Source organism: Diadema antillarum, unplaced genomic scaffold, assembly GCF_040938485.1.
Source record: "Diadema antillarum isolate AM-2024a unplaced genomic scaffold, OU_Dant_1.0 seq00000086_RagTag, whole genome shotgun sequence".
NCBI lineage: Eukaryota > Metazoa > Echinodermata > Echinoidea > Diadematoida > Diadematidae > Diadema > Diadema antillarum.
In genome coordinates this window covers 547,095-825,850 of record NW_027271178.1, presented here as the reverse complement: position 1 = coordinate 825,850, position 278,756 = coordinate 547,095, and the positions used below count along the sequence as shown (strand labels likewise).

Below are 278,756 nucleotides of genomic sequence, written 5' to 3'. Positions count from 1 at the left end.
CAAAATGCTTGAATGAAAATAATGATATGATAGTTCTGATAATAGTAATACCAATAGTTGTAATGATGATGATAGTAGTACACTGTATTCGCATTAATGATTATAATGATGAAAGAGATCGCGACAAAAAGAAGAAAAAAGAAGAAGAAGAAAGCGGAAGAAAATAATAAATTCATGTACGGAGCACAATTATCACTGATTATTGTGGCAATACACTTTCAAATAGCCAGTGATAATATAAACTGATACACTCAACAAGGTCGGAAGTTAATGTGTAGCCAAAATGATTAACCTACAAGTAAAAAAAACAAGGTAAAAAGTGCGGTACTGCATGAACAGGGTCAGCAGATTTGAAGCAGTGTTCGATAATTCTGTAACCAAGGTGATAAATCTTCAAATCAAGAACCGGCTGGTTAGAGACAATGCTGCCCACAGGAATTTTTATTCTTTATTCTTTTCTCTTTTTTTTGGCAAATAATCTCTTCATTCTCATTTTCCTTGTAATTTTCTGCACTTTCACTCAACTCTATCTAGAATACGGTGTTTCATTATCACGTAAAATAACGATCAATTACGCTTACATTTTCACCCAGAATTGTATAATATTATAATTGTGCCCCATTGCACGAATATGTCTTCCTTGACAAATATTCCTCCTGCACCCACTTATGTTTCTCGCTACCTCGATCAAATACATTCATTTTTGTCGTTGGTACTAATATGACCAACATGTTGTTGTTTTCAAGGTATAGTCGCACTAGATCTCGCATATTGATGTGCTTTTAAACGTATTTATCATTTGCTTGATTACAACTATAACACGACAATGCATACAACTTGTCATGTGTCATGTGTGATATTTACCTTATCAGATAATATCTAAATGAGCGAGAACCAGTCAGTTTTCCGTGCGTTGTTGTGGCTGCCATGGTAACGACCATCAATCAGAGATTTCGTTGTTGGCCCTTTTGCTGACTAATTCAAAGCTATATTGACGTTAAAAAAATGTATTTCACTGTAATCTTCATCGTGCATTCTCTTGTGTGTGTGTGTGTGTGCTTTTTTTCGCAACAATGCTTTCACACGGTAATAGATGCTGTATTAGGGCAGCTTAACATATTTAAGAAATAGTAGCTACGATCAATACTGCAAACGATGGACTAATATCACTGCGCGATAAACATAAAGATCCTCGAGGGGATGGGGAGATTCTTCTTGTACCTTGTACGCATGCGCATAGTGAGATGAATCTAGGTTATCTTTTGAGTGAGGTTTTTTGTGTTGTTTCTGGAAAGAGTGTGCATTAATCAGTGATACATTTCTTTTGTCCTGCAAGGGTTTAAGATGAGGTACAACTAACCTTGCTTAAGTAGACTGTGCTAAAATTAGTTCAATCAAACAGTATACAAATAATGACTGCTATGAGGGGCACAGTTAAAATTATGGGCCCAAGGTGATGTGAAAACCACGATTATGCCCGAAGAGAAGCTGAGGGCGTATAGTTATGGTTTTCACATCAACGAGGGCCTACATAATTTTAACTGTGCCTCAAATATCAAGCTGTCATTATTTGTTTTATATACCGAAAATATAGATTCCGAAATAGGCCTATAGACATTGATAGATACCGAAAATATAGATTCTAGTCTCTTTTACAGCACTCGTAATCAACGCTGATCGACAGCGCGGCGGTCGTATCATTGGTGCGTACATTATGAGTGATCTATGTTTACGGGGTTGCGACTGTCTCCAAACCTATTTACAGGGCACAGTTGATTCTATACCCCGGGCACAGTAAATTATGACGTCATTTTGATCAAAAATGGGGCATAGCTATTTTCATGACTCCACTTTTAACCAATCAGATGAGAGGAATCTATATATGAGGTATATAATTCTTTATAATACGGTTCATGAGAACCAGACAAAAATAAAGTAATCATTGGGATTTGACGTTTCGCGAAGCAGTGATTATTGTCCTTACCCAGACGGACACGTTAATCAGACGATGTGATCATTATGTGACAACAGACTACTGTCTTGCCGCGTCGTGCACATGAATGCAAACATGGCAAAGAACGTCAATTGTTTGGAGCAACTGAACACAATCCGTTCTTCCTCGAAAGTATAATCGCGACTGAGGAAGCTCTTACAGGGAGCTGATTGTCTGATGTAATGGATATGATATGTGATGGATATAATTTCATGTCAGTCAAAAACAAAACAAAACAAAACAAAACAAAATAAAACAAAATAAAACAAAATAAAACAGAAGAGAAACTGGTGAATCTTTTTGTGGGGGACAGTGCGAAAGCCGACATCTAATTTGCATAATATTTGGCGATTAGAATACGAATCATTAAATTTCACTAACGTTCCATGCATACTCCTCTTATTCAATGCCCCAGTTTTGTCGAATTTCTACCGGTCTGAGCTTGACGTTTCACTCTAATTGCCAAAGTTAACATCTCATTTCACTTCATTTCATTTCATTTCATGTATTTCCTTTCCAAAAATGCAAAACACTTACACACAAAAATAACACAATATCAATACAATGAAGTAACAAAGAAAAATACAGGAAATTAACAATACTACGCATCACGAAAGCAGATGAAATTGAATTAAAATTAAAGTTGCAGGAAATGGAGGACACATGCTGAAAAGCCAAGCTTGTATTTTGCAGTCTCCTCGTGGACAAAATAACTAAATAACATCAAGGAAGCAAGTTGCCATATATTCATAATACAAACATTAACGTGGAGTACGTTTGCACTTTTACTTGAAATACTGATCCTGAGTTCTGAAGGATTGTATAATATCATGTCGTTTTTCCTTCATTTTGCAGTCGGTATTTCAGTATTAAGTTTCCAAATCGAGAGTCAGATACAACTCTATTATTATTATTATACTCTTTATTCGCTTCTTACAAAGCACATATAGTACAATGTATATACAATAAGATATTCCTAAAAACATGCAAATTCAATGTATATACACGGATACAGAAATAATGTATTAAACAAAAAAATAACAGACACACACATAGATTTAAAAATACCTTCAGGGAGATCCAACAGACATCCACATGTTTTCTGTTATTAATACATTTGACATTCGGTGTTTAAAAAAAAATTATAATGAGTAAATCATTGCATTAGATGGAAATGCGTAAATATCATTGCTGTTCCTAGTTTTTTTTTTTTTTTTGCAAAATGTACGAATTTTGATTCTATATGCTAATATCTTATTACTACTATGTAGTTGTAAAATGTAAGGAAATTAAAAAAGTATACAACGAAATGATAACAAAAGAGGTTTTTACGAAAAGCATGCATGATGTTTGTGAATTGTGAAACAGAATTCCTAAAATATATGCTGGTCTCATAATATCAACATTTCATCTCTTACTGTTTAATTTATCCATTGTATTTTTGTACTCACTGCCGTCAGGACAAAAAAAAAATGATATGGATGAAATACAGAGATTAAACGAAAAATGTGTAAACTCATATCTGCAAATACATCGCACTTTAAAAATGAGTTTGAAAGTATACCCGATTTTGTCCGCCATATCGGAATCAAGAAGACGCCCTCACCGAGGAGGAACACAGTTATTCTTCTTACCTTACAATCTCGACCATTGGAACCTTTTTGTGCCAATGAGTCAAATGTGCACAAATTTCACACACACACACACACACACACACACACACACACACACACACACCAACGGACAGGTAATAAATTTGGCACACAAAGTGCTTTTAAAGGGGGAATTCCGGGCCAGTTAAAATTTAGTCTGGAAAGAACCATAAAAAACAATAAGTACAAAAACGAAAATTTGATCAAAGTAAAGTTTTAATAGTGAAGTTTTGCTATCTTTTTTTTTTTGCGCACCACGTCTAAAACAGGAAATATCAATATGTAAATGAGTGAGCTGCTGATGTCATCATCTCACAGTTTTCCATTGATTGTGTACACACAAGTGATGACAATTCAATTTTCTGCCAAAAAAGGGGGAAAGCGTAATATATATAATATATATATATATATATATATATATATATATTTATATATATATACATATATATATATGATATATATATATAATGAATTTAGACTGTGGTGTATATTGACCAAAAGAAAAAGTAATTTCAGTGATTTTGTGTGCAAACTATTGGGCACGTTGTGATAAGGCGACATGATCAACTTATTCATTTGCATATTCATATTTACTGTTCAAGAAGTGGTTTGTGAATTAGGAGAACTTCACAATTTTATAATTTGGTTTCGCTTCTGAGATTTAACTCTGTGTTTTCGGACTAACTTCTAAATTGTCCTGATTTCACCTTTAACTCAATGTTGCAAGTCACCTGTAGGCCTACATATTATGATCGCGGAGAGGTGAATGCACAATACTGCGTAAACGACACAGCGAGTAATTTTTGCCGGTAGATCACTATTAATGAGCCACATTAGGCATGTATAAACTTCTTGTGAAGGAGGGGGTGATGTGGAAATAGCCTATTTGGATTACAATCATCATCGGCTCTTTGTCGAATAATGAGGGCAGAGTGATAATGTGACTTATATTCATATTATGTCTTGCCATTATATTGACTACATAGATATTTTATTTCCAAAGTGTCGTAACAATAAACTACATTAATGTTGGTGAGGAAAGGGAGAGTGCTCAGAGTGCAGTCGAAGTGTAGATCTGCAGACTAGGGCGTTGTTTCCTCACATAATGACGCTAAAGAATTGAGGTGATAGCGCTGTCACATCTGACTGCTTATAATGCACTATATATATATTTATATTTGTGTGTGTGTGTGTGTGTGTGTGTGTGTGTGTGTGTGTGTGTGTACGCGCGCGCGCGTGTTTTGCTATTTCCGTAGGAAAATAGTTGGACTCTGACGGGATATTTAAGGATTTCCATGGTCGAAATATGCAATTTAATCATCACTTTTATCTGTTTAGTGCCCTCAGCCAATCAGAGGACAAGAAATGATTGGTTAGAGCTAAAACATAAATATTGAATGTTTTGTGAATTGAGGCGAATGCAGCGATATGATAGTAGAACACAGCAGAGGCGTTTGAGGAAAATCTGACAAGGCGGCAAAAGGTTTTGACACAGCCGGATGATAAGACTAATAGATTGTAATGCCAGGCATACCTTATACAACGATATAAGACAGCATAAAGAGGATTGACAAATTTAAAAATAAAATCGTTTTCATGAAAAATACACATTATCTCTACTTGTTACTAACATAACAGGTTATGGGTAATATCATTCGCCCTGCTTTCTGAAAGAGGTAAGTCAAGTGCTCTTCCGTCATGGTAGAGAAGTTAAAGATATGTCAAATTTAGTGACTTTATATCATTTTAGGCAGTTTTCGTGTTGTATCTTCACATCCAGAGCTGCACAAAAACTTTAAAAATTCATTACTTTTCGACAAATTGTGCGATTTTCCTCAAACATTGCTGATGTTGTCTACTAGTATTGCTGTATTCTCTCAATTCACAAAATATATCGTCATTATCTTCTCCTCGTAATCTTGGGCAGCATATTTATAGTAACGTATTTGCAGAACAATTCGCGAGAGATATGTAGAGAGAGAGATTCAAAGAAAGACAAATCAAGTACACACAATCACACAAATATAATAAAGGATGTATGATGTGAGATATACTAGTAATATATTCTATGCAATATAAAACATACTATATCAATACGCAATGCTATGATTATAAATTTATATTATATATCATATGTTATATATTATGTATCATAACATTACAATATGAAGAGTTTGTTCGCAAAAACCGATAAGTCCATATTTGCCAAATGGAGATATCTGCGATTAAAGGTCAAGAAAAATACAGAGAATAATAAGAAAATTATTGCTTCTTTTGACCATAACTTCAAATATGTACCTTTATATGTAGTGACCAATATATCATTTAAAAGGTATTATTTTGTACTTAATGACAGAGACCGTACTTCAAAATTTTCAAAAATGGACTTATCGGTTTTTGCAAACAAACTCTTCATATATATGAGTATCATATATTATACATTATGTTCTATATATAATATTTCATATATTATATATCGTATATTATATATCATATATTACATATCATATATTATATATCATATATTATATATCATATAGTATATATTATATATTATATATTATATATCATATATTATATTGATAATAGATATTCGACTGTCGAGATGACCTGTCTTGAATGTAATTATTTTCATCAAGATATATTGGGCAAAATCATTAGTATAGCGTTTGATTGAGGATGAATCAAATTTTCTCTCCTGTGGTAACACGAATTATGGATCGTTCTCAGCTGCTGACGCCGCAACCTTTAGATAGAGATACCATGTGGTCTGACTGTCTTAGTCAAACGATCAAGTGCTTTTCATAGAATCATAAATTTGGCTTTCAGAGAACTGTAAACTTGCCATATTTAAGCGGGCTTTCTTTCACCTTTCACAGATTTGCAGCTATTACTAGTAACTTTAATATTACCATTCAAATGGTCTCTGAGAATTTTTTTTTTCATAACTTCCTTTGTCTCACGTCATATTCAAAATAGAAAATAAGCCAAAAATAAATAGAATGAAAGAAAATGTCCTCAACGTTCAATGCAGACATTAACATAATGTGTTGATCATTGTTTCGGTGATATAAGCAGAAGTTACAGTTGGTATGTCAGCCAATACACAGTTCAACGTCTTGCTCAGTCGATGTCAGTTTTTTTTTAACGGAGGGAAAGAATTGCCGCACAGTATGAAAATTCATTGCCACTTTAGTGTCTATATACGTGAGGCCTGCATATCTAAAGACCCTAGTGCTGTCGGCACCCACAGAGTTCTGAGAGAGGATTGACGCGCGCGCGCGCGCACACACACACACACACACCTGCATGTGCTATCACAGGCAATGACACCAACGTGAGCACAGAACACACCACAGACAGACAAAGAAAATTCGACACTATAGCAGACACTTAGAAACACAGAACACATAAACATGAAAACATAGGCAAAATTACTATCATAATTTTTGCTCATGTCAAGACAAGAATATAAGTTCGACATTTTTAGTTTCCATGTTTTATATTGGGGAAAATGATGTCCAAAGGTTTAATATTCAACAAGCTACAACAATCAGAATAAGGGCCACTGGCTGTACGACATCGACGTCTTCAGACATTCACTGGGTATATTCCCAAACATTCAACACGCTGTTTTGGAAAAGTATTGAATTACGATTGTTGGCCATTCCTATGCATGGCAGATAAAATCAATAAAAAGAGCATTGTCATTTATTTATAGTTATTGGTAAGTCTTGCCCGATTCTCATCTAATAAACATTAGCTGCTGGTATACGCGATCACACCCTCATCCCCCTCCCCCAAAAGAAAGGAACCGAACAATTCTGCAGTTGTACATGCATCCTCAGTGTTCTCGCCGGCAGGTGTCTCAAACGAACATGAATTCGTCTTTATTCTTTTCTCCCTTTTTCTTAAATTTCTTCGCCTTTCTTTCTTTCTTTCTTTCTGACTTTCTTCGGCTTCTTCTTCTTCTTCTTCATCCTTTTTCTTTTATCATTACCATTACGATTATCGGTAACATCGGAGCAGAACCTGGCAGTTTTTATTTTCGACATTACAGGCGCGTTTCACTTTTCTCAGCAGGCACTCACAACAGTTTAGTTTCCCATGTGAATAGTTATTATTTGAGATTGAATTATGAAATATCTGGATATCTACACATTATTCATTATTACCATGTGATTACATGATCCGCTGGATCAAGTGCATTTTCTGTTCGAGGTGGTTTACATGCACGCTGGTCGTTCAAAATGAAAGCTAAGTCCCGTTATGCATATTATTCAAATCATTGTTGAGAGTTCCACCATTAAGAACCATGCTCGTGTGGCCAGGAGCGATCAGCGGTATCTCTTCGCTACCATTGGAAGCTCCCATTCCGTCCTTCCACTTGTTAAAGACCCTCGCCGGGTGTTTCCTCAATATAGAGTCCAAAGCGAGCGCGGTTGTGTTGGCCACGGCGGTTCCGGTGAGGATCACCGCGCACAGCAAAATCAAGGCGTGGCGAAGACCCAGTGCCGTGGTCGTAGGTGTGACGAGCAGAGAGAACGAGCCCCCGAACGAATATAGGAAAAGGTAGAGCAAGGCGAAGATGAGCGTTTTGCAGTCCGCTGGAGCGAGATCAGAGGACACGGCGAGAACGAGCACGACCGACCAGTCGCTGAAAACGATGATGATACCGTGGATGACAATGAATACGGAGGAGTCGACGACAAAGGTAAATGGGCCAATGACAGCGGCGGCGATCTGGACATGAATAGAAAAAGAATTATCCGAACAATTTCAATAATAGGTACCAATCTTCGCAAATTTATAAGACGACTTGAGGTCTTAAAAAAATTGCAGACACACGATGAGCAATCATTCACGTTCTCGTGTACCAGTCAGCAGGAGGTCAGTGAGCGCTTAAAGGCAGCCGATCGCCATCCCTAATTAGTCCAAGAGCATTAGGTCAAAAAAGGCCTAAACCTGGACATTTTTGGTAACAAGCTGATTTTTTCAGGATAGGTCCAGAACAATGTCTAGAATAACATACTAAAAGTCCTCATGAATCCTCCTTGAGCGTTTTCCGCAATCCAAGATGGCGTCCAAAATGGCCGCCATTTCCAGAATTTCTTATAACTTTTCAACCAGAGAACCCAAATACAGAATTAAAATGTCTAAATATATGTTTTGAAGCATGAAGAACTCAATAAAACACATATAAAGAGATGTTGATGCACGCAAGTACCGAAATCCAAGATGGCGTCCAAAATGGCCGCCATTTTTTGAAATTCTTATAGCTTTTCAGTCAGGTAACCCAAATACGAAATTTATATGTCTAAATATATGTTTTGAAGCATGAAGAACTCATTGAAACACATATCAAGAGATTTTGATGCACACAAGTACCGAAATCCAAGATGCCGTCCAAAATGGCTGCCATTTTCTGAAATTGTTATAGCTTTTCAGCCAGGTAACCTAAATACAAAATTTAAGTGTCTAGATATATGTTTTGAAGGATGAAGAACTCAATAAAATACATTTTAAGAGATGTTGACGCACACAAGTACCGTAATCCAATATGGCAACCAAAATGGCCGCCATTTCCTGAAATTTTTATAACCTTTCAACTAGAGAACCCAATACACAGTTTAAGTGTCTTTACACGTTTCGAAACATGAATAACTCAATAAAATACATATTAAGATATTTAGACGCACGAATGTGCTGATTTTAAAGCTCGAGCTCTTCCTTATATGGAAAATGGGGTGCAACCAATTTTATCTCACAATTATGTAAATAAATGTCAATATATTTTATAAGAAACTTTTTATTTAAAACATAGTTCTTATGTGTAAAGTATACAAATAAAAGCATTTGCATGTTAACGTCAAGGAGTGTGTCCTTGTTACGAGAGAAATATTTCACCAACAGATTTGTTGCTAAACATAAAGCCTATACTAGAAGGCAATATCCGTTTACCACATGGTCGATTTTCGTCACCTTAAGCACATGAGATGAAAATTTAGTGCTAGCCCCTTTTTATTACCAATGCATTTGATGTCTACCATGAGGTGAGTTCCAGTTGAAACTGTCAGTTATCACTTGAGAAATAAAAACAATTCTTTGAAAAGTAAAGTTATTTGTGCATGGAGGGGGGATACTCCTCCACCATACGAGGGACCTTTTTTCTTTCTTTTTTTTACTCGAAAGTGAAATACATAGTGCAAGCGTTTGGTAAGATATTGAATTATTTCCATCAAAGAGTAGGAAATTGGATATAAAGTAGTATTCAGGGAAATGGGCAATATGATTATGGAAGGGTTTGTGTGTGTGGGGGGGGGGGGGGGGGTCCCCTCCCCCTCCCCCCCCCCCCAACATGAGGGAGATTTTGCATTTTCAGACCTGATATTCAGACATCCTGATGCACCCTATTGGTGAAATATTAGATTTTTGTTTCCATCAAAAAAGGAAAAAAAAAAGATATACAATCATGGAAGTGCGCGGTTACAGGGTTGCCTGCTCCCACACGAGGGAAAATTTCGTATTTTCACAGAGCTGTTGCATCCATTTGATGAAATACCCGATATTTGTTTTCTATTTGAAAACGTGAGGAAAAATATATATTCAGGAAAGTGTCAGGGAGGGAGAAGTGTGAAAGGAGAATACTCCTTCCCATACCTCAGACATTTTTGAATTTTCCAATTTGAAATTCAGAGATTTAGCGCACTCTTTGGTGAAATATCTGAGATTTGTTTTTGTCCTAAAAGTAAGAAATTAATACTTATGGAAATATGCGGGGGAGGCGTATGAGGTGATGCACTTTCCCACAAAATGGAGATTTGTTGTGTTTTTTCAGGTTACGAGTTTTATGGTGCGCTCTGTTGATGAAACACTAGATTTTTGTTTCTAATAAAAAGTGTAAGTAGAATAAAGACTAGTATATTCAAGGCAATGAGCTAGTAGATGATGGGGGGGGGGTCCACTTTCGACTGGAGGGAGTTTTGCATTTCGATGATCGTCATTAAACGGCCTATTGCACCCTTGGTGTTATATGGAGAAAATTATCCATTCTCGAAGAGTAGATAATAATAGTCTCATTATCCCCATCCCCCATCGAAAAGAATGAGCTTTTTGGGCACACTTGAATAGAAATGAAATAATTATATCATTTACACACATTTGATGGAATATTTGGGAATTGTTAATCAAAAGGGAAATTTAATATATATTGGGGGAAGTGAGCGGTTGAAGAGTTAGGGCAAATTACCCTTCAATATGAGGGAACTAACATTTGCATTTTGTAAGTGAAAGATCTAGTGCACACTTTTTGATGACAGATTCGGAAATTTGTTAATCTCAAAAGTGTACAAAGTCTATAAAAAGGGGCCGAGCGAGGGACATTTAGCATTTTTATGATTGCAACTGAATGACAAAGTGCAAATACTTCAGGTTGAATATTTGGAAAATAATGATTGTACAGGCCACCACCTTCCCCAAGGAGGAGGGGGGGGGGGGGATGCATCCAACCCAATCTATACCCATTTTGTGCACATTTACAGGAAAGATTCCACTGGACCTTCTGAGTTGTTGAATCTCGAACATTATGTTGAATTTCTTTGTCTCTTGAAACAGGCTAAAAACAGCAAATTTTGATGAACAAATGGCGGCCATTTTGGGCAACATTTGGTTTTCGGGAAGAACTCACATGATTTTATTTGTACTTATGTGCTTCATGATCTCTAAATAAGTATTTCGTTGGGTTCCTTATGTCTTAAAATATATATTTATACATTTAAGTGCGTATCGCAATTACGTAGTTGCAGGGTTATGAGAAAAACAGGAAATGGCAGCCATTTTGGACACCACTTTGGATTTCTGGAAGTGCTCAAGTGCTTTATTTGTGTTTCAAAATCTCTGAATAAGTATTTGGTTCCTTGAGACTCAAAACGTATATTTCGACATTCCAAGTGTGTACAGTTGACATCTACTTGCAAAATTATGAAAAAAAAATCAGGAAATGGTGGCCATTTTGGACGCCATCTTGGATTACGGTACTTGTGAGCTTCAACAACTCTTAATACGTACTTTATTGAGTTCTTCATCCTTCAGAACATATAATGTAGACATTTAAATTTTGTATTTAGGCTACCTGGCTGAAAAGTTATAAGAATTTCAGTAAATGGCAGCCATTTTGGACGCCATCTTGGATTACGGTACTTGCGTGCATGCATCAAAATCTCTTGATATGTGTTTCAATGAGTTCTTCATGCTTCAAAACATATATTTAGACATTTAAATTTCGTATTTGGGTTACCTGACTGAAAAGCTATAAGAATTTCAGAAAATGGCGGCCATTTTGGACGCCATCTTGGATTTCGGTACTTGCGTGCATCAACATCTCTTGATATGTATTTTATTGAGTTCTTCATGCTTTAAAACATATATTTAGACATTTAAATTTTGTATTTGGGTTCTCTGGTTGAAAAGTTACAAGAATTTCTGGAAATGGCGGCCATTTTGGACGCCATCTTGGATTGCGGAAAACGCTCATGGAGGATTCATGAGGACTTTTAGTATGTTATTCTAGACATTTTTCTGGACTTATCCTGAAAAAATCAGCTTGTTACCAAAAATGTCCAGGTTAAAACTAATACTCTTGGACTAAATGGTACGTAAACTCCGAACGACCGAAGTTTGTGTAATGCTACCACTGAAACAAGTTTTAGTGTATGTGTGTGCGTGTGTGTGTACGCATCATACACAAACATTGTCACCGCGAGCTGCGGTGATTGGAGGAGAGAGGCCAGAAGACGCTGCGGCGTGTGTGTGTGTGTGTGTGTGTGTGTGCGTGTGTGTATACGCATCATACACAAATATTGTCACCGCGAGCTGCGGTGATTGGAGGAGAGAGGCCAGAAGACGCGTGGCTCTTTTGGCCTCTCTTCATGCGCATGCGCACTGAGAGTGTGCGTCCATTCGGAAGCTCTCGTGGCTCGCTGGGACAGCCATTTTGGGTTATGAGATAAGCACAGGGAGCTCTCTTGTAGCCTACCGTATTTTCGCTGACCCATTGAGCCAGCGCTATTCTCATTCGGGGGTCACTACATTTGATACAGAATGGGGGAGGCAGCGTGTTGCGTTCGTCTCCGTGCCGCACAAACCACTCGCCACGACTGAGTGTCTTTAATGTTGCAATGAGACATGTTTTCAACGGGCCAGGGCCAACATTCGTACATTCTCTAGATGTCAGTAACTGTGCACTAATTCATTATTCTTCTTTTTAATGGACAGTATCAACCCTTCCGTGAATTGTGGAATTTCTTTCTTTTTTTGTTTTGAAATTGCTTTAAGAATAGTAAATGGTAAAACAAATCAGAAGACTGGCTGTACAAAATTAATGAGAGAACGAATTCGACGCACTGCGCGATGAAACCATTCAAAATTTTAACAGGAAGCCAACCAACATCAAGTCATACTCCAGCATTTTTTCCCCAAATTTGATGCATTTCCTACACCTCCTTTCGCCCTTCTTCTTTTCCTTGTAAATAGGGCTTATTATACAATGAGGACACAGGACCACAAAAAAGAAGAAAAGAAAAACGAAAACAGCAACAACAGCACTGCGAAAACAACAACGTACATGGGAAACAGCAAAAGCACAATTTGTTGAGAGGTGACCTTTATAGAAAGGTTCATTGACGTGTCGAATCATTTGTGGAGAGAAACAAATTCTGGTGGTCTTCATGTACAGGTTATCTTTACGTAAAATGGCCGCCAAAGCAGCTTTAGTTGGGTGAATATAATGCTTTTGGATTTCCACTATACGACCATGGAGCTAACTGTTTAGTAGCTCCATGATACGACGTCGAACTTATAAAAGAGTATTACGACACAGATATGTAATAAAGGATAAATTTTGTGGATCACGGACATCTTTACAAACAGCTCGCACTTCGGACATGTGCATACAATCACGTAGAACAAGACGTAGTGGAAGTGAGAAAATAGTGGGGTCTTGACGACTTACCGATAAACCAGCTAAAAGCGACAGCGTTGAGCGATGACCTTGGTTCTTCCGCAGACGATCACTCAGAATCCCGCCGAGAATGCAGCCCAAGAATCCGGCAACCAAAGCGGCGTAAAACAGGTTGTTCACGTTGTAGCCGTTGAAATAGGTGAGGATGTAGTTGGCGACGTTGAACGACATGATGAACCCGTAGGAACAGCGACACATGCTCCCCAGGAGCACGGGGATCAGCACGGACCACGTGATCTCACTTACGCAAGCGCGCTGCTGCTCCATGAAAATCTTTAAGTATGACATCTGAAAATAAGCAACGAAACAAAAACACACACTTATGATGCTTATGGTGAAGTGGTTGAATCCCATTCAGATACAATGTACTCCCTTTTTAACGAAGTCTTCGGGACCGCGATTTTCTTTCGTTATATCGAAATTTTGTTATAACGGAACGGTGTAGTGTATAAACGTATGTAGATGATGATTTTGGGACCTGCATTTTGATTTCGTTGTAACGAGAATTTCGTTATAACTGTGTTCGTTTAACTGGAGTGCACTGGATCGAGCAATCATAACTCAGTAATGATTATGTGTGTGAGAACATGGTCGCGCTTGACTCGACTAAAGTTTTAGGTATAACGGAGCTGCTGTGGCTCAGTGAGTAATTACACCATAGGTTTCCAATGTTGCACGAGGTCTCGGGTTCGAGCCTGATCCGGATTTAATGGTAATGCCCTCAGGCAATGCATATTCAAGCTTGCTTGTTTTTAACTTCATGTTCAAAGAAATCAAATGAGGATTTATGTGTAGGAGAGAATGGGAACTTCGTGATGTCGTGATATCCTCGCCGCACTTAATTTGCATAATTATGTGTTTGCCACTGATACAACGTGAGCCAGTAAATTTCCTTCAATATCTTTTTTTTTTAGCATTTCTTTTTCTATTTTTATATTCGTCTATTAATCAAAGCCATCATTCGCATGGGTTCAGAATTTGCTTGCTTCAGATGCTTGGATGCCTGAACATTGTAGTGGCTATGTAAAAAAAAAAGAAAAAAAAAGAGATCTATCACAACTAAAGAAGTAGATCCTAACTGCTAAATTGTGAGACCTACCAACGAGGAATTCGAACCATTGTTTAACGTCCGCTGTTTGTCCCGGGGAGGCTCGGCCATCAACAGGGCTGCCAGCCCGAGGACGATACCGGCTGAGCCCGCAATGACGTAACACAATCGCCATCCCAAAACAATGCTGGCGGCGACGAAGAGGTACCCAACGCCGTTTCCGACGACCCGGCCGAACGACACGGCACCGAACGCCAAGGCGAGTACCTCCTGAAAATTTAGGGAAGACGGACGAGCAAAAGAAGCGTGACTGCGCTGGAAAAAAAAACCAACCCAACAACACCAACAACATTAGAAAAGGTTTGAAAAAGTCTGGCCGGAACCGCATGAAATGTTTTTATTAGCATCCAAGTATTTTAGCACCAATTATTTTGTGCCAGCATTATAGGCCTACGTTCGAGCAACACATGCATGGCATAATTCGGATAATATTTGGCTCATGCTTTTATTCGGGGATTTTGTATACATGCGTGGGTGTAATGGTATACACACAATGCATTCAGGACACATAGATTAGCATGTAAACCAGCAGGGACAAGGAATCTGCCGGAGAGGAGAATGTACCAAAATTCTTAAGTGGCATGGATGTTGGTATGAATGTTATTGTTTTTATCTATTCCGTAAACAGTAAACAACAAGTTTCAACGCAACGCCATGTAGCATACTCCCATCTTCTACGCTTGTGAGATGAAATAATCAACTCTGGGGTGATGTGCGTTTATTCCGAAGGTTCATTAATCCTAAAAATAAAAGGGTTCGTTATTCCGAATGTTCATTATTCCGAAGGATTAATTAAAAAAAAACTTTGTATGCCTAGGCTTATGTTTCTTAGTCCAAAAATGTATTAGGGTTCGTTAATCCAAATATATTTGTGGCGTCGTTCCGAAGGTTAATTATTCCAAAGCTTGTGTTATAGTCCGAAAGTGAAACAAGGTTCGTTAATCTAACAATGGAAAGAGGGTTCATTACTCCAAAGGTTCATCGTTCCGACTATGAAATATGGTTCGTTAATCCGAAAATGAAAAGAGGTGCTTACTAACAAACCTTCGATACAACCAACCTCATTTCAATTTCAGGATGCATGAACATTTGGAATAACCAAGTAAGTGGAATAACGAACTTTGTTTGATTTTTAGGAACCTTCGGAATAATGAACTTTCGCAATAACGAACCGTCGGAATGACGAATCTTCGGAATGATGAGCTGTAACCTAATTAGGTACAGTAGGGTGGAAATGTTTATTTCTCCATTACATTCTCTCGATTATTCTTACAAACTTTTAAAAACTTTAAAAAACTTGAGCGGATTTGGCTCAATATAAATTTATGTTATCATCATTATTATCATCATTATCATTATGATCAGATTAATTTACAATTTCGCTGAAAAAAAAACTTAATTGCAAAGATAACAATTACTATGTAAGCGGTTGTTCATGTTTTACAGCGTGCCGTGGGACTGACGTTATCTTTCATCTAAAGGTTTTATTCTAGAAGAAAACACGTATCAGACAAACAAAAAAAAAAACAGGAAAAAAATGTTTAGTTATTATGTCAAAATGCAAACGTATGTGATGCTTGTTTCAAGTATAGGATACTGCGGCACCGCAAAGTATTTGGTAGTTTGGAACTCTGTTTGTTTTTTTACTGTTTTTTATCCATTTTTTAATCATTTTTGCACTGTTCCGTTCTTTAACGGTTCTCTTTTTTCAGTTTTCCTTACCGGTTTGACGATGAGAGACATGTAAGCCATTATGAAGGTAGTGAAGGGACCAGTACTGAAGAGAGAGAGAGAGAGAGAGAGAGAGAGAGAGAGAAGATCAAAAACAGAATACATATTTATATGTCATATATATATATATATATGTGTGTGTGTATATATAGATATACAGTACTAGTATTAGGAATTTTCTCGTGATTACTTGATTTCATTTAGTGTAGCTTGCTCTTACAATAAATAATGCTAAATTTGCCTGTTTTTTATTATGTGGGTGCATTATTCTTAATTCTTTTTGTTTACTGTATTTTTAGACTTTTTCCGTTAAAAGTTCTTGTAATTTATCTTTATGTTTCAGATGGCTTTGATTAAAGTATTTCTTAGTTTTATCTCGTTTATATCAAAGGTTTTGATTGTATGAGTAGATTCAAATTAAGTTTACTTTATCTTATTGCCTATTTTTTTGACGTGTCGTTTAAATTCTAAATTTGCGTCTACATTTTTAATATCTCTTATGTATTGTATCATGTAAGTAGGGCCTGCAGTTGTGTACATGATGTTTGTTTGTCTCTTAACTCTATACATTTTCTGCATTTTGCTGATCCGGTCTTTGGATTCAATTCATCTTTTATATTCATTTATTCTTTTAATAATAATAGTTATATCATAATATCATATGAATTGAATGAATATAATAATATCATACGAATTGAATGAATTGAATTGAATATCAATCCAAATCATCATCTCGGGAATATATCATATTAATCCTGTCTCGAGGAAATTTATAGAACTATAGAAACTACTTTCACTCACAAAATCCCAAACAGGAATCGGAGGAAGGCAACCATCCAGTACGAGTTAACAAATGCTGTCCCGAGCGTACACAGACTCCACGCAATGGTCAGCGCGACTATGGTGGCGATGTGCGGGACCCCAGCGGCCTGAAGGAGGACGGTGATGGGCATAGCCGACACCCCCTCGACGATCAGATAAACTGGCCCGGCTAGGATGTCGTATAGAGTACCCATGCCCGTATATTCAATGACGCATGCATCGGGTGAGAAGCTGGTACTATTGGCGTCACAGCTGTTGATTAGATATAATTTGATTTAAGAAAAAACAAATGTTTTGCAGGTATTCTTGTTTTCCAAGCGCGATTGCAAATACGACAATGTCTACAAACAAATAACGCGTGACACAAACAACTTTGATAAACAGTTATTCCTTGACACTGTGTAGCCTATATCTAGAACGATAACCTAACTTGTTCTCCTCACATGTAAATGATAAAAAAGTACATGGGATATTTTGTTAATGTATCCAATGCAGACGCAAGATTCCGAAAATCAACAGTCAGTGATAGTTGTATTGTTTGATGCGTGTTTCGAGTTTTAGTCCTTTTGCCCTACAGAAAGATGAGTTATGACTGATCATTCAAACATCAAAGAGTTAAGAGAATTAAATTACTGCTCTATAATAATCCTGAAAGGACATTAACAGTGATGAACATTAAATAAATAGTCATCAAATTTTAGACTCGATGTCAATGGGAGCTCTTGACTAGTCTGAGACGCCACGGTTGCCATATACAATTATTACCTGCTTTTGTTTTGTTATTCATGTTCCTTGTCTACAAAGTATGAGTTTAGTTCAGGCCATGCAGGTATATTCATTAGACACCCGGTTATTGCGGAAGCAATTTCTCTCGACCGCCACTTAACAGAAGCCTGAGATCACTGTATGCACAGTTTTATTTTTTATTCTTATTTTGATGCCCATCAGAACGTCATGTATATTGGTGAACTGGAATGAAAACAGACAAAAATAACTGTGAGGCAATACACAAGTGGCACATGCAATACATAATATGTATGATTATGTGTGAGCCGGGCAAGATATGTACATTATTCAAAGCTAAAAACGAAGTGAGCACTTTATATTACCCATTATATTTTAGGTAGACAAAATTTGATACCTAGTAATCGTGTATCAACTACCACATTCAATCCAGCCTTTTAATCCCTTACAAACCGCTGAAAGCTGTATAACCAGTTTGTCAGATGGTTGCTCTGGAATATAGAAATTATATTCATTCATTATTCTTATTTCATTCTATTCTATTTTGGTGATAATTTGATGAGTGTTTTTCTCAGAGGTCTTATTACCATCTAAATGCTTGGCAACTTTTTAGTGTTTCGTGGTTATTACAGAAAGAGTACAGAAAGAATAAATCAAAACTTGTTAATTTTTTCCCTTTTGGTATACGGATCTACTCGCAATGAAGTGAAGAATAGTCATACATAGCGTTTGTTCTGTCGCCACTACATAACATTCATTACCCCGTAAGGACCTCATCCGAAAACCCATTGCTATGATAACGACCAGGACACACTTTTGGCTTTTTGATCCTTGCCCAACCAAACCAAAAGTGTGACCGGCTCCTCCCCCCCCCCCCCCCCCAATACAAAAATACAAAAAATAGGGGAAAAACAACAAACGTTCCGCAGCCCCTGTGTAGAAATGATTGTTGTGACGGAATGTGTCGATTCATTTTTGAACACCTTACCGTCCAGGCAGAGTACAGAGTTCGTCATACGTGACGTTAAGATTCCTCGCGTAGGAGCTGGCCAAGGTTTCGTTTGTCACAATACAAGTTGTCGCCCCAAATTCCAGGTCGTTGGCCATCCCGAATATCGTCCCAACCAGCAGATACCTGTTCGTTAACAATAATACTATGAAAATACGTAATAATGATGCTGGCACTATCCACTACTACTTCTATAGTAGTATAGTGATTACATTATCAATCAGTAATGATAATGAAAAAAAAAATGGTTATAAAAGTGATGATAGCATACGAGTATGACTACAAACATAATAATAAGCCAGTTCGCAGTTCCACTTTGCGCGTGAGAAAAAAAAAAGAAATAAAAATGAAAATAAAAAGGTCATCGGACCAAGAGGCGTGTTGGTTTTTAAATTCACTGGGAGAAGCATCTGTGATTTGTTATTATGTAATGATTATTCATGTAATACCAATGCTGCTTGCCAACACATCCACCTGACAGCAAAAGTAGTATTTTGCAATATCAATAGAAAGAGATTGTTAATACATTCAATGCAAGATAATGATATGGTGTTAATTGACAGAACGTTCTGGCCATCTGGTCTACACAAGTTCATTCTTTGTTTGAACAGGATTGATGAACCCCATAAGTTGCAACGTAAAGTTTTTGCATTATGTCGTTCTGACAACGAGTGGAGAGCCCCTAACTGACTGAGAAAAATCAAGGGTCGTCCGGACCAATGCGCCCATGAGCTAACTCCGAACCGGATTATAGCGGATGTGGTGGTAGTAGTATAGTAGTAGTATAAAGTAGCAATAATACTGATGACGCTAAGTAATGGAAATGATCACATTTACGATACCGCAAAAAAAAAGCCTTCTTTATCACTTCGAGCGGTGAATCAAATTACAATGATCAAAAGTTCAATTTGAGTGGATAGATATCGCGGTTGGTGTTTGTCGCAGACATCAAAGTGACAGTGAGATTGAATTATGCGACTATGATTATAAAGAATAACGCTCTTCTCTCGCTGTAAGAATAATCATGTTCACATTCGAACCAAAGATGATGAATATCACAAAATAAAGCATCAGAGAAGTGCATCGAAAGTCCACGGTGCAAGGTTTACACAATAGATTTTGAAGTGTCACTGAGCTGGTATACGGAAAAGAAAGTGTGAAGAAGTCACGACAGAATAAACTTGTCCTAAAAAAGTTCAAGAATATTGATAGATCCATCAAACAATGACAAACATAACGGTGAACAAGACATATTATGAAATAGATAAAAAACAACAAATTATATCACTAGATCAAATACTCGAAATGAATAAGACGTGATCAATTCTTTTGCAGAAAAGAATTCAAGTGAAACCTTTTCCCTCTTATTGAATACTATACATCAATTGACAAACATAAACGTTCAAATGCAATATCCATTTAAAAAGCAAAATATGCTAAATGGAAAAAGCAAAGTGAAACAATTTTTTCCTGTCTTATATTAATGCCAGTGGTTGTTGATATTTTGGTTGCCGCCACTTTCAAGATGGTTTACTTCTCTCAGTTTTCTCTTTTAATTCATTTTTCAAATCATTTGATTTTTTTAAGCCGATCTATATGTTGCCCGTCACGCTGTGATTGACATAATGAATGATGAATGTAAAAAAATAAAGATATTGCATGCATGAAGTATGATTTACATATATATATATATATATATATCATTTATATATATAAAATGTTTATATATATATATATATGTACATGTATATATATATATATATATATATATATATATATATATATACTATATATATATATATATCAGTATGTGCAAGTTTAACCGATAAGATTACTTTTTATGAAGTTGAAAGTTGAATGCTAGATACTTCCTTGAGAAAGAGAGAGGCAGAGAAAGAAAGAGAGAGAGATAACTTACTGCTGGGCATAGTTTGTGAAATAGAGAAGCGTCGCCATGGTAACGGCATACATCTTCTTGATCCAGGTAACTTCGTCATACCCCTCCTCAATGTTGGCGCCTTTTTCGACACGAGCACTAGCAGTCTGCCGCTCCATCACCACGCGAGAACGGCAAGCGATGATAATGCCAGCTGCTATATAGCATCAGCGCAAGATGCCTCTCTCTATATTACAAGTATGATATAGTTTATACAGACGACCTCATGTTGTTTATAATAATGTTACATTGATAATTTGGTACAGCAATCAATCCCTTCTCTACAAATTACGTCCTAATGACTGAAGGCATTGCAGTTAACTTAAGAGAAAATAACCAGAGACGTACTATGTTTTTATTACCGAGCTCAAGTCGGCTCTTTAGCAATCGCCGATGGCTGCTGGCGTTAACAACAACAATAACAACAACACCTAAAAACAAAAATAATATAATGGCGCGGCCGCCTTTTTCATCTCTCCTCTTTATACAAATATCTATACATGTACCAGCAGATGCATAGTATAAGTATCGAATCATGTCAGAAATACACTCAATACGCAATATAACACTTGTATCCCTAGTGTTGCGTGAGTGACTTTTTGGTGTTTGAGTTCTCAGGGGCGGATCCAGGAATTCTGTAAAGGGGGGCGTAACTATTATTTTTGGTGCCACTTTCGGGTTTCATTTCATTTTTTTCTTTTTATTTCTTTTGTTTTTAACGATAAATAAAGGGGGGCGTGCGCCTCTTGCGCCCCCCTCTGGATCCGCCACTGGTTCTTTGTCAACATCAGTTGGGACATATCGAATGATTCTTTTCACCACTTTTATGAGAGGTAGAACTTTGGCTGGCATACCGTCAATATCTTGGTCGGTACTAGGCGAGCTAATATTTACTCACTCGTACATCCCATCCGGTGCTGACTAGAGAAAATAACCAGACTCCAGGTATTTAGTGTTGAGGATCTCATTACCGAGCTTTATTCGGCTCTCTCACAATCGTTGATAGCTGGCGTTAACAACAGCTAATAAAACCATTAACAACATAATGGCGTATGGTTGGCGATAGAAGCTTCCTCGCAGGGCAAGTGTAACTTTCGCTGGAACATTAAAGGGATGAACATTTTCGGTTGAGATGGGGCTTCATATTTCTCACGTTTTATTATTATAATTTTAGATAATGAGAAACCACTTATGAAATGTGAAAGAGCATATAATTCTAAGAGGAATTCAAAGTTTATTTGATGAGAACTGGTTCTGAAATGGCTGCGATATCCAAAACAAAGCGATCCTAATAACAGAGAGGACCCATCTTTAATTGGGATCGCTTCGTTTTACACTTGTTTTTGGATATCTCGGTCATTTCAAAACTAATTCTCATCAAGGAAACTTTGAATTCCTCACAGAATTGCATGCATATTGAAAACTTTCGGTCACCTGCGAAGCCGCGCTTCCGCGCGAACGCTACAACACGTAAAACGGGTCAAAAATCGACGCATTTTCCCACAAAATCTGCCATAACTTTTAAACTATTTGAAGGGATTGTATATTTTTAGTTGAGACCTAATTTCATGTTTCTAACATTTTTGGTGAGATAATGAGAAACCTCTTATGAAATATGAAAGAGCATGTAATTCTAAGAGAAATTCAACATTTATTTGATGAAAATTGGGTGTGAAATGGCTGAGATATCCAAATAAGAGTGATTCTAATAAAGTGTGGGACCCACACTTTATTACGATCGCTTTGTTTTACTTTGTTTTTTGATGTTTCAGTCATTCCAAACCCGATTTTCATCAATTAAACTTTGAATTCCTCTTAAAATGGTATGCTCTGAACTATATAATAAGTGTTTTCTTGGTATCTCGCAAAAAGTCAAAAGCTTGATTCACATCTCCACCAATACTGTACCATCCCTTTAAGAAGCAAACTTGGGGCGCCCGGATTCTGAAAGTGGACACTTTAGGGATTATCTGTGTATATATCATTATGTTAACATTTGTAGCAGTGACGCAAATTTGATCAGAAAAGTACCTTATGAGTAGAATTGTCTATGGCGAACAGTCCAAATTTGACAAATTTGAGCATATTTTGCCGTCTTGCAATTCTTCCAGACGGGGTATCTCGAGAACGAAAGGTCGCACAAACTTGGGGCGCACGGTTTCAGAAAGTACAGATTCTGCCCATTTTTGTGATATAAGAATCTCGTTCATTGGTTGAGCATTCCTGAAGCAAATTTGCAGTAAAGATAGACTACCCAGTCACAATTGCTGTCATAGGGAACGTGTACAATCCATACAGAACTATCACGTAACGAGACTATACCAACGAAAATTTGAGCCGTTGACCTTCACTGTCTGCCGTCGTCAGCAGTGTGAATTCCTGTGATTTCAAGCTTTTGTTTCTCGCCAAATATCATTTTCAACGCAATATTCAGATACAGTTGTATGTGAGACATTATCTACATACGTAGCAGCCTTATTAACAACATAACTGTTAAGTTTGGGAGCAAAAAACAACCAAATAAATTCCACATTCCGTCTCATTTTTCGATGGTGGCTCTAGTCGGACTGGTGCATTTCCTTCGGAGGTGGTAATAATGTAAGTAGTTGCAACGGTCGCTTGCCACCTGCTGTCTGCAATCGGGCGCTTATATACACGTGTTGTACGTACAGAGGTAATCAACTGAAATAATGTTGTAAAGGAATGATAAGGCCATAGACTATATCATATCATCAGCTTTAGATTTAACCCGATTTCTGTCGCCTACACACACACAACACACTACGCGTGAAATTATGTGAACGTGATGTCCCTCCACGCACGGTGCTGCAGGCCACCCCTATTAACGTGTCGACTAGCCATGCCCCACACGCACTCACTTTCGCCAGCGTCTCCTACCTCGGATTTTCTGCGTGAATTAGGGCGAAAGTTTTCAATATGCTCTTTAACATTAATTCATGAAGTAGTTTTGAAGTATCTCGTGCCTCGTGCATGTTGCACTATTGTCAATACTCTCGCGTGCGTCGCACCTTCACTAACGCACTCTATCCTGTGCATCATTTGTATACTATCAAGAGAGAAAGGGGAGGGAGGGACAATGGTCCTTGTCGAGGCCTCTTTTTTTTTTTTTGCGCATGATCTCCGGTGTCGGTATCATCTACAGCGCACGGACCTTGAAGCGGATAGAGTCATAACAGGGAAATGGAAAGAGACACTTCGTTGGTCACAGTCTTTGGAACAGGTACTGTATTCCTTTCACACCTTTCACTCATTAGAAAACAGTGTTAAAGGTGCATGGTCCCCGTGTTTTAGTCAAATGCGTACGCGGGCGCACGGCGCAAGTTTCCTATAGAGACCTACGCTATCGACTCCTCTTTAGCGCTTACGCTTTGGCCCACTTCCCCGAGTCCGAAGAAGTCCGATCCACTGTAGTCAGTGGTCCGATCACAGTTCGGCTCATGATTCGGCTGAGGGGGATGACAGCTTTAGCAAACTTCTTTTGTGATGTCATAACAACAAACACATATGCACGCACCCTGGCATTACTACAGACTGCGCGATGCGCAGAGAAGACAACGAAGGCAACGTTACTTAGCAACACCTACGCACTTTACTCTTGATGACAGCTAAACTTCGGTAATCTTCGTATCAATAGCCGGGTTCGCACGTACATTAATTAGCGGGATACAAATCTCGACATTTGCATCGCGATTGTCATCCCGAGTTTTTTGCACGTGTGGACAGAAAAAACCCGAAAATTAGCGGGATAAGCATCGCGATACTAATCCCAAGAAATCTTGCGCTGGTTCGTCAATTAGCGGGATAATTGGCCCCACGCTGGTACGTGTGAACGGTCGGGATTAGAATCTCGAGTTTTTACATCCCATCATGCAATGCGCATATCACAACAGCGAGGCCTCTGCGAGGAGGTCCTTCACCTCTTTGGAGAACAATAACAACAGCGCGCGAACCACACCACTGACGCGTAAAAGACAATGGACAAAGGTAAGTGCGCGCAGGCAGTGATAGAGAAGGGCGCTGTGTGACCCAGTTTGCAGGCTTTGCTGTTATCTCTATCGGCAATTAGCGGGATAATTCAATACGTGTGGACGCTCGCCAAATTAGCGGGATACCGATCGCGATCGCTATCCCGCTAATTTGGTACGTGTGGACGCTCGCAAAAAAACTCGGGATGAGCATCGCGATCGTCATCCCGCTAATTTGTACGTGTGAACCCGGCTACTGCTAACGGTGATCGGCAGTATCATCAACAGCGCCCTCTACACTACCGACACTATGCCCCTTTAAAGGTGCATGGTCCCCACCGAACTAAAACATAGTGGAATGCGTGTCCCTATTCCCAACATACGCGAGACCGTGCAGCCAAATTACCGTGTTGCGTCGCCATCTTGTTCGGTCAATTTTTCCTTATATGGAGTGCACGCTTAGGCGCGGTCAGACTGGGCCACTGGTAAGCGCGCAAGCAAGAGTACGCCGTCCAGTGGCTATAGTGATTATGACGTGACAATGCACGTTTGTACATGACAATGGTCTTGCGCTTCGGAGACACAGCCCGCACTCCATTAAAAGGAAAAAATTGACCGAACAAAATGGCGGTGGTAGCAAGTTTTGGTGGCTGCGTATTTCCTGGTGAACACGCATTCCAGTATGTTTTAGTTCGGTGGGAAATACGCAGCCACCAAAACTTGCTACCACCGCCATTTTGTTCGGTCAATTTTTTCCTTTTAATGGAGTGCGGGCTGTGTCTCCGAAGAGCAAGACCATTGTCATGTACAAACGTGCATTGTTACGTCATAATCACTAGCCACTGGATGGCGTACTCTTGCTTGCGCGCGTACCAGTGGCCCAGTCTGACCGCGCCTAAGCGTGCACTCCATATAAGGAAAAATTGACCGAACAAGATGGCGACGCAACACGGTAATTTGGCTGCACGGTCTCGCGTATGTTGGGAATAGGGACACGCATTCCACTATGTTTTAGTTCGGTGGTATTTCCTGGTGAACACGCATTCCAGTATGTTTTAGTTCGCTGATGTTCCCCGTGCTTTAGTCAAATTGAACAATGAATTTCCTTTGAACAATGAATTACCGAAATTATCTAGATGGTTTAAAAGTAATATACTGGCACTTAATTTAAGCAAAACTAATTTCATTCATTTTAAATGTAAAAAAGCTGATCTACCAGAATATGAATTGTATATTGATGGTATATCTCTTGAAAGGAAAATAGTTAATAAATTTCTTGGTGTGTATATAAATGAAAACCTAAAATGGGATGATCATGTAAAACACATCATTTTGCCTATATCCCGAAATGTTGGCCTGTTAACTAAGCTTCAGTATTTTTTACCAACTCGTGTATTGTTTACCCTATATAATGCCTTAATCTTACCATATATATCGTATTGCAACATTATCTGTGCAACCCACAAATGTAACACAGACCGTATACTTCTCCTACATAAAAAAGCAATACGAGTGTGCAGTCGAGCACGCTCTCGAGATCACACCGACCCATTGTTTTTCCAGCTTAAATCCCTAAAGATAAATGATATAAATTTTCTCCATAAAGCTGTATTTATGTTTTGTCTCAAGTCAAACCTCTTGCCTCCAATACTTAACATAATATTTCGGTCAAATTCAGAGATTCACTCTTATCCAACCAGACAATCCACAAATTTACATTTATTTAACCCCAAAACCGCACTCGCGCATCATTCTATCAGACACTCCGGCCCTGACACTTGGAATTCCCTTCCCACTGAAATTAAAAACATGACCACTATGTATTCATTTAAGAAGGCTGTAAAACTTCACCTCCTTTTTAAAAGCAGTATTCCCCAGGATAACATTCTGATTTCTTTATTGTATTATAATCAAATGTATATGAATATGTACGTGATACATAATGCATGGATGTGTGCATACATATATCGATTTATTTATCTATCCATATTATGAATATGAGTATGTATATGTATGTATAGGATACATCATATATATATCATGAGCATGCATGTGTACGATGTGCCTTACCATTACTGTGTACATAAAACAAGCACGATATATTTTATTCAATGTCAGATAACAATACGTATAAGATATTTTGTATTCACATATTATTATTTTCATAGTGCATATTCGGTCATTACTCCGGCAAAGGCAACTGAACGTGTTAACTTTAATATCATTATCATATTGTATTTATCATCATTAATATTATTGTAAAGTAGTTGGAGTGGTACCCATACACTCTGTAACTTTCCCTATTCCCCCTACCCTTCCCTATTTGTCTCTTTCTCTATTCCCTATTCTATTCAGAGTAGCTAAGCATATAGTCTCCATACCATCAAGCCTCGGCTTATTGTATTTTTGGAGACCCTTCTGTTTAAGTTCCATAAGCTTGTATGTCTGTATTTGTCTTGTATAATTGTACTAAAAACTATGTGTCGATATACTGTTTGTCATAAATGACATGTACATGATCCTATCTGATGTAACGGAATTAAAGGGGCATAGTCCCGGTAGTGTAGATGGCGCTGTTGATGATACTGCCGCAAGCCGAAGATTACTGAAGTAGAGCTGTCATCAAGAGTAAAGTGCGTAGGTGTTGCTAAGTAACGTTGCCTTTGTTGTCTTCTCTGCGCATCGCGCAGTCTGTAGTAATGCCAGGGTGCGTGCATATGTGCTTGTTATTATGACATCACAATAGAAGTTTGCTAAAGCTGTCATCCCCCTCAGCCGAATCATGAGCCGAACTGTGATCGGACCACTGACTACAGTGAATCGGACTTCTTCGGACTCGGGAAAGTGGGCCAAAGCGTAAGCGCCAAAAGAAGTCGATAGCGTAGGTCTCTATAGGAAACTTGCGCCGTGCGCCCGCGTACGCATTTGACTAAAACACGGGGACCATGCACCTTTAAGCAGAAATAAATCAAATCAAATCAAATCAAAAAAAAAAAAAAAAATCAAATGCGTACGCGGGCGCACGGCGCAAGTTTCCTATAGAGACCTACGCTATCGACTTCTTTTGGCGCTTACGCTTTGGCCCACTTTCGCGAGTCCGAAGAAGTCCGATTCACTGTAGTCAGTGGTCCGATCACAGTTCGGCTCATGATTCGGCTGAGGGGGATGACAGCTTTAGCAAACTTCTTTTGTGATGTCATAAGAACAAGCACATATGCACGGTTCTAGGAACACTACCCCCTGGAAAACCACCCTCCGGATAACTACCACCCGGATAATTACCCCCCAGGACAATTCCCCCCTAGGGCAACTACCCCCCGGACAACTACCCTCCAATGGCAATTACCCTCCAGGGTAATTACCCCCTAGGACAACTACCCCCCGGACAACTACCCTCCTAGGGCAATCACCCCCTAGGGCAATTCCCCTTAGGAAAACTACCCCCTGGATAACTACCCCTCGGATAACTACCCCTGGATAACTACCCCCTCGGAAAACTACCCCCTGGGGATAACTACCCCCCGGAAAACTACCCCCTGGGTAACTACCCCCCGGAGAACTACCCCCTGGATAACTACCCCCCGGAGAACTACCCCTGGGTAACTACCCCCCGGAGAACTACCCCCCGGGTAACTAAATACCCCCCCGGATAATTACTCGGATAATTACCCCCGGATAATTACCCCCGGATAATTACCCCCGGATAATTACCCCCCGGATAACTACCCCCCCCCCCCCCCAGATAATTACCACCAGGATAATTATCCCAAGGTTAATTACCCCCTCCTCCGAAAACTAGACCCCAGATAACTTCCACCCAATAGCTACCCCCTCCGATAACTTCCCATGGATGATTACCCCGGATAAGTAGGCCTACAACTCCCCCTCCCCTATAACTATCAAGAGGAAAATTACCCCCAGGACAGTGCACCACGCCAATTACCCCCTGTTTAACTACCTCCCGGGTCATTACAGGTTACAGTTCGCTATTCCAAAGGTTCTTTTCTTACTAAAGTACGCTACTCCGAAGGCTCCTTATTCCGAAGTTTCGCCATCCCCGGGATTCCGATGGTTTGTTTATGTGAAGGTTCGCATTTCCGCAGAATCATTATTCCGAGAGTTCATAATTTAGATCAAAATAATATATTGTTCATTTTCCGAAGGTTCGTTGATCTGAAAATGAAATGAGCTTCGTCATTCTGAAGGTTTATAAATCAAAAAAAGAGAAAGGTTCACTATTCAGAAAGTCCGTTGTTCCGAAGGCTTTTTCATCCGAAAATGAAATAAGGTTCGTTATTCCGAAGAAATTTTGTTAATGAAAAAAAAAATGAGAAAGGTTTGTTATTTCGAAGATTTATTTATCTTAAGACGATTATAAGAATTGCAATTCTTAAGCTTTGTCAGTGTACTCTCCTTTTTCCACCATGGATTAACGATACTTTTTGTAATGTTCCGATTAACGAACGTTTTGAATTCCTGTCATTTTCGGACTAACGAACCGTATAAGAATAAGAATAAGAATAAGGACCATATTTTATTATCGGGTTAACGAACCTTTGGAATAACGCCAAAATGTGCTTAATAACAAACCCTTTTTCATTTCCGAACTAACGGACATTTAGTTGTATCAGAAACTGTGTGTTTTGTATTAAAGGACTTCGGAACAATGAAACAAACCTTATCTGAATTCAGATTATTGTATTACAGTAACGCAAGTTCCCCTCGGAAACTGTGCGTGATACACGGTCACGGGAGTGAACATTCAATGATGCGTTCGCTCATGCAGAGACGCTTTAAAAATGCTTGTTCCGCTATGCATTTTCGAATGCGATCCGCATTTCGTTATACACACTCTCCGCATAATCGGGTAGGCTCGGACAGAGCGTTTCTTACCCGATTAAGCGGAGTACCCGATTAACAGAAGAACACGTCTCATTCACAGTTGACACATACAATGTGTGTATGTACATTATACTGTACATGCATTGTACACTGCACCAAATACCTACGCTGTATGCTTGAACACGCATGCTTGCACGGCACATTATACATACCTTACACTTGCTGAGTCACGAGCAATAGTTTACACTCTTTTTACGGACAAATATGTCTTCAGAAAACTCATGTTTAATCACTCCCCAAATGATTGGTCTTCTTTGCAAATTACAGAGAATACGATTACCCGTGGAAAATTTGACATTCATGATTTCTTAAAGTGTTTTATTTGCGATAAAATGTGGATAGAAATTGTATTAGAAGAAAATTATTTACCCATTTATGCGGAGAGGCAACCCGATTATCAGGTAAATTTAATGTGCATTGGAACTGACTTTGACATTACTACCCAATTAAACGGAGTACCCGTTTAAGCGATACCCGATTACGCGGAGAGTACTGTATTCTAAACGGAGCACATTTCTTTTGTTTTTCTTTGTCAGTGGCGCTCAGAAAAGACTTCGTGATAACGAAAATTTTGTTATAACCGTCTTCGTTATAAGCGAATTTTGTACCATAGACTTTAATGGATTCAAGTTTTTGTGAAAAAAAAAATACTCTTGAAATGGCCGGGATCAAACAGAGCAGCCCTATAATGTAAAAAGGATTCTGTCAACTACAACTCTCTATAGATCTATTCAAAAAGAGGGTGCAGGACAAAAGACTTCGTTAACAACTAGGGGTGTTTTGTAAAAAAAAAGAAATACCGTAAAACTCGCAATATTTATTCTTTCTAATGAGACTAACTTATATTTGAACTGGATTTCCTCTTAAAGTGTGGAGAGCATTTAATTTGAAAACTAACACAATTCTACTTGTATGTAAAACAAGCTGTAATTTTACTCTTATGACAGATTAGGGCACCGTTTGATAAAAGTTGCCAGTTATGACATCTTGTTAGTCTCTAATAATTTCAATAAAATCATGGGTTCTGCTTGATTGATAAGCTCGAGTCACTGACTTGTTACCATGGACCTGCTTTGATCGACCTCCAACGATTGGTAATTGTGTGGAACTGACAGCTTGTCAGGACTGATAACTTTCATAAAACCGTGCCCGGATCCTATCAGAAATTATGGCTTTATATCGAAGGGTCCCTCGCTAATGTTAACGGAATATGAATTGCAGTGAAATCAACTCTCCTTTTCTTATGTTTATCGTCTAATGTGTTATAACGGTAGAAAATGACAAGCCAAAAGAGTAAATGTGACCGTGCACCTCAAAACGAACATAAAGTCGCACACACTGATTTGGCGTGAGGACTGAAAATAAGTGAAATGGGTCAACCTAGCCGAACTTGACTTTTTCATATTTTCTGAAAGAGCGGGTCTTCTTTTACATTATGCTAATATTTGGTATCATAAAACGGGCACGAAAGTGTGTTTTCTTAGCAGTTTATCTCGAACATTTTTGGTAGAATAGTGTGATTAGGCGTGTCTTTAGAATCCCTTTTTCATTTCTGAAAAACCTTGTCCACACTCTTCACTTTCAACTCTAATAACTTTTGAAAGGATAGTGCTATACTGCTTTGAAAATTGGCATTAATTATGGACAGAATGTGTTAATGAGGCATGCTTAATTTCAGTTTAATCTGATAATCCCTTCATTGTTGTAAATCTGGTGGTTTACTTCCTGTTTTTTGTCCCATTCATCGCACAGCCAGCACGGGTTGGTAAAGATTAAGCGCTTGAAGAGACACTGTACTTCAGAGCCTCTTTTCTCAGTTCCCACTTTTCCTGAGTTTGTGCTTTCTTTCCAATATTTAGATAGGTTAGGAGAGTCCATTTGATTGGAGTTATACATCATTTTAAAGCTTAAAGTCTGCTCTTTCAGAATATGGTCTTAACTATAAAAATTCATATCTGGCGACTTTTTGTTTGTTTTGAGGTGCAGGGTCACAAATGATGACAGTGTAAGAGAAAGAAGCGTCTTCTGATATGGTGTTATGAACTTATGGAAAAATTACAACGGGTGGTAACTTTCGGGGGGGGGGGGGGCGGGGAGGGGGGTTGTCCCGTAGGTAAGTATCAGGAGGGGGCGGGGGGGGGGGGTTCGGGGTATGGTTATGGGGGGGGGGGAGTAATCCGGGTGGTAGTTATCCTGGGGGTAGTCATCCGGGGAGTAATTATCCGGGTGGTAGTTATCCTGGGGGTAGTTATCCGCGGGGTAGTTATCCGGGTGGTAGTTATCCTGGGGGTAGTATCCGGGGGGTAGTTACCCAGGGGGTAGTTCTCCAGGGGGTAGTTATCCAGGGGGTAGTTATCCAGGGGGTAGTTATCCGGGGAGTAGTTATCCAGGGGGTAGTTATCCGGGTGGTAGTTATCTGGGGGGTAGTTATCCGGGTGGTAGTCATCCAGGGGGTAGTTACCCAGGGGGTAGATATCCAGGGGGTAGATGTCCTAGGGGTAATTGCCCTTGGGGGTAGTTGCCCTAGGAGGGTAGATGACCGGGTGGTAGTTGTCCTAGGGGGTTATTGCCCTTGAGGGTGATTACCCTAGGAGGGTAATTGTCCGGGGGGTAGTTGCCCTAAGGGGGAATAGACCTGGGGGGTAATTATCCGGGTGGTAGTTATCCGGAGGGTAGTTGCCCAGGGGGTAAGTGCCCGGATACGCATATGCACGCACCCTGGCATTACTACAGGCTGCGCGACACGCAGAAAAGACAACGAAGGCAACGTTACTTAGCAACACCTACGCACTTTACTCTTGACCAGCTCTTGATGACAGCTCAACTTCGGTAATCTTCGTATCAATGCTAACGGTGATCGGCAGTATCATCAACAGCGCCCTCTACACTACCGGAACTATGTCCCTTTAATGGTGTCGTTAATGATATACCAGTACAGTACACCGATAATGGAGGTGTTGATAAATGCGGGAAAACTGCCATATGACTGGCATCGACAACATTTCTTTTATATGCGCACGTTTATGAATTATATGTCATAGCAGCAGCTTTTAAAAGGAATTATAGTTTTGGTCGACATGGTGCTTCAGGTTTCCAACTCGTTTTGTGAGATAATGAGAAATCTCTTATGGAATGTGACAAAGCATATAATTCTAAGAGGAATTCAAAGTTTGTTTGATGAAAATTGATTTTGAATTGGCCGAGATATCCAAAACAAAGTGAGCACAATAAAAGATGGGACCAACCTTTCATTTCGATCAATTTGTTTTACATGTACTTTGTTTTTGGATATCTCAACCATTTCAAAACCTATTTTCATGAAATAAACTTTGAATTCCATGTAGAATTGTGTGGTCTCTAACATTTCATAGGTGGCTTCTAAGCATCTTACAAAAAAGTTAAAAGCTGAATCCTCGTCTCAACCAATACTATACCATCCCTTTCTAAGATGTTGGAGTGAGCTGTAGTCAAAGGCGAGCATATCACACACACACACACACACAACACATAAATGCAAAATTACCACAATGAATTTCTGTTCATGTTCACATTGGAATAAAACACAAGTTCCACACAATTTGTTTCTCTGTTTTCTATATTTGGAAAATGACACTCAAAACTGTTTGATATTTAACAAGCTATAACAATCGGGAATGACAGTTTATACGTACACAACATCGCAGTCTTCAAAGATCCACTGGGCGAGTTATCAAAAACCAACACTCTGTTTTGGAAAAGTATTGAATTATGATTGTTGGGCCATTCTATGTACATGAATAATGCAAGATAAAATACAATTCCAAAACTTGAGCACTCTCAGTTAATTACAGCTACTATTTAGCCCTCGCCGACTTTTTATCTAATATTGAAATAAACATTTTGATGAACTGCTGGTATATGCTCCCCATTCCCCCCCCCCCCCCAAAAAAAAAAGAAATAAAAAAACAGGGGAAAAACAACAACAATAAGCAAAGCATTTCACATTTCATTAAACTTCACGATAGCAAAATATCAAGAGAACAGACACTACTGGTATTAAAATCTCACACTGGCTAAGCACATGGACAACACTGGTAGAAAAATATATAACACATGTCCAATGGCACAACTCAAATCTCATGGAATCAACTGCACGTTATCTATGAAGCTTTGCATATATATTTCGGGAATAGGTGGCTTCTAAGCATCCTACATGAAGTGGAAACTAGACGGGGGCCCCACCCACCACAGTGGTCTTGGATGATGGGTGGCACATAAACAAGCAAGAGTACCCGTGAGTCTCGCTTGTAAGGTACTCTTTTAATATAACAAGGTGGTAGAAAGCTTTATTAAATTCTGTGTCATCAAGTGGGATATTTCAGCTCGGCACTTTCATATCACAATGAAATGATTCCACCAGTAATGAATCATTTTTGCAGTATTCATCTTGTTGCTTTGCATTCAGTCCCCAGGGTCATAGAAATTTACTGGTGAGATGTAGGTTTGTACATGTATTGTGCATACTGAAATACTTTCCTGAAAGTTTGGTTCCTTGGAAGAGTTTTGTCCAAATTTACGGCTCTCCTTAAGAACTGCAGGGACAAACATAACTGAAGTGTCAAGCATTGATAAAATTGACCTCCTGTATCTCAGTTTCAATGGTGCTCGGTCTCCACCTAATATAAAGAGAGTTATCGGTGCTCAGGAGTATATACTGCCACCTGTAGGTGACACAAGGAAGCAAGATAGAGCACAATGGTTCGGTCACAACAGCAAATGGATTTGAAACCTGTAGCTACTTCCACTCGTAGAAATCTTGCCATCAGTTGATACTCTACGTCCGTTGATAATTTTGAATGATTTCATGCACTCACTGTCCTACAGCTATTACTGTGGATTTTTAAAACTGGAATATCTGATGTCGACATCAGGCAGGGCATTGCAAAAGATGTCTATCCCACTTGTCAGTATATGAAGTAGGGCACGGGCAAAGTACTTAACACATGCATTCATTTAACAATTGCCTATTCGTTTGACTGACTCATTTGTTTGTCAGACAATAGGTTTTGGTCGCCCTTGGCAAGTGGATTTGTAGCAAGCTGCCGAGGTATCTGAGACACACCTTACTCCTCTCCCAACAATACTAGTAACATTAAGGAAATAAGTTTAATACAACCATCCCTGAATGAGGGACTAAAATCAAGCACACGCTATTTTTATGAGGCATGGCTATCTCTACACAATTCTTGTTTTCATTTTGTTGTTGTTTTTCTTCACTGGGAGAGAATTTGCAGATAGAGCTTGCCACTTTTACAAAGTTCAAACACACATCTACCTGGTAAGTTGAATGACAAATCAGAAACATGCACACACAAGACAAGCATTCGCAGGAATCGTAACAGCACTATCGATCTGTTTAATTGGTACGCAAAATAAATCTCGGTAGACCGGGGAACCGTGGTCCCAAGTCAGGAAGATGATGGAAAGACGACGCGGCGTCAAACAAACATTAAGAGGGATACGAGGAGGAGGAGAATGCATCTGCCCACTTAGAAGAAGTCGCTGTCATCAGGAGCGTCCAGGTCGCGATACTGGATGATGGAGCGTGGGTCACCTCTGTGAAGAGATTGAAAGTACAGCTGGAGAATGTATTTTGTTCCTTCATTCAATCGTTTGCTCATTCATTCATTCATTCATACATACATACATACATATATATATACATTCATTCATTCATTCATTCATTCATTCATTCATTTCCATTTAAAGGCAGTAAAAACACATCACAAATTGCAAAATACAATTGACTGTATTGCACGACAGTCAAATCTGCGTCTTGAATGGACCGAGGAAAACGCAATGACCTGCGCAATGTTTGACTTCTGTGTGTACAGAGGAATGAGGAACAATACGTGTAATGCTTTGGATGTAAATTGGGGGCTTTTATTATCATCGACTTGGCTAATTATCTGACATGTATGCACAGTCAACTTATTTGGAGTGACTGTACGTCTCTATGGTAGGATCATAGGAAGTACACAAGAGGCGTGATGGAAACTATCCCATAAAATGATCATTACCTGTCAATGAGGGCAACTACATTGCAGATTCACATGAAACTATAATGATGGCAGATTTTATCCCAAAGAACAAATTGGCGAAATGAAAATTTATTTTGCTGGAAAATTTGATGTGATGACGTACTGTAAGGTGGATATTTTCGCACAACCAATTTTTTGCGCTTGGCCGGTAAGAAGAATTTTGCATGTTTTTAATTCCACAGAATCAATACATCAATTAGTGGAATATAAGGCATGCAAAAATATTTATGTGCTTTTATTTTCGTCCTAGCTTCTGGTCACGCAAAATGCACAAAAATTTCAACACCGCGAAAATTTCCACTTTTACAGGATCTTGAAAGGAGAGGAGGTAGTAGTTGCAAATTCATCAACTCCAAAACATCATATCTATGTTCCTTGTACAAACCAATAGGGGACTGGGTTTTTGTTTTGTTTTGTTTTTGTTATTTTTTCACGATAACGCTTCGTCAAATGTACAAATATCTCTGAATAAATCATGAAAGACTTTGATATTTAATGACTTGCCTTCTGTATGTGCAATTAAATAAAACTCCAACTGTTCTGTTCGTTTAGATCTATCCAGAAAAATTCCATGCAAACATGCAAGTGGCATTTCACCGCAAATGACGCCCAATATTCTTTTTCTCACCGGGCTGCTGCCTCACCTTCGCTGGTACTGCCTCTGGGGCGGTCCCTGGCTGGAGTAGCCGTAACCCTGGTCGTATCCTCCCCGCCCTTGCTGCGAATAACCTGTCGGGAAGTTGACACACACATCAACATCAGCGAGGAGTTAAGCTCAAGGCAAAATCAAATGCAAAGAAAAGAAAAATTTCATGGTGGTTCAAGGGGTAGTGGGGGTGGGTTGAGGCAGAAGAGAAGAAGCACTTACATCCCCCAACCTCCCCCCTCCCCAAAAAATAAATAAGAAATTCCACCCTACATTTCTATCACAACGGTGGAGTGATAGCAATTTATCAAATGTTTATGATAGCAATTTATCAAATGTTTATCGGACATGTAGACATCTTTGCAAACTAATCCTTGGATCATTTGTGTATCTTTGACAGCAGAACATTTTATTGATATGAGTTCATGTCTAAAAAAATAGTGTCTTTCATATATCTTTTAATGCCAACACAACATAACCACCCTTCAAACCATATTCAGCAATGCTGCTCTTTTAATTCCACTCTGAATCACAAGTTTCACTCAAAATGACCCATAAGTTAGCCTTCAGCACGTATTGATGCCAGCAATGTTTTATGACACATGTTGGTACTGTTTTGAGAGGAAATCATGCAGAATGAACATGAAAAACTACTCCACCTTGAACCTCTTAGTTCTGCTGAAAAGAAATGAAAGAAAGTTGCATACATTGCATGTCCAATAAAGATCTGCACCAGATATTACGTGTAAAGACTTCATATGGGCATTCTCTTTTATGATTGCGATTGGAAGGGTGCCAAGGAATACTTTAGAAGGTTATGTTTGAAGACCAAAGCAATTAACTGTGGAATAATTATGCAAGGTCAGCTTGGGCCACCAAAAGTATTTGACTTTGAAATTTTGTTGACTCCCCCCCCCCCCCCCCAAAAAAAAAAAAAAAAAAACAAAAAAAAAAATCATACTAGCCCAAAATAATATGAAATACACACATTCATTCTGAAATTTAGCAAGCAGATTGGGCCACTAAAAGATAGCATTATTACAATTTGGTAGCCCAACATCAATCATTATTGGCCCTTGGTGGCCCATGGCCACTGCTAATGTCAAGCCCCACATAATGTCTCTGTCATGCTTTGGCATAGAGGCATGTAAAAGGGATGACAAAACAGAGCTTAGGGAAAACACAAGGACAAAGATATCAAAGGGCTATACAGAAAAGGATAAATGCAACCTCCATCAGGCAACACAATTTATCATTACCCATATCAGACATCTCAGCTGCGGTTCTACGACATTGCATTCCCCTTGTTGTTAGTGCCAGCAGGGAAATAGGGGTTAACATCCCCCTCTTCTACAAATGCCTATGGGATTTACGTGTGAAAAAATAAGGTAATGGTGTATCTGGGCACTTGGTGATGAAAATTTGCCAGTGATAGGAGTTTCATGACAGAGGGCTAATTCCCAAAATGGAGGACGTTCACTGCAAATGTCTTCCATATGTAACGCATGTTTGTAACTGTGTGTGCTGGCTAGTTACCCATGCCGCATGCCTGAGCTGTGCAGGTGTGCATGCATGGTTTCCGTGCAACACAATGCATGCAGAGCAAAGCTAAAGCTGGTGCCCAGTGAAATTTTGTTATAGGGAAGTTGTACAAAGTTTACATTATGATAATTTCTGATACTGCTCAAAATGCCAGAAATGGGTAATAATAATGATCTGGACTGGCCTTGAAGGGGATACAACATTAATAATTGCCCTTACTAAAATTCTAGGACAGGCAATAAATAATGTATTCCCTTCACGGCCAGTCCATACTATATCAGTGTCTGCCTTCATGGCACAGAATATCATGAGATATAATTTCAGGTCTTGGGTTTACCACATGTGTGGTATGTACCACATGTCCCCCAAAAAATTACAACAGGACCCTCCGCAATGATAGCTTTAAAAATAGTGAGTCAATCAAAATACAATTTCAGGGTATGAAACTATAACTTACTACCTACATCTTACAGAAAACCCCATCCCATTTGCTTCAGTGGTCAAAGAGAAATGAGTTTTGCGGAGCATGTCAGGAATCCCTTCCCTCCAAGTTCTGTCCATTGTGTTCAACATTAATATGCAGGTCCAAGAGCATCCTAGTACTAAATTTGGAAGAATCAGACCCATGACACACTTTACAACAGTCCATACTCATTTCCCTGTGACCACTTAACCAAATTTAATGGGGTTTTCTGCAAAATAGAGCTCAGATGTTATATTTTACGACCCTGAAGTAGCACTTAGACTGTTCATTTATATTGGAAGTTATGGATGTGAAAATCTGATTGAAATTTTTTTGGGACATATTGTACATAATGTGATATCATATTACAAGGATAGCATTGCAGTACACAACATATGACAGGTCTGAGCAAGCTAAAATAACAGCATACCTCTGTTTTGAGTATACAGAGGCTGCTGCTGCCTCTCGCGCTGGCCGTCGTAGCTACTCTGCTGCTGGTAGCCGTGGTAACCGCCTCTCTGGCCGTTGTGCCCCTGGTCGCCCTGCCCCTCCCGGGAGCTGCTGGGGGCCGGCTTGGGCTTGGCGGACTCCAAGATCCTGTGCCTGGCGGAGTCTTGGAGGTAGTTGTTGAAGAAGAGGACCTGGGCACATACAGACAGAGAGAGAGAAAGGGACCATATGAAGTTTACTCGACCCACTGCTGGCTGTGTACACTGAATGCAGACTGCCGATCCATTTTCTAGACATCAAATATGAGAAGCCCTAGCATGACATGGCATGTTCAAGGATGCTGACCTTGTAACAAGTATTGCAGTATTCTGAGTGCTAAAAAAGCATATTTTTGGTGGAAATTTTTTTTTTGTCCTTTTTAGTAACATACATTGTACATGTGTATTAACCTGTTGAGGACAGTTTGACTTTGCTACAACACACATTTTCCATAGACGTTAGCCCGAGTACACTCAGGACTTGTCCTCAACGGGTTAATCAAGAGTGTGAGAGCACTTGCAGAAAAAAAAATAAATAAATCTGAGCAAATCTAAAACTTAAAGGACAAGTTCACCTTTATAAACATAAGGATTGAGAGAATGCAGCAATATTAGTAGAACACATCAGTGAAAGTTTGAGGAAAATTGGACAATCGATGCAAAAGTTATGAATTTTTAAAATTTTTGTGTTGGAACTGCTGGACAAGGAGACTACTACAGCTTGTGATGTCATATTGAGTACAACAGTATAAAGAAAGTTTAAAGAAAATTCAACATATTTTCATTTTATTCCCCTAACAAAAGACCATTTGACTTGCCTCTTTCTAAAGGTAGGGGGAATAATATTACCCATAACTTATGTCAGTAACGAGTCACGGGAATGTGTACTTTTTTCAAAAGATGAAATTTTGTGAAATTCTCTTTATATTTTCCTTATATTGTTGTACGCATGTGACATCGATACACTGCAGTAGTCTTGTCATCCAGCGGTTACTGCACAAAAACTTCAAAAAATCATAACTTTTGAACTGATTGTCCGATTTTCCTCAAATTTTTAATGATGTGTTCTACTAATAATGCTACATTTTCTCAATCCTTATGTTTATGAAGGTGAACTTGTCCTTTAAGACAAAAAGTCTGAATTGCATTTGACTGTGAACATTTCAACACATTTGAACTACAAAATAAAAGTCTGAAAAGTGGGTTTTGGGCAGAGTAAAATAGCCTTGAATGAGATTGAACTCAAAACTCTCACATCCCTGAGTAATACAATTTGGGAAAGAGAGTATTTTCCATGAAACTGTCATTTTTAATAAAAACAAAACAAACAGTACAAAACACTGCAAAAATGTGACAATCAGCATCTCTGCACGTTTTCAATTCATCAATTCCACTTCCATAGACCATACTGTAAAAGCGGATATTTTTATGCGAGTGATTTTACGCGTTCGGTCAGGTAAGATGAGTTTTGCATGTCTTTAATTCTGCAGAATCAAGGCCTGAACTCCTCGATCATATAGCAAGTAAAAATATTCACACGCTTTTAAGTTTTGCACTGGTTTCTGGTTGCACGAAATGTGCGGAAATTTCGACACCACAAAAGCTTTTCCACTTTTACAGAATTAGATCTCTACACTCTGCAAGCATAAGGTGGGACAAAAATGGTGATGTTATTTCAATATATTTCTGCCAACCTCTTTCTTGACAGCCTCAATCTTGTCGTTGTGCTTGTTGAAGATGTGCTTCTTGACAAACTCTGGCCCTTTGAACTTTTTGCCGCTGAGCGGACACAGCCACTTGTCCTTGGCCATCTCCTTGGTGTTGGCCTTGATGAACTTGTCCACCTCCGTATGGGAAAACTCAGTCAAGGAAAAGTTTTACTCTGGGGGTAGTTTCCTCCTGTCACACTTTTTTAATGTTCTCCAAATTAAAAGCGCTCGACATCTATTAACGACAGCTAGTCCATATGCACAATTAATCCAAATGAGTGGGGCAATGGTATCTCTAAAAGTGCTTCACACATCATGACTTGGTGGGCAATAAAACCCCCCACTTTAAAAAAATGGAACAACTTTATTCTACTTGCAAGTATCTGCTTTGCCTGTGTATATAGAGCCTAGACAAGACGACACTGTGTAAACTACATCGAAATCCCCACAGCATTGAGTTTGCCTGAAACTTTCGCATATTCTACTAAACCAAACCTGTTATACTGAATAACGATACACTGAGTCAATAGAACCTGTTTGCATTAATTTCTGCCCAACACAGAGAACTAGATTAGAATGCCAAAATTTAAATGTACACAATATAAAAATGACCCCCCCCCAAAAAAAAAACAACAACACAAAAACAAAACAAAACAAAACAAAACAAAACCCCCCCCAAAAAAGAATTCGAATACAAAATGAGAGCAAGACATTGTAAATCACACAGAACAAATGAATTGTCCACAGTGAATAAATATATAATATTTTTAGAATGACAAAAAGGATATAGATCCTGATCTTTCTTGCCCAGTTTCGTGAGTTCTTCATCGCTCATCTTGGCTTTGATGTTCATCAGGGGCTGCAGCTTGTTCTCAAAGTTGGTCTGCCAGTTCTCCACTGTGAGAAGAGAGAAGTGGGGGGGGGGGGGAGGATGGAAACAATTCCAAATTTAGACATTATACTGTAAAGGAAGAGCATAAAGGAGCATGAAATCTTAGTAAGAAAAAAAACAACAACTTAAGATTTGCCTGCAGGAGAATCACTAGCAGAGCAAACATGATGAATGACAACAGACGTAGGAGCATCAGACACACTGCTACATGCATGTCTGCGGTTCAGCTATTTCTTCACCCTTTTTATTATTAGCACACTGTAAAGCTATACATTTTTGTGAATTGGAGGCGGTGGCCTCTTTTGCGGCATGAAATTTTTCCAGAATTGCCACTGGCATTCGATGCATATATAGGTGTAGACAAGAATTTTTGTCTGCATTCTAATTTTGTGAATCTTGGCTCTCGCAAAATTTATGAAAGTAAAATGCATGCAAAAATTACTCGTCTTAAAGTATGTCTGATCATGAGAATTTTATGACTGCATTGTTTGCCTTCAACATGAGCTGACAGTTTAGAGTTGCTTTGCCTATTAAATATGCTTACTGTCTTTCTGCGTGATTCTTGTCGGAGGGTTCTGTCCCCGGCAGTGCATGATGCCGCACCGGTTGGGCATCTCGTCTTCGATGCCATAGACGGAGCAGTTGTAGTAGTCTATTGAGTGAACGACGCGTAGGTAGAGCAGCAATCTGTCCAAGACCTGGTTCGGATGACACAACATGATTGAAACAAATTCAAAAGTGTGTAAGGATTGCACATATGAGCACAGCTTCTTCATCATCTTCACTCACATTTCATCTTCAATCCAGGCTTCATTTATCAATCAGGCATAATTTTAGCTATACAACATTCATCATCCTCAAGAACTAACTATGCAATATTCAATGAAGATGCAACTGATAAACTCATCTATCTATCATCTGTTTAATAATTGTCCCCTCAATAACTATTCATATTCATTTATCCATTATTCATGTATCATCCAGTAATCATCCATCCACTATCAATAATCAGTGAACAATCCATTAAAGTATCCATTCATTCACCCCTTATTCCCTGGCTAATATTCATCTTTTCTCCAATTATCACCTATAAGTCATCTTTACATATCTCCATTCATCCATCTAACGATCCATACATTCATATACGCATGCATACATATAAATCCATTAATCCATCCATCCATCCAACTATACATTGTATATTCATCAACAATGAATCATTTTAAAACCCTCCAAGTCCTTCACTAATTATTACTTCACCATCCATCCATCCTTCCATCCTTCCCAACCCCCGCCCCCAGCTTGTCACTCCTACCTTACACAGGTGTTCATCCTTCTCGAAGGTCACATCCCCGACCTCCTGCCCTTCCTCCTCCCCATCCGCCTTCTTGCCTAGCAACACCTCCTCCTCGGCGCTCAGCTCCTCCACCAGGTAGTCAGTGATGTTCTCCAGGATTGGGTTCCTCGCCGGGAGGGGCTCTCGTGGCTCCTCCTTTACAGGTTTGGGCTGCGTGGGCAAATCAGACGAAGGGAAATAATAAAAAATGTTCATATGTCAAAATCAGTTGATTCCAATGATGTGAGCTTTCGCTTCGAAGACATTTGGGGTAGACAGGAAAATGAAAGAAAATACAATGTTTCTGACATCATTTCATGTCAGAAAAAAAAAAGTTAAGAAATAAATTTCACTATGACAAACATCCACTGTTTTGTGACCTAAATTTTCTGCCTGATTTTAGATGCTAAATACAAACATAAATGAAATATGATACACCATATCCTCCTCTAAAATGTGTTTGGTTGTAATGTAATCTGTCTTCTCTCAAATCCACACAATTCAAACAGAAATGATATGAATACTAACAAGCCAGGTATATAAACTACATCAAATATTTTTTCACACAGAAATTAGAAAATGTAACTTTTGAAATTTTGATGATGGGAGATCAGCTTCAATGAAGACAAACCCTGTCACTTGTTCGAAGAGAAGTAGTTCTTCTTGACCAAACTCATGAAAACAGCAGTAATGCTAAAATAAATCTTGGAACAAATCTACTCATCAAAAGAAGGGAACTGGTGAAGTTGTAGATTATAAAACAGCAAATGACAGTCAAATGATGAAAAACCATTCCTAAGTGGGCCAGAGAAAGACACACCCACCTCTTCTTTCTCCTCGATGCTCCCCTCCTCCGTTTTCTCGCCCTTCTCTGCATCCCCGCCCGCCGTCGCCGCGGCCGCCGCGGCCTCCGACTCTTCCTTCTTCTTCTTCTCCTCCTCCTTCTCCTTCTGCTTGTCCTCCTTGGCCTTCTGCTTGCGGGCGTCCCAGCCGGGCTCCCCGGTGAACAGCTCATGCTTGCTGTCCATCAGCTGGACGAGGCGGGCGGCCAGCTTCAGGTCGGCCTGCACGATGACCTTGTGGGCCGAGATGCCGCTGACCGCCCGGATGCGGTGCGCCAGGTCGCGGTTCACCACAGGGCTGAGCTCGCAGTCTCGCAGCTGAGGGAGAGGAGGAGGTGAACCCATGAATGGAGATGGGTATTATTACAACACGCCAAGGAGGTGACAACTTTAAATTCTTGTCCATTTCATTCAACTTACTAGCATTCAATCATTGCTTTGTTTTGACATCAACAAGGGGGGGGGGGGGGGTCAAGAATAAATACACATGCTTATTTCAGTATTTAGTAGATAGCTTATCAAATGTGGCATGAATATGCCAACACGTAAGCATAATCGCCACATAATCGAAAAGAAAATGCCGCCCTGGTGGAAGAAAAGAAATCTAAAGGGGGAGCCACAACTGCAATACAGTGAAGGGCAACTGAATTCACTGTCATAACCTTTTCTTCTATCTTTTTTTAAACTAATTTTATTTTTTGTTTTGTTTCCTTTTGATGTCTTTGTCTAAATTTCCAGACTTACTCTGATGCTGCTGAGGTTCCAGCAGATCTCCTTGATGTTGACTGTGCGGTCAAAGGTCACCCAGCCGTGTCGCTGAAAGTTCCTGTCTGGCTGGGGTTCGGCCAAGGCCACCCTCATAAATCCCTTGTACCTCTTGCACAGCTGTTGGGTACAGGTGAGATGAAAGATAGCATATGAAGACATAAGTCCTTATGTCACTCATGCAGATTTTTTATTCAATTACAAAAACTACTGGCAATTGCTTCTATCATCAATGGCTATCATAATGTGATATGTAATGATGCAAGGCCATGAGTTTGACAAATCAGTGGATGTGTTACAACGATTATAAATCATAAAGCCACATAGTCATATGTCATGTACACGTGTATGTATGAGTAATAGTTTAAGCATCTTAATTCATTGTAGAACAGCTGATTCTGCTGTAACACACATTTCTTATAGACACCTGTTCAAACATACTTCTTGGGACTATTCTGCTATGGGTTAACACAACTGACTGTTCTCAAGGCTGCCAACGGTCACACATAAAAAGTAGGGAGGTACCAAAGAGCAATACGGGAGATACTTGTGTTTTGCTTCTATCACAACGAGCAAAAAATGATTCCTACATTAGTAAGACTTTCATATATCATACTGGCAGGTGTAAAGAGGACTTTTGGTTTTTAGGGAGCCTCTCGCAAAATCAGGAAGACTTGGTAGATGTGTGTTCTTATTAACATAAGATATCACAAGCATGCATAGAAGAATTCCACTGCATTGTACAAAATATATTTTTTTTTTCTTTTTTTTGGGGGTCAGAGCTTTTTGTTTCATTTTGTTTTGTTTTATTTTCATGTGTGCCTAGTTGTCGTTGCTTACGATGAAAACAAATGGGGCCCTAATGAAAATAATTTGCCACAGTTAGTACTGGTCTTGGATCAAATAATATAAAAATACCAAACAATATTTTCATTTAAACCTATGCTAACTAAGTGTCTCCGCAAGGAAGCTCATCATAATAATTGTCTCCATAGAGGGGCTCAAAAGAAAGAACAAAAAAATAAACAAAATGAAGAAGTGCCTAGTATCCTCAAGCAGCTTCAAGGATGTACACCAATGGCCTGAAACACTCACCGCCACAATTTCTTCCTTCTTAATGATGGGGGCGACGTTGCGTATGAAGATGGAGAAGGTCTTGTGGAGGGCACGGGGCTTGGGCTGCTCGGGTTCCTTCTCCCCCTCCTCCTGCTCCTCCTTCTCCCCTTCTCCCTCCTCACCTTCTTCCCCTTCCTCCTTGGCCTCCCCCTCCTCGAGTTTGTTGTCGCTCTCCGACGCTCCCTTGTCTGTGTTGCTCTCCAAACCTGATATGATCGTTTTGGAACAAAAAAGAGACCCCACACATTGAATACACTGACGAATATGCTTCTGTTTGTTTGATTTTGAAGTTTTCATCATGTGATGTCACAGACAAAAGACCTGAATGGGTAGCCATTAGGAATCTCTTCTTGACACAGACTGTTTTTGCTGCTGAAAAAGACAGTTTGTGTGGTATGGTGAGCACACCTCAGCATTCAAATCAGTGTCGCTGTAAAACATGACGCTCTTGGGGTGACAAAACCTCGTATCTAAAAAAAACAAAAAAATCAAATGTTTAGGAGAGCAAAAAAAAGAAGAAAAAAAGTGACAGCCGAAGCTATAACAAATGGGATTGCCTATAACACCTTTTGACATGCCACAGCTACTTCATTTTTGTAGTAATACAGCTACGATGTGAACAGGACATCACTAAGCTGATTATCTGACAATCCAAGAGTGATTTTCATCAAATTTTGGAGACACAAGGGTTTCTCACCAAAACTACAATTAACACCAATCAGTAAAATGGAAAATTTTGAATCTTTATATCCAATGACAAGCTCAAAACACCCTCAGCAATACCAGATACCACCCTCCTAACAGTTACATGAGGAAGTTTAAGAAGGACTTGCAAATGACAGGCCCTGTCCTCCAAGAATAAACCAGTTCCTTCCAAGATTCTCTGAGAACCTTTAAGGCACCCAAATGAGATTCTTTTTGCCCATCGACAAAGAATGCACAGGTCAGTTATACGCTTGTGTGAAAGCAGTCAAGCAGTAGAGTACATGTATCCCCTTTTAATGGTCAACGGCATGTGCCATCAAACAATGGGAAATACAGATCGGACGAGAGATTATGAACTCAAATCTTTCGATCAAAATCATATTTTTCTGGTAAGCATAACACAAATAAACACAAATTTAGGCCATGTATGTAGACACTCCTGTCTATATTTCGGGAACCTTGTACAACAGGTTCCCATAAGGAACATGTTAAATGTCAGAGAGGAAGAAATCGCAAGACTTTCGTCCATACCTGGAGGGGCAGGCTCTGGTTCCTGCATCTCCTGCTCCTGATCAGACTCCTCCGACTCGCTGCTCCCGCTGCTGCTGCTGATGTCGCTCTCGCTGTCGCTGTACTCCTGGTCCCTGGGACGCTTGCGCTTCTTCCCCCTCTTCCTCTTCTTGGACTGGTGTCCCGTGTCCCCCTCCTGAAGTTTGAATTTTGCGAGAGTGTATGTGAGTGAGTGTGAGTGTACAGAAAACATTGCAGGACTTAAGAAATTCACTAATTTGACGCTCTCTAAACTTATGGAGAACCACTTGATCGGATGACTAGAGAAATGGTCTAATATCACTTTTGAAAAAAAGAAATCTTTCAGTTTCTCCTTTCATCGAAATTGACGCCCCTACCTAATCAAAGACCAATGCTTCCATCTTGCTTTCATTAAAGAAACCAAAAAACTGTTGCAAGTGCTACATATTTTGAAAATCATGAGGGCATAAAGGAACTATCAGAGGGGTTTGAATGCAGAGAGCATGACACGACTATAAAGACAAATGGCATTGTCTCTTTGGAAAACCTCCTCCAAACTAGATATTTACAGAGCAAAAGAAAAAAATGATCAAATCTATTCAGAACAGTGGATATGAACAAGTCTACTGCCAATATCCTACAGCTTCTCTTTGTTGATGCGGTTGGTGGTATTAGTGTTGGTGACAATTGTGCTTGCGTTAGTGGCAGTGGTGACGGGATTTGTGGTGTTTGTGTCAGTGTTGTGGGTGGTAGTGTCAATGTTGTGGGCAGTGGTGTCAGTATTGCAGTAATTGTTACCAGTGTTGTTTTTGGTGTCAGTGTTAGTGGTCATTTTGTTGGGGTTAGTGGTGGTGTTGTCAGTATTAGTGTTGATGATGTCAGTGTCTTTGGTGGTGTCACTGTTTAGTGTTGATGATGTCAGTGTTGTGGGTGGCAGTGTCAGTGTTGTTGCTGGTGTTGTTAGCACGTGTGGGAGGGGTGTAAGAGGTTCTTTTTACCTTTTCGGCTTCTTCTTCATCTTTCTTCTCATCATCTTGGGCAGGAGGTGGCGGGATGGGCTCTGGCAGAGACACTTTACTGTCATCCTACACGAAGATTGCAGGATATGAGAAAAAGAACAAGATAGCTAAAGTAGTCCATATAAAAATGACCAACATACAAAAGCAAATGCCAAGGTTGAATTACAATGGGTGCTGTGAATCTTGTAAATGCATATCTTTGCAATGACTGAATTCAGTGTGTATGAAAACAAACACATTCAAATACACCAAATACACATGTCGGATGTCATGCTGCAGTCACATTGGACACTGGCCACATACTGTTGAAAGGGACATTCCAGAAGATTTTCATAATTTCACATCATGTAGTACATGAATCGATAGCTCCATGTATAGATTTGTGGAATTTATTGTGGTCCTTGAGCAGAAAGGCCAATACTCTGAAAAATCTTGAACAAATTACACTAAACAGTGTTGACGACATAGAGGAGCCTCATTTATTTCAGAAATGTAGCAGTGCAATCCCATTACAATACCACTTACTTAACAAGTTCACCTGTGTAGAATCTATGCATGCCTTTTTTTGTTCTGCTTCCTTGATCCCCAACTCGTGCATTCTTAAGGTGAGGCTGCCATGTCATCACCCTTGTTTATTGTAATTTGTTATAAATTTTGAAAACATTCTTACTCCTCATCCCACTCACTATAAATTCTGAAACTCTGTACTCAGTATAACAAATAGATAGTTGTTTAAATGTTAAAGTCTGAAAATCACCTGCAGGTCTCCAAATAATGTGAGGTTTTATATGTTCACAAATCTCATGAGACACACGAAAATATTGGCTTGATCCCTAAATGACTGTGACATGCATGCAAACACTTATCCATTCAGTACTATGCTCCACAATCGCAAATTTATCCACTCGCAAAATCGTTGGGGAGTCCTGATTCAAAAAACAAACAAACAAACAAATTTAGACTCGATAAATATATGCCGTATACAGTAACTTACATCTTTGGGAGGTGGGGGTGTTGGTCCCTCCTCCCCTTCCGTTGTCTTTTTGTCCTCTTCTGTCTCCTTGCTCTCTGCTTCTCCATCCTCCACGTCGGCCTTTTTCTCCTCCTTCTCTACCTCCTCTCCATCTTCCTCGCCCTCCTCTTTCTTGGAATCCTGGAGTCTTGAAGGGTAAAAGTAATATTTTAGTCCAATGTGTAGAACAGAAAATACTCCTCTTTGCACAAACACCTCTTTCTAAATGAAGAATATGTTTCCAAGAGAAAGAATATAAATAGGTTATCTCACAATGCCAATAAAGCAGAAGAAGCAGATCGTCAAAATCACATATTCCCCCCTCCCCCCCAAAAAAAAAAAATAATAATAAAAGAGAAAATCCCAATCTTTTCTTTTTAATACTTATCACAGCTTCATTTGCAAATGCTGATGAGGAAGGCAGAACATAATGACCACTTACTTTGTGCATAAGAAACAAAAACTACCTTCTCAGCACAGAAAGTATGCTTTTCATATGTATAGAGTAAGCAATAATGTGCAGAGTCTGAACAGAAACAAGTTCTGACAAGCGTGGACCAAATCCATGTTTTTTATCACAAATACGTGTTGGCACTGTCGGAATGAAGTCTTTAGAGGAAGACTAGCAGCAACAGTTTTAGCTGCTTTAGCTGAGATTGCGTGATACCCATTGCTGACAACACAGATTTCCTGAACAAAACATGTTTGAACAAGGAAAAGTAGAAATTACGCGGTGCGTAATATATGTCCCCGCCAGAAGTAGCATTTAGTAGCAAAATGTACAATATAGGTAAAAAGATCAAGGTCAAAGGTCAAAGAAGTCAAAGGTCAAAATTCTATGTAGAAGTTTTGAAGCCCTCACCTAGTGCCATCACATAAAGCAAACGGAATCGAAATCGGGTTAGAAATGGCGAAGGAGTAGCATTTTGTAGCCAATGTACAATATAGGTAAAAAATCAAGGTCAAAGGTCAAAGAAGTCAAAGGTCAAAATTCTATGTAGAAGTTTTGAAGCCCTCACCTAGTGCCATCACATAAAGCAAACGGAATCGAAATCGGGTTAGAAATGGCAAAGGAGTAGCATTTGGTAGCAAAATGTACAATACAGGTCAAAAATCAAGGTCAGAGGTCAAAGAAGTCAAAGGTCAAAATTCTGTGTAGAAGTTTTGAAGCCCTCACCTAGTGCCATCACTTAAAGCAAACGGAATTGAAATCGGGTTACAAATGGCGAAGGAGTAGCATTTTGTAGCAAAATGTACAATATAGGTCAAAAATCAAGGTCAAAGGTCAAAGAAGTCAAAGGTCAAAATTCTGTGTAGAAGTTTTGAAGCCCTCACCTAGTGCCATCACATAAAGCAAACGAAATCGAAATTGGGTTAGAAATTGCGAAGGAGTAGCATTTTGTAGGCAATGTACAATATAGGTAAAAAATCAAGGTCAAAGGTCAAAGAAGTCAAAGGTCAAAATTCTGTGTTGAAGTTTTGAAGCCCTCACCTAGTGCCATCATATAAAGCAAACGGAATCAAAATCGGGTTACAAATGGCAAAGGAGTAGCATTTTGAAGCAAAATGTACAATATAGGTCAAAGGTCAAGGTCAAAGGTCACAACTGAAATTGTGTATAGAAATTTCAAGCTCCCATGTAGTGCTATCATATAAAGCAAACAGAATCAAAATCGGGTTAGAAATGGCGAAGGAGTAGCATTTTGAACATTTTGATCACACACGGACGCACGGACGGACAGACGGACAGACGGACACACGGACACACACACGTACGGAGCCCGTTTCATAGTCCCCTGCTCGAACTCGTTCGGCGGGGACAAAAAGCGTGGGCCACCACCTGCGACTTGTGCACACTTGGATAATGCCTTACTTTTCTTCAACTTTAGGGGGTCTGGCGGACTCCGACACACTCCGTTCCCTCTCTCCGATTCTGGTGGGCTCTGGCTGATCCAGGATGCTAAGGTCCAGGTCTGTTCCACCCTCCAGGCGTATCACGACTGGGATTATCCATTGAAGAGAGACCGAGAAAACAAGGCAATGACAGTTACTAAAGCATTGGAGATCTCTTTACTTGTTTTACATTCACTAGTGCACACCACACAGAAATAATGTTTCTGGCACCCTTTGAGGCAGAGGCATACAAATGCACAGTAAAATAGTTCTTTGTAAAAAAGGTATTCTTAACAACTTGTTTCCAGTTAAAAACAAATATATGTATCTATATCTATATATATAAATTATATATATACATATATATATATAGATATGTGTGTGTGTGTGTGTTGTGTAGATATGAAGCTATGAAAAAGACAGAGCTGAAATTACATGCTATGTTCTTCATGCAGTGAAAATCTTGAGGTGACTGGGTTTCACATGCAGGGGAAATTCACGAAAGTTTCATGCCGCGAATGTTTCTGGTTTGGCAGTACACTCTTTGATAGGGGGACTGTTTCAGTGATGAACTAGGCAACCTAGTATTTTGTGACTGACAGAATGCAAGGAGATAAACTCTTACCCGAGTCCAAGAGACGAATCACACCCTCCGACCGGTCAGACTGCAGCCCGACTTTGTCCACGTCGCCCTTCTTGAAGAACTCCATGAAGACACAGAGACGGCGGTCTATGGCATCTTCCGTTTCGGCCTGCTGCCGCTCACACTCGTCCGGGTAGTACTTGGTGCGAAACCTGGGGTTTTTGCAATGGGGCAGCCAGCAGATTCTTGCGTTAGAAAGTGGACAGTCCCAAAAGGCCTAAAAAATTACACTTTTTCTTTCTATAATCTCTGAGGGTATCTGAGTGTCTCTGATTTACTAAAGCTCCACAGGGGCTTCGAAATGAAACGCAATTTCACTGACAGTTATCATTCTTATCTCTGTGCATCCCTCTAGTAATTCAGTAAGAGTGTATTGTGGTTCACAAGTTTAGATACTGCTTTTGTTCCTGTTTTAAGACAACTGGAAAAATTTGGAACCCGGGAAAAAATAAAGAGAACTTAATTTCTACATTCTTCGACTTGGACAGTGATAACTATGGTCTGGCTACCACAAGTATTAGACTGCATTGGACTTAAAAGCAGTTGCAAATAGAGGCTTATTACTGAAAAAAAAAGAGTTTTCTTATTGCCAACTACATCAGCAAGCTTCAAGATTTATCTGTCTTTAATGTCTGCATTTCCCCCCCCCCCCCCCCCTTACAGTTTCAACTTCCCCCTGAGTAGAATTTATCTAAATCTGATTAGAATGCAAAAAATATTAACAAATCAGGGAAACTTTCAGAGTAACTGAATGCCCCACCTCCACTCTGGGCAATGAATCAGGTAAAAACATGTCCTGCTTGGAAAATTTCACGGGGATGAATCAACATTGCCGCTCCCGGATAGAATGCCACCACATTCTCTCACTGTCATATCCCAAATATAAATGTTTGTGAGCACAAACCCAAAACATTCTAGATGCCCAAACTTCACATAAGGTGCATACAAGTTAAGTTAGAAGCGCCTTTGTCATATACTGTACTCTACTGAGTTTGATATCTGAAATAGGATGGGCTAGCCTCACAGATATTCGGTCATATCTCTACACATACAGAACTTTTCCAGATCATTAAGTTTACAGGTCTCTAACAAGCCTCAGAAAATGCAAATAATGTTCAACAGCATGAACTTGAAAGAAAGCAACATACATTTTAAAACTGGAACATATTTGGTGTGGGAATATTGTTCAATTTCTTGGTACATATGAAATCAAATAAATCCAAATTGTTACTATTCAATCTACCTTGACATAAATCTCTTAAATACAATCACACTGTTTAAACTCTGGGAGGTTCATATCCAACCAAGGTTTGTATTGTTGTTATTTTGTTGTTATTTTGTTTTTTGTTTTTTCTGTCCCTCATGTGTCTTGCCTGCCCCATCCCTGTTGCGGGTCAAAGTTCATGGGTAAAGCTTGTATATCACACTTAGCCACAACGTCCTCCAAACCTCCCGCTCGCCGGCAGCCTGGCGCTGTCTCGGAAGGCACCAGCCTTGCTGGCTAAGAGACTCATTTAGGGCTTTTCTGAAAATTAAAAAAGACAGACCGCGTCGGCGAGGCTGGAGTTCCTTGGAACTCGTTCTTCACAGAGGGTGCCCACGCAGGTTTCACAAAATCTCCTTCAAATCCGGGCTTGCCGTGAATATTTACTTATTCGCTTCGGAGTCGCGAGATCAGCATGACATGAATTGATCGTCGTCAGCATTTTTAGTGAGAGAGCGGGAGAACATAAACAATGGCAAATTCTCGGAGGTGTATCGCGATTCTGTGCTAGTATACTGAGGGGGTAGTACGCGAGATATGACACGACCTTACAACCACTGCATTGTTTCACAGTGGGAGCTTACAACGACACAAAGAAATCATAAAGATGAGGGTCGTACATGGAGCATTTCTAAAAGCGGTTCCAGCTGTAGTAACGCTTCATCAACACTTCGCTGTGAAAATGGAAGGGTTAAACATAATGGCATAAAAGAGAATTCAGTGCAAGCTTTATACTGACTGGTAAAAAGGTCTTTTCCGTGTTCTACTTTTTAAAAAAAATATACAATTTTTTGTATGTCCAAAGTTCATGGGAATCAATCGATTTGTCCATTTCTCTTATACAGGTTGTAATTTGTTTATAAAACCTTAGAAAGTTGTCCAATTGATAGTGATAACTTTTCTGACATAGAAATGCAGTTGATGATATCAAACACATTCACAGTATTTGCTCTTGCTACATCCCACATCTGCTTTGACTTTCAAAAAAAAAACAAAAACAGAATCACTAAATTCAAATTAATAAATACATGGCAGGTGGTTTTATAAAATGCCAACATATTTTGTTTGTTTGTTTGTTCCTGTTCCAGGTACAGAGCAGGAATGTAGAGCAAATGAATCAAATGAAGTAACATAAACAAAGAATTGTACAGAAAACTTTAAAAACACAGCTATTGATATAACATCACAAGTCATCACTCCGATATATCATTCAAGTGCAAAGCATTTCTTCATGGTATTAAATCTATCATGAAATCCATTGGCTGCAGCCCATCCAACCATCTTATATGATAACCCTTGTGCCAAACATATTTTTTTCTTGTCATCTTTCAAGCATAGTAGTTCCTTTTGGTTTTGCAGTCATCAACATTTCTCTGGCATGAATTTATCTCTTTCCCAGTTTGTCCTCAATCCTCGAATAGGACAAATCAATAGGACTTTCATACACAATGCATGTAAATTATTCTTCATCTCTCTGTCCCCTCCCCCCCCCCCCCATCTGCCACTGACAGAACTGCTGTGACTTTTCATCAAAGGAGAGGAAACACCTTACGCACAAATCGATATGTGGGACTACAGTGTATCACTCACCATTCCTCATCTTTGTGGGCCAGGAAGAACTCGCTGAGCTGGGCCTTGTGGAACTCCAGCTTGTACTCGTTGTACTTCTTGACAGCCTCCTGGTCGTCGATGGAGTCCTCCTGCGAGGCCAGGAACTGCTTGAAGCTGAGCATCTGGCCGCTGCCAGAGCCGCTCTCCCCACGACCCCCTTGCTCGCTGTCCATCCCATGCCTGCTGGGGTGGGGAGGTAAGGTCAGAGGGGGCCAAGAGAGCGGAGGTTAAGAGTGTGGTTTTCTGCATCTGATGCTACACAATGGCAGCCATTATAATCAGGGCTGGAATGTGTGACTTCTACCAGTACACTGGAGCTATCACACAGCAACCCATCGACATCCAAACATGTAATACTAGAAAACAAATCCCATTTTACAGGCAAGCTAGTTTCCCTTTCTGAAAGGCTTTGCCTCTAACACTTATGACAGAAGCAGTCTGATAACGTAGAGAAAAGTTGGCCCAAACTTGAGGCAAGCATTTCATGTATTTTTATCATGCAGGCATTAGTTTCACATTATTCTCATTACTTTTCAACTGAAGGTCGAGTGTTGTAAACTGTACAGTGATACATTGCTACAGGAAAAGCAAAATGACATCAGGCCAGGTTGTCAATAATGATGTGTTATGATTTCCAACACAGTCATGCAACAAAATATCTCTGTTCGCATCTGCAGTCAACCTTGCTAAAGTTGATCTTGCATAAGTTGAATGATCACCCAAGTCGAAGGTCTTTTTAAGTCCTCTTCTCTTTATATTCTATTGATTTTAATCTCTCATATAGTTCAATTTTCTCTAAGTCGAAGCTATTTCTTCACTCCAAATTTATTCGACTCAGGCAAGGCTTACTATATTTCTGTTTACCATCAATTGTTTATACATTTCGATATTTGCGTCATCATTCATAGAAGAGAACAGAGAAGACGAGGAGGAAGATGATGATGATGACAAAAGTGAGGCCCGAGGTCATCACTTGTTCTGTCTACGCTGAAGTATGAATAGATTGAGTGTAACTGACCCATGACCTTGCCCTTGATACTGCCCTCTCTGGCCGCTTCTCATCATGCCGCCTCCGCTGCCGCCGCCACCACCCCCTCCACCGCCTCCTCCCCAGTTACTGCGATATCCTCCGTAACCTTGGTTACCGTGGCCACCGTCATATCCATAGCCGCTGTTGTCCCTGGACGAACAAGAATGTGTCATTGGGGGAAAAAAACGTTCAGAACATTTGCTACATACATGACCTGTACCATATCCCCCCCCCCCCCAAAAAAAAAAAAAAAAAAAAAAAATGCAATGGGACCCTCTGCAACGATAACTTTAGAAATTGTGAATCAATCCAAATACAATTTAAGGGTGTGAAACTATAACTCATTTCCCACAACCTACAGAAAACACTATCCGATTTGCTTCAATGGTCAAAGAAAAAATGAGGATCTTTGTAGAGCATGTCAGGAATCCATTCCCTCCAAGTTCTGTCCATTGTGTTCACGCATTCATAATTATATGCAGTTCCAAGAGCATCCAAGTGCTAAACTTGGAAGAAACAAACCCATGACATGCTTTACATCAATCCACATTTCTCTGTGACCACTTAACCAAAAGTGAATGGGGTTTTCTGCAAAATACAGGTAAGATGTTATATTCTTAGACCCTGAAATAGCATTCACACAGTTTAATCATATTGAAAGTTATCAATGTGAAAATCCATTGTAATTTTTCTCTCTTTTTTTTCCCCTTTTTTTTAAAACATAATGTACAAGTACAGTACAATATGCTCGTACACTGAGAAATCAATCTGCTTGTGTAGGCTGCAAAAGTTTATGGGCTGGCAATCCACAGCCAGGGCAGAAATACACAGAGGATAAGAGTCAAACAGTATGAAACCTGTAAGCGGTCTTACTGGAGATCCAAAACTGATTACCAGTACCCAAATACATCATGTGTACTTGGGTACTTTTTTTTTTTTTTTTTTTTTGGGGGGGGGGGGGGGGGGGAGGGAACATACTGAGCACGCACAGTACAATATGCTGGTACACTGAGAAACCAATCTACTTGTGCAAGCTGCAAAAGTTTATGGGCTGGCAATCCAAAGCCAGGGCAGAAATACACAAAGGACAAGAGTCAAACAGTTACTGTGGATCCAGAACTGATTACTGGTACGGTACCTAAATACATCATGTGTACCTGCTACTGAATACCCACACAATATTCAATGTACAGTGTACAAATCACCTTCCAAAGCTATTAACAGAATTCTGATATACAACGCTGTGGACTAGAGAATTTTGATATACGACGTCGTCTGTAAGATTATGGAAATACATACCAGTCACGTCGCTGTCTCTTCGCTGGCGGGCTAATATCATTGCGACGGGACGGCGGGCTGTACCGATCCTGGCGCCCTCTGTCGTAGTCAGGGAAGTCTCTTCTGGTCCACTCGTTGCGAAACGTGCGACTGCAAAAAGGGTAGACAGGAGAATTCTCACAAATATCAGGACTACTGCTGAAGTGTGGAACAAACTATAGAGTACAGTATATTTCACAGACTTAAAGGGATGGTACAGTATTGGTGGAGATGAGAATTGGGCTTTTAAATTTTTGCGAGATACCAAGAAAATGCTAAATGATATAGTACAGAGCATACCATTTTAAGAGGAATTCAAAGTTTATTTGACAAAAATCGGGTATGGAATGACTGAAACATCCAAAAACAAGGTAAACAAAGCGATCGTAATAAAGTGTGGGTCCCACACTTTATTAGAATCGCTCTTTTTTGGATATCTCAGGCATTTCAAACCAATTTTCATCAAATAAATGTTGAATTCCTCTTAGAATTACATGCTATTTCATATTTCATAAGAGATTTCTCATTATCTCACCCAAAACTGTTAAAAACCTGAAATCAGGTCTCAACCAAAACTGTACGATCCCTTTAAATTGATGTCAGATAGAGAGAAGGAAGACAGAAAGTAAGGAGAAACTATTGATGCACCATCATCAAAATATTGCATGTGCTAATGCTTGTAATGCACTATGTTTTTATAGATAATATTGCATGTAAGTGTATATGATATGCTGATGCTTGAAATGCACTGTCTATATACTGGACATTTTTATGGTATCTTTTACTCAAGCTACTAAACCTGTACAAGTCGAGCGGAGTGATAAGCGCGATCCCGAGAACTGGAAAAAAATAGTTTCAGAGTGACTGCTCTCAATTTATGACTCGCTCATAAATTTGAGGATTCTTTTCTTCTCTGGTTCTTGGGATCATGCCATAACTCGACTTCACGCATACAGCTTTGGCAGCTCAAAGAAAGAGTCCAGGATCTAGACTAGTATAACAGATTTGCAGGTGTTTACTATGTGAAAAATGGAAAACATGCAATATTTAGCCGGGACAACAATGGCTGCACTCTAACATGCAGAATACTCAGGAATTATTGACTACAAGGTACTTTCATGTGGCCTTCACAGTGTATTGGGTGGACATTTGACTATTCACACACACTTCCTGAAGTTGTACTTTTCCACCTGAGATTCATGTTTTTTAACATTTACAAGTGTTTGTTTCAAAGGAGTATAGTCCAAACAGAGAGAAAAAAGAGAATTCCGAATGAATTAAGAAGCAATATTCTTTAGTGGTTGTTGTTGTTGTTGCTCTTTCTTTGTTTACTCACTTCCTGTTCCTCATTTGAGTAGGAGACATCCTACCCACTTGTGCGCGCCTACGGGAGAGAAGAGAAAGATTAGGGCATGGCTCCATATTACAATGTCGCGCTATTATAGCCTTGGGAAACGCTGACTCTTTGCATTATTACATTTTCACTTGAAATATCATAAAACAATTTCATGGCCAAACTAGATTGTCTTCTTTGTAAATAATGTAGCAGGTGGGAATCCTGTTTTTCAAGATGTATTCATATCTAAGCATAGTTTGCATAGTATGAGATGTACACCTACATGTGTACATACACGCAATATTCATCAATAGTCGTTTGTCACACAAATGCTTAGACTGCTGTACTGAACGAAATTTCAAATGATGAGGAAGGGTCAATACAGATTAAGCTTCAAAACACTGAGTCAAAAGAAGAACAATTGTAGGACTACACTACAGCATGTGTAACTGTACATACAGTAGTACATAAATTATACACATTTGTACATCAATTTGTTTAAAATAAACACACACACACAATGTCGTCTTGTGGTTCAGAGTGATCTGTGGAAATTGGCAGGAAACAAGAGTAAATGGGAAGCAATAATTACCGATCTTGCCAGTCATCCCTCCTTCTTTCGTCCCTCTCCCTCCGGTCATTATAATCCCTTCTCTCTCCGCGGAATTTATCGCGCCTCCGAGGGCGACGCTCATACTCTTCATCACTTTCCATTTTCTCTATGGGGAGAGAAAAAAAAAAAGGAGAGAAAAGAGAAAGAAGTTAAAAGGAAAGCATGATTATTGGTATTACAGTATTCAATCACCACCACCACCACCACCAAAAAAAAAAGAAAAAGAAAAAGAAAAGTGCAAGCCAGGTTGCAAGAAAAAAAAAGAGAGGGGGTGAAAAATATTTTTGAAAAGATTACAATTTGTGAGCATGTCTTGGGTAACTGGATTTGATGCAATTGCTACATTTAACTAGATATCCAGTGAGTAGTATCAGCTAGTATGAGTGAGAGTGGCATTGGTGTATTAATATTAGTTTCATTTTATTTTCAATTGCAACGAGACAACTACTGTAAAACATGGTATTTTCGCAGCATGAAATTTTTGCGCACTGCAGCTGATGGCCTTTTTCACAGCATGACATTTTCGCAAGTTGCTTCTAACATTAAATGCGTAGAATGTAGAGTCTATGTGTAGTGTAGACAAGAACTTTCATGTGCATTTTTAATTTCGCAAATCTTGACTCTCGCGAAATTCAAAAAATTAAAATGCACGCGAACACTCCTTGTTTTCCACTACTCACAATCCCCCGGCTGCACACTAACCCATTTTTCCTACTGGTCCGAGAAGTCCCCTGTAGACCGACCGACCAGAAGGTATGAGTTTTTCCATTTTCACTGGTCTGAACTTAAAATATAGGCCTAACGTTAGACCATTTCTAGCTGTTACACACTGTCCGAAACAAAAATGGGGGACCGATGACGACGGAGAAACAGATCGTGGGTCACTACACACATGTATGATGAGCAGGGTTCCCCCTCGGCCCTCATGACTCGCGTATTGACATTGCGCGCATGTCCGAATTTTGGAGAGGCTGTCCGAATTTTGGGGAATTGACAAGGTGATAATATTTGGGGATTCTGTGAAATTTTATGATGTATCGAACAAAATCAATATTTGGGAAAAGTAGGTTGATATTTCAATTTGATTATAGATATAATTTTGTAGAGTATTAGGCTTATTCGAGTTGAACAAATATTGAGAAAAAAGCTTAAAGTGTCCGAAAATTGGGGGTTTTACCAGTCAGACCATTTTACAAACTAATATAACTTGGGCGTGGTTAGCCTAACCGTAGTTTAAAAGCCTAACATTACACTTACAATTATTAATCTAGTCTAGACTGTCTAACTTAGTTAGATGTCTAAGTTTTCAACTTACTGGGCGTCATCGTAGGTAAATTTAAGTTTAATTCAGGTAATTCAGGAATCGGGTAAATTTAACCAGTAAAATTTACGGTACCATGTACGGCAGTAACGTTTGTTAGCAAGTAGAATTTTAGCATTGTTAGGTGTTAGAAATAACAGAATGCAATGACCAATGTGTCTGGAATCAAGATTCTACCACTATTCACTAAATTACACTGCCACTGGCACTGACTTGGCATTGATTTAGACCCTCTACCTTCCTTTGACTCTACTTAGAATAGTTCAGTCAGACCAATTTACCCGCCCTGACTTGATTTAAAATACGGTACCCCAACCAAACCCATACACAAAACCGCAACAAAGCACCGCCATTCTATTCTTCCCTCCGTACGCATTCTCCGCTAGTACGCGTGTTAACCATTTGCACAACCCACGGCCCACCCACAGTTCACAACAGCAGTCGGCATGTTACGAATGTTACTAGTGAGTAGTGTAGTAGTTCTACAATGGTCAGTGTACGTGCATCGTCGAACTTCCTCTTTACGAATAAATGGCCTACAGCGCCAAAATACGACACATAAATCCCTACGATTATGTATAGCAGTATACGTATAGACGATATTTGCTTGCAAAATGCATGATTTTAACATTAAAAGCATTCAAGAGAACGTATTAAATACTCACTTTTCACGGCGGAGCTCGTATCGTGTGGAGAGACGCCAAATTAATCAAATTTATGTCGTAATTCGCGCCCTCTACGTCACGCATCAGTCATGCCTGTTGAAACACTATCCATTATGATTGATAAAAAGCTAAGAAAAAAAAAAAGACATTCATCTTTTTAACAGCATGTATCAAAAGGTTCGAGCAAATATATTTTACTTTCTGTATCAATCACAGATACTACAGTATGCAGTTTAGACTCAAACTCACTCATGTGTGATATGGAGGACTGCACGAGTAACAGTGAGCCTGCATCAAACTTAAAGATTATATGACAGGGCTAAAAAAAAAAAAATAAATAACCAAATTGATACCATGGTACACAGTTTAAAACTGCAGAGACAAAATCCTTAAGCCTGTTTATGCATGAATATGAGTATAGGGAATTTGACATTTTTAGTTTTGCTTCATTTTGATTTGTTGCCTTTCAGTTTGATAGATCTATGACAGGGGCGGATCCAGGAATTCCATATAAAGGGGAGGCGCCTTTACAAAATCAAAAGGGGGCGCACGCCCCCCCCCCCCCATTTTTCTCTTTATTTCTTTTGTTTTGACAAAAAATAAAGAGGTGGCCCGAACCTGGGGGTGCACACCCCTTTGGATCTGCCACTGTATGATACTATTTGAGCCTGGAAGCTGGAGGATGGAAAAAAAAATGAGCAGACTGGACGAGACAAAAAGGGGATTACCGATTTCTCATACAAAACAAAAGCATGAATCTAAACAAACAGCTGGTGTCATAATCTCATCAGGATTGAAATAGTTTGCCTATAGATGAAGGATTTGATCGCAAAACAATTTAAAGGGATAGTATCGTTTTGGATGAGATGAGGATTCAGGTTTTATAATTTTACAAGACAGTTAGAAACTTTTAGTATGAAATATTGAAGAGCATATACGGCTAAGAGGAATTCAAAGTTTATTTCGCGAAAATCGGTCTTGAAATGGCTGAGATATTCAGAAACAAATAGGTCCTAATACATTATGAGCCCCACTCTTTATTGGGACCATTTTGTTTTTCTTTGTTTTGTTTTTTTAATATCTCAGCCTTTTCAAAACCTACTTTCATCAAATAAGCTTTGAATTTCTTTTAGGAATAGTATGCTCTTTCATATTTCATACAAGTTGTTTCCAATTATCTCCCCCCCCCCCAAAAAAAAGAAGGTAAAAATATGAATCCCCATCTCTACCAAAACTATACCCAGTGGCGGATCTACGGGGGGGGGGGGGGGGGGGGGGGAGTGGTTTAGGGGGTTTAAACCCCCCCCCCCCTTGGGCTGCCAAAAATAAATGAATAAACAAAGAAAATAAAATAAATATGTATATATATGAATAAAAGGGAAAAAATATAGCTACAAACGGCAGCTTTTGGACTGTAAAATGTCAAAATTTTCAAGCTCGCTCGCTTCGCTCGCTCGCATCCAGCAGTTGAGCCCGGTGCGCCTCCCCCTTAATTTCTAAAGCGAAAAACATAGCTACGACGGCAGTTGTTGGACTCTAGAATGTCAAAATTTTCAAGCTCGCTCGCATTGAATCGTTATGCCATTCTCCTAATGTTGCTGACAGTAATTGCCAGTAGTTGCGCCCGATGCCCCCACCCCTTAATTTCCAAAGCGAAAGATAAATATAGCTACAAACGGGAGTTTTTGGACTGTAACATGTCAAAATTTTCAAGCTCGCTCGCTTCGCTCGCTCGCATTGAATCGTTATGCCACTCTCCTAACGTTACTGCCAGTAATTGCCAGCAGTTGCGCCCGATGCCCCCCCCCCTTAATTTCCAAAGCGAAAGATATAGCTACAAACGGGAGTTTTTGGACTGTAAAATGTCAAAATTCTCAAGCTCGCTCGCTTTGCTCGCTCGCATTGAATCGTTATGCCATTCTCCTAATGTTGCTGCCAGTAATTGCCAGCAGTTGCGCCCGATGCGCCGCCCCATTAATTTCCAAAGTGAAAGATATACTGTAGCTACAAACCCCTTTTTGGGACTGTAGAATGTCAAAATTTTCAAGCTTGCTCGCTTCGCTCGCTCGCATTGAATCGTTATGCCATTCTCCTAATGTTGCTGCCAATAATTGCCAGCAGTTGCGCCCGATGCGCTCCCATTTATTTCCAAAACGAAATATATAGCTACAAAACTCCAGTTTTGGAACTGCAGAATATCAAAATTTTCAAGCTCGCTCGCTTCGCTGGCTCGCATTTTATTGTTATGCCATTCACCTTAATTATGTTGCTGACAGTATATAATTTGTCGATCGTTTCACACCGTCATTCCATGATCCATGTCGAGCCCCCGTTCCACTATGCCGTTCTCGCTACGATTTGACAATTTTCTCAGGTCGGGAAGGATCGGGTAAAACCTGAGCCGATCTGGAAACAGTACGATGTTAGAACGCTCTAAGTACGCTGCAGTTACGACTACCAAGTGCTTGCTGCGCTCTTACTACGATGATCGGGAATTAGACATTGCGATCTCTGCCGCTGCCGGTATGCTTTAGAACGATGTAGCTACGCTGTTAGTGCGATGTTGCCGATGTTATCCGATCAATGCACGCTGTATATACGCTCTGAACGATCTATACGATCTTATCACGCTGTTACCCCGTTCAGAGAGCTGAAAAGTGCCCGATGTGCCCCGATGCATGTACCCCGATTCGACTGTGGGTCAGCAGTCAGTCAACTTATTAGCATGCAGAACCGAAGAAATATACTGTGGACCTCGAAGATTCATTCTTCTTTTTTTACTTTTGATTTTCAAAGTTGTTGTTGCTTCGTTATTCTCACTACTCTTTCTTCATCAGCGAGCCCGTGCTTCTGTGCCTCCAGTGCCCTGGTTATGACCCACCATTTCCCTCTCCTCTCCCCTCCTCCCCCCCCCCCCCCCTTGTCCACCTCGGACTTGTAACTACCTTCTTCACTACTATATCTTTCTATCCTCTCATCAATTTTTTTTTTTTACAAGAGAGCCGCCATGTGTTTGTTAATGTGCGTCCGTATGTGTGCATGTATGTGTGTATTACTCTGTCTGTCTTTTTTTTTTTTTGCTACCGCTTAGGGAACTTTGTTGTTGTTGTTTTTTGCAATTATATATTTTTCTCTATGAGGGGACTGCATTCTAATACTACAAGCTCTGCTTTTTAGCAGTCCCCTCCATTTCCAGCAATATTTTGTATGCATTTACCACAGTGACGTAACTGTTATTTGTATCTCTGTTGATAATTTGCCTGTATCTGTCTGTGTATAAATGAGCGTTTCTTTGTATTTTTTATTATTTGTTTGTTGGAAGTAAAATAAATCAACTTGAACTTGAACTTGAAGAGCCTCCTCAACTCACGGTTCTTTTGCAGCAATGCATTGTATAAACAAAGACGTGCTGATTTTTCAAAGGATTTTTCTTGATGTCCTTGCTTTTATAGTCCGTCTTCCTCCAGTTGTAGATGATGATTTCATATTCTTCAAAATTCTGCTATGTCCTCTTCCTCCTCTTTCAGCATCACGTGCAGTCTCTCTTTCTTCGCCTTTTGGGTAGCTGCTTCGCTGCTTTCTTCTCCTCTTTTTCTTCATCTCTTCTTCTTCGAAAATTACAGCTAAAATTACTTCCCGTTCTTGTGCCGATGTTACTACGCTCATAAAGACCTTGTTACGCTCATCCCGCTGCGTTTACGCCGTCATTACGCTCTCCCCGCTGCGTTTACGCTGTCACTACGCTCTCCCCGCTTGCCGTACGATTAAAAATATGTCAATTTTGATCGGGGAGATCGGGAAGAAATTTTGAACCGGTTCAAAATTTCTTCCCGATCTGAAAAACTGCCCGCTCCAACCCCGACCTCCACACGCTGCTGCTACGATGCTTCCGATCCCCGTACGCTTTTGCCGCTCTCTCCCGATCTGCTAGATCGGGACAGATCGGGGTCCAAATCGTGATAGTGGAACGGGGGCTTAAGGGTGGGATTTCACGGAGCACGCGAACGATTTGCGAATGACGTGAATGGCAAAATCCAGCATTCGCATTTTAGTCTGCAAAAGATCGCCAAACAAACGTGAGGGTTCGGAAGCGTCGTCAATTGTTCGCGAATGTCGTTTTTACTTCGGCGATAATTTCAAAAAAGTTTGAAATTTTTTGCGAACCTTTTCCGCACACTTAGTCGGGATTTGCTCGTGAATTGTTCTCGAAAGTGTCTTTAAAGCTTCGTCATATGCGCAAGACCTTCGCAAGACACGCGCGATGTTCGCAAAATGTTCGTGAAACCCCAAACAGACTCCGAAACTTCGGAGAATGTCTCGCGTATGTTACGCGAAATCTGCGAAGTTTTTCCGATCATTTTACGACGTAATCGCGAACTGTTCGCGTACCTTTTGAGACATTCTCGCGAACGTTTAGCGCACGTTTGAGGGATGTATGCCCTGTACGTTTTCTACAAATAAAAATCGTAGTATACATCTAAACATCAAACAATTAAATATTAACAACTATAGTAACGAAAGAAATTAAAGACTAGCAAAGAGAAAGAATATTTGATATACAAAAAAAAAATCGCAGAATACACTTAAAATCAGTCTTAAAGGGAAGGTAAACCCCAAGAGCAATGTGGATTGAGTGAAAGCAGCAGCATTAGTAGAACACATCAGTGAAAGTTTGAGGAAAATCGGACAATCGATGCAAAAGTTATGAATTTTTAAAGTTTTGATGTTGGAACTGCTGGATGAGGAGACTACTAGAGGTTATGACGTATGAGTGGACAACAATACCAAGAAAATATAAAGAAAATTCTGCAAAAATCCATTTTTCATGAAAATTACAAATTCCATCAACTTGATATTGACATATGTTAAGGGTAGCAATTATTCTTCCTGCTTTCTGAAAGCGGTTGGTCCATTGCTCTTTCATAATTCTAGAAAAGTGAATTTTTGTTGAATTTCCTTTATATTTTCTTTGTATTGTTGTCCACTCATACGTCATATCCTCTAGTAGTCTCCTCATCCAGCGGTTCCAACACCAAAACTTTAAAAATTCATAACTTTTGCATCGATTGTCCGATTTTCCTCAAACTTTCACTGATGTGTTCTACTAATGTTGCTGCTTTCACTCACTCCACATTGTTCTTTGGGTTTACCTTCCCTTTAAGTATGTAAATTTCATTTGAACTATAGAGATTATTAAAAAAAAGGAACAAATGCTTTACTAGTGGAGATACGTCCTAGGGGGAAAAAAATGTAGGCAAACACACGATAGAGAAATGAGAGAAAAAGAAAGGAGAAATACAGGAAAGAAAAAAAAATCAACTCAAGAAAGCTTTTTGAGTTGATTTTTTTATTGCTTCCACCTCTCCTTGCTACATTTTCTCCCATGATTATTGAAAATGTTTCGTTGTTCGCATCAAGTTTCCGTCGCGTGTTCTTCGTGTACGTAACATGCTGTACTTTAGCAATGATACACACGACAATCGCACATACGTCGTGGGAACTTCGCACAAATTGCGCAAGAATAGTTTTCGGCTTCATTGTCGGAAAACATTCGGAGAAAAACTTTTCCGAATGTTGGATTTTGTCATTCGCGTCCTTCGCAAATCGTTCGCGTGCTCCGTGAAATCCCACCCTATGGAAAACTTACAATGTTCCTCAATGACTGCGTTGTTGAATGTATCACATTCCGTAATGTATTGTAGTCCCATTATTGCTCACGCACACACGCACAAGCATACAGACCGTCAAAATTACTTTATGGTTCCCCCCATGTTTCGACCCACCGTACGCCACTTTACATATATATATATAATAGATGTGTGTGGCATACTGTGCGTGTGCGTGTGTGTGTGTGTGTATGTGTATATTGTGTAACATATGCATGGTCTAATCTTGAGCCCCCTCCAATGTTTGCCCCCCCCCCCCCAATCCAAAACTGCTTCCGGCGCGCCTGTTTTAAACTGTTATTTGATCTTATTCTAATAAGACGTAATATCATGGACTGCTTTTTATGTTCTCCATTACGTTAGTAGATGCCAGGAAAACATCACATAGCATAACATCAAATAGCTAAAAAAAAAAAAAAAAAAAAAAAAAAAAAAAAATCGGCGCGACGCCACGCGGCTCCACACGGCTCACAGACATCGCCTTGTGGACGATGCTCTGCATCGCCATTGGGACATCACAAACCCAGGGACCGCGGAGCCAGGGTCGGCAAAAAAGAAAAAAAATAGAGCATGTAAGTATGCTTAAAATCGCAAGCTGGCAACCCTAAAAATGAAAAATCTCCCTACTCCCTCCCTAAAAAAAAAAAAAAAATGAAAAATCTCCCAACTCCCTCCCTACTCCCCCCTCGCTCGCTTCGCTCGCTCGGGCTTGGTCGCTACGCTCCCTCGCAATACCCAGCTCAGCCCCTCAACCCCCCCCCCCCCCCTTGGAAAAAAGCTAGATCCGCCCCTGATACCATCCCTTTATGCGCCATTCTTTAAACACTAGCAGCACCCGTGGAAATCCACGGGTCTGAGGGTCTGTGGAAATCCACGGGTCTGAGGGGTTTTATTTTTTTTTCTCATAATACGATTTTGCACATTTTTATTGAAGAAATAAAAAGAAAAGTCTTCTCATTCTTTCGTTAATTGTGCTGTCTTCTAAATGACCACCCTTCCCAGAAATTTTATAATACATTTTTGTAGTATATGCCAGGCGATCCGGTCCATTGGTAGGGATCATTCCCGCCACTACTTGCTTTTATTATAGAACTTGAGTTTCGAGGGGTTATTTGCACCCGTTGAAGTCCAACAGTTGTCTTGTTGCCCCTCACCCCTCCCCCCCCCCCCTCACGCACACACACATTTCCACCTCCGCAGGGCAAAAAACAAAAACATTCAGGGAAAAATTACCAAAAATGCAAATGAGATTCCCCGAAAGTTCTGCCCACAGGTTGTTCCCGTTGAAACGGGAAGATGTAATTATTAACACTATGACTTTGATTACCCCCTGCTCTTGCATCCACGCGGGCACCCGCGGGAATCCACGGCTGGTCTCAAGGCCTCGGTTTGTTTTGTGTTTTTTTTTCATGTTTCTTTTCCCCACGTTATGAGAGAAAAATAAGATATTTTCGTCTTCATAATTTTGCTCCCTCCTTGTTGTTTTTAATCACCAAAACTTGGCTTGATATATCATATCAATATAGAACTACATCTGCTTCAGATTGTACATTATCATAATTAATATTAGGCCTACAATTATTGCTCCTATTATTGTTATTATTATATCATTATTATCATTATCCTTATCATTATTATTATTATTATTATTATTATTATTATTATTATTATCATCATTGTTATTATTTGGGCAGGGGGAGATCATAGTCATCAGGTTTAATAGGCACCCGTGGGAGTAGGTTCTCACGACCTCGTATTTTTTTTCTTTAATATTTTTCCCATGTTATGGAAGAAAGAAGAATATATACATCACTGCATTCGTCTTCATTTGCTCCCTCTTTTTTTGTCACCAAAACTTGGTTTGATAGACCATAGAACCACACATTCTATTTCCACTTGCAATTTTAAAAATAGGCGGTCGGCAAAGCGAGGTTTTCCTCTACGTCCGCTCATCTTATGAATATGTATGATTACAGCAGCTCTGCAGTAAACGAATGGACACAGCTGCGCGTGTAATCTGATATGTAAGGGTACGATCGGCAAATATATTTAGCCGCGTCCTAAACACTCTGCGTACAATGACACCGGACTTGAGAGCAAACGGCGAGCGAACTAAATGACCTACCTGAGCTGCATATAGTATTCTGCAGTTGTGCAAAATACAATTACATAACCAACGTTCGTTGTTTTCATTTGGGGACGCCGATAATGGCGAACTGTACGTAAATGCCCTTGTAGTCCATGTCACGCACACACAGATTCGTGAAACCATCGTCAATACATTCAGTACACGTAACAGGCGGAGGCAAAGGTACATCACAGAACTATATACACACAGTGTAGAGTGTGTATAGAGTTCTGCGAGGTACATTGTATGTGTGCGTGCGCGTCCGCCGGAAGATGTCAGAGATTTCGCTGCACCATCATCTTTAGTATCCCCCAGTGTCTCTGCAAGCTAAAAGATGGAAGATCGAGAAAGCAGGAGGCCAGCGCAGGTTCGGTGAATATTGAAACGCTCGGCTCTTTCGTCACGCACAAAAATGCATTATGCATGTAGCTAATTAATTTTTCTTTTTCGTCCTCGACGTCGACACGGAGGCGGAGAGGGGACGAAACCCGCGCCATTCGATGTAGGATACTCTCCTGCGGCCGACGGCACCGGTCGCAACTGCCCGGAGCCGACGGCTCGGGAGGAGATAGAGAAACCAGCAACGCCGAAATAAAACAGGAAATACATAAGGCCGCGACAACAACAACAACTTCGAGTATTATAGTATAGGATTATTGTTAGGCCTATTATTATATCATTATTATCATTATCCTTATCATTATTATTATTATTATTATTATCATTATTATCATCATTGTTATTATTTGGGGAGGGGGAGATCATAGTCATCAGGTTTAATAGGCACCCGTGTGAGTAGGTTCTCACGACCTCGTATTTTTTTTCTTTAATATTTTTCCCATGTTATGGAAGAAAGAAGAATATATACATCACTGCATTCGTCTTCATTTGCTCCCTCTTTTTTTGTCACCAAAACTTGGTTTGATAGACCATAGAACCACACATTCTATTTCCACTTGCAATTTTAAAAATAGGCGGTCGGCAAAGCGAGGTTTTCCTCTACGTCCGCTCATCTTATGAATATGTATGATTACAGCAGCTCTGCAGTAAACGAATGGACACAGCTGCGCGTGTAATCTGATATGTAAGGGTACGATCGGCAAATATATTTAGCCGCGTCCTAAACAGTCTGCGTACAATGACACCGGACTTGAGAGCAAACGGCGAGCAAACTAAATGACGTACCTGAGCTGCATATAGTATTCTGCAGTTGTGCAAAATACAATTACATAACCAACGTTCGTTGTTTTCATTTGGGGACGCCAATAATGGCGAACTGTACGTAAATGCCCTTGTAGTCCATGTCACGCACACACAGATTCGTGAAACCATCGTCAATACATTCAGTACACGTAACAGGCGGAGGCAAAGGTACATCACAGAACTATATACACACAGTGTAGAGTGTGTATAGAGTTCTGCGAGGTACATTGTGTGTGTGCGTGCGCGTCCGCCGGAAGATGTCAGAGATTTCGCTGCACCATCATCTTTAGTATCCCCCAGTGTCTCGCTGCAAGCTAAAAGATGGAAGATCGAGAAAGCAGGAGGCCAGCGCAGGTTCGGTGAATATTGAAACGCTCGGCTCTTTCGTCACGCACAAAAATGCATTATGCATGTAGCTAATTAATTTTTCTTTTTCGTCCTCGACGTCGACACGGAGGCGGAGAGGGGACGAAACCCACTCCATTCGATGTAGGATACTCTCCTGCGGCCGACGGCACCGGTCGCAACTGCCCGGAGCTGACGGCTCGGGAGGAGATAGAGAAACCAGCAACGCCGAAATAAAACAGGAAATACATAAGGCCGCGACAACAACAACAACTTCGAGTATTATAGTATAGGATTTCAAGGTACCGGTATACACACTAAGTCTTTTCAGAGGATATACCTCAATTGTAACATAAAAAAGAAATATTCTTGAAGATGTTATGAAAAAATCCCAAATCTTGTTATTTTCTTTGCTTTTTAACAGCTTTGATCGCAATAAACATTTCAAATTGTATGAAAAAATGGACTTATCCATTAATTCATTTTGCCAATAAACTCTTTAATTAATGTATTGTAGGCCCTAACTACCCTCCCAGAACTTGCGGTCAAACAACAAATCACTCTTAATACCTCCTCCTGTCAATACACAATCTTATGGTTCACAAGCTTTTCAGTCAGCATCGCCTCAACTCTGGAACAGTTTATGTACTTGAATGTTTGAAACAAACAGACTCGGTAGACAAATTTGAATCCATGTTAAAAACTTATTTCTTTATTGAGTAGTTCTATGACTATGACTCATGTCTTACCGTCTCTGAAACTGTACCTTCTTCTTCTTTCTTTCTTTCTTCCTTTCTTCTTCTTCCTTTTCTACTTTTTTTTTTCTCGTAGCATTTAGAGACATTTCATGTGATGATGCACTATATAAATGTTGTGAATTATTATAATTAATATTAGTATCATTATTATTATTATTATTATTATTATTATTATTATTATTATTTATTATTATTATTGTTAGTATTATTATTATTATTATCATTATTATTATTATTATTACTATTATTATTATTATTATTATTATTATCATTATTATTATTATTGTACCTCAGAACACAGGCCCTGGACACTGCTGTGAAACATTGAACAAAAGATGAGAATGAGACATTGAGAGGGGGAGGGCCATCCATGGGGATCACGGTCATGGTCACGATGGTTGTCATGACAACCAAAAGGCCTTTACTGTGAAGCTTGTTATAAGAGAATGATTGGAGGAGGAAGAACATATATATTATCTGCTTGATATGTTTTTTTTTTCTTGTTTGGTTTTAATGCCGTGTATAGGGCAGCAACGTGGTAGTCTTTTCAGACCAATCGTTTCATGTTCAGTCTCGCAAAGCCTTGTCAAGGGCTGCAACTACCAAAGTAGCAAACAGCACCCTATACATGGGCGTCACCAGGGGGGGTGCGTTGGGTGCGAACGCACCCCCCTTCAGCCCCTTAAAAAAAAAAAAAAAAAAAAAAAACAGTCTGCGAGCGACCTCAACGCCGGACGCTAAATAATTATACTTTTTTATTTATTCATTTATTTTTATTTTGCACCAGGGACAACAAATTCGTAGGCAAAAACAATTCGCACCCCTAGCTCTGGCAGCACTGATTTTATCGTATCTACTTGTATTCTATACAGTGTTTACTATTCATTAACCGTACTGTACATCCGTACAGTACGGAGCACGTACAAATTTGCATGGTATACGTGTGCTACTTACAAGTATGTCGGGTCTATGCACGTTACTTCTGACCAATCCATATTGCCAGCCCAAGTGCGAGCCTTAAAAAAAATGGAGGGGCAAGTTCATCATTTTGCTCACCTCCCCCCTCCATAATTCCAGAGACGAAAAGATTTCCTTCTTACCTTTTTTTTTTTGACAGAAAAAAAAAAGTTGCCTCCATAAAAATATTGGAGGAGCAAGCATATTATAATTTTGCCCCCCCCCCCCCATAATTAACAATTAATGATTAATAATTGATAAATGAGAAAATTTTCTTCCTTTTTAAAGAAAAAAAATGTTGGCCCCATGAAAATATTGGAAGGCAAGCGCACCATTTACCCCACCCCACATTATAGTCATAAGTCCCGCGATGAAATGAAATTCTTGTTTTTTTGTTAGAAATCTGTCCAATTATTTCACCCAAAAGCAGTGGCGTATACGGAGGGGGGGGGGGGGGAGGGCGCAAGGGGGGGCAATCCGCTGGTTAAAAAAAAAGACTTGCCAAAATGGTAAATCAACGGTTAGTAAACTGCTTTTGAAATCGACATGAAAGGGTCATCAAGAAATAAGATATTTTTCTATGATTTTTCTTTTAACCATAATTCAAGAGGTAATAGTGTGAAACATTGTTTAGAAAGCCCGGAGCCGACAAAAGATTGTGATTCAAAGTGATTCCTGGGCCCTGTTGCATAAAACCCTTACCGCTGGACTTACCGTTCCTTTCTAGCGGTAAGTCTTCAAATTAGCGGTAAATTTTATAATCCTTGATGCTGATTGGCTGTGACGCCTAATTTTGATGGTAGTTACCATTGAAATTCAACGGCAAGTTTTATGCAACGGGCCCCTGGTTGGCATTCTGCACATACTAGTAAGCAGGGTGTGCGTATTGTACTAAGAACATCCGAACGGCAAAAAGAGTCGGTGCAATGTTGCGCAATGTGATGTATATTGTACTCCTTTGTATACCTTACGATTTGTTATATCAAAGCTAGATCATTGATTTTGCAGCGTTGCTTTACATACTAGTCTATATAAAAATGTCTCGCATTGCCAATAAAAAGACTTGACCTGGGCTAATTTCTAACTTTTCCATGTATAACGGTGTATATAATACATACACACAAACAAACACGCACAATTAGGGAATGCTTTAAAGTGCAGATTTTGGACATCCTTCCCCCTCTTGGTCACTTCGACGCCACCTCGCTGGTCAAACCTCCCCAAATCATTAACATAAAGCGACACTCTTGACTACCAGTGGCGGATCCAGGGGGGGGGGGGCCACCGGGCGTCCCCCCCCCCTTTAATTTTGAAAGCGAACAAATATAGTTATTCAAACGGCAGTTTTTGGACTGTAAAATGTCAACATTTTCAAGCTCGCTCGCTCCGCTCGCTCGCATTTAGTCGTAATGCCATTCTCCTGAAGTTGCTGCCATTCTCCTGAAGTTGCTACCAGTAATTGCCAGCAGTTGCGTCCGGTGCGCCCCACCCCTTAATTTCCAAAGCGAAAAAATATACTGAGCTACAAACGGCAATTTTGGGATTGTAAAATGTCAAAATTTTCAAGCTCGCTCGCTGCGCTCGCTCGCATTTAATTGTTATGCCATTCTCCTGCTGCTGCCAGTAATTACCAGCAGTTGCGCCCGGTGCCTTCCCCCCCTTAATTTCGAAAGTAAAAAAATATAGCTACAAACGGCAGTTTTTGGGACTGTAAAAATGTCAAAATTTTCAAGCTCGCTCGCTCGGCTCGCTCGCATTTAATTGTTATGCCATTCTCCTGATGTTGCTGCCAGTAATTGCCAGCAGTTGCGCCCGGTGCGCCCCCTTCCTTTATTTCGAAAGCGAAAAAATATAGCTACAAACGGCAGTTTTGGGACTGTAAAATGTCGAAATTTTCAAGCTCGCTCTCTTCGCTCGCTCACATTTAGTCGTGATGCCATTCACCTGATGTTGCTGCCAATAATTGCCGGCAGTTGCGTCCGGTATGCCCCCCCCCCTTCCTTTATTTTGAAAGGGAAATATATAGCTACAAACGGCAGTTTTTGGACTGTAATATGTCAAAATTTTCAAGCTCACTCTCTTCGCTGGCTCGCATTTAGTCGTGATGCCATTCACCTGATGTTGCTGCCAGTAATTGCCGACGGTTGCGTCCGGTGCGCCCCCACCCCTTAAATTCCAAAGCGAAAAAAATATGGCTACAAACGGCAGTTTTTGGACTGTTTATAAAATGTATAATTTTCAAGCTCGCTCGCTCCGCTCGCACACATGTTATTGTTATGCCATTCTCCTGATATTGCTGCCAGTTATTGGGCCGGATGCATACACGCTAGCAATTGCTTGTGCTAGCCTTTTACTCGAATCCGTATGTATAAAAACAAGCAATTGCTTGCGAGCAGAAGCTCTTGCTAGCAAGTACAAGCAATTGCTTGCTGTCCGCAAGCAATTGCTTAGAGACCAAGCATTTGCTTAAAAACATATGCATAAAACATACCTTTTGCTAGTTCTTGCTAGCAATTGCTTACGATTTTCCAAGCTCTGTAAAATGAGCTTGAGCTTTTGCTTATCTGGGACGTTCCCTTTTAAGTATCATTTTCATATTCATGGAAGAAAGACAACAATTGTGAAGGAGTGGTATAAATCTACAAGAAATTACTCTTAAGTAGAGTAAGAAATTTTTCATTTCAACAACGGGAATGTCCAGTGGTTAGCACGCAAAATTTGATGAAAACCAGGTAGGATGTCTCACTTCGGTGGAGAGCAAGGAGACGTCTCTCCACGTGCGGTCTGGCAGATGCGGGCTATTGTAAGCAGTGGTGGGAATCATCCAGTAATACGAGTGTGTGTATAGTTGTGTGTGTGTGCGTCTGTGTGTGCATTTATGAGTGTCATTTCATAGCTCGTCTGCTATGTCAGGAAATGTTTCCGCACACACATGCCCTTTCAAATGCATGCTGCCACACTCGCCTCTGTTCTTGTGTTCGCACAGGCGTGACGCTATTGTTCGAACCCTAAGCAATTGCTTGCTGAATGCAAGCAAAAGGTATGTGCACAAGCAAAAGATTATGCATATGTATTTAAGCAATTGCTTGAGCTACACCTTTTACTAGACGAGCTTGTGCTTTTGCTTGAAGCAATTGCTTACAAGCAATTGCTTGTTTTATGCATTCGGCCCATTGCAAGCAGTTGCGCCCGGTGCCCCCCCCCCCCCTTAAATTCCAAAGCGAAAAAATATAGCTACAAACGGCATTCTTTTTACTGTAAAATGTCAAAATTTTCAAGCTCGCTCGCTCCGCTCGCTCGCATTCAATCGTGCAATTCTCCTGATGTTGCTGCCAGTAATCTGTCGTTTCACACCGTCATTGTGTAATCCATTTATAGGGGGTACAACTCTCTCCCACAACCTCCCCCCTTGCTCGCTCCGCTTGCTCGGGCTCGGTCTCGTTCATTACATCAGTGTAAGCTAATACTAGAAGTTTACTTAAATGATGCCATTTATAGGCAAATTGTTTAATAACAATTTACTTCAAAATATACTGATACCTTGGGACTGTTTCAAATCCATGAAACACGCAAAAAACCTGCGTCAAATTGCACCACTTACAACATCAAAATGCAAAAAGTGCTCACCGTGGGACGGGGACACTCCCTCCCACATCCTCCCCCTCGCTCACTCCGCTCGCTCTTGCTTGGCCGCGTTCATGATTATTCAGTGTACATATCAAAACAGGAAGTTTATTTGGATGATACTATTTTATAGGCAAATTGTTCAATAGTAATCTACATCAAAGTATACTTCTACCTTAAACAAGTGGGACTGTCAAGTCGATAAAACAAGCAAAAACATGCATCAAATTGCACCATTTACAACATCAAAATGCAATTTCAGTTCTAACCGTGGGAGGGGGTTGGCCACCTTCCACACCCTCCCCCCTCGCTCGCTCCGTTTGCTCGGGCTCGGTCGCGTTCATCACATCCGTGTAAGAATCAATATTAGAAGTTTATTGAAATGATATGATTTATAGGCACATTGTTCAAAAACAATTTCCATCAAATGTACTGCTACCTTAAACAAGTGGGACTGTTTCAAGTCGATAAAAACACACAAAAACCTGCATCAAATTGCACCATTTACAACATCAAAATGCAAAAAGTTCTCACCATGGGAGGAGGGGGACAACAGGCACTTCCACACCCTCCCCCCCCCCCCTTGCTCGCTCCCTCGCATACTAACCCCCCCCCCCCCCCCCCAAAAAAAAAAAAAAAAAAACAACAACAACAACACACAAACAAACACTACATAGTCTGGGGATTGAGAGCTTCCTATACATGTATTACAAATGTCTGTCCAAAAAATCTCGTTACATTTAGCGTCAAAACGCACCCCCCTTGAAAAAAAGCTGGTGACGCCCCTGCTATATGTACACTGCTCCTTCACTTGCATCAAAAAACCAACAAAACGATGTGGATTTTTAGTAAAGGCAGATTATGAAGGAGCAGACTTTAAGCTTTAAAATGATATATAAATTGACTTTACTAACTCATCTAATTAATGGAAGGAAAGCACAACCTCTAAAAAAGTGTTATAACGAGTAATGAGGCTTTGACGTTCAGGGTTTATTCAAGCGCTTAAACTCACAGAGTGGTGCTCAGTGCAATGAAGAGAACAAAAAACAGGATGTGGAACTCATTAGCAACCACAATGAAGGGATTATCAGATTAAGCCAAAATGTGTTACACTCTTTAGGCACTGGCACATTCTATTCATGACTACTGGAAACTTTAATGCAGTATCATCATCCTTTCAAAAGTTATTCAAGTTAAAAGTGAAGTGTGTAAAAAGGGTTTTTAAGAAATGAAAGGAGTTTCTCAGAACTTCCTAATAACACTATTCTACCAAAAAGTGCTTCTAGAAAAACTGCAAAAAATACATTTTTTCCATTCATTTTGTGATCTCAAACTTTGGCATTATGCAGAAAAATCTTCCTCTTTTAGACAATATAGAAAAACAAAGATTGACTAAGTCAACTATTTCACCTATAAGTACTTGTGTAAAAATGGGTAGCACAACTTTTTTTTGGTTTTTATGATGGCAAGTCACAGACAGTATCATCCGAAGAGCATTGTCAAACAGCATGCATATATTCACACACATGCACGCACGCACACACACACACACACTCCCACTTTTTCAGACAATAACACACAACCATCATCACGACCACTGTCCAATTTTTGCAGTCAAGTGACAGTTCCTGGTCCCTATGTCATAAAAGATATTAGGAGAGCAACTCTTGCTAGAATAGCAACTTCACGCATCAACAGCCAATCAGGAAGCTAGATTCTTGTTGTTACTATGACAATTGCCATTCCGGCAAGAGTTGCTATCCTATCAACTTTTTATGAAATGCTGGGCACCTCCACTTCTCAAGACATGTGACAGTTCAAGGTTTAATGCATTGGTCATAAAGCAGAGAGGTATATATTTTACTATAGTTTCCCAGTATGTTTCACAGTGTGCCTTGTACCTCCTACACAAGATCCAGACAGCATTACAGCAAAGGGACCAAAGATTTTGTTGCACTGCAATAAAGAAGCAGCGATTTGTAACTGAGATACTGCATAGCGAAGTTTTATCACTTGCAGACATAAAAAGAGAAGATTGTTTGTGACTGCATAGCACAATCCATCTGAAGGTAATTCTAAATGTTTACACCTGTTCGGATGGATGTGCTAAAGAACATTTAATGAAACTGTTACATGTTGAGCAATTAGGAAGAGAGAGAGAGAGAGAGAGAGAGAGAGAGAGAATAATGAGGAAGCCCTTTTAATGCTCTCTACTTATGGTACAATACAATTCAACTTCAGTTTTATTTAAAAAATAAATAAAAGTCTAACCATATTTGGTTTGAAACATCAAAACTGACAACAAAACGAATAATTAATCTTTACAGCAAGGGGACACAGTGAAGGAAAAGACACCAAGCTGACACTTTACACAAATATATTTCATGTAGCAAAAAAAGCTGCTGAAAACTGCTTATCCAATGAAGGCGAGCCAATGGAGTAAAATGGAGTCAAAAGGGGCCTGAGCTTTCGATCCTTTCGAGCAGAATCTTCGTCAGAGGCAAAATGACAAACAAGCAGGGAAAGCAATCACATAATAAGGACTGCACACAACAAGAACAGACAGGGACAGGCTGGGTACACAGAACAAAGAAAACAAAGGAGACGGTGGGAGGTCATGGGCAAGGAGCCCAACAGGTAAAGGGAGGGGGATTAGAGCAGGAGGGTGGACAGACAAAAGGCAGAGGAGGGTCAGTAATGATCATGAGGATCAAGGGGGCAACCATTGAAGGAAAGGAAGAATAGAGAGGCAACATCAAAGAAGATAAGGAACACCAGAAGGATAAACAAAGGGAAAGAGTGAAAAAAGCAATAGCAAGGGAAAGGGGGGGGGGGGGGGGGGGCTGAGCAAACAGTGAGCCCTAAAAGGTGTACCAGGAGGAGGCAACAAAAGGAAGTAATCAAACATATCAAAGTATATATACACACAGTAATGACAATAATGACAATGAAAAAACAGTAATGAAAAAAAAATCATATATTGATAAAAGAAATAAAATAAAGCACATGTGAAAAACTAGGGGAGAGAAAGTGTATACATGTATGTAGATGGGCAGGCAAGGCATAATAAGCACCAAGTAGGTATAAACTAGGATCGAAAGCTCAGGCCCCTTTTGACTCCAAATATATTTCATGTTTTCCCAGGGAGAGAAGTCTGAAGAGGCTGGTGGAAAGTTTATATCCAGTGCTCATTCAACAAGTGGTAGTGCTAACCAGAGTAGTGGTGTGAGGAATGAGAGAAAGCTCATTTGCTACTATTTCAAGACTGAGGGACATGTAAAAACTCAGTGGCCTAAGCTAAAACCGAAAAATCTTGAAACTTCCTGTTCCACTTGGGCTGAACATGTTACACTTAATTTACATAAATACATATTCATGACAATAATTTTATACCAATTAAATTATCATAAAATGTATAGTATACTCAATATATTTACCTAGTCTAATGCTTTGTGAATCACGACTGCTGGACAATTTTGCAAGTGGTTAAATTCATTATCATAGAGTATGGTAATGAAGGGAGAAATGTACGCGTGCACATCATATTCATGTAAGGCTGCGTTCACACAGAAGTATACTATTCGGGTATTTGGGCTCTTTTTTTCGAGGGCACGTGAATAGCTTGAATCGAACGATAGGATTTCCTCACACCGGTTCACATAGGAGGGCACTATTCAAAAGTACGAATAGCTGCGGAAAGTATAGCAAAGTGGGAATCGAGCTTGTTCGATTTTCTTGCAGCGTATACCGTCTCTCGTTTATGAAATAATAACACTTTTGGTCTGGATTTGCTCTTTAGCAAAAATAAGCATGTAGACTGACATTCTGATGCAGTTTAGAAATTGTTAATAAGATTTGCTGGGATGTAGGAGGAAGAAATCCTCACTGCATGGGATGGTGAGTTGACGGTGCGGGTGGCGGTGTATTTGGTGCCCGAATACCGAATACCGAATACCGAATATCGAATACTGCTATGTGAACGCAGCCTAATGATCAGCGTTAACATGTTTGCATGTTGTTAAATCTAAGAACGTCAAATTTGCAAATGTTGTTAAATTCATTAAATTCACAAAACTAAGAACCCTGCGAAAATACATGGCATACACAAACGTACAGTATTCTGGATGATCTCAAACTGTGTGATCAAGGCATGCAAAGATGACTGTGTCTGTTCTAAAGTGTATTCGTATCAAGGCATTCCTCTCACAATACACAATGTTACTATGGCGTGTAATCGCTCACTGCTGGCATTGGATCAAGTTCTGAAACTACAGAATTTACAAAAGCATGTATATATGTAACATACATATGTGCGTACAGAAGTGTGTACCCTCGTTTTACATTACAGTAAAATGAACAAGTCTTTAATAGTGATGTGTGCAAAGGGTTACATGCCTCTGCATGAATAGTATAAAAGTTAGAACGCACCTCCTCCTCCCTGAACAAGCTTATGAGTAATAAAAAAACAAACTGTTTTAGATTTCCCCTTTCAAACTTGATTAGTGTGTTCCAGCAAGAATGTAAAATCTTGAGATCAACAAAGCCCTGAAGGTAGTGGCTAAATATTGGCAGTCTACATACAGCCACAAAATACCATATAGCTCAGGCAGACATTAGCATACCATACTTGATTGTCCACATGTTGCTACGGAAACAATCAACGATGACATTTTCAGTTATTAGCAGACTTGACTGTTACAAGGCATGTTGCCATGGTACTGGGAAACTTTGCTATAACAAGGACCTAAACATTGACAATCACCATGTTTCAGCAGGTTCCTCACTAAATCAGAGTACAAAGCCAAAGGAATGTAAAGAGTTGGAAGCTGCAATATCACTTTGTTATAAATGGGTTTTGTGACTTTTGACCTTTTTATGAGGTTCCAATATGAATGTAGTACACTAGAAGCTTCATATTGACTTTCATTATGTCGATCAGTAACACTGTATGCCGTCTGCATTCAATGACAAGGAGGCATATTTTACAACTTTTATCTCCTCACTTGCTCTGACTAGCATACACTGGTCTTCTCTGCAAGCTGAAAGTGCTTATTTTATATAAGATTGATGTTGAAAGAAAGACTTAAAAAAAAAAACAACTACAAAATTATCTCAGTTCTTCATCTGAGTCCATAGAATGACAAATGGATGCAAGTGCCCTTTTTGTCAGAGTTCACTTTTCCTTCCTGTCCTGTCACCCACATCCTCATTCTTTGAAGGTTCATGAAAGGTCACCAGGTCAGCGAGGTTAAAAGGTCATGCTTTGGCATCACATTTTTCACTGTAGTTCTCTGACCCTCTGAAGCCATCCTCTGGCCTTGGGATGATTCCTAAAGGTCATCAGATCAGTGAGGTCATGCTGAAGTTCTCTGAACCTCTCTAGTCATCCTCAGGCTTTGGAAAGATTCAACGAGGGTCACCAGGTCAGTGAGGTCACATTAAAGTTTTCTGAACCTCTCTAGTCATCCTCGGGCTTTGGGAAGATTCTCAAAGGACACAAGGTCAGCTGAGGTCACAATAGAGTACTCTGAACCTCTCTAGCCATCCTCAGGCTTTGGAAAGATTCCTCAAAGGTTACCACGTCAGTGAGGTCACATTGAGGTTCTCTGAGCCTTTCTAGCCATCCTTAGGGGCCTTGGGAAGACTCTTTGAGGGTCACCAGGTCAACTGAGGTCACTGGGTCATGGTGTCCGCCATCTTCCTCTTCTTGGCCCTCCTCTGCCTCTCGATCTGACGCCGGAAGTCAGAGTCGGACTGGAGGTCATTCGGATGAATTGGTTTGGTATTTGTACAGCCTGGGAGAGGACACCTATATGAGACAAGAAGAGAGGGTCAAAGACAATGCCTGATGAACCAGGGTTTGTTTGCACTAGTATACAGGATGCGAATGGTAGGTACAGTGTGCAGAATTTTGATTGAGGAGAAAGGTGAGATGCTCTTTTTAAATGAGGCAGAGCTTCAATAAGACAATACTGAATGTTATATTGATACTCAAGACTGTTTTTAAACTAATGCTCTGGTTGACTAGATTTAACTTAAAAAAAAAAAAAAAAAAATAAGATTGCAATCAACGCTCTTCAAGGGTGTCAGCGATGCAGCTTTTGTCATCTCCATGAGATGCGTTGAAATTATGGCCCTGTTCGATTTCATGAAATTTTCCATCGAGATGTTTTTATTGCAACTGATTGACAAATTGCCCTACACTGTACATCAATGTGAATAAGCACTGAATTGATCAGTGTTTTAGAAGTCACCATGATACAATTTACGTTTATGCCCCTGTTGCATCTAAAAATAAACTTCTGTGGAATATCTGTGGGATTCCTGACATACTGAAAAAGTGGATATTTTGCTGTGAGTAAATTTTCGTGCTCGGCCAGGTAAGATGAGTTTCACATGTTTTTAATTCAGCAGAATCAGGACATGAACTACTGGAACAAATAGCAAGCAAAAATATTGTTATGCATGATTTTATTTTCGCACTAGTTTCTGGTTGTGCGAAATGGACAAAAATTTAAATGCCGCAAAAGATTTCCACTTTTAGAGTACAATATATATTACCCAGGGCTTCCACCTTTTATACAAGCTTACCTGATCTTCTTCTGCCTGTGCGTCAAGAGTTCGTCAATGGCCTGCCTGTCGTAGTGGTGGCCGCAAATCAAGTTGCGCAGCGGCTGGGTCATCTCCTGCTGAGTGAAGGGACACTTTGTGCCCAGCTCTGCCTGTGTCATCACAAGGTCCTCCTCCCCAAGAGACTGGTCTGCTGCCGATGACCCCACCCCATCTCCCTCCTCCTCCTCCTCATCTCCGTCATTCTCCCGTAGACCTGTACGACCAGACAGGTGGGCATGGACAACAACAAAAATCAGTGACTCTCTATAGCCATGGTCACACTGGAAAAACTTCGAGAACACTTGACAAAATTTGCTTGTCCGTTCATAATAGGGGCAGACCTCCCAACATTTCTGAATGAAAAATAGGGATTTGGCTCAAAAGTGGGAAAGAAGGAACAGTTTTCATTGGAGAGTGTAGTAAAATTATCAAGAAAAATAGGAAACTCCTACTAAAACAAGAGCTGGGAATGGTGAAAATTCAGATTCTTTCCTCCAAATTCAGAATGGTTGGGAGGTCTGATAGCGGGAAAACTTCTCAAAGTTTCAGTTCTCAATAAGTTTTCAAAGTTTTGGTCACTGGTGCACATGCGCAACGAAGAAAAAAAGTGCATGTGTCGGAGACACAGCAAATAGGAAGTGGACTGGTCACATGACAAACTTCGCAAACTTTTAGCTGATCCCAAATGGCAGAGATGCTGGAGTGTTTTCTTTACCAACTGGCATGAATGTATAAAAACCAACTGTTGAAACTAGTTGAATAAATCATCCCCAAATCCCAAATGTGTCACCATTGCCTTCCTGTTGGACTAAGGCACATTGATACACCCAAGTGGGCTTGCTAATCTACAGCTAGGTAAAGTTTGGATAGATATTATACACTAAAATGAAAATGCTTGGAAAGTTAAGCTAAATGCCTGGGCATATAAAGGGTTAAAGAATTGCAGACCACGCCCCAACAAGAAATCTGTTCCCATACCTTCTAACAGCTCCTCCCGCCTGCTCTGGAACTCCTTCAACTTGGGGTGCTTCTGGAGTTCCGCGCTGGAGTTGCCCCTCTGGAGGTCCTGGAAGGCAGTGTCCAGCATGGCCTGTACGTCCACATTGCTGTCCTCTGATTCTTGAACCTATTTCGAGATCGATTCAAAAGCAGTCAACTCTCTGATTTTCGCCATACAACAACACCGTCCAGGCAAAATTAGAAGCTGATATCTTGGTGGGATTGATAGTGATGTTAGCTAGGAACCAGAACAGTGCTTTCACTGGAGGAATACAAAGTCTGACATAGTCTACAATAGCATCTCAACCCAGAGATAATCTGTAAAAATATCACTTAAACATGAGCACTCCACTTCTTTGATGTGATTTAAATGCATGCTACTTCAACTACTGTATGTCACACCATCATTTGCAGTTCTTCTGAAATCATGAGTTTCTTACTAGTCGACTGTTGTTCACCAAAGACAAAAACAAGCAATATCAGTGCCTCTGTTAACATCTATGCAATATTTGTCATTTTAAAGGTGGGTATTCATTTACATTATTTCCTAGAAAAGACGACTCATTTCTCAGTCATCTAACCTGTTGTGGTTTTTGGACAGTAAATTCAAATGAATCATCATATTGCCCTGCAGGTACTGATTAACAACATGACTATGCTCGCAAAATACAATACAATGTATATGTAATAAATTGTATAAACATCGACCCTTTATTTTCATTATGTCTTATCTACCTGGCTTTTAACACTTCTCACAGCTTCTGTGAACTGCTTCAAGGTCCGCTCCATGGATGCGTACTCCAACATCACTTTCTCAAGAGCAGCCATGTTCCCCATGCAAGCATCCCCTCCAGGTTCTGGGAAAAAAAAAAAGAATGAAATATGAAGGAGTTTAGAAAAAACCTACAAATATTATTAACTATAAGGACACATTCCACTATATCCCGAAAAGTGCAGGACTCTGCCCCCTCTCCCCACAAAAAAAGAAAAGAAAAATATTACTCGCATTGAATGGACATTTGGGCAAGCATGAAGGTACTGTAAATGTACTCATACAATTTTTTAGGTGATTACTACAGTAGATTATCACCAATGGTATTTGTCAAAGAGTCTTCCTTTCTTTGTTTTTTATTCTTCTTTCTTTCTGCCATATTTTGTGGACAGTATATCTCAGAGTGCCTTGACCAACTAACCTCAATTTTCTTTTCTTTTTCTTTTTTTATCTGGTAACATGGCCATATCTTAACTCTACAAAACTTTTAAATTCGATCACTTTATATGCCTGACGTCACCTAGGCACCATTTTGTAATGTCCAAATAGTGCCAAAGATCAATCGTATCTTTGTAACTGGATATACAATGTAATTCCTATCTCATTTTCGGTAAACGTAAACTTCAAGTCTTGTCTGATGGTATTGCATAACAGATATCACTCAGGCTCTCCTGACACAGGCATTTGCGCTCATCAAAAAATGCTAAACATGACTTCCTGACTGTCTATGAGTATGTTTCACACAATTTTGAGCATTTCAAAATTTCAACATATCATATTCTATCTAATCACATTATACACTGTATATTAATATATTTTGGAACCCCAAGTTTCAAAGATGACAATTAGGAGTGACCGGTATTGGACCCCACATATCGCCCATCTCGTCGTGGTGACAAGATCACATCTAGTTTGATTTCTGATAGGCAAGCGCCCATTCATTGCACTTGCCCAACAGCAAAATTTTCACTGCCTTACTGTAAGCAAGTGGGCATGTGGGTATGTACAATGTAGCACCTTGCACTGTGACATTTGACACATACACAATATAAATATGGTCAGCCCGCCAATTTTTGATCCCGATTTTGTACCTTGCATCTGACCCATATTGGTAGCCACCTCCATGATGTCATTCATTCCGTTGTTGATGTGGTCTTGCACCTTTCTCAGGTTACGCACAGCTCCGTCCACAGCTGGCATCGCCATGGTGACGATTTCAATACTGTTTGAGGAAAGAAAGAGAGAGATATAGAGAGACAGACAGACAGAGGAGGGAAAATGTGAGTAAGTGTGGGTCATTATGATATGTGACCCGCTACAACAAAAGGATCTGACAGTCGGGGGAGGACAATTTTCTGAAAATGACATGACACATAACACAGCTCCGAAAAGTACTCGGTTGTGGAGATACCGATGATTTTATTACTGCAAGTCGAGTGGTTTAGGAAATCAGCGTTTTGAGAAAGCCGCCTTCAAAGTTTTCCTTCCGACACTATCATGATCAAGGGGAGACCACACAGTTTTTACCGCTGGACAATAGAAGGTACGCTCCTAGCAACCTCCGCGATGCTCATTCAAGCTTCTCAAAGTGCCAACAGTCTACACACAACCAATCAGTAACCAGGATGCCGTGCACTGACCAATAAGATCACTCCCTCGTCGCTAGGGGCGGGTCTAGCTGCAGCGCTAAATCCAAACCTTCGGACACGTTTCTGTTCCGTTGAAAGTCGGAAAAACGCTAATTTCTTGCCTTTCCTTTGATCATTTACTATATTAGCTTCAAAATTTTGGCATGATAGAGGATACATTATACAACAAAATTACGCCATAAACAAAAATCTGATCGTTTTGACCGATTTTGATGATCTGACTTTCCAACCCGATTTTCTCGGCTCAGCCATCAGCGACTTTAGGATCCTTTTGTTGTAGCGGGTCACATATGCTTGCAGTGTTCTATAAGTAATTGTTTTTGAAGCAGATGTAGGCCCTACTCTCTCCTTGTATGTTTCAGTGAAAGAATGCTGTAAAAGTGGCAATATTCACTCATTTCATGGCACCAGAAACCAGTGCGAAAATAACGACACAAAATTCTTTTTGTGTTTGTAATAATGACATTTGCTGGGTAAGTTGTTCTGACCCAGCAACCAAATGTCATTATTATAAATGAGAAGTTTTTCGCCTTCGACATACTTGTCGGTCAATTACGAATTGGTGCTTGATCAGTTGACAAGCAACCAACAAAAATAAAACTGAACTGTGGTGCCCCATCGCATCGTCGTACCCATTCGCATAGCGGTGCCCAATCGTCCTCCTTTTTTTGCTACTATTTGTGGTACCCGACGAGCTGACACTAAAAAAAAAAGGCCTCACATTTTTGGGATGCGAGCGCCCAATCGGCTGACAAGCAAAAAACAAGGACAAGGACAAGGTCCTCAAATTCTATGCTCCCAGCTACGTGGCGTCAATCACCAAACAAAGCCACAAAAAACACATTTTCACGGCTTTTTATTGTTTGTTTTTTTTATTGCCAAATTATGCCTAGCATAATGCTAGATACTGAAACGTCTAAAATTATGCCAGAAAGCATAATTATGCCAACTCTGGCAACCTCGGCCGCGGCCAGCATGCAGCACGCAGCAGTATCAGTGTCAGGCCCGGGAATTACCCCGGGTCAGCCCGGTGCGAGTGAGTGTTTGGGGTCGCCGTCGCGGTTGTGGGGCGACGCGGTGAGCCCAGGACCAATCAACCCACGAAGATTACGTTACCTCGCATAGGAGAGCCCATCAAGAAATCAAAGTTGTTGAGTTAATTAAAAGAATACCCACCTTGTCTAGTTCTTTGACCAGGAAATTCTGTAAACTTCAGTAGGGCGCACTGCACAATTACGACTGGAGTCTGTTTCCTAACACATATCAAAACATTCTTCACCATGCAGCCATTTCTCGGTATTCCCCGCTCCCCGATCCCCCCGCCCCGTACCGTGTGTGCAGCTAGCTGCGCGCAGCAGCAGCACGCAAATGCATGCATTCTGGTTTTCCCGCTGCTGCATGATGCCTGACACAAGCAGCGCGCCGACTACTTCAAAACATTGAACACATCACGCAGGCCACGTCAGAGAATCAAGGACGCCCTCTAGACAATCTACTGTGATTTTTATTTGGATCAAAAATTTATCCCGTAGTGATTAGGTTGAAAGAGCTTCACATCAGTGGCGGATCTACAGGGGGGGGGGGGGGGGGGGGGGGGGGGGGGTCGGGTCGGGGGTTTAAACCCCCTCCTTGGGCAGCCAGGTTAAAAAAAAAAAAAAAAAAAGCAAAAAGAAACAACGCAGAAACAAACAACAAAATTAATCAATTATTTTAAGACCATAATGAAACATAAAAGCACTTTTCTTGTCTAGAAGTTGTCAATTTCATAAGTGAAAATGCAAAATTATAATACACTAACCATATACATTATTATATCTATACACTAATATTTACTTATGAATAGATTTAGTGTATATCAAGATGCCAGTAGCCTCGCGTCCTCGAGTGTGTCCCGTGGAACATAACTTTAGTAAACCCTACATTTTTCCTTTTCTTTTATCCTTTCTAGTAATATAAGAATAATTTTTATTGCTCGAACAATGCGATTACGTTTTAGGTTCTAATGAATACATTTCAGACGAATGGCAAAATGAGAGTGGCTCGCTCGCTCTGTCCGTTATACTTATAGAAAAATGAATAGTTTGCATAAGTTATGATCATAGTCCTTCGCAGTGATTTTCTTAAATTATGTTTAATTCCCTAGAAATTTGCTTTTAAATGCTCTATAAACGCGACTTTTGTACTTTTGTACTCCGTTTTTACAAAAAATCCCTACCGTGGGAGGGGGTATCCCCCTCCACACCCTACCCCCCCCCCCCCCCGCTCGGTCGCTTCGCTCCCTCGCCGAGGATCTCACACCGTCACATGAATGTGCCCCCCTCGAGATTTTGCCCCCCCCCCCAATTATTTGGGCGAAAAAAGAGAAAAAATAGAGAATGCAAGTATGCTTAAAATCGCAAGCTGGCAACCCTAAAAATAAAAAATCTCCCTACCCTCGCTCGGGCTCGGTCGCTACACTCCCTCGCAATATCCAGCTCAGCCCCTGAAACCCCCTCCTTGGAAAAATGCTAGATCCGCCTCTGCACATGATTATGGGTATTTTCAGCCATATCAGAGAGTTGGCGTGTTTGAATAAAGTATTAGAGCCTACTACAGTGTATGTGCAAAATGACGTCACTCCTATGACGACATTTTGCAAATACGCTGTAGTACAATACCATTGTACATATTTTGCAAAATGATGTCATAAAGCATTTTTGAAATTGTACGCAGCTTTTGTGAAATGTAACAATTTTTAACACACAATTGTTGCGTCACAAAGCAATTCTGACATCGCGCACTGCTACCGTCTCTCTAAAATGTAACAATTTCCAAGAAAAAAAAATCAGGAGTGATGTCACAAAGCAATTTTAACATTGCGCGCTGCTCGTACCGTCAGTCTGTTAAAATAATGTACAGCTGTACTTAGTATGTTATTTCCTGTAAAGCAATTGTGACATCATAAAGCAATTCTGACATTACGCATTGCTTCGTACCGTCACGAAATGTAGTTTTTTAACAAAGCAATTGTAACATATCACAAAGCAGCCTGACATCGTGCGCTGTCTACTAGAATCCCTTCACAACTACCGTTTCATCACCGCAGGACGGTGTTATATGCACCCTGCATGCGAGCAATGCTTGCTTAGGTGAGATTTTTTTTTTTTTTCTGCATGTCTTTCTTCCTGTATAGTTTTTATTTTTTCATTTCATTGCGCTCAAATTCACTACAAAAGACATTGTGATGGTGAAGTACATTATTTTCATATTATAACATTCTAATGCAAAACTGCCTGTTGCCCCTTATTGTAAACGCCAATGTGTTGTAAGATTTTGTATTTAATTATTGTAAACGTCAATGTGTTGTAAGATTTTGTATTCAATTATGCCGGATAAATGGTCTCAAGTGGCCACAATCAATCAATGTCACAAACATAAAAGATAAGTCAAATTCACTTGTTTTGTTTTGAACTTGAAACGGTGTTACTTGAAATCATTTTGTTAGTATCAACACGTCAAATTAACACGTACAGCTTTGCCGTATCACTTCTACTGTAATAAATATCAATGGTGTTTTAATTTTCCTATAGTGTTTAACAATAGTGCATGCTCCTTTTTTTTCGTGTATTTTTTTGTGTGTGTGCTATATTGGTCACAACCATTTGCGCAATTTTGAAAACTATATAGATTGATGTTATGTATACCTAACTTGCACATGGTCGTGTGGAATCAACTATTTGAAGTCAAGACAGTGCATTTGTCAAAAGCTATTTGCCAACACAAAAAGATTAATAATACAATTGTTATACTAATCTACAAGCCTATACGAAAAGAAATTTTGCCCACTTTGATTTTGACATTCATGTTGTGCTTGACATGAATTATAGGCCTATAATGAAAAGGGCTCTTGTAAACAAGGATTACAGGGGCGGATCCAGGAATTTCGTAAGGGGGGGGGGGGGGGGGGCAACGAATTTTTTGGTGCTACTTCCGGGTTTCATCTCTTCTTTTTTCTTCTTTTTATTTCTTTTGTTTTAACAAGAAATAGAGAGGGTGCGCGCGCCCCGTGCGCCCCCTCAGAGTCTGGATCCGCCACTGGATTATGCCGGTAGCTTCACAATGAAAAGTATGGATATCGGGCCTACTTGGCTTGCATTTCGTGTCAGACTAAGAAATGCAGTACAAACATTTTTATTGATTGTAACCATCGCGTCAATTAGACTCAAGATGTATCATTTAATCACTCTCTGGTTATTTGATTTACATTAAAAAAAATAGAGAGAACCTGTTCATAGACGATAATATTTAGCTAAAAACCTTTGTATCCTCTAAAAGTAATCGTTATAACAGCTTATGACAAGACTGCAAAAAATTCGATGTTTATTGAAAAGAAAAATTTTTACCTTTTTCTAGTCGAATCATGTCCAAAAGTGGAAGCAAAAATGATGAAAGTTATTCACAAGTCAAACGAAGATATGTGAAGAGATTACGTCATCCCCCTTCCAATTATAAGTCCATGTGTTCCATGCAGCAGTATTAGTAAAATGCATCAGTGAAAGTTGGGGGAAAATCGGATAATCCGTTCAAAAGTTATGAATTTTTGACGTTTCTGTGCAGTCACTACGGATGTTAGTGAGAAGACTATACAGTACTATACAGTATATGACATTGTATGGTGTCACATAAGCGTGGCATGATGAAGGAAAATATAAAGATATTATAATTTCACAAAATATGACTTTTTTAAGTGCACATTTCCTCGACTTATCACCGTAAAAGTATTCCCCCTGCCTTCTGAAAGAGGCAAGTGTAATGAAATATTCTTTTATTCTGCGAGAAATGTGATAAAAATTGTGAATTTTCTTTATAATAGTTCTACACGTATGTGACATCACAAGCTCTTTAGTCTTCTCATCCAGTAGTGACTGAGCAGAAACTTAAAAAATACATAACTTCCGAATGGATTGTCCGATTTTCCTCAAACTTTCACTGACGTGTTCTATACTGATATTGCTGCATTCACCGCTCATCCCGCTGAAGGTGTATCTGTAAGGTCCTTCAATTGGATTGCTATATTATTATTACATGTGCCATTTGTGGAACTCTATACAACAGTTCTCGATGTTGCAAGAACAGAAAGGTTAAAATGTTCAAAGATAAAATGTGAAATTAATGTCACAAATCTTCGTATCTTATAAAATTACACGTTTTCTTAACCATCCAGCTACAACTGGAATATTTCTGAGGTATATCATTTTCCATATCACCTTTTGAAGGAGCGGGTCAAGTACCCTCCTGCTCCCAATATCTGCATGGGAAGACTCTACATGTATATAAAAGTTTGAGAACATTTTGAAAATATTGTCAGGTTTTACCCACACTTTAACTCACTGAGGGATTTCCACAGCTTTCATCATTCGTTGAATCTCCTCAATATAGTAATAATTATATTTTCTGGAATTTTCTTCTCAGTGATCGTACTGTGACACAATCTTAGAAGACAAATGTTCATTTCCCGTGATGGAGGATGCATGCTTTTTCTTAAAACCGGTTATTTACATAGTAGTATTCTGTATAAGTGTGAATAAGGATAAAAATTCGTAAAAGGGAGATCTGATATTTGATTCCCGAATTCGCGACGGCGCATAGGCCTACATCTCAAGCCAAGTTGTGTAGCCACGTAATGTCCCTGCTGAAATATTTGCAAACGAAAATGTAGGCAATGTCAGGGAGAGCGATAATGAAATAAGTCTTCAGACGATCGGGTGCGTTGATGATGATGATGATGATGATGATGATATAATGATGATAATAATGATGATGGTAGTGATAGTGATAATAATAATAATAATAATAATAATAATAATAATAATAATAATAATAATAATAACAATAATAATTGTTGTTATTATTATATTATTATTATTATTAATAATAATAATAATAATAATAATAATAATAATAGTTAATGATAATAATAGACATAGGCAGCCTTAATAAGGTAATGATTATTCGTAATAATGATGGTATCATTATCATCATCATCATCAGGATAATAATGATACTTATCATCGTTATAACACTATCTGAACACTGATGTTTATCTTGATCATTGCTACAATGAATTAGACATTTGATTTATTTCAGTTCCCTATATTTTTATACTGTATTTTAAAAGTATCTTAATTGTCCGAGAGCTACGATAAAGAGCATAAGTCACTAGTAACTATAGTGACTTATGCTCTCTATATGGTTTCTTATCTCTTTGCTTTGATACGGAGATGTCTAATCCCGTTGACCGGTAAACATTTCCAACAAAGGCGTACCCTTTTAACTGACGATTAGGGATCACCCCGTCTGTTAGATTGTGTGTGGATTTATCTGGCTTCATGTCGGAGCCCCATTGAATTACTAGTACTACAGTGTAGTAGTGTTCTCGCTAAACTCTAGCGGCACTTGTTACTATGGACAACCAACACAGCTGTTGACAAGCCGCTTGTAAACAACGTCCCAGCATGCACCACGGAAGTTACACGGCGAACATACGCGCGTACACTCGATACGTGCAATACTGCACTGATATGATACTGACCCTACCTACTCACAGCGCGAGCCCAGCTAGCTAGCCGCGGGTACTCTCGGTGTGGGCGCTCTGGCATTGCACACAGTGGCTAGTGGCTAGTGTGGCATATCATAAGAAGGTACCCACCCAAGAAACAGTAGGGAAGAACAGGCAACTCAACAAAAACAATCTCAAGAAACCTGCGTATTACCTCAAATAAGTTTAATAACTGAATGTATTAGGAAGTTCATTCCAACATATGAATTTGAAACCAGTGGAGATTACTGCTATCCCGCGAACATGACATTACAAGAAGAGGAACGTGTGCTTCGGAAACCAAGTTGTCCGCGGTCGTGCTGGCTGTGAGCTCCGAACTAGGCGAGGGAAGCCCTGCAAAGGGCGGAGGCGAGAATTGCTTTGCGGCTGTGGAACTGCACGGGACCCTGTCGGCTTGCGCGTCCATCGAGATCAGCTGCTGAAAATTTTGAAGTCCAGATTTTCTTTTGCTGAGTGGACGTATTGGTGAAAATATTCAAGATGACTGCGGTAACGAACGGCAAGAACATCTTCGTGTACCGGAATGGTGATGTCAACTTTCAGTGTAAAAGGATTGTTGTGAATCCAAGACAAGTGAAGAACTGGGACTCGTTCATCGAGCTCATGACAGCTCAGATAAAGGCCAAAAATGGTGGTGCGATCAGAAGAGTTTTCACGCCAACAGGCAGAACTAAAGTTACAGCTCTGGAAAAGATTGAAAACAACCACTTTTATGTCGCAGCTGGGGTAGAATCATTCAAAAGACACGAGTGAGTATTCTACTAACAGTAGAAATCTAGAGTGGTCTTAGTTTCTATTTTAAATTTGATTGGTTTGGTTACTTCTTAGGCAATGTCTATCCAGATCTGGTGAGTTTGATAAACTGTTCAGCAGGAATGAAAATCCATTGTAACTTTTGTGAAAGAACATTTGTATCAATTACTCTGTATTAAATTGGCTTCAGTAAGGTGTGAAGTAGACAGAAAGATCTGTCTGTCCGGAGGAGTCTTTTATTTTTTGGATGTTATTGCTCTGCTCCGGAGGAGGGGATCCGTGAAGCCAGACGCAGTCTCCTTGGAACATTTCCCCAACTACATGTACCAGATTGCAGATACAAACTGATCTTTCGGTCAAGGTGTTAAGTTACTGTCACTGATCAGTGTCTGCAATTTGGAACCCTAAATCTATATACTAGGCAGCCTATCGTATTATCAGTATAAATCTACTCTATATTCATTGATATTGATCAGTAGCAAGTTACTCATTTTAAAGTTTAAATTAAATGGCACTGAATTTAAGAAACTTAATACCAATAGCTGATGCTGCCTAAATTGCGAACCATGTTTGGAAAGAAGTAGAAGGGGAGAAGAGTACACACTTTCTCAATGCTGTTATTAAAAAAGGAAACCCACTTACTGTTTTATCAGTTCGAAGTATGAATATGGTGTTACAACGTGTTTAATTCAGTTTCAAAGTTTCATGCCTTCACAAACCAGTGTTCTCAGTGGTAATGGCATTCACAAAAAAAGGATGTTTTGGCCTCTTAAGGTCTATTAAAATTCAATTAAAAAGAAACAAAAACAACATTCATCCCTGACATCATTTCTAAATGTTGCAGCTACCTGATAGTGATGATTTTGAGGGGAAAGAGTCTAGAATCCAACATGGAGTAGAATTTCAGTTTTAATAAATCTTTTCTTGTGTAAGTTGTGGAATTCTTTATCATGTGACTAAATCTTTTCTGCACATAACATTGTGCATTAAACCGAAGTACTGAATCATGTAGATAACCCATACCTCATGCTTCAATTTGGGTGTTGTACATTGTCTACAAAATGTGGGATATTATCTATGTATTTTACAGTGGCATTGTAGTTTGGATGAAGGACAGTTACCTGTAATGTAAGTCTGTATACCTCTGAAACTCAACAAACTGAAAAACTCTGATTCACTCAATGTGTTTTTAATTGGCAACATACAGTTGTTGTTTTTTATCTCCCCGAATTCTTATCAGCATCTGCTACAATACATGTATAGGAATTAAGTCTTAATCCTTTAATACTGTTAATGTGATAAGGAATGATTTGACTTGTCAACCAAGAAAGGATGATGCATTTTTATTGATCATACAAAGTGTACAATATGAAAATGCTAAAGAGGAAAATGTTTTGAAAGATATTTTATATAATATATTGTACATGTATTAGCTGTTTTCAAGTGAAATCAGAGCGACAGATTCATGGGGAATTAGACATGTGCTGAGAGGGGTTGTCCGTACGTGTTCAACAGTACAATAGGCTACATACAGTGTATTGTGCATTGTATGTACACCGAATCTCGGGAGCAGTTTGTATCATGTTCAGATGCCATGACATCCTACAACTATGAAAGAAACCTTTAATACAGTGTTAACAAGTAGTCATTGTTTTTCAGTATTGCACATGTGTGTCACTTTCCCAGAAGTTATTATTCGTCATGTATTGTGACAAAAAACAACAAAATTTAAAATGATTCAGTATCATGATTTGCAATATGGTATTTTTGTTTTGCTTTGTTCAAAGATTTGTTGGGTTTTTTTTCTCTCAAAGATGTGTCATCAAGGTCCATTTCCAGTTTGAGTGTGAGCCATGTACACATGTTATTTCTTAGGAGTCATAAATGTCACAGTGAACAAAAAAGATGACATAAATGTATGCTTCATGTGCAGAGTATGGGTTAAAGGAATGTTGTTACCATGAGTTTTGGATCTCATCATAGTTAACCTGTTGAGGACGAGTCACGAGTATACTCTGTCAAGCGTCTGTGGAAATGCGTGTTGTAGCAAAATCTGTCCATCCTCAAGGGTTTACAACCACCGAGTTCAGTGTTGCAAAAGTAAAGATGAATTTCATGAGTATACCCAGATTTGTACGTTGAAAGCCTGTAATTTACTTTGCAATTGCCCTGTGATGCTGAAAGAATTCTCTGAGCAATAAATCACTTTCAAAATTCTTTGGAAATACAGTAAATCAAATATATTGGTACTACTGAAGAGATCTTCCCAGTTTAATAGCTAATATGCTATATTCACACTCTGTTGAGATTTCCAGAATTGGTATTCCAAATTCGAAGCAATTTTGAGACTGTCATGTAGTAGATTATCAAGTTACCCAAGAGAGTTATAGCCACCACAGTACCTTTCTATGTTTAAATACCGGTAAGATTGTATGTGTTCTGCCTCAGTTTATTAACCAAATTGTAAAAAGGATGGAAAATGAATGAGTTTAAGAGAAATGAGTGAACATTTGCCAAAAAGTCTGCAGGTTTTCCTTCTAACAATATGTTATACAATGTACCCTGTTTATGTTTCAGATATAACAAGATATCAGGTATAACAAATCACAGATCAAGAACAATAAAGGTAAGTTCACATACTTTAATAATTTGACAATTTCACTTTTGGAACAGATTTATCATGAATGTGGTGAATGACTGTGGGAAACAGGCTCTTAAAATGCAAAAGTTTTATAAAAATATTAGGGTTGATACAGAATCCTCCGTGTTGTACTTTGCATGAAATTTGACTTGCATGTTTTTAGTAGAAACTGCCTTTTTGGCAATTGACTATGAAAGGTATGATGCAAAATATTTCCAGTCAACTTCATCGTTATTACCTACAATCTTATAGTATTTGAGCTCTCAAAATAAAAAGTGGAGTCACTTTATGAATGCAAGAAAACAATGTGATTGTGATAACATTGTTTGAGAATATGAAAATGAACCATTTCCCTGTATTCCACAGTGAAATATCATGCTTAATTGGTAATTTCCCAGAAATTGTTTTCTTCTTTTGAACTTGATTCCTGTAGAGGACAATGATTGATGACGTGGTATTTGCATTCTGATTGTTAAACTCCAACAATGGGTTTGCTCACTTCTTTCAAATTTCATATTCCAAATTGCACTTGGAGCTTGATGCAAATGATGTTCTTTAAATTCACATTGACAGCTCCTGACTAAAGTGTGAATGTGATACAAATGTAAAAAGTACATTGTGTAGCAGAATTAACACAGTTCTTTCCCTTGCCTCCAAATGATATGAATTTAACATATCAAAACCTACATGGTACACTGTAAAAGAAAGTACAGACATATAACTTTCCACAAATGTGATGTGCTGAAAAGATCCATAAGAACAGAAGGGGATTTGTGCTACAGTAGAAAAATACAGTAAAAAATATTCAGGAGCATGCACTGTCAGTGGCAGATCCAGAGGGGGAGCAACCCGCACACGGCCCCCTTTATTTTTCATTAAAAACAGAAGGATGAAAAGAAAAAAGTGAAATTAAACCTGGAAGTGGTTCCAGAAATATTAGTTGCCCCCCCCCCCCCCCCCCCCCCTTTACAGAATTCCTGGATCTGCTCCTGATTGCGATTCAAAGTTTGTATGCAGCACTAAAAATCTCTTGGTCAATGTTCTACTCTGTCCCAGAGGGAAATGGTTGAAGAAATAAACCAAAAAACAAACACACAAACAAACAGTTGGAAATAAAGAAAAAGGGGATGAAGGTAGGGGCAGATTGTGCCCAGCAACCCTGCAATACAGTACATACTATGTACATGCCTGTACAAAGTACAAATTGTACATTTTGTATAATACACATACAATGTACCTGTACAGTTGCAATCTGAGAAAGAATTCTCTTGAAACTACACTAAATTTTTTTCAAAGCTTCTGAGTTTTCACCTTAGAATCTAAGCTGTAGCTGGTAGAATGGATGCTGTTCCTTGGTATTGTACCTGACAGGTGTTACACTGTACCACAGTGATTACGATGGCTGCATGCGTCTTCTGGACCTTTGCATTCTGTATGACATCAAACTGAAAGCCGCTCATGTCTTTCTGTCTTCTGGTGTTTTCAAGCACAGTTGATAAGGTGGTAGAAAGGAAACAGTCTTTAGGAGATGCTTTTCAAAGTGGATGCTGAATTGGTTACTGTGCAAATCAGGAAGAGGCTTGTGAAAGGGGATGCTTTATTGGCTTTGAATACTGTGCAAATTTAGTAGACACTCCACAGTGGATGTTGAATTGGTTACTGTGCAAATTGCCGAAGGGTTACTTGGAGCAGAAAGGAGTAGAGTTTGTTTTGCGTATTTGCAACTGTTTGACAGACCAATCATTCTTCTTGCTGTTTGCAGATTAAAGAGGATTTCTACATAATTGTGTACAATGTACACTATATACAACATCTGTGAGCCGCTTTCAAACAGGAGTGCACACTTTCAGTTATTTTTTTTTTATTACACTTTGTGCACTGTAAATGATGCATCTTGAGTACAAATATGCAGTATAAAGGTGTTTTCAGTAAAAACACCTTTCAAGAGAATTTTGATGAAAATTTGTGACATTTATGATGAACTCAAATGCATTAAAAAAAAATCTTTTATGTTTTGATGTGTCTGAAACTTGCCACGAAAGTTAGTTTAGACATAGTCAAATTCACCGTCATCACAAGAAAAGAGAAGAATTATTAATCAAGTGTGTCAAATCATGGGAGTGGTACATTGTATCAGAGTAGACATTGATGATTCATGTTCTGCATTGTTGTGGGTTTATGATACTCCCATTGTACCGTGAATCCACATTGGGCTTGGACTGGCAGAACTCTCCCAAGAGTAAAAGCACTACTACTGTACACCCACTACAAGTATTAACATAAGTTCATGACCGGGTCTATCACTTGAGAGGGAGAGAATCATGTTTTAAGATGCATTTCCAATGGTGTTTATTACGAGCGTGGTTTGAAACAGGATTCTTGGGGTTGGTGCATTTACAGTATCTGACCATCTGCCTTTGTCACTGCACAGCTGCTTTGTGCCGTTTGACGCAGAAAGTAGGTACACTTGTAATCTGAGGCACAATGCTTTTTTTTTTGTAAGCGATGGCGTGTATTTAAAATACTAGCAATTGACTTCGGAAGTTCAGAGATATAAACATGTTCTAAACAGCATTGCGTTATACTCGCAGAAGAGCAATCATGGTCTCAAAGTAAACACATTTCAAATCATCCTTTTTTTTTTCTAATTGCTATTTCTAAACCCTGTTGAAAACACAAAATTGCATTAAAATTGTTCTATTTCCTGAAAGTGCATCATATGTGATTAGGATCCCAGTTACACTGTATGCCCCAGAAAATTATGTTCCTCATTATGAACACTTGTCCCACTTAAGAATCTCTCACATCACAATGTTTGCACGTTAAATAGTGTTTGGACTCACTTGTGAACGATCAACATTAAATGCTCTTCAAAGTTACTCTTGAAGGGGAACTTGGCAAATACTGTAACTAGCCCAACATTTACCTGTACAGTATGGTGTTTTCCCATTATAATTCCTTCTTTTGTTAATAGGGAGTATTAAAAAGGAGGGTGTTTGCAGGTACAACATATATTGTGTACTTGACTGAATGGGTATGTGTATCCACGAACTTGTACAAGTACTCTTTCAAAGTCATAGACTGTGATACATATTTGCAAGCAGCGTCTTTTATGGTTGCCTGGTAACATGTCAACAAGATCGCCTCACAGGTCCACTGCAGGGTGGCAGTCCATATTTACAGAGCCTGTCAACACATCACAGGGGAAAAAAAAGAGACCCTCTGTGTGTGTGTGTGTGTGTGTGTGTGTGTGTGTGTGTGTGTGTGTGTGTGTATTTGCATGCCCTTGACTGGAATCATCTTTAATGCCTCCGTTAAGATAAGAGTCCAAAAGTGTGGTCACATCAAAGTTCAGATCTTTGCAAAGCTTCACTCTAGGTTTGACCTGCACTCAATATCTTTTTTTCTTTTTTCTTTTTTGCTAAGAACTGCTCAGACTTTTTTTAAATAATGAATAAGCCCAATATTTGTGGAAGGTAATGTACCTGGTATGCACTTTATTTCATACAAGACCTTTGGACGTAATTTTGATGCAAGAAATTGACTGGAGTTGCTTTAATAGCAGTGATTGTATGTGGAGGACCCTTTCAGTTTAGACAGGACGAAAAACAATAGAAACAACAAGTCTTGTGTGCAGTTCTGACTGTTCAAATTGTTTGACACGTCTTCAACATGTGATTAGATTTTACATACAGTTGAAGGAGAATTCATTATCAAGTGTGGAGGTACAGTCTGTAGGAGAATTCATTATGTGGAGGTATCAGGTAAAGAAATGGCAAAGCTGCACAAAATCTGTACCAAGTAGTGAGTCATTCTTTTTTTAATTTGGCATAACACAAATCATTCCCAATCTATTTGTATACATCATTCAGTATTTGGTATCTATACTGGTAGTTATTTTGATCAAGGCACTAGGCTTGGTGTAAGCCAATATTACTGAAAGTTGCACGTAAAGTTGTGCAGGTCTGTGCTCGTAAAATGTATTTTTAGCGTTTGCTCCAGAAATAAACCTTTACTACATGTACATGCTAAAACTTTATTAACATTTAATTTAGTGGCAGGGTTCCCAGCCAATCAGGGAAATCAGGCAAAATTATTTTACTTTTCTCCAGTGAGGGAAAAGTCAGGGAATTTGATAAAACTGCCTCAAATCAGGGGAAAAGTCAGGGAATTTTGATTAGCCCATAAATCAAAAGTAACTGTCAGTCAGACTCTGTTATATTTTGTTGCATATCGAAACAATATCCATTGGATGACCAGTGCTTTATACTGCAAATAGTTCACTGCAACAACATAGAAGACATGTTAAACTGGAAATGGGTGGAAATAATTATCACAACTGGAATTTTGAGACTTCATCAGGGAAAAATCAGGGAAAAATCAGGGAATTTCGTTTTCTTGAAATGATGGGAACCCTGAGTGATTTTCATTGAAAGCACCATAGAGTGTACAAAGGATTCAAGTTTCTGCTTGATGTGCCAGAGCATTTAAAGTCCAAATAGTATAGGTCCTGCTATGTGTCGTCAGTTTAGAATCAGAAGGGCACTATTACATTTGTACATGTGTACATTCTAAGATTTGAACATTAAATAGAAACAAAACCATTAATTTTCGTGAAATTGTTTACTTTAATAATCAAAAGTACTAGAGTCATCAGCATTGTTCCAAATATCAGGTAGAATAGCGCCCTTGTGGTTTTGGCTTTTAACATTTCACTGAAAGTGAAAAGTAGTTAAAAATTGACATAATAATGTAGAGGAGATCAAGCTGAACAATGTGGTACCAATAACTCAATATTCCCCAATTTTTTATTTACTATACCCTTTTGGTTCTCAGCCAACAATATGGAACAGTGCAGCACTGTCGTCTTGTAAAAAAAGAAGAAGGTGTCAATGATAATGATAAAAAAAAAACAAGAGAAAGAAATGGGGCACCTCTATAAAAGAAAAAGAAAAAAAAAATGTAATTAATCAGACTGTGTTAAATATCATAGTGTTGAAGTCTCGTTCATAAAATTGTGTTTGGATATAAATGTAATCGACATGATATCTCTGCATTTTGCCATGCTCTAAAGTGTACCCTAATTGCAATAGCTTTATCCTGAAAACTTACTTGGCCTGTCATGTACAACGAACGTGTATCAAATTAGAATTTTGCCTTTTGGTGCTACAAATGTACTTGAGCAGTACACATGGTTGGTTAAATTTGCAGTGTTGCACAGAACTGGCAGTCATATAATGTGTAATACATTGTACATGTATGTACAATGTAGTGTTGAAAGCACTGTTATTAGATTAGGGGTACAGTGTTGTAGTTGAAACCATGTTTTATGAGACTGAGTAGAAAAGATGCAGGATGGTTAGGAGACAGTTTCCATGGTAACATTCTGTGTGCGCAGATCTGTAGTGATAATAAAATTTGCTGATATCTCAACTGTAGGCTGCTTGTCAGGTGAAATAAGTCTATATATACTGTTAGGTTTGTGGCAAATGGCTGAGCCAGTACATCATAGAACATGTATTGTCTGACAGCGAGCTCCTTTAGTAGTTTATGACTGTATGAAATCATACATGCTCAGTAAAAGCAGGTTACGATATGGTATCTTTTCACGTTTGTTGAGATATTGATGTTGAATGATGATTGAATTGCATGCATATTCGGTGTAATTTCTTTGTAACCAACTATCATATAATATAAAACCATCCCTAAAGGTATTTTTACTGTCTGTAGATCTGCTAGAAAATCTGTTTTATTTCTTTCTTCTATTATAAAGTGAAAAAGCAGCCCTTACAATCCTCCATCTACAATATGGCAAACCGGTGCGTGATTTCAAGATTCATTTCCTGACACCAAACTACCACCATGTGTGCAGGTCCCTATCCTACCGACCACGCTTTGCGGATCAGTGTTTGTTGCTAGGGACGTGGACTCCGGTCGCCGGGGATTAATTGATTTTCATCCCCTGTCCCCACCAATTTGTGTTCGCCCATTGTTGCCCCATCTCCCTGGCTTTATGCCCCGGAGATTGGGCCTATAGTGGTCCCCCTCTTTCGCTCCATTGTTATCCCATTGATTTAAAAAAGCAGGGATCCTCTATGGAGGGGCATGGCAAATGGTGGGCATAAATAACTTTCTGTTTTTGTCGTTGTTTTTTTTTTATTGATGAGATTGGAAAAATCTCTCAATGAACTCAGTCCATGTGTGCGTTGTATTGCTGTTTCCAAGGAATTGATATGAATGGCAGCTGCTGTGCACAGACATGTACAATAATTATAGACGTACACTGTATGGTAGCAGCAGTATACAACCTGTTCTTTTTGCAGCCATTTGCACATGTGCATGTACACATTTTGTGTATTATTGCATCTTATTAAAGCACATTCCAAGATCATAACTTGAAAGATAAGCTGATCATCAGCTACATAGTATGTACTACTAGGGCTCTTCCGTTCTGCAGACAAAGTCCTGGGTATAATTCAATAAAAAATACCAAGCCAGCAAATTTACCAAGCAAACAAATTTGCCAGTTGCGAAAGTGTCAACCTGTAATTTGACTCAACCTACCATGGTAAACTTGTTGTATTACTACATCTGCAATGGTGTAAACAATAGATGCTTACCATAGCAACCACTCCATAACCTTAGCCATTCAAGGTTTAAGTGTTTATATACCTATTGTTTTGAGAGTTGTAATTATCGTAAGATGTAAACTTTATGAAATTAGACACCAACCTTGACATGATATTCAAGCATATTTGCGTGTGAGGAGAGTTCATGATATGGGAGTTGTTTTTTTTTAAATTTCATCTTTGTCAATCTGTAACTTTATAAAACACCTTGAGGAGACATGGGCGTCACCAGGGGGGGTGTGTTGGGTGCGAACGCACCCCCCTTCAGATCCTTAAAAAAAAAAAAAAAAAAAATCAGTCTGCGAGCGACCTCAACGGCGGACGCTAAATAATTACTCTTTTCTAATTTTGTTTATATTTTGCACCAGGGACACACACACACACACACACACACACACACACACACACACACACAAATCAATTCGCACCCCTGTTTCTGGCAGCACTGATTTTGTACATATCTATTAGTATAGTGTTTACTATTTATCGACCGTACTGTAAATCCGTACGATACGGAGCATGACCATTATACGTTTGCCCCATCCCACATAATCATAATATCCGCGATGAAAAGATCTTCTTGCTTTTTTTTAGAATTCAAGAAATCTGTCCAATTATATCACCCAAAAGCAGTGGCGTAACTACGGAGCGGGGGGGGGGGGGGGGGGGGGAGGGGGTGCGCCCCCTCCCAATCCGCTGGTAAAAAAAAAAAAAAAGACTTACCGAAATAGTATTCCTCAAGTGTTAGTAAACTGCTTTCGAATGAAAGGGTGATCAAGAAATAAGACATTTTTCTATGATTTCTTTTAACCATAATTAGATAGGTATATAGTGTGAAACATTGTTCAAAAAGCCCGGACCCGACAAAATATTGTGATTCAGCGTGATTCCTGGTTGGCATTCTGCATATAAGCAGGATTTGCGCAGTGTACTCAGCACATCCGAACGAAGAGTCGCTACAATGTTGCGCAATGTTATGTAGAACACCTTTGTACCTTACGCTTCGTTATATCAAAGCTAGATCATTGATTTTGCAGTGTTGCTTTACATACTAGTCTATGTAAAAATGTCTTGCATTGCCAATAAAAAGACTTGACCTGGGCTAATTCCTAACTTTTCCATGTACATATAAGACACACACGCAAACAAACACGCACAATTAGTTTAGGGGATGCTCTAAAGTGCAGATTTTGGACATCCTTTCCCCGCTTGGTCACTTCGACGCCACCTCGCTGGTCATACCTCCCCCAGTCATGAACATAAACCCACACCCTTGACTACCAGTGGCGGATCCAGGGAGATGTGCGCACCGGGCGCACCGGGCGTCCCCCCACCCCTCCCCCTTTAAATTCCAAAGCGAAAAAAATAATATAGCTTCAAACGGCAGTTTTTGGACAGTAAAATGTCAAAATTTTCAAGCTCGCTCGCTCCTCTCGCTCGCATTTAGTCGTAATGCCATTCTCCTGAAGTTGCTGGCAGTAATTGCCGGTAGTTGCGCCTGATGCGTCCCCCCCCCTTAATTTCCAAAGCAAAAAAAAAAAAAAAAAAAAAAAAAAATAGCTACAAACGGCAATTTGAGGACTGTAAAATGTCAAAATTTTCAAGCTCGCTCGCTCAGTTCGCTCGCATTTAATCTTTATGCCATTCTTCTGATGTTGCTGCCAGTAATTGCCTGCAGTTGCGCCCGGTGCGTGCCCCTTAATTTCCAAAGCGAAAAAATATGGCTAAGAACGGCAGTTTTTGGACTGTAAAATGCAAAAATTTTCAAGCTCGCTCTCTTCGCTCGCTCGCATTTAATCGCTATGCAATTCACCTGATGTTGCTGCCAGTAATTGCCAGCAGTTCCGCCCGGTGCCCCTCCCCCCTTAATTTCCAAAGCAAAAAACATATGGCTAAGAAAAGAACGGCAGTTTTTGGACTGTAAAATGTGATATTTTCAAGTTCGCTCGTTCCGCTCGCTCGAATGTAATCATTATGCTCTCCTGATATTGCTGCCAGTATTTGCCAGCAGTTGTGCCCGATGCGCCCCCTTAAATTCTAAAGCGAAGAAATATAGCTACAAACGGCAGTTTGTTTGTTTTTTACTGTAAAATGTCAAAATTTTCAAGCTCGCTCGCTCGCTCGCTCGCATTTAATTGTTATACGCAATTCTCCTGATGTTGCTGCCAGTAATTGCCGGCAGTTGCACCCGGTGCGCCCCCCCACCTCCTTTATTTCCAAAGCGAAAAAATATGGCTCCAAATTGCAGTTTTGGGACTGTAAAATGTCAAAAATTTCAAGCTCGCTCTCTTCGCTCGCTCGCATTTAATTGTTATGCCATTCACCTGATGTTGCTGCCAGTAATTGCCAGCAGTAAGCTGCGCCCGGTGCGCCCCCCCTTAATTTCCAAAGCAAAAAAAAAAAAAAAATTACGGCTAAAAAAGGCAGTTTTGGGACTGTAAAATGTCAAAATTTTCAAGCTCGTTCGCTCGCTCGCTTGCTCGCTCGCTCGCATTTAATTGTTATGCAATTTATTCTCCTGATGTTGCTGCCAGTAATTACCGGCAGTTGCGCCCGTTGCGCCCCACCCCTCCTTTATTTCCAAAGCGAAAAAATATGGCTACAAACGGCAGTTTTTGGACTGTAAAATGTCAAAATTTCCAAGCTCGCTCTCTTTGCTAGCTCGCATTTGATTATTATGCCTTTCACCCGATGATGCTGCCAGTAATTGCCAGCAGTTGCACCCGGTGCGCCCCCCTTAATTTACAAAGCAAAAAAATATGGCTACAAACGGCAGTTTTTGGACTGTCAAATGTCAAAATTTTCAAGCTCGCTCGCTCCGCTCGCTCGCATGTAGTCGTGATGCCATTCCCCTGATATCGCTGCGAGTAATTGTCGTTTCACACCGTCATTCAATAATCCATTCATAAGGGGTACAACCCTCTCCGGCACTTCCACACCGTCCCCCCACCCTAGCCTGCTCGCTCCCTCGCATACTACCCCCCCCCCCCCCCCCCCAAGATGAAATCCTAATAGCTACCGGCGCGCCGGTGCCCTTTCCCCGCTTGGTTTCCCTAAAAAAAAACAGTAAAAGTCTAGGGATTGAGAGCTTCCTATATTCCAAATGTCTGTCCAAAAAATCTCGTAAACATTTAGTGTCAAAACGCACCCCCCTTGAAAAAAAGCTGGTGACGCCCCTGGGAGAACATCTTGCTTTTGATGGGGGGGGGGGGGGGGGGAGGGCTGAGTTGAAATTCCACGTACATGTATGTAATATGCTTCACCCCTTCATTTTTTTTTCCTTCTGTGTAGTGACCAGGGGGGTGTTTCATCAATGTTTGTCAGCGCTGACAATCACCATAGTAACAGTCAGTGACCAAAGCATCTCATCCAATCAAAACCAAGGATTTTGCTGAAATTGTCAGCGCTGACAAACGTTAATGAAACACCCCCAGGATGTTACTTAAAGCCCCTTGCTAACATTTGCATATGAAAAAAAAAGGTTTTTGTCAAAAACTGTTTTTAGGATACCGTCACTATGACGGTGTATTGAGGAAACTAGTGATATCTCCATATTCGCAGTAGCCTACTGTGCTTGTATTGCAAAATATTTGTACAGTACATTGTGTAGGGTGTTTTGTGATACAACTGAGCTACTACATCAAATGTGATAATTCAAACATTAAAAAAAAATCACTGCTCCAAATGTTAAATTGTGGGTTTAATAATTCCTGTAGATGGGACTGATTAGAGATAGATGCTCTGAACTGTATGATACAGCAACAGTGCAATATTTGTAGGGTGTACAGTGTATGTAATGGGTCTTTTTGAGATTATCATAAATGTAGGCCATCCTACAAACTGTTTCTTGTCATACTTTCTGTGCATTATCTGTGAATCATCAAAAACACATTTTATGATGCATTCACTGATGATACATGTTCATGTGCTGTTTATAATCATGAGTACAATGTGTACAAAATTGATAGTTTGTACCAGTAATTTTTAGAAAGATGGCCTACATGTACATGTACATGTACACATAAACAACCACTCCATCAATTTTTTCACCTTCAGTCATTTTAACTATACTGTAAAAGTGGAAATTTTCGCGGTGTTCAAATTTTCGCGCATTTCGCGCAACTAGAAACTGGCGCGAAAATAAAAGCACGCGAATATTTTTGCTTGCCATATGTGCCTGTGCGTGATGTCTTGATTCCGCGGAATTAAAAACACGCAAAACTCTTCCGACCCGGCCAAGCGCGAAAAATTAGTCACGCGAAAATATCCACTTTTACAGTACATTGTTTAATTATTTGCTTAAATTGCAAATGTTTGCTTGATTCCTTTAAATAAATACTAGCAGTAATACAGGTCTTTAGTAAAGTCTTTAGAAAAAAACAACAACAAAAAGTTACTATTGTCTTTGATGTATTCACAACAGCTTCAACACATTACTGTATGTAGCACACCATCATCTAGAATATATAACAATTGTATAGAAATACAACTTTAGTGATATTTGTCATGCCTTGAGCTTTCCTGGATACAACGTACAAATTGAGGCACTTACTATGCCATTTGACTGTAACTGTATGAATACTGAGAAAAAGAAAAAAAAATGAAATTTTGAATAGAATGATTATTGATTTATCTGCCACAGATGGGAGAAATATTGACTTTGTGTACAATGCGTATGATGATAAATGATATCCTCGTGGTAAAACGCAAGGCACGTTGTGAGTGTCCTCGGCATAAAAATCAATACCTCGTCAATTAAGGGGGGAAGATTTTGATTATAAACCCATACATCAATGCCTTTCAATGGCATGTGAATTATTCATGGGATGCGGTGGTGGTTTCTTTTTCTGGTTGAGGTTTAATTTACATTATGTGTGGGTACAATATAACACAGCCTTCATTGAATTCTTACAGTACTACTGTATAGGTACATGATCCATGCTGCATCCATTCTACTGTGACAAGTTATGTTTGCAGATAAAGGTAGCTAAAGCCCCATTTGCCCATGATAAACAAATCCTTCAATATTACAAAGCAAAAATAGAAAGGAACGAAAAAAAAAAAGCTCCTGGATCCAGACGGTGATCTGAATCACTACCAAAATGTATTCATCTGTTCCTTGGGTCATTATCAACCTTTTCTGTAAATTTCATACAAATCCACGACAACTTTTTTTTTTTTTTCTTATACAAGCAGACAAAGAAACTTAAGAAACATAACCTCCTTGATGGAGGTAATGAATAGTAAAAAAAAAAATTATGCAAAAATGCAAGAGCAAACCACAGAATGTGTTTCTAGAATCTGATGGGTTTACAAATTTCTCAACTTCAGGCATTTACTGCAAGACAATCAAACTTTGTTTGTAGGTATTAAAAGCATAATAGAGATAAGACTGAAAAGAAAAGAGAAAACCATAGAAATGGGAAAACGGTATCTTAAAAAAAAAATGATGATACATTGTTTGTGCATTATAAAACACTGGATGATGCACTATTCCTCCATGGCTGTAGATTGAGTTAATTTGTAGATCATATACACTATATCTGGAAATTAACTCAATCTATGCAGGTCATAATATATAATTATGCTGCTTGGCAAACAGCATGAGTGGCCAATCTGCACTGCAATTGCCATCAGCCATCTGGTGTGCAATAGTGTACAAATGACGCTCAGGTCTGAGTGCGTCAGTCGGAATTGTGTGCATAAGGTAACTATGGAATGCTTAACCCACTCGGCTTCGCCTCGTGGGTTTAGGCTAAATTCCATAGTTACCGCATACACACTATATTCCGACTGACGCACGAAAAGACATGTGCGTCATCTGATCTATAGAATGGGTAATTTTCTTGTCAAAAACCCATTTTTCTATTGTGTTTCTTACCCGATGACAAAATTACTGGATGCATTTCGTTTTGGCTTGCCGTAAACGAGCATGCATCAGTTTTTACTGGACGCACGGCCAGCCATGCATCAGTATTTACTGGACGCATAGCCAACCTGAGTGCGCGAACGCTTGCTTAGTGCGCAAACCTTTGTTACAAGTACGCGTACTCTTGCTACAAGTGCGCGATAACATGTTTAACACTGTGACTCAGCGTACGTAGCGTGCGGCCAGTAAAAATCAACACATAGCTCTCGACCAATCAGATCGCAGGATTCTCGCTACCCATTCTATAATGTACATTGTACTATACATTATGTACGTATGTACAGCCTGTATGTAGAATTTATTCAGATTTGACCCATAAAATCAACGATGTGGCAAAGATCCATGGAGGATATCATAGATTAAGATTAAGAAGTGACAAATCGTGTCATGTGTTTGATATCTTGAATTCTATGCTGAGAAAATGAGTTGAATTGAAATGAATGTGTGTACATGTACATGAACTTTGCCCTTCCAGTCTGAAGTGTCAGCATGATGCAGGCAATATTATGCATAGTACACATTGTATTTTCCTCCAATTTTTCTTTTTTCATGTACTGTTTATTTTTTTTTCTCTTGCAGTTCACAATATCCCCCCTGCATAATATCAGGGTTGGCCGAGTTTTTTCAGTTTAAAGGGGTGGTACAGTTTCGGTTGAGATGGGGTTTGAGGTCTCCAATGTTTTTTGATGATGATTTTTTTTTTTTTAGATAATGACAAAACTCTTATGAAATATGAAAGAGCATGTAATTCTAAGAGGAATTCAATGTTTATTTAATGAAAAATTGTTTTGTAATGGCTTTCTATCCAAAACCAAGAGATCCTAATAAAAGTTGGGACCACCTCTTATTAGGATTGCCTTGTTTTACTTTGTTTTTTTTTTTACTTTATCTCAGCAATTTCATAACCAATTCTCATCAAATAAACTTTGAATTCCTTTTAGAAATGTATGCTTTTTAACATTTCATAAAGTGTTTTTTTACATGCAGTATCTTGCAAAAAGTTAAAAGCTGAATTTTCACCTCAGCCAATACTATACCATCCCTTTAATCAAATGTCCTTGAGGAGATAATTATATCGAAAGTCTTTAGTTCATGTAATGACTGTGGTGCTCCCTTGAATTGCAAGTCGTGAGGTGGGCTGTCGATATCAAGATTCGGAGCCGGGCATTGGATTGCACTCTGTGTACGCCGGCCGTGACTTGCCAAACAATGGGGTGTCGAACCTATCGCCATGGCAATGATAATAAACATGCCAGAGTGCCACTGCAGAATATATAAGGAATCGCGTAGCAGGTGGGAAGTGTAGAGCATCCATTATCTGGTTTCGCGGCAGATGAATAGAGAATTTTCTTACTTTTCTTTTTTTTTTTTGTATCTACCGTCAGCCCTCATGCCGTGGCCATTCTGTATTAAATGCTCCTGTGCTCCAGTCAGCAAGAGGCACAAATGAGCAGCTCACCTCTTTGGTTTACACCCCAGTTCGGGCAGCTATTCATATTGCTATTATCATCGTCCATTTGATGGCAGGTGATTTTCTGTATGAACAGAGACGCCCCAAGTGCTCTCTAGCTATTAATAGTGTCTCTATGTCAATAGCTTCAATGTGACAGATATTCAGGTAGTGTTAACTTACTCTTTTTTAATCCCTCGCCCTCCCCCTTTTCTACGCTAACCCAGTTCCTCAAAACCCCACCCTAAACCCCTTCCCCACTCATCCATTCCTATGACTGGGAAACGTCACAATTTCCAGTACCATCTGTCTTTTGCAAAGTCCCGGAGGAAATGAAATAGATGGGAAGTTTATAATGAGCCTTTCACACTAACCGGTAGAACGGGAGAGGGATATAATTGGCAATTTATCGTTGGTGTCGTGCGGGTGTGATAAACTTTCTAGTTCTGCTCTAATTGCCGTTGGATGAGAGAGAAGAGACGGATAGAAGAAATGAGAGAAAAACTGGCCGAGTACTTAGCTCTCATTAGGGCAGATACAAAGTGACTGCCAAGCAGCATCATGCTCGTGAGGAAAGTGGATGGCCTTGGCGCAAAATAGATTTATGTCCACCCTCCATCTCTCAGCTCGGCGGTCAGTTCTCAGATTTGCACTTGACTGCGTTGATGTCCTGTGCTTTCGGGCTCTTCATCGGCAATCTGCTCGATGCGGAATCTGCTCAATGTAGCGATTCCCATCTCGCCATAGGTGTCATCTCACCGGAGCTTTTGAGGAAATCTTGTTCTGGGAGATACTTTCAGAGTTGTATTTAATGCTTCAGTGGCCATGGATGTGGACTTACTGAAGGTATCTTTGGAATGACATGATAACTTCATCAAGCTTAATGTAGCATACTCAGCTTGCGATAAATGTGTCTCAATGTTTGGTGGTGCCGTTTGCAATATGAACAGAAATTTTAGTGAGGGAGATATCTTTGGAGCATGTTTCCAGATGTTTTACTGCCAAACTCACTGCAGCACCGATCTTGTATGAAATTATCAGACTCTGCATCAAAACTGATTCATTTCAGTGTAGAAGAATGTTAAGCTATTGCATCAATGTGAGGTTTTATTTGTTTGTATTTTTTTTTATGCCTGGGTGCCTTTCAGCTACCCTCCAGGTTTATATGAAGTGTCTGTTGTCAAAAAAATCCGCAATGGTGACATTTCATATTTGAATTTCATGAATCAAATTTGAGGCATCGCATGAAGGCTGTGTCAATTTCAATGCATAAGTGCAATGACCATTACTTTTCCCCCTTTTCTCTTTTGCATCAATTCTTCACTGATGAACCGTGAGTGTAGTTCACATGTACTTCATATCGTAATTCTTGACAGCATCTATTTCAAAACAACTGATATACACACATGTATTCCGGTATACCTATTTGAAATGATATGTCATATTGTGTATCTTTCTTTGTTTTTCATTCTTCAATTGTGTGATTGCATTTCTCCCTCAGCTTCCACCCATCCAACCTGTGAAGCACAGCAGGCTCAAGGTATCGGCAAGATGTCGGCGGGCGGCGATATCTGTCGGCAGCAAAGTCATTTAGTAAGTGTGGCCAAACTTTACTCTTCAAACTTTCTTTGCTCCTATTTTAAGTGGGCTTAAATGGATAAAATAAAATTAGATATAATATACAGAATGATACAGGCATCATCAAGATCAGACCTGGAATAAGAAGTTACATTTTGTATGTAAGCTGTTTTAAAGGTTCCCAGACATTCAACAATTCAGAGATATCATTTGCAACCACTAAATTCAAATCAGAAGCATTGATGATGTCATCACTGAACTAGTCTCCCATTGGATAGAGAGTTGTGAGATAATGACATCATCGTCCCTTCTAATTTGTGTCTATTCAGCGAAGACATGTGGATCTTTAAAGGTACCATAACTTTTGCATTTTTTGTCCAATTTTGATGAAACTTCCCCTTTCTGCTTGTCAGCATGTCTTTTTGTTAGTCTGATGGTCAAACTCTATTAGAACCTTTTGAAATATCTTGTTTGCTCTGCTACTCGAATGATAATTTGCTTCCTGTTGCTTGATATTTTTTATCAAATCGAATTCAGATTGAAATATATCACTTGCAGTCTAATTCTGCTTCTGTAGTGGATACCACCATAGTAAAGGGACATCTGGGCACCGTTTCATGAAAGTTGTCAGCTCCCTAACAAATTGTCAATCTCTGACAATCACCATGGTAACAGTCAGTGACCAGAGCTTTTCAGCCAATCAAAACCAGGGATTTTTACTGAAATTGTCAGAGACTGACAACTTGTCAGGGCTCAAAACTCATGAAACGTGTCCAGAACCAGAGGACATACAGTTCTATAGATCAGTGTAAATTGTTGTTTGTTTTTATTGATTGTTCATATGTTAAAGGACAAGTCCACCTTCATGCATGGAGATACATAAGGATTGAGAGAATGCAGCAGTATAATAGTAGAACACATCAGTGAAAGTTTGAGGAAAATTGGACAATCTGTTCAAAAGTTACGAATATTTTAAGTATCTGCGCAGTCACTGCTGGAAGAGAAGACTACTACAGTGTATGATGTGACATGCATACAACTATATAAGGAAAATATTAAAAAGGAGAATTTCACAAAACTGTACTTTTTGAATAAAGTGCACATTTCTTCGACTTGCTATTGACGTATGTTAAGGATAATATTATTCCCCCTGCCTTCTGAAAGAAAGAAGTCGAGTGTTCTTTTGTTATGCGAGAAAAATGGAAATATGTTGAATTTTCTTTATTCTTTCTTTATATCGTTGTGCTCATGTGACATCACAAGCTATAGTAGTCTTTTCATCTAGCCATGACTGAGCAGAAACTTCAAAAATTCATAACTTTTGAACGGATTGTCCGATTTTGCTCAAACTCTCACTGATGTGTACTACTAATATTGCTGCATTCATTCAACCCACATGTCTGTGAAGGTGAACTTGTCCTTTAGTGTATACAGCTTTCTTACCCTCATTGCCCTATTACCCTGTAGTGTTTTTCGCAACGGCGATGCCAACAGCCCAGCAGTCAAGATCCTCTTCACAAAGTTCATGCTGAAGAATTACGATGTCGTACTCAACGAGGTCACACGAAAGGTCAACATTCTCACAGGAGCAGTATGGAAGTAAGTACATATATACCAAATTCAGTAAATTTGTTTGTACATTATACTGTATGTGTGCGCTTTCTTTTTTTTCCAATAAGCTCAATTCAGTGCAGTTGTTTTGGTTTCTTTCTTTCTTCTTTTTTTTTCATGTCAAGACAAGCATCTTAGACCTCAACTGATACTAGGTGATTGTTCACCTCTTACAAAAAAAATAAATAAAAAAAAATAAAAAATATCGGTGACAGCTCCCCCATCGCTATGACTTTTGGACCCAAGATGAAGAATGCACACGATATTCCATCTCGGTAATGAAATTTTAAGGAGAATCGGGTTGGTGCAAGGAATTTGATGTCTGCGTTGCTTGGCAAAGGAAAGTTGCAGGTGGGGATGAACGGAATGGAGTCCTCTTTTATTCATTGGGATGCCGTGCCTGCAGTTGTTGCTGTAGGGAGGAATGCAAGGGCGGGGCAGGAGTAGAGATGTCTTATGTGATATTGTATGCAAATTGTGAGAAAAAGAATCTATGCGGTGCTCCATGTACAATGTACATGGATGTCTGTGTCTGGTGCAAATGATATCACCCCATGTATCACTTCTGTATAAGCCCTCCCTTATGATGTTTCAAATGTTGCATCATTTACCAATCTGACATTTGTGTACTTTTACAAGAAATTGCATTTTATACATTTTGTGAGTCTGTTTTGAAAGGCTGCGTACAGTATAGATGTGCAAATGTGTACAACTTGATAGATCACGGTAGTGTTAGATTCAAGCTCTCTCCTTTCTTTTTTGTATTGCAAGCATCCTCTAATTCTTGAAGTCTGATTAATTATCATTCAATCACTCTAAATGTTATTACTTTTGCTTTATAATTTGAAATTCAGTCATGGATTACAGTTGTATAGTGTCATACCATTCGTAGAATTCGTAGTTGGTAACAATTAACGCCCCTTTTGTGAAAGGGCTCTATCACTCACTGAATGTTTTTCTCATGCTGTTATATGAAAACGTCAATTATGCAGAGTTTCAAATAAAGTAGAATCAAATATTCCACTATACTGTCAGGGTACAAAAGTGATGATGTGGAAGGCTTTTATCCAAATTGATTTATCATGCGAGTGCCCACAAAGTTATGACAATTAAGAGCTGTTGTCGAAAACCAGCTTTGGTGAGAGGTTGACATTAATGGGCGTAGAACGGGCAATAAAACAATGGAGCCAGTAGCTCACTATTAGCTCATCAATTATCAATTAGGGCATCTTTTATTTATGTAATAGATTACAGAGGTTACTCCTTCACCATAGAACAAGGCCATTACAAATGGAGAACCTTCACTCAAATGGTTGTCTGTGTGCACGGTAACTCCGTGCCAATCCAGCATGGTAGATTTTCAAGTTTTTTCATCTTCTGCTACCATCGTCATCGATAATTACAGTGTAGTTTCCAAGCCTGTGGCTATAAAGTTTATAATACCAGCAGAGACAAATGCAGAAGATACTGTACATGCAAAATAGCCAGACACCACATGAGATTTCAGGGGAAAACATCGCTGCAATGTCGTAACTTTTACATCGGAAGCCAGATCTGTCTTTTGATGATGATGGTGGTGATGATGATGATAGCAATGCACTGTTCTCTGAATTCTACAGCCAGATTTGATGTACACTGTATGAGATGTGATTCTCTGGTGTCATATTTTTTAGTGTAGACCACTCACAGGTCACAAATGCTTGTTTGTTTGCGTGAAAAAAAAATCCCAAATGGAACAACAACAATCTTACATGTTGTTGTTTTGAATGAGTGAGATATTATGGGCAAAGCAAAATGGTCTTCCTAGCTCCTAATTACACTCTTGAACATTTAAAAACAAGGCTAGGAGGTATGTGGTTCAATGCTTTTAAAATCATATTACGTTGGTGTTTATGTAGAATGCTTTATCGTTTGAACAGCCCAATTTGCATTTGGTACAGCAGGTGTGTAGCCAGACCTGTTAGAATTGACACCATATTGTGTAGTGTGTCCATTGATGTAATTCAATTAGGGTTATTTAATACATAAAGAGAAGTGGGAAGGTCAAAATTATCATCTCAATTAAACTAACCCAATTACAGTTACTGTACATGTACCCCCTCTCTCCATTTCAAAGCTCACACTCTCCTCCAGAAATGTAAATTTTCACACCAGGATGAAAAAATGAAAAAATGCCACCATTCCTCACTGTTTTCTGAATAGCTTCCTGCATCCTATTCAAACATGTTCTTGAAAGGTTGCATTTCTTACCGCCCCCCCCCCCCCCCTTTAACTTGATTATCATTGTTGCTATGCCATCGAATCTAAGACTGTACATAAAAGAGACTCTATAATGTATCTGCAAGGAAGCATGCACAATCAGCAATGCGTAATGCCCTTCATAGTGAATAACGATCGAGTCCGGAATTAGAGGTGTGTTGAAAGCAGGAGCGACAATAGTGAGAGTTTACATTGGGAATAGTAAACTTGGAGGGGAATTTAACTTGTGAAGTGGAACAAATGCTACCTATTGTAGTTGTAGCTTTTTGTTTGTTTTCAGCACATACTGTCACAAGGTTTGATCTATTAGAAACAGGGTACAACTTTCCTTTTCTATTTGGTAAACTTCTAAAAACAAAAACGAAAAAAATAATATTGTATTACGATTTAATTTATCTTATTAGTAAGATCGCAAAAACAAATTATATATTTGATGATATTGTAACATTTGTTGGAAAAAGAAGGGAGCTGTTTTACTTGGACAGACAGTCACACACACAGGCACACATTCATTTATAAGAAAAGTCATTGCACTGGAACCATATTGTCAAATGGTTTTCTTTATTTCTAATTTTCATCCGAGTAAAAGCTATTTGGTCAAGGATCCTGAACAAACTGATTCAATAGGATGTGCAAGTGTATAGAGGCACCGTAGCATCAAATTTTCCCTGACAATGGTCTGGCCATACCATGTTCCTGGCAACCACAGCAGCCCTGTGTCCAGCCACTGTGGACAAAATGGGATGGACTTGAAACAACGGGGTGAGACGCGATTGACAAACGCGACAGGCCGTGATTGCCGTAGATGCCATGTGAGATTTTTAGACAGCCAAAAAATCTGCCGCGACAGTCCCAGTGCTAATGAGGAATCTTGTATGCAGTGATAAAGCGGGATGAACGCAACGAAACGGGGTGGCAGGTAGCAAAACTCATAGCTGTCCGTTGCGGGACGCGATTGAAAATATTGATAGTCTAGCCTGACCAGATGCTGTGAAAACAGCGTCTGATAGCTATTTGTTCACCGGGGTGAGGACTGGAATGAACAAGACTAGAATGCAAAGGGGGGAAAACAGAATGTCTCATCTACCCACGGCGCACTACGTTACAGGCAAATGGGGCTGCCGTGGCCGCCGTGGCCGCCAGGAACATGGCGTAAACGCAGCTTAACAGTTGTCATGCGCAGTCGGAGGTGTGAATTCCTTCCTCCCCTCTGTGTAGTTCTCCTACATGCCTCTGTCTCCATGTTGCCACGATAACGACCTCTAACAACACACTGATATGCTTCTTCTCCATCACCTGCAGGTTACACGCGCTGGATGGCCGCCAGCTGCAAGGGCCCGAGGAGTTTGAGGACCACCAGTTCTACGTCGCCTGTGGGCGCGAAGCCTTCAAGAAAGTCCCCTACCCCAAGGATGGGGAGATCATTTCTCCAAGAGCTATAAGGTGAGTACCATCACCAGGATTTCTGAGAGACAATGATGGCTTTTTTAATAACCTGCTGAGGACGGACTGATTTCGCTACAACACTCATTTTTCCCCATAGACCCCTGCCCGAGTATACCTTGGACGACTCCTCAGTGGGTTAAGGTGTATGTGGATTCGGCAACAAAAACAGAAATAGTTAAAGAACACGTCAGTGAAGTTTGATGAAAATCTGCACATCCATTCAAAAGTTGTGAATTTGTAAAATTTTCCGAAAATGACGATAATTCCAGAACATTTCATTGTTTTTATAATAACATGAAAAGGACATGTTTCATTGACTTGTGTCTGACGTGGGAATATTTTTCCTTTGCCTTCTAAAGGAGGTAGCGCATGTCCTGTATTTATGAAGATGAAGCTATGATTGAAGACCAAGTATACATTCATTTTCCTAGAGGATATTTTGTTTCTTGAAGGCACCAGAAGAAAAAATGCAGAGAAACAGGTGAGTTTTTCTCTCCTGAAAATATACGCAGCACTCATGGAGTACTGAGATGCAGCAAAATTGCGGCCCGCTGCTGGTCTGTTGAATAAGGGGTGCTTGGGGGCGGGGGAGGTGGAACGAAGGGACCTAGAGGCTGTAGCTTCAGCAGAAATGTATTGTGTGGTGCTTGGATACCATAAGATGTTCTCGTAGATGAAAGAGGATTCACAAGCCAGTATTATTCCGGTCACTTGTAGGATTTCTACTCCTTTCTCTCAAGGACTTCTTCTCTATATCAAAGTGTAATCAACACGCTGCCCTTTAGGCTGAAGCTGTAAAATAGCTTTGGCAATAGGCACCCAGTCAAGAAAACATGGTTCGGGCAGCAGATCAGATTAGATGCAGTGGTGTTGGACAGTATAGGTCTTCTCTGCTGCATGCTCAAAGTGTTGTTTGTTTGCAAACTATTCAGGCATTAATTCTGATAATGTTAACCTTGCGTCTCTCACAAATGCCTACCGGATGGTGCCTGGTACATTTGTCTGCATTACTTATATGTGTGTATAATGTTTGTACTTTGTAATAGATACTAACAGTGGAATAAAGAGAAAAAAAAGCCCTACAATAGCAACAACCAGGAGACCTCACAAAACAATTGCTGTGACATTATCCTTTTTTGATACCCTGTGATGAAATGCCCTGTGTTGACAGGGGCTCTCCTGTTGCTATAGCAGCAGCTAAATAACTAGCAGTGAATACCTCTCTATCCCACTGTGGGATTTAGGGAAGTGGGGGAATGGGCTTACAGTACGAAATAGTTATTATGTTTCATGCACGGCGCATTAACTATAAATCCCATCAGTCAAATTACTATCTGGGAGATTACATGAAATGAAGTATGCTTCTCCACCCCTACCCCAATTTTGCATACGGTTAACAAATGGGAAGTTGAGATGAAACAGTTTATTAGCTGATGAAATTAGCCAACAACTTACAAAAGCATCTGCCCAAGAGCCTTTACGTTGACTGACCTCAGCTATACTAATTATCATTGTCATAAATGTTCTTGTGGTTGCCATAATTTATTTTTTGCTCCTTGAACAATTTGATCAGCAAAGGATACACGACATTGCAGACTTTACACTGTTACCACGACCACTGATTGGCTAATTAAAAAGATTAACAGAATGGACTGTAGAGCACTTTACCTATTTCCCTCAATCACACAGGCATGATTGGCTATTTTGATAGGGTCCAAGTACTTATGCTTTGGCAGAAATAAGATCGTATTCAACTAGCAGGATATTCTTTTACTCTTGACTAGTAATTGCAGATGCTAGAATAGGGGAGATGTATTGAAATATTACAGAATTTAGGAAGGCATTCTCTTTTCTTTATGCTTTGACTAATTAATATTTCCAGATTTTAGTAACATACTGTAATGAAGCAAGGGGAGGATTTCGTCTATGATCATTGTTATGATTAATATCATTCTTGATTAGTACATATAAATAAGGTTCATCTTCTGTGCATATTTCGTATTTTACAACTTTGCAAAAACACTAATTTACTTTTTTTGTCGATGCCATTTTTGCTCTCCACAGACCGACAATGAAAAGGAGGATAACAAGGCCGCCGTTAAAGCCGAAACCACCTCGACCAGTAAGTAACTGTCTCGTGAACACTCCAAGTGCATAGATAAAAAGCATTAATTTTTGCTTGTTTTATCAATGTCGTTTTGTATCTTTGAATGCAAGGTAAGCATATTGTGACAGTGTGCCTATTTCTATTATGTGATTTGCAGTTTTCCTTCATGTTCACTGGTCCTCTAGTGTGAGTGAATTCCATGTCGCAATGGGGAGTGGTTACCTACCAAAGCCCCTAACTGCTGGGTAGTGGGAGCTGTTTTACAGTGTAAGTGCTCGCCCAGTTGTTGTGACAATCCGCGAAATTGAAACCATGTGAAATTCATCCTACCCAGCTGAGTGCAAAAATTACTGGCACAAAATCTGCTTTTGCAGTATCATATTTTTTTTTTTCATCTTTAATATCTATAATCCCTTGTCCTTCTCTCTGTCTCGCAGAAACCAGATCAGGAGGCGGAGTCGCCCAAGACCAGCAAGCCGGACTCCAAGGAGGCGCCGAAGCCCCCCACGATGGCCCCGAAGCCGCCCAAGAAGAAGAAGTCGGAGAAGACGCCGGAGCAGAGGGAGGCGGAGGAGGTCTTCCACTCCAAGCCCATGATGGTGAAGCGGAGCCGTGAGAAGGAGCACAAGGACAGCCTCGACTTCTCTGACGGTAAGACGGAGACTCCGACTCACCCGCTTTCAGGTCTCAAAATCTCCTGCTCAACTTTGAATTTCTTGGTTCCATGACATTTGCTCCTGCGACAATTGCGCCCATGAAATATCTGCATGCTAAGCTAAACATAAATTCTACCTACAAACATAACTCTACTCCAAATCCTCACATCAAACTAAATCTAAAACCCTATCACAACCCTAACCCTAACCCTAAATCCCTGGAGAAAATAAGACTGGAGCAATTGTCGCAGGAGTAAATGTCATGACCCCGAATTTCTCCTACTTTAGCTGTATGTAAAATAACTCAAAATCTTTCCTATCAAAAAAACAAACAAAAAAACAGAGGAAAGATGGGCAGACCCAACAAAAAAAGGAATCTTAATCTGGAAAAAGTAAGCCTGATCCCTGACCCTTGTCAATGATGACATTAGTCCTTGTGTATCTGTGCCTAGAAAGCTGAAGATCACAATTTGTATTACTTTCAACTAGCCACTCTTGACTGTATGAACTAAGGGTTAGAAAAAGCAATTGGTGTAAAGGAAGTTTTCGAGAAGAGAGACTTCTGTAAGGGCTTAGTCGATTCTGTTTCCAACATTATCTCGTGCCATAAAGGTCATTGAACAGGAAGTGAAAGTGCTCTCATTGCTTGTCAATTTTCTATATCTCATCAGCACGTTGAAACCATTGTCGTGATATGGCTGTCCATCATACATTTTAGTCATGAGTACTGCATGTTTTGAAGCAACAAAAGCGCTTCGAAAGAATCTCATGAAGGTTGATGACAAATTGCCCTCAAAGTCATCACAGTAAATGATGTCCGTCCATTTCCTCGCGATGGTATCTGCGACATCCCTTTCCCAGCATCCGGATGTAATTGCGTCGTCAGGGCAACCGGCATGATGCTGATGATGTTTGGGAACTGGGCGTTTTTGCTCGAGAATGGCCGAACTAGTCGATAATTGCCATTGGAAAGCTGGGTGATAAGGATGATTGGAGCAGTGCACCTCATCATGCACTCATCAGGCTGTGTCATCCAATTCATTTTTTATCATAATATTGTGATAATAAGCAGAATAATGAGCACTGCGTGATGTTCAGGCACACGATGGGGCAGTGATAATTGGGAAAATTATATTCGAGAGTGGGAGAGGCAAGCGGAATGACATGAATGATACAACATAAAAGTTGGGGGCTTGGTTACAATCGTGCTACGTGTAAATCTCCCTCATTGTGAACGTACAACCTATGTGTGGTTTTTTGATTGTTTGTTTGCTGTTTTGGACTGTCATATTTTCCTCAGTACCTGTTCTGTCATTTTCTTTATTAATTTTTCTGTCTGATTTGATTTGATTTTTCTTCAATTTTTTTCATGATCTCTTGCCTTCATGTCTGTCTAATTATTGTTTTGTTTTGATTTTTTTAAATAAATTTTCTTTTAGCTGAGAATCTAATGTAATACGTTTTTTGGTCATTCTGTTGTAACCAGATATCTCAGATATCTCAGCTGTTACTTTTTCTTCTGGCTGTATTTTTTTTTTTCAAAAAAAAAAAATCCTGCAGATTTTATGAAAAATACCATTTTTCCCAAATTGTAATACTAGACATGTCTATTGCAGGAAAGGTAGAAATACTGTTTTCTAACAAAAACAGGCCGTCTCATCCCTCAGTATACTGCAGTGCTGTATGCAAGGTCGGCATCCCTGCATATACTCCGTGCACACAGCAACTTGTACAATTGTGTTTACCGTTTTCAATAAATGACCTAAAAACACATTTCATCCTTTGTGTGCAACACTTATTTCTTGTGCATAGATTTGTGTGTGGAATTTGTGCACATTTAGCTAATTGGCACAGAAAGGGTTTAATTACACATGCTTTCTTCTCTTCCAACCAAGATCCCAATGGTGTCTTCAAAGCCAAGGAGGAAAGGGACGAGACCCAGGGCGCCACCGAGGTCCAGGAGACAAGGGAGACCGTGGTCGACCTCCCCATCGACCAGGTCGCCGCCGAGGAGATCGAAGACGAGGAAGACCTGGCCAATTCCAGTAAGTATCGCTCTGATATGGACACAGTAAATTTTTTGGAGGAATATGAGAGGCAATTAAAAGATTGATTTCCCTTTTGTTCCATCTGGAAATGTGTCTTTCAGTGCATCCTGCGTATGATATTTGTAGACGTTTAAATGCACTAATGTATCAGTAGCACACCAGAGTTTATTGACAAAAGAAATTATCCTCCCCCCCCCCCCACTGCAAAAAAAAAAAAAAAAAAAATGATGCACTTCGAGCACCTGTAATTATATCTGAAGGTCGTGATTTCATTCATGGTTGGGTTTTACATTTAGCTTGTTATTAGCTGAGTGGTTTAGTTATCATGACCTTGAGTGTGTGTGTCATGCACTTCAGAAACATGAAAGCAACTCACCTTGTGCTAAGCCATTACACAATACTCATCATTAAATGTATGATATGATATATCACTTTCATTTAGGGTACTTTTTGCAACATGGATGATTTTATACCATTAGAGACAGACTTTTTTGTAAGCACAAATTTTGTCATTAGAATGTTTCAACTGCACCTTTCTTGAGGATCTTTTTGTCTTCAAAAGCAAAACCAGTTAATCTTTTGGTATAAATGCAATGGCATATCATCCCCCTTGAGGTGTCTTGTGTGTGGATGCACTGTAGCACTTTTAACCCGTTGAGGACAGACTGATTTTGCTACAACACGCATTTTCCATAGACACCTGCCCGAGTATACCGGGACTTGTCCTCAAAGGGTTAAATGTGTTCTTCTTTCTGTCGATAATTTTTTTTTTTTCTTTTTTTTACCAGCATTCTTTTCTCTGAAATTTTTTAAGCTGTCTATCTGTTACCTTTCTTGACACTTCAGCTCATTAATTCATAAATTCAGATGTGTCACATACACCTACAGAGGTTTTCAAAGGCACGCTCCATAAATTCTTGATTAGATGTTCTGGGGTTAAATGCTACTAGGGCTTGGTAGTGCAAATGGATGGGACATGCACTCTTCTTGCCTGACTACTTAGATGTTTCATTTGTGGTATAGTGATCACATGTACAACAGAAGTGATATTGGTCTCAACAGAATGTCAGGGCACTCTTGTGTTGAGACTCTCCTCAAGGTGTCATTGGTCTAGCAGAGGTTATTCTCAAAAGGACAACAGACAAGATTTGAGAACTGTACCACAATATTTACTGAAAATGTTTAAAGTGAATGAAACATGTAAAGTGGAGGATGCATACATCCAAACTGATGTGAATATCAATTGCTTTGCTTCCTACTTTTTACAGATCAAGACCCCATCCCACAAGAGGCATTCCAAGAAGCTCCTGCACCTCCTCAAGATCTTGGCCAAGACCCGGATCAGGAGGCAGTCAACCAATATGAGGCAGACACGAGAGAAGAGGTACCAGAAGAGATCCCCGCTGCACCGGAGGTCACCAATGATGGTGGTGCTGATGCTGCTGGTGATGATGATGGCGTGGTCCCAGAAGACATCCCCACTGCCCCGCCCGGCGATGATGAAAATGGTGTTGATGGTCGCGATGGTGTTGATGAGGTACAGGAAGAATTGCCTGCTGTCCCTATTGAGAATAGCAATGTTGCTCCCAATGATAGTGTTGAAGAGATCCAGGAAGACTTACCGTTGCCTCCGGCTGATAATGTTGATGATGGACTCGGAGATGAAGTTGACGAGGAAATATCAGAGGAATTACCTCCTCCTGATCCTCATGGTCATGATGATGCTCATGAAATCAATACTGATGATGTTGCTAAGGTAGCAGAAGCAGAACAATCACCAGCAAGCCCTGCTGGTGATGTTGTTCCTGATGACAATATTGGTGATGCCACTGAGCAACCAGAGGATCTTGCACCCTCTGCACTGGCTGATGTCATCCAGGATGATGCTGCCAGTAGGGATGTAAGATTGGAGGAGGAATCGGTACCAACTCAAGTTGCAAACGTTGCACCAGATGGTGGTGGTGTTGATGTTGAAGTGGAAGAAGATATTAACCTTCCACCAGTAGAAAACTTGGAGGGTAATCCTAGCATTGTTGGTGATTCTGAAGTGCCACAAGAAATTCCTCCATCTCCACCACAAAGTGGTGGTAATGACATTGGTGGCAGTGCTGGTGATGAGGTTCAGGAAGCACTTCCCACAAATCCTGATGATGGTGTTCTTCCAGAATCACGGCAAAGTCCTCCAGCAGGAAACCCAGGTGATGCCAGTGATGAAATTCAGGAAGAAGCACTTCCCGCTGATGACTATGATGCTCCACTTGTTCAGCGTAGTCCCGTTGAACTTTCCGATGATCTTGTTGCTGCTCTTTCTGCTGTCAATAATGACGGGGATCCTGATGATGATCAAGGCAATCCTGCCGAGGTGGCAGAGGAGATTCCTCCGGCAACCACTGATGGTGAAGGTGCTGGTGAATCTGCTCTTCCTGAAAGGGTTGATTCTCCTGCAGTAGTTGATGATGATGTTAATCTTGGTGATGATCAAGACAATGCCCCTGAGGTATCAGAAGAGATTCCTCCAGCATCCGCTGACCGTGAAGATGCTGAAGAAGCTGCTCTTCCTGAAATAGATGGTGCTCTTTCCAATGGTGATCTTGGTGATGGCCAAGACGATGCCCCTGAGGTGGCAGAGGAGATTCCTCAAGCAACAGCTGGTGGAGGAGGTGTTGATGAGGATGCCCTTCCAGAAAGGGATGATGCTCCTTCTGCTGTTGATAATAATGGTACTCTTGGTGATGATCAAGATAATGCCCCTGAGGTATCAGAAGAGATTCCTCCAGCAACTGCTGATGTTGAAGATGCTGGAGAAGTTGCTCTTCCTGAAAGGGATGGTGCTCTTTCCAGTGGTGATCTTGGTGATGGCCAAGACAATGCCCCTGAGGTGGCAGAAGAGATTCCTCCAGCAACCCCTTATGAAGGAGGCGGTGGTGAGGATGCCCTTCCTCAAAGGGATGATGCTCCTTCAGCAGTTGATGGCAATCTTGGCGATGGTCAAGACAATACCCCCGGGGTGGCAGAAGAGATTCCTCCAGCAACCCCTGTTGACGGAGGTAGTGGTGAAGATGCCCTTCCTCAAAGGGATGATGCTCCTTCGGCAGTTGATAATGATGATAATCTTGGTGATGGTCCAGCCAATGCCCCTGAGGTGGCAGAAGAGATTCCTCCAGCAACCCCTTATGAAGGAGGCGGTGGTGAGGATGCCCTTCCTGAAAGGGATGATGCTCCTTCGGCAGTTGACAATGATCATAATCTTGGTGATGGTCAAGACGATGCTCCTGAAGTGGTAGAAGACATTCCTCCAGCAAACGCTGATGGAGGAGAGGGTGAAGATGCCCTTCCTGAAGGGAATGATGGTTTAGGTGATAGTAATGACAGTGGTGTTGATGATGGTGTGAATGGTGATGCCTTGGCTGGCGTCAGCCGTGGTGGCAGTGGCGTTGAGGGCGTTGAGGGCGGGGCACCAGAGGCTAGCCAGTCGCCGGGGAGAGAGGATGGGGAGGAGGAGCAAGTGAGTGCAATCGAGTAGCGATAGAGGGTTCACATTGTCGTGATGGGAGCCCCTCGGTCCACTAATCACTGTCTTCCTCCTTGTCCCCTGTAGTTCAAACAAACAAAAATTCTTGCTGTCCATTGGTGACCTCATCAGAGCACCCACGCAAAGAAATGTCCATAAAAATGTTGAAGTGGTCAGTCTCCTTCTCACTCCATTGTATGTTGCATATTTTGTGTTGGGAGGGTTGCACATCGGCTGATCTCTATCTTTTGGCCAACACTATTCGCACAAAGACACTTTGAAAAATCAGACATGCTTGACCTGTACAAGTACAACAACAAAGGAATACAAAGTCTTGATGGACATTCATAAGTCACCGATTCACACACATATGTCACTCTCCTGCAAGTGTATCCTACAAGATATCAATGATTTGAAGAATTGTGGACAGATAAATTTTGGGATGGTGATAACTGTATCAAGAACAAAAGGATCATTACTGACTGCATTGGCTAATTCACCAAACTAAGACAAACAGTATTCAACAACAACAAAGGGTGATTTGAAACAAGTTTAGAGTTACAGTATGTGAGGCAATTTGATTTGTGTTCTTGTGAAACATTGCTGTGAACACAAGCAAACATACTGAAAGGTTGAATTGGTAAGAAGCACACAAAATACAAAAGAAAACAAGATATAAATTTGAGAGGCATTAAAATGCTTGCCTTTGGGATATTCTGTACACTAGTATTGTTCAGGGAGTTGTTTTAGATGGTATATCACACACATAAAGGTAAACAAACACACAAACATACACATGTCTACCCAAACACATGTAGGCAAACACACATACAAAAACCCTCACATGAAAAGCAACCTTGGAGACCATGGAATTTGTTCTAGAACCTTCTTGCCATAGTATTTTGCTGTGCTTACCTCCCCACTGCCCAGGTGAAACAACCTTAACTGCAGGGCGAACTCAACAAGTGCAATAGAAATTCTCCCCATTCATGGTTGAGGTATAATCTTACATTGTTTGCATTCTACTTCCCCAACCAGCATGCCCGAAACCGCATGGTTTGCACTTCAGTATGTTTAGTTAGTTCGTTCATTCATCCTTTTTATAGTTCATAGCATGAATTAATCCAGCAAGGAATTTGAGAAATAAAGAAATTGCTAACCACAAATACATCTCTAAACTCCTTAAATACAAACACAGAAAAGAAAATGTGTAATCTGTGACCCCTTCCACACCTAATACCATTTTTCCCTTTCTCCTTGTGATCTCATTTTTAGCTATTGCATGAGTAGATTAGTCAAGAAATCAACAGTGGACATGCACATACTCTTTGATATTGCCTTGTACAGAAGACTGCTTATTCTATTAAATAGGAAATACTTTGAATTCTATTTTACACTTCAGCTGTCATACATTTAGAGGGGTATGTACAGTGGGAGCACATAATTTCTTGGGAACTTTGTAAACTCGTGTTGATGTTTGCATCACTTTCTTACTTTCTTGTTATAGGGATTGGAGATTGTTATTTTCTTCTCAATATTTCTGATTTCTGATAAAAATCAATTTAGTTTCATGTAATTGATGTTTATTGCGTACATTCTTACAAAGGTCAAACCTGAAAAGACAGTTTTGGCAGTAAATTAAATTATTTATGACAAGACTGCAGCTAATTACTCGTAGTGTATTACAACTTTTGTTCTCCAGATGTCCTATCATTTTCTTGACAGTTGTTTAGATTCTCAAATTCAATGTTTAGTAAATAAGCTGTTGCAGATATGTTTAATCTAGGCAGAAATTACTGGCATTAAAGCTTTTCATAGCATACTTTGTTTCTGTTGGATTTGCAATTAATATGGATGATGAGATATTTAAAGTAGAGGAATAATTATATTCACTCCCTCTTTGTACAGCTTTTATTTGTCATTGCCAACAAGCAGATGTTAGTGAAGAACTATACTGCTTTCGAAAGGGAAACTATAGCCGAGGCAAATCACTTTGAAAAATTCTTTTTTCTCATCAACATCCCAAATATGGTCAGGTCAGTGATTAGGATCATTGTGCCCTTGCAAAAAGGAAAGTACATGTGTAGTGCCTTCCCTTGTTCACTATAAGTAGCAAGTATTGGAGTGGCCTCGTTTACATTCTGTTCTTGTTTCCTATGTTGCAATATTCATGTGAGGTTTACGTTCTCATGTTTGTCCTTACCCCTTTCTTCCCAATAGCCCAATACTTTCTTGACAGATAATATAGGTGAGAGAAGAGTGTGACAGTACCGTGTGCCATGGTCCTATCGTTAACAAACCCCTTTCTGTAATCAGAACGTGTTTGTGCAGTGGTACTTTTACATAAACTAACACCTGAATGTGCAGAAGGAGTTCAGAGTATTTTTTTTTAATCATCAAATTATATTAGAGTTGATTTTTTTTTTTTTTAAATAAATCAGATATATTATAGTTGAGTTACCTAACATGAAGATTTGATTGACTAATCTCAGTGTTGTTACTTGTTTTGTTTGACTGAGCCAGAGTTTTTTGTTAAGAGCGAAGTTATTTCAGGCGCCGGCAGCAGTGCTGTTTTCTTCGCCGTGTGTTTGGCGTGCTTCGTATAGTGGTATCTGTCACCTACTGGTTTGCCTGTGAAAGAATTAGAAAGCCGGCCGTCATCGGATCGCACAGGCCATTTGGTGGCTCGGATGGCTGTTGGTCACCAAAGTTTGTTCTGAGGGTGAATGGACAGTCACCACGACGCCAAGACAAAATGAAGTTTGCAATTTTATTAACCAGAGTCACACCATCAACTTTGAAGTGGCTTCACCTATACATTACACTTAATGATTTTTTTTTAATGTGATTGTGCACGTTTGTATCTGCACATGTGTTTGTATGTTTTTTGTATGTGTGTGTGTGTGTGTGTTGTTCATGAATGCTGAAGATTATTTGTCATACATTGTAGTATGCTTTTGTGCATTCTGCTATTCACAAATATTATGTTTGAAGTACCCCTTTATGATCATAGAGTTGTTTGGCGTGGATATCCCTCAGATTTGAATACAGTTGCACTTTATTTGGGTTTGTTTTATACTTGCATTGTAAGTTTCAAAGATATAGAACTTTGGTGATACCTCAGTTTTGTTATGCTTTGCACAGTCAAGTGCTTGAGATATTATGTAGATGTAATTTAACCCCTAAATGTACTTCTAAAAATGAGTAATACATTTTTTTTTTTTTCAAAAATTTAGGAGGAAGAAACACATTCTTGCCAATCTATAGTTACGAAGCTTTCTAGCATGATATGGGTATTATTTGACTTTTACAGTATGTGGAAATATAAAAGTGTACTATTATGGTAAGCTGCTGCGGCATGGTTTCATGATTAAGATGTGCTAAAAGTTCTTGAAAATCCATACAACCAGTAATGATGGCATTGAACCGCACCATATATTAATTGTTCTTTCTTTTTCATAAATATCCTCAACAGTAAATATTCTTATTTTGACGAATGCTAAACAAGATTATATAGTGCCCAAATTTATAATTCAATAATTTTTGTCTTCTTTAAAATCAATCAACTATTAAAACAGGTTCTAGTGTTTACACTAACACGCATGAGACTACTTCTTTATTATGATTGAATTTTTAAATACCCAACTCATCAACTTAGCTTGTGAACAAAGTTTTGAATTCATTCATGTATTCCCGCAACTGTCAAAAAGTATAAATTTATAATTAAAGATGTTGCTATCTTTTAATTCCAGAATGATGAACCGTCCGGTTTCTACAGCAAGCGAACCCCTGTCACCAGCAAGAGCAACCCAAGCCTAGCCAACGTAACTAACAAGGAGGAAAGTGCCCCTCCCTCCCCCGCGGGAAGTGTTGGAAGAGCCCAGTCACCTAATGAGAACAACAGCAATAGTGCCGATGTCCGGGAGAGCCCATTGCCTAGTGGGGGTGGTGATGGTGGTAATGAGGCAGAGAAATCTGCAAATGAGACTGCAGCGCTCCCCCAGGCCGATGGGGACGGGGCAGAGAGAGAGTCAGAAGCTGCATCGGCACAGGCGACGTCAGAACCCCCGGCAGAACCCGCGACGGAACCCATGGCAGAGCCGAAGGCGGACCCTGCATCAGAACCCGCACCAGAACCCACGCCAGAACCAGTGCCAGAACCCGCGCCAGAAACCCCCGCACAACCCCTGGCGGAAGAAACGGCGCCAAAGGACCAGAAAGTGTCGCAGAAGGAGAACAATAATGCGGGGAATGCGGAGGCGCGTGACGTCGAAATCGCAGCGTAGTGGAATCGCTTCTCTGCCCATCCGAGATCATCCCCCTGTACCCACAAGCCTTGTAACAGAGGACCTCTTTAGCAGCGGAGGAAACCTCATTACTGACCCTTCCTCTCCACCGATAGTAACTCAATATCTCAATGTGCCTGTGTCCGCACTTCTTACATTGTAAATATTCAGATCCAATTTGTGATGTACATAGTAGAGTTATATCAAGCAGCACTAAACTGATAGCTTCCTCATTAATCCAAACTTCATTTTTTTTTTGTATATATTGTATTCTTAGTTCCCCTGACCTGTGTTTATTTTATTTTTTTTCTGTTTGCTTATTTTCTTTAGTAAGTTATATTTGATGTGTGTTTCACTAACACATTTTGTGGAGTCATTGTTATATGTATGCAGGTTCAGTCATAGAATAACGACATACCTTTGAGATAAGGTTTGATGTCAAGTTTAAGAGGTATAATCGTCTCTCCCACATCAGAGCCTGGCATACGTGCTTCAGCTTCGATCTGCTGATATGATTTCTGGAGACCGTCGTCTATATTTCTTTCTTCCGTATGACTCACACCTGGTCCCTTTGTATAATAAATCCTTCATCTGCAACATGAGTGTGTTCATTCATTCATTCATTCATTCATTCAGTCAGTCAGTCAGTCAGTCAGTCAGTCAGTCAGTCAGTCAGTCATATTTTATTTTCATCAAGGTACTGGGCTCAGCCAGATGGCTGTTTTTTTTGGCCAGTCGGTGTCCAGCTAGTCCGTTTGTGAATTTGAGTCACAGATGCACTGTTTTTGAATATGTCTTCAATGACGACATTCCAGTCATGGTCCAGTCTTTAGTACTTCCGTGTTTGCAAGAAACCGAATTGTTGTTTCGAAAGATACACATTTGTGCATGTACTATGTATGAAGGCTACGCAGTCCATTCCTGCCAGGAATATGATTTAGGGCTCAAATTCATGAAGGTGGTTTAGATTTAGACCATGGTTTAAATTCTAGTTCATGTATTATAAAAATAAGTGTGAAACACCATAGCCATACCTTTGACCTATGTGTATCAATGCACGTTTGGTTATTGGACGTCTGTTAGCGTACATGATCTTTCATGCATATTTACCCGGGAGAAATTTGCATAAATCATGGTCTAAATTTAAACCACTTTTGTGAATTTGGGCCTAGGTGCGTGAAGTGTAATAATTAAGGGCATATGTTTGTGTTTACTTTACAAGTGTAAACGATGCGTGTGAATGATACCTTGCTATATATGTAGTGGTTACATTTCGGCACAAACTAAGGTCTTATTTATTTCACTGTCACTAGAGAACGGCATTTACTCCTACATCTGTTACTTTGTCTGACATTCCTCTTGGGTTTTTTCCCATTGTGCATTCAGGAAGTGTGTTGATGTTTCAGACAGATCATTAAGCATATTTCAAATGCAATGGCGATATGTTTAAAACTGCCACAAGTGAGTCCTTTCCATTAAAAAAAAGGAATTCAGAACAAACAATAGTTAACTTCACTCATGCATTTTTCTGCCAAGAGCATACAAGGTCAATTTTCAAAAGCTTGTCAATTTTCAAAAGCTTGATAGACAAGGTTGTTTATAAAGGACCCTTGTATGCCCCTAGAAAATGAATCTTTTGTTTTTATCACGCACGTGTAATACGTATATTTAGCTAACCTCATATCTTCTGTCAAATGCAAATAACACTTCATTCAATTTCTGTTGGAGGAAAACAAAAAGATAGAGAATGTGCAAGCATTTTTTTAACATACTTTCACACTGAGAAGCTTTTTCACATGTCTCTTTTTTTTTTCATGTGAAAGAAAGTTGTAACATTTTGCTGAATATTACATTATATAAATGAAGAAATATTTGTTTGAGTGGTGCTGAACATTGAAATAAGAAATAAGAAAGATTCAATGAGGTAAATATATGAATTGAAGTCTTGATAGGCATGTTACAAATTATCATACATATTTGATTTTTGTAGTCAAGCAAACATTGCAAAAGTTACAATGGACAATGTGAACAAGTATAAATGTTATATTTCCTGGCTTTTTTACCTTATTCTCTTATTGTAGAACATTGGAGATGATGAAATCATATGTTTGCCATAGAGCACGTAATCATAATAAAAGATAATTGATTAAAGTGACATATTTGATCAACTGAAGATCAAAAGTGGAACTAGAACAATGCATAGCCTCAATTGTAAATGATGATGCATTCAACATTTCTTTTTTGTAGATTGTGCACACAGACACATCAATGGGTAGTCTTCCAGGCGATCAATATAGAGCAGTAAAAAGGGGAAAAATCAACTGGATAAACTTTGAGTCATTATATGAGTGATATGATATTTGGTTGCAGATCTATACATATTGTTTGTGCAATATGTATCATTTTGAGAGGGGAAAAAAACCCAAATGTCTGCATATTGAAAAACTCTACAAGCTAAATCATGCATCTTTCCCTGTTTGGGTATTTAGTAGGAAGCAAAATCAAGCCTTTGATGAAGGATTCTCCTTCGGCTGTTTAGATGTTTTCCTTTTTGTTAACATGCAGATGAGAGTCACATGACATTGTAACTTTTTTTTTTGTCTAGAAGTTTGCTTATTTTCCTATACGTGGGGCAAAAGTACGCAGTCATTACCGGTACTTACTGTTTTATTATGAGGCATTGTTGGTCGGTTGCAGGGATAATGGCTTTGATTCAGGGCACATTTATGGACAAATACAGTGCTTTTATAATGTTATACAAGATCATTATTTTCATACTTTCGTAATCAAATTTTCATTTTAATCTGAGAACAGAGACATTTTTTTTTTCTTATTTTGCATGAACAAACTTTACCAAGAACTGCCAAGGATCAAGTTTCTTTCTAATGGTCAGTGGTATGGATCAAATTCAGTGCTAAAATGAGACAAACCTAATGTAAGAGGTAAATGTGCTACAGAAAACATACACATATTTGGCGATAATGTAATATGTTGACATTCTTGTGCTAAAAGAAAGGTAGATAAAATTTTGCAGAGCAGCACAAATATGTACTTGTGCTTGTTCCATGACCCAGTTTAATGAAACACACAAGCTTTAAAGTCCTTGTGTACTAAAAGCTAGTTTATTATCCAGGATGTGGATGACTTGGACATGTGCGCAAGCCAACTTTTTTTTGTGACTTCTAATTGAGTAAGCCAGGAATAAATGTAAAGATTCTCTGTTAAGACTGTCATGGCATGAAAACGCTACATGCATTGTGTCTGAATGATTGATTATGTGCTGTTTATGTGGTTCAGTACTGTTTTTATATATATTGTACACCCATGTGTAAAATTGTTTAAAAAGAAATAATGTATGTATATAATGTGAAATCTGAACTTGGGTGAAGAGAGGTAGAGGTGTTATAAATACAGGTATATATTTTGTGTACATACATGCATAATTATGATTATGCATGATTCTGCCAAGAATGCTTATGTTGACAAGTTGGAAACGTGTATTTATATTAATACCCCAAGCATTTCTTACATACTTGTACAGTATACTAAGACTGCCTTGCTTAAAGATATGATGTATGATAAAAATAAAATGTGATGTAAAACAGATAATGTTGCTACTTGGCATATCAGTACAAATTTGTACTGTGTTGTAATGTAGAATATAAATGTGTATACAAGTGTGTATATATATCTATATATATATATCTATATCTATATATATATATATATATATGTATATATATATATATATATATATGTGTGTATATATATATTATATTAACGATGTATGTATATATATATATATATATATATATATATGTGTGTGTGTGTGTGTGTGTGTGTGTGTGTGTGTGTGTGTATGTATATGAAGAGTTTGTTCGCAAAAACCGATAAGTCCATATTTGCCAAATTGAGATATTTGCGATTAAAGGTCAAGAAAAATTAAGAGAATAATAAGAAAATTTTTGCTTCCTTTGACCATAACTTCAAAAATGTACCTTTATATGTAGTGACCAATATATCATTTAAAAGGTTTTTGTACTTTATGACAGAGACTGTACTGCAAAATCTTCAAGAATAGACATCAGTTTTTGCGAACAAACTCTTCATATATATGTATGTTATTATAGTAAACATATTATTGTGCTTTCAGATTTTGATTAAAGAGCAAAAACAGAAACAAAAAAAACCCAAAAAACCTTATCTTTGCTAATGATTGCATGTGAGTAAGCAACAACCCCTAGCGTCATATTGTACTAACATCCATTGATAGAGGGGGAGATAGGTAGAGGGGGAGGGAGAGAAATAGCGAGATGGGAATACCTTGTGATGAGAAGCCAATCCTGACTGCACGTCTTAAAAGTTCGAAAGCCAAGAAGGATGCCGCGGACTACTACAAAGTGTAAAGAGCAAATGTAAAGTGTAAATGCATAGAGATCTGTAGAGTTGACTACCACACCGTCTTTTGGTGACAAGATCTGATGCATCTCAAGCTGACTCGAATACTGTAACCCTTATGGTACAACGGAAATGTGTCTGAAACCCAAAGCATCCAAGTAGTTTGTAGTGTTGTCTCTGCTGATAATAATAGTATAATACAATACATTTAGTAGGCGTTTAATGCAGATGTTTCTGTTGCATGACATAATATCGACTCCTGTTGGGTTACGAGTAAATGAAGAAGTGGAAGAAGTGAGTCTAAGCCTCTGAATTTTGAGAAATGACAAAATTAAGAGTTATATCGCAATACGAGCTAACTGCATTCATATCAATTTGAGATATTTGCGATTTAAGCTGCTAAAAAGACAATAAAAGTAAAAATTATATGTTTTTAATCATGACTTCGAGAATATTTTTGTTATGTTATATAATGATGAGGTTTCCCTGGAAAAGTTTTATTTCGCTCTGTCTAATGATGGACTCTAAAATGTTTGAAATGACGCTTGATTAGCCCATCTGGCGATGGAGCAATCTTCAAATGTGAATAAAATTAAGAACACGATAAAAGACGAATCTTGACAGCTGCAACGCTGACTCTTCACGAAATTGTGTGTGCGTGCGTGTGTGTGTGTGTGTGTGTTCGTCTGAACTGTGGTGTGTTTAGTCCAGGCGCCTTGGCAGATTCCATTGTGCGGCGAAACCGCGACGCCGCCGTTCGTCGGCGCTTTGAGCGGTCATTGAAAAAAGCCCGTTGATGCTAAAGGGGTACTCAAGCGTATTCTCATTTTGGCCCGATCTACTGCTTTTCTTTCAAAACGCCGCGTGGGTCTTTTCAAATCATTGAATGAATAACAATTGAAACTCCATGTTCAAATTCATGAAAAACGCCACGCTGTCAAAAGTGTGACAAACAGCATTTTTTAGCACGACGCCCTCTCGTGGCGGTGTTTGTGACGATAACACTACAGTAAAATTATTGAAACATTTCGTTTACAAACCTTGTAGGTACTATCAGAAAGGTTGTTACCTGACTCGTGTGGCTGATTTTACCTCCCTAAGTTCACACAATAAATGTATATTCAAACGTTAAGAAAGACAGAACTAAGTCATTATAGTTTCTCCGCCATGCTGCTTTGCTTTAATAAGCTTTGATTCTATTCATTTTTAAAGCTCAATGATGATTATACTTTTGTATCTAAAGTTGAACCCTGTTACGGTAAATTCTTTTAGACAAATTCCTGCACTGACATTAAAGGGTGTGTACAGTTCTGGTCAAGGCGAGGATTTAGCTTTTAACTTTTTGCGAGATATTCAGAAACCACTCTATGAGATGTCAAAAAGCATGCAATTCTAAGGGGTATCAAAAGTTTATTTGATGAAAATCGGTTTTGAAGTGGCTGAGATATCAAAAAACAAGGTGAAACAAAGAGATATTCGTAATAAAGTTGTGGCCTGTCGCCTTTTATTATCATTACTTTTTTGGATATCTCAGCCATTTGAAAACCAATTTTCATCGAATAAACGTTGAAAACTTCTTAAAATTACATGCTCTTTCATATTTCATAAGAGATTTCTCATTATCTCACTTAAGAATGTTCAAAACATGAATCCCCACCTCAACCAGTACTGTTACAGTACAGTCCCTTTAATTGATTGGGAAATGAATTTGTTTTTGCCCCTGTGCATTTGGTTTTCCTCGTTAGGTGCGCCATTCTTTTATATAAAACAAATAATTCACAATCTTGCTTCGCGAAATGGCGGAACTCCGGATGAACTCATTTTTGCTCTCGCAACGATTTGAAACCAATAAGTCGAACCATTCCAAAGTGAACCCATGATGATGCATGGCTATAGTACATTGTAATTTGGTACTGATCCTGACGCGAACCCACATCAAACACGGTGATACAAAACAGGGAAACAAAAAGAAACACACTTGGTCATAGCCACGTATACAGTTGTGGTATTGAGGAACAAGCATAAACACCACTACACGAACACATGCACACACACACCTTCACGCGCGCGCGCGCACACACACACACACACACACACACTCACACACATTACAAACACACACACTTAAACTTAAAGATCAGCATACCGTCCTGTTAGATTAATACATGTGATTGTACTCACCATTACAAAAAAAAAAGAAGAAAAAAAAAGATACTTGCCCTCGCATCGGCTCACCCTCAATGGCCATGGACACGCGACATCGATCATGATGAAAAGAAGAAAGGCGAGCAAAATGTAGCAGTCACATTGATATACTCCCTGAACCCCATAAGTAATACCTATCGAATAGGGCCCATATCGAAAGCAAAGCTAAGAAGACTATTTTCATTCTGCACCAGCTTTGAGAGGTTGTGGCCGGTCTGAAATATTAGACTCTACATAGATGGGTGTACGAAATGGGTTCGTAAAATGATCATCTTGATATTTTTTCACGATTATTATTCTTGTTGTTTAATGCTTGCTGTGAAGTTCGATTTGCTGCTGTTATTTGGCTAACAGATAAGTTTTTCAGCTAAGAGGAATAATGTCAAGGTTAGGCAATTGCGTTCAAAAGGGCATATGTGGTGTTTCAGCGTATCGTCTCCGCCACATGATTTCTTGTCGGGTTCTATGTGATTTTTTAAATAGTTTTTCATCATTTTCATCAGACTGTAATGGAGAATTCGTTTTTATCTCCATCCTACAATACAAGCCCGGAGCAAAATACTAGTACAGCGATGTCTGTCATTTACTACATTTTTGTTTGCGTTCCGAAAACTTGATTCCTGCGCAACCGTTGTGGTTATTTCTGAATCTAGTAATCAGGGCCGGGCTAAGTACAGCCAATCCGTAATTTTCTAATCAAATACTTATACAAGATGGAAAAATGAAGCAGTAAGTATCATTCATGACACCCAAAGAAAGACGTAGTATACACCAGCGATTTATTAAAGAATCATGTAACCGGTATACGCTTTCTTAATACACTTAAAGTTATCTAGGAAAGCGAAACTCAACTTACTGGACATGATTCAGCTATCATACGACAAATCAACATTCAAATGGTGCGCAGGAGTTAATCAGCATGCATGCTGATACTCAATAATCTCGCAAGTGACACTTTCAGTTTTCAATATCCAAATTAATATTTTTCCATGACTTCTTTTTTATCTGTTTGTCCTCCCCGGTTTTTTTTTCTTTTCTTTTCTTTCAGATATTTTGTTGGTTTTGTATGTCTCTTGAACTACAATGGGTCTGGAATGTAAAAGCTTTCTTTCTCGCTCTCTCTCTAGCCATTTATTATCTTGTCTTACTATCTGTCCACCTATCATGTAAACATTCGTTAAAATCTATACAAACACGTTAAAGAAAACGGCACCCATTCTAGTTTTCATATACCCAAAGTTTTATGTTTAGTTTAATGTGTCGCTGTGTGTTCGCTTGTACTTTTGCATCATGTGGCTTCTCTGAGTCTTATCACTATGTAGTATCATTAGTTTTTCTTTAATCATTTCTTTCTTCTTTTTTTTTCAATCAGCCCTGTTGTTTCGTCTAAATAGCAATCCCTGCTCCATAGTTCCCTGGCACATCCAATTTCATATAGGGGCCTATAATCAAAGGATGCTTGCATTTAAATCATAGGTCCTATCCTATTTCGTATTAAAGATTATAGTCGCCATCACTACTACTGTAATTTGACCATTAAGTTTATTTTTATATCGGGATTGTTTTATACATGAGATCATAGCTAAGTGTTTCACCTATATTTGTATATTGTAATGTCTGTATGGTGGTATTCTCTCTTGTGTAAGCCTATGTTATTTTCTCTACACACTGTAATTGAATTTGAAACATACCAAGCACACACATACAAATCCATATCTCTAAATTCCTCATGTATCCACTCAATATAGAACATAATGTAATTCACATTCCAATGTAGTCACTTTGCCTGCGTATTAGTTATTCATCACTATGTGTGAAGCATTGGGTATAAACATTAACAAACAAAGAAACAAGCAAACAAAAACAAACAAACAAACAAACAAACAACTTTTAATCTTATGACTACAAACTTCTTTGTTGTTCTTATTTTCCTATCCAGCCGCGGTGCCGAAGAAGGCACGACGGCGAAGACAACGGGCACGCCGTTCGGCGTTGTCGTGATCGTCGCCACGCTCGTACTCGTCATCGTTGGGATGATTCTCGGCATCGCTCTCTACATCTACTACACAGGTTGGTGTCTTTTCAATAAAACACCAACAACAACATTGTTTCTACTACTACTAATTATAATAACAATAATAGTAGTAATAATCATAATAAAATGTAATAATAATAATAATGGTAGTAGTAATAATAATAATGATAATAATGATAATAATAATAATAACAACAACAACGACAACAACAACAAAAAATGCCACCCTGAAACACCGCAAAAAAATAGAAGTGTACAACCAATTCATCGACCTTATTAAGCACGCATGGTTTACATGACCAATGTAAATTCACGTTCTATTCTGGAACAAAATGGCGACCGGTCTATCAAGTCCATCCCAATTATTTCGTTTAAGTTTATCCTGATCTAAGTTCAAACGGGAAAAAAAAATGATAGGAGAAGAAGAAACAAAGGAAAGCACTTTTTATGCCTCTTTTGGTTATCAAACGGCCTATGACATGTATAAATTCTGATTTTTTTTTCCTCTCTGTGTTTTAGTGCATTTGCTTCTCTATGTCAAAACTTGTACTATCTGTATACATGGGTACCTGCTTTTGCGTATGAGGACAAGGTTCTAACACACAACGTGCCGTTAATACAGATAATCAATTTGACAAGAGCAGATTTCTCCTCATTCTATTCTGCTAAGATGATTAAATGAAGAGCTACCTGCGATGACCTTTATCCTTTGTTAATCTTGTTATTATAGTTATTATCCAGATGTTGGAAAAGAAAAACGTGACCAAATACACTCAATATCGTAGGTTGCGTCTTCAATTGATAAATGTACGTGATGCATGTATGTGTGTTTGTATGTGTTGGAGCTGTTATGAAATTGATCGAGATGCCCCTCGCTCAAGGCATAATGGTAGATGAGGAATAATAGTAGACCTGAATAAACTATATAACCAATCTAAGGTAGTTTAATACGTTTTTGTTTTTGTTTTTGGTTTGGTTTAGTTTGTTCTTTTTGAGGTTGCCCTCCAGGTTCTCGACGTCGGCCATGTCTTCTCTTAAACTCGACCTCTTTTTCCTCCAAGACCTCTTCTTCCTCTTCCTCCTTCTTCTTCTTCTGCTACGTCATTTTTTTTTTTATGTCGGGATAATGGATTGTACAGAATATCTTCGTCCAATAAATATCATCGGTATGCGATGAAATTTGAATGCCTCAGCCCGTGGATTTTGTTGTTGTTGTTGTTGTTGTTGTTGTTGTTGCTTTTTGTTCAATTTTGTTCCGTTTAATCATGGTTGATTAGATGGGATTTTGTTAAGTTTTGTTGGTTTAGTTAGTAAGTTAAAGAGGTTTGGGATTTAGGTTTTCCATTATCGCTGTTCCCGCGCTAGGTCGACCTAGCACAATTTTGGGCGGAAACTATTTTTCCATTTTTGACGCTGTACAGATTTTATCTGGTTGAATGAGTACAAAAACCAGGTCGAGATTATAATTCCAAAGCTATGCAGCGGCTATCATTCGACATTTTTTTCAGGTAGTTTACAAAATGATATGATTGAACTTCGTGATCTGAATTACAATATACGTACCAAGGTGAATATCAAAATACGAAGTAAAAAGAGAATCAGAGCTGTTTTAATTTATACAGTGTTTGCTCTATTAATAGCATCTAGCCAAACGAGGTGATTCGCTCTTTCCTATACAACTATCGCCTCTTAAAAGGACAAAAGAAAATGAGTATAGAAAGAGATCGAGGACGATTCTGTCAACTCCCGAATATCGTCCATTCAGTTGTGAAAGGTCAACTCTTTTAAAGCCCATTGAAAGCTGGAGTTGGGGTGACGGGGAGGGGTGGCTTGGTATGTAAGCCTACATGTTCACGGAGTGCTTCAAAGCCATGGCTGTAAAAAAAAAAAATAAAAGCCAAACAAAATGAATCCTCTTGAGGGGAAAAAGGGGGAGGGATTGAATTCTCTCATTTGATGTCCCTGGAACACAAAGCGAACCAACTTTCCGAAGATCTTCTTCAACAAGAACAGAGTTTGTTTATTTGTTTGTTTTGCGCGCGGGCATGGAATATACAGTTCGATCTTCAGAGCTGAAATCAACTGATGCAACTATTTCACTGTTTTCACTCCCCTCTGAAAACTAAACAACACGTAAATAAACATGGAGTGTAACATATCTAAAGCCCAAACTTATCAAAAAGCGATATTACTCTTTATGCAATGTGTCATTAATCTGACTGAAATCTGCAACATTGCCGAACACGGTAAAACATAAAGTTCAAGCTACATTTCTTTCAAGAATCAACTTAAAGTTTTCACAGCGTGTGTGGATTCATCGAATGCCATATCACACCGTCCTTTGACTTTAAATTCGAACAATTATTTCCTGAAATTCTAAATTAGTGCAAAACAGATACGGAGACAAATGGCAAATGCTATAAGAAATAATAGCGGTATGTCGTAATACACACACATTCAGTTGTTGCCAATTTACTTTTATTCGCACCTAATTCGTCAAGACATATCTAAATACGTTATATGTATGCTCTATAAGATGATTAAAAACATATCCCACATCTATATATGGCATGTATTTGCGGGATTTTGATAATGAAGGCGTCTATAATGTCACGTGAAATACAATTTAGTTAACATCATTTCATGGCTGTCGTCATTGAACTTTTGAATGGTGGCTGGAAATATCATAATAAATCTAGTCAGAATCTCTTTCGAGTATCAGCAAACAGAAATATGATTGATGTTTGAGAACTAACCATTTCTCCTGAATACACTATATAATCCTCATACACTGTCCCTGACAACAGATTTCGATTCTTCATTTTTCATCTATTCCATAGCGCCTGCAACGACGTCTGACGTAACAACAATTCCAAACGGTGAGTGAAAATTCAAAAATGTTGTAAAATGATGTGATAACTTATCATCCTATTTTCCCAGACTTGACCTATCTGTATGTTCTTGTGTTATGACGTATATATAGGCCTATATAATTGTGTGGAAATCTGTCCGCATGTAAATACTGACTCCTCAGATGGTCTTGCTGTTCCAAGTCGTAAATATCTATATATCAATATGATAATATGTCATAATCATTTATTGTTACATGCTGTGTAATAAACTAAATTCAAAAGCCTTCACGCAGCCAGATATCAAGTGTGCTTTTGCCACAAAATTCTGTTTCGTAAATATCACAGTTTGTCCAGTATTTCCGGAGGCTAATTCGATAATGGAACAAATCTGGAATGTACAAAACAGAATTTCCATTGTTTGAACAAATAAAAGAGATGAAGAAAAGGATCCAAACATTTAGGAACGAATCGGAAACTTAGCTCTCTTGTGCATAGGAATATCCGTACCGTATACACTTCTAATACGCCTGTAATAAACAGCCGAGCAAATCTGTCACGAACAATTACCTTTCAACAGAACTGCAGAAAGAGCGGAGATAGCGAACTATAGTTGTAAGGTTGTTGTTGTTGCTACTCGGGCCGAAAGGTTATTGAGGTCTGCACGGGGGGAATCTTGTGTGATAGCCGTATACATACAATTTTCTTTTCAAAATTGTCTATATTTTGCATCCCTTGAAGTTTGTGATTGTGAAGGTGCAAGGTGGGTGTTTGCTGAATAGGAGCTTTGTTGCCCTGCCTAAAGGGCCTCAGAAAAAAATCTTAGGCAAAAGATTCAAGGGTTGTCTGTTAGGTACCTGGGTGAACAAGGGACACATAGAATTTTCATAGTCTGTTTGACCTGGCCGAAGGGGGGGGGGGGGTGGTTGGGGAATTGATGGAATGCAATAGGTGTGACAGCGTCAAAACCCATAGAACTTTCTGACGGGTAACTATCATACAATAGTCCTGTGGACCTATCTAGACTCAAAGGAGTAATGCGCGCTTCGCGCAGTACGATGTTCGCAATACCCACGCAACAATGTTAAGAACAACATCAAGAGTGATATTAATCAATCAATAGCTTTAAGGTAGTTGAAACAACAACGACAAAAGTGCGACTGTGTCGAATTTTCGAGATTCCCAGAGGCAACATCTTCCTTTCACTTTTATTTTTTATGCCAATGTAGCATGTTAAATAATGGTCTTATTTGAACTTTGATTAAGTAAAACATCTAGATGAAATACAGTAAACATTAGACGCATGAAAAACTATCAACCACGCGAACACAAACGACGGATGTCAGAGAGCTGTATCAATATTAAATGAAGATGTACTTTTAGTTTCTGTTTCTTATTTGTGTTTTTGTATTTGTGTGTTTTTCTTCTTGATTTTGTTTGTTTGTTTCTTTTATTTACTTATTTTTGTTGGGGGGTATTTCTTGACTCTTTGTTGATGAGACACTCGAATGGATAAACCTGAAAGTGTACAGATGGGATTGGCGCTATGATGGGTAGGCCCTAATGGTAATGAAGGGGTAACGAAACAATCGTCACAAGCACACGCAAAACACATCTATACGCACTTACATAAACAAACATACGCAACAAGAATAACTTAACATTAAGGGAAAAAACAAGAAGTCAAACTGAACTGTAAAGACGTAGTTGTTGCGAGATAATTATGCTCTCTGGCGCAACAGTGTTTATCTCTCTTTTAGTATCTAATTTTATTTCTTTAGCAACTGTGTTGTCCCAGCATTCTTTATAAAACATTCAATAATGATGTAAACCAGTTTCTTTTTATTTGTCTAGTTTTAGTGTGGATGGGGTATTTTTGTTCATCAAGATACAGACAAATAGACCTGAAATCATGGTAAAAAAGTTTGACTTGTATCCAGCGGAGTTAGCAGGCACTTTCAATTTGACTACTGGAGCTTTACTTGAAAAAATTGTAGATGCCAGATCATAAGAATAGATCATCCGTTATGAATTAGCCAAATAACATGTTTGCAAAGGAGTTCTGATCAGAATGAACAGACTGACAAAGATATCTACCCAGCGTGGGTTAATCTACCTTTTTGTTAAGGGAGTAATGCCGAAATTCCTCCGTGTTTATAGATGAAAATGATGGAAAGTGATAATGATTCCGGATCATATATATCTCTCTATCTATATATATATATATCTCAGTTGATTTTTTTGCCCTGTTTTCCCCTTCGAACAACGTAATATTATCCTGATGCAGAAATACCTTGTGCTAAGTACTGTAATCATCGTAATTACTTACTTAATGGCTTGCACTTATAAAGTATACTAGTATAATGTAAAGTAATACAATACAATACAATACTTAATACAATAAAGTAATACAACATTTGTATCTTTATCATACCACAGCCCCTGCCGGCACGACGGCCCCATCACGTAAGTGTTCTAATTGCTCTTACTATCTGTCTATCTCTCCATCAATCTACCTATTTATCCTCTGTCCACCCCTCTGTCTATCTTAATTCATACAGAATCTATGAATGAATTAAACCATAATTGAAGTATTATGATTATGTACCAGGATCAAAATATTGTAAAAAGTTATATATAGGATACATGATATCATATATGAAAGTTATGCGTTGCTGTAATAGATATGACAAAAAGAGTCAAAATACACCATAGGAGTAAAACTTTTTGGCTCCTCAGGTGTTTGTGTTGACTTTCGTCAATATACCATGGACCTAATATACATGGACATTCATCGTATCGTTAATTAATTCATGCACCCATACATCTCAAAAGCGCCACAAAGACATTTTTTGCGTGCTTCACTGCTTTGATCCCATGATCGTCACCGCCAGCAAGCCGGGAGAAGAACAAGACGGAGATTCGAGAAATCTAAAACTATATGGGCAGAAGAAAATAACTCGCAAAAATCAAGTAAAGTGAATGTGCAGTAGTGGTGTATGTAAGGAAATCATACCTCAAACAATTTCGCTTGGGGGAAGCAGGCAGTTTTTAAAAGAAAGCTAACATTTTGGCAGAATGACTGTCATTTGTGATCTCAATATTTCACTTTTCTCCAGCTTATTCCAGAGCAAAAAGGGACGGTAATGGTAGAGAACAGATATATCTTGCCATTAGGAAAGGTCCTATGCGTGTGCGAAAATGTGCGAATCAGCAATTACCCATCTTTTTTACATAAAATTTGTAATGATCTCAGCTTTGCTGCTCCTCATCATCTGTATTCATTCAAAGACATTTCCGTGTGAAAAAAGGCACACCAGCGAAACAAGATTGAAATGAGGGAAAAGATTCTTTTGTTAGTGACGATACATGATCACACAATTGTTAATGTCCAGACACCTGAATGTACTCATTAAGATGCACATAATCAGGTGTCGGCGACGATCATTACATCAAAGAAAGACTGCAATGAACAGTCCATGTATATTATGTCCATGAATATACATACACTATTATGTTAAGCATATAATCATATAGTACATATTTTTGCAAAAGCAGTAAAAAAGTTAGGGTCCTTCAATTCATAAGTCAAAACGGCAACGCCACTTTACACCGATTCTCGTCGTTGCTTATGCATTCACCCAAGACCAACAATATGACCATTAATTCTTTGCTTGCCACATCAAATACCTTTCCATGTGTTTCCATGTGAAATATGTGTACATTTGACTCGTTGACACAGTAAGGGTTAATGGTTGTTCGGACATGTTGATTCACGGACTACGACTCTTTGTACATCACACCACTTTGATGGAAATCGCACTGAACTGAAAAGCGGCTTAGATACAACTGCCTTAGGGTATTCGGCGCGGTCTTCTTTGTGGTGGATTTTTATTCAAACGACCGGAACCCAAAAGGAAATAAAAGTATATAATGTTAGAATCCTTAGAGCTATCAACACTGCCTGTGCTTGCAATGACATTGTGAGTTCACTACTTAACTATTCCATAGTGATTTGGGGCTACGGACTAATATCTACATATTTACCTCCACTGCAAAAGACACATCAAAACGACAGCAATTGCGCTGTAAACGGCGTGAAATTTGGAGGAATACCAAAATACCATCATCCCAACGGTTGTCGAGTCATTACTTTTGTTTGTTTGTTTGTTTGTTTGTTTGGGGCAGTGTTTTATCCAAGATCAAAATCGTATGTGAACCGTAGAGTATATTTTGTGTCAACCATCAGTCATCCAGGGGGCAAGACAGGTTTACCAGACATAGGTTGTTGTAAAAGGTTGTTTGGTATCAACGTGTTCAAGAGACCCTCCTGAACAACTTCTTAGGTGGATTACCTTGACAATAAGCTTCTGGAAAAAAAAAATGGCGGCCATTTTTTTCAAAATGGCCGCCATGTTTAACTAATATTTACATTTTTTTTCAAATAACTTTGAAGGCTTACCTTTTATCAGGATGTGTGGTATCTAAAGAGAATTAAATTTACTACAGAATGATACCTCACTTGACAGATTTGGTAATAGTTTACATAAAAATTTAGGCAAAAGCATAATTTTTTATTGCAATTTTTACCCAAAATTTGAATTCTGCAAAATTGAAATTTTCATTTTTCAAAAAATGTCCTTTCTAGAGAATCAAAACTTTGTGGAAAACAGTCCATACATATGGGCGGTATTCTGTGAAAATTACAGGTTCATTGCATTTCTCATAAAAAGAATTATAATTATATTGTAAGCGCTTTGAGGCGATAGATTTTAGATGAATATATTATTTTGGTGGTGGACTTAAATGGATGTTGATAGGAATTTGCAATTTAGTTTCTGATATTTCAATTATTTCCCATCAATATTTCAGAGTGCACATTGCCCGTCGAAGCTGGGATAGGTGAGTGTAAAATGTTGTAGTTATAGAAATAAGTAATATACTTGAACAATTAGTGACTTTATATGCCTCGTATCATAAACATAATTATTGTAACGAAGACCTTTATTGATTTGGATAATGAGATGTATACTTATATACAAATTGTAAAAATTGTGTTCTAAGTCATTGAGTGTTCCATACCAGACACTATTTGAAAAAATGATAACATTGCAAGTCTATTGTAATTGTGTGTGTGTTTGAGTGTGTGTGTGTGTGTGTGTGTTGGTATTTATCTTCATACAGCGCAAATGAGATTAGGATAGTTAGGTCTGTAATAGCAATGTCTTTCAGAAGAATTATATGACTTCGTATTTTAAAAGATTTGAGAACTTGATGATGTTGTGCATGGGAACCAATTGTGTAGAAACTAAAGTAGAAAAGAAGATGAAAGAATCTCCCTCGTAGAAACTGTTGTCGACCACCGTACGGAAGAAAGTCAAGATATTAATTCATAAAATTGCACAAAATTCTATCAGGAAAATTCATGTTTATCTCGATGTGACAGGAATATGATTGTCAAAAGATATATCTATTTTGTTCCTATTTCTTCCAAAGAGCGTATCTACCTCGGTACCGGGGAGACACGCATTGTGACGTCACCGTGTTTTCCCTCCGAGGACGACTCACCCGTGGGAAACACTTTCGTGGTGATCGCACCAGAAGGGTACAGGGTCAAAGTTCACTTCGACGAGTTCCGGTTCGACGACATTTGTACGTGCAGACCATTTTCAAATCTCACACATTGTTGAAAATAAAAGAGAGAAATGGGTGAGGGGAAGGAGTGTGCTATGTCGGTTTGAATTTACTTTAGTTTTGAGTAGCTTGATTTCTAGAAAGAAAACAAAAACAAAAGCTTTTCCTTACGTAATGACCTAAGAGGATAATCAACTTCAAACTTCAGCACTCAAGAATCGTCTTCAAGACTCAAAATGCGTTACGAAATGTGGAACATTGTCTAGTTAGATATGGCATACGTGGGATACGTTATAAGAAGTTATACAAAAAGAAGAAAAAGAAGAAGAAGAAGAAGAAGTTATAGAATCACTTCGAGAACACCATAAGGCATCAGAATATTCGATGTAGACTGACCCTGTCTTCTTGATGGGACGTATGAAAGGTGCAATGTCCAATCAGTGTTATACCTGATCATTTCGTCGACGAAATGACTGGTTTCGTAACGAAATCGACCGTGCAACACTTGGCGCCCCATAGAACTTATCATCGAATTTAGCTTATCCTTGAGTTAGCTTATCGTCGAAGTTAAGGACCACCGTTTGAACGTAACTAAGGATAATAATTACCTAATGGTTACCAAAAATGTCCAGAATGGAATAAACAGATTGTTATTGTCATTGTTATTGTGATCGGCTGCAGATTTCGCTAATCGCCTGCTCATCGGCAATGGAGACACCCCGCGAGCGGTGGCTACCGTCATATCCTCATTCCAGGGCTGGGACTTACCACCAGACTTGGTGTCGCGAGACCACGGCATGTGGCTCGAAATGTTCTCCACTTATGTTGTGGTCAACGGCGCCTTCAACGCAACGTTTACGGCCGTGACAGACGAAGGTGAACCGAAAATTGCCTAACACGCCTACTTCTACGTCTAGCCCTCTGGTTGTCCCGTTTGTAGGACTCCAATTTACCGTTTTGAAGTTCTCCAACATAATCAATAACAATTGTACATCTGTAAAATGACTAACAATGGGGGTTCAGGTGTGTGATTCTTCAGTTTGTCTCCCTCTGCAAATCAAATTGATTAAGATTGCAACTGCTGATGTGTAAGTTAGCAAACATGTCGAAAAATGGAGGGGTTATTTGTTTTATAATAAATCTTCTCTCAGAGGCTGATATCGGATGCATGGGAACGGACAGGCAGTGCCGGTACGCTCAGAAGTGCTTCACCGAGCAGCAACAGTGCGATGGCGATTACGAATGTCCCAGCGGAACGGACGAAATCGGCTGTCGTAAGTAGGCCAAGGAAACAAACGAAGACTGGAAGAAGCTAACAAATAAACAAGCAAACACCAAAGTAACATTAAATTTCATACTCAGTCGTTAGTGTGTTTGTCTATCTCTGTCGGAGGAAGTCAAGTACGAATCGTGTATTTACATTGGCATTTCACTGGTGTGATCTAATACATGTAGACAAGATCGCTTCGGACACTTGTATCACAAAACATCTTAGGACTGGTGAAATTTAAACAAAGCTACTAGACAAGAATGCAATCGTTTAGGTTTAATTAAAAGTGCATCCACAGTCGTATGCATAATTATTCTAACTTGTTTTGTGCCATAGCAGTAGGGTCCTGGAGAATGAAGGGTATAATTTGAGGTTATAGGTAATGAGCAGCAACATCCGTTGGAAAAGGCGGATCTTATTTGCCATTTGTGTAATCACGTTGACGCAGCCGCCGCTTTGACAACAGATTTCCAGCAAACCCACAAGAGTTTAAGAATGGATTTGGCTGCCCAATTTCCAGTTGCAAATGGAAATATTACTTTATTAAAGCCCTCAAACATTAGGCGTAGAAAAATTATGATAATATATACATATTTTCTTTTACCACGTTCTTATTAAATCGTTCTTTTCAGCCTGCTTGGGGCAGAATGACTTTAAATGTGACGACGGGAAGTGTATCAGTCGAATTGCAGCGTGCAACGAATACCCGTCTTGCGACGATGATCAGTCCAACTGCAGTAAGTGGTAGAGAAAAAAAAATGGAATGGAACTACTCAGTAATAAGGATTTTATTTTTTCCTAAAGCGGGAGGAAGTGGGGTGTATCTGAGCATGTATGGTGTAGTTCTCTCATCAGACCTTTTAGTATTCTTTTCTTTCTTACTCCAGTTTTGTTTGTTTGTTTGTCTGCCTCTAATTTGACTGGATCAATTTCCCTCCATACGGGACAAATTACATTTGGTATGCGATGTGTGTGTGTGTGTGTGTGTGTGTGTGTGTAAATAATCGAAAATTAATTAATAATTCTAGTATTAATACCTATAAATTCCAATTTACAATTAAAATTGAATTTGTGGAATAAGCTAGGTAATGACAGAAACAATATTTTCAAATTATAGACACTGGATGTAGAGTGACCTAACTATTTTTTTCCCTTTGGTTCGAGTGATCACGTTGGTGGAGTAATAAGCTATTTGGTAATCACCAAGTCCCACTAATTATTCATCAGATGACTTACTTTATTTGTCCGTTATTGCTTTACCAGCCTTTGCATGTCCCGCAGGCTTCAATATCTCGTCCAGGTTTGTGTGTGACGGCAAGAACGACTGTGGAGACTATTCCGATGAGATGCAGGATTGTCGTAAGTCTTCTTCGCTATTTTTTTTTTGAAGGTTGCATGAGATGAACTTAAACTCTGAACAGACCACTGTATGCTCCTTATGGAACATACCCATGACATCATTATCATGGACTGGTTAACACACGCCAGCATTGTTACCGTAAACTTTGATTTGTCGTATGATTATTATAATGCTTGTCGGTTTTTATAGAGAAGGAACAGACACCACTTGCGTCTTTTTTGCATGCCTTCTTCACAGCGTGCGACGGTGAGCAGCAATATCTGTGCGATAACGGGCAATGCATCTTCTTGTATAACAAGTGTGACGCTTTCCAACACTGTAGCGACGGTTCAGATGAGGTCGACTGTGGTAAGTATATTTGTATATGTGTGTATGTAACAGAGTCTGTTAGTGTGCATGTGTAAAAAATATATGCGTCTTTTCGATATCATACTCTTGCTCTGATTCGTTTCTTCTCCCCTGCTTTTCCCTTTCTTAACCATAGTTTCTTTCTTCACCGTTATGCCTTTTCTGATCTATTCCGATCATCATATACTTTTCTACACCTTGTTTTTAAATTTCATTTATTCATACACTTGTGTTCATCAACATCATCATCATCAACTTTTTGTCGTTCCTTTTTCACCTCCTTCTTCATCTCATTTCCCCGCCTCTTCTTTCTTTTTCTTTTATCTTTTCTTGCTTTCAATTCATCTCCTCTCACTCATTCCCGTCCTCCTCCTGATCTCCATCTCTCTGTTTATTTCATATGTTAAGTGATAACTTTTGTTACCCCTGTCTCCTATCCAAACAGTATGCCAGAGCTGGCAGTTCGAGTGCGCCACTGGTTCGGCCTGCATCCCGTTCTGGGATCGGTGTGACGGCAATGACACGTGCGCGGACGGCAGCGATGAGCTGAATTGCGAAGGTGAGTCAGCCCTTTCATAAACGATCACTGCAAAAAGTCCGGTGTTAAATATGAAACACCGAGCTGGTGTTAAATTTCCGGTGCTCATTCATGGTGTTATTTCAAAATATGAAATTGTTTTTTTTGATAGTTTCTTAGTTACTGAATTTCTTGTTAATTCTGAACCTCAACAAGACGATGATGAATTTTCCGATAAAGTACTTTGAAAAAATAAAAGTACTTTGAAAAAATGTGTAAACACATTTACACCACAGTAACACCAGTTGGTGTGGTCTCCTATTGAAGCTGGACGGGTGTTATACCATTGAAATTAACACCACCAATATCAAATCAACATCAAATCAACACCATGCGGTGTCATTAATGAATTAACTCTAGCGCAGTGTCAAAAATATCACCAGCCACAGTGTCAAATTAACACCATGAAGTGCCAGGTGAACACTTTTTAACACCGTCACAATACATTTTCTACACCTGTGGGTGTGGTCCTCTATTGAAGCTTGATAGGTGTTAGATTTAACACCCATGGTGTTAAATCTAACACCGATGTTTTTATAGTGATGGTTCGGGAATCCCGCAATGGTAAGGGAATCTTGTCAGAAAAACTCCTCAACAGTGACCCGGGATTCATGCTATATGATATAAGGAAACTCCGTCACGGGACGAGAAGCTCACCATGCCCTCGTAACTCCGCCATGGTAAGAGGCCTGGGGTAAGGGAAACCAGCCATATTCCGGAATTCCGTCATATAGTGACGGTACGCACTATACCTTGGACTCGGGACACTACAATATTCCGGGAACCTCGTTATGGCCGGGAATGCCGTCATGGTATGGTTACCACAACACCGTCGGGAAAACCAGCTTTCTGTTAATCCCATTGTGGTCAGGGAATCCTTCTATGGTCCGAGATCCCCTCCGGTTGCTTCATATACGCTTTAGGACGGGCATTGTTTTAGTGCCTGATAATTTATATCTTGACATAAACTTTTCCATTTTGTTTTTCTGTTACACTTATTTTTACTTTTCTCTGAATTGAATCAGTTGTCATCAACACAGCATTGTGAAGCAATAATAGCCATGTTTTGCTAAAAATGTTGAATTTCTCCAATCAGAGCTACATGGACTTTGTTGCGCGTGCTTGAGCACAGTCTCCTAATACAGGTAGAAGACAGACTCAGCTCTGAAATAGCATCATATTTCTATCATCTAAGATTTATCAATGAATATGTTGGATCAGATTTTGTAAAGAAAAAAACAACACACCGAGCAAATATATGCGACTTTTGCGATTGATGTTATCATACAAACAGAGGGCTTTTCCCTCTGTAATCCTCTTGCTCAAACGTTCGGTTTCCCTTGGCACATTAACGAATATGAAGCTAGCAGAAATATACTTTAAAGCTGAGATTCCATACAAATATGACAATTTGTTCCATTCCCCCTCCTCAAAAACAGACACGTGTCCCGGAAACTTCTTCTCATGTCCAAACAAGCTCTGCGTTCCCGCCTCGTACCGGTGCGACGGAGCTATCGACTGTTACAACGGGGAGGACGAGGAGAATTGTCGTAAGTCGTTTTTGTGTTCGATGTCTCATATGAGGATATTACGAACCAGGCGATGTCAACGAGCTATGGTCAGCGGCATCATATCTACAATCATGAACACACTTTGTGCACTCGTTTCTCCATCAACGACATATAAAAATTATGTAATGTCAAAGCTCTCTCAGCGACCACCTGTCTATGGCGGTCATCTGCTGTATACGACCAATTAAAAACAATTCCCTCCAAGAAAAAAAAGCATGTTAAAGAACCTATCTATAACGGCCGCCTGTCTATAATGGTCACTCTTTTTATCTCCTTGGGTGGTTGCTATAGACAGGTTTGACTGTATCAGGTTTGTAGTAGTTTCTGCTACAATCTCTTAGTGCTATTATACAACGTACCATCTACGGGGAATCTGTTGAAAGTACACCAAATGGGCATCAGGAACATCATTGGTTTTGTATTGTTTAATGCCAGAAAGTCAAGGAACAAATTGAGTGATGGACAAGCTGATAGATAAATTAAAACTAGTAAATATGAAAAAAAATATTATACAGTGACACGATACTTATATGATGGTTATGATGATATGATTATCATATATCATTTGTTAAAAATCAAATAAGTTCATTATAGTGATTTGGTTGAGCAAGGCTTAACATCATCTTACTTCGCAGCCACACCGGAACCGTGTGCAGAAGGGGAGTTCGCGTGTGTGGACGGTCAGTGTCTGAGATCGTCACTCAGGTGTGATGGTGTTGAACAGTGTACGAACGGCGAAGATGAGGAGCCAGAACTGTGCGGGACAGGTAAACTTGTAATCACTTGCACCAGCTGTTACTATATCGCAACTCAAGCAGTGTTTACTTCATCAAATTCAGAACCCAAACAACATAATATTATATTCCCAATTTCTGTGTTAAGGTTAATCCTTATAGGAAATTCCTTTATGACTGACTTCTTGCGGTAGGTATACTTCGGCGTGTCAACCCTGCTGATTTTGTGTGTTTGTTTCTTTTACGTCAAGATTCGCTGTGTGTTTACATCATCATACTATTTTCTTGTTATTTTTTGTGTGTGGCATGGCTTGCACTGCTGAATGTCATTTATCATCTGACATTGTATAATAGTTGTACACATTATGGTGTTTTTCGAGGCAAAATAAACGAAAATAATCAGCGATGCGAATGCCCGAACAGCGAATAATTCGAGTTGATGCCTTGCACACACTTAATTGATGCGATTGGTGGATAATTATTTATTGTGAAGATGAAAGAATTAAGATACTTCAATTATTAAGGTATTTACACTTTATTCAGGCCAAAATGTGCATAATGCAGCACAAGCATCGATATCTGAATGCAATCATATACCGAATGTAATTTTGAAATGTTTACCTTAATTATACTTGATAAGGGTTTCTTTAATCATAGAATCTTTAATCATCTTTAACCATTAAGTTCAACTCTTCTTGCTTTGTTTTAAGTTTAATTTGCATATGATTACATATAATTTTAGTGCCTTTTTATTTCACTCCTGAAATGATGGTGAATAAACTGACTTGAATTTAATTTAACAAGCATCAGCTGGTATTTTGTGCTTATGTAATTCCACTCCAAGAACCCGTTGACTGCTTTGAGTGCCAGGACGGCGACTGTATTCCAACCGACTGGGTGTGCGATGGATACACCGACTGCATCGATAATGATGACGAACAGGGCTGCCCGGATACCGGAGGTGAGAAACATCTCTTGTATCGTAGCAACGGTTGTTGCCATGTGAACAGACTCATGCATATACATTTTAGTTGCATGCTCTTTCAAATTCCTTCCCATCGGTGTTTTTCCTTCCACTTCTAGTAAGACCTTGGTCGTGTCGCATAGTTTTCCCCTCCTTTCTTTCTTTCCTTTCTTTTATGCATCATTGCAGCTGGCTGGTATATCACATATAGGAATTGCAATTGATTCATGTTCTCCATTTTTTCAAATCTTTCCCCGTGTCTATGGAAGCCGGAATGTTTAAATCCTAATAGTACTTAAGTATTCACGTCATTATCACTCCCATGTCTAAATTGCTATTAGAGCAACTGCTATAGTGTGCAGCATGTGGTTACTTGTTCTCATTTTATCACACACATAAATGCATGTGAGAAGAATCTTCTGAGCCCCGAGTAAGAGTCATTCTCTTTTGTTTATCCTTACTTTGGTCTTAATTGTACCCGTGCTCCTCATCCTGTTCCCCTTACTAGGCTTTTGTTGGGACCTACACTCAACAAGCTTTGCTTTTTAGTAGGTTCCATCGTATTTCTCTTCGCATCCTTTACTTTGATTGAAAATGACACATCGACCGTGATGTATTACTTTTGTATTCCTATTTCTTCATGTATATATCCAAGCTGGACATTCTGTATTATATTTTGTTATATACCATGTATTTTCCATCGAGAAATACGAAAAAAATAAATTGAAATTGAAATTTGTATCTCTCTCTCTCCGCAACCTTTTCTTCCCTGCTGGAAAGAACACAGTGTCCCACAGTGTGAAACATAATGATACACAGTGTGAACACAGTGTCAACACAGTGTAAAATCTCTTCTCACTGTTAGATTCGAGCGTTTTAACACTGCGAACACATCACGATTCATCAATTCAAAGTGAATTGTCAATTTACAGTGTGAAATAGAATACATGTTTTACTTTGTAACACTCTGTGAAAAAAATAAACCACAGTGTGAAATCATTATCACACTGTTAAAGTTGTGAACACACTGTGGAACCCTGCGTTCTTTCCGGCAGGGTTTCTCCCTCTCTTCCTCTATCTTGGCATTTCTCCCTCTCTCCTCATTGTTTTTCGACAAGTACAGCAAGCAAGATAAACAAGAAACACTTCAATCACTTCATCTTTCTTCTTCTTCTTCTTTTCAGAGCCCGAATGTGAAGAAGGATACTCCCCGTGCCCGAATCGGAGCTGCATCGGGAATGAATTCCTCTGCAACGGGATTACCGATTGTCCCGGTGGATCAGACGAGACGTCCAATTGCACCAATGTCCCAGGTACTTTGCGTTTACAATTAACTTAAAGTTTTTTTCCTCATTCAGTGTAGACATGGTTTGAAAGAAAGGAACAAATTGAAAGATTCCGAAGAAGAAGTTGCACGGAATATTGTGATTTGAAGAAAAAGGCGTTGAGAGATAGATAAAGAGACGGACGATCTCATAACCCACCTGCGCATGCATGGACGCGCACAGACGCACGTGGATAATCAAAGTTTGATTTGAATTGAATTGAATTGAATTGAAATGAATTGAATTGAAATGAATTGAATTGTAATTGAATTGAATTGAATTGAATTGAACTACATTGAATTGAATTAGATTGGACTGAATTGGATCGAATTGAATTGAATTGAATTGAATTGAATTGATATAAATGCATGTGTGATTGGAACGTTGTGAAAAGCAGACAGAGAGAGAGAGGGAGAGAGAGACAGTGGGGGGGGGGGGGGGGGGGGGGGGGGGGGGGGAGGAGAGGGAGAGAGAAAGGGGAACAGAAAAGAGAAGAAAAATAAAAGAGTCATTTTTTGAAGCATAATCTTGCGACGTAAAAGAAGTGCTTGTTTTATCAAAAAGCGTCAAAATAATGATATCCTGTTCTATGACAGATCGTTGCAGTGTTATGTCTGAGGGTGACTACTTTGTTTGTGATGGGAAGGAAGATTGCCCCGGTGGAGCCGATGAACAAAACTGTGGTATGTTCACCTGTCCTGTCTAAGTTTTACCTGTCCTTAAGGACACTGGATATTTTCTCTTTTGTCTCTACTATCAGCGCCTTTCCTAATATTGGTCAGCAGGTGTGTATGGACTTTTCCTCCTTTTGGGACCTCGTTACAATTCACTTACACTAGTTATTACAGCATATAATCAATACTTATTATTTTTGTTATATCACTAGATGTCATCATTGTCATAATAATAATTTTTATTGCTGCTATTAGTGATATCATGATGTTGATGATGATGATGATAAGGGTGGTGATGATGTCTGTGTTCACGACTAAATTGGTGTTAAATATCTTATTTTAGCCTGCGGGACCCGCCCGATTGCTATGTCCCGAATCTTTGGAGGACGTCCGTCGACGAAGGGATATTGGCCGTGGCAGATCTTGCTCTCTGGTACGTTTACAGATTAAGCGCATTCCTCTCTTCGTGTTTTTCTCTTTTCCAAGAGTTATTTTCATCACTGATATTATGGAAAGGATGGCATCATTTCATAACGCCTCCATGCTTTATGATGAAACACAGTAAGGTGTTATAATTTACTCGCTGATTTTCATCATCTTCATCATCTAAAGATCACTGCTTTCGCACAATTTAGTTTTTTATGACATCTTTCTTCGATATTGAATGTTGATAGGAAAATATAAGATCCTGTACGTACTTACAACGTCCACCAAACCAGTAAGATTGATGAGGCTTTTTAGCTATTTCTTCCTAATCGCAGTGTATTCGTATATGAAGATAAGAACAAACATAACCCATGTCTGTGAACAATATGCATACGCTTGTGTATGATAGCGAGGATAGATCATATTTGTTATACAATGTAATTATCAATTATCAATTATCACAAAGATATTTTGACAGAATGCCAAGATGGCCGAAAGTAATAGAGCACCTGTCTACTGTATTCTTCCTCCAATTATATGTGATGCGGCCACCAAAGAGGTGTAAGGTACTAGACAACTTACATTTCATGCCCTTTATACAGCGTATATGATGATGATATGTAATATATGCCATGTATACTATTCATGTCGTCTGTCCTCAACAACTCTTATATATGATTATGATGAAATTGATGACTTTTACTGTCGATATACGCGAAGTAAGGAAGATTGCTGTTTTGATGTTTTGTTTTGTTTTTTTCTTGTCCATTTACCAGGCTACAATCATTCCGGTGAGGCGCCGATCTGTGGCGGAACACTTCTTAACCGTAGATGGGTGCTTACGGCCGGGCACTGTCTGTGAGTAAAACATACTACCTATACATTTGGATTCAATGATAACAGATAAATCAGTGGTTAAAAAATGTGCCGCCCTCTCTCGACGGGAACTCGTCGACCACTTGTGATGTTACCGATTACTGAACTTGACTCAGTGGCTATCTACGGTAGATACACAGAAATACTAAAATAATTTCAAATATCTTGACTTCTCAGGTAAGAGAACAAATTCTCTCGAAAACATTTAATTGATAACACTAGTGAATGCTGTTACGAGAAGGAGGTCACGGTTTTTATTGATCTATATACAGTATAATGACGGTGTCGTCTTGCTGGCTTATAGTGTGCTGTGTTAGGATGTTATCCCTGTCGCTAAAGATGTTCAGAAGCCACACACCGCAATCTTCTCCCACTGAAATTAATACAATATTGTCGAGACAGAAAAGAGAATGTAGCTTATTCTCTACAAAGTTCGCATTAAGATTGGCCTATAGATAGGTTCAATAGCCATCATAATCCTTGCACGGCTGTATGCAGCCACCAGCTGTCTGAAGCACCTCTTCAATTCCCTCTTCCGTTTCCTTGTTCAGCTTTTAGGCATTCTCTTTTTCCCTTCTTTTGTTCTACTCTTTCCATCCACTCTGTCAAGTCGTGTCATGTTGCCGTTGTGTTTCTCCTGTTTTGTTCCGTAAGTTAAATCATGCCAGCTGTGCTAGGTATTTGCAAATAAGTATTTCATAAGATTTCCTTTGAGTGGTTCACAATATACAAGCTTGCTTTTTAGTGGACCTCTCAATTCTTTTTTATTCTCAACTGAAACATAAATTTGCATTTTTTGCCAGTATACATGCATAATATATATCTTTGTTTTTTATCATTTATCCTTTGCAAAGTCGAATGTATATGCTTATGGTATAATTCTTGATTTATTCTGTGTTATGTTTTTTTGAAAAAAATAAATGAAAATAAACGAATTGAATTGAATTGAATTGAAAAATGTTATCACTGGCGCTCAATGTGGTGAGAAGCCACAAGCCGCCATGTTCTCCCATTAAAATCAACATTACATTGTCGAGACAGAAAGAAGAATACAATCTATTCCCCCACAATGTTCGCGTTAAGATGGGCTACAGATAGGTTCAAGCAGGCCACCGTTGACATGAAAAATTAAAGTCAGCAAATGAAAATCCCGTGAGTATTTGAAAATCTTATAACCATTTCACATCATGCATCGTTACATGTGCAGACCACCCCATTCGATTCGAAATCGTTACATCATCGCCGGCATCGTCGATCTCGACGCGAATGACACGTCGACATGGCAGAGCCGATTAGTCTACGACGTCATCTGGCATCCGATGTTCAACATCAATATCGAAAAGTACGTCGAACACGACCTCGCCCTGGTCCTCGTCGATAAGCCATTCGACTTCAACGACTACGTCCAACCGGCTTGCCTTCCCGACACCGATTTCCGGGTCGAACCCGGAACGTATGTGACTACCACAGGGTGGGGACAGACAAAAGGGGGTATGTGCAAAATTTATTTACATTTTCAAGATCATCACAATACGAAGAAAACCATGACGTGCCACTGATATGTTACGTACTTGAAACCAGGGACTATAATGTGAGCTTTTAATATAGAACAACGGGAGATATGAAGAGCAAAATGAGCTGAGCGACATACTTAAACCTCTCAAAGTAAGTCCATCATCAGAAAGAGCAAGATGAAATATTTCCAGGGAAACCTCACTTGTGACATAACAATGAATATTCTAGAAGTTATGATTAAGAATATCCAGTATTTTCTTAATATTTTCTTTGTGTTTTAGCAGCTTTTATCACAAATACCTCAACTTAACAAGAATTGAGTTAGCTCGTTTTTGCAATAAAACTCTTCATGCGTTCATGGCATGATTAAATACTTATACAGCAATTTGAAGGGGGTAAGCAGTTATACCATAACGGGGGTTGCGGAAAAAGAATACCCATGACTTCCAGTGCTTGTGTAATCAATTTCCAGACCGAAAGAGTATTATCGAAAGTACGTAATCGTGAACCAATACTTGTCCTCATGTATTGAAAGAGTTGCGCCAGCATTTAAAAATCAAATAGCAGTCTTTGTCGGTGATATAGCAGTTTGTCACAATACCCCCATTCCACAGGGATTTTCTCTCATCGGTCATTCATCGGAAGCAAAGTTTATCGCTTCCGACCACCCACCGAAGTGTATCTTATGTATCTAATGTAAATCATTTTCATACGACTGAGTCTAAATGTTGCTACCATTATCACATACCTTACGTACAGATGTAAATATTTTGTGTTTAGATAGTCATGCTGTGTTTAGGACTCTGTATAATTTTGTTAGAAATGGAAAAATAAATGACATGAAATAAAATGAGATGGAATGAAATGGAATGGAATGGAATGAAATGAAATGAAATGAAATGGAATGGAATGGAATGGAATGGAATGAAATGAAATGAAATGGAATGGAATGGAATGGAATGAGATGAGATGAGACGAGATGAGATGAATCGAAATGAAATGAAATAGATAGATAGATAGATAGATCTTCGTTTATTTCATCAAAAGGACATACATAGCAGCCCAGAAGCTGAATTGCGTGTTCTTGATGTATGATTTTGTTAGAAATGGAAATATAAATGATATGAAATAAAATGAAATGGAATGAAATGAAATGAAATGGAATGGATTGGAATGCAATGGAATGGAATGAGATGAGATAAGACGAGATGAGATGAAGTGAAATGAAATGAAATGAAATGAAATGAAATGAAGTGAAATGAAATGAAATGAAATGAAATGAAATGAAATGAAGTGAAATGAAATGAAATGAAATGAAATGAAGTGAAATGAAATGAAATGAAATGAAATGAAATGAAATCTTTGACGTAGGTCGACGAAGCAGACGACTCCAGGAGGGGCGGGTGCCCGTGTGGCCAGCAGACTTGTGCGACATGTACCACTTCATCAACCTTGAACAGGCCAAACGCTCCGTCTGTGTCGGCTACGAGCAAGGTGTCATCGGGCCCTGCTTCGTAAGTATTCACAGCTATAAGGACATACGTATTCTACGCTATAATATGATTGACAACATTACTCTCCAAATGAAAAAGAAGGACAAAAATATATGCAAGTGATATAATAATGACTGCATTTACATAGTTTCAAACATCCTTTTATAATTGTGGAGTACACACCCGCTAATTACTGATGGACAAAATAATAATGATGATGATAATAATGATAATGATAATAATAATGATAATAATGATAATACTACGTAATGATAATAATAATAATGATAATGATAATATTAATATTAATTTTAATAATACTACTACATTTATACAACGCAAAATAAGCACATGCTTTTCTATGCGTTGTAAACATTTAAAATACAAAATAATGGTAATATTTGCTATTCAAGTCGCCAATGAACTAAGTGTTGTGATGGTCTGATTGTGTACGACGTATGCCCCTACGCAGGATACTGTGATTACCATGAGATGATTATCAGTATAATTATTTGCTCCCTTCGCTTTTACCAGGGCGACTCGGGCGGTCCTCTGTCTGTTGAGAGGAATGACACGTGGTACAGCATTGGGATCGTTTCCTCGGGAATCGCCTGTGGCGCCCCATACACACCAACCCTATTCACTAACGTCGCGTACTACAGCGAGTGGATAAGCAACATCATCAACCTTGAATATTAAAGATGAAAGACATACAGAAGGATAAAAAAAGTTTGCTGCGGCGCCCCATAAAATGCCACCTACTTTAGTGAGGTCGCCGACTGGAACCATAATGTGTAAGCGACGTCATCAAACCAGATCACTAAGGGTTGAATAAACAACCCAACAACATACACACTTAGACTGATCACTGCAGATTAATCAGGGGTCATCAATCTTGTATTATGAAGGATTACATAAGTATAAGTTTTTTTTTTTTTTCACACGGCTGGATGTAAGAATTACTTTATGAGACGCATTCGCTGACACACGCATTAAATTCAAACACATAAAATAGATGTATGTGCACACACATCCGTGAGTGTATAATTATATCAGCTTATTTCAATGAACTAAATCAGTTATGGTGATGGGAAGGGGAACGGAGACTAGGGTATGCTTCAGTAGTTAGGACGATTGATCATATCAACCTTGTATAACGTACATAGGCTTTTAATTTAACCGTATACCAGTATATACTTTTTTTTCAAAACATAACTTTGTATTTTGCCGGTATGCATGTATAATTTTTTTAAAAATATTTTAACCATTATCTATCATGTAAAGTCGAATACATGCCTATGTTATATCTCCTGATTCATTTTGTGTTATGTTCGCTGAAAAAAAGAAAGAATGAAATAAATGAAATGAAACGAAATGAAATGAAAAATATAATTATGATAATATTATGCTATGTGTAAACATATCAAATTTCCATTATGTATTATGAACATGATGAATATACAATCAATAAATTAATTGTTGAAAGAGTGCTAGTGAGTGACCCTTTGGGCATCATGAATAGTTAACAAAAGATGTTGCATTACGACCAGAAAGTTTTCATTTCTTCTGTCAAAGAAAGGACAGATTAAGGAGAGACAGACAGACAGACAGACAGACAGACAGACAGAGAGGGGGAGGGGAAGGAGAATTTCAACTGTCGGCACTCTGTTTTAACAACTCATCATCATTATAGAGAAATTGATTTACTTGTCATCAAAGGCGCTTCTTTAGTATTACTCCTCTTTTTTCATAAAATCGTCAGAATTTCGGTGGATGATAATGCCACAACAAACAATAAACGATTTTATTTCATTTAATAGTTTAGTTCTCTGTCTGGTCATTACACATTACTGTCATTTGAAATATTTCTTACATTATACGTACAATAAGTTTTGACCTCGCGTGGTAATTGGACTATAGTTATTTCAATAGGGGCTATGGGATGTTCAATCGGTATAAGATAATTGTATGTAGTAAACTATGCAACATGTTCGTCATTGAGTGCACCCACGTGCGCATCGAAGAGCTACTGAGTATTGGACGAAATATCATGCAAGGTACGTTTTACTGGCATGGTCATTAAACAAGTTCACCTTTACGATTTTAGGGAAGGGTAACCCACCGAGAGTCTTCAGCCTCGAACATTTTCTGTTCAGCTGGTTATTATCTGATAATCTTCTGTATATATCTATTCGCCAGACTGGGTATCACATGATCAATGATGATGTAATTCCGGATTTATATGTGTTATGTTTTGTTGGAAAAAGAAGAATGAAAATTTTTGAATTGAATTGAATAAACAACGCATGTATACTAAGAGCAGTTCACGATATTCTGTTGTATTTTTTATTCGTTAGTATATTTTTGGATGGTGAGTGAAGAAAGATCAGTATATGTAGGTTCATAAGTGCATCATAATCAATGATAATGTGAAGTGTTTTATCTGTTTAGAAGAAGTCAAATGATAGGCAAAGCTACCTCTGCAAAGAACAACAACAACAATGTGACTGCCTCCGGGACAACTCGTACCACGGAGGAGTTTCCACTGTTCGTTCAAACAACCTTCCTTAGTTGTTATTCACAAGGTCAAACAGAAGCAAGATGACATCTGGTTACCGTGACAAATACTTGTTTATTACGCTAACACACTGATGTTTCCAATATGAAATTCCAGTCAAATCTTCAGTTATGGACTTCCAGTTACTGAGTTTCACTTTAGATAACGACTTTCAGTTCATATGGACCTTCAGTTCATACTGACCTTCAGATAACAATCTGAAATATAATACACAAAACCAAAAAGTTTTACAATTACGTTTAAAATGTACATGAATGGCTTCATGAGACATTACATAATTTAACACCATTTTAGCTCATTTAAAATCTAATAACATAATCTACCAATAATCTATATCACTAACTTAATGACATGTTATCATTCACTTTACTCACCAATCATAAACCAAACTTATCCATATTTTATGGTTTTCTGAATTAACTGTTCTGTAATCAACTAATTCCTCAACTATTTATATTATTCATTTACTTTATTAAAATCTAATTCCAATATTATCCAAAACCTAATTCACCTTTAAACTTTCATAACTTCAACCACATTTTAACTTATCATTAAAGTTATTGTCGCCTTAATCAACACTGAAATATAAATTCTCAAACTTTTCCTTATATATCACTGTCCACAACAAAAAATACAAAATAAACTTATTCTATTAACTCAAAATTATTAACTATAGCTGATTATTATCTTAAAACATCTATTATAACTTCACAAATCTGTCATATAAAAGCCTAACAATTATAAACACTATACACCAGCTAACAACTTGTCAACTAATGTCAAAACTAATTTGATTACGTTAAGTTGTAATCTCAACTCATTATGAATGTGTGTCAATTTGTTTCTACTAAACATCCATTACTTATAACACAAAAACATGTTACACAATAATGTATCAGTACACTGTACTTCTGTACTTCTCTAACAACACTTGTGAGAATATAACTCATTAACTAAAACTACCTACAGTAATGTAGCAAAAAGGTATAATACACTGTACATCCCTACCATTCCGCTATACATTCATACTTCTAAGGCACAAGCACATACACTGTACTGCTTACATAATGAGAGAGAAAGAGAGAGAGGAGAGGGAGAAGAGAGAGGGGAGAGAGAGGAGAGAAAGAGGGGAGAGAGAGACCAGTGTGCATGGGGCATTGCTGGCTTCTTCTTTGTCTACTCCCATTTGTCTACAAAGATTTGACAAACCAAATCCTGCCCTGTAAATACTCCTTACAATCTACTCATTTACTACCATGATCACACACATCATCATAAGCTATAAAACATTGTAAAGAAGATGATTTCTTACCAAATTCGGGCCTGTTGTTTTCCCACAAAACTTGAACAAACTTGTTAGACTGCTGCAACTTCGCAAGCTTTCACTGGAACTGTGAATACTGTAACTAAACAGCTTGCCACATCCACCCATAATACTGCATACATGTACAACACACAAAGCCCTATTGCTGTACAAAGTGAATGGTGGATTCTTAATACTTTCTCTAAAACAAGGGGGTAATTGTTCAATGTTTACACTAGCCTCCTGGGGTAGGGGTCTTATCTTTCATTGAACACAGGTAGTCTGCAAATTTAGATCTGTTTAACACTTACTAGTTTTCAATCCTAGACCCATTTTGTAGGACAAAAATATAACAAATTCTCACTGCACACTGCTGCAGTGACAAACAACAACAACAACAAATGTATAAAAGTATGTCAACAAAGAGGGCAGCATGCGAAACGGAGACAAAGAGTCATATTTTCATCGTTTGCTTTTTCTAGAAAGTGTATGCAAGCCGCTGGTAATCTCCATAGATGATTTGGTAGGAGGAAGTTGCTGCTCAGGTTTAATCTAAAAGGAATGTAGGCTCACTGAAAGGAGTGTATGCATGTAAGACGAGACGTCGAATGGTGTGTTGAATAAAGAGTTATAGCCATGGCAACCCATAGAATGTCGCCTTGTTATCCTGTCCACAAAACATATCATATTGTATAATATGTATATATGTATATATATATATATATATATATATATATATATATATATATATATATATGTATTTATGTACAATATAAACAACTTGTAGTATATACTATTATGTATGTACATATGAATCAGAATATGTATACATACATAATTATGATAGGTATGTATACATATTTTGATTCATATACTATCAACAATTTGAGTACGCGAATACAATGATAATGCAGAAACTAATAATCAGATCAAATCAAATGAAATCAAAACTCTTACTTTTCCAGTATTCAACGTTAGAATGCAGACAAGCAACTCATTACCGAACATCAGTTCTGTTTGACCAACAGTTCTGTTTGACCAATGAAATACGCACGTTGATGATACGATTCTGTGGTCTTTGTACCTCTCACACTCTTTTAACTGTTCACTCCCCAATATACCTTCGCGGAAGAAAATGTAGTTCAGTCACTCCCAGCAGTCATAATTATAATGGATTATTGCATCAGAACTTAATAATACATCATACAGTGTGCGTGCCACACGGCGCGGCGCATTAATGACGGGTTTTTGCTTGCATGACAATGACTCGCTCAGTTATGACTAGGTTCTCCATGGCGTGCAGGTGCGAGTGTGTACAGAGGTTTGTACTTTTTTTTCTTTTCGTGTTACTCTGAGTAAATGCTGCAAAAAATTGTCCGAATCAAAATTTTAAAGCGTTGCGGTTATGCGCTTCACTCTCTTTCGCTTCCCTTATATGTGAAGCATGTTTAAGATGTTTTGTGACCATCTTCTCTTTTTTCCCTGATAAGTATATACTCTTTAATTGAATCCCATTCCTCTTTTTATTGATTAAATACAACGAGGGAAACCTAATCTGCGTATTCATTAGCTGTGCATAATCTCACGAAGTTGATAAATTCATAAGGATATTCACATTATCTTCAAGGGTGTGTCGTATGTTGCTTCACCGTCTTTTACGATAAATTATATTGCCGGACAGGACTGGGTACTTTTTCGCAACGGTTCTCTGTTTCAATATAAATTCGATGCAAGAAAATTCTCTCTACAATTTGAATTTGGTGAACTTCCTTGGTTTAAGTAGCGGTGGTTCCCTCTTGTTCAACTTGTTGAAAATCCACTGGGCATCGACGAAACTCATCGGCGAAGAAGGGTCCTAGAAGTCAGCAACTGAGTTCGTCTGCATGTCCAGTATTTCAGATCGATACCACGCCCCCCCCCCCCCCGTGTTTACTTTGACCAACGAAAGAATTTGACGGGGTTTTCATGCCGTGCTTAGACCCCTCTCCTTTTCTGCACGGTCTTCGGAAGCCGAAATGTCACGACTGCGAATCGAGAGTCTTCCGAGGACGGAGTCTTCAAGCCGAACTTACACCCTCTCCCTTTCTGCATGGTCATCGGAAGCCGAAATGCCACCGTTCTCCAGACATAACTTTGTATTTTGCCGGCATGCATGTATATATTTTTTTTAATTTGTTAACCACTATCTACCATGTAAAGTCAAATACATGCCTATGTTATATCTTCTGATTCATTTCGCGTTATGTTTGCTGAAAAAAAGAAAGAATGAAATAAATGAAATGAAATGACTGCGAATCGAGAGTCTTCCGATGACGGAGTCTTCAAGCCGAACTTACACCCGTCTCCCTTTCTGCACGGTCCTCGGAAGCCGAGATGCCACGACTGCGATTCGAGAGTCTTCCGATGATGGAGTCTTCAAACCGAGTTGACATCCCTCTTCCTTTCTGCACTATCTTCGGAAGCCGAGATGCCACGACTGCGAATTGAGAGTCTTCCGATTTATTTCCGACTGAGGAAGAACCTCACTTCGTAGTTCTGGAACTTGGCTAGCCACACACAGAGTCGCTGCTCATGGGAGCGGAAGAAGTCATCTCTATCACAGCTTTTTGCCTATAGTTCGAAAGAGTTATTTTCTACAGTCAAGGTGAAATTATCATCCGTTTATACGTTTTGATTCTTATGTATTTCACATACACCCAACGCACACCAACTGAGCCCATCAAAGTCCATGTAACACGTAGTGGGCAATTCGGACAATGCAGTAGTAAACAAAGGGGAATGTGTTTTTAGACGTTTCTTTTCGCTATTGATATCTTCATAATTATGATGAAATGGTATGTTTGATCTGTATTACTAAAACAACGGGTAACATGACAGACAACAGCTTGGGATTTTAACCGATGATAATCTACTTCTTACCGGGCAGAGGCACAACTAAGTGAGCTCAGTTCACGACAGTGATACGATGATGAGGTTTCCTTTTGCAATATAACATTTGTGCATTTTGCTCTTACTCTCAGTAAAGTGGGATTACACGACCAATCTGTATTATGGGCACCAAGTAAAAAGACGTAACAGGCAAAGGACATGATATGAGAAGTTTTATAACAACTTGAAACGGGTTCATCGTCATTTTTAAACATACTGAAGTCCATCATCAGATAGAACAAAATAAAGACCTTCCAGTGATACCTTACCTCTTGCATAGTAGGCAATATTCTTGAAGTTATAATTAAAAAGTCCTATATTTTCTCAATGTTTTCGATTCTTTCAGCAGTTGTTTAGCAACTTTAATCGAAAATTTTCAAAGTAACAAGAAAGTATGAATTTTACTCGTGTTGCGATAAAACTGTTCATATATATAACATCTATGATGTCTCCGGCATTCAAATTCACTTTATATTCATGTAATACGCCTTCCTGGCCTAAAGCCCCTGTTCCACTATGCCGTTCTCGCTACGATTTGACAATTTTCTCAGATCAGGAAGGATCGGGTAAAACCTGAGCCGATCTGGACACAGTACGATGTTAGAACGCTCTAAGTGCGCTGCAGTTACGACTACCACGTGCTTGCTACGCTCTTACTACGATGATCGGGAATGAGGCATTACGATCCCTGCCGCTGCAGCTACGCTCTAGAACAATGTAGCTACGCTGTCAGTGCGATGTTGCCGATGTTATCCGATTGATGCACGCTGTATCTACGCTCTGAACGATCTATACGATCTTGTCACGCTGTCACCCCGTTCAGAGAGCTGAAAAGTGCCCGATGTGCACCGATGTACCCCGATTCGACTGTCGATCTGCAGTCAGTCAACTTATTAGCATGCAGAACCGACGAAGAAATATACTGTGGACCTCGAAGAGGCTCCTCAACTCACGGTTCTTTTGCAGCAACGCATTGTTATAAACAAAGACGTGCTGATTTTTCCAAGGCTTTTTCTTGATGTCCTAACTTTTATAGTCCGTCTTCCTCTAGTTGTAGATGATTTCATATTCTTCAAAATTCTGCTATGTCCTCTTCCTCCTCTTTAAGCATCACGTGCAGTCTCTCTTTCTTCGCCTTTTGGGTAGCTGCTTTGCTGCTTTCTTCTCTTCTTTTTCTTCATCTCTTCTCCTTCGAAAATTTGAGCTCCTTCTTCATGTTCTGCCCTGACAGGTGCAGCGACAATGCCATCCTCCTCCTTAACAGTTCTGCCTCTCGATCTCCTTGATCTTCTTCTGGCAGACATTTTTGTGTAAGTTTTCTTCCCGTTCTTGTGCCGATGTTACTACGCTCAGAAAGACCTTGTTACGCTCATCCCGCTGCGTTTACGCTGTCACTACGCTCTCCCCGCTTGCCGTACGATAAAAAACAGGTCAATTTTGATCGGGGAGATCGGGAAGAAATTTTGAGCAGGTTCAAAATTTCTTCCCGATCTGAAAAAAAATGTCCGCTCCAACCCCGACCTCCACACGCTGCTTCCGATCCCCTTACGCTTTTGCCGCTCTCTCCCGATCTGCTAGATCGGGACAGATTGGGGTCCAGATCGTGATAGTGGAACGGGGGCTTAACGTAAGTTTGTGCCGCTACCTATAAAAGGGGCAGTCGACATGCTCAAATACCAGACAAATCAATTAAAAAAACCCTTGAAAGCTAGATACATTTTTGGTTCACTCAAGAAATAGAGATAGAAAAGACAGATCGTTTAAAAAATGAGGACGTAAATGTAGACACAACATAGAAACATATAAATAGATGCACATAATTTTGTAATGCAGAAAACCTATAAGCCTATCAACAAGCACGCAACGTTGAGTTTTCCGAAGGCGGTAAGTTTTCAGCGCGGGGATCTGTTGCAAAAAATGTCGAGATCAAACTTAGGTCAGAAAATCAAACAGAAATCTTTGAATGTTCAATTCTGATTGGAAGATTCAATTCAATTCAATCTTTATTTTCCACTCATGGGGTAGAACACCTTCGTCAGCCAAAGGCTGGTTTTCAGACGGGTCCACACATACAGGTTAAAATACAAACCTGATACCTGACTTACGTCTGATTTTCTGACTTACGTTTGATTGCATCTTTTAATGCAATATTAGGTAACTATAGGGTCCATGTTCAGGTAATCGGAGCTTTACGCAAAACAATAGGCATTTACACTACATAGCGATACAGATGTTTCGAATTAATTCTCTCAACTAAAACTCCTTGATATTCTTTCTAAAGCGATTGTGTGAATATGACTTTGATTTAATACACACTGACGACAAAAAGGTGATATTCGTTATTCCGAAGGTTTGTTACTCTGAAGCACACATAATTCCGTAAACCTGGATGTTCGTTAGTTCGAAAATGAAACAGGGTCCGTTATTCCAAAAATTTTCGTCGTTAGTCCGAAGGTTCGTTAGTCCGAATATGAAATAAGGTTGCGATATTCTGAATTTTCGATAGTCGGAATAAGAAAGGAGAACGTGAGTGCACTCATGAATCTTCGGAAATACGAATCTTATTTCGTTTTCGGACTGATGAAATTTCGGAAGAACAAACTTAATTTCATTTTCGGACCTGCGAACTTTCGGAACAACGAACTGGAATAACAAACTCCTCATACCCAGATGTTCATTAATCCGGAAATGAAATATGGTTCGTTTTTTCCGAACATTTGTGGCGTTTTCCGAAGGTTCACTATTCCGAAGGTTCGCGAGAATGAAAGGAATATGCGTACTAATGAACCTTGGGAATTAACGAACCTTACTTCGTTTTCGGATTAGCGAACCTTCGGAAAAGCAAACAGTGTAACCGATAGTACCGACTAACGCTCAGTTCGGATAAGACTCACATGATGAGAAGATTCAGCTTTTTAGGGACATATCGTTAGAATGCCTATTCTATGAGATCGGAAGACAATGAAAAATATTAAGCTAATCTTTGGAAAGAAAGATTAAATGAAGTCTAGATAATTATGTTACTTGGATTCAGCTCCTGAAAGGATTCCACATGGCTGGACGACTACGGACTCAGATTCCTGTGTATCACACGAAGAATAGGAATCTATTTCCTTGGTCATCGACCCATGAATATGGCAAGACGACAAGCAGATTACTCTCACTCTACAACGTCTGCTGCAAGATTATTGATCTATAGTAGGAAAGCTGTTCACATTGCACCAGTGTTACATTCTCTTCATCGGTTTTCCGTTGAAAAGCGAATTATTTTCAAAATTGCTCCTTTTGTTTATCATGTGGTCCATTCAACTGCACCTGAGTATCTTCAGAATTCTTTTTCTTCCCATATTGAACCAAAAGTTTGGAATGATATCCTTGTCACTGTTCGCCAGTCATCCTCAGTGGAATCATTTAGAAGTTTCATATGTTATAGGAAAAAAAAGTAAGTCACATACTTTTTTTCTTTTCTTAATCTCAAAGTCTAAAAGCATGTCTTTGGTGGATTGTTGCGCTATAGAAGTGTACACTATCATCATTACTATCATTATTTCTATACAACCTTCTTTTTCATCTGATTATCCCTTTCGGGAACGTTCATATTCATGTCAACATACTGAATATCGGTTTTGCGAAATACAGAGTACAAAAACAACAACACCAAATCAAAAGTACACTATATTACTTTATAGCTATAAACAATAAATGTGAACGTGTGCTTAAATTTAACAGCTATATTACATCACGGAAAGCACTCTTTCTCGCATCGAATTTTGAATAGACATCTCCCTTTGTCGTGGTTGGAAATATGGTTTGGTTCAGATTGCTTTGTTTTGTTTTTTCTGCATTAAGATAATACATGAAGCAATACTAACATAACAAAACAAACATCGAATGCATACCAGAATAGACAGTGCACTTTGCTATACAATTAAACCTATAGTAATGAACAAATAAAACCATTTGTCTAACAAGTAGTGAAAATAAATTTCCATATAAATAATTGTCATCAATCTCTTGGAAATAATATAATGATAACTGAAAAGTACAGGAGACCACCATCTTAAACACTGTTTGGATTCAATAACGGGCTCGGGTATACAAAATATATAGGCTTTGAGTTAATACAGGGAAAAATACAAACAAAATAGATGAAAGCGAGTGAAAAGAGAAGAGAAAAATATAATTATATAGAGAGAGTGCCAGAGGTTATGGTTTTTTGTACATTTCAATACCGTCTGTAAATAAATATTAATGATAATAAAAATAATGATACCAATTTATAAAGCGCGGAACCAAGGAACATGATAATGATTATCTGCGCTGGTAAAGCTCTAGCCTTTAGCCAACTCTGTCTGGACGTATGTCTCCTCTGTGTCTGAATTGAGACTAATCGCGATACAACAACAATCACATCCGGGACGCCCAGACCGCCAAGCTCATGATGTGTTTAACAATCAATAATGAACAATAATGGAAAGAAGTGAATTATCTATCTGTCAGTTGTTGGTGATCGTGTAGGATTATGTCAGCGTGAGCTTGTGTGTGCATGCGTGTGATTTTGTTTATGAATAATGCATGTGTGTATGTGTGTGTGTGTATGTGTGTGTGTGTGTGTGTGTTTGTTTAGTGTGTGATTCGTGTGAGCGTGTGTGTGTGTGTGGGGGGGGGCAGGGTGTATTTTTGGTAGGTAATTCAAAGGAGGCAATCCTACAAAGTGATGAAATTGCATGTGAACAGTTGGCATGATTCAAAGATAAATTTTATACAAACAGTAGGCCCTATTTAGACTTTTTAGCAATAAAGCGAGTAATGCATCTACACAATCCATGTTTCCATTTTACTAATATAATTGACAATTTAATACATTGCAGAGAACCATGAGAGTTGTGTTCAGTCAAGGAAAAGGTGCATTCTAAAGTCTTTTTTAAATCCTATTAGTACTTTAGCAATTTATTGATAGATGATGTCGTTGACAAAATCATCATTTGGAAAGTTTTTTTAATGGGTGCATTTAAGTAATCTGAAGAAAAATAGTATGACATTCATCATAAAATGAATACCACGTGTCTAGATATTCATTTCCATTGGCCACATTAGTGATGTTGAAGGTATGAATAATCAATACAAGTAAACATGCATTAGGGTATTTTAGCAGACGAAAATGCGATAGGTCGGTCAATCCTAGTAACATACGTTCACCAGAACAAGAAATAATAAAAAAACGCACTGTTCAATCGAGTTTTAGGGCTGTTATTATGGTTTCAAATCTATATATGGTCATTCAGATGAAAAAAAGATCAATTTTCATTGACCTTCATTATTATGTTAGTACATAGATGTCAGTCCGGCGTAGTCCTTGTATACGTTCTCCCCAGAATTTTTCATTTGGCAAAAAATTCTAGTAGATTGCTTGTTTGAATCAATTTAGAGGCAAGCAATAAAGATCAAATTGTGTGTGTGTGTGTGTGTGTGTGTGTGTGTGTGTGTGTGTGTGTAGGGGGGGGGGGGGTGATGCACAACGGAAACATGAGACCATCCGACATGCATGAAACTGCCTCTTTTACCATGGAAATGTCCATTAGCATTGCGTAGTTCCCTTAAACTAAGAGAGTTAGATGGGGTTATAAGCATCTCTCCTTCTCTTCTTAATGAAAAGGTTTCCTTCACAATTGTGTTAAAAAGCCTAAATTAATCCAAAGGGGCATCGTAGATCGAAATGCCAAGCAGAAACGATCCTTTTTTTGTTGCTGTCATCTGATTTTCAGATTGATTACCCTGTGATAAAAACAAGCTGATCCGTGTCTGACCACTTGCAAAAGTACTTGAGTAGGTACTCCAGTGCGTGATCTGTAAACAAAGTAGACAAGTTTTATGAGAATGATATCGCTTAAGTTTAAGAAAGTTTTGGGCTTACAAGAATCTCTTCCACCGTTCCGAATGAATGGATTTCCTTAAAAGTCACATTAAAGAGTGTCATTCGCGAAAATCATGGAAATGTGTGGCTCATAAGAGTCGAAATGTCAATCCGAATCGATGCTCTATATGTAAACATGTTCTGTGGAAACGTGTCATGCACAAGAGGGGCGTGTAGGTTGTTGAAATATAGCCAGACATACAGGGTGTGAAAGCTCTCTACTTTTGCCAATGAAGAGGTGTACCTAGCCATCGATCACAGACACATTCACACGTCACAATGAGGAGTGAACGCCATATTACACACACACCACGGAATGTTCGATCTGAGAGCGTCAAAGGACCCCTCCCCCCCCCCCCCCCCCCCCGAAAAAAGAAAGAAAGAGCAAAGACAAAACCCAAAGAGAAATAGATGCTTCTGAGTGGGAGAAAGAATATATGAAGAGAGAGAAAATGAAAATGCCCCCGAAAAATACACATGACAACAAAAAGAAGCGCATCACTTCTTAGCAATGTAGAATACATAAGGAATCATGAATTCGATACCAAACGAGAGGAAAAAACTTAGAGCAACTCATATAATCATGTCGATAGAGCATTATTATGTTCAATATGGTGGTCATTGTGCATGCATTTTAACTGGAGTGTTACATGATAATTATGATGAAAGCCTAAAATTGTAATAGAATCATATCATTGATACCATGTAATATCATTCAAAGCTTTCGACTCAAGATGTACAGTTTATGTCTGCGTGTATACAGGATGATTATTATACAGCCAAACGATAGCAAGTAGGTTGAGTATAATAGACAGATGATATCATGCCCTGTTTGTACTATATATACATTGTTTGGAGATTGTGCGTGCGTGTGTGTGTGTGTGTGTGTGTGTGTGTGTAGGTGTGAATTTCACAAAATATACAACCCACAAATGGAAATTTGTATTGCCCGTCCGACATAACTACTGTTTTTTATTTGTTTACAGACCTTCTCTTCGTAATGAAAGTAAGGGTATCTGTTTCTCTTTTTTTTTCAAGGGTAATCTTTTCCAGAACTAAATGATAGAAATCAACCGTCCTGAGAATGTAAAAGACTGATTATCAAAGCACACAAATCTACCGACAGATGAACATATTGGCGAAAAAGAAACAATTCTGTTCTCGGTAAATCTGACAGCTTACTCTAATTATTTTGTTCAAAGGATACCCAGTTTAAACCATGAAGCTCCTCTGTTTACATTCCTATGCCAATTAAATTTTATTTTCCGATAAAACCATGTTTTATACCTACTCAGAGTAGATTGTCCATACGGTCTTCTTGTCGTAAAACTAAAACGTACATAGACAATGGCAGAGTTACTGTAGGAGGTGTGCAAGCAATGAGAAATCCCATATTTCATATAGTGCCTACAGCTTTTCACCCTCCAAGAGAAGAAAATCTGTGTAAAGGAGTAAGAAAGTAGTGATCAAACATAGATAATGGTCTTTCAAATCGGATTACGAAAAGGACATTGACAGCAACAGCCGCCCCTTCCCAACAACAACAACAACAACAACAACACAAAGCGCCATATGAATGTAATTGTTATTATGATGATGAATGAATAGAAATAGAAAAGAAGCAGACAACATCAATGATTAACAAGACATTTACTTCAAATTTACTTGAAGCGTGGCCCATTCTTTAATAATTTCCTTTGTGCTCACTCTTCCGTTCTTTAATCGGACCTTTCCATTATACTGGCTTATTTCATTTCATTTCAATTTATTTTCATATTTCTCACATATATCACAATAAAGTATTATAAATACGAAAATTATACAAAACATAATTCAGATGAGACTTCATCAGAATGTACAGAAGTTTGATTTGGTATAAACACGAGGTCTGTATGCATGCGAATTACACTGTGGTCATAATGCGAAAATATATGATGGGGCCTGCGTAAAAGCATTAGCTTGTACAGCCGCAGGTCCCGTGAGTAATCAGATTATCTAAGTATTTAAAAATTGCTTATACAAAACCATCTGAAGTTATGATAAATAATTGACAAATATGAGCTTACAGTAAAAAAAAAAGTCAAGAAGAAAGAAATGTCACTCTTCTGCTCCAAAATTTTACACACACACACACACACACACATACACATACATAGACACACACAAAGACCAAGACGTTGAGATGACTGACCATGATTGACACATTGAATGATATAATTTCACTTTTTAATATTTTCCTGTGATTCCAGTGTTATACCATTAAAAACATATTCGAATTACTATTATCATCACTTCTTCGTCATACACTGCAGTCCCTGAATCATAAATAAATATAATTTTATAAGTACAAAGCAGTGATGCAGGGCCTAGTTACAATGATAATGACGTTTATGATCACTCGGTTAACCTGGGTTCCGTAAAGAATCACGACAATTATAACATTGTAGCCGCGTGATTGGGATATTGCTTTGTCATGTTTGTGATATCTGTTCAAGACAAAGGCCCTGTCAATGTTACGTATATATTCGAAAGATTTGCATGATGGAATCATGCATGGATTTTCATCAACTTGGAGACGTGTTTGGAAAGAGTAATTTCCACCTATGGTGCAATACTTGCGAACTTGATGACAAAAGTTAGTCTAGCTTTTGATTGACGACTAACCCGCTCTAACACTTCAGGTAATTCCATGACATTTGTCAGAAAACAAATGTCAGAAAACAAATGTATTGATCCAAAATAATCAAAGCAATTCTCTTCACCCTGTGATCTCAATACAAAATAAAGGATAACAAAGGATAAAAGAAATTTAAGACAGACAGGACTTAAGTGAGCGTCATGATCACAACGTTTTATTTGACTGTCAGTATTCGTGATATGTGCAAAAATGATTGATGCTGATGCTAATTGACATTTAAAATGTCATGTTATTCAAGAACCAGGTTTACACAGGTGTGTGCGAAAGACAAATGCAACTCAAACATGACAAATGTTATGCTTGTCTTTCCAAGTTTGTCATGAAAAGTACGTGTTTACATTGTCATTTTCATTAACCTTAAAATCCCAACTCTTTTTTCTTTGATTGCTGGGATAGAACTTTCAGGTGGTTCGAGTCGAAGTTATTGAAATTAAAAGTAAAAAAAAACAACAACAACAACAAGCACAACAACTCAAGCTAGTACAAGGCCAAGATTTCAATGACGTCATTAACGGGTTCTATGGTATTATAGTTATCGGTAGATATAAAGATAATGATGTCTACACTGTTACCTGCAATGCCAATGCTACTTCTAGAACTCGTAAAAATTACAATGATTATATTGGAAAGAGATTTCACGGCAACAGAAAAAGCACGGATGAGATAAGGAAGACAGATTGAGTAAGATGTTGAGGGAACAGGATGATTCTATATTCAAAAACTTTAGGGCTGTGAGTTGGCTCAGTCGGTAGCGCGTCTGCCTCACGATCCCAGGGACCCGGGTTCGAACCCGAGTGTGGACTGAGCAATGTTAAGTGTAATCATACCGTTCCCTCTAGCAGGAGGCAAAATACTCTGTCCCTCGGATAGGACATAAATTGGAGGTCTCGTGTATGAGAGAGTCACAACTCATGCACGTAAAAGATCCTGCTTCATTCATCGCAAAGAGCAGGGTGTTTAACCCGGTGAAGTGGTCAAGCCTCACATCCAACTGGACCCAATGGAAGACCAGCTTTGCGTAGCTGAATATGGGCTATCCGGCCATCTTCTCAGATGGAAATGAACAAACAAACTTAGCAGATTGACAGAGCTAATATAGAAAGGTGTTATTATTGCTCACCGCTGTAAGCAAATCATTTCATTTAGTCAATACTAATGCGCAAATTGTACATTACTAAAGGGTTGGAAGTAAACTTGCATTTGAATGCTCAACTCCTCCTAGGTGTAGAAATGCTACTGAAAAATATATCGTCATGAGATAACACGTCAAATTATCAGAATTTCATACATTTATAAAGAAAAGATGTGAGACAAAAGGAAATCACACACACACACACACACACACACACAACACATCAAAACCTATAACAAAATCCGTTGACAGGTATAGAACCCACCATGTCTAACTGGCTGAAAAATAAAAAAAAGACAAAAATAAGTAAACAAAATATTGTCAGCAAATTTTAGGTAATGGATGGCGATTATTAATTTCTCTATAAAGTTTAGTTGCCATGACACGACATAAAGTAATTAAACTACGTATTTCCGACTTTTGACAGTTCTCAAACGACCCATGATAAATGAGGGCGGTGGTCTTCAGTTTTGTTTTATTCGTTCCATATGATCAAGACGCAAATATTTGTTAAGATAAAAAAAATGTCACCACGCAGTTGTTTTCGGCGGTTCCTGGCACGCTACGTGCCTCCACTACTTTTTTGTGGTATATATACGTTCCTTCAGCCTTCCACAGCACATGTCACCGCTAGCATTGGCTAGGGGACGATAGATTTCACACTTCGCTAATTACTCGTCACACTTCTAATGGTTGGTATTGACATCGCAGTGACTTTAGCTCGCTAGACAAAAAAAAAAAAAGTTTGGGGAAACTTTTGTCACCCTTTCGGCTGCGGAGCCTTTAAACAGGCTGCCTAAAGAGATGAAGATGGGTGGTTTAACGTTCGCCATCATTCTGTTGGCGATCGCTGGCTTTGCGGGCGGCCATGTTAGCTACAGAAGACGGTAAGAATTCGGTGTGGTTTCATTTGTAGCTTTTTGTTTTGTTTATGTAACATTTTTATCTAATTAAAACATGGATAAATTATAAAGTATTTTTCGCAGTAACTATGATCAACATCATCACAACAGTAATTTCATCTTGTTCTTGTCATGATGTCTATGTTGTCAGCGTTCATTTTCTATTAACAGAAGACGAACGAGATGTTCCTCCTATAACACCAGAGATAAATCATTTTAATCAGGGGTCTGTTTCATCAAGATTGATCGTAACATTGATCTTACGATTGATGCAATTAAAGAAAGTTACGCTCGATCTGCCATCACATCTGTGGTTTAAATCAAGCGTAAGTATCTTTATGAAACAGACTTACGGTCAGTATTAATACCCTCGATTCGCCGAGATTCGTTCGATAAATGGAGCGTAAGATCAATCGTACCTCTTTACAAAACAGGCCCAATGTCTTTGAATTCTTTTTTCCCACTATAGGGAGTAGTATTTTGCGTTTCGTTATAAAACCTATACTGTTCTCGTCTTTTTTTAATGATAAAACCAACTTTTCATTTCTTGTTACTTAAGCACAATATCACAATTATATGATATATTATAATATATACATAAAAAATATGATATGATTATAAATATAAATAATATGGTGAATATATTAATCCCCCAATCAAACCAATTTCATTCTTTCATGGCTAAGGCTTACTATGAATTATTCTTCTTCTGGTGTCCACACTATTTTGTGTTTATTATTGGGTACTTGTTACTTTTCAGTCATCAGCACCTCAATTGAATGAAAAAAAAAATACACACCAAAAAATTCTTTTCGAAGGAAATAATTTTTGTAGTTACAGCGAAAACACGCCACCAGACCTGTATGTTGAACTTGTATTTTTGTTTTTTTTTAAATCTCATTTCAGGCCGTCGTTAGAGATGCAATTTCGATTATTCTCTCACTTGATCATTGTGTGAAGTTAAATGGTAACTCCAAATCATCTATAATATGAAAGATGAGCAACAAAAATACGTTCAGAGTGATCCATCAAGCAATTTGGTCCGTAGCGATTACATGTATTATGATACTTCCAATCTGTATGTAATACTGGAGAATGGTTGCTGCGCTGATTATCATGTACCCTTCCCTACTTTCAGCCCAAGGGAAAAGACTAAAAAACAGACTCAATTTTTTTTTTTTTTGCTTGTTATCACTGCATAGATTTGTAAAGCGTAAACTCCGATGGCCATTCATCAGCATGAATGGGTTTGAATCTTTCAGGCACATCGGATAGGCCCTATTAATAGACCGAAATACGATACTTAAAGCCCGGTGCTGACATTTACAGATGGGGAAAAAACAAACAGCTTTAGTGCTTCAAAGTTTGTCTAAAATGTGATTTGGGGATAAAAATAACCAACATGAAAATGTTAATCAGAATAATCAATGTTAACTATTGTTGTTAAGTAATTATACTAAATGTGAATAACAGTTTTATCAAATATCGTTTCTAGAATTAACCGTCTACAGTAATGGTTTATTGAGAAAATCAGTGATATATCCTTATATTTGCGGCTTTATAATGAAATATTTGTACGGTATAATAGGGTGTTTTGTGCTACAACTGAACTATAGGTATTCATCATGTGTGATAATAGGAACAGTTTTTTGGTTTTTTTTTTTTTTTTTTTTTTTTTTTTTTTTTTTTTTTTTTTTTGGTTACCACTGCTCTCAATGTTAAATAGGGGATTTAAACATTTCTCTTCACTATCACACCGTTCACAGACCTGAATACTCGTTCTACAAATACAACGGCGATCGTGCTCCGATACTCAACCAACGTAAGTCCATAAACTGCAATCCTTTTTTTTCTTTGCCTCCCAAAATGGCAACCTGGTCATTGCTGGTGCGAATGTTTGTTCGTGTACATGCGTACGTGCATGTCCGTGTATAGGTTAGTGTCGGAAACCATCTAACTCCACAGACACTCTTGTTTAACAGCAGCCTTGTTTGATATGATTTTGATTCTGTTTGATCATCCTGCGTATATACACAAATAATGGCTGTGCCTTTGCTATAATGGATTCATTACTGCCCCAGATTGCCATATGGACAGGGCAAATTTACTTTTGGCGCTTTGATCCAGATTGCTGCGTGATTTTGGTGTTCAGGGGGGAAAAAACCCCGATATTTGCAACATGAAGGTTAACAATTATTAAATCCGCGCGGGTTTTACAATGAACAGATTATCGAAAGAATGATACTGTTTGCTAAAACATGCTTATTTGCTTATCATCATTACTTTTAAGATGGAGTTGTACCCAATACTATAATACGGATGCGAGAATTGTGATATCGGACGGATATCGAGGCAGGCATCAAAACGATTAACCGCAAATAATTGGGACACTTCATTTCTCGTCTCTCAAACTGTCATTATCAAAGACGCAAAATATGTAAGAACACCCTTAGAATGCGAAATATACCAATGTGTGTGGATATCCAGTGATTAGAGAAACACACAGTAATGCCGATAGCAATAAGAGTAATTCTAACGATACCATAGTGACGATAATATCAAAACCATTGATAAGACAGGCATTGTTGTAAACATCGCTCTTGTTCTAGATTTGTTCTGCATATCATTACATGTTACTTCAACAGCTGGACATAAGCGCAGTGTCCGTTCGGCCATGGTCAATCAGCAAGCGTCCAGCGGGATTCTAACCGACACTGACTTCGGCGCCGCAACCCAGGTCCAGTGTAAGAAATCGTTGGAGTGGCCTCTTTGAGTATTTATTTCGTTTTGAGTATGTCATCAAAATCTTCATCATTATCATCTTGCATCTGCTTTGCATCTCTCGTCTATATTCATAATTATTTTCATACAGCGATTAATCCGGTTTAAAGTAAAACAATGATTTTTCATTACTTATACTTTTTCGTATTTCGAATTAAAACGGCGAACTATTGTTTAATTTGAGTATGTTTCGGGATATGCGTTTGTTTTTACAATATTGGAAGATTATATTGTTGAAGACCAAAGATTGGTGATGATTTTTTTTCCATGTTTTAATTGTTGTTACATAGATTTACTTCACTTTATTTGACAACAGAAATCTGATTCAGATGTTAATTCTGCCTTAGCAATAAACGGCATGTAGATGTGTAGAGATCTTTTCTTTTTTGTCATAACTTTTTCTATTAATTGTTCTTCTCTTTTTTTTTTCAAACGAGGTGTTAAATACAGAGTCACATTGCGCGTCATATTTGTAGACTGTTGGTGTCATAAAAGTTAATAACGCCTCGATGATACATGTCACACCTATGGTTTCCCCCCACATACGCAGACACTATTTCATATCCACAATTACGTAATTACTTGTAATGAGGTGTTTCATAAGTGTTTGAGCCAAATACAAAAGACTTGATATCAATTTCCTACTTTAGAGATTAGAGTAGTTGAGGGAAAAGATTAGATAATATTGCCTCATAAATTTGAGTACGAGACATAGTGTGGTATTATACTACTGATGATTTGTTGAAACCATGTCTGATCAATGCAGCCATTCCGTACGCTGGATACTGCCAGGCCTGGTCGCAGCAGCACTACCGCTCCTTCGACGGGAAACTCTTCAACTTCCACGGGGCCTGCACCTACACCCTGGTCACCGACTGTATCGACTTTTCCTTTCATGTCTACGTCGAGAACGACCTCGACTGCCAGGATGAGAAGGCTAACAACACGTGCTTCAGGTAGGACATCATTTCCACTATCGTGAAAAACAACAGAATATTTAGTGGCAGCGATATTCTTGCATCCAGGCTGCATTACTAGTAGTTCGCATCCACCCATGCGTGCTATGCGCAGCTTTTTTGTTTTTAATTCAGGCGCACACTGTTGACAATCCGAAAACTCTTATTTGCTCAAGAAAGCACTATACCGTCAGATAAATTCACTGTAAGTGATCCGTAGACTACTGTTGAAGTACTTCTTTACACCTAAATGACAAAGAACGTTTCGGTAGTTTTATTTAATGAGTAGCAGTATAGATTGAGGGAAAAGCAATTTGTGAATTTACGTGAGCTGAATGAAATTGCAGTGATAATACGTCGTATGATATTAGCCATAATGCTTGCCATTCCCATGAGCAAACTATAAGTTTTAAGTTGTAAGTTGTAAGGATACGGATGCTAATGGGTGTATGGTCAATTTTTGTCAATGCCACTGTTATTCATCTTAACCCATAGATCCATTTTAGTGGACAATGGAGATCCAACCGCTCTAATTTACCTGAGGCCTGGTGGCGTCGCCTTTTACAAGAACGAGGAGCTGACCCTCCCCACCAAGGCAGGTGGACTGGTCCTCGAGAGCGTCGCCAACTACATTCTAGCTACGAGCGGACTGGGCTTTACCATTCTCTACGACGGGAAGGAAGCCATCACGATTTTCATCACATCCGACTCATTGTCAGGCAGCACGTGCGGCTTGTGCGGTGTCTACGACAATGACCCTGCAAACGACTTTAGAAAGCCTAGCGGAGCCCTAGCTGAGGATGCCTACAGCTTTGGCTTGTCGTGGAAAGGAATGGACGAGCGAGGTAAGAAAATCACATAGCAGTCCGAAATTTTGAAGGCGTGTACTGAGTGTAACTAATGAAATGAGCCCACTGTACGAATTCTCGATGAAACTTTCACATTGTCAAATTTAACACATTCCGTACTGAATTCTGAAATCCCCATTGACTTATTAGGCCTACATAGGGCACCAGGTTCTAGTAGGGAACGGGTTAAATCGCAAGGTGGCTCTCAAACTGTTGGAACGATTTTGTCTGCTGGCACTGACCAGCTGTGACCAATTTTAACTTATCATAAGACAAAATTGTTAGATATTGACTTTGAATGTTGTTGAATGTACTCGAGGTTCAAGTTATTTGCCTTCGTGTGTGTGTGTGTGTGTGTGTGTTGTTACTTTAGATAAAAAAGAGAATATTATATATAAAATACCATATCGCCTTGGGGTCTTGGGGTCAGTAAGGCAAACTGTTTATTGATGACCATCTCTTCTCATTAAATTGGTCCTTAAAGGGGATGGCTAGTAACTGATCAGTGGGAATGCTGGGGGATGATTGTTCCAATTCTTGTTGGATTCATTTAAGAGTACATTACATATCTATTGTTGTGTGAAAATTATTTGCTTCAGAATGGTCTCATATTCAAGTAATGTACAGTTTAATGGTTCCAGGCTAGCATGCCTGTACAGTGACGGGGCATTAAACAGCACATTACTTGAATATGAGACCGTTCTGAAGCAAATAATTTTCACACAACAATAGATATATAATGTACTCTTAAATGAATCCCACAAGAACTGGAACAATCATCCCCCAGCATTCCCACTGATTCCCACTGATCAGTTAATAGCCATCCCCTTTAAGAAAGGTTATAATGTATCCTCTTGTATACAAATATAATGTAGTTGTATCTCTTTTCTGCAAGTACTCTTATTCAGATTTTGAACGCTGTTGATTTGCTACAATGATTTCTTTTTTCCAAGATCAGAAAATAAAACAAACTGAAATTGAAACTAAAAAAACAACAGCAAGAACAAAATCGGTAATGGAGCTACCTTTGAGTAGACACCTTACGTATATTGCCATTTTTTGTTTTTATTTTTGTTTTGTTTCACTCGATTTTTTCCTTTTCAGGCTCTCCCCTTTAATAGCTGAGACTTTTGAAACTTTGCAAAAGTTCATTAAAAAGTAATGAGTAAAGAAGTGGCTCTGTGTCACCAAACCCTTTAACCTCCATTTGACTTGAAACTGATGAATGTATATCCCACAATCAATCATTTTCAAGCTTAAGTATTACTTACTAATATAGATCTTCATTATCAATAAATGTATTCATATCTTGAAAGTGAGAATCAATCAACAGTGTTGTCCCTGGTGTGTAGAAACCACGACGAGATATTCTCTCTTGACTTTCATTTTGCCGGGTTTGTGGTGTAAAATCACAACTGGATGTGCGGGCATTATATTATTTCGTTGTATTATCCGTAGGCACAAAGTAACGTTTTAATACTCAGCGATAATCCAGTAGTGCTAAACCACACCCTTCCGTCACCACTACAGATCCGGCCTACTGTCCCGATGTCCCAACGGTTCCGCTCCGCTGCACACAGTACTCCACGTTCGAGTCCGAGGAGTTGGAAGCCAAGGCGCGCTACGCGGAGTCGGAATGCTCGCAGCTACTACACGGAACATTCACCGCCTGCCATCAGGTATTGTTGCCTTTCGCGCTTTCTACACTCCGCATTCAAGTTTTATCCTCGAATGCACTTAGCTTCCTCGTATGACATGGTCATTATATAGTCAAGTCATGACCATTTTTGTATTCTGTCATATAGGCCTATATTCTTGATATACAATTGCAATTAAGGGATTAGCATGGGATACGGCTCACTTGATACAGCTTTACCGTCAGTAAAATGCGACTATGTGACGTCATCATCTGTAATAAGTAAAACAGCACTATTGAAAAGATATGTCGTAACGCAACACTGATTTTTAAATTAGGGACCGGCGCCAAGAGAATGTATCGTATGCAAGTTTATAGAATAGAAATTTGTGCAAACTGTATAACTGACTGAAGAATATAGGCACCATGTTTTTCTTGAAGAAAAAAAAAACCATTGTACTCTCGAAATTTAATTGTGAAGGTCAGGTATCTAATGAATTTCAATTCATCATTTTTAGAAACCATTTCTGCCATTGCATGGAGTCTACTCTTGTTCAATCTTCTTTCTTGCTAGGCCTATAATGAAAGTGCAATCGTTCATGGCTTCCCTGACATATCATGCAAGAAAAGGAGAAAAGATTTAAATAGGTTCAAATTGAATATGTTACGTGCATGTCATTTTCCAAATGTCCCTTCTTCCATTCTCCTGTCAGCAGCGGTTTTTTGGAGGGGACCTACATAATTCGTTGCTTTTTTGACAGCCATGTAAAACAACTAACTCCACTCAAGTCTAATTCAATGCACGTATTTTTTATTGTACCCGTGAAAGACACGTGTGTCCCCTACCCGCATTGATTAACTTCGGTTAATTATCTACCCAATGAAAATAAAATGACTCACCTTATACAAGAGAATTTGTCCATATGGTATATAGCTGTATGTGAAAAGTAGATATTAACATCTTGATACCTGACAACCTTGATTTTTGTCTTACCCAACACTTATTTTAAAAGGATACGCAAACATGATCCTTGATATATTAATATTTAGGGTCCCAACCGTAAAGGTATCGTCGAAAGTACGTGTACTGAACTCTATGCAGAATATACTGACATAGCGAAGCACTGTTTACATTTGAAATAGGCATTCGATATACATTTGAATGTTTAAAGAAAAAGAGCGTAACATCTACATCTCTCCCTTCCCCACCCCGAAAAATAGCGCAAGGGCCTGCACTTTTAACGCTGAAAATATCCAGAAAAAAGAAATTGACAAAATGTTACCGTTTTCAGTTTAAAGGGGTGGTATAGTATTGGTTTAGATGAGGATGCAGCTTTTTACTTTTTTTTCGAGATACTTAGAAACCACTTCATGAAATGTTAAAGAGCAGACAATTCTAGAGGAATTCAAAGTTTATTTGATGAAAATCGGTTTTGAAATGGCCGAGATGAAAAACAACAACAATAAAGTAAAACAAAGCAATCACGAATAAAATGTGTGTCCCACTTTTCATTAGGATCGCTTTGTTTTGGATATCTCAGCCATTTCAAAACCAATTTTCATCAAATAAACTTTGAATTCCTTTTAGAATTGTATTCCCTTTCATATTTCATAAGAGGTTTCTCATTATCTTAAGAATCATCATTAAAAACGTTGGAAACTTGAAATCCCATGTCAATAAAAACTGTACCATTGCTTTAAGAAGAAAACCTCCATCGTGTTCCGTTTTATTTCGTACTGAGTTTTCTATCGAAATGCGTGAGTGGTTGTAATACCTATAGGGTTTCGAACGACGGACGCGTCCGGTAAGCGTTTTTTTTTTTAAAGACGGCACAGATTGGGGCATGGCGCGTGTTAAACCTATGGGAAAAACGTTGGGTTAGGGTTTTTGGTTATGGTTATGGTTAGGGTTAGGGTTAGGGTTGGGGTTAGGGTTAGGGTTAGGGTTAGGGTTAGGGTTTGATGGTTAGGGTTAGGATTATGATTAGGGTTAGGTTTAGGGATAGGGTCCCCGATAGATTTTTAGTTTCCCCAATTTGTGCCGTCTAAAAAAAACACGCGTCCGGTAAATGAACACGAACTCCTATTTCTGTTTTTTATCACACGTGTCCAAGGTTGTGGATCCGGATCCCTACATTGTAGCGTGTGAGCAAGATATCTGCGCATGCGAGATGGTTACGCAAGAAGACAACCAAACCGTCGGAAACAACTGCAAGTGCGCCGCCTTCTCGGCTTACACCCAGGAGTGCTCTCGGCGAGGATTCCAAGTTCCATGGCGTTCCAGCACATTTTGCCGTGAGTGCAACCGAATCACTTACTTCATATACACGAAAACAAAACAAGGCAAACGTCCCCGGGAATTCAACTAGATTTCATTTCAAGAAACGTAATTGTCAAAATAAAGTTTTGCATTTTGTATGTATATGTAACTGATTATCTCCCGAGCAGCCCTGAATCTCTGGCGGAAAAAAAAGAGTTAGCAAAACTATATAGATGGTACCTCAAGACACCTTAAGTAGTCCTTGTACTATTAAGTGACACTAATCGTGCTGTACTATGCATACCGTAAACAGCTTACGGATGCTCCGGCGACAAGGTGTACGATCAGTGCGGGTCTGCATGCAGCCAGAAGAGCTGCGGGGCGGCCATAGCAGACTGCGAGACGGACAAAACGGTGGGCTGTATCGAAGGTTGCCACTGCCCATCGGGCACCTACAGCTCTTCCTCGGGACTCTGCCTGAGCATCGACCAATGTTCGTGCACCTGGCAGGGGAAAGAGTACGATCCAGGAATGCTTGTCTCCGATGGCTGCAACGAGTGGTGAGTGCGTCTGCTATTATATTATGAATATGCAATGCAATCCTTTCTTAAATGAATATTCATGAGGAGAAAAACAGAAGGGAAAAATCTACTCACTTTAAACAGTCCAATATTTTATACATGTAGATTGCATATAACGTATATCTATATTCGCAGTAATATGTTTGTTTTTGTTTTTGTTTTTGTTTTTGTTTTGTTTTGTTTTTTTGTTTTGTTTTGTTTTGTTTTTTTTTTTTTTTTTTTTTGGGGGGGGGGGGGGGGTTGTTAGCGAGCAACGTTTATGTTCGAAATTACTCTTCCCTGTATACAAACGTATAACAGCTGTATTGGTTGGAGTCAGCAGGGACCTGAGCTTCGATCCTAGCATAATCTTTGTCAGAGACAATGACCAAAATGTCGGGTCATTTTGCCTCTGACGAAGATTCTGCTGAGGGCGAAAGCTCATGTCCCTTTTATCTCCATTTTGCTTCTCTTGCTTGTCTCTGCTGGATTATGCAATTTTCAGCAACTTTTCCCTCTACAAATCATTGCGTAGTTACATTGTTCCACGGTTAACCTTACTTCAAATGGTATTCATGACAGAACCAGATCCTAATGTTTGCTAGACAAGATTGCATTCGAATGTTTTTTGTCTATTCTCACATCGAAAATGTATTACCTTTATAAAGTATATCCAATATTTTTCACTTTCCTATTTTCCTTTTTTTACAGCAAATGTGTGGACAGCAAATGGCAATGCACCCAGAATGACTGCGGAGGTAATAACTTACCAGCTGATATTGCTACAACATAGTCTTGCATGCCATTTGGGAGCAATACGGATGTAAATTAATTAGTGAATTCATAGAAGAGTGTGTTAAAGGGGTCAGCTAACACTGGATGATAACAAAATACTGCTTGGTAAATATAAAGTTACACCCTGGATCTGAAGATAAATAACTGACGGATCATATTTGTATTTGGAGAGTACGTACAGCACAAATCCATTCTTACTATTCTTCACTATAACCCGGGATTAACAAAATCCTATTTTATTCAAATTTATTTATTTTTCCGTCGAGATGTTTTCATTGCAACTGATTGACAAATTGCCCTACATCGACGTAAATAAGCACTGAATTGATCAGTGTTTTAGTAGTAGCCATGATAAAAAAATCATAGGCGTACAATACTCGAGCAGGATTCGAACCCACGACCTCCTGATCACCGGACAGGCATCATCTCCACTAGACCACCGAGCTTTCGCCCGACAGCAAGTGTTGGTTCTAATCCTTATAGCATGCAGCGGGTACTGCTTTTGTTATTCAAATTTACGTCGATGTAGGGCAATTTGTCAATCAGTTGCAATGAAAACATCTCGACGGAAAAATAAATAAATTTGAATAACAAAAGCAGTACCCGCTGCATGCTATAAGGATTAGAACCAACACTTGCTGTCGGGCGAAAGCTCGGTGGTCTAGTGGAGATGATGCCTCTCCGGTGATCAGGAGGTCGTGGGTTCGAATCCTGCTCGAGTATTGTACGCCCATGATTTTTTTATCATGGCTACTACTAAAACACTGATCAATTCAGTGCTTATTTACGTCGATGTAGGGCAATTTGTCAATCAGTTGCAAAAAAATCCTATTTTGTTGTAACAGGCAGTGACAGGGCAGTCAATGAATTCAATTAGATTTGCCGCCTTAATGTATGAACAAAATGATTTACCCTTCTCTTTGAATTCAATATACATGATAGGAATGTGCCAAGTTAGCGGACAGGGTCACTACCACACGTTTGACAGCTACGACTACGATTTCTCCGGTACCTGCACCTACACGCTGGTCAAGGATTGTTGGGACACCCAGGCAAGCTACTCCGTGAGCATCGAGAACGTCGAGTGTGGAATGGAGGGTGCTTCGTGCGTGAAGGCGGTCACCTTGCAATACGAATCCAATTCCGTGAGGTTGAGGAGAGGGCATCAAGTCATCATCAACGGGCAAGAGGCGACGGAGTTCCCGGTAACCGCCGGTGGCATTTACGTCAACCAGCCGACTGAGCACCAGACTGCGGTAAGTTAGCCGGAAAAGGCATTATTTACCATTTACTGATGAAACAGAAACCCAGCTTTAGTGCTTCAAAGTAGTTCTAAAATGTGAGCTAGGGATAGAAACAACCAATGTACAAATCTGAATTAGCATAATCTATGTTGAGAGGGTATATACACAATGTGAATAATAGTTGTAATAAAAATGTTTCCAGACTTAACCGTCTACAGTTATGGTTTAGTGAGAAAAATATTGAAATCTTTTATTCTCGGCTTTATAGCGGAGTTTTTACATAATATGATGTTTTGTGATACAACTGACCTACACATTATGCATCAAATGTGATATCTTGAACATTTTCAAAATCACTGCTCCCAATGGTAAACGGTACCTTGAAGGGGCATCATCGAGGCCTTAAAGCATTTTTTAGCAGTCTTCTGCACTAATCGCAATTGTATTTATTTCACCAAACAAGTTTGTGTATTAGAATATATCTTATTTAACTGTATAGTTTGCTTACAGTCTCATAATTTTGTCATTTATACATCACGTTATCACTGTTACCATTAATTTAAAATAAAAGCAGAAAAGTAGTCCTACTTGCAAACAAACAAGCAAATATACGTTGGTTGTTATGGTGTGGTGTTTCTTTTCAGGATAAGAATATTTTACATGATGGTAAGATGGAATATGCAGCGGTCCAGAAGTTTTGCATTGCGATTTCCATTCCTTCTGATCATGTTCATTGCATCTTAGGCCGTGCTTGCTAACGGACTCACCATTTTGTACGACGGCAATGATCACGTTGTCGTTATGGCGGATGAGAGACATATCAACTCCACCTGTGGTCTGTGTGGTACCTATAACAATAACCAACGAGACGACTTCTACACAGAGGCTGGCGAGTACTATCTTTACGTCCCTCCGACGAACTCGTTGATGAAACGCCCCCCCCTGATCTCTTCATATGCATCCCCTCCCTCTCTGTATCATATGTAGGCCTAGTATGTAATACATGTATCTGACATACATTAAATTATACTATATGTGTTCTATGATATATTCTATGTTAATATACTATGTTTATTCCGTGATATATTCTATAATATACAAATACAATATATATAGAACTGCACCTCAAGATATACCCTATCGACGCTACTGGTATATCTAATTCCTAAACTCAGTTTGTTTAATGACAGCTGGAGGTCTAATAGGGTCCAACTTTGAAGCCAACTTCACATATTCATTTATTAATTGTTACTTTGTCCAGTAAACCTCGTACAATCTTCGTGGATGTCAGAAAAAAAGGATCGATATCATAATCTAAATAGAATGATACCATAAAATTTGAATATGTTAATCACACTGGTCTATGCCATCACTGACCTGCATTTTAGGCGACATTGAGTCGAACTCCGCGTCCTTCGCCAACAAATGGAGTATCGGATCCTCCTGCGCCGACGCTGCCGACGAATCCGGCACAGATCCCTGCGACCTGTACTCCCAGAAGTCCATCACGGCTGAAGAAGAGTGCTACAGGCTTTACACCGACGATGCATTTGCTCGTAAGACAGAAATCCTGCACTAATCCTTCAGGCGACCAGCACTTTCTATCTTTGAAGACCTTGTCCCTTCGTTTTCCATAAAGAAATGGATATTAAAAGGACACGTCAAGCCAAAAGTTCAAAGTATGTAGACAGTTATTTGAAAAAGAAAGATTGAACTATTTCGTAAATTTCCACGATTTTCGTTCCAGTCAGTAGACATCATCTAGGCCTATATAATATTATTATAAATCATTACGAGATTATAAGGTATGCTGTTCATCAAATATTGCCAGAAGATCATAGTTTTGAATTGAGAAAAGATAAACTATGTCTCTTTGATCATCAAATAAAGACGAAAAGCTGCATAATTTGTCTGTCTGCGCTTAACAGATTTTTTGTTTCTGGAAGTCTACTGTAAATCTTCCATAATTGTATAGAGATTAACAATAGCATTAAGCGTCAAAACTCCTTTCCTCTTCATTTTCAAGAAACACATTAATAGCAACACTTCACTTATTATTATAACTGTAACTTGTCTATTCTCTCTCTCAAGCTTGCCGACAATACATTGACCCGGAAGTGTATTATGATGCTTGCCGAAGTGACGTGTGCAACTGCGTTTCCGGTGACTCGTGCAAGTGTCAGATCTTTGCTATGTATGCCTCCAAGTGCGCCCAGAAGGGAGTAATCATCAGTTGGCGAGAGCATATGTCTGGCTGTGGTGAGGTTTTTTTCTTTTTACATTTATTGTTTTTTGTGTGTGTTATTTGTCGCTTGATTGGTGCCTTGTAAAACCTATAGATCGTGCTATGGTACATCTGATAAATGGTTAGGATCAGTTCGAAGATTCCGCATACTATACAACAATGTTTATCGTAGAGAAAACAGGTTTTATATGATCAGATTATTCGCAAGGTTCTTTACAAAATCCAATGTTTTACTTATTACTTTAAGTTTTAGAACATTATCTATGTATCACTCTACTAATGATAATACCTAATTTTTGGATATATACACACAGACGAGTTAATGGCGTACTGACTGCAAATGATAGTTGCCATGGAAATAAATGTGCGTGTGAGTTTTCCTACCTACTTTATATCTATCATAGCATAAGAACATACAATACACCTGTAAATGTATTCAAATGTACAAAATATATGACTAGATAAGATGTAAATGCCTGTACCAAAATTTTTCGTGATACCAGAAATGAAGTGCGAGGGAGGACTCGTGTACAGTGCCTGCCATTCCATGTGCGCAACCACTTGCAACGCGATCTCCACCAACATGGTATGTGACGAAACATGTGTGGAAGGCTGCGCCTGCCCAGAAGGATCCTTAATGTCACCCACGGGCGCATGCGTGACGCGCGAAAACTGCGGCTGTGTAGATCCAGACTCGGGCGAACGTTTCTCTAGGGGGGACAAAGTCGCCAAGGGATGCGGATTCTGGTAATAATTGACATTTTCTTTATCTTTTTTTTTTGTCCAAAATCTCGTGTTGTAGGAATACTTCCTATCATCTTCTAATTTTGTTTCACTGGTATTTTCAAGAGACAATTCCCTGACGGAGACCATTCCATAGTTCCTCAGTAAGGTTATCCTAAATTTCGATATTTGCTCGATATAGGCAAACATCGATATAGCGAGATACACGTGTACCTAATATAAACCGTAAGTTTTGATCGTTATGATTTGTACCACGGACGTGCATCAACAATGGTAAATTCTCGTGAAAAATGAAATTACGCCCGTACCTCTATGTCTATAATTCGATTCGTCGAACATATGTATACGGAAAGTATTCACAAACATATACACCTGTATGCATATAATCTATTCAATATAACATAAAACATTATTACTTCGAAGTTTCTTATGTTTGTTCGTTTTTTCTTGCAATGTTACAGCTACCCATTAAAACGTATCAAAATACGGTTTCCATGGAAGCACAATGATGATAGTTCTACACCTATTCAATTGTTGTATAGCCGAACGGCACGCTCGTGTGTGTATTGCGTAAACCAAAATACAATTTAACATACCTGTTACTTGATAGCAGCATCCTTATTACATCGTTTATCCCCCCCCCCCGCAAAAAAAAGAAGAAGAGAAAAATCATCATCAACAACAACAACAAAACAACAACAACAACAACAACAACATCAAACCCATCATCTTTTCAAGTACTTTTACAACCACTTTCAATGTTTAACATGTTTAACCTGTTGATTCCGTTCGTCAGCACCTGCGACTCTGGAGACTGGATGTGCGAGGACCTAGACTGTCCGGCAGATGCATGCGGCGTGAACGAGGCGTACGTCGCCTGCGTCAGCCCGTGCGTCAAAACTTGCGCTAATATGCACGAATTTGAGGCTTGCTCGGCCGCCACCTGTTACAGCGGCTGCGCCTGCACCGAATCCACCGTGTGGAACGGTACCCAGTGCGTCGCATCGTCCAGTTGCCCGTGCCACCATGGCAAGCAGAGCTACGAGGAGGGGGCGAGCATTCAAACGGACGAGTGCCACACCTGGTGAGAACAAGTTTTGCTTTCTCCTTGGAATATCACAAAGGACTGATACATTTCTCTTATCTCTTCCTCCTTACCATTGTTTGTGAGTTATTTTTTTTAGTTGTTAGATTAGCAAGACACTCTTCGTTTTGACAGTACTTTTATACTGATGTTTCATCGGCCTCTGTATAGGCATGTTAGGGTTACGCTATGAAATATAGAATAAACACAGCCTATATTTGAACTGAATGGCATCGATTCAAAAATTATGCAAGCTAGCTAGACGTGTTAAGAAAGACTTGGAATGGAGTGTTGTGGTTAATTTGTTTTCAATGCATCAAAATATAATTTCCTTTAAAAAATGATTGTTTTTCTTCACTACAGCGTTTGTGAGAACAGCAAATGGATGTGCGAGGAGAGCAATTGCCATGGTAAGAGAGAGAAAACAAATGTTTTTTAAGATAAATTTTATCGATACCAACTGCACAAATGCTCAACTTGTAGCTTGCCCACTTCGGAGCATCAAAGGTTGTACATTTACAATTAGAGTCAGTCATCTACTGAGTTAATAGATCTAATCCGTCGATACAGAAATATGTTGTCTGCAGTTCGTAATCGTGGCGTAAGGAGGATGTGAAAAAGATTGCACGAGATAAACGAAGCTATTTGTAAATAAGCAATCAATGCTGCTAACAATGAAGTGACTCGAAAAGTGACCACATTAACTTGTAACAAGTCCTGCTGATACCATGATGAATGAGGTTCAAAGGATCCCCCATTTCATGCGTAGATTGTAGGATGCCGTCGGAACAACTAAGAAGTTCCACCGAAACACCCGAATTTTCCTCTATCCAGCAAACAACAATATTATCACCCTTTGATTTACAAGAATGGCGGAAAATACACGTACAAAGTCTTTCAATACTCCTACTGCTACTACTTAAGACTCTAGGACTAAGAGATCCTTTTACTGTAAATTCCATAAGGGTTTTCCTTAATCGTCTTAAAATCATTCTTCACGTCACAATTGTTCCTGCGACATGATCTAACGTTCACGAATCTCGGGAAAATGTCCTCCTTATTTAATCAGGAACATGCACGGCTTGGGGAGACCCTCACTACAAGACATTCGACGGTAAGCTCTTCGACTTCCAGGGTGACTGCGACTACGTGATGGTGACCGACAGCGTCAGCCAGGCTTCTGGAATCGCTTTCTTCCACGTCGTCATCGGCAACATCCCATGCGGAAGTAGCGGCGTCTCCTGCACCAAGTCCATCACGTTTACGATCGGTATGGTCTTACAAAATAATGTGCAGTACACGTAACAGTTTAACCTTTGAACTTAAGAATACAATTGACGACTCGTAAAGTAATGTTTCCACTAGTTTTGCGCAGAAGTATGGTTGAGATTTGACATAAGAAGTCGTTTTAGTCGTAGCAAAGAAATAATAAATGCAACACAATTTATTACTCAATCTATTACATTTGTAACAGTTGTAAAGCTCTATATAGTTCAGTACCTACTGTACGTTTCTCGTGCTTGCGGCCCTTGCGTTGTTACAGGTTATTGGTAGGACCCCTACATACAGCTGTAGATGCGATAATTACGAAACAAGCACAGGATTAGCATATTACACTTGCTCATCGAGTTTGTACTTGATAACCTACGTAAACGCCAATAATCATTTCTTGGATCTCACTTCACAAGAATCATATCAATATAGATTTGCCATTGGTATTTTATCAAGAAAAAGGCAGGTGAACAAAAGTCTTCCCTATCGCGGCATTACCCATAAAGTTTACTGCTTTCATGACTAAAATGAAATATCAATAAAGATTATTTCTCATAAAAAATCTATAGAATGTATATTCATTTGCATTTACTCTTCTACGAGAACTCATTTTTCTATATCGATTGTGTATTGGCAAAAGAAGAAAAAAACCAAACAAAAAAACTTCATTTCAATATTATCATTGAAAATGATGGAAGATAATTTATTCTCAATTTTCATAATCATACCCAGAGTCTCTTTTTGTTGTTGTTTCGATGCATATAGGAACCGGGTCTAACCAAGAGAAGTTGTCCCTAGTCCGTGGCGCAGAAGTCCCGAAGTCAGCCGGATCGTTCCGGATATCGCAAGTCGGAGCCTACGTCTACGTTCACACTGATTATGGCATCACCTTGCTTTGGGACCAGGGCACTTGGGTCCAGGTCAAACTAGATCCCTCGTACAAAGGAAAGGTAAGATCTCTATGCTCGAAACTTACGATGTTTCACCTAAGCTGTGATTTGACAAAACGATGCGACCAGAAAACTCTTATAAGGTATTAGGTTAGTGTGTTGGCGCACAAATGATATTAACCTCGTCGGAAATTTCACCTCAACACATTTCTATGGTTATCAACCTCACAGGAAACAGTCGAAGTAACTTCGAAACTTCGAATGGGACTGATAGACTATCAGACGAAGTCCAGAGGAAGATAAAATCAAAACTTTTTGGGTGCAACTTTGGGTAAAGCAAATTTAAGGAAGGGCTTTGCTCAACACAGTCAAATACAAAACAAACAAACAAACAAACAAACAAACAAACATACAAACAAACAAACAAACGAACGAATTTCCCATTGGCTAATGAAAGTACATAGTAGTTATCGATTGGCTAGAGTTTGAATAAACACCTGGATTGCCGAAGCAGGTGTGAATCTAAACAATCATGACTACTCGCTAGTTGTGGTATTTGCACCTAGTCGAAAGCCACGTGTAATGGCATTCTCAGCTGTTTGAACAAAAAACACACAATAACACAATGAATTGGCAGGCGTCAACCGTAAACAAAGATGTTGATGCTAGAGTAATGAATAACACGAGGTGTTACACTGCCAGTGACTGCTGACTTCGCTGTGTAGCTTTAAAAAAAGTGCAAAAAGCAATGTGCAGCCTTCTCACACGCACGCACAGGAAAAGAAAAATCAAACGGTCTTTTCAGAACACACACATTGATTGTTGGCTGTACATTGAAAGAGGGAGCGAACCGCAACAGAGGGAAGTGTTTTCTGCTGTGAGAGTGCCAGTCCTGGGGCCCGTTATCAGTGACAACTGCCACGTTTCTATGACAAATTTGCCCTCAGCCAATCAGATGCAAGAATTTCAGTAGCTTGTCACATCTATGACAACTTGTCACTGATGACAAGTTTTATGAAACGGGCCCCTGATAAGTGAATTCTCTCGTAAGTCAAAGTACATAGGTATATATCACCTGTAGTTTTGCGCGTAACTTCTCAGCGGCGCCAGTTGACGATCGAGTATGACTCAAGGGATAGCAGGCGTTCTTTCTCCACCTCTGACGCCCCTGCTCCATTTTTCTCCTGTATTTCACCTTTCAACGGGTCGCGAAGACATCTCCGTTTTCTCAACGCGACGTCTTCTGGAGACTAGTCTGGTCTCCGGGAAGTCACGAGAGAATCTTTTTTTAAAATTATTGTTGTTATGTTCATTATCATTTTACTTTATCAAACCTGATAGGTTGGCGGTCTCTGTGGCAACTTCAACGATCTCGTCGGCGATGACTTCTTGTCCCCTGCCGGCGGACTACCCGAGACGTCTTCAGTCGATTTCGGTGATAGCTGGAAGGTAATCTCAAGCCTAGTTGCAGTAAAGAAATGAACAAAAGATAGAGAGTGAAACGTAAATTCATAATATTTCGCAAAAAAAAAAGAAGAAAGAAAATGTCTTTACTGCTCTCCACTATTCTGTAAGTTCATACCTAGGGCGTCAACGATCTGCCGTGTGTGCTGTATCAATGAATCATAACTCGACATAACAGAGTGTCGATTAGGGCCTATTTAATTTTTTCTCTTTTTTTTTTAAAGCTTGGGATTTTTTTAACGTGAAGTGATCAATTTACATATCAACCATAAATATGATCTATATGGACAAATATTGGTAAAATGAATGTACCTCAATGGAGGAATTAGTAACCAGCCGGAAATTACAATGCAGAGAACTGCATTGCCAATCTTTAGTAGTTTTAGGGTGGGTATATCTCGTAAATATTCCGAGAAACGAGTAAGTGTGGCTCCGTCAAACAATTACAAGTATATACATGTACCTTTATTTTGACAGGTTCACGACTATTGCCCAAGATCGTCGCAGGTGACCAACCCGTGCACCACCAGTCCGCACCGCCGCGCTTGGTCCATGCGCCAGTGCAGTGTGCTCAAGTCAAGCCTGTTCGAAGACTGTCACAACGAGGTCAGCTACAAGTCTTACTACACGCGGTGCGTCTACGACGCGTGCGGATGCGACTACGGCGGTGACTGCGAGTGTCTGTGCACGGCCATAGCGGCCTACGCGCAAGAATGTAACGCACGGGGTGTGCCTATCAAGTGGCGCTCAAACGACCTCTGCCGTAAGTCACCTTTCCCCTCCTTCTGTTGTTATTGTGTATATTCGCATCATTTTGCCTCCAAAATATTTGTGTATAGAGCTGTCTATTGATCGTAAACGAATACGAGAATGTTCGGATTATTTCTTTGATATAATGTTAACCAGCACATATACGTCTTTGGAAGATATCATCAATTCCTACATAAGTTCATTCTGTAACAACCTTTTGTGTATGGCATATTCTGAATATTTTGAAGGTGTCCTCTCAAAACAGAGTCTCTTTAAAATGCATACCATATACCTGCCCATCCAAGCTGTCAATGACAATCTTCAAAGTCTGCAATTCATGACTTCTTCCCTCTTTCTCACGATCATTGCAGCTTACCAGTGCGATGGCTGCCGCGAGTACGACCCTTGCATACCCGTGTGCAACGTCTGCAGCCACGAGGACCGCTGGGACGAACACGGCCTCTGTCCCGATACCTGCGTGGAGGGATGCAACTGTCCTCCGGGCCAGTTCTACCAGGACGGCGAGTGCGTGGAGGAGTGCCAGCGGACCACCGCGTCAACGACGACGCCTTACGTTACCACCACACCTCCCTGGAGCGTCACAACCGAGCCGACAACCACTACGCCAGTGCACACGCCAGCCTTCAATACGTGTAGGTCAAAAACACCATTCCCACCAACAACACCAGTGGGCTCAGCTCGTAGCGCGTCTGCCTCCCAATCCAGATGACCCGTATTCGATTCCCGAGTCTAACTGAGCATTAGTGTTGTGTACAATCATACCTTCCCCTCGACAACTCGAGGCAAAACACTCTGTCCCTCAGATAGGACATAAAATGAAGGCACCGCGTGTGTGAGTCATGATTTATACCAGTAAAAATCCCGCCGCATTCATTCATTCATTGCAAAGAGCAGGGTTCATATTATCTAGGTGACGAAATTCCTATGATCAAGATTAAAAAAAAAAAAACGTCAGAAAGGTAAGCCCTATTTTTGCAAACCGCTAATAAGAATCTGATAAATAGACTTAATGAAAGTGTAATAAGGATTATTTTGAGGGTTTTATTAGGGTTTCAATAGGAACTTGGTTGTAAACATAACTAGAATTTCACTTTCTATATAAAGGCAGTTCTCATCTAAAATACAGAGCATTTTATACTTAACTCATTGTACTACAACTTTACACCTTTACCACTAACTCGATGTAGTGTGAACTGATCTATTCTTAAACAATCATTCATTTGTTACATGTAGATTTTGTGCACTAATCAATACCTTAACCAATTGAAGACCTGAATATAAGAACGACCCAAGTCCAATTTCTGGCCCAATTCAGTTTGACATGGGAAATTGTAGCTTATGCATGGACTCATCTTGTGTATAAATGATAAATCCTAATTACCCCCGGAAGTGCCTGAAATAAATGAGTTAAATCTTATATGAATGTAAGAACAATGAAGGACTTGGGTCATTCTTACATTCATATTATAGCGCCCTCTCTCGTCCTCTCATCTCTATAGCAGAATATCATGTATATGAATCAAAGAACGACCCAAGTCCATATGAATCAAAGAACGACCCAAGTCCATCACACAAAATGACCTCTCCACAATTAATGTAAATGTTAATTGTCATAATGATATATGTTCTAATTTGTATACACAATGTTGCCTTCCCATCATAGTTAAATAGAATATTATTGGACAAATAAAAAAGATATGAAGTTTTTTTAAGATTACTCGAAATGGTCTTCCATGGACTTGGGTCGTTCTCATATTCATATACTCAATTCATTCGTTCATTCATTCATTCATTCATTCATTCTTTTATTCATTCATTTATTCATTCATTCATGTTGTTTGGAATTGAATTCTCTGTCTAAGAATTAATCTTACTATACTTCAAGGTGTCTGCAACGGTTACGGCGATCCTCACTACTATGACTTCAACGGCAACGAGTTCGATCACCAGGGGAACTGTACGTACATCCTCAGCCAGGACTCCAGCGATCCGCCCGTCTATATCGTTCTCATACACAACGTAGAGTGCGCTAATTTTCCAGGCACCACGTGCCCGAAGGAGCTGACGATCATCTACGGAGACTACATCGTTGATCTCCTGTCGACGTTCACAACACTGGGAGTGAGTTCTGGAAAGGACACACAAAATGAAACGAAACGAAACAAAGCGAAACAAAACAACCACAGCAAAAAAAAACACACAAAAAGCTCCGTACAGTAGTTGTATCAGTGTTGTTATTATAATTCTTTTTTTTTTTGGGGGGGGGGGGAGGGTAGATGCGTTTCGACGTTCTTATTTCTTTATAATCGGAACAATAATATACAGTTAAACCTGCCATAGCGACTACCTGTCTATAGCGTACGGTATGCTACTAAACTCAGTTCCTCAAAAGAAATGACATGTTAAAGACCCTGTGTATAGCGGCCACCCGTCTACAACGGCCATTTTTTTGTCTCCCTTTGGTAGCCACTATAGACAGTTTGAACTATTACATATCATATGCATTTGCCTGTTTTGAAGAGACCGCTATTTCGCTAGATGCATTTAAGATAAGAAGATGTCATCTTCCTTGATAAAATAAAAAATATATAGAAAGTTTTTTTCTCACCATTAGATAAGCATTGGACCAGGGAAGCTGCAACGTACTGGTGATATTGGCATTAAAGCATGTACAAAGTTAACTTGGTGAAACAAAAGTGTCATTCCTAAAATGTGGTGTGCCTGTGTAGCTGTTTTGTAGTTGGGTTAAATAGGGGAAGAAACGGGAATGGTATTTCAAGGATATTAAAGCGGTTTGGTGTGTCTCTTGTTTTCTCCTAAGGTGCATCAAATTCGAGTGAACAACGTACTGATGAACGCGCCCGTCGACTATAATAAGACGTTCAGAGTGCTGGCGAGTGACATGTACCTCATCTACCAAGCGCCGGACATTGGCTTGGAAGTCCGCTTTGTGCCCGTTGGCATGCATTACTTCCGGGTCGAGATTCCAGAGGCTCGTTTCTACGACAGCACCGAAGGCTTGTGTGGTGAGTTTTCATCTCTGGATGAAAGACATTCTTCTCTACAGTTTGTGTTAGATCGGTCACCTTCTCCTTTTCCTCAAATTCCTCATCCAACTTCTTCAATTCAATTCAATTCAATTCAATTCCATTCGATTTCGGTTTCATTACAAAAAAAAAAAAAGAGCATAACAGTACGTCCGCAGACCAGTAATGTTATGCGTACAGAGGAAACGTTCAAATGTGATTACAGAAAACTCACAGTTAAAGAAAAAACAAAATGTAAAAAGCCTAAATACTCCGTCAAATCAATGTCATATTACCTTACAATCCAACAATTAAAAGTCGCACAGGCAGGAAGTTAGAACTGAATACACGTTTGGTTATTTACAAACATGGTAGACATACACATAAATGCAGATACATTCAAAACAGACAATACACATGTAGGACAGAATAGATTTTCTCATGCAGCATAAAGAATCAAAAGAAACGTAACATCGATTCAGCGGATTTATAGTACCATACATACAGAAAAAAATATGGTCACAGAAAACAAACATACAACTGCACATATCCCCCTTATTCGTCCTGTTCCTTCCGCGATTCCTCTATCCTCCTCTTCTCCCTCTTCCTCCTCTTTCTTCCATTTTCCTCGGTTATATACCCAAAACCATCCATTCTATGACTGCTCTTAATCTACCATCACTGCTTCAATTCCGCTCAGTTTTATCAGCTCTTTAATTAACACTTCCCTGCTCCTACCATTCTTGACAAGTCTACCACGATTGAAACTTCTCGGCCACAACCTGTTCGACCCTTCACAGCACTACTTCTAGAATGCTATTATTGTTATGTCGGTCTCCTACCAACTCATCTCCCTTCTTCCCTTCGTGTATGATAAAGATTATTTAAAATAATTCTCCTGCTTGAAAGGGGAAGTCCAGACGATTTTCATATTTTTACATCATGTACTAGTACATAAATCGACAGCTCCGCACATAGATTTGTGGAATTTATTGTGGTCCTTGAGCATAGAGACCAATACCAAGACCCAAAACAGATTACACTGAACAAGGATGATGACACGGGAGGCTCATTATATTCCAGTTGTGTACAATGCTTAACAATTTCACCCACCTTTGTAGAATTTATACATACTTCCTTCTTTTGTTCTGCTTCCTTGTGGCCCAACTCATGTATTCCTATCGTGAAGCTGCCACATCATTGTTGGTCATCGTGATTTTTGTTATAAATCTTTAAATCATTCTCATTCCTCATCCCAATCATTATAAGTTCTGAAAATCTGAGCCCAGTATAGCCATTTTTTTTTCTCTTCAAATGCAAAAGTCTGAAAATTATCCGGAAGTCGCCTTTTTAAAAAAATGTGGTTTTCCCTGTGACTCCGTTCTCAGGTAACTGCGGCGTGAACGGCACCACGTGCGAGGAGGACAATGACTGCTGTGACTGGATGGTACCGGAGGACAGGGAGAGGTGCGGCTGCGAAGACGTCGGCACAGAGCTCCCGTGCACCCCGGACGCCTCGTGGTGCCAGAACCTCTACGACCGGCCCGAGTTCGAGCCTTGCTACGACACGGTGGACCCGGAGCCGATTTTCCAGAACTGCCTCTACGACTTCTGCCACACCGACAAGCACCCGTGCGACTCGTTCGAGTTCTACGCCACCGTGTGTGCCGAGAAGGGGATATGTCTGCAGTGGCGGTCTGACGATTTCTGTCGTGAGTTAAGAAAACAAACAAACAAAGAAACAAACAAAAAAAAGCATTCGCTTTTCAGCATTTTTTAAAGTCCTGATAATAGCCGACGAGTTTTCTTTCTGCATTTTTGTTCCGATTTTGTTCGTTTCTGCCTTTTTTAAAAACAAATTCACTTTCACTCATTGAATGAAACTGGAAATAGAAATGTAGATCCATACTCGAAACAAATAACGCAGTTCACTGAAAGAAATGAGTGAGGGAAGTAGATGCAAGAAAAGGCCTATGTGTAAGTAATGAATATATATAAAGAGCTTGCTTCCAAAAGGCGCTAAATCCATCATTTTCAACGGATTTAGCGCCTTTTGGAAGCAAGCTCTTCATATAAATATCATATATATATATATATATATATAGATTCACAACAGTAGGTCAATATAAACTCCGTTGGAGACGTAAATTTGACGAATTTTCGCCCATAGGGCTTTGTCAAGTCAATACATTTGACACTTTATTTTGAAGCAGATCAAAATAAAAGATGCGTCGTCACTGTGATGGTAGCGCGTCCATAACAAGATGCGCACAAACACAAAAAGCGCACAAGGGCGCACATAGACAAATAGCGCACAAGGTAGGACGTCACAAAGAAAACTAGGAAGGTAAGGAAAATACAAGAAGCGTACAAAATAGGACGTCACAAAGAACAAAGAGAAAGCACGTCACAAAGCAAGGAGGTAGAAAATTGCAGATGAGAGAGAGAGAAAGAGAGAGAGGGAGAAGGAAACGAAGATAAAAAAGAAGGATTATTCCCTAACGGAGAAAGAACGGAAAGAAACATTCAGTCCATTGGGGTGAAGGCAGCTGAGGCGATAGATTAGTTGCTCTTCTCGTAGTTTGCGGATTTCGTCTGGGCCATTATGACAGGTCGTCATTACACCGATCTTCAGGTGGTTAATGGTGTGCCCGGGCCGGTTGCTTGCATATTTTTTTTTTTTTTTTTTTTTTTCCCTTTTTTTTTCTTTTACAAATTTATTTATTTCCTCTTCATTATACAACATAACATACAAAATCATATTACAAATCATGTTTTGTTTAACAAATTAACAACAACAACAACAACAACAGTAAAAGATGGGTATCAAACTCTTCAACAATTGAACAATATCCTAAAGATACAGTCAGCTCTCGTTACAATAAACTCCTTGGGCCCAGCGAAATCACCGTGATCTTGTCACTTTTGAAACCTTGCCGTATCCAGGGCGCAAATACCTCTGAATAGGAAAATTTTCAAACCCTGGGACCCCCAAAAAACTACCCCATCACGTCGGGGTTCTGCCATATGGATATTCTTTATCACGAGAGTCGACTGTATGTTCTTCTACAATGACCTAAAAAATATTTTCTACAGGGGACCATTTCTTATAATGAAAATTTAATTTGTTTGTTCGTTTTGCAATGTTGGATTCTATATATCGGATATTAACAATAAATGCTGTCAATCCATGAAATTTCACACCTGTATCTTTGCATCTCTGAATATATATGTACCTTTTGTATAACAATATTAAATGATTCAATAAACTCCTGTGGGGCCCTTTCCAGTCTTTGATGAATCCAAACATTACTCTAATTCTTGTACAATCCTCTAATTTGACATGAAAGATCGTACCAATTTCATCCACAAATTTTTGAAGTAATTCTTTGGCAGCTTTACAATAAAAAAACAGATGTACAGGGGTCTCAGCACATGACTTACAAAGCGTACACAACTCTGATTCTGATATTTTCATCTTAAACAATCTTTCATTTGTGTAAAGTATATTATGCGACAACTTGAACTGAAATTCTCTCAATTTTACTTCAATTGTACATGTAAATGGCAACATATATATTTGTGTCCAATCTTCTGGTTGAATTCCATACTTGCCAGCAAAAACTGTTTCGCAAACAGGTCTTGATTTAATCTCTTTTAAAAATTCCTCATATATTGGTTTTGATTTCACATTTTGTAACTGTGAAATAATAAGATCCTTTTGTTTTTGAGCCACTTCTTCTTTCCAAAACATCTCCAATAGGAGTGTATTGAAGGAACATTTCGAGTATTTTTGAACAGAGTCTACAATTGCCATATACATCATATTATATTTGCTTGGCACTCCTTTCCTTAACCAAAATTCAAAATCAATGAGCCGTCCATCAATACTAAATATTTGATATATATAACATAAACCTGCTTCAAAAAACGGGCTGCAGAATATTGAGTGCTTATCAATCAAAATATTCTGGTTATTCCATACTGGTTGTTGTAGGATGTCTGCTTGGCTATTTTCATCACCAATAAAATCCTCATGTATGTTTGTCTTTAACCATATTTGTAGAATATTCTCATAGAATGGAGGGATACCCCTCTTATCAATAGTTTCAAGGGAATAATTACTTTGAAACACTAGAATTCCACCAAGCCTTTTTAAGAAATAATCTCCCAATAGCACCCATTGATGGTTACGATTTCCATAATATCTTTTAACCCACTTAACTAACTGCGTATCAATCATACATTGTAAATTGGGGAATTTGAGACCACCCTCAGCATATTGTGCATACATAGTTGACCTTGAAATCTTATCTGGGCCATTCCATAAAAATGAAAACATTAACTTCTCTACTTCTTTCACAAAATCTTGAGGAATTTCAATGTTTGACATCAAATAAATTATCTTAGACATAATAAATGTTTTCAAAATTTGAATTTTACCAATTAACGTTAAATTACGATTTTTCCAAATAAAAAATGTTCTCTTAATCTCACCCAATCGATCTTCAAAGTTTCTTCGGATTGCTTCTTTTTTGTCATATGAAAACCAGATTCCAAGAATTCTAAGACCATTGTCTGTCCACTTTATCATCTGTGGCTTTTCTTTCGATAGTCTATCATTTCCTATCCACATTCCTTCTGATTTGCTTCGGTTGAGGCAAAGGCCTGATATCTCAGAAAATTCTTGAAAGCTTTCTAGTAATACTGATAATGATTCTGTATCCTTACAAAAACATGTTATGTCATCAGCGTAAGCTGTATATTTAATCTGTTTTCCGAGCATCTCCATTCCAATAATATTTGGATTATTTAACAATCTCATTAGATATATCTCGAGCCCTAATATGAATAAAAGGGGGGCAAGGGGGTCGCCTTGGCGAACACCCCTTCCAATTTCAAAATAACCAGTGGTAAAGCCATTTATCAATACACAGCTATTTATACCTGCATGCAATGTTCTCACCCATTGTATCATTGACGGACCAAAATTAAGACATTCTAAACACTGTAATAAATACCTATGACTGAGTGAATCAAATGGTTTGGTAAGATCTAATGCTAACACAATTCCAGATACATTGTTGGCATCTGCATAAAACATTAAATCTGAAATCAGTCTTATACCTTCACCTATATATCTGCCTTTAATAAATGCTGTTTGCTGAGGATTTATCAAATTACCAATAATTTTGGACATACGTTTCGCTAAACATTTAGAAAGTATCTTTGCATCCACATTTATTAAAGTGATTGGTCGCCAATTGCCCAATAATCTCTTATCTTTATTGGATTTAGGAATCAATTTAATTATTCCTTGCCTCTGTGACACGGACATACTTCCTTTTTCAAAAGCATGATTAAATGATCCTATTAGTTCTTTAGAAATCAAAGGCCAAAATGTCTCATAAAATTCCACCGATAAGCCATCATTACCAGGTGTTTTATTTTTTGACATCCCAAGGAGGACTTCCCTTGCCTCTTCATGTGTTATCAGGCCTTCACAAGAGGCCTTTTCATCTTCCGTGAGGTGTTTTAAGCAGGAACTTTTTATGTAATCATAACTCACTTTGTCAGACACTGTATCCCTGTTTTCAAACTGTTTACCAAAAGATTTCATCACAAAATTTCGTATATGATGGGGATGTTCAATAAGTTCCTCACCTGTATCTAATACATCTATGTTTGTACTCTGTGCTTGTGTCTTTTCCAATGATAAAAAATATTTTGTACTCTTCTCTCCTTTCTCGTACCAGGTACATCTTGAACGTAATATGGCCCCCTCTGCTAAATAATTGTACATGCAGTTAAGTTCCTGTTCAATTTTCTCTTTCTTATCCCATTTTTGCTCATTCATTTCTGTCGGGTCCATGTCATTTATTATTTTCAATTCTTGTTCTAATTCTTTTCTTCTAATTTCTTTTATATTTTTCTTCCTTTTAGAAAATGTGATTGTAAATTCTCGTATTTTGAATTTTAACCAATCCCATAATTTTCCTTTATCATTTTTATCTTCCCATTCATTTACCCACATCTCATAATGTCCCTTTAAATTTTCAACATACTCAACATCACTAAGTAAACTGTTATTAAACTTCCAATAAGATGGGCCCACAGTGTACGTTTTAATTCTCAGATGTAAATTCACAAAATCATGATCTGACAAAACACAGGGGACCATATCACAATCTGTCACCATATTTTGTACAGACTCATGGATTAACCAGAAATCCAGTCTTGACTGAACACAAGGATTGGAGCGTCTCCAAGTAAATCGTCTTAATAACGGGTTCTTGTCTCTCCAGATATCTATTACATGATAAACGTTTTTAATATTTTCTATTATTTCACAAGAGTGCTTCCAAGTGGATTTCATATTACCGCCCTCTCGGTCCAATGCCAAATTTTGAATAAAATTAAAATCTCCCCCTATTAATATTGTCTGATCAGCATCATAATATTCTTGTATAGTCAAGTCTACAGCTTTAAAAAAATGCATGTGATCTTTTTCATTATTTGGTGCATATACATTACATATCATAAATTTTTTTCCATATACTTCCATTTTAACCAACAAAAATCTCCCGTTAGAATCTTTCACTGTCTCTATCAATTTTATATGTGGGGTTTTCCGAAATATGATACACACTCCCCTACTAGAGGAGGTTCCATGACTGAATACAATATCGGCTCTTAATTGGTTCTTCCATAAACTTTCATCCTTATCAGTCGAATGGGTTTCCTGTAATAAAATAATATCCTTTTTTAATTTGGATAAAAAACAAAAATATTTTTTCCTGGCTTTAAAGTCCCCTAGCCGGTTGCTTGCATATTACATATATGATGTACATCTAACTAAAAGAAAACCACCGAACAGATTCAGGGCCTGCTGATGATTAAAGGTGTGTAGATTGAAATGGAATTTGTTACATCGTTAACGGTTATTGTTTATACTACTTTGATTGAGAGTATTTTACATAGTTCCACGATTTTACATGAACATGTTATGAAAATATGGCGTGATGCCGTGTTGGATCTAGAGGTCGTGCAGATCAATGCTACACACAAGAAGCCATGTGTGGTGCTGGTAACAATCTTTGAACTGTGATGTTTTGCGAGCGCACCCAGTTGTGTGAGTTGTTACCTGGAGAGCACTTCGCAGTACACGTATGTCGCCAGGAAGATAAAGTATTACACGTGGATTATCTTCACCATTCCTCGTTTTAGCTGTCAACTGCCAGCCACCCTTCGAGTTCAGACAGTGCGTATGTCCGGACGAGGAATATGCCACTTGTGGGGAATTCAGCGCGGACTGTCCGACAGAGCCAATCTCTGGCTGTTTCTGTCCGGTTGGCTATACCCGCCGGAACGACACCTGTATTCCGTGCCGTAAGTGTTTCGATTATCTATCTATCTATCTATATGTCTGTCTATTTATCTTTCCATCAGTCCATTAATCTATTCATCTATCTGTATGGCAAAATCGTGTATGTATTTCCAGTGTTATATTAGTTGGGATAGCGTATACCTGAAAAGTAGATTGATATTAAATGTTATCATATCATAACACATAAATGATAACATATGACGAAGAAAACTATGGACGCTTGAAAAGTGACAGAACGGTACTTCAGTAAAAGGGTACATGTGAATAACATAACCAAAGAAATTTATTTTCTATCTTGCAAGTCATTGTGCATTTACTGGTCACATGGCTAATGCAAGTAACAAAATGTCGCATAGAAGTCAAACTCTGATGCTCATATTTATAGTATATTTGCGAAAGGCAAGAAAACTGTACAGATTATGCGAAAATGTACAGACTATGAGGAAAACATAAATGACTTAATATGCTACATTTGGGTAGGTAAAACGACGTACAATAATAACATATAATTGGTAAATGAGTGATGTGCTGTAAAATATATGAGTAGATAAAATGAACAATGAGAATAGGTAAAGGTGCTAACTCGACCAGTCGGTCATATTTTGACCTTAAACATAACATTGGATTGGATTATCCAGCCGAAAGGTGTTAGAGTTATATGTCCATTTATAACAGTTATCTTAGCAATTGTAACATATTGAGCAGTGAAACTAATTTTCGGCTAGTTTCATCATGGAAAAACATTTTCTCTATTTACAGCCACACCCACGGTACCTGTTACCAAGCCAAGGACAACCACACCTACCACCACCGCGCCCCCTACACCCACCTTCACGCCAACACCTTATATACCACCGCGCAATGACTGTAAGTGATTGTGTAATTCTCTCAATCTAAGAAAATTGAAGGGGCAGCCATCAGAGTGGCTGGCCGATACTTACGTCGACTTTCAATTTTTAAATATCACATACTTATTTTCCTTACATTTCACGACACCTGAGTGTGACCAGTGACCACATTAACTTTTTTTTTCTTCAAGGTATCTGCACGGGCTACGGCGATCCTCACTACAGAGACTTCAATGGTAACGACTTTGATCATCAAGGCAACTGCACGTATGTTCTGAGCGAAGATTCCAGCAAACCACCAAAGTACACGGTACTCATCACCAACGTGGAATGTGAACGGTTCCCCGGAACCACGTGTCCTAAGCAGCTGACAATCATCTACGGAGGTTATGAGGTCGTACTGCTGTCTGATCATACGTCCGGAGGGGTAGGTATAACGTGTTGTGATGTTTTCGAGTACCTCGTAGTTCTGAAGAGTACAGAACAATCTCTTTCTACTTGGGTGCACTGATTGCACTACGGTTGCAGTCAGAGATATAAGAAGTACAAGAAGCTAAATGTCTTCAAACTTAAGAAGGAAATGGTTAGGGATGGCCTTGTCAGTGACCTGAAAAGTAAACTGGAAGACCCCAAGCTAGGTAGCTCTCCTGTGGAGGACGACTGCTCTACCCTCAGGCAGGTAGTGTACTTAACCGCCTTTGAGCATCTGGCCCTTCAAAGAGAAGAAATCAAGAATAGTTTGACTAGAATGATGAGCACATATCATCCCTACTGGACGTAAAGCACCGTCTTCGCAGAATCGATGAGTGACCTCTCATCAATCCCTACGAGGGTAGCTTTCACCAACATCTGCAGGGAAGTTCAGGCCAAGCTTCGCAAGATGCAGAACAAGTGGCTCAGTAACAAAGCTGAGGAAATTCAGGCTTCTGCTGACAGGAAAGGCTCTAAACGTTTATACGCATTAAAAGCCCTCTATAGACCTCAGCCCTCCAGCTCCTTCCCCACCTGCCTATTGCAGACGGGGCAGCACTAATCACAGATCGTGCTAAGATCCCTGAGCACTGGGCTGAACACTTCGAGGCTGTCTTGAATCGACCATCCCCCCATCAATGATGAAGGTATCCAACACCTCCCACAGATCCCAGTCAACCAGGGACTTGACACATCACCCACCTTCAAAGAGACTCGGAAGGCCATCTTTCAACTGTTCTGCAGAAGGGCACCTGGCATCGATGCCGTCCATGCAAAGTTGTACAAGTCAGGAGGCCCTTTCCTCACCCGAAAGCTGATAGACATCTTTCAGTCCATAAGGCAGCAGAGTGTCATACCCCAGGACCCCATTGATGCTTTCATTGAACACATTTACAAAAGGAAATTTAAGGTAATACAATACAATACAATACAATACAATACAATACAATGCAATCGGATAATTTATTTAGCACCCTTACACAGTCAATGGCTGGTTTCACTGCACTTCACAACAAAATTCAGTCACAGATTAGCATCAAAAAGGAAAGTCTTAGGATTCTTCTTGAAGACATCAAGGGATGGGGAAATGCGGACAAACCGAGGTAGATCGTTCCACAATCGCGGTGCAGCCTTCACAAAAGCATTGTCCCCCGCTATACTGTTGGTTTTGGGTACATGGAGTAAGGTGCTATCTGCACTTGAACGTAGTCCAGGTCGAGCAGAACAGTATGGAATGATTACAGATCTAAGATAAGTAGGGGCTTTCCCTTGAAAACACTTGTACACAATTGTCAAGATCTTGAAGCAGTTCTGTGACGACCATCAGGACATGTCCCTCCTGTCCATAGCCGGCAAGATTCTTGCCAAAGTCCTTCTCAACCGCCTTATCCAGCAGGGACACCTTCCCGAAAGTCAGTGAGTATTCCGGGCGGGTAGAGGCACAGCGGGCATGATCTTTGCAGCAAGAAAGCTTCAAAAGAAGTGCTAAGAACAGAACAGGCACTTCTACACCACCGTTGTTGATCTCACAAAGGCATTTGATACAGTCAGTAGAGAGGTCTTGTGGAAGATTTTGGCAAAGTTTGGATGTCCAGAGCACTTCGTCACTATGATACGCCAGTTCCATGGCGGTGTGACGGCCCGTGTACAGGATAAGGGTGAAACATCAAAGGCCTTCTCGGTGACAAACGGTGTCAAGCAGGGCTGCGTACTAGCGCCAACACTCTTCAGCATCATGTTTTCTACCATGCCCATTGATGACTTCCATGACTGTCAGGAAGAAATGGCTATCAGATCTATACAGGCCAGATGGTAAACTCTTTAATCAGTGCCGACTACAGGCAGTATCAAAGATGAAAGAAGTTGTTAGAGACTTCCTTTTTTTTTGCCGACGACTGTGCTCCCAGTGCCTCCAGTGAACAGGCAAAGCAAGCGACTACTGACAGAATATCTAGGTCTTGCGACAACTTTGGCCTCACCATCAGTACCAAGAAAACCAAAGTCATGTATCAACCCTGCCCTGACAAGCCCCACCAGAAATCTGCTATCAGAGTAAATGGTACAGTGCTCAATAATGTTGACAAGTTCACATTCCTGGACAGCACTCTGTCACGTCAGATCACCATTAACGTGGAAATCAAGTGTAGAATCTCTAAGACTAGCAGTGCCTTCGGGAGGCTCCGAGAAAATGTCTGGGAGCGAATGTGTATCAGCCTCAGCACCAAACGCAAGGTCTACCAGGCAGTAGTCGTCACTACACTTTTCTACGCCTGTGAAACCTGGACCATATAAAGCAGACATGGCCGAAAGCTGGACCATTTCACACAACCTGTCTCCTCAGACTAATAAAGATCAGATGGCAGAATCACATTCCCAACACAGAAATCCTCACCCATGCCATTATGACCAGCATTCACACCCTCCTTAGGAAGGCACAAACAAGATGGGCAGGACATGTCCCGCAAATGGATGACCAACGCATCCCCAAGGTCCTTCTGTATGGTGAACTAGCAGAAAGGAAATGCCAAGATGGACGTCCCAAGCTCCACTTCAAAGATTGCCAGAAGGCCACCCTGAAGAGCCTCAAAATTCCTGTCGGAACTTGGGAAGACCTTGCCTTAGACCGACTTTTATGGCGTTGTCTGATCAGTAGTGCCAAGTCAGCCAAACAGCATCGCAGAGCCACAGTCGAAAACAACGGGTAGCAAGGAAAGCGAGAGCAGCTAGATACTCGAGACCACCCAATTAACCACCGGCTCAAAGTGTGAAATTGGCGCCATGACAGCTCAGATTTGACATATCAGTCACCTCCGAACACACTAGGCCAAGCAACAACAACCACAACAACAAACACAACAACAACAACCACAACAAAAAAGAAGCCAATGATGAGGGCTATTGCCCTTAGCCTACTAATGTCAAACAGATGTTTTTAGTGTAACTGATTGACAAATTGCCCTACATCGACGTAAATAAGCACTGACTTGATCAGTGTTTTAGTAGTAGCCATAATTTAAAAAAAAATCATGGGCGTACATACTCGAGCAGGATCAGAACCTCCGAGGTGAAAACATCTCGACGGAAGAATATCACGAATTTGAATTGACGTTTTACTGTATAAATTATTGAAGGTGGGCAGCACTACCCAAGGATATGTGAAAAGATAAATTTATTATGTTTACATGGGTAAGCTCTAAATAAGTCGCTTGAACCCCCCCCCCCAAAAAAAAATGGAACTACTAATGTTGCTTTTCAATTTAATCTGTTCTCATGAAGCACAACCGTGTCGACATAGACGGAGAGCCATACACCGCACCAGTGCAAAAATACAATCCTACCTTCGACATCTTTGTTGACGGTATCTTCGTCGTCTATTACGCACCCGAAATCCGCCTGGAAGTCCGTTTCGTCCCCTTCGACTTGCACTACTTCAGCGTTCGGGTTGCCTACGAGATATACTACAACAGCACAGAGGGACTGTGCGGTAATCCACACGTTTCCACTTCTCCCAGCTAAGGGTTGATAGGAAAACGTGTCTTTTCGTTTTTGTTAAATTAAATTCGTTTGGTATGCTTGAAAAGAAGAATGCCTTTTATATTGATGTATAGAGCGGAGTAGATATCTTTCTAAGATTTATAACTCAATATAAGCGTCTATGGCAATTACTCCCTGGGCAATTACCCTGGACCGTTCCCTTGACCCTAACCCTAACCCTAATCCTAATCTTGAACCTAATTCTAGCCCTTACCCAAACGCTAACCCTATAAACCTAACCCTAACCCAAATCTTTACTCTAACTAAGGGGGATTGCCCTGATACGGAATATACGTTTTTAGAACAGTGACATTCAAAACTTCGAAAAAGATAAATGGGTAAGTGTTGATTTTTAAATACATACGGCACTGATCCTCAGTAGATAGTAAATGATACATTTCTTTTTGCGATGACATGTCCAAGAAGGGGTGGGGTTGGGTTTCAGCTGCATACTCATAGATGTATCGCGAGAAAATGTAAGAGATTAAAGACGTAGCAAATTACGTTCCGCTTGAGGTGGTCTAGTATTTGCCTTAATGTGTGTAACATAAAATCACATGAATGATCAACTTGTGCTAGTCTATTTGTTTTATTTTATTTTTGTTTTTGTTTTTTCACCAAGAATATTATGCATTTTTTATGCTTAAACTGAACAAAAACAAACAAACAAACAAACAGGGATCTGTGGCGTCAATGAGACAACGTGTGAAGAGAATAATGACTGCTGTGAATGGGTACCGATCGAAGAACGGAGAGATTGTGGCTGCGGCGAGCCTGTACCTCCTTGCCCGAACCCACCCGATGTGGACTGGTGCAAACTGCTGTACACGCGGCCCGAATTCCAAGTGTGTCACGAGGTTGTTTCACCAGACCCATTCTTCAGGAACTGCCTCTACGACGAGTGTTTCTCCAACGAAACTACGTGCGACGCATTCGAGTACTACGCCATCGCGTGTGCTAGAGCTGGTGTGTGTATCGACTGGCGAGAAGAAGACTTTTGTCGTAAGTTCTTATCATTCAGTCATCGGAATAATTTCTTTTAAACAAGTGGAGCGTGTCATCATGGTCTGTTTGAAACAAACATGAAGTTTTGTTGTGTTTATGTATCAATATACTGAAATTTGTTTGGGACCGTTGAGTTGGGACTGTTTGGAATTTGCTTTTCCACACACTTTCTCCGTCAGTATAGAATCCCTGAGACCGTGTTGTAAAATATTTTATACATCCTATCAATCAAGGTAATTAAGAATGAACAAGAATTGGCGTTACATTTCTTTAGATAATTTTAAGACGTTGCTATAGCCCCTTATTGTAGAGCTACTCAGTAAATAATCTAAAGCTATTTATGCCTGTAATCCACACGTCTGATACCTGTCTGATACTAATTGTTGATTGCTGTTTATCAACCCAACAGCATTCCACTGTGAGGAACCTATGGAATATCACGAGTGTGAGTGTATTCCGTCTCCACATGACCAGTGTACACGTTTCCATGACGACAACAAAGAATGTCCTGTTGAGCGAGTCAATGGCTGTTTCTGTCCTGAAGGAACCATGCTCGTTGATGACGAATGTGTGCCCTGTTGTAAGTATTCAAAATCTTGGAGATCTTGACATCCAACAACGACGCAAAATTTTACGCAAGAGTAGTAACAAGATGCCAAGAGCTGATGCGGACTCAACAGATGTTTGTATTCGTTTGAAATGTGAGACTACTAGGTATTTCGAAATATACATGGTTATAAACATGCTAGTGTATGCGTTGCAGGAACTCTGGTAAAAGAAAACAAACTTTAGTTCAAAGGAAGTGTCAATTAGACAGATAGATAAATAGAATGAAAAATGAGAAACAAGCGAGACGAGCGGATATGGGCTGAGATAAATCCAGAAATGTTTCCAATATAGACATGATAGATAGCCACACTGAAAACAGATAGCATGTATATACATTATGTTGCGCCTTTTGCTTCGCGTGAAAGTTAATTTTTAATTCATGAGAATATCTTAAAGAATAATCTTAACCTATGTTAAAGGTCCACTGGTTGTCTTCATCGGAATTAAAGCGATCAGAGTGACGTCACGAGAGACGATGTCAAGAGATCAAGGAAACTCGCTTTCTTTAAGGCTATCGTCGGAACACCCATATAAGGTCCCTCGCAGAAACTTAAGTTGTGTAAAGATCAATAATATAAAGTTGACATTCTTACAGCACTTCGGTTTGTTGTACTTGTGAACAAAAAATTTCTCTGTTTTACAGCCACACCCACAGAATCCGTCTCCACGCCTACGACGAGGCCTGCCACCACCGCGCCCCCTACACCCACTTTCACACCAACAGCTTATGTACCACCGCGCAATGAATGTAAGTAATCGAAAAATTATTCCAACCTTAAAACCACTTTGATCGTACCGATAGCTGCCTGGCCAGGAGTCACTTTCACATTTTTTTATATGATTGAAATTGTTACAGGTTCGAAGTCTGAAATTTTTGAAATTTAGCTGTTTTTGTTCAAAGGCATCTCAGAGAAGGTATGTTTGGAAGTTGCCTTTCAGTCAGAAGTGCGTAATTTACTTTTATTATTACACTAAGAAATCTAAACCTTATCACTTCCGTCCATGATACCCCTAAACACATTAACATCGATACTCGTGCTCTGTTCTTCAAGGTATCTGCACGGGATACGGCGATCCTCACTACAGAGACTTCAATGGTAACGATTTTGATCACCAGGGCAACTGCACGTACGTTCTGAGCGAAGATTCCAGCAAACCACCAAAGTACACGGTACTCATCACCAACGTGGAGTGTGAACGGTTCCCCGGAACCACGTGTCCTAAGCAGCTTACAATCATCTACGGAGGGCATACGGTCGTACTGTTGTCTGACCACACGTCCGGAGGGGTAAGCATAACGTGTTACGATATTTTCGAGTACCTCATAGTTCTGAAGAATACTGATCGATTTCTTTCTAGTCGGGTACACCGATTGCCGCGCTGCTGTTGCACTATTGTTGAAAGAAATACTGGCTTAAGTAGGAATCAATGCATGGGTGGAACAACAAGAATGTGAATCACGACAGCGATGATCCTTAAAGTGAACTTAGGAATAATAATAATGAGCGTTATTAGGATTAAACAACCACTGTGAAACAACATAACTGTGTTGTAAAGATCAACGAATGAAGAATATTTGAAACGATGAATTTACTGCTGTTACACAGGAAATTTCAAAACATGTCGTTTGAAGCCTACAATGTCAAGTTGCTGACTTTGCTTCTTAATTAAATCTTACATCAAAAAGCACAACCGTGTCGACATAGACGAAGACCAATATACTGCACCCGTGAGTGATTTCAATCCTACCTTCGACATCTGGGTTGATGGTATCTTCGTTGTCTATTACGCACCCGAAATCCGCCTGGAAGTCCGTTTCGTCCCCTTCGACTTGCACTACTTCAGCGTTCGGGTTGCCTACGAGATATACTACAACAGCACAGAGGGACTGTGCGGTAATCCACACGTTTCCATTTCTCCTAGCTAGGGGTAGATAAGAAAGCATGTCTTTTCGTTTTTGTTAAATTGAATTCGTTTAGTATGCTTGAAAAGAAGAATGCCTTTTATATTGATTTATAGAGCGGAGTAGATATCTGTCTAAGATTTAGAACTCAATATAAGCGTCTAGGGCAATTACCCCCTGGGCAATTACCCTGGACCCTTCCCCTGACCCTAACCCTAACCCTAATCCTAATCTTGAACCTAATTCTAGCACCTAAGTCTAGCCCTAACCCACACGCTAACCCTAAACGTAACCCTAACCCAAATCTTTACTCTGACTATTAAAGGGGGATTGCCCTGATACGGAATATAAGTTTTTAGAACAGTGACATTCAAAACTTCTAAAAGGATAAATGGGTAAGTGTTGATTTTTAAATACATACGGCACTGATCCTCAGTAGATAGTAAATGATACATTTCTCTTTGCGATGACATGTCCAAGAAGGGGTGGGGTTGGGTTTCAGCTGCATACTTATAGATGTATCGCGAGAAAATGTAAGAGATTAAAGACGTAGCAAATTACGTTCCGCTTGAGGTGGTCTAGTATTTGCCTTAATGTGTGTAACACAAAATCACATGGATGATCAACTTGTGCTATTCTATTTGTTTTGTTTTGTGTTTGTTTTTGGTTTTTCACCAAGAATATTATGCATTTTTTATACTTAAACTGAACAAAAACAAACAAACAGGGATCTGTGGCGTCAATGAGACAACGTGTGAAGAGAATAATGACTGCTGTGAATGGGTACCGATCGAAGAACGGAGTGATTGTGGCTGCGGCGAGCCTGTACCTCCTTGCCCGAACCCACCCGATGTGGACTGGTGCAAACTGCTGTACACGCGGCCCGAATTCCAAGTGTGTCACGAGGTTGTTTCACCAGACCCATTCTTCAAGAACTGCCTCTACGACGAGTGTTTCTCCAACGAAACTACGTGCGACGCATTCGAGTACTACGCCATTGCGTGCGCTAGAGCTGGTGTGTGTATCGACTGGCGAGAGGAAGACTTTTGTCGTAAGTTCTTATCATTCAGTCATCGGTATAGTTTCTTTTAAACAAATGGAGCGTGTCATCATGGTCTGTTTGAAACAAACATGAAGTTTTGTTGTGTTTATGTATCAATATACTGAAATTTGTTTGGGACCGTTGAGTTGGGACTGTTTGGAATTTGCTTTTCCACATACTTTCTCCGTCAGTATAGAATCCCTGAGAACGTGTTGTAAAATATTTTATACATCCTATCAATCAAGGTAATTAAGAATGAACAAGAATTAGCGTTACATTTATGTAGGTAATTTCAAGACGTTGCTATAGCCCCTTATTGTAGAGCTACTCAGTAAATAATCCAAAGCTATTTATGCCTGTAATCCACACGTCTGATACCTGTCTTATACTATTTGTTGATTGCTGTTTATCAACCCACCAGCATTCCACTGTGAGGAACCTATGGAATACCACGAGTGTGAATGTATTCCGTCTCCACATGACAAGTGTACACGTTTCCATGACGACAACAAAGAATGTCCTGTCGAGCGAGTCAATGGCTGTTTCTGTCCTGAAGGAACCATGCTCGTTGATGACGAATGTGTGCCCTGTTGTAAGTATTCAAAATCTTGGAGATCCTTGACATTGAACAACGACGCAAAATTTTACGCAAGAGTAGTAACGAGATGCCAAGAGCTGATGCGGATTCAACAGATTTTTGTATTCGTTTGAAATGTGAGACTACTAGGTATTTCGAAATATACATGGTTATAAACATGCTAGTGTATGTGTTGCAGGAACTCTGGTAAAAGAAAACAAACTTTAGTTCAAAGGAAGTGTCAATTAGACAGATAGATAAATAGAATGAAAAATGAGAAACAAGCGAGACAAGCGGATATGGGCTGAGATAAATCCAGAAATGTTTCCAATATAGACATGATAGATAGCCAAACTGAAAACAGATAACACGTATATACATTATGTTGCGCCTATTGCTTCGCGTACAAGTTAATTTTCAATTCATGAGAATATCTTAAAGAATAATCTTAACCTATGTTAAAGGTCCACTGGTTGTCTTCATCGGAATTAAAGCGATCAGAGTGACGTCACGAGAGACGAAGTCAAGAGATCAAGGAAACTCGCTTTCTTTAAGGCTATCGTCGGAACACCCAAATGAGGTCCCTCGCAAAGACTTAAGTTGTGTAGAGATCAATAATATAAAGTTGACATTCTTACAGCACTTCGGTTTGTTGTACTTGTGAACAAAAAATTTCTCTGTTTTACAGCCACACCCACAGAATCCGTCTCCACGCCTACGACGAGGCCTGCCACCACCGCGCCCCCTACACCCACTTTCACACCAACAGCTTATGTACCACCGCGCAATGAATGTAAGTAATCGAAAAATTATTCCAACCTTAAAACCATTTTGATCGTACCGGTAGCTGCCTGGCCAGGAGTCACTTTCACATTTTTCTATATGATTGAAATTGTTACAGGTTCGAAGTCTGAAATTTTTGAAATTTAGCTGTTTTTGTTCAAAGGCATCTCAGAGAAGGCATGTTTGGAAGTTGCCTTTCAGTCAGAAATGCGTAATTTACTTTTATTATTACACTAAGAAATCTAAACCTTATTACTTCCGCCATGACACCCCAAAACACTGTAACATCAATACTCGTGCTCTGTTCTTCAAGGTATCTGCACGGGATACGGCGATCCTCACTACAGAGACTTCAATGGTAACGACTTTGATCACCAGGGCAACTGCACGTACGTTCTGAGCGAAGATTCCAGCAAACCACCAAAGTACACGGTACTCATCACCAACGTGGAGTGTGAACGGTTCCCCGGTACAACGTGTCCTAAGCAGCTTACAATCATATACGGAGGGCATACGGTCGTACTGTTGTCTGACCACACGTCCGGAGGGGTAGGTATAACGTGTTTCGATGTTTTTCGAGTACCTCATAGTTCCGAAGAATACTGATCGATCTCTTTCTACTCGGGTACACCGACTGCCGCGCTGCTGTTGCACTATTGTTGAACGAAATACTGGCTTAAGTAGGAATCAATGTATGGGTGCAACAAGAATATGAATCACGACAGCGATAATCCTAAAACTTAATTTAGGAAAAGTAACAATGAGGGTTATTAGGATTAGACAGCTACTGTCAAACAACATTACTGTATTGTGAAGATCAACAAAGGATATTTCAAACGATGAATTTACTGCTGTTACACAGGAAATTTCAAAAGAAGTCGTTTGAATCCTCCAATGTCAATTAAGTTGCTGACTGTGCTTTTTCATCAAATCTTATATCATAAAGCACAACCGTGTCGACATAGACGGAGACCCATATACTGCACCCGTGAGCGATTTCAATCCTACCTTCGACATCTGGGTTGACGGTATCTTCGTCGTCTATTACGCACCCGAAATCCGCCTGGAAGTCCGTTTTGTCCCCTTCGACTTGCACTACTTCAGCGTTCGGGTTGCCTACGAGATATACTACAACAGCACAGAGGGACTGTGCGGTAATCCACACATTTCCTTTTTTTCCTAGTTTGGGGTAGATTGAAAAGTTGACTTTTTCGTTTTTATTGGAGTGAATTTGAGTGGTAAGCTTCAAAAAGAAGTATGTCTATTGATTCATTGATTTAGTACTTATCTTTCTATTATCTATAACTGAATACCGTTTTTGAAACAGTGATAATGGAAAACCAAAACGAATAAACGTTAAATCAATGAGTAACTGTTGACTCATAAAAACATCTACGGCACTGATTCTCGGAATATAAGGGACTGACAAATTACACCTGTGCCAGGCAAATCAAGGCCAACTCCAAACTTAGTTCATTTAGTAATAAATATCCATAGAAATCGAAGAAATTTCATCCCTTTTTTTAAACTCAAACTAGAGTACGTTTTACCCATTTGATCTCTTATGCTCCAAAAGTTGGTCTATTATTTGCTACAATGCGTGCCACTTTTAACCTTTTTTCCATTTACACAAAATTACATGTATGAGCAATTTTTGCTACGATTTTTGCTTTTCACCGAGAATATTATAAATAGTCTATACTTAAACTAAACCAATACAAACAAACAGGGATCTGTGGCGTCAATGAGACAACGTGTGAAGAGGACAATGACTGCTGTGAATGGGTACCGATCGAAGAACGGAGAGATTGTGGCTGCGGCGAGCCTGTACCTCCTTGCCCGAACCCACCCGATGTGGACTGGTGCAAACTGCTGTACACGCGGCCCGAATTCCAAGTGTGTCACGAGGTTGTTTCACCAGACCCATTCTTCAGGAACTGCCTCTACGACGAGTGTTTCTCCAACGAAACTACGTGCGACGCATTCGAGTACTACGCCATCGCGTGTGCTAGAGCTGGTGTGTGTATCGACTGGCGAGAGGAAGACTTTTGTCGTAAGTTCTTATCATTCAGTCATCAGTATGATTTTTATTTTTTTTTATTTTTTTACAAATGGAGCGTGTCATCATGGTCTGTTTGAAACAAACATGAAGATTTGTTGTGTTTATGTATCAATATACTGAAATTTGTTTGGGATTGTTTGGAATTTGCTTTTCCACATACTTTCTCCGTCAGTATAGAATCCCTGAGAAGGTGTTGTAAAATATTTTACACATCCTATCAATCAAGGTAATTAAGAATGAAGAAGAATTAGCGTTACATTTTTGTAGGTTATTTTAAGACGTTGCTATAGCCTCTTATTGTAGAGCTACTCAGTAAATAATCTAAAGCTATTTAAGCATGTAATCAACACGTCTGATACCTGTCTGATACTATTATTTGATTGCTGTTTATCAACCCACCAGCATTCCACTGTGAGGAACCTATGGAATACCACGAGTGTGAATGTATTCCGTCTCCACATGACGAGTGTACACGTTTCCATGACGACAACAAAGAATGTCCTGTCGAGCGAGTCAATGGCTGTTTCTGTCCTGAAGGAACCATGCTCATTGATGACGAATGTGTGCCCTGTTGTAAGTATTCAAAATCTTGAAGATCCTTGACATTGAACAACGACGCAAAATTTTACGCAAGAGTAGTAACGAGATGCCAAGACCTGATGCGGACTCAACAGATTTTTGTATTCGTTTGAAATGTGAGACTACTAGGTATTTCGAAATACACATGGTTATAAACATGCTAGTGTATGCGTTGCAGTAACTCTAGCAAAAGAGAAACTTTAGTTCAAAGGAAGTGTCAATTAGACAGATAAAAAAATAGAAGGAAAAATGAGAAACAAGCGAGACAAGCGGATATGGGCTGAGATAAATGCAGAAATGTTTCCAATATAGACATGATAGATAGCCACACTGAAAACAGATAGTACATTATGTTGCGCCTATTGCTTCGCGTAAAAGTGTCTTCGCGTAAAAGTGTCTTCGCTTGAAAGTGTGCTTTCAATTCATGAGAATATCTTAAAGAGTAATCTTAACCTATGTTAAAGGTCCACTGGTTGTCTTCATCGGAATTGAAGCAATCAGAGTGACGTCACGAGAGACGAAGTCAAGAGATCAGGGAAACTCGCTTTATTTAAGGCTATCGCCGGAACACCCAAATGAGGTCCCTCGCAAAAGGCTTAAGTTGTGTAAAGATCAATAACATAAAGTTGACATTCTTACTGCAGTTAGGTTTGTTGATGTTGTGAACAAAACATTTCTCTGTTTTACAGCCACACCCACAGAATCCGTCTCCACGCCTACGACCAGGCCTACCACCACTGCGCCCCCTGCACCCACTTTCACACCAACAGCTTATATACCACCGCGCAATGAATGTAAGTAATCGAAAAAATTATTCCAACCTTAAAACCATTTTGATCGTACCGGTAGCTGCCTGGCCAGGAGTCACTTTCGTAGTTTTCTATATGATTGAAATTGTTACAGATTCGAAGTCTGAAATGTTTGGAATTTAGTTGTTTTTGTTCAAAGGCATCTCAGAGAAGGCATGTTTGGAAGTTGCCTTTCAGTCAGAAATGCGTAATTTACTTTTATTATTACACTAAGAAATCTAAACCTTATCACTTCCGTCCATGACACCCCTAAACACATTAACATCGATACTCGTGCTCTGTTCTTCAAGGTATCTGCACGGGATACGGTGATCCTCACTACAGAGACTTCAATGGTAACGACTTTGATCACCAGGGCAACTGCACGTACGTTCTAAGCGAAGATTCCAGCAAACCACCAAAGTACACGGTACTCATCACCAACGTGGAGTGTGAACGGTTCCCCGGAACCACGTGTCCTAAGCAGCTAACAATCATATACGGAGGGCATACGGTCGTACTGTTGTCTGACCACACGTCCGGAGGGGTAGGTATAACGTGTTATAATGTTTTTCGAGTACCTCAGAGTTCCGAAGAATACTGATCGATCTCTTTCTACTCGGGTACACCGACTGCCGCGCTGCTGTTGCACTATTTTTGAACGAAATACTGGCTTAAGTAGGAATCAATGTATGGGTGCAACAAGAATATGAATCACGACAGCGATAATCCTAAAACTTAACTTAGGAAAAGTAACAATGAGGGTTATTAGGATTAGACAGCTACTATCAAACAACATTACTGTATTGTGAAGATCAACAAAGGATATTTCAAACGATGAATTTACTGCTGTTACACAGGAAATTTCAAAAGAAGTCGTTTGAATCCTCCAATGTCAATTAAGTTGCTGACTGTGCTTTTTCATCAAATCTTATATCATAAAGCACAACCGTGTCGACATAGACGGAGACCCATATACTGCACCCGTGAGCGATTTCAATCCTACCTTCGACATCTGGGTTGACGGTATCTTCGTCGTCTATTACGCACCCGAAATCCGCCTGGAAGTCCGTTTCGTCCCCTTCGACTTGCACTATTTCAGCGTTCGGGTTGCCTACGAGATATACTACAACAGCACAGAGGGACTGTGCGGTAATCCACCCATTTCCATTTTTCCTAGTTTGGTGTAGATTGTAAAGTTTATTTTTTCGTTTTCATTGGAGTGAATTTAAGTGGTAAGCTTAAAAAGAAGTAGGTCTATTGAGTCATTGATTAAGTATTTATCTTTCTATTATCTATAACTGAATACTGTTTTTGAAACAGTGATATTGGAAAACCAAAACAAACAAACAAACAAACATTAAATTAATGAATAACTGTTGACTCATAAAAACATACGGCACTGATTCTCAGGAGATAAAGGACTAACACATTTCACATGTGCCAGGCAAATCAAGGCCAACCCCAAATTTTGTTCATTTAGTAATGAATACCCATACAAATTGAAGAAATATCTATTCCTTTTTATTCAACTCAAGCTAGAACACGGTTTACCCATTCGATTTCTTATGCTCCAAAAGTCGGTCTATTATTTGCTGTAATGCGTGCCACTTATAATCTTTTTTTTATCTAAACAAAATCACATGATTTAATTTTTTCACCGAAAATATAGCAGATAGTCTTTACTAAAAGGTCCTGTTAACCTTTGGGAGCAGTGATTTCGAAAATGTTCAAGATATCACATTTAATACATATCTGTAGGTCTGTTGAATCAAAAAACCTGCTACCATATAAAACTTTTCCAATAAAGCCTAAAATATAAGGAAATATCAGTAATTTTCTCTTTTAATCGTAACTGTAATCGGTTTAGGCTGGAAACGCTTTTATTTTAACTATTGTTCACATTTTGTATATCTAACAATACCTAACATTGATAATACGGATTCAAATTTTACAGTGGTTGTTTCTATTCCAAACTCACATTTTGGAACAATTTAAAAGCACTAATGCAGGGTTTTTGTTTCTTCTGCAAATTGTAAAGTATGCCTTTAAACTAAACCAATACAAACAAATAGGGATCTGTGGAGTCAATGAGACAACGTGTGAAGAGGGTGGAGACTGCTGCGAATGGGTACCGATCAAGGAACGGAGAGACTGTGGCTGCGGCAAGGAAGTACCTCCCTGCCTGTACCCACCCGACGTGGACTGGTGCAAACTGCTGTTTACTCGGCCCGAATTCCAAGTGTGTCACGATGCTGTTTCACCAGAACCCTTTTTTAAGAACTGCCTTTACGACGAGTGTTTCTCCAACGAAACCACGTGCGACGCTTTCGAGTACTACGCCATTGCGTGCTCTAGAGCTGGTGTGTGTATCGACTGGCGAGAGGATGACTTTTGTCGTAAGTTCCTATAATTCAGTCTTTAGCGTTAAAATTTCTCTCGCTTCTTTTTACAAATGATGCGTGTCTTCATGGTCATATCGACAGAAACATAGAGTTTTGATTTTATGAAGCAATGCGCTGAAAATTGTTTTGGAATGTTGAGTTACCTGTTTAGATATTTTTTTTTTGTCATATACGTACCCCGTCACATAATGAGAATCCCTAATGACGAGCTGTGGCATACTTTGCAAGCCATGTTAGCACAGGTAACCAGGAACGAACTAGAATAAGCGTTACATTCCAAAGAAGCTATAGGTAGTTTTTAAAACGTTATTCTCTGATACTATTTGCCGATTGCTGTTTATTATCCCATCAGCATTCCACTGTGAGGAACCTATGGAATACCACGAGTGTGAATGTATTCCGTCTCCACATGACGAGTGTACACGTTTCCATGACGACAACAAAGAATGTCCTGTTGAGCGAGTCAATGGCTGTTTCTGTCCTGAAGGAACCATGCTCGTTGATGACGAATGTGTGCCCTGTTGTAAGTATACAAAATCTAGCAGATCCTTGACATCGAACAACGACGCAATATTTTGCGCAAGTGTAGTAACGAGATGCCGAGAGCTGATGCGGACTCAACAGACTTTTGTATTTGTTTGAAATGTAGAGAGTGTCAAGTTGATAGATAGAGAAAAAAAGACACTGTGAAACGAGCGAGACAAACGAATATGGGGTAAGATAAATTCAGAAATATCGGCAATATAAATAGCCACACTGAAAATTGAGATCAAGATGCACCTGTTGTTGTGTCTATTGCCTCGCGTAAAAGTGAATTCGGGACTCGTCTTCAACGGGTTAAATATAATGAGGTGTAATTGAGAATTCTTAGCCTTTGTTAAAGGCCATCCCGCTGTCTTCATTGGAAGTAAAGTGAACAGAGTGACGTCACGAGAGACGTAGTCAAGACATCAGGGAAACTCGCTCTCCTCAAGGCTATCGCCGGAATACCACAATGAGGTCCCTCGCTAAAGACTTAAGTTGTGCAAAGATGTATAACATAAAGATGACATTTGTACTGTAATTAGGTTTGTTGGAGTTGTGAACAAAACATTTCTCTGTTTTACAGCCACACCCACCGAGCCTGTCTACACGACTTCGACCACGCCTTCAACCACCGCGCCCCCTACACCCACCTTCACACCAACAGCTTATATACCACCGCGCAATGAATGTAAGTGATCGAAAAATTATTTTAATATTAAAACCAATTTGATCGTACCAGTAGCTACCTGGCCAGGAGTCACTTTCGTTGTTTTCTATATGATTTAAATTGTTACACGCCAAAGGTTTGAAGTCTGAAAATCTTTCGAATTGAGCTGTTTTTGTTCAAAGGCATCTCAGAGAAGGCATGCTTGGAAGTTGCCTTTCAGTCAGAAATGCGTAATTTACTTTTCTTATCAAATTAAGAAATTTAAGCCTGATCACTTCCGTCCATGACACCCCTGAACACATTAACATCGATACTCGTGCTCTGTTCTTCAAGGTATCTGCACGGGATACGGCGATCCTCACTACAGAGACTTCAATGGTAACGACTTTGATCACCAGGGCAACTGCACGTACGTTCTGAGCGAAGATTCCAGCAAACCACCAAAGTACACAGTACTCATCACCAACGTGGAGTGTGAACGGTTCCCCGGTACAACGTGTCCTAAGCAGCTTACAATCATCTACGGAGGGCATACGGTCGTACTGTTGTCTGACCACACGTCCGGAGGGGTAGGTATAACGTGTTATGAAATTTTCGAGTACCTCATAGTTCCGAAGAATACTGATCAATCTCTTTCTACTCGGGTACACAGATTGCCGCGCTGCTGTTGCACTATTGTTGAACGAAATACTGGCTGAAGTAGGAATCAATGCATGGGTGCAACAAGAATACAAATCACGACAGCGATAATCCTAAAAGTGAACTTAGGAAAGTTACTGTCAAACGACATTACTGTATCGTGAAGATCGACGAAGAATATTTGAAACGATGAATTTACTGCTGTTACGCAGGAAGTTTCAAAACAAGTCGTTTGAACCCTACAGTGTCGAGTTGTTGACTTTGCTTCTTAATTAAATCTTATATCATAAAGCACAACCGTGTCGACATAGACGGAGACCCATATACTGCACCCGTGAGCGATTTCAATCCTACCTTCGACATCTGGGTTGATGGTATCTTCGTTGTCTATTACGCACCCGAAATCCGCCTGGAAGTCCGTTTCGTCCCCTTCGACTTGCACTATTTCAGCGTTCGGGTTGCCTACGAGATATACTACAACAGCACAGAGGGACTGTGCGGTAATCCACCCATTTCCATTTTTCCTAGTTTGGTGTTAATTGTAAAGTTTATTTTTTCGTTTTTGTTTTCTTAGAATGAATTTGAATGGTAAGCTTCAAAAATAAGTAGCTAGGGTCTATTGATTCATTGATTAAGTAGTTATCTATCTATTGTCTATAACTGAATGCCGTTTTCGAAACAGTGATATTTAGAACCAAAACGAACAAACATCAAATTAATGAGTAACTGTTGACTCATAAAAACATACAGCACTGATTTTCAGAAGATAAACGACTGACAAATTATACCTGTGGCAGGCAAATCAAGGCCAACTCCAAATTTAGTTCATTTAGTAATGAGTACCCATAGAAATTGGAGAAATTTCATTCCTTTTTATTCAAGTCAAACTAGCGTACGTTTTACCCATTTGATTTCTTATGCTCCAAAAGTTGGTATATTTTGCTATAATGCGTGCTACTTTTAATCTTTTTTTTCCATCTACACAAAATTACATGAATGAACAGTTTTTTTTTCACTGAGAATATTACAAATAATCTATACTTAAATTAAACTAATACAAACAAACAGGGATCTGTGGCGTCAATGAGACAACGTGTGAAGAGGGTGGTGACTGCTGCGAATGGGTACCGATCAAGGAACGGAGAGACTGTGGCTGCGGCAAGGAAGTACCTCCTTGCCTGTACCCACCCGATGTAGACTGGTGCAAATTGCTGTACACGCGGCCCGAATTCCAAGTGTGTCATGACGCTGTTTCACCAGAACCCTTCTTTAAGAACTGCCTCTACGACGAGTGTTTCTCCAACGAAACCACGTGCGACGCTTTCGAGTACTACGCCATTGCGTGCGCCAGAGCTGGTGTGTGTATCGACTGGCGAGAGGATGACTTCTGTCGTAAGTTTTATCCTTATTTATGTTCCAATTAAGCAGTGCTAGAATTTCTTAACGTTGCTGTTTTTTTTAACAGCGTCAGAGATGAATATTGAACGTGGACCATAGAATTGATTGCTATAATCTTAATGGATGGGTACTTGGAAATGAAACGTAACTGACTGACTTAAGATTAAGGAGAGCCATTCTAAAACTTTCCTGGACTAGGTCCTTATCCCTTATTATGGTGGAATAAACGATGTAAAGAGTAAATTAACAACGTATAAGATGTAATAAACATGAAGAAAAAGTGGAGATACAAATATGAGATGATTTTTTGGTGATTACATGCTAATACACATTATTACTTTGATTATACGTGTATGATTATTTGTATAATCATGTTTGCATTTTTCAATACACTTTTTTAACCTAATTTTGACGCATACAATGATTCTGGACAAAATGGCGTCTGTATTATGTTAGAATATACAATATATTATACATTTTGTACCAAAGTTTCATTTTAACGGAGAGAAACTAACTTCTTGACATCTTGTAACTATGCCACCGTCTTCAATATAGTTCTCTTGTTTGTTTGTTTCTTGTTGGGTTTTTCTTACCACCATGACCAGCATTCCACTGTGAGGAACCTATGGAATACCACGAGTGTGAATGTATTCCGTCTCCACATGACGAGTGTACACGTTTCCATGACGACAACAAAGAATGTCCTGTTGAGCGAGTCAATGGCTGCTTCTGTCCTGAAGGAACCATGCTCGTTGATGACGAATGCGTGCCCTGTCGTAAGTAGTCGCAATATCTTCGTAGATCTTCGAGGCCGGAATCGGCAAAGCAAGCTTTCAGGCTATTATGATATTGTCAAAACAGTTTCTATACGAGATTAAAAAAAAAGAGAAGCCAACATCTGTGTTTTCCACATTTACTACCTTTGGTGATGTCCGGACAGTGTATCATCAGAAGAATACAATTAATTCATGGTGTCTGTATGCGATTATAAGGCTCGACACTAGCAGTGGTCGGATGGCCCGGCACCACTGTCCAGAAATTGATGTCGGACCACCAACTTTTAAGAAAACATATGTTTACTCCTCCTCGGGCCACCCACCGAGATTACAGGTTTGAAACTTTCATTGGCCGGAATGTCCCACAAGAGAGAATAAAAAAGTCGAGGTAGAGACCCTGATGTACACGTTCATAAATAAGATACACAAAGTATGCATTTAAGTATAAGAAGTGTGTGAGTCTCCTCTCCTTCTAGCTACGTTTGCCGGGAACTTAAATTTGATAATACTCGAAATTCATACCGTAGGCCTACAACGAGAACAGATGTGATTTACTTTTAAATGCAGCGGGGAAAAAAGATAGCAGAGGTTCTTTTTTTCGTTGCTGTCGATAGCGTTTCATAGATTTCCCTTCATGGATTTACTTTTGTTAGTTAGCTTGAAAGTTGTGCAAGAGTGCCCCTTTTAATTTATTTTTCCTTTTCAATTTTCATATGCTTCAGTCCCGACACCATCAACGCCAACAAAGACCACAACACCTTATTGGGACATTTGTAAGTCTGGTCTCTTTATAGTCTTATACATTGAGTCATCTAGGACTACAATCATTCATTCATTGAAAGACAGTTTGCCATCATAATTAGGACATTTAGTGTTCTGTGCCGTATTGAATGCCCTTCTCAATATTGCCATGAGGATTTCCACAAGTTCAGAGACTAACTTTGTGCTGTTATTATTTTTCATTGTATTAACTATTGTAGAAAAAAAAAAAACTATCGTGAGGTGCCCGTACGGGGACTCTATGGGCTAATGGCCATTATATGAATGCGCCAGGGTATAGCTCCACGGGCCTGTAGAGCTGCTGTGTCTAAAAAATGTAATTCAATTCTGAATTAGAATTAAATTTCAGCTGAAAATTATCGGCAAACAAACAGGATTTTAAAAAACTTAAACAACATTGTCAGATCATGATCATTATGGAAGTTCATGATTGCCCATATTTTCACGAAAAATTTCAAAAAAAAAAAATAACCGATTATGAGATGAGACGATGGTCATCGGCGTCCCTCAAACCTCTTGTCCTTCTGGATAAAAATTCTCAACTTAAAGGGAACCAAAACCCAAAGAGCAATGATGACTGAGTGAAAGCAGCGACATTAGTAGAACACATTAGTGAAAGTTTGAGGAAAATCGGACAATCGATGCAAAAGTTAGGAATCTTTAAAGTTTTTGTGTTGGAACCGCTGGATGAGGAGACTACTAGAGGTTATGATGTAATACGTGTGGACAACAATATAAAGAAAATATAGAGATAATTCCACAATAATTCACTTTTCAAGCGTAATGAAAGAGCACTTGACTAACTACTTTTAAAAAACAGGGGGAGTAGTTGATTCCCTTAATGTCAGTATCAAGTTGATGGATTATGAAATTTTCATTAAAAATAGTTTTTTTTTTAATTCCCTATACATTTTCTTTATAGTGTTGTCCAAACATACGTCATAACCTATAGTAGTCTCCCCATCCAGTAGTTCCAACACCAAAACCGTTTGCATCGATTGTCTGATTTTCCTCGAACTTTCACTGATGTGTTCTACTAATGCTGCTGTTTTCACTCTATCCACGTTGCTCTTTGGGTTTGGGTTTCCTTCCAATTTCCTGTGCAGGATGCCATCAAACAAAGAGTTAATACATGTAACATCAATTTTCATAGCAATCAAAGGGATGGCATAGTTTTGGTTTAGTTCTGGTTGAGACATGGTGATTCGGGTTTTGGTTTTTTGCAAGGTAGTTGGAAACCATTATTTTGTGTGAAGTATAGAGGAGTATGCGGTTGTTGAAGGAATTGAGGGTTTAGAGTTTGTCTGATCTTTTTTATTTATTTTTTTGAGGGGGGGGGATGTTGTGGTGTCTCGGAGCAGGAAGGGGCGGGATGGTCCTGATAACAGGTAGGTCCCACCTTTAATTAGGACTACACTGTTTTGCTGAGTTTGTGGATGTCTAAACTTCTCGTTCCTCTTGGAATTGTGTGCTCTTTGATATTTCATGTATAATGATTTCTGATTGTCTCGCAAAGGGTTGAGGCCTGGGTCCCCATTTCCACCAAAACTATACCGTCCCTTTAAGCAACAGCCTCGTAGTTGACGTCTTGCGTCATTTATGTGTACGTCCAGTTTCCCGTCACACTGAAGAGTATACATACGATACTAAACAACCACCCCGTTATCAACTATGTAATTTAGATCGCGGGTCACTCAGAACATAATTTTCATGCTTACTCGCTTTCATGGCTTGTGACGGGACTCAGTGCTTGAGCTGACTACGTTAATGCACGAAGCAGGTTGTTGATAAGAGCGTACTCATTGAAACAGTTAAATAATATCCCTGAAGTAATAAAAAAGAAACAACTACATTACATATGCTCTCCGAGTGAGCCAATATTTTTTAAGGCCCTTACGCTGTATATTTTGTTTGTTTGTCTGTGCGTGCCGTAATCTTCACTAATAGTCTCTACACCAACGACGATGCCATCCCCCACAACTACACGAGAGGGATGTAAGTTTTCTTTTACTGATACATCTTTTTGCATCTTTTTCATTCCCTGTCTGTCTGTCTGTCTCTCACGTATGTATGTAAACATGAAATGAAATGGTGATTTATAGGCAGCAGCTACACATGCCACACACACACACACACACACACACACACACACATATATATATATATATATATATATATATATATATATGTTAACTTAATATATACATATAATGAAGATATTATATATATATATACATATATATGTGTGTGTGTGTCCGTGTGTGTATGTGTATTTTATCTTCCACATACTATCCGTTGCCGTTGACACCTCACTTTGGTTGTTCTGCTTTTCTTTTATTTATCCATTCTTGTGTCTGTTCGCTTTCTGTCTGGTAGTAGGCCCTCTAAGAAATCATTGTGTGTTCGTCAGGGGTCGCAAGGATCCGTGGGAAGGTCTCCTTGATCCCCTTGCTGGCTAGACACGTGTTTGAAGAACGATTGAAGTACTGTACAGCTTACGTGTTAAGACAGGGGAATTTAAAAATTACTCGCACAGATATGGAGCATTAGCACGAGTAGGGATTAATATAGTAATGATTATGAAAAGCATAAGTAAAGCATAAGGAAAAAAAACCTGATTTTACAACGCGTAATTTCACCATGACAACGCTTATCATGCTTATACTAAGGACTTGACCACTGTGTATTTGGTAGGCATTTCTTCATCATTCCATTTTTTTTTCCTGGGAATGAAAGACGATTTTGACTACCAATAATCTTACTAGTGTACCCTACACTCGACTAGTCAAGGTTTTACACTAATTGTCTGACTATTCTAAAGAAATAAAATCATTTTGTATCTTGACGGTAGTGATACTCTCCATTCATGTCATTTGGATCAAGAAATTATATTCCCCTCCCCTGCAATTAGAAGTTTTCACTTATTGTCTTTGTTAATAGCTACGACTACCGTGGCTACAACACCAGAGGTGACAGGAGTAGGTAAGTAGTGCAAATTGCCTTAGATATAGAAAATGCAATTTTGGTGAAGGGAGATGTCGTTCACATCCATTGCTTATTCCACTGGATAAGTCGACTGCTCAAGATGACACACTCTCAAAACGGGGATTTTTTTTTTTTTTTTTTTTTACGTGAACACAATTTTCTCATCATCGGCAATATGTCACATCATTCGCTTCCATCGTACACAGAGATATCAGAATTGAACTCATCATTCAACCCAGTCATATTTTTATTCTCAAGAAGCACAAACAAGATGAAACCACGAACGAATAGAACGTGTATAAAACTTACACGTTAACCACTGATTTGACTGAAGGACGAAAAGAAGACCGGTATACAGAAAGTAACAGTCATTGAGCAATCCATTAAGAAGTCATGAAAAAGCTTTGATGCAGCCATCGATGGACGAGAAAGGTATACACTTCATGACGTCACATTATATTCGACGATATTATAAACAAGAAAATGTACAGAGAATGTGATCTTATTTGATAAAAAGTACACATTCCCTCTACCTCTTACTGACAAAATTATGATGAGGGTCACATTATTTCCTTTGAGTAAGTCAAGTCCTGTTTCATGTACCGTTTGAAAAGTGAAAATACGTGTACGTTAAATCTGTTAAAGATACATCGTTGCCAATAAATGAAGTTAGAAATTGTTGTAGTCTTCTCATCCAGCGATGACACTCCACCAGCACTTTTAACATTCATATGACTAACCTTTGAGCAGGTCGTATTGTTATCCTCAAACTTTGCTGTTGTGTTCTAATGACATTGCTACATTCCCTCATTTCACATACATATTCGGGTTTCATTCTTAAGTTTTAATAACATGGAGACTGAATCAAAATGACCGCATTGGGCCCATTTTCATTACAATACAGATTGCACTCCACCTACCCCAGTTTGTGAGTGGACACCCTGGTGCAGTGATGATGTAAAGATCCTACCATCAGACGATGGCGAATTTGAGTTCATCAAGGATTGTCGCACACAGATGGATATCTGTGACTATCCACTAGCAGCGGAATGTCAGATGGTGGACGCACCTCACTACGACTGGAAGTTCATAGGTCAAGACATGATATGTGATGTGGAAACTGGACTGGTTTGTAATCATACAAAAGAGCAGCAGCTATGTCTGGACTACCGAATCAGGTATAAGATAACAAATTATTACTTCTTGAGCAAAAATGTTACTCCTTTTTTTTTTCATTTCGTTTTCAACGCTAATTGTTTCACGAAAAGTTGAAGTACGTAAGGCAAAAGGAAAATGTTTCAGACTATGTCCTGTCCAAAGAATATATAAAGCTCTAAAAGAGTCCTATTAATTTCCATTCATACTCCGTTTGTGTTTCAAGATTTTATTGCTGCAACACACCAACGCTGCCACCTACATGCTTCCCTGAAACAACACCACATATAATCACGACGCCTTCCGGGGGAGAAACAACTACACCACCTAGTGGAGTAACTACAACACCACATGGTGGAGGAACTACCACAACAGGCAGTGAACGAACAACAACACCACCTAGGGGAGTAACTACCACACCACCTGTTACAAGATTTACCACAACAGGCATTGACCATACTACAACACCACCTAGGGGAGGAACTACCACACCAACTGGTGGAGGAACGACCACACCTCCTGGTGGAGGAACTACCACACCAACTGGTGGAGCAACTACCACACCTCCTGGTGGAGGAACTACCACACCACCTTTTGGTGAGACAGCAGCCTCGAATATCTATTAAGGACTGATGATAAATCAAATTTTGTATTGCTTTTTTCCTGAAATTAGTGGGCATTTTTTTTTTTGGGGGGGGGCCTTTGATTGCGTTATTTATAACTGTCTTAATTCTTAGTTTCTCGTATGAAATTTCACAAGACATAAAAACATACTTTGTACAATCAGTTACAACGTAAAACTGTGACCAGTCCTTGAATTCTTATGTGATATAGGAAACTTATTGCTTCTAAATTTTGATTGTTATTCACTATCTTGTGAAATTGATTGTAAGCACTCACCACAAGCAATCAATAAGATATTCTGATAACTGACTTTCTTGTTAAAGTCTTTAACAAGATTGAATGCGGCAAACTGGAGTGACGACACAATGGAGCCATTCAAGTAGTTATACGAAAAGAAAATGGATTAGGTATGACATCTCATTCCTGAAAATACCGTCTTGCCGTAGGCGTTGTTTGCAGATAAATGATTGTGGCTAAGATAATCGGTGTGTAATCAGTGTGAAAATCTTGTGTTTCTGTAGGAATTATTTCCTTTATTATTCCTTATTTCTTGTTGTACAAATCTGGTGTATGGATTATCTCAAAAAGTTCAATCGCTTATCACTCAAAACGTCGTCACTTATTTCGTATGATCTAATGATGGTATTTATATATTTTTTTTTCTTTAACCTTCAGCCGTGATGTTAGTATGGCATCTTTTTCTAAAATCACATATTATCGTATTCATCTTCATTATACGCGCCATTTTGAAATGAAGTCTGGTAGAAACATATTTCATGTACTAGTAACTGTCTATTTGTCCAATACAATATATATATATATATATATATATATATATATACATATACATATATATGGGTGAAAACGTTGAACGATGTACAATTGGCCATTTTCAGGCTTTTCGATATTCAAACCCTTGTAAAATTGTCACCTGGGGGTGTTTTTCATGGTTTTAGGTATCATTTGGTAGGGGAGAGTTGTACCTTTCAGAAAATATATACTTTCTAGTGTTCTTACTGCATTTTCTTTAAAAAATAATGTCTTGAAGCTGAAAAAATTGACAAAAATGCATATTTTGCGAAAAAATCCCAGAATCACACGTCTTAATTTTCTATCTAATGCAATTCTACAGCTTTGTTTTTCCTTGTGAGGAAGCCCATACACTTCAACTATTTAATCAAGTACTTCTGCCATGAACGTGTGTATTATTTATCTTGTCAGGAAATGTTGAATTCACTTATGTCTGAAAAAGAACGTCTCTGAATGAATTATCTTTTCCTTGACGCCAAAAATTCAGGATGACTATGAAAACATGTAAGGCCATATTTATTTAGTGTCTTATCCATACTACCATTCCATCAAAATTTATGAGTGAGCTGTGTGAAATAATCGTGTGGTGGCTCATTAAAGAAAATTATACTGAATAACCATCAGAGATGTTCAGTTGTGTAATGGTGTCATTGATGAAAGTGGATTATGCTTGAGATAAAAAGTGGTTATCAGTATGTCAGTGCGAGCCAAGCGACTATGATGATTGTCAACTTTAGTAGCATACTGTCCACAAAAATGAGTTCTGGTTGAAAACCCGAATTGGCGAATGTCTCTGATCTAAACGAATGTCCCTGATTGAAAGTCTCTGAAGGGATATTCCCTCTTCTGACACTTTCGCACTGCATGATACTTTATTTGCGTGCTTATTTTACGCACTGACGAGCCATCCTGGAATCGAGTCAGCACAGTTCAACGACAGATATGCCCACAAATCTTGAAAATGTGAGTAATAACAAAAACTTTCCTGGTGTTTATGCCAATTTATTAGAATTGTTATCTCGTAGATTTGCCAATCAGTATCATTTGTGAAATTATGTATTTTAATCTTTGGATTAGAGGTAAATTGAAAAAGGATAGACAGTAAATATGTAAGAATCTGCTCGAAGATCAAAGACCGAACGTCTCTGAGCAAAATGAAAAACGTCTCTGAAAATTACTGTTTCATGAAATAAAGACATCCACTATACAAATTATGAGAACATTAAAGTAAATTTATGTCTGGATGGGCTCAGTTAGTACAGTAGGAACAAGTAGAACCAAGATAACACGGGCGTGTTATAATATTAAGAAAAATGAAGCTTCCTGAAAGATGTTGAAAATATGTAAAAGAGTTTCAAATTTAAGACTTTCTGTTGATTAAGCAAGTGTAAACACATTGCCAGGACAGAAACTATGTTTTATGACTAGTAATAGGTCAATAGTCTATGATTATTATGTAGTAGTCACTTTAGTTTACGTATTTTTTGTGAGAGAGGCAGAAATGTGAGAAAAACAGGTATAGGTCAGAGACGTTCTCTGAACAAATAGGATCTGCTCTCAAACCAATATCAATGACCCATCATGGCGAATTGGTGCCTATGTTTGTAGCACATAGGTTCCTCAATCCAAATATAATGCCAATATCTTGTAAAAATCAAAGCCATTAAGTACTGATAAGCAAAGATGTTTACGTCAGAGACGTTACACTGAACGTTTTACATATTTTCAACTATACAATAAGGAGTAGATTTTTCATTATTCCACAGTATATGGCCCTCGTATACATACATCGTTCTAGGTAATTTACGCAATCTAAAAACAATGTTGATTTATAATTTTGATCAGAGACGTTCATTTGTGCGCACATTGTTCTTCCAGTGCATGATAGATTTATTTTAATATCATTTTAACTCTTTTTTTTTCTTACAGCAAGATGGGAAGACCGGATGGATTTTAAATGCTCCGAATATTAGAATTTCGTCCTGCTCAGGATCTTTAGGCTCAGTCATGTTCATGTAGCCTACAAGTTCCAGACAACGGCCGTGGTACTGGCAAGATCGGACGGACATCTTGGAGGTGCCATCTGTTTACAAAATAATGACTATCCCAACCCCTGTTTCAGGTAGCAAGCGACGCGGTCGGTACCATGCACTGATTGAGGACATGGAATACCAAGTGGAGGGAAAATACAATTCAATGTTATAATGCGGACTCTGTTTTTAGTGCACATCACTACGTTTGCTTTTGAGCCTGTAAAATCGGAGGCTTACGCGCTAAGAAATAAATGTTCAAATTTGCACCTAATTTGTAACAATAGCAGCACACCTGCTGTGCATACTTGCACCCTTAATTGTGCTTAATTGCACCCTTAATTAACTGCCTTTTTGAAGTATTGCTAATTTCTGCAAACAAGTTCTCGTACAGTTGTTAAGAATACGCAAATGAGTGAGCTAACCATGTCATAACCTCACACTTTTCCATTGATCGTGTACAAAAAATAACGAAAATTCAATTTTTCTGTCTTTGAAATCTGAAACATGATGCTATTCCTGGTTGATTACCTTTAGAATAGTGATCAGTTAGATATACCCGGATTTAAGCCTCGGGCATGATTATGTTTGAATGAAAAACTGAAAATTTCAAAATGTTTATGTGCAAACCTTATTGCAAGTTGTGAGGGAATGACAAGCTCAATTTGCCATTTGCATATTCATTATGACCGTTCAAAAGCTGTTTCCTGAAAAAATAGCGAAACTTCAAAACGTCATAACTTCCTTATTTTTCTTGAGCCCGTAAGATTTTATTCTTTCTTATCAGCGGCTAGCTCATATTTGGGCTAAATTTCCCCTGTAATGACTCTTTTTATCTTAGAAGTAAGGTGAGATATTCTAGTGGTAATATTTTTGAGGTTTGTAAGCAAAATACATGAGAAAAGGAAAAATACTAACATCTGTGATGAAACAAGAGAACGTCTATTAAGAATGTCCCTTTACTTTTATAGTTTCCTCTACAACACTACGTATGTATCGCCTTCGAGTAGAAAGAAGGATTGGTAATCCCCTATGACCGATGTGACAGGTAAAATGTGATATTGTAATGTTATTGTCAACCTCTTGAAAGAGGTTTTCAGTTCATTTTTGGTCAAATGTTTGCTGTACCACACCGTTGATATTCTTTTGAGTTTGGCGTTTACAATTTATATCTCCCATAGTATACAGAAAAAAAAGGACAGCGGAATTTGATGCTTCTAGGATGAGTATAGGCTAATTACAGCTTTCTGAGACGTCATCATAACAGTGGCCCAGGTACGGTCCCTAATAAAAATCCGAACTGGCCTGACATACACATATAATCATATTTGAGGTATAGTGGTCAAATTAAAATAGTATCAGTAAATTCGTGCTTACCTTTGTTATAGATTTGGACTACATTTGAAAGAAAACATATACAATATTGATAGCATGTGGGCACACCTTCGTATACACAGGAAGGTGAAATACAAAGTAGTGGTCATCATAAACAAAAACAATTCTTGATATATATGCCTAGGTAAATGATTTCTCAATGAATGTGGAATGTTGAGTTACGAGCATCTTTTAAAATAGGGAGTTTGGTGTTTAATTCTAGTGAAAACTTACAGCCGAAACGTCCCTGATGGAAAAGCAAATGTCTCTGATATAAACAAATAATTTAGGTAAGGTAGTCGAAATTGCAAGAATTTCATGTAATTTTTATTTGTCTCTCATTCAAAAGTGTTGTAAGATATGAATAATATAACAAGGACAGGTTTGTTGTTGATTTTTGGTGTAGAAATCGAAATTCCTCTTACAATTTGGAGGTTTGTAGTTACAATCGATTATTATGAAAAATAATTCAAGTTGAAATTACCATTCTGAATTGTTGACAAAAGATAAACATGTGTTTAATAAAATGATAATGTTATTTGTTCACAAACCTCGTAATTATGGATCAAAGGACATCATTTGTATTGTCTATGTCTGAGGAACGTCTATGAGTGAAACCTGAACGTCTCTGATCAAAACATGGCTTACTTTCAGCATCTGTAAAGGGCTTTTATGGGGATTTGACCGAAGGAAATGCACTGAATTCATTATTAGTATCTACTGAACATTAACATTTAAACAAATGAGACCCCTGCTATATGTTTTGTTCAAATGAGATGAAAGTGAAGATACGAATATAAAAATCTCTGCTTAAACGACAAAAACTCCACTTTTACTTTAAATTCCTTGTGTATTAGCTTTTGTAAACTTCACAGGAGGTAAACAGTATTTTAGGAACAAATTAACACAGTCTTCAAAGGCATGAACAAGATGAAAATATATTCATTTGAATGTTTTTCTACCCTTCATTTGAATTTTCACTAAAACAATGTTTATTTTAGTCAGAGACGTTCACCAATATGTCACAGTTCTATCTAACCTTGAATAAAAACAACACCCTTGGAGATATCCCAGTATAATCGGGTTTGCAAGAAAGCTGATATCAATGACATTTGACTGAGATATATTTATATCAGTGAGTCACGTTTTTTAATTTTGACCCCTGATTTGCCCAATTGTACATCGTTCAACGTTTTCACCCATATATATATCATTACGGTTAGTGCGCGTAGGTGCGCGTCAAAAGTTAAAAGTGCTCCAAATGGCCTGAAATTATTTTACAAACCTTTCAAACTAGTTTCAGCATTTCAAAAAATTGCGTGCACTCACGTCATTTATTACACCCATGTGCCCGTACGCGCGTCTCTGTTGTACGCATGAGCCAATGGGAATTTGCTGACAATTTACTCATCGGCGGCTGAGTAAAGAGTCTAACTTGCTCCTGTCTAACTACCGATAGTTTCGCTAGTGCCACGATAATCATCATTATCATTTTGTTGTTATTGTTGTTGGTATGTTTTTAAAGAAATTTTGTTCATATAAAGATTCAGGTACAAATAAATGTCACATATAATACATAAATACTAATGATCCAAATTTGACAGGCAACTGCGAAACATCTAGATAATGTAGTTTTCTCGGACAAATATTCATCTACTTTCTTCGCTTGCTTTAAAAATTGCCAAAATTGGCTAAAATATAACGATGTCTTTTTATTTCTCACAGAAAATATAAAGTATTTATCGTACAAATAAACCGCATTGTAACAGTTTGGATTTTCTGTAGAACCAAGTGTAAAGGAACTTCTAGTAATTTGAGTTTGATTCTGTAACATAATTTCTTTGTATTTGAGAAATAAACCTTTAGGTAACATCACATTCCCAAAACAGATGTGCAATTGTTTCTGTGGAGCTCAAACAAAACGAACAGAGGTGTGAGTCAGATGGTCCCATTGCAAAAAGTAATTTGTTAACACCAATATTTCTATGCAGAATTTTATACAGAAAATAACGAAGTCTTTGATTCAGAGTGGATGTATAAGGAACATTATATATTTTAGTCCAATCTAAGTTTTGATTTAATATTTCTTCCCATTTCCTTTCTGATTTAGGTAGTTGAAATATTCTATCACATAATATTCGGTGTATATATCGACATATCTCAATTGTTTTGAACAAATTATATATCGTTTCTTCTTGTTGCGTCTATATTTCATTATCATTTACTGATTTCTTTTCAATATATTTTTTCCACTCTAAGGAGATTGCATGAATACTCTAACAAAATAAATACTATACAAAAATTACAACAAACACCGTATTTGATTGTTTGAATATATCTGAATCATAAAACCTATGCAGCTGTTACTAATATTGAGTCATTTCTAACTTCGTTTATGAAACGCAGATTGCACTACACCTACCCCAGTTTGCGAATGGACACCCTGGTGCACTGATGATGATAAAATCCTGCCATCAGACGATGGCGAGTTTGAGTTAATCAAGGATTGTCGTAAACAGATGGATATCTGTGACTATCCACTAGCAGCGGAATGTCAAATGGTGGACGCACCTCACTACGACTGGAAGTTCATAGGTCAAGACATGATATGTGATGTGGAGACTGGACTTGTTTGTAATCACACAAAAGAGCAGCAGCTATGTCTGGATTACCGAATCAGGTATGAAGTAACTGATTTGAAAAAGTGAAATTGAGGCTCTTGGTTATTATAATGCACGTCCACAAGATATAAGCAACTCCGGTTTTAGTTTTTATTGTGGACCATTTAAGTTACTCGGAATCACGTTCTCCGCAACTTTCAATGATATGTTTGAGTTGAATTATATACCTGAAAAACGAAAATTGCTGGATATTTTCAAAATTTGGTCAAGAAGACATTTAACCCTCATCGGGAAAATTGTTATATTAAAATCTTTGGCCCTTTCCCAATTACTTTTTCTGTTTTCGGTATTACCTTCTCCACCAGCATAGTTTATAAAAGAATTAGAACAAATAGTATTTTCTTTTATCTGGGATGATAAACCAGATGAAATCAGCCGACGAACAATAACTGGAGATTATTGGCAGGGAGTTGTAAAGATATTTCATTTTCCATCCATAATTTCTTAAAATCACCTAGGTGAAAAGATTATTAAATGATAAAAAACAGAGGAAAAGGAAATGTTTTTTGAACATTATTTAGATAACTTAGGGGGTAATATAATTTGATATTGTAATATGGCCGGTACAGAAAAGAAGATCAATTTGATTCAAGGCTGTTTTATACGGGAAATTCTTAAGGCTTGGTGTGAATATACTTTTTCCCCTAATTTATCCGTAGAACAAGTTAAAACCATGTAATTTGGTTTAATTCATCAGTTCGTGTAAATAATGAGATTGTTTTTAAGAAAGCAATGTTTCAAAGGGGTATATTAAAGATGACACAATTATGGAGTGATGTGCATGGTTCATCTTTTTAAAGTTTTGAACAGTTTCGGGCTAAACACGGTGTTTGTTGTAATTTTTAGAGTATTTTTCAGTTATTCATGCAACCTCCTCAGAGTTGAAAAATGTATTGAAAAGAAATCAGTAAATGATAATGAAATACAGACGTAACAAAAGATACGATATGTAATTTGTTCAAAAGAACCAAGATATGTCGATGTATACACCGAATATTATGTGATAAAATATTTCAACTACCTAAATCTGAAAGGAAATGGGAAGAAATATTTAACCAAAACTTAGATTGGATTAAAATATACAATGTTCCTTATTCTACCCTGAATCAAAGACTTCATTATTGTCAATATGAAATTTTGCATAGAAATATTGGTGTTAATAAATTACTTTTTGCAATGGGACTATCTAACACAGACCTCTGTGCGTTTTTGAGCTCCACAGAAACAATTGCACATTTATTTTGGGAATGTGATATTACTCAAGGTTTATTGCTCAAATAAAGGAAATTATGTTACAGAATCAAACTCAAATTACAAAAAGTGCTTTTATACTTGGTTCTACAGGAAACCCAAAGTGTTACAACGTGGTTTATTTGCGTGCAAAACACTTTATATTTTCTGTAAGAATTAAAAAGAAATTACATGTATTACATTTTAGCCAATTTTGTCAATTTTTAAAGCAAGCGAAGAGAGTAGGCGAATATATGTCTGAAAAACTAAAGGTTTTGTATCTAATATCAATTGGAATCGTATTTATATTGTTTAGACGTTTTGTAACTGCCTGTCAATTTTGTATTATTTGTCTTTATGTATTGTATGTGACATTTATTTTGTACCTGAACGATTAAGTTCTTTGTGAAAAAGAAACTAACTTTACCTCTTGAGCAAAAATGTTTCTTTTTTCCATTTCATTTTCAACGCTTGTTCTTTCACGAATAGTTTAAGTACGTAAAACAAACGGAAAATGTTATACATATGAACCGGAATTGCAAAAGGAAATAAGATATGGAAACCTGACTAATCCAAAACAGACCCCCTGGACAAATCCCTGGATAAATGATTCTGGCTTTGGCAATAAAACTGTCACTCACTTTCATTTTCATCGCTAATTCTTTTCTACCAAAGGCCGAAGTATGTGATGAATTTAAATAAAGGTCCATAAAATCTCCGAAGAAATAAAAACCTGTGAGCCATCCTTTAAATTTTGTCTCATACTCCTTGTCTTAAGATTTTATTGCTGCAACACACCAACGCTGCCACCTACATGCTTACCTGAAACAACGCCATCGGAAGGAGAAACCACTACACCACCTGGTCCAGGGACGACAACACCACCTGGTCCAGAAACTACAACACCACCTGGTCCAGGAACTACAACACCACCTGGTCCAGGAACTACAACACCACCTGCTCCAGGAAGTACTACACCTGGTGAAGAAACAACTACACCACCTGGTCCTGGAAGTACTACTCCACCTGGTCCTGGAACAACAACACCACCTGGTCCAGGATCAACAACACCACCTGGTCCAGAATCTACAACACCACCTGGTCCAGAAACTACTACACCACCTGCACCAGGAAGTACTACACCTGGTGAAGAAACAACTACACCACCTGGTCCTGGAAGTACTACTCCACCTGGTCCAGAAAGTACTACACCACCTGGTCCTGGAACAACAACACCACCTGGTCCAGAAACTACAACACCACCTGGTCCAAGAACTACAACACCACCTGCTCCAGGAAGTACTACACCTGCTGAAGAAACAACTACTCCACCTGGTCCAGGAAGTACTACACCGCCTAGTCCAGGAACTACAACACCGCCTGGTCCAGGAAGTACTACACCACCTGGTCCAGAAACTACAACACCACCTGGTCCAGAAACTACAACACAACCTTTTGGTAAGACAGAAGCTACGAAAATTACCTAATGGATGATATTAACCCTAATTTTCATTGCGGCATCTGAATTTTGCATTTGAAAACCTCAAATTTATATTTTTCTCGTACCATAGGTTGCCATGTAAAGTTAGTCAGATGAGGTGATTATTCTCTAGGTTTCTGCAAAAGTTCTGCCCCATTTCCTTCTTAGCTGGTGTTTTCTGCCTGTCATAAACTTTCTTAACCATTTTGTTTTGTATTGGTCAAGCCTTCTCTTGACGTCATTACCCCCTGTCCATGCAAACTAGAAATTCTCTCAAATGGCCCTGTCTTGACCAAACTGTAAAATTGTGCTGTGTAACTCCTTATAGACATCCACATTCAAGACAGCATGAGGCATACTATTGGAGATGCCTTTTCCTCATTCTTTTGACGTCACATAGGTTCTACTCACGCTGGAAACAGTTATTTCCACCCTACTGTTTTTACTTTCATTGTGCATCACAAAATCTTTTCGTTTGGTATCACGTCTGGAAATTTGGTTAAAACTTATCTGGAAGGTATCGAGTTCGCGTCCCGGCGCAGTTATCATTTTTTTTAATCTGTTCCAGATGAATATCTCATGGCCAATCGCTCTCAGTCGCGCATTGAATGGATTACTTTATTTTGTAGTCTTGAGAAAAAAAATCCCACTGTAGTTATGTTTATTTATTTTTCGTTGAAATTTCCTTTTTGTGACAAGTTAAATACACACACACACACACACACACACACACACAATATGCACCACAGTTTGAGACTGTTAGCATCTCGGTATACATTTGATTGTTTGGAGTATTCGGAATGGATAAAGTAACATCTCAATTTTCATCATGGAAACTAGTAGGGAATGATTTATACATGACAGCGAATGTACAATGCCATTATGCGTAGCTTTATTCTCATGCTTAAACTTGGGTCTAAAAAAAATTATGTTTGATAAAAACGACAATGTCGGAATTCCAACAACAAATTGATATTTGAATCTGTGAATACATCGGAATCATACCATCAACGGCGCCTATTACTAAAGTAAAGTTATTGTTTAATTTGTTTTGTGAAACGCAGATTGCACTACACCTACCCCAGTTTGCGAATGGACACCCTGGTGCAATGATGAGGATAAAATCCTGCCATCAGACGAGGGCGAGTTTGAGTACGTCAAGGATTGTCGTAAACAGATGGAAATCTGTGACTATCCACTAGCTGCGGAATGTCAGATGGTAGACGAACCCCATTACGACTGGGAGTTTATAGGTCAAGACATGATATGTGATGTGGAGACTGGACTTGTTTGTAATCATACAAAAGAGCAGCAGCTATGTCTCAATTACCAAATCAGGTATGAGATGAATTCATTTCAGTTTTTATTCATTTATTTTTTCCATTTCCAACAGAAACATGTATATATTTTACAATGATTGAATACATGAAATACATCACAATGCATTAATAAAGATAAGTTTACGGAATAGTATAAGGACAGGAAAATGCTGGATATGGGGAAGAATGATAAATGGCAGAGCTTGTAGGGTGCATTTCCCCAACACCTAATACAACAGATGATATGATTGATATACTGTTGTACTAGGTGTTTCAAAAAACATTTCCCACTTTTGATTCTTGATAATTCATAAACTTTATATCAAATAACACTGTCATTGATATGAGTAATAGCTGAATAGTGTACAATTTGCTTGAAGGTGGTTTGAATATGAAAACATAAATCAGTTTCATGAAATCCATGATTAATTTCACAGTTAGGTTCCAGATTTTGCTCTATTTTCAACCCTCTGTACAAAATTTCACTTTGCACAGGGGTCAATGGGTGTGTGTGGGAGTGTGTGGTTAACACCCTGACAATGGTCCTAAACAATGGTTAGGGTTTGAATGCTTCATTATTTATTCATGAGAAATTCCACTATCACAACTAGTCTTTATTCAGCCTCTGGCAGTATCTGTGTAAAGTCAAACGCCTGCCGATACTGTCGTTGGGATTCCACAGTGCTCTCCCTACTTCTGAAAAATGAAATTACAATAAATACCTTCTGTTCTATCGTAAACATTGTGACAGGAGGCAAAGAAAATCAATTAGAGTATACACTTGTGTAACTGGAGCCTTAAATAAATCTACTGTGAAACATATCGCCCCAATGATAAATGCTGCTGAACTCTTTACCAAAAATGATTTCTTTTTATCAAAAAGCGAAAAATTTGTCAGACTATTGAATTAGTAGACAGTCGTATTAAAATGAGGAACTTTAGATCATTTATGCTTATTTATATCCCAAATTTAGTGATATGTGAAGCAAAAATTGAAAATGATTGCCAGCTGGAATGGAATGTGGTTTTTTTCAAGCACATGGAAACGTGTGCTTCCTTTTTCCATGTGCATGCAGTTTACCCTTTACCGTGCATGAATCCAGACTAGCAGTGCCCAGGGCAATCCACATGAATTATTGATTAAGCATTCATGTGCCAGGGAGCACGAGACTGACGCCAAGTCAACAGGTGGTTCAGGCATGTCCATTGTTCAGGGCCATTGTCAGCACACACTCACATACACATCATTGGTTCCTGTGCAAGGTTCAGTTTTTGTACAGAGGGTTAAAATTTGACCAAAATCTGAAACCTTAATTCAAAATCAATCTTAGATTTAATGAAACTGATTTATGCTTTCACATTTAAATTACCTTCAACCAAATTGTACACCATTCAGCTATTATTTATATCAATGACAGTTTTATCGGATGAATAGTTTTTGAGCTATTAATGATCAAAAGTGGGAAATGTTTTTTGAAACACCTAGTATATATGAACCGGAATTGCAAAAGGAAATAAGATATGGAAACCTGACTAATCCAAAACAAACCCCCTGAACAAATCCCTAGATAAATGATTCTGGCTTTGGCAATAAAATTGTCACTCACTTTCATTTTCATCGCTAATCCTTTTCTACCAAAAGCTGAAGTATGTGATGAATTTAAATAAAGGTGCATAAAATCTCCGAAGAAATGAAAAACTGTGAACCATCCTTTCAATTTTGTCTCATACCCCTTGTCTTAAGATTTTATTGCTGCAACACACCAACGCTGCCACCTACATGCTTACCTGAAACAACACCATCAGGAGAAACCACTACACCACCTCGTCCGGGAACAACAACACCACCTGGTCCAGGGACCACAACACCACCTGGTCCAGGAACTACCACACCACCTGGTCTAGGAACTACAACACCGCCTGCTCCAGGAAGTACTACACCACCTGGTCCAGGATCAACAACACCACCTGGTCCAGGAACTACAACACCACCTCCTCCAGGAAGTACTACACCTGGTGAAGAAACAACTACACCACCTGGTCCTGGAACAACAACACCACCTGGTCCAGGGACTACTACACCACCTGGTCCAGGAACTACAACACCGCCTGGTCCACAAAGTACTACACCACCTGGTCCAGGATCAACAACACCACCTGGTCCAGGAACTACAACACCACCTCCTCCAGGAAGTACTACACCTGGTGAAGAAACAACTACACCACCTGGTCCTGGAACAACAACACCACCTGGTCCAGGGACTACTACACCACCTGGTCCAGGAACTACAACACCGCCTGGTCCACGAAGTACTACACCACCTGGTCCAGAAACTACAACACCACCTGGTCCAGGAACTACAACACCACCTGCTCCAGGAAGTACTACACCTGGTGAAGAAACAACTACACCACCTGGTCCTGGAAGTACTACTCCACCTGGTCCAGGAAGTACTACACCACCTGGTCCTGGAACAACAACACCATCTGGTCCAAGGACGACAACACCACCTCCTCCAGGAAGTACTACGCCTGGTAAAGAAACAACTACACCACCTGGTCCTGGAAGTACTACACCACCTGGTCCAGGAACTACTACACCACCTGGCCCAGGAAGTACCACACCCCCTGGTCCAGGATCAACAACACCACCTGGTCCAGAAACTACACCACCACCTGGTCCAGGAACTACAACACCACCTGCTCCAGGGACGACAACACCACCTGGTCCAGGATCAACAACACCACCAGGTCCAGAAACCACAACACCACCTGCTCCAGGAAGTACTACACCTGGTGAAGAAACAACTACACCACCTGGTCCTGGAAGTACTACTCCACCTGGTCCAGGAAGTACTACACCTGGTCCAGGAACTACAACACCGCCTGGTCCAGAAACTACAACACCACCTGGTCCAGGAACTACTACACCACCTTTTGGTAAGACAGAAGCCACGAAAATTACCTAATGGCTGATAATCCTAATTTTCATTGTGGCATCTGTTTTGCATTGGTCAAGCCTCCTCTTGACGCTATACCCCCTGTCCATGGAAACCAGAAATTCTCTCAAATGGCCCTGTCTTGACCTTGCTATGAAAGTGTACTGTGTGACTTCTTATAGACATCCACATTCAATCGTTCTTTTGACGTCACATAGGGTTTACTCATGCTGGAGACATTAATTTCCACCCATCTTTTTTTTGCTTTCATTGTGCATCACAAAATCTTCTTATGTGGTAGCACGTCTGTAAATTTGGTTGAAACTTATCTGGAGGGTATCGAGTTCGAGTTCCTGCGCAGTTATTATTTTTTTTAATCTGTTCCAGATGAATATCTCAAAAGTTACATGCCCAATCGCTCTCAGTCGCGCATTGAATGGATTACTTTATTTGGTAGTCTTGAAAAACAAAAATCCCACTGTAGTTATGTTGATTTATTTTTCGTTGAAATGTCCTTTTTGTGACAAGTTAAACACAGACACACGCACACAAAATGCACCACAGTTTGAGACTGTTAGCATCTCGGTATACATATGATTGTTTAGAGTATTCAGAATGGATAAAGTAACATCTCATTTTTCATCATGGAAACTAGTAGGGTATGATTTATCCATGACACCGAATGTACAATGCCATTATGCGTAGCTTTATTCTCATGCTTAACATGGGTCTAAACAAAAATTATGTTTAATAAAAACGACAATGTCTGAATTCCAACAACAAATTAATATTTGAATCTGTGAATGCATCGGAATCATACCATCAACGGCGCCTATTACTAAAGTAAAGTTATTGTTTAAATTTGTTTATGAAACGCAGATTGCACTACACCTACCCCAGTTTGCGAATGGACACCCTGGTGCAATGATGAGGATAAAATCCTGCCATCAGACGAGGGCGAGTTTGAGTACATCAAGGATTGTCGCACACAGATGGAAATCTGTGACTATCCACTAGCTGCGGAATGTCAGATGGTAGACGAACCCCATTACGACTGGGAGTTTATAGGTCAAGACATGATATGTGATGTGGAGACTGGACTGGTTTGTAATCATACAAAAGAGCAGCAGCTATGTCTGAATTACCAAATCAGGTATGAGGTGAATTCATTTCAGTTTTTATTCATTTATTTTTTCCATTTCCAACAGAAACATATATATATTTTACAATAGTTGAATACATAAAATACACCACAATGCATAATTAAAGATAAGTTTACGGAATAGTATAAGTACAGGGAAATGCTGGAAATGGGGAAGATTGATAAATGGCAGTGCTTGTAGGGTGCATTTCCCCAACACGTAATACAACAGATGATATGATTGATATACTGTTATACATATGAACCGGAATTGCAAAAGGAAATAAGATATGGAAACCTGACTAATCCAAAACAGACCCCCTGAACAAATCCCTGGATAAATGATTCTGGCTTTGGCAATAAAACTGTCACTCACTTTCATTTTCATCGATAATTCTTTTCTACCAAAAACTAAAGTATGTAATGAATTCAACTAAAGGAGCATAAAATCTTCGAACAAATAAAAAGCTGTAAGCCATCCTTTCAATTTCGTCTTATACTCCTTGTCTTAAGATTTTATTGCTGCAACACACCAACACTGCCACCTACATGCTTACCTGAATCAACACCATCGGAAGGAGAAACCACTACACCACCTGGTCCACGAACAACAACACCACCTGGTCCAGGGACCACAACACCACCTGGTCCAGGAACTACAACACCGCCTGGTCCACAAAGTACTACACCACCTGGTCCAGGATCAACAACACCACCTGGTCCAGGAACTACAACACCACCTGCTCCAGGAAGTACAACACCTGGTGAAGAAACAACTACACCACGTACTGGTCCTGGAAGTACTACACCACCTGGTCCTGGAAGTACTACACCACCTGGTCCAGGAACGACAACACCACCTGGTCCAGGAACTACTACACCACCTGGTCCAGGAACTACAACACCGCCTGGTCCAGGAAGTACTACATCACCTGGTCCAGGATCAACAACACCACCTGGTCCAGAAACTACAACACCACCTGGTCCAGGATCAACAACACCACCTAGTCCAGGAACTACAACACCGCCTGGTCCAGGATCAACAACACCACCTAGTCCAGGAACTACAACACCGCCTGGTCCAGGAAGTACTACACCACCTGGTCCAGGATCAACAACACCACCTGCTCCAGAAACTACAACACCACCTGGTCCAGGAACTACAACACCACCTGCTCCAGAGACGACAACACCACCTGGTCCAGGATCAACAACACCACCTGGTCCACAAAGTACAACACCACCTGCTCCAGGAAGTACTACACCTGGTGAAGAAACAACTACACCAACTGGTCCTGGAAGTACTACTCCACCTGGTCCAGGAAGTACTACACCACCTGGTCCAGGAACTACAACACCACCTGCTCCAGGAAGTACTACACCTGGTGAAGAAACAACTACACCACCTGGTCCTGGAAGTACTACTCCACCTGGTCCAGGAAGTACTACACCACCTGGTCCAGGAACTACAACACCGCCTGGTCCATCAAGTACTACACCACCTGGCCCAGAAACTACTACACCACCCGGTCCAGGAACTACTACACCACCTTTTGGTGAGACAGAAGCTACGAAAATTACCTAATGGCTGATATTAACCCTAATTTGCATTGCAGCATCTGAATTTTGCATTTGAGAACCTAGAATTTGTATTTTTATCGTACCATAGGTTGCCATGTAAAGTTAGTCAGTTGAGGTGATTATTCTCTAGGTTTCTGCAAAAGTTCTGCCCCATTTCCTTCTTGGCTGTTTTTTTCTGCCTGTCAACATCTTTCTTAACTATTTTGTTTTGCATTGGCCAAGCCTCCTCTTGACGCTATACCCCCTGTCCATGGAAACCAGAAATTCTCTCAAATGGCCCTGTCTTGACCTTGCTATGAAAGTGTACTGTGTGACTCCTTATAGACATCCACATTCAATCGTTCTTTTGACGTCACATAGGGTTTACTCATGCTGGAGACATTAATTTCCACCCATCTTTTTTTTTGCTTTCATTGTGCATCAAAAAATCTTCTTGTGTGGTAGTACGTCTGTAAATTTGGTTGAAACTTATCTGGAGGGTATCGAGGTCGAATTCCTGCGCAATTATTATTCTTTTTAAATCTGTTCCAGAGGAATATCTCAAAAGTTACATGCCCAATCGCTCTCAGTCGCGCATTGAACGGATTACTTTATTTGGTAGTCTTGAAAAACAAAAATCCCACTGTAGTTATGTTGATTTATTTTTCGTTGAAATGTCCTTTTTGTGACAAGTTAAACACAGACACACGCACACAAAATGCACCACAGTTTGAGACTGTTAGCATCTCGGTATACATTTGATTGTTTAGAGTATTCAGAATGGATAAAGTAACATCTCATTTTTCATCATAGAAACTAGTAGGGAATGATTTATCCATGGCACCGAATGTACAATGCCATTATGCGTAGCTTTATTCTCATGCTTAACTTGGGTCTAAACAAAAATTATGTTTAATAAAAACGACAATGTCTGAACTCCAACAACAAATTGATATTTGAATCTGTGAATGCATCAGAATCATACCATCAACGGCGCCTATTACTGAAGTAAAGCTATTGTTAGGTGATACGCTATCAGCGTATCACCTATTGTGATTGTCAAAATCTCTCTTTATTTCTTTTTATTCTTCTTTCTTTCTGGACAATTTTGTGTCATCAATATCTCAAGAATGACATTACGGAATAACATGACATTTTCAGGGAACATGTCTCATGACAATATCTAGCCACAATAAGGTTTTCATGACAGTAACATATCTATGACGTCGTCTAGGCGCCATTTTGTGATTTTTGGACCATGTTACATGATCGATCATAACTTCATAACTAAAGGTCATTTCTGTATCATTTTTTGTGGACATAAAGTTCAGGTCACGTTCTATCTTACTTCTTTTGATGCTAATTACCTAGGACATCATTAAGTGCGCGTAAGCGCGCGTCAAAATTTTAAAAGGCTCAAAACAACTTTCCAATGGGAAATCTCGAAGTTTCAGACAATTTTATGCGTTTCAAACAATTTTGCGCGTGCGCGTCCGTCCGCGCATTTTCGCGCGCACAGCGCGTCAGCAACATGAAAATACACTTTTTTTGACAGATTTGGATTCCTGATACTTTGAGCAACAATATCCATTGATTTCTAATCGATTCCTACAAATAACAAAGCAATGCACTTGCGTCAAAGTTCAAATTTCGCGTGCGCGTCTATGTGCAAATATAGTGAAAAAACATGTCTTTGTTTATTTCGCCATAGCTCTTTAAAACGTCAGTTGACCCTATGTTTTCATTGCATATTACAAAAGCATATAAATTGGACATGACGTTTCAAGTATCATTATTTCCATAATTACATTATGACGTCATCATATCGTCATCTGAAATCAAAAAAGTGGAATTAATTTTTTTGAGGTACTGTTTCTGACATTCATTTGCTCGTATCTCTGTTGTTTAAGCTCAATATTATCCCAAATTCAGATATGTTGTACTTTGAACATTTGCCTTTCAAGTCCATGTCATGGTTTTGAAATTTGATGACGTCATCATGCTTTAAATTGTGTTTAAAGGTAAAGACGCAAAATCGGACAAGTTTACGTGTTATGTCTATGGGAGGTGATTTTTTTAGAAACCATGCATTGACTTGACAACGTTTAAGCACCTTTATCTCAGCTGATTTTGCTTCATTTCCTCTGAAACTTATTTATGTTGTAGCTGTGACAATAAGCTGCAGTAATCATGCATTTTATTCTTTGAAATCTCCTCATGAGGTTGACAATTTTGCAATTTAAAACTGAAAATGAGAATGGAATGCGGACCAAACGATTCCTGATTCATCTTTCACGTACATAAGCTTACGTTCCTCTAATTTTCTCGTCGAGACGTATGGTCGAGTGGTTAGAGGCGTCGTCTTAGAAACGTGAGGTTGCACACGTACGGGTTCGATCCTCACAAGAGCACGAAAGAAAATAATATATTTTTTTTTACTTTTTTTCTTCAATAGAGTACTACACCTTCGTCCATGTAGAAATCACGTTTGCATGTAAACACACCTATACGCACACACTCACACAGTATACCTTTGTTTTGCGTTGGAGACTGCATTACTTCGACTGCTGCAAAATTATAGTTTTGCAGGTTGGGCTTTTCAAACTGATATAGTATACTGTCACAACATGAAATTTGTTAATTTGTTAATGTTAATGATTCTGATTAAACTGTGACGAGTTTAAAGGGATAGCGTAACTGTGTGTAAAAATAAGGCAATTATAAGGATATTTTAGGGCAATTTGATAACCATGCCTATAATAATTTCATACAGGTACTAATGCCTGCCTCATATTCAAATGATAGATCGTCATGTCAATAGCAAACTGACAACGTACGATGAATGTGTTATATATTGAACAACTGTCTTTCAAGTCCATAACGTTCCCCATATTTTCCCGTCGAGACGTGTCGCCGAGTGGTTAAAGGCGACGTCTCAGAGACGTGAGGTTGCGGGTTCGAACCCCACAAGATCACGAAACAAAATAATTAGCTACTTTACTGTTTTTTTTTCTTCAATTTTGTATTACATATTCGTCCATGTAGAAATCACGTTCGTATATAAACGCACCTATACACACACACAGACACACACACACGCCATATCCCTCTTTTTTGTGTGTTGGAGACCACATTGCTTCGACTGCAGCAACATTTTGCAGGTTGACTTTGTCAAACCGATCATAGTATGTAATGACGACGACTGAGGTGTTGTACTTTGAACAATTTTCTTTCAAGACCATGTCATTGTTTTGTAATTTGATGACGTCATTACACTGAAAATTGTGATTAAAGGCAAGGTATCAAAACCAGCCGATTATAGGTTTTATGTCTGCGGGACGTATTTTTCCCAAGTTGCCAGAAATGGCATAGCGACCTCAGTCGTTACAAGGCCGCTTTTCCGTCTAGCAATGCAATAGATGTTCACACGGCCACGTTAGTTGAGTGGGCATTGACTTTCCCCCCGTTATATCTATACATTGTTGTTGTTTTTTTGTCTTACCATTTCCGTGGATGACCCGTGGTCGAGTGGTTACAGATACGGTTTCGCATGCACGCTCAATATAACTTCAAGGTGCCTATATCACATTCTTTTCTTTGTCGATCACAGATGACTGTCATCTCATGACCACAAGCGTATCACCTAACTCGTCCTCAATGTGACGAGTTTTCATGTCTCGTTTAAATTTGTTTATGAAACGCAGATTGCACTACACCTACCCCAGTTTGCGAATGGACACCCTGGTGCAATGATGAGGATAAAGTTCTGCCATCAGACGATGGCGAGTTTGAGTACATCAAGGATTGTCGCACACAGATGGAAATCTGTGACTATCCACTAGCTGCGGAATGTCAGATGGTAGACGAACCCCATTACGACTGGGAGTTTATAGGTCAAGACATGATATGTGATGTGGAGACTGGACTGGTTTGTAATCATACAAAAGAGCAGCAGCTATGTCTGAATTACCAAATCAGGTATGAGGTGAATTCATTTCAGTTTTTATTTATTTTTTCCATTTCCAACAGAAACATATATTTATTTTACAATAATTGAATACATAAAATACATCACAATGCATAATTAAAGATAAGTTTACGGAATAGTTTAAGTACAGGGAAATGCTGGAAATGGGGAAGATTGATAAATGGCAGTGCTTGTAGGGTGCATTTCCCCAACACGTAATACAACAGATGATATGATTGATATACTGTTATACATATGAACCGGAATTGCAAAAGGAAATAAGATATGGACACCTAACTAATCCCAAACAGATCCACTGAACAAATCCCGGGATAAACAATGCTATGTCTTATTTGCCAATAGTAGGCTATTGATTTCATTTTCATCGCTAATTCTTTCCTATCAAGAGCTGAAGCATGTAATAAATTAAGCCAAAGGTGCATATAATCTCCAAAGAAGTATAGAGCTGTAAAACATCCCTTTGATTTTTCTCTCATACTCCTTGCTTGTCTTTAGATTTTATTGCTGTAACACACCGACGCTGCCACCAACATGCTTACCTGAAACAACGCCATCCGAAGGAGAAACAACTACACCACCTAGTGAACAAACTACAACACCAGGTAGAGGAACAACAACACCACCCGGTCCAGGAACTACCACACCACCTGTTGAAGAAACTACAACACCTTCTAGTCCTGGAAGTACTACACCACCTGGTCCAGTGACGACAACACCACCTGCTCCAGGAACTACTACACCACCTGCTCCGGGAACTACAACACCACCTGCTCCAGGAAGTACTTCACCACCTGGTCCAGGGACAACAACACCACCTGCTCCAGGAACCACTACACCACCCGGTCCAGGGACAACAACACCTACTCCCGGAACTGCAACACCACCTGCTCCAGGGACAACAACACCACCTGCTCCTGGAACAACAACACCACCTGTTCCAGAAACTACAACACCACCTGCTCCAGGAACTACAACCCCGCCTGCTCCCGGAACTACAACACCACCTGTTCCAGGAAGTACTACACCACCTGCTCCAGGAAGCACTACACCGACTGCTCCCGGAACTGCAACACCACCTGCTCCAGGAACTACTACTCCACCTGCTCCTGGAAGTACAACACCACCTGCTCCAGGAACTACTACTCCACCTGCTCCTGGGACAACAACAACACCTGTTCCAGGAACTACAACCCCACCTGTTCCAGGAAGTACTACACCGCCTGCTCCCGGAACTACAACACCACCTGCTCCAGGAACTACTACTCCACCTGCTCCTGGGACAACAACATCTGTTCCAGGAACTACAACCCCACCTGTTCCAGGAAGTACTACACCGCCTACTCCCGAAACTATAACACCACCTGCTCCAGGGACAACTACTCCACCTGCTCCTGGAAGTACCACACCGCCTGCTCCCGGAACTACAACACCACCTGCTCCAGGAACTACTACACCGCCTGCTCCTGGAACTACAACACCACCTGCTCCAGGAACTACAACACCGCCTGCTCCCGGAACTACAACACCACCTGTTCCAGGAACTACTACACCGCCTGCTCCCGGAACTACAACACCACCTGTTCCAGGAAGTACTACACCGCCTGCTCCCGGAACTACAACACCACCTGCTCCAGGAAGTACTACACCGCCTGCTCCCGGAACTACAACACCACCTGCTCCAGGAACTACTACTCCACCTGCTCCTGGAAGTACAACCCCACCTGCTCCTGGAACTACAACACCACCTGCTCCAGGAACTACAACACCACCTTCTCCCGGAACTACAACACCACCTGTTCCAGGAAGTACTACACCTCCTGCTCCCGGAACTACAACACCACCTGGTCCAGGGACAACAACACCACCTCCTCCGGGAACTTCTACACCACCTAGTCCAGGAACTACAACTCCATCTTTTGGTGAGACAATAGCTACACAATTTTCCTAATGGCTTATAACAATCCTAACTGTCATTGCGGCGTTTTAGTTTTGCATCTGAAAACCTCAATTTTATATTTTACTCATACCGTTGGCTGCCATGTAAAATTATTCAGATGAGGTGACTTCCTGGGAAGTTTCTGCAAAAGTTCCGCCCCATTTTCTTGTTGACTCGTGTTTTCCATAACTGTATCCAGATGGGGGCACCCCGCTTATTTTCTTTAAGTAAAAGGAAAAAATTGAAAAGGGGCACGGGTGACCCCCTTTCATTTTTGAAGAAACCATCTTTGCCAGCTGATTGTAGTGGCAGCAGAAGCCTTTCTTTTTTTCGCTTGTCAGCTGGAATCCCGGAAGTGGCGTGAGAAAAGGAAAAATAGTGCGCTAAAGCGGATTTTTTATCATATTATTTTTCTTTTTTTTTTTTGCTTGTCATCCAACGAAACCCGGAGGTGGAACCAGATTTTTTTTCGGCGTCCCCCCCCCCCCCCCCCCTCTTTCGGAATTCCTGGGTCTGCCCCAGCTGTTTTCTGCCTGTCAAAAATTTCTTAACCATTTAATTTTGTGTTGCTCAAACCTCCTCTTGACGTCATTACTTCTTGTCCATGGAAATCAGAAATTCTCTGAAATGGCCCTGTCTTGACCAAGCTGTAAACTTGCACTGTGTGACTCCATATAGACATCCACATTCCAGACAGTATGAAACATATTATTTGGGATGCCCTCTCCTCGTTCTTTTGAAGTCACATAGGGTCTTCTCATGCTGGTAACATTTATTTCCAACCAACTGTTTTTTACCTTCATTGTGCATCACAAAATCATATTATTTGGTCATAAATATGTCATACCATGCCAGAGATCACGTCTGGAAATTTGATTGAAATTTAGCTGGAAGGTATCGAGTTCGAGTCATAGCTTAGGTATTTTTTTTTCAAATCTGTTCCAGATAAATATCTCAAAAGTTACATGGCCAATCTCTCTCAATCGCACAATGAACGAATCACTATATTTGCCAATCATGAAAAAGTCATCCAAATGTAGCTATAGGCCCTGCTCTCTTTATTTGTCATTGATATGTCCTTTTCGTTACAAATCACAGAAGAAAATTGCCCCACAGTTTTAGACTGTTAGAATATCGGTGTACATTTGATTATTATTTTGGAGTATTCAGAATGGATAAAGTAACATCCAATATTTCATCATGAAAACGAGGAAATTATACGTGACAGCGAATGTACTACGTGTTTCAAAAAACATTTTCCACTTTTGATCAATAAAAGCTCAAAAACTATTCATCCGATAAAACTGTCATTGATATGAGTAATAGCTGAATAGTGTACAATTTTGATGAAGGTAATTTGAATGTGAAAGCATAAATCAATTTCATTAAATCTAAGATTGATTTTAAAGTAAGGTTTCAGATTTTTGTCAAATTTTAACCCTCTGTACAAAAATTGAACTTTGCACAGGAACCAATGATGTGTATGTGAGTGTGTGCTGACAATGGCCCTGAACAATGGACATGCCTGAACCACCTGTTGACTAGGCGTCAGTCTCGCGCTCTAATTTAAGGCACATGAATGCTTAATCAATATGTAGATTGCCCTGGGCACTGCTAGTCTGAATTTATGCACGGTAAAGGGTAAAATGCATGCACATGAAAAACAGTAAGCACATCTTTCCATGCGCTTGCAAACACCACATTTCATTCTAGCTGGCATTCATTTTCAAATTTTGATTCACATATCACTAAATTTGGAATATGAATAAGCATAATTGATCTAAAGTTCTTCATTTTAATGCAACCGTCTACTAAAAGTCTGACAAATTTGTTGATTTTTCGATAAAAAGAGGTCATTTTTGGTAAAGAGTTTAGCAGCATTTTACATTGGGGCGATTTGTTTCACAGCAGATTTATTTAAGGCTTCATATACACAAGTATAATTTTTATACTCAAATTGATTTTCTTTGCTTCCTGTCACCACGTTTACGACAGATAAGGTTTTCATTGTAAATTCATTTTCACAAGTAGGGAGAGCACTGTCGCGACTCAATGACAGTTTCAGCAGCCTTTTGACTTTACACAGACACTGCCAGAGGCTGAATAAAGACTAATTGTGATAGCGGAATTTCTCAAGAATAAATAATGAAGCATTCAAACCCTGACCATTGTTCAGGACCATTGTCAGGGTGTTAACCACACACTCCCATACACACCCATTGACCCCTGTGCAAAGTGAAAGTTTGTACAGAGGGTTGAAAATAGAGCAAAATCTGGAACCTATTACTGTGAAATTAACCATGGATTTCACGAAACTGATCTATGCTTTCATACTTAAACCACCTTCAACAAAATTGTACATTATTCAGCTATCATTCATATTAATGACAGTATTATCTGATATATAGTTCTTGAATTATTAAGAATCAAAAGTGGAAAATGTTTTTTGAAACATCTAGTACAAAGCCATTATGCGCAGTTTTATTGTCACGCATGTCTGGGTCTCAAAACGTGGATATTTAACAAAAATAAGCATAGTGTCGGAATTCCAAAAACAAAGAAATCTAGATTTTCCCGGTCAATTTCATACTTTTGCCATTCAAGTTCCTATTCCAGGCATTTGATTTCACGCATTCCACACTCGCAGCACTGAATCAGCAATCAAATTCAAAATCCGGTCATTCGAATTCACTATCAGAGCATTCAAATTCACTGTCGGAGCATTCATATTCACTATCAGAACATTCAAATTCACAATCGGAACATTCAAATTCACTATCGGAGCATTCAAATTTAATAGAGGAACGCGCATTTCATCAATGAGCATTCAAATTCATGTCAAGCTGGCGACGGAATCTCGTCGGTCATTCGAATTCGTGAATAGGCTACCATGTTCCAAATAGCTGCATTCAATTTAAAAGATGTCCTGAATTTAGTTAGTTTTGATTTGGGGCCGTGTATGCATGTGTTTCTCATTTGGCTTTGAATATATTGGGATTTATGATGATTATTTATTTTGCAGTAGAGGTCCACCTGTTCATTTACAATTTTGAACTCGCGCTTAGCAAAAAGGAATATACAGGCACATGTCCCTCGGATTGGATATAAAATGGAGGTCCCATGTGTGAGAGAGTCACAACTCATGCAGGTAAAAGATCCTACTTCATTTATTCATCGCAAAGAGAAGAACATCCAACTGGACCCCATATAGAAGACCAGCTATTGCAGCTGAATATGGGTTATCCAGCCATCTTCTTTGATGGAAAATGAAACAAACAAACAAACATTAGGCACTGTCGGCCTACAGACAAACATAATACGGAGGGTTGGTTGACACTTTTGAGGAAAAAAAAAGACAATTTCGACTATATTGAAACTGATACATTAACATTTTATACGTCTTGTTAGTTGTGTATTGCTGTCTTATTGATTTACTTTTGCGGGGCTGTGTGAGATCATGGTGTGTCAGTTTGTCTTTAAATTGATGAATTGTCATTATGTGGTTGGCGTTGGGGCGTTGGCAGCATGCACTATCATCAAGAAATATGATTAAATTGTGGTTGTGTTGTTTGGATACACTGTTGATTGGACATTACAATTTAAAATTTATTGAGATGAAAAGCAAATAATACATGAACAGAGAACAATGTAGAACCTGTAAACAATCATAATTACACTACCATGCAAGCCTTCATAGGTTGTGTTGGCCCTTTTTCCTTTCTTAAAAGTCTACTCCATTTTCCTCGTTAATTTTATTGCACGAAGTAGGAACTTAATCGCCTAAAAATGAATTTGAACGCTCCAAACAAGCTCAATTGGACTATCACGTGACTATCGCAAGAATTTGAATGCACGAGTAGGAAAGTTGGTGCTGGCGTTTTGAAATTGAATGCCCAATCGTGAATTTGATTTCCCGAAAACAAAATTAAACGCCCATAAATAGAATTGATCTCTCGGATTCTGAATTTGAATGCCCGAATATTTTCGCGTGCGTGCGTTGCGTGAATTTGAATGCTCATTAATGAATTTGAGTAACAAAAGTATGAAATTGACCGTGAAAACTTATATTTGGATCTGTGAAAACATCATAATCGCACCATCTGCGGCGCCTATTACTAAACGTAAAGTCATTTTTAACATTTGTTTGTGAAACGCAGATTGCACTACACCTACCCCAGTTTGCGAATGGACACCCTGGTGCACTGATGATGATAAAATCCTGCCATCAGACGATGGCGAGTTTGAGTACATCAAGGATTGTCGTACACAGATGGAAATCTGTGACTATCCACTAGCTGCGGAATGTCAAATGGTAGACGAACCCCACTACGATTGGGAGTTTATAGGTCAAGACATGATATGTGATGTGGAGACTGGACTTGTTTGTAATCATACAAAAGAACAGCAGCTGTGTCTGGATTACCAAATCAGGTATGAGATCTATTCATTTTTTTTTTCATTAGAAACATTTGAATATTTTACATAGATTACATCACAATGCACAATTACAGATACGTTTACAGATGTTATATGTGTCCGAAAATGCTGGAAATGGGGAGGAATGTTAAAAGGCAGCTCCTTTAGGGTGCATTCCCACAAAACGTAATACAACAGATGATATGATTGGTATACTGTTATGCTTTAGAAGCGGCATTGCAAAAGGAAATATGATATGGAAACCTAACTAATCCCAAACAGATCCGCTGAACAAATCCCTAGATAAATAATTCTGTGTCTTATTTGCCATTAGTAGGCTATTGATTTCATTTTCATCGCTAATTCTTTCCTATCAAGAGCTGAAGCATGTAATAAATTAAGCCAAAGGTGCATATAATCTCCAAAGAAGTATAAAGCTGTAAAACATCCCTTTGATTTTTCTCTCATACTCCTTGCTTGTCTGAAGATTTTATTGCTGCGACACACCGACGCTGCCACCAACATGCTTACCTGAAACAACGCCATCCGAAGGAGAAACAACTACACCACCTAGTGAACAAACTACAACACCAGGTAGAGGAACAACAACACCACCCGGTCCAGGAACTACCACACCACCTGTTGAAAAAACTACACCTACTAGTCCTGGAAGTACTACACCACCTGGTCCAGGGACAACAACACCACCTGCTCCAGGAACCACTACACCACCCGGTCCAGGGACAACAACACCTGCTCCAGGAAGTACTACACCACCTGCTCCAGGAACTACAACCCCACCTGCTCCCGGCACTACAACACCACCTGTTCCAGGAAGTGCTACACCGCCTACTCCCGGAACTGCAACACCACCTGCTCCAGGGACAACAACCCCACCTGCTCCTGGAACTACAACACCACCTGTTCCAGAAACTACAACACCACCTGCTCCAGGAACTACAACCCCGCCTGCTCCCGGAACTACAACACCACCTGTTCCAGGAAGTACTACACCGCCTGCTCCCGGAACTACAACACCACCTGCTCCAGGAACTACTACTCCACCTGCTCCAGGAACTACAACACCACCTGTTCCAGGAAGTACTACACCGCCTGCTCCCGGAACTACAACACCACCTGCTCCAGGAACTACTACTCCACCTGCTCCTGGAAGTACAACCCCACCTGCTCCTGGAACTACAACACCACCTGCTCCAGGAACTACCACACCACCTGCTCCCGGAACTACAACACCATCTGTTCCAGGAAGTACTACACCGCCTGCTCCCGGAACTACAACACCACCTGCTCCAGGAACTACTACACCGCCTGCTCCTGGAACTACAACACCACCTGCTCCAGGAAGTACTACACCCCCTGCTCCCGGAACTACAACACCACCTGCTCCAGGAACTACTACTCCACCTGCTCCTGGAAGTACAACCCCACCTGTTCCTGGAACTACAACACCACCTGGTCCAGGAACTACCACACCGCCTGCTCCCGGAACTACAACACCATATGTTCCAGGAAGTACTACACTGCCTACCCCCGGAACTACAACACCACCTGCTCCAGGAACTACTACACCGCCTGCTCCCGGAACTACAACACCACCTGCTCCAGGAACAACTACTCCACCTGCTCCCGGAACTACAACACCACCTATTCCAGGAAGTACTACACCGCCTACTCCCGAAACTACAACACCACCTGCTCCAGGGACAACTACTCCACCTGCTCCTGGAAGTACCACACCGCCTGCTCCCGGAACTACAACACCACCTGCTCCCGGAACTACAACACCATCTGTTCCAGGAAGTACTACACCGCCTGCTCCAGGGACAACAACACCACCCGTCCCTGGAACTACAACGCCACCTATTCCAGGGACAACACCAACTGCTTCGGGAACTTCTACACCACCTAGTCCAGGAACTACAACTCAACCTTTTGGTGAGAAAATAGCTACACAATTTTCCTAATGGCTTCTAACAATCCTAACTATCATTGCGGCGTTTTAATTTTCCATCTGAAAACCTCAATTTTTTGGCCCAAAAAGAACGGAACACCTAAGATCGCTAATTACAGCAGTATTGCAGCACATATGTCATTATTTTGCATACTATTGGAAAGACCATTCCTTTTCCAAGAGAATGACACCAAGCTCGTGAATTTTGGTTGATGCGTTATGATTTAAGGACCATTTTTGTGAACCCTTGCAATTTTCAAAATGTGATCATTTTGCACTCTCAGAGATACCGAATCAGCGATAATTCGGCTTGCCATAGAACCAGCAGCGTTCACAATGCGTAGAATGTGGACAACAGCTCTTTACTGTGAATGGAAGAGAGAGTAGGTGGGGCGGACGGTGCGGATTGTCATTGTCCGTTGGCATTGTGAATGAGACGACATGTTCGACTCAATGGAATGCTAAATTTAGCTGGAAAGTAGCCAGGCTAATTCAAAGACATGATTGGCAGTGACGTAAGTAAGGCTGTTCATGATTGTTTTAGGAATAAAGCACGTACTTTTAAGTAAGTGTGCATTGATGAATACAGTGAGAATATCCCTGTATCTATTGGTGCATTAGGCCGGTAAACTTGAATCATATCAGGCAAGTTCTAAAAAAATACGCACTAGGCGGTTCTGTGAACAGGGATACAAGTACAAGAAGGGCAAGTTTTTTTTTTCAACGCCATTTTTTTTTCTTTTTTTACCAGCAACCCCCCATCTCCACCCCTGCTTTTCCTCGCTGGCATGGGAAGTAGAATCGGATTAGAAGCTGAGTGCTCATAGATTCGGTCGAATTCGGGTCCCCCTTTTTTTTTTCAAAATCCTGGATCCGCGCCTGCACCAGATAAGCAAACTCATTGATATCTTAAAAATTAATCCATGATCTACGTTATGCTTGTTTCTCTTTATAGTTTTCATCCATCTGAGCATAATTGTAAAGGTCAGACAGCTCAGATTGAGACTTTTTAACATCGCGGTCGGCCACATTGTTAAATCGTGTCTTTAAGTTTCTTGCGACTCCTCGGAGACACCGTAATATCACAATAGACGTCTCTAGTCGTTGGCTAGCGGAGACATCTCTGCAACTGCTCTGCAGTCGCGAACTACATGTAGTCTCAAGCCGGGTGATATACCTCTTAATTCGTTCATAAACCGATACAGCAAAATTTCTCAGTTCTCACTGTATTTATCAATGCATACTTGATTAAAAGTATGTACTTTATTCCCAATCCACTCATGAACTCAAGTCACGTCAACACTGCCAATCATGCGTCTAATTTCACCTTGCTAGTTTTTCAGCTAAATTTAGAATTCCATTGAGCCCATTATGTCGTCTCAACGGGCAATGACAATCACACCGTCCGCCCCGCCCACTCTCTCTTCCATTCACAGTAAAGAGCTGTTGTCCACATTCCACGCATTGTGAACGCTGCTGGTTCTATGACAAGCCGAATTATCGCTGATTTCGGTATCTCTGAGAGTGCAAAATGATCACATTTTGAAAATTGCAAGGGTTCACAAAAATTGTCCTAAATCATAACGCATTAACCAAAATCATAGAACTTGGTGTCTTTCTATTGGAAAAAGAATGGCCTATCCAATAGTGTACAAAATCATGACATATTTGCAAGAATATTGCTGTAATTAGCGATCTTAGGCGTTCCGTTCTTTTTGGGCCACCCTGTATTTTGCTAATTCCATAGGATCCCATGTAAAGTTAGTCAGGTGAGGTGACTTCCTGGGAAGTTTCTGCAAAAGGTCTGCTCCATTGACTTGTTGGCTCGTTTTTTCCATAATTTTATCCAAAGGCGGCGCCCCACTTATTTTTCTTAAAAAGAAATGAAAGAAAAAGTGAAAAAGGTTCTCGGACGCCCCTTTCATTTTTGAAGAAACCTTCTTTACCAGCTGATTGTAGTGGCAGCAGAAAATTACGCTAAAGCTGTTTTTTTTTTTGTCAAGCCCGGAGGTGGCCCGGAGGTGGCAACAGAAATGTATTTGGCACCCCACCTTCTTTTCGGAATTCCTGGATCCGTCCCTGCTATTTTCTGCCTATCAAAAATTTCTTAACCATTTAATTTTGTGATGCTCAAGCCTCCTCTTGACGTCATTACTTCCTGTCCATGGAAATTAGAAATTCTCTGATATGGCCCTGTCTTGACCAAGCTGTGAACTTGTACTGTGTGACTCCATATAGACATCCACATTCCAAACAGTATGAAACATATCATTTGGGATGCCCTCTCCTCGTTCTTTTGAAGTCACATAGGGTCTACTCACGCTGGTAACATTTATTTCCAACCAACTTTTTTTGACATTCAGTGTGCATCACAAAATCTTATTATTTGGTCATAAATATGTCATACCATGCCAGAGATCACGTCTGGAAATTTGATTGAAACTTAGCTGGAAGGTATCGAGTTCGAGTCCCAGCTTAGGTATCCTTTTTTTAAATCTGTTCCAGATAAATATCTCAAAAGTTACACGGCCAATCGCTCTCAATCACACAATGAACGAATCACTATATCTGCCACTCTTGAAAAAATCATCCAAATGTAGCTATAGGCCCTGTTCACTTTATTTGTCATTGATATGTCCTTTTCGTTACAAATGACACACAAAAAGGCCCCACAGTTTGAGACTGTGAGCATCTCGGTATACATATGATCGTTTGGAGTATTCAGAATGGATAGAGCAACATCTAATTTTTCATCATGGAAACTACGAAATTGTTTATACGTAACAGCGAATGTACAAAGCCATTAAATGCGCAATTTTATTGTCACGCATGTCTGAGTCTCAAAACGTGGATATTCAACAAAAATAAGTATAGTGTCGGAATTCCAAAAACAAAGTAATATTTGAATCTGTGAAAACATCATAATCGCACCATCTGCGGCGCCTATTACTAAACATAAAGTCATTTTTAACATTTGTTTCTGAAACGCAGATTGCACTACACCTACCCCAGTTTGCGAATGGACACCCTGGTGCACAGATGATGATAAAATCCTGCCATCAGACGATGGCGAGTTTGAGTACATCAAGGATTGTCGTACACAGATGGAAATCTGTGACTATCCACTAGCTGCGGAATGTCAGATGGTAGACGAACCCCATTACGATTGGGAGTTTATAGGTCAAGACATGATATGTGATGTGGAGACTGGATTGGTTTGTAATCACACAAAAGAGCAGCAGCTATGTCTGGATTACCAAATCAGGTATGAGATCAATTAGTTTCATTTTTAATGCATTTTTTTTATATTTATAACTACCGCCCCATCTCAATCTTACCAACCGTGAGTAAAATTATTGAAAAGGCCGTACATCAACAGCTGAGCGAAATCTTGAATGCGAATGATATACTACATCCTAATCAATCTGGTTTTAGGCCATTTCATTCCACATCAACTGCTCTTGCAAAACTTTATGACAGAGACCGTACTTCAAAATCATCAAAACTGGACTTATCGGTTTTTGCAAACAAACTCTTCAAATGGTAGTCTGATTAAAAGAGTTCAGTTCACCACATGTGTAGGTGTTTTAATAGATGAAGAACTGAAATGGTCTTAACAAATCGAAAATGTATGTAAACGTACCGAGAGAAGTGTCTGTATGATAAAGAGAGCGAAGGCTTTTTTTTTTTGCCCCAACAATCCTTAAAATTACTCTATAACAGTCTAGTGTTACCACAATTTGATTACTGTTCTGTTGTTAGGTCAAACAGATTTCAATCCCATACAACTAAGCTACAAAAAAATTCAAAAGAAGGCAGCACAAATAATATAGGACGAAACATATGACACACCGTCGGCTGATTTATTCAGAAGTCTTAAATGGATGACACTAGACAAACGTTTCGAGTTCAGTCGCGTGATGATGATATATAAATGCGTTCATAACTTAGCACCTTCATACCTTCAGGTACACTTAGTTAAGCCTAGTGATGTACATGAACATCCACAAGGCTGATAGACAGTGGAAGTCTACGTGTGCCTAGATTTCACTCTGACTGTCACAAGTACAGCCCAATCGTATCCTCTTTACTTGAATGGAAAAAACTAGATTATTCAATCAGATCAGCTTCTTCCATATATTATTCATTTAAGAGATTGTCTAGGCAAAGTTGTTATTTGTATAAAGTAACACACCAAATTTACTCTGGACTAGCTAATCATTCCTGTATAATAGCGTTTTAATATTATTGTTATGTCAGCATTCTGGTGAACTCTTGTGGCATAATCAACATACACTGTATTTTTATGTTACTTTGCAATGTACAGTATGTATCTACGTTTTATCTTCTGCATATATTTTTTGCTATTTAATGTACATATGTTCATGAATATCATTCAGGGCTCCATGGAAGACCACTATTTATTGATGAATGGGCTACCCTGACAAAAGATTAGAAATAGATAAATATTAAACTAAATAAATAAAAAATAAATTTCCAACAGAAACATATGAATATTTTACAGAAATTTAATATAAAAATTACATCGATCACAATGCACAATTACAGATACATTTACAGAATATTATATGTGTCCGGAAATGCTGGAAATGAGGAGGAATATTAAAAGGCAGTGCTTGTAAGGTGCATTCCCAGTAAAAGTAATACCACAGATGATATGATTGGTATACTGTTATGCTTTAGAAACGGCATTGCAAAAGGAAAAAAAGATATGGAAACCTAACTAATCCCAAACAGATCCACTGAAAAACTTCCTGGATAAGTAATTCTATATCTTATTTGGCAATAGTAGGCTATTGATTTCATTTTCATCGCTAATTCTTTTCTACCAAAGGTGTGTATAATCTCCAAAGAAGTTTAAAGCTGCAAACCATCCCTTTGATTTTCTCCTTGCTTGTCTTAGATTTTATTGCTGCGACACACCAACGCTGCCACCAACATGCTTACCTGAAACAACGCCATCCGAAGGAGAAACAACTACACCACCTAGTGAACAAACTACAACACCAGGTAGAGGAACAACAACACCACCCGCTCCAGGAACTACCACACCACCTGTTGAAAAAACTACACCTACTAGTCCTGGAAGTACTACACCACCTGGTCCAGTGACGACAACACCACCTGCTCCAGGAACTACAACCCCACCTGCTCCAGGAAGTACTACACCACCTGGTCCAGGGACAACAACACCACCTGCTCCAGGAACTACTATAACACCCAGTCCAGGAAGTACTACACCACCTGCTCCAGGAACTACTACACCACCTGGTCCAGGAACTACTACACCACCTGCTCCAGGAACTACTACACCACCTGGTCCAGGGACAACAACACCACCTGCTCCAGGAAGTACTACACCACCCAGTCCAGGAAGTACTACACCACCTGCTCCAGGAACTACAACCCCACCTGCTCCAGGAACTACAACACCACCTGCTCCGGGAACTACAACACCACCTGTTCCAGGAAGTACAACAACACCTAGTCCAGGAACTACTACACCACCTTCTCCAGGAACTACAACCCCACCTGCTCCAGGAACTACAACCCCACCTGCTCCCGGAACTACAACACCACCTGCTCCAGGAACCACTACTCCACCTGCTCCAGGGACAACAACACCACCTGCTCCAGAAACTACAACACCACCTGCTCCAGGAACTACTACTCCACCTAGTCCAGGATCTACTACACCACCTGGTCCAGTTACGACAACACCACCTGGTCCAGAAACTACAACACCACCTGCTCCAGGAACTACAACCCCACCTGCTCCAGGAACTACGACACCACCTGCTCCAGGAACTACAACACCACCTGCTCCAGGAACTACTACTCCACCTGCTCCAGCCACAACAACACCACCTGCTCCAGAAACTACAACACCACCTACTCCCGGAACTATAACACCACCTGTTCCAGGAAGTACTACACCGCCTGCTCCCGGAACTACAACACCACCTGCTCCAGGAACTACTACTCCACCTAGTCCAGGATCTACTACACCACCTGGTCCAGTTACGACAACACCACCTGGTCCAGAAACTACAACACCACCTGTTCCAGGAACTACAACCCCACCTGCTCCCGGAACTACAACACCACCTGCTCCAGGAACTACTACTCCACCTGCTCCAGCCACAACAACACCACCTGCTCCAGAAACTACAACACCACCTGCTCCAGGAACTACTACTCCACCTAGTCCAGGATCTACTACACCACCTGGTCCAGAAACTACAACACCACCTGCTCCAGGAACTACTACACCACCTGCTCCAGGAACTACTACTCCACCTGCTCCAGCCACAACAACACCACCTGCTCCAGAAACTACAACACCACCTACTCCCGGAACTATAACACCACCTGTTCCAGGAAGTACTACACCGCCTGCTCCCGGAACTACAACACCACCTGCTCCAGGAACTACTACTCCACCTAGTCCAGGATCTACTACACCACCTGGTCCAGTTACGACAACACCACCTGGTCCAGAAACTACAACACCACCTGCTCCAGGAACTACAACCCCACCTGCTCCTGGAACTACAACACCACATGTTCCAGGAACTACCACACCATCTGAAGGAGAGACTACGACAGTTCCAGGTATTGAAACTAACTACATGGCCTAGATTCTATACTAAAAATTTAGTTTTCTTGTGTCAATTATTAAGGCAAAAATTTTGATATTATTAGTCTACGGAAATCAACCATTATGACCCATATGTTTGTTTTCTCAATGTTTTCACCTTATAATCACTTTATTAACAATGCGTAAACCTCCATCTTGCGGACTATTTCAAATCAGTTTTGCACATGTCAGGTATCCTACCGTACCTAACGGAGAAGTCACAATTATATCAGTATCATTAGTCCTTTTTTCCCCTCCACCATGGTATCTCGAAATAAATAAAAATAATATAGCCACATTTTGTTTTCTGAAGTTCTAAAGCGATGACCCCCTGGGCAACTACCCCAGACTGTTCCGCTGACCGTAACCCTAATTCTGAACCTAATCCTAACCCTAACCCAAACTATAGCCTTAAACCTAACCCTAACCCTAATCTTTACTCTAACCTTATCAATAACAATATGGGGGGGGGGGGGGAGGAGGAGGAAGAGGAAATATGTCGAGGGGAGGGTAATTGCCCTGATACGGTTTTATGCATTATGTATTCGTTTTCAGGGAGGTTATGGTATCTTTAAATGCACATACTGTCACAACAATTATAACAATCGAAAATGAATACTCTATATTGATAATAAGGTACTCTAAATTGGATCACCAGTTGGCCATTAAAGACTTAGTGTATGACGCCTTTGCTTTGGTTTAGTTTTATTTCTATATCTATTTTGTTGTTTTCTTTTTTTCTCAACGTACAGTCACAAATCCATACAAATTAATACAAGTTATGCCCCCTCTTCCCCTCCCAAAAAAGCAGTGAAACGTGAAAGTCCATTTAGAAGTTTTTAATTTTGTAACAGTACCGTCCCCGATAATATGTATGAAAGCTCAACGTCATAATGCATAATATACTTTGATCAAAAGCAGAATTTGATGTGGATGATGCCCTATCATGATACATTCATACCATGGGAAGAGACTAACTTCTTTTTATGTTCTAGCAAATTTGAGAGCAAGAGCGTGTGACGGGGGAAATCAATTCATAATGAATGGTTGACTTTCCGATATATCTAGACATTATGGAATTTTTACAGCAGGTTTTGGAGTAACTCTGCAACATTAATTTTTACTGCTATCCGCTATTAAACAACGATTTGATTTTAAAGAATATTTCCAATCTCCCTTCTCTCTCACAAATAATAGTAATAGTAGTAGTAGTAGTAGTTGTTGTAATAATAGTAGTAATAATAATAATAGTGGCGTGCATTCAAATCACATTTGAATATGCAAAAGTCACATTGTGCTTTACTTTGTTTATATGCAAATGTCATATTGTATACTTTCGTCAGAAATGAATGAAATGAATGATAACAATAATAATGATAATAACAACAATAATAATAATGATAATAACGACAATAATGATAAAATAACAATGATAATAATAATGATAATGACAATCACTATTCAAAATGTTATCCCAAGAATGCCGCAACGAAACGATCTGCGAGTGGACTCCCTGGTGCGACGATGAAGCCGGAGGCGGGAAAGTTACGCCGTATGACCTCGGCGAATTCGAACTCATCGGCGACTGCCGTCAAGAGATGGACATCTGCGAAAACCCCGTCGACATCGAGTGCCAGATGTCTACCCCGCCCTACCTTGATGCGGACGATGTCGGACAGGACCTAACGTGTGACGTGAAGGAGGGGCTCAAGTGCTTCCACTCCGACGCACAACCTATCTGTCTGGACTATCGTGTGAGGTAGGGGTACTTCTGAGTTTCCTGCCAATAACAAGGTGTTCAGCCTCTAGGTTACTCACTTTTAGGACGTTATAGCTAATCAACAGCCGTCGACCTCGGTAAAAAAAAGAAAAGTTATCACAAAAGATAAATCGGAATGCCGGAAGTTTATCTAACAAGTGGAGTATAAAAATCTTACATTGCAAATAGCTACACTTTGTAAGACCCACAAACAATACCTGTATGACGATTTCGAGTAAACAAAAACACGACCGCGATCGTGTTCTTTTGAGGTTCAAGGCATTTCATTGAAGGCGAGTAAGCATTGACGTTGCCAGTTTGGGTTGATCTTTACTCTGTTCTTACGTTAGCGTCAGTAGAACAGACGCTTACGCCATAAGAGAAAAAATGAAACACTCGATCTTTTACATCATTTATTCCTCAGACGTCATTTCATCTTCTATTCAAAGATTAGGCCTGTTCTCGATTTATTCATTTAGCCGTTGATAATCTTTTCAGATATGAGATGTTAAACTAATGATAATATCAATATTATTGTAATCATTTTCGCACTGTTAAATGTTTCGTGGTAATGTGAGAGAACTTAGTTATCTTTCTTTTCTTTTTTTCTTGACAAATGTTGCTTGTAAACACCGGCAATACTATTGAAAACTAATTGATACATATGTAATAACAACAAGCAACAAATATCCTTTGACATTGTATCGTTTATACTACAGCTATCAATTAGTTTTCTTTTGTTGAGGTTATGAAATGACGTCTGAGGAATAATTGATATAAAAGATCGAGTGTTTCATTTTTTCTCTTATGGTGTATGCGTCTGTTCTACTGACGCTAACGTAAGAACAGAGTAAAGATCAACCCAAACTAGCTCTCGAAAAAAATGCAAGAATTGGAAACACTACATCCCTATTGAAGGTGACTCAGTTGAAACTATATTTTGAAATCAGGACAGTCAACTCATGCACTGAGCAGAAAACTTATGACATATAATTATTATTGCAGATGAAGTCCCGTATAATATTATGTATAAACGTAACATGAAATATCAATTTAGAGACTATTCGTTTGATTACTACTACAATTAACTACTCACGAGGGGACTGCATTCTACAAGCTAAGCTTTTTAGCAGTCCCCTCCATTTCCGACTTTTGTTCTTTGTTACGATTCAGTTACAGTTTGCCCATGCATTTCTTTACCAAATAGTATGTTTTGTTTCATTATAAAAAAATGGCGTACATTTAAATCTCATTTGAATATGAAAAAGTCACATTGTACTTTACTTTGTTTATTTGCAAATGTCATATTGTATACTTTCGTGGGAAATGAAATGAAATGAAATGAATTATATGTGTATATAATATTATATACCAAGAACTTGTGTTGTGAACAAACGGAAGTCTCAAAAAGTATCACCACCATGTGACACTTAATATACTCAGGAACTTTCATATCACTTTCTGAATACGAAGCCCGGGTTTAGTCTATACAGCATGGGCAGAGAACCTTGTAGAGATGCTTAATTATTTTTCCTATATTTTTCTGGATTGTGTGATTCCAAACAAATACAATGACAAAAAAAAAATATCAGCAACCAAAGCTTAGTATAATAAAATACCAATTTTCATCACTTACATCATACCGGACTGAACTTTAACCACGGAAGTTACATTTTCTCAAATTTGAACATTGACGCCTCAAGAATGTGTAGGGTTGTTGAAACAAAGCGTTTCGAAAGAAGTTCCCTTGGGACAGCAGGAAAAAGAAATGATTAAAGGCTAATGACACATACCAAATAGTAGAACAAAATGCACAACTATTCATCCAAAAGGGATATCGTTGACAAAAATCTGTCATTAACCATTAACGTCAAAAAATGACACCATCAGTTACAAATCACACTCAAGACCAGAGTTTAACAAATAAGCAAAAGACCTCCCCCCCCAAAAAAAAACAAACAAACAAACAAACAAACAAAAACAAAACAAAACAAAGCGAGAAAAAGAGTGCGAATAGGATGGGAAAAAGTCGGTATGTCATGTAGAAGAAAGCAAGCTCATGGCAGTATGGACCACTCTTCATATTGAACCCATGACAATTTGCACGTACTGTAACATTGGCAGGAAGCTTTATGTTATAGAGCCTTACACACTCTGTCCGCAGGTTCTTGTGCTGTCGAAATGTCACAGTGGGTGTGACTTGCTTCACCACGGAGCCACCGGAGCCCACCGTACCAACGACCAGACCAGAGGAAACGCCCTCGGTTACCCCACCAAAAACACCCTCGGAAACACCCTCAGAAACACCGTCGGAAACGCCAACCCACACTCCAGGTGAGCGAAAACTCCCGAGTTTGGAGCTCACTGTGTGTATCGAAAGGGGACACAGGTTCCTTATCGTATATCATACGTATACGTACAGTATATTTGATATGCGTATCATATGCCCCTTGATTGATTCAGTGACCATAACTTATACAATACTACTCAAGTTTTTGTGTTTTTTGTGTAGGACTATTACCATGCTTACGGGCACAATCGTCTTGATATCGGCCCTTGTGAAATAACTCGTTATCATTGAAATTTCCTCGATTTCCCTGGGGGCACTATGAATTACTACATTTATATCAGAATGTGAGAAAAAAATTAAAGAATATGATGTGACCCAAAGGCTCGAATTCACAAAGTTGGTAAAAGCTTTGGTTCATGGTTCAAAATTGTGGATAAAGATTGTACCACCTTCGTGAATTTGGGCCTTTAACTGCCAGTTGGCAGCCAGATTATACACTCCATTTGTAAGTTAGAAAATATTGATAATATATATGTCAAGACTACATACGAAGCGCCAAAATCAGTAATTGATGCTCACAAAATTGTGCTATCATTCTCCATCGTAAATAACTTTCCATAATGTTTGTTTGCTTGTTTATTTGTTTGTTTGTGTGTAGAGCCCACCACCAAATACGGAGAGAGTACGACCCCATCCGAGGGAATCTGCGAGCCCTGTTCCGTGAAGACCGACGAGAAAGCGACAGTGATAACCTACAAGAACTGCACCCTGCTCGAGCCGCTCTATCTACGTTCGTGCTCCGGTTATTGTCCTTCATCGCGCAGATTCAACCATGAGGTGATTAAAAAGATATTCATCACTGAACTGAATAATGCTGATTCTTATAAGAGGAGTTTCTGTCTGTCTATTTAATATTTTTTTCCCGGGCATGTGCATCACAATTTTGGTAATTAGATGCTGTTCAAATTCATGAAATTCTTCTGTCGAGATGTTTTCATTGCAACTGATTGACAAATTGCCCTTTACGTCGATGTAGGGCAATTAGTCAATCAGTTGCAATTAGATGCTGTATTTAAATTGAAGTATTTTTTGTATAAATTCACTTAGAAAAGCTAGTATTGAAGGCATTTTTTACCATCTGCAGGTGAAACAAAAACCCAGCTTTAGTGCTTCAAAATAGTTCTAAAATGTAGGTTAGGGATAGAAACAAGCAATGTAAAAATGTTAATCATCATAATCAATGTCAAGCATTGTTGAATATACATAATGTGAGCAACAGTTATTCTAAAATTGTTTCTACAATAAACCGTTTACTATTATGGTTTATTAAACAGTATCTTTAACAGATTTAAGAGCTTTATAAGTATTATTGAATATTATCATATTCATTATTATTATCAGTAGTAGTAGTAGTAGAAGTGTTACTGTTTTGTTTACTCTGTAAAACATGATATATTCGCGGCACGAAATTTTCGCGAATTGGAGCCGACAGCCTTTTTCGTGGCATGAAATTTTCGCGAATTGCCACTGGCGTCCATGCATATAGTGTAGACAAGAAATTTCGCTTGCATTTAATTTCGCGAATATTGGCGCTCGCGAAATTTCGCGAAATTAAAATGCACGCGAACATTCCTCGTTTTACAGTATTCTATTGATAAAGTAGTGACATTGTCTGCATGCACATTATTTGAATGTATCACATTTTACGTTCTCGTCACACTCCCGATCTCCCCTCCTCTCCCTCCGGCGTGTCTCGACCACCAGGTGGTAGACGGCAGACTCAAGATGGTGGAGGAGTGCTCCTGTTGTCGACCGACCACCGTGGACGAGACGCGCCTGATGTCGTGCCCGGACGGCTCCACGGAGCTCCTGACCGTGCCGATGATCACCAGCTGCTCCTGCGACTACGTGGAATGCCAGGATCATGCCGCCTGGTAATCGGCGACGACAATAGGCAGTGGCATACTAACTTCCACTCGACAAAAAGATATCTTGACATGTCTGGGTCCACATTGCTTCCTTTTTTTTTCATCCTAATTAGAATTAAAATAATGTAATACTATGCTTTATTTCCATTCGGAACATTGAAAACAAAGCGCGGTAGTCATGACGTCAGTGTGACGTTTTTGACTGGAAAACTTTTCCATTTGAGAAAATAAAGACAAAGTAATAAAAGTTGGCACTATCGTAGAGAATCGAAAACTGGTGCTTGTAACATGTAGAGCATTCAAAAACGGATAGAGCCGTGCATTTCGGTTACTCACGCTACACAAACAAATTTTGAATATTCAAGATTAAATACTGGTAATCACATGAGGTTAAAAAAGTATCACGTTTTAAAAACTACTGAATACTTGACCACAAGGTGACCAAGGTAATCGTATCAGACACTGTACCGCTTGTAGTATGACTTGAGAAATGAGGACATGATGAAAACCGGCATATTGGTCTTGAAAATTCTGCTAAGTATCTTTATTATTTTACAGATTCGGCATTTGCAGGCATCTGAATTGAGCTTTGAAGTTGAGCAAGACTCATCTGTATTCATATAAACTCCTCAAAAAAGTCCCGCAATTCTAATTTGATGAATAATATTTCTCTTCAAACTATATCATTTCATTAAAGTGTGACAGCATAAGAAAGCCTGATTAATTTTCTTTACAATGATAACTCACTTGTTTACATTATGCATTCCTGAAATGCACAGTATGACTGAGTATGAGGAATGGTCAAATGTGAAATGTTGCAAAATAGAGCAAACGTGTTATGTCAAACAGTATAGTTCGCATTTGCTTTGTCGTTTCAGGCAAGGAAATGTGCTTGAAAAGAATGCATTATGAGATTATCATTAGATTCCAATATCCATGAATTATAAACTACAGTAGTTTCTGCAGATTAAAATTCAACATAGAGGTTGACAAAACAGTCATCTAATGTCTAGGAAATGGGAGTTTTTGAACCCCCCCCCCCCCCAAAAAAAAAAAAAAAAAAATGCTCCCATTTCAGCATTGCTTACTCCAGTGCCTTTTTCATCCAAACTCTACACTATGAATAGCAGAATTGTTGCGACTTTTCACTTTTAATCTGTCCCCATACTCAGCTGTTTTACACATTCAAAGAAATCACTAATCATAGCAAGTGAGGTGTCATTTTAAAGATAATTAACCAGGCTTTCTTACGATGTCATGTTTAATAAAGATAATGAGGGTATAAGAGAAATATGATATATCAAACTTTGATTGCAGAACTTATTTTGAGGAGTTTAGTTTGCGTTTTTATTGACAATGTGTAGCCTGTATAAACTCAAAAGTCCGACGCACGAGAATAAGGCAAAGGCATTGCTTGGATTTGTTTGATAGAGAAGAGAGTTTGACAGTCGTACCACTGCTACGTCTGATAGTCTGATGCGGTTTGTTTTGTAAAAAATCTGTATTTTCTCTCATTTGGTTTTCTTTCTCTCTTAAAAACAACAACGAGGATAAGACAGCGACAGATGTAATATCGGTCTGTGTCTTTTACAAATAACAATGTGTTACCCGGACCTTGCTTGACAATGGAATTCAGCCAACTCTTTCTTCTTCAATTAGCAGATTAGAATTGCTTTTGTCAAAACTTAAAAAAAAGGAGAATGATCGGAAGATGCTAATTTGAACATGTTGAAACAAAAACAAAGACAAACGTTGATATCGCAAAGTACCAATTCATTGAAGCTTTTTCTTTATTTCTTGATTTAGCAACTCGAATTTCTTGTTTAAAAATGGAAAAAAAGTCCTGTGTTGTTTAATCTGGTAACTTGGATATCAGGAAAAAAAATCCTACGGAGTTTCAAATAGTTGCGTTATATCAAATCGCGCTCCCGCACTCGTTAAGAATATAGCGAAATCAGTGTCCGTTCTATTATGGAAAATTTCATTGAATGATGTAATCTCCTTCAAAGAAATGAAATATTAAACTGATCATTTACTGTGTCTTTTCCTGCATATGAAAACATGTTTGTCACTGGTCTTTTTTTTTTGTCATGAGTCCTTGTACATTGTCACGTGACTAAACAGCCTCAATCTTATGTGACCTGTTTGAAGGGTGTTCCTTTTATTTTGAGGGGAATAAGTGTTCCTTGGTGATTCTGTGATTATATTTGACTAGAACTCAAAGAACAGTACAGAGATAAATAGATAAATAGATAGATCGATAAATAGATAGATAGATAGCTAGATAGATGGATAAATAGATAGATAGATAGATGGATAGATAGATAGATAGATAAATAGATAGATAGATAAATAAATAGATATATAGATAGATAAATAGATAGATAGATAGATAGATAAATAGATAGATAGATAAATAAATAGATAAATAGATAAATAAATAGGTAAATAGATATAGATAAATAATTAAATAAATGTCTTCTTTGATCATATTTGACTAGAAATCAAAGAACAGTACAGAGATAGGTAGGTAGGTATAGCTAGATATAGATAAATGAGTAGATATAGATAGATCAATAGATATAGATAACAAACAATTATATAAGATATAGATAGATAAGTTGGTAGAAAGAGAGAGAGAAAGGAGGAGGAGGAGGAGGCAGAGGAGAGACAGGGCTGCCAGTTTTCACCTATCAAAATCAAGGGGATTTCAAAAAGTCACCAGGGATATACTTGGACGTTATATGCATCTTGATAGAAATAGCTGATACCCGAGCCACGAACGATTTCTTTATATTTATATTTCTTTACGAAGATTATTGTGTGTGATATGAAGAGATTTCCAAATTTTTAAGGAGCCTTCTAGAGAATCGGTGAAACTTGGTAGCTCTGAAATCAAAAGGCTGCATGACATGTATGAAAACGTTACGTTGTTACAAGACAGCGTAAAATAAGATGTGTCTGTGGGTTATTCTTACCAACTGTTATAATCCCCGTGACATGATACATTACACCGATCAAACACTGGCGCAATAGCCTTCAATTCCATGTTCTCAGAAGCTAAAGGCGAGCATTTAGTGTCTTAATAAATTTGATAGGATCACTCTGTCTATGTTCACGATCATCAATGTCCGGCAGGATTCAATTAAAAAAGATGACAAATTCACAAGTACACGTACTCGCTTCTAAAAATAAAAAATAATATAATAACATAATAAAAATCCGACATACCAGAACGAAGAAGTTTCTACCGCCATGCCCATCAGCATGACCATACATTCATCAATCATACACACATACACACATACTCTTTTTGTTCTCAATGCCTGCAAAGTTGATTTCTATATGTATACTACCCCAGACGGAGGTATGTATTCACACACAGGACGCACAGGACACTCTCGCACGCGCACGCACACACACACACACACCCACACATGTACACACATTCGCATACGACATTTTTTGTTTTGCATTCACCTAATAAAGTAATGTCGGTGTTGCAAAGGTTTTACCAGTGCAAGTACTTGTCAGCATAACATATGATTGTTCTTCCAATGCAATGTAATATGAATATAAAGTCAGACGTAAGTGTCTAGTTTAGAACTACCCACCAAGAGAATTCAACTGAAATTCTAAGCCAAAAAAGAATGGCTAAGTCAGCGTGCTTTTAGACTTTGTTTTTCACCTAAAGCATAAACTAACACACTCTCTCCCCCACAGTTGCGTTACGCCTCGGAAGAAATAAGTAGACAAAGATACCGGATTGCGAACTATGCGAGGCAGGCTACAGCAGCGTAATTTAATTCATGACATATTGGGTGGATCAAACATAAAATTATTCGTGACCAGAATACAAATCAGATGCAAACAACAGAAGTGACATATAGCTCAAGAATCTACATTACAACATACTTAAGAGACTTAATTTACTACACAATAAGTCATCTAATTTAAGATACACAAATCAGTAGACAGACGTGTTATCCAACCTTCTTCTTCATCGTGTTTCCAACCAACTTGCAACTAAGATTCAAGATATCTTCTGAATTACATTCTTTCACAGCTACTTTGTGAAGTATTTTGCAACCAAAAAGAGGAAAGCGGTACTGCCATATGAACAGTCGTACTCAAATCATGTTCATGCGCGTTTCATCCTTTGACCAGGGGGTTTTCACCATGTAGTAATAGTAATAGTAATAGTAATAGTAATAGTAATAGTAATAGTAATAGTAATAGTAATAGCTATAATATTAGCAATAGTGGTAGTAGTAGTAATAGTAATAGTATTAGTATTAGTATAGTGATAGTGATAGTAATAGTAGTACTAATACTAATAGTAGTAGTAATACTAATAGTAATAGTAATAGTAATACTAATACTAATAGTAATAGTAATAGGGTCTTTTTTTATCAAGGGTAGCCTCTTCAGTGTTGCCACTGCTCTACCAGAGGGCCCTA

General features: G+C 39.2%; 8 protein-coding genes across 28 annotated transcripts; 5 read left to right on the top strand and 3 right to left on the bottom strand.

The window, feature by feature from the left end:
- Positions 1–7,902: 7,902 nt before the first annotated feature.
- LOC139726511 (uncharacterized) lies at positions 7,903–21,132 on the bottom strand. The gene is made up of 7 exons (XM_071637468.1): positions 20,996–21,132; positions 19,057–19,203; positions 17,304–17,576; positions 16,494–16,548; positions 14,763–14,981; positions 13,655–13,951; positions 7,903–8,388 (listed from the first exon to the last, which is right to left on the bottom strand). The coding sequence occupies exons 1-7, from the start codon at positions 21,130–21,132 to the stop codon at positions 7,903–7,905; spliced, it is 1,614 nt and encodes a 537-aa protein (XP_071493569.1).
- Positions 21,133–33,819: 12,687 nt separating this feature from the next.
- On the bottom strand, positions 33,820–60,764 carry LOC139726526 (serrate RNA effector molecule homolog). Its single transcript, XM_071637507.1, has 21 exons — positions 60,741–60,764; positions 58,734–58,860; positions 58,142–58,189; positions 56,788–56,916; positions 55,477–55,638; positions 54,438–54,638; positions 51,566–51,735; positions 50,921–51,047; positions 49,030–49,195; positions 48,015–48,101; positions 47,017–47,191; positions 45,760–45,986; positions 44,644–44,784; positions 43,882–44,217; positions 43,037–43,228; positions 42,266–42,419; positions 41,618–41,726; positions 40,815–40,968; positions 39,063–39,273; positions 36,626–36,710; positions 33,820–35,496 (listed from the first exon to the last, which is right to left on the bottom strand). Exons 2-21 carry the CDS (start codon positions 58,853–58,855, stop codon positions 35,430–35,432), a joined length of 3,063 nt encoding a protein of 1,020 aa, XP_071493608.1. The 5' UTR covers positions 58,856–58,860; positions 60,741–60,764; the 3' UTR covers positions 33,820–35,429.
- Positions 60,765–81,041: 20,277 nt separating this feature from the next.
- LOC139726504 (E3 SUMO-protein ligase NSE2-like) lies at positions 81,042–86,740 on the bottom strand. The gene is made up of 6 exons (XM_071637460.1): positions 86,630–86,740; positions 84,896–85,026; positions 83,768–83,889; positions 83,012–83,159; positions 82,013–82,247; positions 81,042–81,230 (listed from the first exon to the last, which is right to left on the bottom strand). The coding sequence occupies exons 2-6, from the start codon at positions 85,008–85,010 to the stop codon at positions 81,095–81,097; spliced, it is 756 nt and encodes a 251-aa protein (XP_071493561.1). The 5' UTR covers positions 85,011–85,026; positions 86,630–86,740; the 3' UTR covers positions 81,042–81,094.
- Positions 86,741–125,597: 38,857 nt separating this feature from the next.
- LOC139726503 (uncharacterized) lies at positions 125,598–129,600 on the top strand. The gene is made up of 2 exons (XM_071637459.1): positions 125,598–125,667; positions 128,422–129,600. Exons 1-2 carry the CDS (start codon positions 125,659–125,661, stop codon positions 128,953–128,955), a joined length of 543 nt encoding a protein of 180 aa, XP_071493560.1. The 5' UTR covers positions 125,598–125,658; the 3' UTR covers positions 128,956–129,600.
- A 3,668-nt stretch (positions 129,601–133,268) lies between these two features.
- On the top strand, positions 133,269–159,908 carry LOC139726510 (uncharacterized). The gene is made up of 19 exons (XM_071637467.1): positions 133,269–133,357; positions 137,498–137,628; positions 145,939–146,094; positions 146,758–146,952; positions 147,228–147,350; positions 147,979–148,083; positions 148,610–148,705; positions 148,944–149,054; positions 149,500–149,613; positions 151,071–151,181; positions 151,838–151,969; positions 152,781–152,897; positions 154,085–154,213; positions 154,822–154,908; positions 155,243–155,332; positions 156,102–156,183; positions 157,409–157,692; positions 159,088–159,230; positions 159,744–159,908. The coding sequence occupies exons 1-19, from the start codon at positions 133,269–133,271 to the stop codon at positions 159,906–159,908; spliced, it is 2,460 nt and encodes an 819-aa protein (XP_071493568.1).
- A 16,463-nt stretch (positions 159,909–176,371) lies between these two features.
- Positions 176,372–220,069, top strand: LOC139726525 (mucin-5B-like). Its single transcript, XM_071637506.1, has 40 exons — positions 176,372–176,649; positions 178,431–178,486; positions 179,310–179,408; positions 180,212–180,401; positions 180,897–181,246; positions 182,780–182,928; positions 185,000–185,180; positions 185,459–185,705; positions 186,417–186,463; positions 187,443–187,756; positions 188,489–188,633; positions 189,133–189,300; positions 189,836–190,003; positions 190,493–190,736; positions 191,530–191,817; positions 192,181–192,227; positions 192,887–193,087; positions 193,855–194,039; positions 195,321–195,428; positions 195,921–196,206; positions 196,565–196,846; positions 198,100–198,335; positions 199,036–199,240; positions 200,629–200,952; positions 206,468–206,629; positions 207,387–207,494; positions 207,667–207,902; positions 211,223–211,430; positions 212,159–212,482; positions 212,895–213,065; positions 213,738–213,842; positions 214,147–214,382; positions 214,782–214,989; positions 215,725–216,048; positions 216,461–216,631; positions 217,305–217,409; positions 217,713–217,948; positions 218,346–218,553; positions 219,129–219,452; positions 219,864–220,069. Exons 1-40 carry the CDS (start codon positions 176,567–176,569, stop codon positions 220,052–220,054), a joined length of 7,920 nt encoding a protein of 2,639 aa, XP_071493607.1. The 5' UTR covers positions 176,372–176,566; the 3' UTR covers positions 220,055–220,069.
- Positions 220,070–220,107: 38 nt separating this feature from the next.
- On the top strand, positions 220,108–227,268 carry LOC139726509 (von Willebrand factor-like). Its single transcript, XM_071637466.1, has 11 exons — positions 220,108–220,156; positions 220,730–220,834; positions 221,140–221,375; positions 221,773–221,980; positions 222,904–223,227; positions 223,586–223,756; positions 224,342–224,446; positions 224,759–224,994; positions 225,357–225,564; positions 226,133–226,456; positions 227,068–227,268. Exons 1-11 carry the CDS (start codon positions 220,108–220,110, stop codon positions 227,244–227,246), a joined length of 2,145 nt encoding a protein of 714 aa, XP_071493567.1. The 3' UTR covers positions 227,247–227,268.
- A 566-nt stretch (positions 227,269–227,834) lies between these two features.
- On the top strand, positions 227,835–276,356 carry LOC139726523 (uncharacterized). 21 transcript variants are annotated; one of them, XM_071637489.1, is made up of 26 exons: positions 227,838–228,011; positions 229,966–230,013; positions 230,959–231,000; positions 231,908–232,181; positions 232,385–232,755; positions 239,403–239,676; positions 241,686–242,365; positions 243,452–243,725; positions 245,451–246,646; positions 247,525–247,798; positions 248,300–248,766; positions 248,911–249,342; positions 253,051–253,324; positions 253,830–255,253; positions 259,428–259,701; positions 260,174–261,642; positions 264,650–264,923; positions 266,583–266,779; positions 266,852–266,875; positions 266,972–267,235; positions 267,284–267,931; positions 268,076–268,294; positions 269,799–270,078; positions 272,243–272,412; positions 273,027–273,205; positions 274,133–276,356. In XM_071637489.1, exons 2-26 carry the CDS (start codon positions 229,983–229,985, stop codon positions 274,304–274,306), a joined length of 10,185 nt encoding a protein of 3,394 aa, XP_071493590.1. In that variant the 5' UTR covers positions 227,838–228,011; positions 229,966–229,982; the 3' UTR covers positions 274,307–276,356. The 21 variants fall into 21 exon arrangements, with proteins under 21 accessions (XP_071493603.1, XP_071493600.1, XP_071493599.1 ...); XM_071637488.1 differs by having other exon boundaries at positions 248,300–249,342; positions 268,076–268,195; positions 268,244–268,294; XM_071637487.1 differs by having other exon boundaries at positions 227,839–228,011; positions 241,686–242,263; positions 242,312–242,365; positions 248,300–249,342.
- The last annotated feature ends 2,400 nt before the right edge of the window (positions 276,357–278,756 follow it).

Bases quoted from the DNA above. Each gene is read 5' to 3' on its own strand.
- LOC139726511 (XM_071637468.1), bottom strand. From the start codon at position 21,132: ATGGAGCGGCAGACTGCTAGTGCTCGTGTCGAAAAAGGCGCCAACATT. The intron at 19,204-20,995 runs GTAAGTTATCTC...GTTAACGAACAG, and splicing joins TTCACAAACTATGCCCAGCA to GTATCTGCTGGTTGGGACGA. The intron at 14,982-16,493 runs GTAAGGAAAACT...CTAAATTTTCAG, and splicing joins TGTCTCTCATCGTCAAACCG to GAGGTACTCGCCTTGGCGTT.
- LOC139726526 (XM_071637507.1), bottom strand. From the start codon at position 58,855: ATGGAAAGTGATGAAGAGTATGAGCGTCGCCCTCGGAGGCGCGATAAA. The intron at 47,192-48,014 runs GTAAAAAGAACC...TTCAAACTTCAG, and splicing joins ATGAAGAAGAAGCCGAAAAG to GAGGGGGACACGGGACACCA. The intron at 42,420-43,036 runs GTAGGAGTGACA...CATCCGAACCAG, and splicing joins AGGATGAACACCTGTGTAAG to GTCTTGGACAGATTGCTGCT.
- LOC139726504 (XM_071637460.1), bottom strand. From the start codon at position 85,010: ATGGCGATGCCAGCTGTGGACGGAGCTGTGCGTAACCTGAGAAAGGTG. The intron at 83,890-84,895 runs GTACAAAATCGG...TTTTTTTCCCAG, and splicing joins CAATATGGGTCAGATGCAAG to AACCTGGAGGGGATGCTTGC. The intron at 83,160-83,767 runs GTAGATAAGACA...ATCTCGAAATAG, and splicing joins TGAGAAGTGTTAAAAGCCAG to GTTCAAGAATCAGAGGACAG.
- LOC139726510 (XM_071637467.1), top strand. From the start codon at position 133,269: ATGGGAATACCTTGTGATGAGAAGCCAATCCTGACTGCACGTCTTAAA. The intron at 146,095-146,757 runs GTACGTGCAGAC...GATCGGCTGCAG, and splicing joins GTTCCGGTTCGACGACATTT to ATTTCGCTAATCGCCTGCTC. The intron at 154,214-154,821 runs GTACTTTGCGTT...GTTCTATGACAG, and splicing joins CAATTGCACCAATGTCCCAG to ATCGTTGCAGTGTTATGTCT.
- LOC139726525 (XM_071637506.1), top strand. From the start codon at position 176,567: ATGAAGATGGGTGGTTTAACGTTCGCCATCATTCTGTTGGCGATCGCT. The intron at 196,847-198,099 runs GTAGGTCAAAAA...CTATACTTCAAG, and splicing joins CACGCCAGCCTTCAATACGT to GTGTCTGCAACGGTTACGGC. The intron at 212,483-212,894 runs GTAAGTTCTTAT...TCAACCCAACAG, and splicing joins GCGAGAAGAAGACTTTTGTC to CATTCCACTGTGAGGAACCT.
- LOC139726509 (XM_071637466.1), top strand. From the start codon at position 220,108: ATGCCAAGACCTGATGCGGACTCAACAGATTTTTGTATTCGTTTGAAA. The intron at 223,757-224,341 runs GTAAGTATACAA...TCTGTTTTACAG, and splicing joins TGACGAATGTGTGCCCTGTT to CCACACCCACCGAGCCTGTC. The intron at 226,457-227,067 runs GTAAGTTTTATC...CACCATGACCAG, and splicing joins GCGAGAGGATGACTTCTGTC to CATTCCACTGTGAGGAACCT.
- LOC139726523 (XM_071637483.1), top strand. From the start codon at position 229,983: ATGCCATCCCCCACAACTACACGAGAGGGAT. The intron at 264,924-266,582 runs GTATGAGATCAA...TGCTTGTCTTAG, and splicing joins TGTCTGGATTACCAAATCAG to ATTTTATTGCTGCGACACAC. The intron at 272,413-273,026 runs GTGAGCGAAAAC...GTTTGTGTGTAG, and splicing joins AACGCCAACCCACACTCCAG to AGCCCACCACCAAATACGGA.